We start from the raw sequence: 261993 nt of genomic DNA on the forward strand, positions 1-261993 counted from the left end.
TTTTCTATTCCAGAGAAGTGAATTGCTTTAATTTCCTGTTTGCCCCTTGTCTTGCCCATCCATAACCTCTGCCAGATGTGCAGACTGCTTTCGCCCCCAACTGGCAGCTGAATGATGCATAGAAAGATCCATTTTTCAGATCTAGTAGATTTTCCGAAAGGGATCCACCTTCAGGATCCAAACAGAAGCCAAAGCCTCTTCTCTCAAGCTTGTTCAGCAAAAGGTTTTGGCCTGACCCGGAGCATTGGATTGGAGCTGATACACACGTTGCTCTGACACGCCAAAGTGCGTCAGTTCACAGAGTGTGTCCCTGTGCCCGGCTTTCCTTGCACAACCTCGGGGGGGGGGAGTTTCGCCCACACCATGATGTTGGCAGACATTTCTGGAGAAGAGGAAAAAAAGTATTTGGAAGTCTTGTTGGAAAGGAAACCCACAAGGTGCGTAGCATTTGGGGCAACACAGCTTCTCTTTCCCCACATCAGATGGTGATGCACCCCTGAGCATAACAGCCTTCCCCCCCCTAAAAAGGACACAAAGCCCCTTTTGTCGTTCTTGTTTTTAACTCTTGCTCTTTGACGTCATGGGGAGTTTGGTCAGCCAACCTCAAGGCTGGAATTTCTTAGCATTCAGCCGATGGGCAAAGCTGGAGGAGAGGGCTGGGGAATAATAACACTTCAAGAAAAACCCACTTAAAATTCACCTATTTTGTTTTCTTCCTTTTTCTTTCTTTCTTTTTTAAACATAAGTGATTTATGCAACTCTGGGACCTGCTTTATCTTCCCAGCTTTGGGCAAAGATATAATTCTTTCCTCGGGCATTTTTCTACTGTCATTTTGAAGGATTCCTTGCTAATTTTAAGCACCTGCATTGTACCAGGATGTGGTTTGTCTACGTTGTGATAATACCCTTCAGGGCTCCCCGTCCAGATATTTATTGGTTTTATGGTTGTATGGCTTTTATTGGTTTGAACTGGTTTTGCAATCTGTAGGAGAATTGGGGCTATTGGAACAAAGAATGGCTAATCTTTTTTAACATCATTGATACAGCCAAGGGCTGCAGCCTTCCCTCAAGCAGGGGAATAAAGCTTGTAAAGAAGATTTTAGGAAAGAAATAGGGGGGGGGGGAAACCCCTACTTTTTAAACAATTTGAATGGCAGGATTTCCCAGCATGTTTCTTTCCTTCTCTCTCCCCCTTTCCTCCTCCTTCTTGTCTTAAAAGGTTAGAGAGGATACATATAGTTGGACGAATTCAGGTCGTTCTTGGCTTATGACCAGTCACTTATTGACAGTTGGAAAACGGGACTTAGGACCCAGTTTCCAAGTCACTTGATGACTGTCTCAACTTAGGGCTGTAATGCCAGGCCATAACTTGAGGACTACCTGTAACATACAATAGCTGATGCTGCCTCTGGGCCACATTCAGTTTGCAATAACTGAACTCCGAAGGAACAACAGCCAGAAATAGCTCAGAGAACACTGGTTGCCCATCACAAGCCATTTTCAAAATTAAGGGCCAGATTGCTCTATAAAAGAAGACTTGGTAAACATCACCAAATTGACTTTTCCGCAGATCTAACGTGCTGTCATATTTTTCTCTGTTTTGATCTGTGTTGATGAACAGAGGCAAGCAACTGCAAAAACTTCTGACCTACTTTATGCTTGTGTGGGCTGGAAGCCGCTGAGTGAGAAGGAAAACATGGGTATTTATTGCCCCATTTTTAAATTGCCCCCATTGACCAAAACAGCCTTCCATGCCAGATGGATTATCCAGACAAAAGAAAGAAAAATCTTTCTAAAAAGTCCTGGGAAAGGTAGAGAAGGAACAGCAGGACCCTGCAATCTTGGTGGGGGTCAACTTGATTGTGTTGTCAGCTGACCACCACCCAAGTCATTTTCTAAATGCTTATTTTACTTGATTGGCAGCTTCTAACAACCATCTGATGGGCAGAAGAAGATTTTACAGAAAGTGACTAGAGATTGAAGTTTCTTCTCTCTATGTTTTCTGGAGAATCTCCTTGCGGATCTGAGAGGCTGGATGGAAAGTTCAATGTTCAACCTTAAGATGTGTGGACCAACTCCCAGAATTGCCCCCCTAACCAGGTCATGGTGGCAGCCTCAACCATGAACTGTAATGGAAGCTCCACCACCTTTCTCAACCCTGGCACTGTTTGTGAATTATGGGCTATGTTGCCTAGGGATGATGGGAACTGAAGTCGCCTCAGTCAAAATCAGGGTTTGAAAAGGCTGGTTTAACCAAGTTCCAGATTCACATTTGAAGATGAGTTGCCTGACAGTGAGATGGCCAATGTATAAATTTAATAAATACCAAGTAAATAAGTTGATGATAGGATAGATAGATAGATAGATAGATAGATAGATAGATAGATAGATAGATAGATAGAGGTATACATAGATAGATACAGATAGACAAATGATATAGATAATAAATAGATGATAAAGACAGACGATAGATGTTATGTCCCGAGCCTTTGCAAACGGCTCGGGCGTTTGCAGGCAGTCCCGGGCAGGTGCAAAGCTGCCCGGGACCAGACAGGCTGTCGCCAGCGCCGTGCGCATGCGCGGGTGCTGGCGCGGGAAAAGTAACCCATTTACCCGGGAGTTGCCTATATAAGAGGCTGTGAGGCGTTTGGGCTGATCTGAAGCCATCTTCCTGTAAGCTGAACGCTGAATAAAAGAACCTGAGAACTCCAGCTGCTTCTCGTGTCTGTTTTCCCGCCAAGGACGCAACACTGGCGACGAAGGTGGGATGCCTTGCACTACCTGGAAAGGAAAAAGTGTAAGCTTACCCAAGGAGTCCTGAGCGGCAGAAGAGGAACGGTGTTGACTCAGCAGCTGCCCGCCAATCCAGTGCGCATTCGGGGGTAGGCTGGCTGATAGACCCGTCTCCTGAAGATCCGAAGATGGAGAAAATCGGAAGGCTTGCGGAATTCGACGTCTCACATCCAGAGCGGTGGGAGTCCTACGTATCCAGAATGGAGAACTACTTCAAGGCAAACCAAGTGAGGGAAGATAGCTTGAAGGCTGCCACCCTGCTTTGCGCTTGCGGCCAAGACGCCTTCGAAATCGCAGAAAACCTTGCAGCACCTGTTCCAGTATAGTCTGTAAGCTACGCAGACCTGAAGAAGCTGCTGAAGGACCACTTCCACCCCAAGGTGTCCGTTATCTCATGGCGCCACACCTTCGAGCAGAGGGATCAACGGTCCGGGGAGTCAGCCAAGGAGTACATCGCCGCGTTACGGAAGGCCGCCAAGACCTGCGAGTTCAAGGACCTCGAGGAACGACTGAGGGACCGATTCGTGTGCGGGTTGAGGCATCGAGAGCTACAACAGAGACTTTTCGCTAAGGAAGAATTATCCTTCCAAGACGCTTTAAGGGAAGCCACCGCGGAAGAATCAGCAGGCGGCGCCGTCAAGAACATGCGGCCGATCAGAAGCAGTGCAGAGGGTGCGTCCGTGCACCAAGAAGACGTCCGACGAAACTCCGAGGAGGATCCGGACGAAGAAGTCGACCGTCTACACACCGCGAAGGGAGAAAATCAGAAGGAAAGCTCTTCAGCTCCGCTCAAGTGCATCGGCTGTGGAGGTCGCCACAGGAGAACCGACTGCAAGTTCCGCTCCGCTACCTGCCGGGCATGCGGTAAACAAGGGCACATTGCAGCTGTGTGCCTGGGCCGACGAAAGGCACAACTCCAAGAAGAACGCCTGAAGGGTACCAGATTCCCCAGCCAGAATAGGGTAGGTTTTTGCGCTTCGCGAAGAAGCATCTGTAGAACAGGCACACACAAGCCCATGAAGAAAAAGCTGTCACTCAACGTGAAGCTACAAGGGGTTCCATTATCTTTGGAACTAGACACAGGGTCTGCCCTTTCCATCATTTCATTGCATACATTTAGGAAGATTTGTTCCAGTAGTGGGACTAAGGCCAAGTTAAGGCCTTCTGATATTGTATTACCTGATTTTCAGAACTCAAGAGTGTGTGTTAAGGGGGAGGCCACCCTTAACGTGCAATACAAGAGTTTTGAAGGTCCACTAGACTTGTTAGTAGTAGGGGGTGAAAGAACGAGTCTCTTAGGACTCGATTGGTTTGAGGCCCTGGGGATACACGTCACAGGACTCAACAGCTTACAAACACTCGACCTACAGGAAGTCTGCAAGGAATTTGCAGATGTTTTCAGCCCCAGCTGGGCACATTCAAAGGACCACCTGTGTCCTTAAAGCTAGACCCCACTGTCACTCCCATTAGGATTAAAGCAAGAAGGGTCCCTTTTGCTTTAAAAAGTAAGATTGACACTGAATTAGACAAACTAATCCAACAAGGAATCCTAGACCCTGTTGATTCCAGCCCATGGGAGACCCCCATTGTCACGCCTCTAAAGGCAAATGGGGACATTCGCATTTGTGCTGATTACAAATGCACACTCAATAAGGCATTGCAGCAACATGCCTATCATGTTCCTGTGGTCAGTCACATCCTGGCCTCTCTCAAGGGGGGGCGTGTTTTTGCAAAGCTTGACCTAGCTCAAGCATATCAACAGCTGCCTGTTGATAATGATGCTGCCATAGCTCAGACTATTGTGACCCACAGGGGAGCCTTTAAGGTAAAAAGTCTGCAGTTTGGAGTGAATGTCGCTCCTGGGATTTTCCAAAGCGTAATGGAAAACACACTACGAGGTATACCAGGGGTCTGCCCCTACTTTGACGATGTCTTGATTGCAGGAGATTCCACACACATTCTAGCTGAAAGGCTTAGGGCTGTCCTGTTAAGATTCAGGAAATCAGGCCTCAAGCTCAGAAAAGACAAATGCCAGATTGGGGTGCCTTCTACTGAATTTCTGGGATTCAAAATTGATGCTGCTGGGATTCATCCTGCTGAATCCAAACTAACTGATATTTTAGAAGCACCCAGGCCAAAGTCTAAGGCCGAACTTCAGGCCTTCTTAGGCCTCCTGAATTTCTACAATTCTTTTCTTCCACATACAGCTAGTGTAGCTGAGCCTCTTCACAGGCTACTAGACAAACACGCTGTGTGGCTGTGGTCACAAGCACATGAGGCTTGCTTTAAAGAAGTCAAGGCCTTGCTCACTTCTAACAGTGTTCTTGCACATTTCAACGAGTCTCTCCCTGTGTGCATCGCTTGTGATGCATCCCCCTACGGGGTTGGAGCTGTCCTGAGTCACCTCAGGTCTGATGGAACTCAGGTTCCTATTGCATACTACTCCAGAACATTGTCTTCTGCCGAGCGCCACTACGCTCAGATAGACAGGGAGGCTCTGGCTGTTGTTGCTGGAATTAAAAAATTCCACGATTTTCTATATGGCAGGCATTTCACGGTCTTCACTGACCATAAGCCTCTGCTGAAACTCCTGGGTCTTTTCCAGGGGGGGAGGGGGACCCTTTGGAGCAAAGGGAAGGGCAAGAGCTACTGCCCATCGCCACTGAGGGAGCCACAAACGGCTCGTCCCAAGGTTCTGCAATTGCTCCGAAAAGGAAGTCTTGGAGCTTACCCACACAACAGTCACTCACGCCTACTCCAGCCAGGGAGTTACCCCGGGGGCATACTCACTTTCCACACACAGCACACAGCACTCCAGCAACGGAGGATACCCGGGGGCATCCCAACCAATCATTCCCCGCAAGAGAGCTGGCACACAATGCCCAAGGTTGGCCTGACCTTACCCCAAATCCTACAGGGGGTCAAACATACACAGAGCTAGTCGAGGAACCAAGTCCCGACTACAACATCCCTAGCACAACTCAGGGGACACCTGAGTTTTGGGAGAGTACAGAAACCCACACGAGCCCAAACACAGAATGGGGTTCAGGGAATAGACAGCCTCCTGACAGGTCTTGGACTGACCTAGGGTGTTCTACAGAGACGCCCAGCAGTGGCTATCACTTCAAGGGGCCTGAGGGGCTACAGCTAGGTAGGACAACCAGGTCACAAAGCAACAGAAGCCCTGGCCTGACGAGCCCGGTGGGCAAGCAAGCAGGCCAGGCATCGGGGCACAGTCCTTGGAAGACACCAGGGCCCAGTAGAGAGAACAGGCTCATGCCTCCCTCCAGTCAGGGGACTTATGCCAGTAACCCAGAGCTAAGAAGGTCACAGAGAGCAAAGAAATCTCCTAAGTACCTAGAAGATTACATAACATTGCTGGCAAGGCAAAATCCAGTAAACAGTGGGAGCACTGGGGAGCAAATTGTCGTATAAAATAAATGTTGTATGTTGGTAGTAGTTTTAGCCCGGGGGAAAGGGGTGTTATGTCCCGAGCCTTGCAAACGGCTTGGGCGTTTGCAGGCAGTCCCAGGCAGGTGCAAAGCTGCCCGGGACCAGACAGGCTGTCGCCAGCGCCGTGCGCATGCGCGGGTGCTGGCGCGGGAAAAGTAACCCATTTACCCGGGAGTTGCCTATATAAGAGGCTGTGAGGCGTTTGGGCTGAGCTGAAGCCATCTTCCTGTAAGCTGAACGCTGAATAAAAGAACTTGAGAACTCCAGCTGCTTCTCGTGTCTGTTTTCCCGCCAAGGACGCAACAATAGATAAACAATAGAAGATAGATAAGACAGAGATAGATAACAGATAGAGCAATTAGAGATAGATAGTAGATAGATAGACAGACAGACAGATGAGAGAGAGATGGATTTATTTTCTGTGTCAAATCTTGAAGCCTCCAAAGACCTCAAAAATCACCGTCCACATGTTCCTTATCAACACTGTCTATTTCTATAGGGACATAATTTGAGTCATTTTTGTTGGGGGGGGGGGAGAAAACAACATATGTTTCGACAATAACACTGACCCACTTTACAACCCCTCCTTGAAAACAAAGCTGGGCCCAAAGAACAGTCATCTGAGTTCATTTGCACTCAACCCTGGGCAGGTCAAGTGTACAGTAAATTCACACTGTGCAAAAGCCTGCAGGAGACGTAAAATGAGCCCTCCGCTATGGGTAGCCATAGTTGCAGGAAGACCGTAGGGCTAGAGACCCCATCGAGGATACATCACCCACCATCTCTGTAAGTCCTCTTGCTGGGGAAAACAAAATTGGACCTGATCAGCCAAGAATGTGAGCTAGGATAGATTAGGGTTATCAATCGAGTTGCTGGGGACAGCAGACCCATTAAGCCCATATATTCACTGGGTGTCATTCCTCTTGTGTGAAGTTCACAATCTCTCGCCTGGCTGGTCCATCCCCTGAGAAGGGATTTTTTTTTTTTTTTTTTTTTTTTTTTTTTAAAAAGTTTTATAAATTTTACAAAAAAAACAAGAACAATACAGAACAAAAAACAACATATACAAAAGAGAAAAAAAAATTAAACAATACATATATAAAAAAAAAAAAACACCCCCACCCCACACCCCTCCCAAAAACCCTCCCTTCCCCCCCCCTGAGCTTCCCAGAGCAGAATATAGGCTTAAGAAATAATAAAAAAAAAAAAAATAAAAATTAAATTAAAAACTCTATATTTATATATATAAAAAAGATATCTATAATATATATAAAAATAAAACTTATGAAAAGGCTATATAATATTTTTGTATACCCAATCTAAATTGTATAAATTTTATCCATTTGTCCCAGATAGCAAAAAACTTCTCTTGCGTTTGTTGCTTTAAGAAAGCCGAAATCTTTGCCATTTCCGCCAAATAAGCTACTTTAAAAAACCATTCCTGCAATGTAGGCAAAGATTCCTTCTTCCAATATTGTCCAACCAACAGCCTCGCGGCTGTGATCAAGTTTAACATCAATACAACCTCCTTTGTATCACAATCTGTAACAATACCTAACAAAAATAATTGCGGAGTGAATTTTACCCTCCTTCTAAAAATTCTCTGGATATTCCACCATATTTTGATCCAAAATGCTTTTATCTCTCTGCATGACCACCAAATATGATAATAAGAAGCCTCCTTGTAAACACATCTCCAGCATTTAGGTTGCACGTCAGGGTACATATAAGACATTTTTTGTGGATCAAGGTGCCATCTATAAAACATTTTATAAAAATTCTCCCTTAAATTCTTTGCTTGAGTAAATTTGACATTTCTCACCCAAATAGTTTCCCAGGTGTCCAATGAAACTGGCTCACCAAAGTTCTGCGCCCATCTAATCATACAATCTTTAATTAGTTCCGTTTCTGAGTCCAATTCAACTAAACCCCCATAAATTCTCTTAATGTGGGTTTGTCTTTGATCCTTCAGTTGCTTAATAAGATTTTCATCTTCTCTAAGAAAACCCACCTTGCAATCCATCTTCCATCGATCTAGTAGTTGCCTATATTGGAACCAAGAATAAGTAAAATTTTCTTGTACTAATTCTTCCCGTGATTTTAATTGCCAGTTTTGTCCATCCCATTTAAGTAACTGTCTGTAAGACACCATATCCATTTTAACCCCTCTTTTTATTCCTTCTATCGCATGCCAAGGTATAGCCCATAATGGTACTTTAAAATCACCTTTATAATATTTTCTCCAAATCCTAAGTAAAGAAATTCTTAAAATATGAGATTTAAAAGCCCAATCTATTTTTTTATTAAATATTAAATAGGCATGCCACCCATAAAGTAAATCCCATCCCTCTAGATAAAGTATCTCAGAATTTGTTAAATTTACCCAGTCACTAATTAATGTTAAAACCACCGCATCATAATATAATTTCAAATTTGGTACCTTGAGTCCACCCCTCTCACGGAAGTCTTGCATAATTTTGAACTTAACCCTTGGTTTTTTCCCTGCCCAAATAAATTTATTGAGACCCTTCTGCCACTCATTTAAATTAATCTCATTTTTCAAAATTGGTAACATTTGAAACAAAAAAAGAAACTTGGGTAGAATATTCATTTTTATCACTGCAATTCTTCCCATGAGGGATAATTGCAGCTTTTCCCAGTTCTTCAAGTCTTTCTGTACCCCGACCCACAACCTTTCATAATTGTTTTTAAATAATTTTGCATTAGAAACAGACAGCATCACCCCCAAATATTTTACCTTATTAACAATCTCAAAACCCGTCGAGTTAACCAAAATCTGCTTCTCCTGACTCGACATATTTTTAGGTAAAATTTTAGTCTTATTTACATTAATCTTAAAACCCGAGACCAAACCATAATGGTGAATCAACTGTAATAAGTTTACTACAGAATAATCAGGTTGCGACAAAGTAACAACCAAGTCATCCGCAAAAGCTCTCAACTTATATTCTTTTTTATTAACATATATTCCTTTAATTTCCTGAGACTCTCGAATTTTAATCAATAATATTTCCAATGTTAAAACAAACAACAATGGCGATAAAGGACACCCCTGTCTAGTACCTTTCTCTATTGTGAAAACCTCCGACAAACCTCCATTAACAATAAGTTGTGCTGTTTGTTTTTGATATATTACCTTAAGGGCTTGTAATATGTTTTCACCAAAATTCATTTCTTCCATTACTCTTAGCATAAAATGCCAATTCAGTTGGTCAAATGCTTTTTCAGCATCTAAAAATATGAGCCCTGCAGAAACTTGGTTGTTCTTATCTAAGTATTCTAATAAATTAATAATTTGTCTAACATTATTTTTCATATACCTTCCTGTTATAAACCCTGATTGATCTTTATGCACAAGATGATGCACCACCCTCATAAGCCTATTTACCAAAATTTTTACAAATATCTTATAATCCACGTTTAAAAGAGATATATGCCTATAGTTTTTTGGTAAAGTAAGATCTTGATCCTCCTTTGGAATCAATGATATAAAAGCACTACGCCATGAAGGAGGAATCTCTAAACCCTGTAGGATACCATTAAAAAGATCATTTAATGGTTGAATCATCTCCTCCATTAAGGCTTTATAATAAACAGCTGGTAACCCATCCGTACCCGGTGCTTTCCCTAATTTCAATTGTTGAATTGCTGAGGCGATTTCCTCCTTAGTGATTAAACCATTAATTTCATATTTCTGATCCTCAGTCATTTTAGGAAAACTTGCCTCAGCTAAATATTTATTTATATCTAACAGTTGTACATTAGTAGATTTGTATAGGTTTTGATAATAATCCAAAAAAGATTTTTTAATTAATTCCTTCTGAGAAACTAGTTTACCCTTGTAATTTATTTTCTCTATTATTCTCAGTCTCTGTTTCTTTCTTAATTGATAAGCCAACCATCTCCCCGGCTTATTAGCATTACAAAATGTATTTTGTTTCATAAATAATAAATTGGTTGCAGCTTGATCTGCTATCAACATATTAAATTGTGACCTTAATAACTTTACAGATTCTTTCGTACTTTCATCAGAAGGATTTAGAATCAAAGCCCTTTCTTTTAGTTTAATTTCATCTTCAAGTTCTCTACGTTTCTGAATCTGATTTCGCTTATAAAAATTATTCTTTTTTATCAAAACACCGCGCATAAATGCTTTACCTGCATCCCATACCATTGACATTGAAGTCCCCTTGTACATATTCAAAGCAAAATAGTCCTTTAAACACTCCTTTAGTTTTTGAACATTCTTCTCTTGTCTAAACAAATTTTCATTAACTCTCCCGGATCTTCTTTCCTCTTTCTCTTGAATCAACTCCATCCAAACTGGACTATGATCCGTCAGTGATCTAGGAAAAATCTTTACATTCTTTACTTTATTATACAAATCCGTGGTAATCAAGAAAAAGTCAATTCTTGAAAAAGATTGGTGTCTGTCAGAAAAAAAAGTAAAGTCTCTCTCCTCTTGATTACGTTCCCGCCAATAGTCCCTTAATTCCCAGTCTTCTTTCATATCAAAAAAGGCTTTAGGTAGCCTTGCTTGTTTAAGAAAAGGAGAGGAACCTTTCTTATCCCTTTGTGTGTCTAAGACACCATTCCAATCACCCATTAGTACCACTGATCTATAGTCAAGCAAAGTTATTTTTTGGTGTAACTGTTTATAAAATTGTTCCTGTTGTTGATTTGGAGCATAAAGTCCAACTATAAGTACTTTCTTACCATAAATACCAAGTTCAATCATCACATATCTCCCCTGGGGATCTGATTCTACCAGACAAGCTGGCAGGTTTTGTTTGACATATATAACAACTCCCCCTTTCTTCCCAGGTGCAGGAGATATAAAATGAGATCCCAAACGAGCATTAACTAAATATTTCTGATCTTTAAGTAGAATATGAGTTTCCTGTAAACAAATAACATCATTGGTATGTTGCTTCAAATAATAAAAGATTTTTTTCCGTTTCTGAGGAGAATTCAATCCATTAACATTCCAGGTCAAAAACTTTGCCATCTCCCTTGGCACGCAGCCTGGAGAAGACACCATCAAACTCTGACAGAGCTGCATGTGTTGCATAACTCTTGGGTCTTGCTCCTCCCACCGGCGGTGATGGACTTCCAGGAGAATTCTCTTTGGGCTCTTTTTTACGTTGCTCTTTCTCTTTACGCTTATAAGCTGCACGAGTCATCCTCTGCTCTTTAGCCTCCGTTTGGCGTTGCTTTGCCACTTCTATCATCCCTGCGGAAACCAAATCTAGTGCCTCAGATTGCTGCTCAGGTTCCTTAGCACTCAAAGATTTCCGACCAGATGAAGTTGAGCCTGCACTCAGGACCGAAGTATAGAAATCTCTAGCTTTGTCCACTGTGTTCAATCTGTAACGTGTCCCAGCATGGCTCAAAACGATACCCATCGGAATTTCCCATCTGAATGGCATCGATCTAGCTTTAAGCTCATTGGTTAAAAAAGCAAAGTCTTTCCTACTTCTTAAGATTTTAGATGGGATTTCCTTTAGAATGATGACATCTTGGGCGGCAATCTGAAATCTTTTGTTGTAAAAAGCTTGTATAATCTCATTCCGCAGGGACTTCTTTGTAAAGTAAATCACCACATCTCTGGGCAAATTCTTCTGCTTAGCAATCCAGGAGTTGAGTCTATAAATTTTTTCCACTTCTCTCTGTAATTCTCCTTTATCCATATCCAAAGCCAGCGCCAGATCACTAAGAACCACCTCCATCAAATCTTGATTCATATCTTCCTTGAGGCCTCTAATCCTCAGAGCATACTCCATCTGTCTGTACTGAAACATCAAAATATCTTCTTGTGAGGAGTCCACCTTCCTTTCCACGTCTTGAATTTTGTCATCTAAAGAGTCAACTTTGTCTTCCACTTCCTCAAGCCTTGCATCGAGCTTAACCACCACAGTAGCCAAACCTGAAACAGCTGCCAGTATATCTTGTCGTAATTCATTATTATTTTCTTGCAATTTAGACTTTATCCCCGTTATCTCTTCTTTGAGATCAGATTTAATTTCTGATTTAATCTGTGAAACAAATTGAGTCATTTCCTCTCTCATTTGAACTACAATCTCTCCCATTATACCTCTAACCTCTTGCACTGAAAGTCCAGGTAAAGGAGGGGAGGGTGGTGGCTGAGCCGGTGGTGCATGTTTAGATTGTTGTTGTAGCTGTGCAGTGGAAGTTATAGGAGAAGAAATAACCTTGGGTACTGAGGAAGGCTGCTGCCTCTTTGAAGCCATTTTAAAAAGCACAATTGTCACTTCCCTTTCCCCTCCAGCCAAAAAGGGAGGAGGAAAAAAAGAAAAAAAGAATTTTTAAAAAGAGACAAACTATAATCATTAAAAGTCCAGAATAAATCCCAAGAATAAGTAATAAAAGAGCAAACAATTCAAAAAAAAAATTCTAAGCCAAAAGCAAAAGCAAAAGCAAAAAACAATCCTTAAAAAGGGAAAGTAAAACAAAAGAGAAAGGAAAAAAAAACTCCGACACTTTCAAAACGCCATCTTAAGTCCTTTCACTAATATAACAAAGAAAAGGAGGAAAAATAGTAAAAATCAAAAGATAAAAAAAAATAAACACCTAAAATATAACAAAAAATCCTTTAAACTGCTCCGTCCGTTTAAAAATTACTCACCAAAATGCTGTAAACACGGAGATAGAAGCGGCGGTTTCTTTTGCTTCCAAGGAAGCAAAAACAGCTGGGAGGCGGAGATCAGCAAGAGCTCCGAGGGAACACTCCTTTCACCCCCTCTAGAAATAAATCCAGAGGGGGTTCAGGGGTTCTACCTCTACTCTTGCGTTCTCTATCCCTTCCCTTTGCCCGGGAAGGGATTTCCGAGCCGCGGGCCAGCTGATGCGCGCTGCGCTCCGCGGCTCTGACACTTCCCCAGCTGGACGGCTAAAAGCTAGCCGCCATCGCCGTCGCCTCCCACCGGAAGCTCCCTGAGAAGGGATTTTTATCAGGGTTATCTGACTGTTTTATCCCCGGTTTTATCTGACAGGGCTGTTCATCAGCCATGTGTTTATGGTGCTTGCAGGGTGGCTTTCTCAGCTGGCAGACAGATAAGATGTACAGTTACGGGAAAGGGTACACAGAAAAATTGAGGAACGCCCTGCGGATCAAAACTGGAGTTGGGGAAAAATGGTCTGCCGCTCAGCCCGCTTCTCATAAATGGGTGTTACTCTTTTAAACCAAAACTAAAAGAGAATTTTGTCATTGTGTAGGTAGAGAGAAAGTGAGCAGTTCCAGGAAACAGGAGGAACTCTCTCTCTTTCTCTCTCTCTCTCTCTCTCTCTCTCTCTCTCTCTCTCTCTCTCTCTCTCTCAGCCTCACCTACCTCACAAACCTGTTGTGGGGAAAAAATAGGAAGAGGGACCCCGGCACCTGCCCCCACAAAAGGGGAGAGATCAACCAAGCCAACAAACAACAAGAGTGTGTAAACTCTCAGGGTGATAAACAGGCCAAAGTCCATCATAACTGATTTGAATGATTTAGTTACCTATCAAACCATCTTACTAAATCCTTCCTCTCCTATAATACTGTATATGATCTGTAATGAAAAATTCATCTGTACTTGTTTTGCAGATGATTAAGAGGGAAATATGATGCCTCCATCTCTCTCTCTTTCTCTCTCATTTTTCTTCTTTTGCATGAAGATACGCAAGGCAGAACTTGATCTTTTAGGAACAGGAAGTTAAACCACCGGCAGAGAAAATTCCCAGGAAGATCTCTCATATCAGCTGAAATGGAGGGACATTGGGGACACAGGTAGTCCTTGTCTTACAACCATAATGGAGCCCAACATTTCTATTGCTAAATGAGACGTTTGTTAAGTGAACTTTTGTTCCATTTCATAACTAAGTTTCTAGTCCACTTGGTCATTCCGGGAGGATTGTTCCTGGATGTTTCTGCTGCATGTGAGGATCAGGTCACCCGCCTTCTGTTCCCACATCTTCAAAATAAAATCTGCTAACTTTAGCTCCCCCGCCTGAAAAAAAGGCTATCAGGAAAACACTTTTTATTCTCGGCTTGTTTTTGAAAAGATGGAACCCTGGAGGCGTCTTTCAACAATGTTTTTCCTTTTGTGTGTGTGTGTGTGTGTGTGTGTGTGTGTGTCCCTTAATGGTGCATTGATGTGCACTCCACACACACCAACACACCAACTCACCTTAGAACAAGGTTGATGTGGTTGTGTTGTCCTATATAAAGACAGCCAGAGAAAGAATAGGTTGAGATAGCAGGAGGGCTCTGGGATAAATAATTGCTATTATCTCCTGAAGAAAATTTTGCCTGCTCTCCAAAGGGTCACGAGAGAAGGATTTTTCAATATAATTTTTGCCTCAAAAGGGATGTTTACTGGGCTATAACTCATTAGTTGTGAAGCTCATCCATCATGGAAGGCTAAGGGAAAACCAATTTTTTTGTATACACACAACACAGGGACAGAACCATGCAGAAAAACTAGTCAGCCTCTAAGCATTTCAGCCCAGTGTCTTGCAGACTCCTCAAATGAACTTTTTAAATTGGCTTCTTCTCCCGTTGAAACTATGCAGTCCTCATGAAAAAAACTGAAAATGAAATCCAACAGCTACAGAAAAGGAATTGGTCTCTTCGTGACCTTCTTTTGTTCCTTCCTTCTTGGAAAGTTGCATAAAACCGCTGTCTTCAAGGCTAAACGGCAGGACAATGGTTTATGAAAATGACTGGATTGCTTTTTTTATTAGTTTCCTCAATGTCAGATCACGTCAGCAAGACCAAGCTCAGGATCTGTCCAGGAACAGAAAGAGTTTAATTCTCAATCCCTTTTAAAAAGAGGGAGAGGAGAGGAGAGGAGAGGAGAAGGAAGGAAGGAAGGAAGGAAGGAAGGAAGGAAGGAAGGAAGGAAGGAAGGAAGGAAAAAATAAGAAAAGAAAGAAAGAGCAAAAAAAGAAAAGAAAAGAAAAAAAAGGACAAGTAGATGTCAGATGGATGATGGATCTTGGGAATACTATTTATTTCCTTGTTGTCATTTCTCCAGGAAAACCAACATTTTGGGTCAGGCTGAACCACGCTCAGGGTCAGCCCACGCGAAGGCTTACGTAGCCTGAAAACAGTCTGTTCTGTGCCCTGCTTACAATGGGGATGCTCCAGGAAGGAAGAAGGATCAACAAGAATGCAGTACACACCTTTATCTCTGTCCAGTATTGTAGGCTATGCTGCACACTAAGATTGTGTGTGCCAAAGGTTAGCGTGAACAATACAATAGTTATCTGTAAACCCTAAGCAAATTTACACTCTGTTCTGTACTTTCTCTTCTACTCTCAGTTCTGCAATCTCAAAAATGCTGCTTTATTGGTAATCAATGTTTAGTCTCAGTGCAGGATTGCAAAATGCAGCGATAAGGAAGAGGACAGGATTTTTTTAAAAACAAAACACTTGGCATTAATTAACAAGTAGAAATGCAGCAGGAGGAACAACCAGGCTAAAATGATTAGAAGAAAAAAAAAGGTGTCATTTTCAAGATTTCAAATTGAAGGAAGGAAGGAAGGAAGGAAGGAAGGAAGGAAGGAAGGAAGGAAGGAAGGAAGGAAATAGAGGAAAGGAAGGAGGGAGGGAGGGAGGGAGGGAGGGAGGAAGGAAGGAAGGAAGGAAGGAAGGAAGGAAGGAAGGAAGGAAGGAATTTCTTTTCTCTGCGGGACTACGTCATCAGAGATGTCTTGGTATGATGAGTTCACAAAGGAAGAGAACAACAAACTGAGTCAACTACGTTGTAGGAACTTCTGGAGATTTTCCAGATGCTCAAATCCATGGATGAGAGATTTGGGGGAACCATGTCCCTTTTCCAAATCAACGCAGCAATTTCCCACTTTCCTCATTACAAAACCATGTTTGGTCAGCCTTGGACCCATGTTGCAACCAGCCGCTCTCTCCCCCAGGGTCACTTCAACCTGCAAAGCGCAGGACATCCTGGCCTGTCAGCCTCTGGGACTGCTTAAAGCCTCTGCACAGCATCTCAGCCAAAATATCTTCTCGGCAGATAAGCCATCGACAAAAAGAGTCTTTCTGCAGACAGCCCTTTGCCCAGAAAGACCAATTCTCCCCCTCATCCTGGTCTTTGCTAGACCAGACCAAAACCAACAATAAACAACCGCATTCTCTTTCTGGTCTCAAGGATCTTTGGTTCTGCAAACTTCATTGGCCTTCAAAGGTTTCCAGGGGCCATCAAAGAACTGCGCTGGAAGCAGGCTGTGGTGTCTGAGACCACAAAGTGAGGATTGGAGACAGCTGTAGAGCTGATGCTTAAGGTCCCATGAAAAGATCCAAGGTCCTTTTTGATATGGGGATCCAGTTGCAGAACTCCAAGGACTGTATAACTTTGGGGTGCAGGTGGGGTGCATCAAAAGTGGGTTTTATTTTGAAAAGGCAACAGGAGGGATCTTTTGAGGAAAAACAAGATGTTTCACTTCCTATCCTAGAAGCTTGACTGTCCTTCCATCTCCCACAGCATCCAGTACAACTGATGAAGCTTCCAGGACAGGAAGCGAAATGTCTTGTTTTTCCTCAAAAAAATCCTTCCAGTTGCCTTTTCAAAATAAAACCCACTTTTGATACAATTATGGCCTGGATAACTGAGAATCTTCATAGATAGAATTCCACCTTGCATAACGAGGGTGATGCTGTTACATCCAGAATAACAGAGTTGGAAGGGACCTTGGAGGTCTTCTAGTCCAGCCCCCCTGCTCAAGCAGGAGACCCATTTCAGGCAAATGGTGGTCCAATCGCTTCTTAAAAACTACCTCCAGTGTTGGAACATCCACAGCTTCTGGAGGCAAGTCAACCCACTGATTAACTATTCTCACAGTCAACAAAATTTCTCCCTAGCTCCAGGCTGCTTCTCTCCTTGATTAGCTTCCAAACAGCACTATGAAAGTCTAAGTATTATTTCTGTATGGACCAAACATGGGAAGCAGAAAGAATTTTGAATGAAGAATGAACTTTGTGTGCCATTTAGCCTTCATATGTTGACTTAAAACACTCACAAAACAGATAATGTGTACTCGGTGCTTTTTTATTTATTTATTTCCTTGATAAGTTTAATTTGAAAGTTTAAGGCAGAACACCGGTCATCCAGGGCAAGCATTATTCTGAAGGAAAGAAGGAAGGAAGGAAAGAAGGAAGGAGGGTGAGAAAAGACCTTATCAATCTCTTTCCTGATAAAAACATTAGAACACGAGAAGACTGTTAGAAGTAAGCAACTGAGGTTTATCAAAGGTTCATTAATGAGTGAAAAAAAATCAATTCCATAACTCCAGATTCAAGCTCTCCAAACCTTCCTGTGCAATTAATACCGTGACATGCATGGAAAATTAGCATGTTTGGGTGAATACAAATGCAAGTTTTCTATGCGAAGGACGGGATTTACGAAGGTTGCAACCATCCCGGCATCACACGATCACCATTTAGGATCTTCCCAGCTGGCTTCTGACAAGCCAAGTCAATGGGGGAAGCCGGTTTTGCTTAATGACCGTTTGATTCACTTTACAACTGTAGAAAAGGTCATAACATCAGGCCTGCCTCACTTAACAACAGCCTTGTTTAGCAATGGAAAGTCTGGTCCCAAAATTGAGGACTACTTGCATAGCCACCCTTAGAGAGAACCATAATCTGTGCAATATTTTTCATATTTCTTCTTCTTCTTCTTCTTCTTCTTCTTCTTCTTCTTCTTCTTCTTCTTCTTCTTCTTCTTCTTCTTCTTCTTCTTCTTCTTCTCTTCTTCTTCTTCTTCTTCTTCTTCTTCTTCTTCTTCTTCTTCTTCTCCTCCTCCTCCTCCTCCTCCTCCTCCTCCTTCTTCTTCTTCTTCTTCTTCTTCTTCTTCTTCTTCTTCTTCTTCTTCTTCTTCTTCTTCTCCCTGTGCGAATAAATCCATCTCTTTTCCTAAACTCTCAGACTGCCACAGACAGCCACACAGCAAGGGAGCCAAAGCCTGGATGAAGGTGAAAATTATTATTTCAAATCAATACACCTTCTCATGCTTTTCAAAACACTTATTTATAAAAAGAATTTCATCCCTTTCTCACTTCTTCTTGCCTCGCGGGCTTCATTCACGTGGCATGGGCCCAGAAATCTGTTATCCCCTTTGCTGGCCTTGTAAATAGAAAAATATCTTGATTGTTCCTGTATTAGAGATTGCAAAGCAAACGGCAATTACCGGAATTCGGGCAAAGCCAGACTTGGCTCAAGAAGTCCCTGCTGGAAATAAGGTCAGGGACAAATATTTTACACAAATGTTTGCAAAATGTGTGTTTGCAAACATTTGGGGATCAACCTGCGTATTTCCGCTGCTGGGCTGATCCTGATGTGACTTGGCTGGTTTTTTGAGATTGGGTGATTTTCCTAAATAAATAAATAAATACTATGCCATGACATTTTCACTCTCCAAAATATGCAAATAGAAGGGAGTTGAAAGGTCATGAGATCTAAGTTTCAGAGGTTGGAAGCTTGCAAATTTTGGAAAGAACGAGATTGTATTTCACTGAATGTTACCTTGGCAATCAATGCTTCTTCCAGATGACTACCAAAGAGTTGTGAGAACAGTTTCCTTGTATTTACTGAGATCTTCTTAGATTTTGGGACCTTCAGTGGAACAACTGCATTTACAAAGATTAGAGAATAAATAATGACAAAATTAGCATGTGGACTTCTATAGAGAATATTTAGATTTGTAGACAAAACTATGATTAATTTATGACCAAGAAAACATCTGGATCAATTCTCTTTCTGCTATTGCATTACAAAAATCCAACAACTAGTATCTTGAGAGATGCTTCAACAGGCCTATCTTATTTTTCTTCTGCAATTTAAATTTGGCAATAAGAGCCCAGATTGAATTATAGGCTCTGCTTTGGCTACTTCCCAAGCTGAGAATAGACTCTACTCTCATTAGACAGAGGCTGTTTCAAGAACTGGCTCAGGGAGCAGAGAAACTGTAAAAAAAAAAAAAAAAAACCATCCAGCTCCAGATCCAGAGATGTTTTGTTTTTTTCCCCCCAAAAAATAATGTTGGCTGTTTTAATAAGATCTTGCGTTTCACGCTGAGCTGATGTTAACTGCATTGGGAACCTTGTTGTCTGTCAAAAAATGGCTAGAATGGACCCGTAGGATTTATTTATTCTTTTTAATTCCCAACAAAACCACTTGCTTTTTGAAAATCAGGATAATTTGCGTTGGATATGAACCTGTGCTTGTCTTGGTAATAGAAATGGCATCCCAAGGTTCATTGAGTTAACACAAGGGAAAATTTCAGAGTCTACATCTGGGTGTAACCTGAGCCGCTCTGGGACCAAGGTTCGAATTTTCTTGACCCTTCACAGAGGTTGTTCTGCACCACCGGCCTGTATCTGGGGGCAAAGTGCCTAAAAATGACTCTGGTCTCGTGCTTGGACAACCTCATTAACCTCATCGGCAGTACGTGTAACGCTGGCCATGCCCACGACAAGGCCAGGAGACTGCAGGCACAGACGATGTTGCTGACTCTGTCTGGTAAAATTGGATTCCCAGAATGGTTTTTAGATGATGCTGTTGGGTTCTGAATCTCTCTGGGGTATTTTGCACTGTGAAACAGAGCAGGGATCTGGAGGTCTTTTCAGCAGCAGAAAAGGTTGCTGATTATTATTATTATTATTATTATTATTATTGTTGTTGTTGTTGTTGTCATCGTCGTCATCGTCATCATCATCTCCTCTTCCTCTTTCGCCTCTTCCTCCTTTTTCTTCTTCTTCTTCTTCTCCTCCTCCTCCTCCTCCTTCTTCTTCTTCTCCTCCTCCTCCTCCTCCTCCTCCACACCCGTCACTTGGAAGCTTAGATTGATGGTTGACCTTGGATGGGCTGATCTCATTCTGAGCTCTCAGGGCTGACAGAGCCTCCCATCTCAGGATACCAATGGCCCTCACTATAACATTGTGTGCCTCTCCACACAATCCCTACAAAACCGGCTGCAAACGCAGATGAGCTTTGAACTCATCCCACCGTGTCCTCCAAGGCCTTCTGCAGCCACCTGATCTCTCCATGAAGTGAATCCTGTTCTATCTCTTTTGCCTCTTTTTCCTGGTGGCCCTGTACTGGCTGTTCTTTTCCAGTGACTACGTGGTCCTCTCCCTCTGCTTTAGGCAGCTATATCTTCCTTCATGATCGCTGCTTGGAATCCTTCAGACCCGGAGGTCTTTGCCAGCAAGGCTTTTCTATTCCCACCAGCAGGAGCTTTTGACCTTTAGAAAGATCAGGCATGTTTCTTCTTGATGCCAAGCTCCGATAACCCGGGGGTGGAGAGGATGGCACAAGCCAGGCTTTCTTGCAAACTCAGCCAACTCTTTGGAGAGGTTGAAAAACAAAGAGTCGTGTCCTGCAGAGCGAGGAATGAAAATGCATCATGGTCTCTGGTGGGCCCCAGAAGCAAACCCGGGTAATTTGATTCACCAAAACTAGCATGATAATATAGTGGAGAGCACCAGAAGTTGTGGGTTTTTTTCCCTTGAAATGACCAACATGGGTTCCCGTTCTTTTGGAAAACATGTTCAAATCACCACACTTTTATAAAGGAGAGGGTGGAATGTGTGAGGTCCACTCCAAACAGTGTGAACATTGGCCATGTTGTTGTAAGAGTAATAAGACGCTGTAGTCATCTAGAAAGCATCCGTTGCTTAATATTCCTCCTTGCATTTTTTTTAAAAAACAGAAAGCAATTTGATGCCACATTCAGCCAAATATGTATCTGCGCCCAGAGACATTTCAATGAAAAATTGTTGGAACTGTTAATGTTGGGTATGTGCAGTGGCAGCTATTGTGATGTAGTGAAGGAATTGTCTCCCATGTGATGGATGGATGGATGGATGGATGGATGGATGGATGAAAAGGAGATGTTCACCAGGTTCTGCAAAGTGTTCTCATGTGGATAAGTTCCTGGGCCGGTGTGGGATCTGTCAGATTCCAAATTGGAATCCATACTCTCTTGCATACAGTCAGATCTAGGTCCTCAGAACATCCAATGCATCAGTCCAAATTTCAAGTATTTCCTTCTCCTCAGAGCTGACCAAAAAAAGAAAACTGCAAACCCAGAGGGAAGAATGCGTAGCGTGACTTAAAACAGTGGCAGTGTGGATCCAGCCCTCCTGTCCTGCCTCTTCCTTCTTCAACCAAGTTCTTCAGAAGCTGAGCAATTGCCCTGGGGCTCTCTCCCATCCAAGAAGCAGCTGAGCTGGCATCAAGAGCAGAAAGGCAAATCCCCAACAGATTTGAATCACAAAGAGAACATGGACTAATTGCTTTTCAATAGAGCTGAACAAGTCATCCCCCCTCCCCCTTCTATGCACAAGGAGCCGTGCATGAGAGCGCACCAAAAAGCATGATATCTTTGTGATGGGATTCAGAATGTTCTCAGCAGAGCCCGGTAGGACTCTTTGTGTCCTCCCAGCATGTCAAAATCCACTCTGTAGATTTCGTGTTCGAGATCTCTCTGCACTGATTAAAGATGATGCCCACAAGCTGAGGATGGTGTGATAATGCCCACCTCGCCTCCTTTCCTGAGTCAGGATGGGAGCCAGGAGGGCTTCAGAAGGGCCAAAGTCATCATGTTCTCAGAATCGGGAAGTCTTCTCTGTTTCAAAGTGGACTGACATTCTGTCCTCTCCTTCCCAAAGACTTGTCATCCTCTGTAAACTAGAGGGGGCCAAAATGCCAAAGATAGCAGTAGCAAAAGCATTTAGGCTTATATACCGCCCCATAGTCCTTTGCAGAACTCTCTGGGTGGTTTGCAACATCAGTCTCTTGCCCCCAACAATCTAGGTCCTCATTTTACTGACCTCGGAAGGCTGAGCCAACCTCAAGCCCCATCAAAATTGAACTCCAGGCTGTGGGCAGAGCTTGCCGGCACTACTGCACTTTAACCTTTGTACCACCAGGGCTCCTCAAATGGGGAAAGGGGTCACCAGGAAAGGCAGAACGGGCCCCTATCCCAATTCAGCCCCGATGCTTGGTGAGCCAAGACCAGCCTTGAATTGGCACTCTGTCAGGCTTAAACAACCAGATCCACATGTGCAGAGTTCAAGCTAACTACTTTATTATTTTCTGCCTATAATACAGGAATCTCCCCAGTCTGGGGGCCAACTCCCAAGAGTAATAAGGCTCCAAGGAACTTATGTGGGGTCTCTCCTAGCCCTTTTGTGATTGTGCAGTGACTCCAGTCTAACTTTGCATCAAGCTCTCCTCCTTCCTGGGTGCTTCCCAACAGAATCATTGAGCATTGGGGCTGAATTGGGATCGGTGCCTGTTCTGCCTTTCCTCGTGGCCTCCTCTCCCCAGCCTTACTGTTTCTGTTCCTTCTAACTTACAGATAACAATGGTCTTTTTTGGAAAAGCAGGGCAGAATCCCCGTCCACCTTGAAACGGAGTTCTTGAATCGAAGAACACAGGAATGAAGTCCTCCTGGTTGAAAGTTAGGCAGCTCATTGAAAGATTGGGGCTTGCTTGCTTGGCATGGCTGCTGCCCCCTCCCCAAAGGAAAGTACCCTGACTCTTTTCTCTTCACTGCAACCTGAAAGGGATTAGGGCCGAAGGGAACACTCGTTCCATTTAAGGCCCCTTCTGTTCTCGAACAGGCGGGCCTCAAACCTCCTCTTGTTTTCCAAGTATCATCTGCTCCCACTCTCCGGTCAGAAGCTGAGAGAGACAAAGATCACCCTGTTCCCCCCTTCCTAGGCCATGTCGCATTCATCCTGTGCTTTTTTTTTTTTTTTTTTTTGGCTAATCAAGTCAAATCCCCGCGGCTGCCCTGGCTTCCAATTTCACGATGGGAGATCTTCATTACGTCCTGTCCAGCCTCGTTATCTCTTTCCATGAACGAGACTTTCGTTTTTCCACACCAGGGGCCATCGCTTGACGCAATTGATCTGCTGGCCTTGCAGGGCAGAAGGACAGAAAGAAAAGGGTTGGGGGTCTCTGGGTCCCTGATGGAGGAAGACCTTCCCCCTTCATCTCCAGCTGGGTTGGCAAGGAAAACCAGCCCAGAAATTTCTCCTCAAGAAGTGGGGTTTTAAAGGAAAAGGCCACCGAGGTCTACCATGTCACCTTGGAAAGTGGACATTTGTACGGTCAAGAAAGGCAAGATGGCAGCCAGAATGCAATGGAAGCTCTGCCTACTTTTTAAGGGCTTCCTACCTTAAAAACAGAATGGAGTTTCAATAGCCTTAGGAGTTTTTCTAAGAACCTTCCTGTACGCTTCTGAGTCTAGTTCCGTGTTTCTCAAACTTGGCAACTTTAAGACTTGTGGATTTGCTTTATGACAGCATGGTTCATTTGACAACTAAGCCTTGCTTAGCCACGGAAATTCTGGTCCCCGTGGTGCTCGTAAGCCAAGGACTTCCCTGTACATGTATTTAAAGTTAATGAGTTAAATGTAAAGGAATGTAAATTTAACACAGGTTTTGGCCGCCTATGAGTTAAATGTAAAGGAATGTAAATTTAACACAGGTTTTGGCCGCCTGTAGTTTTTCACAAGCAGCTGGAATGTGTGCCAAATGTAGCACATCTCAGATTTTGGGCTCTCGGTGCCGGTTGTTCAGTGCCGGTTGTTCAGTGCAAACCTCTAAGGTGCACACTTGTTTTACAGCCGTTGTTGAGGTGATCTTTGCACACAGTTGCATGGTGCAAAACCAGTTCACTTTACATGTTGTGTAGAGCCAAGAGGAAAAAAGACTGTGGTCAGACAAATAAGGCAACTTCACATTTCCTTTGTTTCACGTTTTCCAGTTTCCTGTTTGCATTGTGTGAAGGTCTCAACAGCCAACAATACACCTTGGAAGTTGCTTTGGCTGGTCCTAATGCCTCCTCTCCTCTCCTCTCCTATCCTATTCTATTCCTTCTCCTTCTCCTCTCTTCTTTTCTTCTTTTATTTTCTTCTTTTCATGTCAAACAAGGGTACTTTATCCTCATGGGATAAGGGTATAATTAGATAACTCTGGCTTCTGGAAGCCTGTCTCAGAATCAGTTTATTCCTTGCATACCTTTTTTTAGCTCTTGCAGCAATTGCTACCTGCATTGGGGTTTTTTTTTAGCTTTGCTTTTTCAGCAGGACCTCCCTCCCTCCCTCCCCTCTCTCTTTCCCCTCCACCTTCCCTTTAAGGATCCAGCTTTGATCTCATGTCCTTGCATTTCATTGCCTTCCCTTGTCGGCCTGTTGGCTTTACAACAAAGTGTTCTCGCCCCCCTGAAGAACAGTTTGTGACAGGGCAACTAATAAATTGAACGCTCAAGCAAACACACACACACACACCTCTCCCTGGGTTGGTTGTCATGCCATTTTCTCCAGAGGCTCCTGGCAAGAACGAAAAGGTGGCCAAGTCGGAGAGGAACCGTGGTCAGCCGTTCCAAAGCAGGCTGGGAAAGACGTCATCTCAGCTTGGAAGGCCAGGGAGGCTGACCTGATGGACGGAGCCTGTCCGCAGCCACATTCCTCGCCCGGGAGACTCAAGATGCGGAGGGCAGAGTTAAAAAGAGCCACAGGCATTCTCCAGAAGTGCCTTTCCTGCCTGATTCATTCCCAAAGCTGACATAAAGGGACATTTGTCCCCAGTTTTCCCAAGAGACCAGGAGGCAGAGAAAAATGTAGAGGAAATGGTGAATTCTGGCCAAGCCTGGAGAAGATTGAGTCTCCTGTGCAAGTTCTAAAGGCCAGCAGGGAGGACAGCTTTGAGGTCCCCAAAGGTCCAGCAGATCTACCATTTTCCTGATACAGGCAGTCCTCGACTTACAACCACAACCGAGCCCAAATGTTATGTTGCTAAGTGAGACATTTTGTTAAGTGAATATTGCCCCCTTTTACGGCCTCTCTAAGTGCATCCTTGCTGTTGTTATTAACACGGCTATTAAGCAAGCCTGACTTCCCCCTGGATTTTGCTTGTCAGAAGGCGGCAAATGGCGACGCTGCCAAGTGTCCAAATTTTGATCCCGTGACACGGGGATGCTGCCAATCGTCGTAAGTGTGAAACACATCATAAGTCACTTTTTTCAGTGCCATTGTAACTTCGAACAGACACTAAATGAATGGTTGTTAAGTGGAGGACTAGCTGTATACATAAACATAAGACCAGAACTACGTTTCGAGGGCATTTGTGGGAACAATCAACCAGTGGAACAGCTTGCCACCAGAGGTTGTGGCTGCCCCATCACTGGAGGTTTTTGAGAAAAGACTGGACAACTACTTGTCTCAAATGGCACAGGGTCTCCTACTTGAGAAAGGGGTTGGACTAGAAGACCTCCAAGGTCCCTTCCAGCTCTATTCTGTTCAAACTCTCCATGCGTGAGATAACCCCAAAGGACAATTCAGAAAATGCTTCCCCCCCCCCCAGTTTCTGTCTTAAACAAAAAGAGTTAAACAGAAAACCACATGGGGCCTGCAAGGAGGCGGACGACATCCAAATAATCAACTCTGTTTCTATTAATTCTGATGGTTTTCATTCGGGAAGCCATAAATAGATGCTTTTATGACATGGGAAATCTTTCCGAGGAAAGTGTCTTGGCTTCAGGGGAAGGATCCTGCAAATACCCTGTTCGTCTTTTTTTTTTTTTGACGGTCCAGCTTGGGTCACCCAGGACCCTAAAAGAGCAATTTTAGCACGTCCACCAGTGCTGGTTCTGAGCAAGCTGCGGGTTCTTCACCCAGAAGGAACCGTAAGATTTCACCCTTGGCTAATCCAGCTGAGCCCAGATCAGCATATTTTCTCTGTTTTGCTTGAGCAATTTCCCTCCTCGAGAGGCAGCCTTAGGCCAGCACAATCTTCTCCCCCAGGAAGGGCCAAGTGGACGGGTGGCAGAGCAGAGACAAAACCTTTTCTGAATTTATTGCTTTCTGTAGATTCTGTAGATTCCAGGGCCATTCACCCTGTAAATCTATTTGGGCAAAATCGACTCTGAGTTGACTTCAACCCAAGGAGATCCACAAGAGTGCAACACGCATAAACAAACAAGCAAAATGTCAACTGTCCTATTTGATGCGTGCCATAAATCAGGGGTCCTCAACCTTGGTAACTTTAAGACTTGTGGACTTCAACTCCCAGAATTCCTGGCTGAGGAATTCTGGGAGTTGAAGTCCACAAGTCTTAAAATTGGCAAGGTTGAGGACCCCTGCCATAAATAAAGACTTCTGGGACATTTCTTTTCTCCAGGAGTATAATTTATTATTTATTATCTATCTGTCTGTCTGTCTGTCTGTCTCTATCATCTATACTTTATTTTATTTTATTTATTTTTTATATTTCTAATACACACATCCCATCTCCTTCAAAGAGGGGCTCTATTTTCCCTGCTTGCCAGGTATTTCTGAGCAAGAAGAATAAAAGCAGAATTAATGGGAAAGCAAATCACAAGGGAAGACATCTGGGAAATACATTCCTTGAATAACACGGATGTATTGGGGAAAACGAAGCCATTGCTCAGTGCTTCCCCTAAGTCAAGGGCCCCAGGACTCTGGGGTCAACTTCTACATATTTCCAAAGACTCTTCACCCACCCACTCAGCCCTGCTCAGAAGAGTCATCTTATGGCCCTGAGTCTCTGTGCAGAGGTGTTTGATGATCATCAGAGAACACTGGCTGGTCAAACTGACCTCAGAATCCAACCTGGGATTTAACATTAAACTAAACTCAGAAGGTTAGCTCTGTTCCCCAGGATCAGTCAGGCCTTTTCTCTTAAAGAGAAGCATCTGGAGGTGCCAAGAGGCAGGCTTTGGGTCTTGAAGATCAAAGGCTACTCCAGGGAGATGTCGGTCAAAGGTGGACAGCCAACCTGCAGGGCGTGCTAAGCTTGGTTGGACCTGCCTGTTTCAAAACATGTTTTCTTCATTAAGAGGTAATGATTCATTCCCTTTGGAGCAAAAAGAGTGCCACGGGGCAAGGTGGTTTTTCTTCTTAAATAGCTCATCCATCATTGAACTCTGAATAAAAAAAGATGGGCTCAACTGTTTTTAAGAAACCTTCTAAAAATATCTGACAATCCAGCTTGGCATTAGTTAGGCCTACACATTACACTTGGTCATCACTTGCTTAACTATGGTTTGTTCATTAAGCCTGCTTATACCATCCAGACTAAAGGCTGTGCAATGTTTTCTTGAAAACCTCCAGCAATGGAGCACCAATAACTCCTGGAGGCAAGCTGTTCCATTGATTAATCATTCTCCCTGTCATTACAATTGTGAATTGTAAGATGAATTGTGTGTCTAATGAGGGGTGTCACTGAAGGCATTGTGCTGGAATAACACACAGCCAACCCATGTTTCAGTTAACTTTGCAAACATCAGCAACCCACTCCTTTTAAAAAGGAAAATATTTGGAAACTGGGATTTTTAGACAGCTTTTCCAAGGGGCCAGTGAGTTTATGGCCCAAGTCCAAACCCTCCTGTTTAAGAGAAGTGCACATGTCAACAATGAGGCAGTGAAAACACGTTGCTAGGAACTCAACAAAAAATCAAAACACAACCACATTTTCCCAGGCTGATTGATGAAAGGGAGGTGAAGGGCAATTAACCCGCTACATTAATTTATTTCTGAAGAAGTGCTATTTGAAAAGATGTGGGAAGCCAGGCAATCGGTCCAGTTCAATGGAAGGGCTGCACATTAGTCCAGTTAAAGACGTGACTCATCGTTTAGATGAAACTGAAGAACGAAAGGAACTTTTTGGATGAAAAGTGAAACATTTTCAAGAAAAACAAACAAACAAACAGAAAATCCAGTTGCCTTTTGGAAGAGTATCTTTGAGACAACCATGACCTGGATGACAGAGAATCTCCATTTAGGTGAAAATGCAGTGATCCAACTTTCAAGGTTTATAGCCACAAATGGTTTTATGTTCCTCATCGCTACTGACCCTACTGACCCCCTATGGTTTATTGAGTGTTTTTATTTAAAAAAAAAATACTGCCAATCTACTTTTTGCAAAAATCACCTTTGCAGAGGAGAGGATGCTTTATGAACATTTTAGCATTTTAGCAGGAGGCAAGTCCACCTGTCTTTCTTTGCCAACTTTGAAAAACACCTCTCCAACTTATCTAGTTATTCAGCAAACCAGCAATAAATGCTGAGAATTGCCAGTTATCGGATTCATTGGTGATGAAGAAGCAATTCAGGGAAGAGACATTTAAAAACCCCTGGCCCCTCGCTTATTTTACTGCAGCTGGGAAATATAATTACTTAAAAGATGGATGCTGATTTTTACTCTTCCACAGTCTGAACGAGAAGGCTTCTCTGTTAATTTAATGCATTAGATCACTTTTGTTCCAGCATCTGGAAGGACATATGGTAAAAAAGCAGTCACACTTTTTAAAGATGCATCACTGCTCTGTTGCCAGCCTGCTACTAACACAAAGAAAAACACTGCTAGGCCTGAAACGGGGAAAGAAAGATCTTTGAATGCTGCCTAAGTGTAGCAATTAACAGTTTTTATTTCTAATAAGGCTGAATAAACCTTTAAGTGTTCATGCCCTTCCTCCCCTCCTCCATGTCCAACTCAAAAGTTGTTGTTGCCTAAACACCTGTTGTTGGCTAAACACATAAGCACAAAAGAAGTCTGGCCTCGGGCAAACTAAAACTAAAATAATTGTTTGATACTAGGCTAAAACCTCCTGATGTGTGTTTGTGTTTGGCCCAGCACGATGACCATTGCCAATTTGGGTTTTTCCAATAAGCTTACAGGTAAATCCTTACTTACGACTGTTTGTTTCATGACTGTTTGAAGTTACAGCAGACTGGAGGTCTTGTTTGTGTAAGTAGCGAGCTCGCCAGAGTCCAGAAAAACTGGATTCTTCTGTGTTTCCCTGTCCATTCTCTGGCCTTATTAACCTTCGGATCTGCCGGGTCTCTTCATTGCTCCCCCTTCTCGTGTCTTCACCTCTTCCACCAAAGGCTGTTCAAATTTGCAGAGGGATCCCAAGGCAGGTTCAGCAGAGCAAAGTTTAACTGGAGTCAAGGCTGCGTCTCCAGATTCTGCAGTTGGGAAATCAGCCTTGGGAGCCTCAATTCCTGAGCATTAGCAGCCTGTTTGGAGCAGAACAGGGGTCCCCGAAGATGGCCAATTTAAGACCTCTGGACTTCAACTCCCAGAAGTCATGTTGAAGTCCACTTGTCTGAAAGTTGGCAAGTTGGAGAAACATTGCTTTAAGGGAACATAGTTTCTAATAGTCCACAGGGGTGAACCACTTCATCCTTTAGTTCCTTAACCCGCTCTGCTCCACCCTTGTCTCCTTGCATAATGGCACACATGTGGCATTTAAGTATTAGGGAAAAACCCAGCCAGAGCGGGCTAAGGAACTAAAGGATGAAGAGGTCCACCCTTGTGGACGATTGGAAACTATGTTCCCTTAAAGCAATGTTTGTCAAACTTGCCAACTTTAAGACAAATGGACTTCAACATGGCTATCTGGGGAATTCTGGGAGTTGACGTCCACTTGTCTTAAAGTTGCCAGGTTTGGAGATTCCTGGTGTAGAAGATCCAGGATGCCTTCCCGAGAAGTGGGACGAGTGGCCAGAAGCCCAGATCATCCCTCTTATGCTACCACATCTCATTGTAGCATGCGACGTCTCAAACAGGGCTTGCAAAAGGCGACCTCAGAGCGGTCCATCGCCTTCAGCAAACCATCTCAATTGCTCTCAGGCTCTGCTGTTGCTGCTTCTGCCCCCCCCCCCATCTTCCTTTTTTTGCTAGAAATCAGCTGTTGATTATATTAGTTATTTTTAGTAGTATCCACCAAGCTCAGACACTCATCCCAGGGTTTCGGTTTAGATATAAATAGCACCTGTTTATTAATATTTACTTAAAACAAATTGGGAGGCACTTTACTGCGAGTCATTTTTCTACGAACTGATGACTGCAATCTGACCTAAAAGAAGTGGGATGTTATTTTTTCTTTTGTTGGGAAGATAATTAGGCTTATTTCGGTAAATCTGTCCCTGCTCCAATAAAGCGTTTTTTTCTGATTAATTAAAAATATTCTCAGGGATCATATACTGTGGTTCATGACATCAGTTGTCTTCCCTGGAAGGGTGAAATCTTCTTCTCCTTAAATTTAGGCTCACAGCCTTTTTGCAGTTAAATCTTTGTTGTTAATTGCAAAGTCATGTCCGACCCATCACGACCCCATGGACAACGTTCCTCCAGGGCTTCCTGTCCTCTGCCATCTTCTGGAGTCCATTTAAGTTCACGCCTCCTGCTTCAAAATCTTTATATAAACTTTTATATTATGTCCTAAAGGGTGGGAGGAAAAACAGGGGGGGGAGGAAAGAAGAAGAAGGGAAGAATGAGAAGGGAAGCAGAGGAGAAAGAGGAAAGGAGGAGAAGGAAAAAAGAAGAGAAGGAGGAGAAGTGAAGAAGAGAAGGAGAAGTGAAGAAAAAGAGAAGTGGAGGAGGAGAAGAAAAAGAGGAGGAGGAGGAGGAAGAAGAAGAAGAAAGGAGGAGGAGAAGGAAAGAAGGAGAAGGGAAGAAGAAGAGGAGAAGGAGAAGCAAAGGAGGACGAGAAAGAAAGGAGGAGGAGATGGGAGGAAGAAGAAAGAGAAGGGAAGAAGAGGAGGAGAAGGATAGGGGGAGGAGGAGGAGGAGAAAAGAGAAGGAGGAAGGAAAAAGAAAAGAGAGGAGGAGGAGGAGGAGGAGGGAAGAAGAGGAGGAAAAGAAAGAGGAGGAGGGAGGAAGGAGGAGGAGGAGGAGAAGGGAGGAAGAGAAGGAGGAGGAGGAGCGGGCCGTCGGAGCGCTCCCAGTCCCGCCGCTGCAGGAAAGGCGGCGCAGCGGAGCCGAAGGAGGAGCTGCAACCGGCTGACGTGCAAAAGGGCCGCGGAGGCGCTGCAGCTTTGCACTCTTGCAACGCGCGTGGCGTGCATTTGCTGCGACCGCGGGCGAGGGGGGGCGGCGGCGGCGGGCAGGGCCTCCAGCGCAGGGCGATCCCCCCGGAGCGAGCGCTGAGCGGCACCGCGGCGCCCCCGGCCAGGCGCAAAGGCGCTCGGAGCCCAGCCGGGCGAAGCGCATGGCCACGCCGGGAGCCGCGGCGCCCGGAGGTCCGCGGGCAGCCCTGGAGGACCCCGGCCCGCCGCCCCAGCCGCCCCCCGGCGGACCCCAGCCCGCGGGGACCCCCCAGGCCCCGGGCGAGCCGCTGGCCACGGCCCCCGCGCCGCTTCCCGCACCCCAGCCTTGCGCGGCGCCCGAGTCCAAGTTCCTGCCGCCGCAGGCGCAGGCCGCGACCCCCGCCGCCCCACCCGGGCCGGGCCTGGAGAACTATTCGTTCCTGCCCCTGGTGCACGACATTATCAAATGGTAAATGTCCCGCCGAGCCTCCGGGGACAGGGGCAGTCTACCTTGGAGGGCAGGGATGGAGGAAAGGCTGAGTTCCAGGCTAGGAGGTCTCCCACGCATCCCCGGATTTCAGACTGGAGATGAGGATCTCCAGCGAGATTGATGCTTAGATTTCTACCCCTTCAGGATTTGAATCCGATGCTCCCCAAATTTGGTATCTCTGGCCCAGCTGATGGGGAGCATCCTGGCGCACAGCTGGCAGGGAGCCCAGTTCTTGCCACCTCTGGGCAACTAGAGGGAGGAAGGGGGTCCAGAGCTAAACTTAGCCCTGTTCTGAGCTTGCAAAAGCTTTCCCTCCCCATCTTTTCTTGTTTTCATTATTACATTTATAATAATGTTTTTATATGCCATCTATGCACACACGATCCATGCTGGCTGGGGAATTCTGGGAGTCGAAGTCTGCCCATCTTCAAGGGGCTGAGGTTGAGCGGCTCAGCTGTGGTCCACAGTCTGAGCCAACAGAGGTCGAACATCTCGGTAACCGAAAACATCCCAAACTGTAAATCAGGACATCAGAATGAGGCTAACGCAAGGCTAAAATAATGAGATGGACACGGGCACTGAATAGAAGCAGGGCCCAAAGCTAGGATGATTTTGAGGTTCCTAAATGCTGGTGGGAGGGGGGCCCTTGCACATCTGGATGAGGAGGGTCCCTTTGGCGAAGGCCTGTTTTGATCCTCACAGCAGCCTTCAACAAAAGGATTCTGGAGCTGTTTCCTCCCTGAGACGCAGAATGTTGGGGTTTTCTGCTGCTTGCTTTGCAAAAGCCTATTTATTAGTCTATCTTTGGTTGCCAGCCAGCCTCTAATGGAAAGTCCCAAATAGAATGTTTTCTTCCAACTATGTGGGAGTTGCTTTCATGGCAGGAACATAATTCTCTGTTTTCAAAACACGAGATTTATTTCTACAATTAGCCACTCTTTCTCTCTCCCTCTCTCTCTGCCTTTCTCCCCAAGGTTCGTTTGTTTATTTATATCTCATACTTCTTAACCGCCCATCTCTCCATGATTTCTTGGGCCATCAGCACAGGGGGGGAGGGAGGGATTTGAGGGGTTGAGTAGGAATAATGGGCTACCTTGATTCAGAGAACTTTTTTTGGAAGGTGGGAACCTGCTGGAATTTCTAAACATACCCATTTGGAAAATGATTAAAATGAGGTTTTTCGATGGAAGTCATATTACAGAGAGCACCAAGGATAGCAAAGTTTGCCTTGCAGCAACAGGGGCAGCAAACCAATTTAATCAACGAATAATTAATAAAGTCCTGTTCGGAATAAAAGGGAAATCAAAGCGAACGAGAATTAAAATCCAGGATGCTAGACATAGGACTTTTATTTTAAAAAAATATAAGCGTGCAGCCAAGAGCTCGCTTCTTTAAAAAAAATCAGAAAAGATATTTTAAAAACCATTAAAAATTATTTTCCAAAGATCGGAGTGCTGCACGGGTTCCCTTGCGCTTCCTTGCTTGTATATAAATAACGTCGGCTGTTAACAGAAGGAATTTATTTTTATTCTCCTTCCCGTTTCTTTGTTTTAGCATGGATAAAGACAGCCAGGATGTCCACCAGCTGTTGAACGAGCTGAGAACTAAATTTGTGGAGACCCACAAACTGATCAAAAGCATGCAGGGCATCAGCAGGAGCCCCGAACAGCAGCACCAGCAGCTGCAGCACCTCCGAGAACAAGTGAAAACGAAGAACAAACTACTGCAGAAATATAAAACTCTGTGCATGTTTGAAGTCCCCAAGGAGTAAAGGAGACGTCGCTCTGCAGACAGGACAGTTCCTTGGAAGCGGCATTTGCCAGACATGGCCACTTTAAGAGGCGTGGACTTCAACTCCCCAGCTGGCTGGGGAATTCTGGGAGTTGAAGTCCACGCCTCTTAAAGTGATCAAGTTTGAAAAACATTGTGCTAATGTAAATGGACCTGATGTGCAATTTGTGAGCCCAATAGGGTGTGATTGTGCAAAACTCACTTGGTGTGTGTGGGGGGTGATGTCTGTGGGCCGTTTTCTGTGCACCTGGGTGGTAAAGCTATGCGAGAGTGTACCACTTCATCAGGTGGGTGGGGGGGGTCCATCCTGCCTATTCCTGGAATTAAAAGTGAGAAAAATTAAAATCCTAGATGTTGCAAAGCCTGGGATGAATTTTCAGGTTAGCTTTCTACTTACTAATAAGTTGATTAATGGTGGTTTTATTTCCTTGTCTTCCTGGCTGGGCTTTTCACCCCTTCAGCCCCCCCCTCCTGTGGGATGAAGTGGTACACTCCAGGTGGAATTGTGCCACACGTTTTAAAGGGGAAGGGACCACTTTGTTGAGTGGTAGGGACTATCTTTGAATCCCGTTTTTCAGCCCGCAGGAAATAATGTTTCTTATGCAGCGAAGCAGCAAGGGAGAAAATGGAAGCAGCATTTAAAATCTTCAGCAAATTAAAAAAAGTAGCTTCATGACTTATGTCTGAATTTTATTAAATTTATGTGACGTCAATCATCAGTTTCCATGGAAGATGTCATTCATGGAGAAAGTCTCCATTTATCCATGTGTGAATGTTGTTTCGATTATTTTTAGCTTGCTTGTTGGGAGCAAATACTGCTTCCTTAATAGCTTTGCTAAAAAAATAATTTGGGGGGGGAAAGATGGTGGTGGATTATATTAATATTCTGGGGTTGCCTGTGCACCCCTCCCCCACTGACGTGGCCTGTAATGCTTAACACTCTTGGTTTATTTTACTTACGTCGTTCTTTGTCAGATTTGCCAGCTGTGTAACCTTTTCGCTTCAGAAATAGCCCTCTTTAAACATGCAGCATGGATATGTGTGTGGTTTTTTTCACAAAATCACTGCATCATCACTGCTTCATCTCATCTTTGATAGGATGAAAAGATAAAAATCTGATCTCTCGTCTGTTTAAGGCTGATCTGGGATTATCTTAATCTTCTTGCTCACCAGCCTTTCAATCCTGATCCTTAATCATGTCATTTTTTGTTTTTTTCCTTCTTGTTTTTTTAAATCATGTTAATTTTTTTCTTTGTTTTTCTTCTTTCTTTCTGTGTAAGAATGTTGATTCTCTCCCTGCTGGAACATTAGGACAGTTACTATTAATTAAAGTGACACTGAGTGACGTTATTGCTTCTGTAATTAAAATTATTTCTGGTCTGTGAAAGTCAATAATAAAATAACTTGCAATTTCAAAGAATTGAACACAGTTTGGGCATTATGTGTTTTTGAAACTTGGCGATTTTAAGATGGGCAAACTTCAATTCTGGGAATTTAAGTCCATTCATCTTAAATTTCCCCCACATGCTGGCCAGGGAATACCTTTCCTTTCCTTTCCTTTTCTTTTTTTCTTCTTTTCTTTTCTTTCCTTTTCTTTCCCGCCATCTCACTATCCAAAACTGCTCTTTGGAGGGGAATCTTTGCAATTGCCCTCAAAAAGCAATTCTTGAGAGAGGCCAAAGGTGGCGTCTCTGGAGCTGCTGCTTGTCCGGCTTCAGGTGTGTGAATCAGCCTCTTGGCCTCATTCCAGCATCCCGTGAGATGAAAGTTTATTGTTTTTTTTCTACTCCAGACCACGAGTGCGATAAAGGCAATTATGGGGAGGGTTGGGCTGAGCACATCCAAGAGGTCAACAAGGTCTGGATTTCTGTCATTCATCCTTAGTATAGTTAATGCTCCCTGGCACAGTACGGCAGCCTTGTTGACTTTGCAATGCCTGGAAAATTTCCACTGGGCACATCATGCCCTTGGTATTTTCTGCCGTGTGGAAGACTGATGCCAGAGGAGACGCATGGAAAGTGGGAAGGGGATAATTATCTCACCCTCTTTTCATTTAACTTCATGCCATTTTCCATTCTTCCAATGACTTCATCTCCCTTCTCTGTCTTCATCAGTTATTTTAAGAGGCCACCAACCTCTACCTTATTATTATTAATAGTTGTAGTAATAGTTATAGTTACTGCAATTCATCTCCAATGCCCCTATTAGAAATACAGACATTTGTTTATCCCATCAGCATTCACAGCTTGGAAACCTGAGGTCAGGCACAAGGAGGGCAGTTATAATGTCTGGGTTTATAGACCATCTTTTCTCAAGAGCTCAACTGGTCCATCTGTTATTTTCTCCCATCACCAGAATCTGGGGAGGAAGGCAAGTCTTAAGATAGAAGGGGGGTTTGAACCCTGGTCTCCTGGAAGCTACTTTTGCAGGGGGTCTTAGTTCTTGAGAAGCAGGATCTGAAAGTGATTTGGATGGGGACCAGGGTGGGAAAGGAGGACACTGTCTATCAAACCCAGCAGGGATATTGAAAATTTAAACAGAATCAGTCAAGTTTCTCAAGTCTTTTGAGAAGGATCATATTATAAAGACTGGTAGAACTGTGATCTGCTTGGAAAGTGGGTCATTTGTTGAGAAGACGATTCCTGTGTGGAGAAACCTTTTCATGTGATTCATGGCGGCTGGGAATTCTGTGAATTGAAGTCCACACAACGTCAGGTTGTCAAATTTGGATGTCATGGTAGGTCTTTCAAGAGGTCTTCCTTGGTTTCTGGGAGGACTTCCTTTTATCTCAACAACTACAACTTAGTAAGGTTGGCCAGGCTGGATAAAAGGCTGGCCCACAGTCCACCAGGGGTCTCCAAGGCTAAGGGTGGCTTTGGACAGGGGTCTCCACAATCCTAGTTCAGCACTCCTGATTACACCTTCTTAACATCTCCAGCTTCAATCGGGCATCTTCAAGACACCAGGCACAGTTGGTGCTGGGACCTCAGGAAACCTGCTGCGTAGACCTGTCACCCAACCCCAAAAACTCAACACTGTCCAACAGATACCTGTGCCAATATGCCCCCCCCCCATTTCCCTCACACCATCAAACAAGTCAATACCAAAATTGTTGTATTTTTCAAAAGTTTTATTTCATAGAAAAAACCTCACCCAAATATAACAAAGAACCAGTGTCAAACATCGTAAAAACAAGATGCCAATCTTGACAATCAACCCGATAATTCTACATATGTATATAAAGTGCCTGTTGGCTTTAATGCAATGCGGTTGTAGGTTGGTTTGCTCGTTTGTCAACAAACGTCCATGAAAAAGGAGGAGGGCTGTAAACAGGATCACTTTTCCAACAGCTTCCCCACCAGTCTCCCCTCCTTCTGTGCTCCCACACAATGGGGGTGAAGGGGAAGGAGAGGACAAGCCATGGACAATTGTCAGCAGCAGTAGCAGCAAATTAAAACTTTTCAACATGCTCAGAGGCAACACATCGAAAGCATCACAGACACAGCCATGAGAAAGTCGGGGAGTTCAGCTAGCGGCTGCCTCCCGTACAACCAAATCCCCCCTCCCGTTTCCCCCCAGTCTTTTGACCACAAACATAGTCAGAGGGTCTTCACAGAAGGTCTCCTTCCAACCACTGAGTCTTCAATGTTTTTTCTCCAGTTCCGGGTCCTAGCTGGACGGTCCAGCCTTGCCTCCAACTCCTGCTAAAAGGAAAATAGTCAAGGGTTCCCCGTGGAGAGTGAGGAGGCCCTGTCTTCCACAGCCCGAGGCTTGCGTGCCTCCCAGAAGGGCTGGCAGAGTTTGGCTACCAAAGAGCTTCTTGGTCCCCCTTGGTCAGGGAGGTCCGAAGACCAGAGAGAAGAGCCTTTAGCTGATCACGCAACGTTCTTTGTCCTTAGCCTGTCCGCCTCGGATGGCCTTCTCCCGGATGTACATGAGGTCGCTGTGGACGCTGGGCCTGCGAGCGAAGGGGGCCACAATGCCGTAGGCATCCCCAGTCCCTTCCCCAGAGCTGTCCTTCAGGAGCTTTTTGCCCTTGAGGGTCTTCTTGTGCAACAGATCACAGTACTGCAGAGAGACTTTGCGGTGCAAATCTGGGCTCATTTCGTTGGGAAGTTTGGCCATGGTGAAGAGCGCCTGGAACATCTCGTCCAAACTGCTGTTCTTCTTGGCAGAGATCTCAAAATAGGGATACTTTTTGGAGTCCTGGCCCAACAGTTGCTCAATTTCTCGGGGTTCCACCTCCCGGTAGAAGTCCCGGTCGCCTTTGTTCCCACAAATAACCAGAGGAACTTCAATGTTCTCCTTGGTCTTGTTTTTCAGGCAAGACTTGGTCTCCAGGATCTGCTGCTTCAGACGCTGGACTTCCTCGAAGGAGTCCCGGTTATCCAGGCTGAAGACGAGGATGAAGACATCTCCTGCAGGAGAAGGAACAGAGAGGAAGAAGGTTAGGAACTAAGGTTCAAAACTTTGCTACTGGATGCATGCAGTGCTAGGGAAAGAACAGCAATAAACGAGAGGAATACAATACATATTCCAGAACTAAATATAACTATCCTGGCAATGCATAAAATAACGCATAAATATATATATATATATATATTGATTCTCTCTCCACTCTATTGCCTGCATTTTTTTAAAGCATTAGCCAAAAAAGTTCACTACAGGTCAGAAATGCAGCACCATGTCTATATTGCTGCAGTCGCCATAAAAATGCATTTTTTTTTGCATCCCAGAGGCGTTATTTAGAAGAGACGGGGGATGGCCTCTCCTTTTCTTATCAGCTTCGGCTTTCTGTAAAAAGTGTCCTTTGTTTTCCTTTTCTTTACAACTCCAGAATTATCAGATTGCCAAAGGCGCTTCAATGAAGCTCCTTATCAATAGGTTGTAAAGCCGAGACTGAAAGCTCAGATTTATAAAGTTTCAACTTGCAAGGACTGTGGGAGCGGCGATCTTGACTTATCTCTCCCCCATTAAACTTGCCAGGGTGTGGGGTTCCAGCTGCAGCCGTTTCAAAGAGAGACGGAGCACAGAACAGAACCGGGAAATATCGAGTGAATTAATCGACATTGGGGGAATAATCTTTTATTTTTATCTGCAGTGTATAGATTTTCCTTCCTCTGCTTCACGCGGGTTTCGAAGCCAGGCAGAACTTGCGAACCGCGCAAAGTGGCAGAGAGAGGCACAGGGGCGCCCGCTTGCAAATGACGAAGAGTTGAGGAGCTACCAGGGGCGGGAAGGGGGGGACAATTCCTCCAAGTTTTGTAGGAGGCGCGCGTGGCCAAACATCACAATTCTGAGAGTTGAAGTCCACCCATCTTAAAGTTGAGAAATGCTGATCTCTTTTCTCTCTTTCCATCTCTTTCTTTTTCTCTCTCCATCTCTTTCTCTCTCTCTCTCTCTCTCTCTCTCTCTCTTTCTCTTTTCATCTCTCTCTCCATTTCTCTCTCTTTCTCTCTCTCTCTCCATTTCTCTCACAGTCCCATTCAGACTGGTTGGCGGAGCAGAGCCCAAAGGACAACGCCTTCCCCGGGCTGCCTCCGAGCCCTATCCCGGGCTCCGGCCCTTGATCCCCGCGCAGACACAGAGACGCGCGCCCGCCGTCTTACCGGTGAGGATGGAGAGGCGCCGCATGGCCGGGAAGGGGTGGTTGCCGGACGTGTCCAGGATGTCCAGCTGGTAGACCTCCCCGCGGATGCTGTAGAGCTTGCGGTGGAAGTCCTCGATGGTGGGCGTGTACTGGTCCTCGAACCGGCCGCTGAGGAAGCGCGAGACGATGGCCGTCTTGCCCACCTTGGACGAGCCCAGCACCACCATCCGGTAGCAGTTCTTGGCCGGGATGTTGAACTCCACCTCGCCGGGACCCATCTTCTTGATCATCTCCGCCAGGCGCATTGGAAGGATCGGCGCAGCAGCGGAGGCGTAAAGGCGCGGCTAAGAGCTGGCTGGGAGGAGGCTGCGGAGGAGATGCGCGCAAGCTAGACGGGTCGGCTCGACTCTGCCCGTCCGAGGCGCCGCGCCCGCCTTTATAGCGGCCGCAGAGCCGCCGCCCCCTCGGAGGCGGCGCAAAACAGCCAGCGGGGGCCGGCTTGCGCCGCTTGCCTGCCCAGCTCGGAGGGCAGAGCTGGCCGGCCAGACGCTCCTCGTGCGCTCGCCGGCTTTGGGCTCTCCCGGTGCGGGCAGGGGCGCAAGCAGCCGCGGGTGCCGACCCAGCTCGATCCTCTTTGTGGGGAGCTGGGCCGGCTGCAAGCGCCTCAAAAGTTTGCCATTTTTGGGCGACTTGGTTTGCGCGGCGCCCCGGAGCGCGCGATCTTTTGGCCCTGCGGAGGGGCGGCGAAGGGAGCCGAGCGGGCGCTCAATAAGGCAGCCTCCTCTGCCTCGCTCGCCCACCCTCCATGGCCCACAGGCGGCGAACGGGAGTTGTAGTCCCGCTGTTGGGAAGGCGCCAAGTTGGGGAAAAAGCTGCTTGGAGAGAAACGGAGTGAGCCTCCGCGATCTGAATGGAGCGCAGGAGGGGGCTTGGGGAGGGGGGAGGCGAGTGGCTCTCCTCTTCGGAAAAAGCGCCTTTTGGTCTCACTCACTCATCCGAATTCTTGGTCGAGGTGAGAAGGACGCGATCCACCGCGCGCTTTCAAGCCAGGAGAGGCATGGAAACAAGAAGAAAGACCACGGAAGAAATGGGACTACAGGAGGGTCTTCACTCCGAACTGGGTGAGGGGTCTTCCATTTAAAGGGGGGGCAGAATAGAGAAAAGGAGACAGTGAGGCGAGCAAATCTTGTTCTGAAAGTCGGGTGATTTGCAGAAAACCCCTCTAAGGTCACTTTCTCCTGAAGAAATGCTCCAAGATCCAAGCCGTGGTTCCTTGGAGGTGGGAGGACGACTCTCCAGAAGGAAAAAATAGAGGGGGGGGGTCTTATCGGGAGAAACCTCAGTCCCTGCAGGAGAAATGCGGTTTTTTTTCTCTCTGCAGGAGCTGCAACAGATCCAAGGTTTTATTACCAAGGCATGTGGGCTTCCATCTCCGCAGGGTAATAGCTTTGGGGACTCTTGGCATCTAGAAAATTCTATTGGGATTTCTTTCCTGGATTTGGGGGGAGAGGGAGAAGGCTGGTCTTGCCACCCTCAGAAGAAAAGCAAAGCGTCTCCAGGGCACGCCTGGAGTGTATTGCTCCCACTCTCTGAGAGTTTCTGATTTTGAATCCCCAGGAATAGATCTGAGGTGGGTGGACATTTTTAGGGTTCAAATTGCTCCCCCATCTTGGATGATCATGGGCAAACCATTGTCTCAGGGAAAGTAAGTCCCAATCTGTAAAATGGGTACAGAAGATGATCAGTAGACTGTTTATTATCAACTGTCTGCATCATTGCACAGATAAAATGAAAGCCAGTTTGGTTTAGTGGTCAAGCCACAGGCTGGAAACTAGGAGATTGGGCGTTCTAGTTCTGCAATGAATGCCGGCTGGGTGACTTTGGGCCAGTCCCTTTCTCTCAGCCGAACCCACCTCACAGGGATGTTGTGGGGAAAATAGGAAGGGGAAGGAGTATTAGGTTTGTTCACCACTTTGAGCTACTTACAAAAATAATAAATTGTTTTTAAAAAATCTTCTAAAAAAATACGTGATTGAATCCTGGTCTTTCATTTACAGTTAAAGGCACTATTTACAAATGTGTTCACTGAATTCTTAGCAAATCTGTCATGCAAATGTCTTTACTCTTATTCCCTGCCAGCTGTTGCTCAATTATCTCATTTTTGCAAGACAAAGACACCCACATAGTGCTCCCTGCAAAGGCATCAGGTGGTCCATTCATTTCCAAATGCACACACTGACACAACCTTCTGGGGTTCCCTTCCTCGTCTCCCCATTGTTTGCGAGCAAGAAATGGCACCCCAAAACAGCTCAGACTCTCATGTCTTGGCAAGTTCCAGAAAGCCAGGGCCCCTTGGCACAGCCCTCCTCCTTGCCATAGCAAAAACGGAGTTTCTTGCCCCGTTTCTTGCCTTTGCGGAAGGGAAACAGTGAGCCAAGCCTCTGAACTGGCAGCAGTGGAGAATAAAGTTAACTTTTAAGCCGTGGTGGAGAGGATCTCTTCCATGCCGCCCTAGGAAACGGGATTGCATCAGGAGAGAGCTGGCCAGGAGTGAGATACAGAAACTGGGGGTTTCTTTAAAGCAGGAGTGTCCAGCCTTGGTAACTTTCAGCCCCAACCCTAACCTCCAAAGACCCTCCCAACTCGGTTATTCTGTTCTGCTGTATGCTTGTCTGTCTATGTGACTCGAGAGTCAAACCTTAAAAATCATTTTTATACTCATGCGAATGAAAGGCTTGAGAAGCAGTGGTCCGGTATTTGAGGGGCTGCCACAAAGAAGAGAGGGGGGGGGTGTCAACCTATTTTCTGAAGCGTCTGAAGGCAGGACAAGAAGCAACGGATCAAAGAGAGAATTAATCTAGAACTAAGGAGAAATTTCCTGACAGGGGAAACAATTAATCCAGAAGTCGTGGGTGGAGGTCTTCAAGAAGAGGTTGGACGGACATTTTTCCAGAATGGTCTAGGGTCTCCTGCTTAAGTAGGGGGTTGGACTAGAAGACCTCCAAGGTCCCTTCCAACTCTGTTATCCTGTTAAACCAGATGGCATCACGGCAGAGTGACTCCTCCAGCCATTTCCCTCTCCTGCCACTACGGGGCGCCAGAGCGCCCTGCAGGCTTTCTCCAGAAGCTTTGTAAACTTTTTTGCAAGTTTTTGAGAGCAGGGAAGTTTTCTGCAGCCCTTTCAGGACCCTTCCCCAGCGGGAGGTGATTTTACGCATCCCTTGTTGGCCCCAAAGTCTTGTGTTTGCATGCATCTGGGAGAGAAAAAGGACTGAAAACAGCAACACCCTTATCCGGAGAGAAAGAGAGGTATTGACCGGCACCCCGTCCAGCAAATAAGACACACGGCAGTGTGGGAAATAGGCAGCTGTCTTTGGAACAGCAAAGGCCGGAATGGAGGAACACAGCAAGGCACAGAAATAACGGGCCCTTTGACCTCGGGTGAGAATTGATGGAAAATTAATTCTCTCCAGCCAGAATTTTAGACCCAGGAGCTTTGTTTTCTTCAGGCAATTCAAACAGGGAAGGTAGTTTATGAGCTAATTGTAAAAGCCACCCAAAGAATACTCCCCTGCCCAATCCATAAACATCTTGTGGGTAGCAATAGTTAGCAACAACAAGCACAGAGAACTGTTATTCCTTTGGGCACAAATTAAGCCATTGATTACTATCCTATCCTTAAATAACCTGGACTGTTGATATATCACTGTGCTGGTGTGTATATATGTGTTTCCGTGCATTTGTGTGTGTTAAAAATAACCAGCTCCTCTGAGCATAGCTGGCGTCTGGCAAAATTTGTTCTCGTCCATGAGATTGCTCATCAATAGTCAGAGAAGATTGGGGAGGGGGGGCTCTGACAAGCTTTGGGGTGCTGAATAAGCAGAAGGAAAGCAGGAGCCACAGAAGGTTCTGGAAGAAACCAGAACAAGCCTTCAAAGAACCTCATGCCCATAATTATCCATTAAATTCACCCTGGGGACCCTGCAGGGGGTTGTGTTTGGCACACTCAAGGTCAGGGGTCCCCAAGAAAAGAAGCTCAAGCAGTGGAGATGGAGATGGATCAAGTTTCTGTGTCCTCTGCCCTGGACTGATGGGTTAACTTTGCCCCTTGATTCCTTGACATGAATCCCAGACCCTCTGAAGATGCAGTCTCCGATTGACTTTCCATAACTCAAACCAATTGTTTTTCAAAATTTGACTCTCAGGTGGCCAGATGGAGTCTTAGAGAATCATCTATATATATAGGCTTTCTTTAAAAAACTTGGCAGCTGCCACAGGGTCACGTTGTGCTGTCCAGGGTCCTGAAATTCTGGGAGTTGAAGTCCACAGGTCTTAAAGCTTGGACACCTTTGCTCTAGTCTAGAATCTAGATGACCCTGTGAGCTTCTAGAATTCAGTTTCCCAGGCACCCCCTCCCTCCGGAAGGCAGTGTGTTTTCAAATATTGCCTTTTTCTAACTACCTGGGAAAGTCATCTTTTCTTCTCAACAGGAGAGATAGCAATACTTTTCTCATATAGGCCGAAGATTATTACTTCTGAGGACAATTATCACTTTTCTTGGCTTTGGGGGTTTTAGGAGATTATTCTTTATTGGGTCTCTTCCCACCCAGATCCCCCCCGGGGCCCCTTGCCCGACTTTCTTGTTTCTCCACACCTGCCATGGGAGCCTCTGATTCATTCACAATATTTCCATTTCCATTTAGCATGTTCAGAATTATGAGAACCTTAGATTGGCATCGCGAATAAAAAGCCTTTCCAGTCAGCTGAGCCCCGGGGGGTCTGCTTTTGTACAAATCAACAATGTCTCCTATACTATTTTCTGATGCTCCTGGTGGTGCTTTGTCCTTTTGACACCATCAAGGATTTGCCACAACAAGAAAACAAGCATTTTCTGGCAGTTCAGAAGACATCTTTCTCAGAAATTATCTGGCCAGTTTTTCTGTCTAATTAAAAGATGTTTGTCACTTCTTCCTTTTAAGAAGAGCCCAAAGCACAGAAATCCAACAGGTCATGTTTTCTCTGGCAATTTCATTTCCAATCCAGTCTGGAATAAAAAGGTATAAATCGGATATAATCTGGTCCCTTGGCTAAACAAAGAAGAGAGATTCTAAGAACTGCGACTGATAAAACAGGTATTGTTATTTGGTGTGTTTCGTTCGGAAAATGTGCTTCTCAGAAAGTTAAAAAAATAAAATATATATATATTAAAAAAAGAAAAGAAAACATGTTTCTCTGTCTTTTTACAGGTTGTGTTCACGCAACACATTTAACCAGGTTGGTGAAAGACCTAACAGCTAGACTTGCAAAATAAACTAAGGTGGGAAATCACTACTAATCTTGCTTTTGAGTTCTTTTTTTTCTAGCCTAGCATGTTGTGGCAATCCAGCTCACTGGTTAGGCTGTGACTCAGGGCATTGTACAAACCGAGAGAGTGATTAAATCCACATCGAAAGTGTTGAATGAACAAAGTCCACATCTTAGAATTATGTTTTCCCCTGCTGAATTAAATATGTGGTAGCAATCAAAGAAGAGAATGGGATTTCTTTCTGCAGCATCAAGTTAAATTAAAGAATTTGGTGCCATCCTGGCCAGCAGTTTTGAAGGACAAAATCAGTGATGCTGTTCCTGATGGTTTTTGGAGTCCATATCTGGGGAGAATGTTGGTTTATGATGCTCCACATCCATGGTAGCTGAAATGGCATTGAGAATGTCAATGGGTTTCAATCTTGTTGGGAAGTCTGTGGTGTCTCTTATGTAGCTGGGAGTGCTGAGGATACAAGATCTGAAGGTTATTCGTCCCTCTTAAAGTCCATATGAATGAACATTTCTCAATGAAATTGAATCTACTCAGGTATTTAGCAGATCCATTGAAGATTAATCTTCAATGGCCATTGAAGATTATGAGGATGTTGAGCGTTGAAGCTTGTATCTTCTCATTTCTCCCAGGGATATGACCTTCCGGCCTATTTTCTTTTTGACAGGAATATCTGGAAAAGAATGACCCTCTTCCATCTCATTGTCCACAACAGGGGCCAGCCAACCTATCAAAGCATCTTGACTTTGGCCTCAAGGGGACTTTCAGATCAAATGACCGGTGGTAGCAAATGCATACAGTACAAAGTCAACACAACCATTTTGCTAACGCTTCAGATCTAATTCTGGATCAGTTGTTCAGCCTGTGAATTCCTGAACTTTAATAGCATTCCTTTCTTTCTTTCTTTCTTTCTTTCTTTCTTTCTTTCTTTCTTTCTTTCTTTCATTCATTCATTTTTTCTTTCCTCTTTGTCTCCTCCTCTTGATGAAGTACCATTGTAGCCTCCTGCCGCTGAAGTCAAGGAGGACTGAGAACAGAGAGGAAACTTGACTTGTAAATATTTCTCCTTCACAAGTCACACACAAAGGCAGCCTTGTCAAATGCTTGCTGACGTTTGCACGGAGCCAGTTGCTATGAGCTAAGGAGTTCACAGCTTCTTCTGAAATATTATTCCTTTGAAGTAGTCAACAAAGTGGAGCAAAACAATGGCACACCTGCCTTGAAGCTTCCCTTTGGCTTTTTGACACAAGCACTCTAATGCAGGGGTCTCCAAGCTTGGCAAGTTTAAGTCTCATGGACAAGTTGAAGTCCACAAGGTTTGAGGCTCCTACTTTAATGGAAGGACAATCAGCTCCACGAGTCATTTTAACCCACTGGGTTGGGCAAGAAGAGCAGGGATCATGCAAAAGAGGCAGCATTAGTGTTTCATATAATGGGCCACCAGCTGGATGAAAATTAGTTTTCTTCTCTGGGAACTTTCTATTTTATTTTTGCATTCCTTTGAACTGGCATTCAGATATGGAGGATTCATACAGATATGGAGGATTCATACAGCCCGAACAGTGCTAGCGGTAGGTAAATTTATTCTGCAGTTGCCCTGTTCTGCACAAAGAATTTTACATGGTTCCAGAGTCCATAGCATTCTCTCGCTTTCTCCTGGGGTTTACCCACGAGCATTCTCTTCCAACTTTTTTTTTTTCTTTTACAAATATGGAGACTGGGAGAGCCATTGGGAACCTCTCAGAAAGGGTGGGGTTTGCATTTGGCCAAGAAAAGAGCTGAAGAAACCTTCCAAAAGGCAGACAACACCTGATGGGTTTTTTCGTATTTTAACTGCCAAATGAAATTAGCGTCAATTCTTTCCTCATTAGCGGAGCCATTTTGATCACCTCTACCCCGCTCAATCTGCAGAGTTTGGGCGTGTCACCTGGGCAGCAATCAATAGCCTTGAGTATTTCATTTCCTTGCCAAGAAGAGTAAACAGGATGAGGGCCCCTCATTAACACCTGCTGAGCAGGAAGACTGGCAAACAGTTCAACATCCTCTTAAACCCGTTGAGAAGGCCAAACTAGAACACGGGTGTTTCTCTAACTTGATCCCTTGAAGATAGGTGGACTTCAACTCCCAGAATTCCCCAGCTGCCAACAGGTAGTCCTCATCTAGCAGCTGCCTCATTTAGCGACTGTTAACACTGCAACCAGTTCTCACACTTATGACCTCATAAGGAAAGCCGAAGAAAGATTGTAAGCACAACCGTAGTTTCACTTAGTGGCCGCTTTGCTTGATGACAGAATTGCCGCTCCCAGGGGCAGTCACTAAATGAAGACTGCCTGCAAAAAAAAAAAAGAACACCAAGAAAAAGGCAGTGTGACCAAATGGTGCCTTGTCTCCCATCTATTTCCGTAATAAATTAATTAAAGTGCACTAATGTATCTGCTTGCTTCCAGAAGTTGCGGCTGCTCCATGACTGGAGGTTTTGAAGAAGAGATTGGACAGCCTTTTGTTTCAAACGGTATACTACTTGAGCATGGGGTTGAACTAGAAGACCTCCAAGGTCCCTTCCAACCCTGTTATTTTGTTCATCTCCTGCTCTTTTTAATCCTTTCCCTGCAAGAAAAGTGACTTTTTTGGAGTCCTGAGAAGCAACAGTCTCTTTCCTTGCAAATGGCTTGCTGAGTGGCACCTCCTTCGCCAAAGGGGGACCCCACCACACCTTTCTCCCCCCAGGTATGCACTGCTGGGGAGTGACTCATTGCTTTTGACCTGCCAAAAGCCTTGGGGAAAAGCGGGGGAGAGATTCCCTGGTCAGGACAACACGTGGGAACCACCGTGTCAAAGAGCTTTGATGTTCACTTCAGGGCAGCTGTTCGTGTCATCCCGTTTCCCCTCCTGGGTTTGGAGCATCCTGCTCGGATCAGGCCATCCCAACAGGGCTGAGGGGAGCATCTCCTCCACCCATGTTTGCTGTTGCAGGCGAAGGTATCCAACGAGCACGGTGTTGATAAACATTGGCTGTTGATCTCCTATTGGGAAAACTCCCACACCTGACCTTGAAAAGCACACAGTGTTTCTAGATAAGGCAAAAGGCGCTCAGTTTCCAAGTTAGTGCTCAGAACAGGAACGGGGTGAAATAACAACCTGCATTGACTATCTAAGAATCTCTCGGCTGTAAAAATGCATGTTTTGAACAAGGTGGAAAGTCTTCTGACTTGGGTCATGAGATCTGAACTCGGGCTGAGTTCACCCATCACACATAGCCAGGCTTTGTCCACTTTTGAGTGAGAAACACAACATACTAAGTCATCAATCATGATTTACAGATGGTTCTTGACTTATGACTGCAATTGGGACCAGAATTTCCCTTTCCAAGTGGTTATTAAGTGAGTCACACTCAATTCTATGACCATTTTTTCCCATGGAGAAGGGAAGCATGTGGTTGTTAAGCAGATCTTGGCTTTGCTTGTGGTGAGCCAGCTTGGAATGTCAAGAATGGCGATCACGTGACCCTAGAATGCTGCAGCCACCATAAATGTAGACCAGTTGCCAAATGCCCAAATTCTGACCCTACGTGGCCATGGAGGCAGTTGTAAATGCAAGCACTGGCTGCAACTCATTTTTTTTCAGTGCTGTTGCAACTTTGAACGATCGCTAATTGAACAGTTGTATATCGTGGCCCACCAGTACATGCCACAAAATGCTGGTTGCATGCAGTGTGCAAGCGGACACACACAAACCATGTTACGGCCCAATTAAGGTAAAAGTGAGTGAGTCAGATGAACGAAGAGAAATATTTCATTGCATCGCAAATAATGAAGGAATGAAATGAGCTTCCTCAAGACCTCAAATCAGCTTATCTTGGAAGGCAACAGGGACAAAATGAGGATTTTCAGATGGTAGGAAGAACAACAAGCATGTTGACATGTTAGGAGACCGAGGGATTGGGATGCAGTGTATGTGTGGTTAGCAGCCCAGTGCAAGAAAGCCCTCCAGGCTGCAAAGCGATGAGGGTCTTGGGGTCCCAGTGGCCATGGGGCTGGATGAACCCCTTCCCCCTTTGACTGTGTTTATAGCCCCCTCCCCCATGTCACTCTCTTGTTCATCCTCTCTTCTCTGCTTGGTTACATGGGCGATGCACTCGATGTTCCAGGCTGATCCTCGCTTGAATATCACCCCCTGGTTAGCTGGCAGAGACGCCGGTTCTTCGGAACACAGTGTTTAGAAACAGGAGCCCGCTGTGTTTCAAAATCCTGGGGGGAGAAAAGCAGGGCTGGGGTTTTTTTTCTGCGGCGGTGGAGACCAAAGCGTTAGCATGCTGTGCAGCTGTACCCAGAAAGCGAGGGCCATTCTAACACCTCCGGCTGGCTTTAAAAGAGAGCAGGATTAGGAGGAAGATGTCAGCGGTAACCAGAGACAGTCTGAACTCTGCACACGTTGCTGTGAAATATAGGCCATGAGGAACAGGGAGCCCAGTTGTTGAGCTCCACAACACCAAAGCAGATGTTCTTGTTTCAGTGTTGGCTTGGTCTCCTTCTTGTTGTTGTTGAGGACACCACACAAGATGTTCTGGTGGGTTTCCAAGCCAGGAAACTTTCTCTGCAAGACGTTTTGGGTGCTCCATCACTGAACGGTTTCAGGAAGAGATTAGACAACCATTTGTTCCGAATCATATTGGATCTCCTGCTTGAGCAGGTGGTTGGACTAGAAGATCTCCAAAGTCCTTCCAACCCTATCATTCTAATTTCTATGTCCCAAACTCCTTCCCTTCCAACATGAAGTCTCTTAGAAGGAGACACTCCCCAGAAAATTTTAATTTGTGGACATATCTGGAGAATTGTTCCTTGCAGTGTCTTCTAAGATCATATGGTGGCTTGGCTGAAAATTATCCAGCCCGTTTCACCCTTCATGGTAAAACCTTAGTGTGCATAAACCACCATGGTTTATGGTGCAACCAACTTGCTGGTCACCCAAGGTACCAAGACATCAACAATGTTTACCTATCCTAAGGCCTAACAAACCATGTTATGACTGATGCATGAATCCAAGCATAAATGATAACACCAAGTGTTGAGATCCTGGGAATGTGGATAGGTTTCACCCCCCACAAGAGGGATTATAAACTCCAGCAGAACTCTGTTTAGCAGCAAAGTTTTTATTTTGGTTTTAAACCCCAATGGGAGCTCCTTCAAATCATTCTGAGCCTAAGAGAAGGAATTCACACTTTGCAAGAAATGGCACTTTGTTTAGAAAATGAGTGAAGCCAAATTGTTTGCTACCTTTTCTAAAGAGTGGCTTCAACAGTCAGATGGGTAGCACATAAATTTAATGAATAATTTTTTTTTTTTAAAAAAAAGCACCAAGTTGGATTTTGTTGCAAAGGAAGATCTAACTAAACCAAACCAAAATGTCTGCAAGAAAATCACCAAGCTCAGAGAACATCAAAGACCCCACAGTCCTCCTCCTCCTCCTCCTCCTCCTCCTCCTCCTCCTCCTCCTCCTCCTCCTCCTCCTCTCCCTTCTAGCACTGATGTAACCTAGTTGGGTCATGAAATGTCTGCAAGAAAACCACCAAGCTCAGAGGGCACCAAGGACCCCTCATTTCAACTCTGAGCTACAGACATTCTCCTTTATTGAAACCAAATCACAATTTAGTCTGGGGAGTGGATCCAATGTTCACTGATTCGGATCGGAACCTGTTTCCTCGTCTTTCCAGGCATTTCGCTATTTATTTATTTCTTGTGAGGCGGATCGCACCCACTCTTCCCACGTGGATTCCTTTATTTGCTTTGCGTGAGGAATGTTTGCTCACCCTGAACTGGAACAGACATGCGGGGGGGGGGGCAGGGGGTGGGAAGGACTCCGAAGGGCAAGCATTTCCAGGTAACTCTTAGTTTATATGGAAAAGCAAACACAGCCCAGTTCTGAAAGGGCCGGGCAAATATTAACCCTGATTGGACCAGATGGAAGGGGGGGGGGAGAGAGACAAAAAGAGAGATGGGGGAACCACAGGCTTTTCTGCCAATGGCAGGAGCTGCTGTAACGTCTGCAAAACAGGAAGAAAACATTGACTAGCAAAACACTTAGCGATGTCACAGGCAGGAAGCATCATGGGGCGGAAAAGGGTTTTATTCTATAAACAAATGAGGCGATCAAGTCTCTGTGAGCAATACAGACAGTCCTTGACCTACAACAGTCCTTGTTTAGTGACTACTCAAAGTTACAATGGCACTGAAAAAGGGACTTGTGACTGCTTTTCACAGTTACAACCCTTGCAGCCTCCCCCGTCATCACGTGATCAAAATTCGGATGCTTGGCAATTGATTCGTATTTATGACGGTCTCAGCCTCCCCCTTCGGCGACCTTCTGACAAGCCCATGGGGGAGCCAGATCCACTTAACAACCGTGTTGCTGAACAACTGCAGTGGTTCACTTAACAAGTGTGGCAAGGAGGGCTGTAAAATGGGGCAAAATTCACTTAACTGTCTCGCTTAGCAACAGAAATGTGGGGCTCAATTGTGGTCCTAAGTCGAGAAATACCTGTATTTACAACGGTGTCTGGTCAATTCACAAGCCTTATCTACAGACACAATCGGTGTGGAGGGGGCCTTCCTTCCTTTTGGCCACAGGTGTGTTCTTCCAGCTCACTGTTTCACATTCTCCCCAGCCCACAATTCTCCTGAAGCAGCCAGTGAATCCTGGTCCAGGGTCTGCAGCTCAGAATGAATCAGGGAAAAACCAGCCTCTCCGTCTGCCGATTAGCCAAAGCAGGTCGGATCTGACACCTGCCTACCTGGCCCCCAATTAATCGGCATCCCACCGGGCAGAAATTCAAACACAGCCATCTCTTAAATCAACAGCAAACAGGGCTCAACCTGGCTTTTGCTCCAGGGCTTTTAGCTTGCTGCTCTTCCCTCCTGCCCAGCCTTCATTCATAAATGTCATCAGGCTGCTTAATTAAGTCCCCGGAGAATTTTATGTTGTTACACACTCTTCTCTCTCTCTCTCTTTTAAAAAAAGGGGGGATTATTTGCAAGGAATGCACTCTGGAAAAATACATGCATTGAGGAGATCACAGAAGGGGCAACGGGGGACCAGAAGTTGGGGGCAGAGGCAGAAACCTGTAGGATGTTTTAATGGAAAGAGGGCACTCCCTGCATTGGGTCGAGTCAGAGCATGCATATTCGATTCAGCCAGCAAACAGGTTGCAACCGATGCTTTACAAGCCAGGGCCAAAAGTTCGGTTTCTAGTCCTCAGCATCCCAGAACGTGGGGGGGGGGGTTGCATTTCCAGGTTCTGGGGGCTTGCAATTGTTATCTGCCTTCCCTCTTGTTTTGGTTTGTGTGTGTGTAGAAAACCAACAACCCACAAATACTGTATCTGCCTTAAGACTAATGGCCCTCTTTTATTGACCTACAAAAAGCAGGCAGAAAAAGACACTGGCATTATATATGCTGCAAAGGCTGGCAATGCCATCTCGGGGGTCTCTGGGAGCTGTTGAAAAAAAGGGGCCTGGGGAATGCTCTGGGTCTTGCTCAACCCTCCACTTTACAAAACACAGGTAAGCCAAGAATTAATAGACTTTACAGCAGTCAGTCTCAACCAAAACAATCAAGTAAACAATACCCCAATCAAGAAACTGCTCAAGAAGTCAATCAAGCCCAACCAAAGATCTCTAAGACACCCCCCCACACACACACCCCAACACTTACAGGGCGTGCCACTGGAATATAAGCTGAGACAAATCCCAGTCCTTCCTAGCACTGATGATGTTACCTAGTTTGGGTCATGTAATGTCTGCAAGAAAACAAGCAAGCTCAGAGAGCACCCAGGACCCCTCAAATGAGACTTTCATTTGCACATACACAACTTAGTAGGTGTGAAGGTGTGTACTGTTAGCACTGAGTTTCTCTGGGGGCAAGACAGCAGACTGTGGGTTTTGAGTTGTACTAAGGATGGTGAAGAGAAGATCGGCAAGGACATAGTCCACTAGAATTTTCTTTCTGTTAGAAAACCCATGCTGAAAAAAGAAGAATTAAGAGTTGCACGGCAAAAGTATTGAGTGGTCAAGCTACACGGATCAACCTTCCTTTGGCCAACCCGGTGGACATTAACATTTCCTCTGCTCAGGGGGTTACATTTTCTGCCAAGGAGCATGAAACAATATGCTGAAGCTCTGGAGAGAAGGCTGAGCAAGAGTTTTCAGCAAAGAGTAGGTTTAGCCAAGAGTGATGTGGTTGAATCTAGTCTTGTCTGCTTCAGTTGGTAGAGCAATTATCAACCAATTATTTTTTTTTTAGCACCTAGGCAACATTAAGCAAACTTTGGACAAGATTCTAGCCTCTTCTGGCTATGCAGATCTCTGTGAACAGCCTGAAACTGATGTTAATTAGAGACTTTATGGCTTATCTCCTCCACCTTTGTTTATCCTGCCCTCCAGAGGACCACCTGCATTGAGTCATAGCTACTCTATGCAAAACTATTAACTGAGTAGAGCTGTTCACACATTATAGTGCTCCCTGATAACCAGGTTTATTCCATTAACCCAGTGCTATGGGTTCACACAGTACAGTGAACTGAAGAAGCCAGATTTATAGAACATTTCTGTACTAATCTACCATAAGATAGTCTGTCCTGTGCTTTACCAAGTGCCAGTTAGCATCTCTAATTCTTAGAAACAGATTCCGATCTGTGCCGAAGCAACGGCAGTCACAATTCCATCATGTTAATATGCCCTATTTGTTCAATTTTAGGCTTCGGCATATCCAGATTCCAAGCATTAAAACTGGCACAGCCGACAGTACAATGCGATGATATAACCAATAAAATACCCTTGCCGTCCACATTTAGAGGAAAGGATTGCATTATTTGGAAACAATCCTCTTGAAAACTAATTAGGACAGCTGGTGCTATGTCTTTTTCCTAGAAAAAAAGGAGAAAAACCTCTCCCCTTGGCTTCTGGCAACTGTCCTCTATACAAAACATGCAGCCACACGATTGGTTTTGGAGAGGTGGTTTTATGCTTTCAGCTAGGTGGGGATTGGCTGGGGCAGATCAGCTGATTAGAGCTCCAAGTGACCCAAATGAAAGGTGACTCTGCTCGACTTACCTGTCTCGGGTTTATGAAATGGAGGGAGGAGGGGACGAGTCCACTTTAGCCATCACTTAGATCAGGAGTCTCCAACCTTGGCAACTTTCAACACTTCTGGACTTCAACTCTTAGAATTGCCAAGGCTGGAGACCCCTGGTTGAGACAGACATTTGAGCTGCACCCTATTTTTGATGGAGACAAGTGGACGTGAAACTCTGCAAAAGTTTGTCCTGAATTTTACTGTATTTTATACATGGATGGAGAGGAATCGGGTCATTTTCGTTTCATTGAAATGCGCAGGACACCTCTTTTAATTTTCTTTTAATTGCAGAATGGGCCACGTTAGCAAGGCAGAAACTGGGTGTTCTCCAATGGAGCCAAAATAGGATTTATTTGTGCTTTAAAGTTGAGCATACCATGGTAGGGTTGAGAATTGTTCTTCATCCATCCCAAACAGCTGAATTGCATCAGATTAGGGATGGCTTTCACTTCTAAAACAGAGCTTATAAACCTTCCCCATTTTGTAATACTAGTGGGTTGGCATTTATATCAGACATGGGCAATATACTTTGTTCTGGGCAGCAGGCTGCCTTTTGCCTGTGGCAGGAGGAAAATTATAAGAGATGTCATCCACATGTAAATGAAATGAAAACAACGAGATTCCTCTCCATTCATGTATAAAATGCAGTATAATTCGGGATCAACTTTTGGAGAGTTTCAAGTGCACTCTGAAATTGCAAATTGCCAGTTTACAAGTCGCAGAACGAAGAAATAGGTTAGATTGTACAATTGGGGGCTACAAAGACCAAGGACAATGTTTAAAAATGGAGCAGCCATTCTTGCAAACAAATGCGAATTGTGTTTCTTTTAAAGCAGAGGTGAAGACAGATAAAGCAGGGGAAAAAAATAGAGATAAAACTCAGAAAACTGGGACTGTCTTTGTAGACAGTTCAAGAAAGATAACAGGGGTTTTTTTTTTCCTTCCAGAAAATTCCTCTTCATGGTAAAAAAAGAAATTTAAACATGTTACTATAGCTCAGATTTACAGTCTGGTAACGGTCACCTGAATAATGCAGTGTATTTCTGCTTGTTCGGTTGTTATGGGTACAACATGCACGAGAAGTGGCCACAGAAAAGGTCTCTCAATATAAATATTTCTTCGCAAGAAAGATTGTTATGACTAATAGGCATCAAAAATTAAGACAAGGCAGCAGACAATATGTAACCAGCCGAAAGAAGGAATGCATACCAATAAACTTTCTTTGAGATTTTTGTGCTTCTCTTTTTAAAATTTATTTTGAAATGGTATTTTGTCTGCAGGCACTTCAATTGCAACTATTATGGACACAGTGAAAAATAAAGACATAAATTCCTTACGACGTTATCACCCAAACGTATTTTGTCTCGTAGTGAGTCTGAAGATAATGGCTAAACCATCTCTTCTCGAGCTCCTGTTGGATCAGATAAATCAAGCTTAGGAAGGACAGGGCATACGGGCTGTGTATGAGAGGGGGATAGGGAAGGAATTTATGTAATTCTCAGAAGCTGGTATCTGGAGACTGTTTGGAAAAAATGGAAAACAATGGGAGGTGAAAGGAACTTACAATGTTCTCATGGTAGCTGGGAGAAGCAAAAAGTGATAGGAACAAAGAACAAAGAGGGAGAAGAAAGAGAAAGGAACTTATGGCACCCTAGCTCAGAAAAAGAAAACTTTATGAAAATGCTTAGTTCACCTGATGACTTTCCATTCTTTGATTTTCAAAGGATTTCAGAGTTGTCACCAGTTTCTCAAATGAACAGAAGGTCTTCAGAGCAACCCAAATGCAGCACCTTTCATGGGTGAAGAATCCAGGCCACCACGGAAGTGACCTACATCTCTCAGAATCCACTCATGAGATGGTCCCTTCTTTGAAGAACAACTATCTTTGGAGCCTCAGGAGAAGTTTGGGGAGATGAAAATCAGGGTGAAAAATCTGTGACAAAACTCTTGCACTATTCAAGTGATGGAAAAACACAGGTGGTCCTCAACTTCCAACAGTTCATTTAGTGGCCGCTCAAAGTTACGACGGCACTGAAAAAAAGTGATATGACTTTTTCATGCTTACGACCTTTGCAGCATCCCCACAGAGTCACATGATCCAAATTCAGATGCTCATGTTCAGTTCCCAGGCTATGTGTGTTGTGTGAATATATAGATGCTGCATGTTCACAGGTAGTCCGTCATGCCTCCCCACTGAAGCATCCAATCCCTTTTCCCCACAAATACTGGCAAGCAACATTAGCACATGTGCAGCCTTGTGGCTTTGTTCTCCTGTCGAGGAATGTGTACACTCTGTGCTTTTTCATTGTTTAAATCTCTTTGTATGTGTCCTGTACATGGTTCCAGTTATATAAAGCTCTCAGGTCTCCTTCCAGGGCCACCTTCTGATGCTCTCCAGCCTATAATCAAAACATTCAGAATTACGTAGCTAATAGAAACGACTGAAAGCCGGGGCGAAGCAAAAATTGGCATTTAAAAGCACCCTTGCTGTGTCTGGCTTGGCCTAGGTGTTTGTGAAGACTTTCCTTTTGGAATTAAGTGTTCCCGCAAAACGAAAACAAAAAAAAAATGGGGCCTGTGTACGTGTGTTTGTGTGTTCATTGAGGAGTTGGAGGAACGCAACAGAAGTCAGGCTGAAGTTCTCTCATCCTATCCAATTGTCCCATCTTGGAGTCACAAGCAGGCCAGCTCTCTGTGTCCGAGCAATGCCAACGTTGGGGAGATCTTTGCAACTGATATTGTGGCCTTATTTACATTTCAGTGCTTTGTTGCGGTAGATTTCTTCGGTGAAAGGCCTAGGAGAGGGGAATGGGAGATGGGGTGAGGGAACAGGCATCAGGGTTTGGTGGGAAAGGAAACAAGAAAAGAATGGTGAATATTCAGAGGTCCCACTGCCACGGCCATGTCTCTCTCATCCCATCTAGATCAATGTTCTCAAACCTTAGCAACTTTAAGCTGTGTGCACTTCAGCTCCCAGAATTCCCAGTTGAAATCCAGATAGCTTAAAGTTGCTGAAGTTGAGAAACACTGGCCTAGATCCCTCCCTTCTTCCATGGGCAAAGAGTTATTCGTAACTGTAAAAGAACAACTGGTGAGGTAGGGAGATCTCTACCTCTGTCCTCCTTCAGTCTCTTTCATGTCCTGTGAGAAAACTTTGCAAGAAAAACTGTAAGCAGATTAAAAATTTCCATTTGTCAGTGGAGGGAATTCCTAAGTACCAACTCATTGAACATCTGACCTCATTTTATCATGCTGAGAGGGGGGTGGGTCTCCAGGTATAAAGTAGATCTCGTTCTCCATTCTCTACTGAGATCCCTTTGAGGGAATGCTTGGAACCTTCTTCCATAAAAACCACACAAAGCCATCATCTGTTCTTTAAATATCTATGGAGATTCCCAGTCATCCAGGTCATGGTTGTCCTGGGTGACTTTTTGGAAAGACAAGTGGACTTTCTTTTTCCTTGAGGACGTTTTGTTTCTTGGGTGAGAAGTGAACGGCCTTCAAGGAGAAACAGAGTCCAGTTGCCTTTCAAAAAAGCCCCTTTGGGATTTGTCCTTTAAGCAACTGCTTTCTAGCAGAACCTGCTTTCTATCCATAACTATCTCTTTGGATGAACCAGGTCTACCTGGGATGTGAGAAGGACTATCATCAGCTGGAAACAATATGCCGTGGGCTGTTTTGGCATACTAGACTAATGTTCTGCTATTGAGCAACGTCAGTGAATCTCCTTGGACTTTGATCAGTGAGACAGACGTTATTGATCAACTGAGCTTGATCAAAAGACAGAACCCATAGTGGAACTAAACCCAAGTTCAGAGTTGAATAGGTTTGAACATCATCTATAGCATCCAAGCACACAGTAAATGACACAATTGACATAGCCCTTGAAGATGCTTGTTCCACTCTTCAGGTTGATTGGCATTTAGCCACCATGCAAGGAAACGCACAGAGTGTGGCCATCTCAAGGCCCTGCATGTGCCTCAGAAGAACCCAAGGTAAACCTCCCCTTCCTTTTGTGAATCTCTTTAGAATGAATGACCTGGAAATATTCATAACTGCTAACATACGATTAACTCAGCTGGAGAGGCTTAATTCTAGGTTTGTGTGGGTACTGGAAAATTCATCAACACGTCAATGAAACTTGCAAAACACAAGGTTTCTTGGAAAAGTTGGACCACACATTGTTATGTACGTTATATATGTTCTCGGTGGCGAGTTGTTCCCATCAGGAGTTTCAACTGACCAAATGAAACATCAGCCCCAGGTTGGTCCAACCCAGATCCACCTGTTGGTCCAACTCTGGAAAAAACAACCTCAGGTGTAAGCATTGGAATGGCCTTGATTCTCCAAACATCTAGAATGCCTCAGTCTCGTTGACCCAAAACAAATTTATCATTTCAAGGCAGAAAATCAAAAGATAGGTCTGAACCTATACTGAGTTGAGGGGTCTGAAATGCCAAATTAAGAATGATTTAAATGACAAAGAAACTACTTTAATGTTGAATTTATTAACTGCAGCAACGTTATTAGTAGGCTCATACTGGAAGAAGGATTCATTGCCTAATTTAGAAGAATGGATATTTAAAGTTTCTGACTTTGCAGAAATGGCAAAAAATTCTGCTTATTTGAAGGATCATACACAAGAAAGATACATTATTGTATGGAGAAGATGGATAGATTATATTCAGAAAAAATATGGGACTATAAAGTTTCATTTACTTTATGAGTAAATTTTATAGTAACTGTTAAAAAAAAAAAAATGATTTTCTTCTCAGCTAGGTTCTGAAAGCAAAAGGTGACAATCTCTTTTCTAAGTAAGATGTTCCCCACTACAATTTGTATCAACCCCAACCTGCATGTCCAAGGCTGAATATTATGGAAAAATGCCAGTGAAAATATCTGGAGAACAATCCTAGATTTGATGACCAGGGTAGACAATACCAAATCGCCACTCTGAATCACAGCCCATATTAACTCTGCTGGGAAAACACAGCAAGTAGGTTAACTGAAGGCAAGGAGGAGGGGGAAAAAACACAATCCCCTTTCTCAACACAATTCCCTGAAATGAAATCATGCCTCATTATTTTTTTCATCCTGCACAGAAGCAACTCACCCTTCGTAGAGCAGAGCAGTTGTGTAGCACAGAGCCACCACCACGGTCAGGACGAGACCCACTGGGCTGGCGTTCCTGATTTGAAAAGTCAGAAGAAGAGAACAAAAGTTGGGAAGACAAGAGAAGGCTGAGTCAGCAAGAGAGAAACTGAGGCCCCCCTCCCCCCAATACTTGGGAACTTGCCTGTCCACAGGCAAACTAGGCTACTCGGTCAAATGTTGCTGGCTTTTTTTGAACAAAAGAAGAACAATGTCAACAAAAAAATTATGCTGACCTAATTGAGTCATAGCTCAATTAGGAGCTATGGAGGATGGTGGGTATCGGCTGCTTTGGCTGTATTGAATAATGTGATTTGACTCACTGAAGATGGCGCTATAAGGATAAGGTGGGAGATTATGTCAGCTCCTTAAGAGCTAAAGATGTTGGTTATATAAGATGGGGAGGGGGCAGAGAGCAGCTACAACTGAGCAGAAATCTCCCCAAATCCAGGGCAAAAATGTAGGCCAAGGTTGGAATAGGCATGAGAAACTACCAAAAGCTCAACAGGTTGAGATGGGTCTCTGAATGAAGACCACAGCGCAATGGAATGGGTCTAAACTAGGGTCAACAGATTTTTTTTTCATAATAATTAGCCCTACTGGCAACATTCTGCCAAGACTGTTTTATAATCCAGCTTCTGAAGCTTTATAGACCTCTGTCCCTCTATGATGGAAAAAGATGAAAAGATGATAATCAGTGTGTGGAATGGTGGGTTGACTGATCGTTTAGCAAAGACCGGTAGAACAGAATATTTGTAGCTCAAGGTTGAACTCTGGGGTGCCTGGTGTTCTCTGAGCTTGCCTGCTTTCTTGCAGACATTTAATGACCCAACTAGGTAGCATCATCAGTACTAAAAGGGAGTGGGATCTGCAGAGAGGAGGAGGAGGAGGAGGAGGAGGAGGAGGAAGACCATGGTCCTTGGTGCTCCCTGAGCTTGGTTGCTTTCTTGCAGATGTGAAATATTTTCTCGCAGACGTGAAATCTCTGCAAGAGAACAACCGAGCTCAGAGAGCATCAAGGACCCCACATTTAGGAGATAATTGGATGGTCTTCCTGATGTTGCTTGACTGAACCTCTGGCAGTGCTGAGACAATCCAGACAGTGGTGAAGGACTTCTAGAGGGCCACCACATCCTCCAGATTCAACTTTAAATGTGTAAACTGCTCAGGTCTGGTTTTCAAATTATATAATCCTTGCCACAATATGAGCTGGCAGGCGCCTGGCCTCCTTCCCTCCTCTTCAGGTGTCCTTTCCAGGCTTAGACTGGTCCCAGCTCACTTAGCAATTTGGAAGAAGAGCAGACACATCTCTTCAATTTGGCCTTCTAAATGGCCAGCAATGATTTTTTTTCATCCAATATTTAATGGGTAGCATTGATTTAATTATTTATGCTTTAAGAGACTGCATTGCTGTTTTGGAACTCTTCTACACGGACTTGGTGTTTTTCAGAAAGTTGGCCCCAAAATATCTTAAGTTAGGTTACTGTTGTCCGTGCAAAGGCCAAATCTCAAGTGAAAGCTTTTGAACCAACTCTAGGACAATGGCCGATGGATCAAAAGTAAATACATTCAATCCATCTAACCTCCAAAGGGATCATTGCTCAGAGACAGGGCACCCAACAAATCCCTTCATCTTTAATTCCCAAAATTGCTACTTATGTAGGATTTGTAGAACCTTGTGAGAAAGTGGTGCAGGTTTGTGAGGCATTCTTACTCAATTTGACACCCTAGAGTAAGCAGTCAAAAGTCTAACTAGGCATCAACTGGTTTCCCAAGACAATCTTTTGACAATTTTGGCATAATCTGCCCCTTTTTTCGGCCAGGACTAACTCATGCTGTTTCTGCCTTAATCCCTTCGAGAGATTTGTAGGGAGGAAGCCTTCATCAATTTGGCCCCCTCTAACTTGAGCTGACTTAGCTAGAGAAGAAATGGGTCACTGGCCGATGGAGAAATGAATGATCATGACTAAGCAGAAGCTAAGGAGGGCTCGGTGAGTGTGGGCAACTGTGTCCAGTCTCACAGATGCCACACTGGGAAATGCTGAGAGAGAGAACATTTAAACACTAGGGAGTGAAGATCAGATGGCCTAACCCAGTGTTTCCCAAACTTGACCATTTTAAGGCATGAGGACTTCCACAGCCAGCAATGCAGGCTGTGGAATTCTGGGAGTTGAAGTCCACATGCCTTAAAATGGTCAAGTTTGGGAAACACTGGCCTAACCCTATTGAGCAAAAACAGAGTCAGTCAACAACTCATTTAAACAAAGTCTGGTTCAAAATACAAGGCTGGGGGTTAAAGATCCATTTCCTGGCTCGTCTGCCAAGGGGATCCATCTCTCCCGAGAAGCCACCTGATAACTGAGACTTTCAAAACTTCTTGAGCCACAAAATGGACTCAAAGATGGCCTCGTTCAACTGCCAAGTTATGAAAACAGCCCAAAAGAAGAGGGGGCCACCTAACATCTATTGGGGAACCTGTAATGGAGAAGATGTCATTACAGATTGTGAAACTTTCATAAACATTGGAGAGGAATAGCAGGACGGTAAACTTGAGTACTACAAAAACAAAGGACAGGTGGAAAATAGAGGTCCCCTGTAAGACAGGTGGGCCATCCTCTGCGCTGGGTGGGGAAGGGAAAACGTGCAAAAATATGGATTCCATAAAGACATCCTTCTCTTGAAACACCCAGCGGTCTTTGGAATTCTTTTATTATGGCTTCTTAACGCTCTTCAATAAATAGGGTAGATCAGGATTTCTTCTAGCCTTGAGTTTGCCTCATTCATGGCAATCCTGCCTGCAGGTTTAAGCTCCAGCCAAGCTTTGAAAGAGCATTGAGGCTAAACTGTTGTGGGTGCTCCATCACTGGAGATTTTTAAGAAGAGTCCGTTGCCTGTTGTCTGAAATGGTCTAGAGTCTCCTGCTTGAGCAGGGGGTTGGACTAGAAGACCTCCAAGGTCCCTTCCAACTCTGTTATTCTGTCAAACATGGAGTCATAGCCAGTTTTTGTTTCCCCAACACCTACTGTCTCTCGCACACAACAAAGAGCTTCTAGCAAGCCTTGGTGGAACCTCAGACTGACCTCATCTCTGCATGGAGTTGAAAGTACCTCGATCTTCTGGTGGAATTATTGAGTTTGACTCCAGGGAGATGATATAAAGAGGACTTAAAGAGCCAGTCTCCTCTCCTTCTAAACAGATTGCTTTTGAAGTGCAGCCTAAACCGATTCGGGGGACCTTATGGAGCTAACATCTTGAGGGGGAAGATGGAAGGAAAGCAAGGGGAAGAGAGATTAAAATAGCCTCAATTAAACTTCTGGAATATGGCTCTGCAATAGATTTAAGTCATTAGCCCTTAATCACGCTTCTCCCTATATGCAAGCTCATTTTCAGACCCCTTAATAAACATGGATTTTCTTCTTCAAGGGCAAAGAATTAGCTGTCAACAGGAAGGCCGCGTAAAAGAGGACACTCAGACTTTCCTATGAGGCTAAGAAGAAGAACTTGTTTGGAGAGATGGAATTACAGATGTCCAGTTAGTTTTTTTATTGCTCCAATCTAAAACTCACTCAGTGCAACATTTCCATATAATATTTCCATATCTTCATCTGTTCCAATCCACATGAAAATCTAAGCATTTTGGAACCCACTTTTCCTCAATTCACTTCTTTTGGGATTTTTCTTGTAGGGCTTCTTTTGTCTGCAGTTTTCTTTTTCTACACTTTTTCATTGCAGAACTTTTAACTTGACTTTTAAAGAATTACATTTGGATTTGCAGATTTATTTGGCCAATGGAAATTAGAATGCCAACCAAATAAGTCTAGGCATCTTATCCTCAGTTTCCAGGATCTACAGTTAAAATGCTGTTTATTTAGCAACGTTTGACCAGGAACAAACAATTTTTAAAATATTTCTTTGACTATATTTTCCTAAAACATGCAGGTAGATTCAGAAAACGGCTGCTGTTTTCTAAGTTTTAAATTTTTCCTGATCTCATGCATTGTTTTGTGTAACAGCCCCTAAAATAGCACACAACCAGTAGCCATTAAACCCCTCTCCCAAAAGTGTTGTGTTTCTTAAATGCATTTATTTTTTCACCGTGCTAGAGCTATTTCAAACTGGAAAACAGTTGATGCAAATAATCCCATTGTCAGTTCTAGTTCAGTCCTAAGTTTGTAACATTTATGAAGGGGAAAATGTTTATTGCTGGGCTTTTTAATATTAGCCTAGGTGTGTTTGGGTTAAAACCAGGAAATTTGATCTGTTTCCTCAGTCCCTTTCATGAGGTTGTAGCAAAAAATGTTCTCATGAAGTAGAAGGAAATAGCCTTGGTGTTCGGATGTCATGGAGACAGCGATGAGGTAGCCACTCAGAGCAGAGTGTGGCTCGACAGCCCTCTTTTATAACACAATCACAGCACTTCGCTCACTCTGAATCAGCAGAGGGATGGAGAGCCATCCATCTAGCTGCTAGCAAAAATGTGAACTGCTTTAATTTCATTTTTTTTTTTTTTTGCAAACAGTGCACACACCAGGCTTAAATATACTACGAAAACTCCACAAGTTCTCCAGATATGATGGTCTTCGTCTTTTTCATTGGAGAAAGAAGCAGCTCACAAGAAGCCTGATCGAAAGGGCACAGCACTGGGAAAAGAATGCACAAAAATGTCACAGGCTGTGGGAAAACGTTTGCAAAGACTGACGGAGCCTTTAGGGTGATAGCTTAAAGGGGGGGGTGTCTAATCCTGAGAAAGATTAAACACGGGTGTGGGCTCATGTGTCCCTCATGATACGAGGGTGAGCTTTTCTGCAGGAAGAGGGAAAAATCTGGTTCCAGAAATACATTTTGCCCTTTCTAAGTCTGGATTCAAACCAAGATATGCTACTGCAGAGTTTATTGGAAGCTGGCAGTGCTGGAATAACAGGGTTCACATCTCTTTTGAGGCCCCTTCAAGTCTGCCCTACTGTGTTTTTGTGTATATTTGTATATGCCTGTGTGTGTGAAAGAGAGAGAGAGAGAGAGAGAGAGAGAGAGAGAGAGAGAGAGAGGGAGGGAGGGAGAGAGAGAGAGAGACAACAGTTGGCCATATTTACATCTGCAAGAGGGTTGGGGGAACTGAGAGGAAACTGAATGCCTTCACTCTAGCAGTTCTTCCACAAGACCATTTCATCTCCCCAAACTTCCCTGAAAAGCTCTCTCAAAAATTGGGGGGCGGGAGGGTGGTGGAGTGGCTGCTCACTTTTCCACTCCTCCATCCATGCCAAGCCTGATGGGCACCTTGAGGTGCCAGGATTTGCAGACTCCTCTCCTAGCAGCCCAGCGTACTTGTGCATGCGCACAGTTGCCTTTTTTTAATTGGAAGAACCATCTTGGAACAGGGACGATTGTCCTTCAAATGGCCACCTAAGGGCAGGTAGGAGAATGCCGTTGCCATAGAACAAGGGTCAGACCAGGAAAAAGAAAAAGAAAAAGATGAGCCTGAAGAACTGGATGCCATAAGGATGCTACGCCAGTTCCTTAGGAGACCTGCTGGCTTGCAGACTGTGCTGTTGTCCTCTTAGACCATTTATGGCCCTCATTCAACTTCTGAAGTGGCTGTTAAGAGTGCCTTTTGCATCATTGCATAAATGCCTCTCCTTGAGGAGCTGAGAGAGCTCTCTGTCTTCCTCTCTGATGCTTCTTTGGCTCAAGGATTGTTTTTCATCCCCTTTATGGAGAGCCATTCAGCAGTCTTGCCAGCTCATCGCCACACTCACTTAGTGGCTAATTAAAACGGCAGAGATGTGTCTGAGCAAAAGTCAGTGCGTCATTCAGGCTGGAGCTTTGAAGCTCCACCACTATCCTGATTTACTCTCTCCGAGACCTCCGAGGAACACACGGCCTCACCCAAGCCTGGCTTGACAAGGGGTGTGGACCCACACTCCACTGAAGTCAGGCTAATCTCTAGTGATTTCCTTCCCTAACCGATCCAAGACTACATCCTATCAGTGCACAGATTCCAACATTCATATGTAGCCAAGTTACTTCTTCCAAGGATGGGTGGCTTCGTGCTCATGTCTGCACTGCCTATGTCCATCCAGGGGACAAAGCTTGGGTGTTAGGGAAGGAGAAAGGGGTAATAGAAGGATAACAGAGGAAAGGAAAAATGACTCCTTTCCACCAGGCTGCAAAACTCTCACCTGGTGAAGAAGCAAGAGAAGAAGAAGACAGAACTTACATGAGGGACCATCCGAAATAGATGAAGGTGCTACCCCAGTACATAGGATTATCGATGACATTGAAGGGGAAGGAGGTCACCTTCGCCTCCATGAGGATGCCAAAATAGTCACCTGGAAACGAAAGACGACAAGTAGTTGAGTCAATCAAGGAATCACTTTGCTGGATCAGATCAGAGGCCTTTTCCTGCAGCAACCAATTGGGTTGGCATTGACGATTCTCACAAGCCCAAAGATCTGGAGAAGGTTGACCATGGAAATCTACCAATGCAGGGAAACTGCAGAAGTCCTTTCCCATCCCTGCTGTTTGGGGGATTTGTAGGTTGTTCACAACCAAGACTGCTGTCTATAGATGAGGAATGGTAAAGGAAACTGCTTAGAAGTAACTTGGCATGTCTCCCTTGTTTGTTTGGTGGTTGGTTTTTTTTTTTTTTTTTGTACTCTTAACACTAACCTACAAGTCCCAAAAGTGCTTTTTCAGGAGGCAACTGGACATTCTTTTTCTTTGAAGACGTTTCCCTTCTCATCCAAGAAGCTTCTTCAGCTCTGAAGAAGCTTCAGAATGAAACATCTTCAAAGAAAAACAAGGAAGTCCATTTGCCTGGTGAAAAAGCACCTTTGGGACAACCGTGACCTGGAGAATCTCCATGCACAAACCACACAAAGCTCAGAGTGACTCAACCGGCTGCAGAAATTATTAGGAAAACTTTTTTGGCCCTCTCATTATCCCACTAAGCTGCCTCTGGCAATCATCCGGAGGGCGGGAGGGGAGAAAAAAAAAGAAAAAAAATCAGGTGAGGTATTTTCATTCCTGAGAGCTCCAGAATGGCTTTTTGACATGGTAGGAAGCTGTGGAAATTGCCGATCTGACCCAGGTACCGATGAATAATAAATTTTTGCACTCTGCTCACTGCTGCTTGAAACCTGTCGTTACTGCCAATTAACAGCCCGGTTTTGTAAAGAAGTGTCAACTGTAGTTCAAGGAGGGGGCCAGGAGTGAAATAAATTGGTTTGTATTTGATATGACTTAGACGCCAAGAGCCATAACTTTAAAGAAAACGTTCTCCCCCTCCCCATTTTTTTTTAAAAAAGCAATTTAGAAGCTGTAAAGCTCACTTTGTCCTGAAAAGGAATTCAGTTACATTTCTGTATACGTTTTGCTCAAAAGGCGAGGAAAGTTTTTCAGGGCCCCCGATTTCTGGAAAAGATGGATTGACAGGACTCCCGGACTCTCTTCTCCCCCCAGAAGGGGGTCAGGAGCTCCTTCATCTCCCAAATCAAGGTGGGAGGAAACAAAACTAGGACCTAATGCTTGCTAGTACAGGAAGTCCTCAACTTACAACAGTTCATTTAGTGACCGTTCAACTGTTACAACAACACTGAAAAAAGGGACTTAGGACCGTTTTTCACACTTAATGATCGTTGCTGGTCACATGATCAAAATTCAGACGCCTGGCAACTGGCTCTGTAATAAATTGCAGCTGAGGGACATGGATTCTCTCTCTTCTGTCTCCTATGCTGTGTTGGATGACAGAGGATCTGTGAACTCACGATCCCGGCATGAACCGTTATACTTTGGCTGGTTTCTTAAAAGGGTTGAATCAATTCATGAAGTCCTGGAGATCAACGGCTGTTGGCTCTGAGGGCCACAAAGGTGGCTTCTGAAGGCCCTCTGCTGAGACTGGTGGGCTTCCTTGAGCAGTTGGTTGGTCAACTGTTGGAGAAAGGTCTACTGGACTGGTGGTTCTCAGTGGTGCTGGCTACCAGCTTGGCTGGCTTCAAAATAAGAGTTGGACCAATTCATGGAGGTCCCGGGGATCAACCGGGCTTAGCCTTGATGAGAGAAAGATCGCTCCTGAAGACCATCTGCTGAGAGTTGGGTGGGCTTCTTAGGCAGCTAGTTGACTTCTGTGAGAATGGGCTGCTTTTCAAGATGGGCCAGACGTCCAATCCAGCAGGGCACTGCTTACATTCTTCTATTTTCAGCATGACATCCAACTGAGGAGAAGTCTTCAGGTCTTCTTCCTCCAAAATTACAATCCTTCTGGACAGAGGAATTGAGACAGTGGACTGAGGCAGAAGACAAATCTCCTTCCCAGCTGGACTCCCCTTCACAAAGACATGCTGGGTCATGCTGTAAAGGAGAATCGATTGAAGTCTCCAGCCGTTTCAAACTAGTCTAAAGAATGTTGGAAGATCATCTGGTCTGAATGGTGGGAAACAAAACAGCGAGGGTCATCTCCCCCCCCTTTTTTTAAGCGCAATAGGAACTTTCTAGTTTCTGAAGGGTTGCAATCCACTGAGCCAAAGCAATTTGCTTTCCAGGGAGACAATATCATTCCTGTTTATCATGGGAAAATGCTTCTCTTCTCCCTACAATATTATGACTTTCTCCACAAACATGCTTTGGGAATGGCTTCCTCACCCCAACGAACTGTAAATTTTGCACCTCTCCTTTCCGCCTCCCAATCCCAGTAAAACCTAGCAAAAGATAGGCTCTTTCGAAGTTATATTGAGGAATGCAAAAAGCCAAGAAAATAAAGCTAGCGTGGATTTGTGTTTGTGTGTGTGTGCCGGGGTTGTTCTTTTGTAGCTCTGTTCTTTCTGCTCTCCCCTTCCCTCAATTCCAAATTGCACACAGCTGTGTTGGTCCATCTGGAGGAAGAGACAGATGGAAAATTACTTTCCCCTTTTATGGGAGGGCAAATCAAAAAGCCGCAGAGGAAGCTGGTGAATTTGTCGAAATTCATCGCCAATCAACAAGATAAAACGGGGGAGAGGTAGAGATATCTGGGTGGGATAAAAAAAGGGGGAGATCCTTGCAATTAGAAGCAAAAGGCCAAGTGAGAGGACATGGCAGAGAGAGAGAAGAATCAAGAGAGAAATGGTTTCTGCTGAGGAAAATAATTTTATTTCCCACCACTAGGATGTCGGTATGGGGCCATTTCACCCCCTAGAAGTTTGGGTCAACAGTAAATCCATACCAAATAACAGGTTGATTCCTTCTTGGTGGTGAGATTCTGATCCAGAATGCACCAATAAAGGTCCAGGGTTGGGAAAGAGAAACAGTGGTTGACAATTCTGAGGCACACCGTTAGATGGCCTCAAGTGTTCTCAAGTAAGCATTGCCACACTGGAGCTTCCTGCCACAGAATGTCATGGTGGACCTCACTTGGATGCCTTAGCAGAAGGCAAGCCAGATGCAGAGCAGTTGGCCCTAAATGGACACTCCTAGAGATAAGATAGGACCTTCCGGGTCCAAGAGGTTCTGCTCTGGTCCAGGTCAAGGTATCCTAGAGCAGAGGTGGCTGAGGAATTCTGAGAATTGAAGTCCACAAGTCTTAAAGTTACCAAGGTTGGAGACCCCTGTCCTGGAGACCTTTCTGGTGGGACCAGAACAGTGGCTCTGCTAGGCCAGTGTTTTTCAAAGTTGGCAATTTTAAGAGCTATGGATGTCAACTCCCCAGCCAGCATGCATGGGCCTCAACTCCTCAGTCGACATGCATGGACCAAGTCTCCAGCTGTCTGGGAATTCTGGGAGTTGAAGTTCATGCATGCTGGCTGAGGAATTCTGGGAATTGAAGCCCACACAACTTAAAGTTGCCAAGGTTGAGAAATCCTGAAATCGACCATAGTCTGAGGTAGCCGTTCTGGTCCCTCAAGAAGAAATGTGGGGCATTGTACCAAGCAGTCTGCTCAATCCCCTCCAGGGGATGAGTCTTCTCTTCCCTCTCTGATACCGGAAGTTAGTTAAGTCACTGTGACATAAACCTTACTGGACTGAATTCATAAGAGACGAAGAACAACACAACTTGAAGAGAACTGCATTCACACAAGAGACATCTTCCTGTCTCACCACGTCAAAGAATACAACCCCATGGGAAATCAAAAAAGCAACTGTCTCTCCCCATAAAAGTGAGATGCTGAACACTAGGGTTCGAGGGATGGCTATATCCCCCTGTCCACTATGGCCTAGATTTTGGATTAGAATGTCGGTCAAGCAGTCCTCTGGCTGCTTACATGCTCACAAGCACAGACACAAAGGAAGTAAATGGGCCAGCCAAGTATGACTCCTCAACTGTGGAGAAACTGCCCCCTACTGTGCAGGAAATGGGAAGGACACCGAGCCGTTGTTTATCAAGTGTGAATCATTCTGTGCCAATCTAACTCCATAGCCTACATTGGAGGCGCCAGGAAAATAACCATCTGATTATTTAAACACAGAAATTATTTACACACACCGTCCCGAATTGCAGAATTAAACAGAGCCAACTCTTTGTCCAGCAATACTTGTGTGGCCAGAGTGTGGTGTATTCCCCACCTGCAGAGCACCAAACAGACCTGGGTGGATCCTGAAAAGCTAAGCAATAGCACTTAGATACTTATATACTGCTTCACAGTGCTTTACAGCCCTCTCTGAGCAGTTTACAGAGTCAGCATCTTGCCCCCCAACAATCTGGGTCCTCATTTCACCGACCTCAGAAGAATGGAACGCTGAGTCAACCTTGAAGCTGTCAGGATCGAACTGCTGGCCGTGAGCAGAATTAGGCTGCAATACGGCCTTCTAACCACTGTGCCATATATTGCAGCAGAAACAGGAATAAGAAAGAGGGGGAAATTGTGGTGTATCCAACCAAAAAGGAGCTGCCATTTTGATACCTTGGACCTGCCCTGTAGAGGCCCCCATTGTTAACCAGCTTTAACTTGGGGCAACTTGGAGAATGTTGCCTGTCTGTAACCATCTAGGACAGCGGTTCTCAACCTATGGGTCGCGACCCCATTTGGGGTCGATCGACCTCTTTTGTGGGGTCGCCAAACGCGGCGATCCGCCATTTTGTCGCCTCCGGGGGCGCACTGCGCCTCCGGGGGGGCGGTGCCGCGCACGCGCGCCGCGCGTGGGGGTGGCGGCGCGCCTCTGGGGGGCGGCGCCACGCATGCGCGCCGCGCGTGGGGCGGCAGTGCACCTCTGGGGGGCAGCGCCGCGCATGCGTGCCGCGCATGGGGGCGGCCCTGTGCCTCCGGGGGCGCCGCCATGCATGCGCGCCGCGCGTGCGGGCGCCGCCGCGCATGCGTGCCGTGTGCGGGGGCCCGCCCCATGTGCGCCGCGCACGGGGGGGCACCGCGCATGCGTGCCGTGCGCGGGGCCCCACCCCCATGCGCGCCACGCCGCGCATGCGCATAACGTTTGTGTGACGGGGGTCGCCGTCACACAAACGTTGAGAACCGCTGATCTAGGAGAACCGTGTTGGAGAAAGGTGGCATCAAGCTATGATCAAGTTGACCTTACCTAAAAACGTCCCGATAAACCCCAGGGCTAGGAAGCTGGAGGTCACCAAGAGGACGCCCACTGCCATGAGAGTGACACTGGCATAGTACACTAAAAGACAATCCAGCTGTGGTAGCTTGGGCTGACTCTTCATCGCTTCTCCAAAGCTGTAAGAGATGAAAAAGATTGTTGAGGTGATGAAGCCTTCCTAAGGTGATGCAGGCCGAAGGAAAGGAGACTCTGCTAATTACAAACATTGTACGTGCCTAAAATTTTTATTGAAAGACTTTTTAACACGATAAAAACAATAGAAATATTAGAAAGGAAACAAAGAAAGTAAGTTAGAAGAGTGAATAAGTAAGAAAGGAAATAGAACTAGAAGAAAGAAAGAAAGAAAGAAAGAAAGAAAGAAAGAAAGAAAGAAAGAAAGAAAGAAAGAAAGAAAGAAAAAAAAGGGAGGGAGGAAGGAAGGCTTCCAATCTTTTTGATAGTGGTTATAAAGGCACTCAAATGTTACCCTTTCTCTTGAAGCTTACATCGTCATTTCCATCTTTCCATAAGCAGTCCCATAAATCGTTCATTTTTCTCTTTTTTTTTCAGCAAAAAGTCTAGAAGAAGCTTTTTTTAGAAGGAGCATCTTTGCTCTGGCAAACAGAAAACTCAATTTCCTGCCCTGTTTTAGTTTGCTGAGGTGCAAATGGCCTGTTTTCTTTTTGTCTCTCCCTCTCCAAGTGCAACAGACTGGCACTAACACCAAACTCAGGTGTTCACGCTGCACTTATCCCATCCCTGGAAGGAAAACAAATATTGGACGAAAGAACACATGAGGTGGGTTTTTTTGTGGATGGGGGATGAGAAGCAAACAGCCCCAAACCCACCCCAAGAAACAGGTAGAAACTGAATTTGATCTCACTATAATCAGGGCTTGCATTTAATACACAGCAGTCAGCAGAATTCTTTCATAATGACTTTCCTATTTCTGATTTTGGGTTTTGCTGATTAGACAGGTCTGCTGTTACAGAAATGGCTAGTATATATTATTATATAAAGGTAAAAAGTTGAGTTTTCATGTTACTGCCTTATTTTACTGCACCAAAGGGAGTCGGAAATCAATGCTCTTTTTTGTTTTTTCTCCTCTACCCTACACTTTTCTCTCTTCCCCCTTTCCTCCCTTATTTTCCATAATTTTCATTTTTCTTGGTTCCCTATTTCTTTCACTAAATGTATGTATCAGAGCTACAGACGGCCACTTAATTTTTCTTGGACTCCAACCTATTTCACTTGGCGTACGAAACAAATGTTTGATAGAAGAGAAAGGAGAAAAATGACACTGCGAAAATGACTAGGGTTTCTATTAGAAAAGCTACAACCCGGCATTTGAAGAGAAGGCATCTTTTTCTAGTGCCCCAATTCTGCCACCGAGGCATCCGCTGGTTTTCTTTTCCTTCCCATGCTTTTGAATCGGCCCCTCGGCTGATTAATCGACTGTGACAGAGTGGATTAAATGACCACTTGAAAACTTGCAACACTGCTGAAAACAGCCACGGAGCTTTGGGACCCCTGGCCAGGTCTGGCTAGGCACACACCATCCTCCTTCTACTCTGGGTCCCATGCTTGCTCATGGTTCAAGTCTTCTGCAAACAAGGATGCGGTTTCCATTAGCGACTCTAGTTGAGCTGTATTTTCATACCTGCCAAAAGTGTTTGCTCATGCTAATGGACCATCTTCTCCTGGAGCCAAGACTGATGGTTTCCTAAACAGAGTTTTGTTTACCTAACACATGAACTGGGAGGTCCACCCTGTTACCTGGTCGACCTCACTATTGATAAATAAACCTTTCAAGCATTCATATCTCTGGCCAATGATGATTTCTTAAGTTAATGTCATAGGCTTGGCATCTGGAGCCAATCAGGTTCAGGGCATCTGTTAAAATCCTACTCAGAGTGATCGATCGATCAACCTTGGTTCACACTTAATGTAAACCCGGTTTACAGAGGGCTGTCTCACTCTGATTTCATGCACCGTTAAATCAGAGGGAGGGAAGGAGGGCTGCTTGGAAGCAACATGTGTGCCTAGCATTAGCACAAAGGCGTGCAATTTTAAATGTGCCCATTTTGGTAAGAGGATAAAGAGAACCCCAACCAGACAACCACACTTAAAATTCTGTAAGTTACATTCCTCTTTTACCACTCAAGTCAACCAAACTCCTGCTGAGTAGAGATCTAAGAATTCCTATTATCTGTGGCCTGATTAAATTCAAGTTAGACTACTGTACTGTGGGGCTGCCCTTGAATACTGTTTGGAATCTACTTTTGGGAGAAAGAACCACTGTTCTTAGACACAACTCACAGTCAGTTAAATATTATGTGGTGTGAGTGACCCTTTGGAGCTAATAACTGAGTTGGGAGCTCGGCTGAGCTCTGCCTTAGGGCGAGGGACATCGTTCTTGAAGAGCTTTGCTGGAAAGTTCACCATCTTCACTTCAAGGAACTCCCACTAAAGAGCTGCTGGGCTAAATAGATGGATTCTTTGCGCCATGCACTTGGATATCTGCTTTTTGAAGTTCAGGGAAAGCATCCTGGTCTTCAACTTATGACCATAATGCAGCCTGCCCATTAGGGTCATAAAATGGGTCACCCACATGACCGGCCTGATTTTACCATGTTTTTTGTATCTATCATTAAAGCAAACACGGTCGTCATCAGCAGACTGATTGTAGGGGGAGGGCAAACAGGTTGCAATTTATTTTCAACTTTTATAGAAGTTTAAAAAAATTGTCTTCTCATACATCATTTATTCTGGCTCGTGAATGCTGCCCTAGGAAGATTGTAAAACCTTCAAACACGCAAAAACAGTTTAATTCTGAGATTCCCTTTGCCGTCACCAAGTTCAAGTCTTAAAAACAGGATTTTGTGCCCTTTTCCTTGCTCCCATGGAGTATTCATGGCCCCAGAGGGTTGAGGGGGGAGAGTGGATTTAGATTCAGCTGGTCCACACTTTGGATATAATTCTGTATCCCCCTCAGTCTTGAATCCAGGGCAGAGCAATCAAACCTTTGGAGCTGTTGTGGATACGGGGAAAGCTTTTGGAAAGTCAACCCGCCTGCTTAGGTTACCTTCCTTGCAATGAGAACATCTAAGGACACATTATCATAATGTACAGTACATCATTCATACTGGATTACAGAGCAGATCTGAGTAGGGAGAGAGAGCATTATCTTGCCTTATCCAAGATAAGAGAGTTGAAATGACCTGAGAGTTAAATGCACAGATAATCCGTGGTGCTTCTGTAAACATGAAGATTCGCTAACCCTGAAAACGAAACTAGGCAGCCACAGTGTTTTCATTCCCTTCTTAAAAATGGGGAAAAGATGCTGGACTGAGACACCTCCTTGCAGTACCTAGTGATAAAGTAAATCCACAAGGGATAGGAATAATAGGGAATGATTTACCCCGGCCTGGTGCCATTCTGTTGGGTTTGATTACAATCCCATGATGATTTGGAGAGCATCGTTGAGGATGCTGCCTCAAATGAGACCAGAGCCTTGAGTCCCCAAACGAGTCTTAATCCAACTGACATTTGGAGCCTCCTTCAACAGATGAAGGTGGACTAGAATGGTGATTTTTAGCTGGAGATGGTTTCTGATTGATTCTTCAAGAGGAGGACCTCCAGCATCATCCATCTCCCCACCTTTATGGTCGTCAAAAGCTGTAAAGCCAAGTGAGGACCAATCTACTCATGCCCATTGGTAGAAAGGCACTAACCCAGTGGGCTTCAGTTCCTACAGATACAACATGACCCTATGTTGGTGTTGGCCTAGGAGAGACCAGGTTAAAATCCACCCTCAGTCGTGGAAGCTCACTGGGGGACTTGGGGCAGGTCACATTCAACCCAACCTACATCACAAGCCTGGAGATGGGACAAACTGGAGGATGGATGTTTTGTAGGCACTTTGAGCTTCAGGAGTAAAAGTAGAATATAAACCTAGTCAAAACTGAAGGTAGAAGACAGGAGATTTTTCTTGGAACTGTCCAAGGTCCTGCTGACATTTGCCTTGACTTTTATATGGATTTTGAACTTTTTACTTGAATTATTAGGTCTTTCTTCCTTAGATGAACTTCTCTTCCTAGAGTTGCTCCATCAAACACTACAGTTTTCCCCTTCAGGTCTAAATCCCAGATCATGCGCAAACGTCTTACAGTCATCTTGACAAGGAGATCCACACAGCTCAGGAAAGGCAATTCTTCTCCTCCAGCAAAGAGGCCAAGCAACTGACTTGAAGAAACATCTGCCTTAAACCATCTCATCTTCTCTGTCGCCTTCCAAACAGACTTCTGCACATGAGCATGGAACTCTCCTTCAATCTTTACAAGTTTTGGGGAGGAAGCCACATAGCCATTTGAAGGAGATGCTTTGACACCCCCAACTTTTGCCAAAGGCCCATCAAACACCCCCAAAGGTGAGACTCACCAGTGACTCCGCAGAAAGTTGAGCAAGATGATGACAACTCCCAGGAAGTAGCAGGCTGTATAAGGAGAACGGAAGATGCGTGTGAGTGACCGGGTTGTGTGCTCCCATCTTGCAACCTGAACAGATAAAATTTTAAAAAAGGTCAAAGAACCAGCTGGCCAAATGACCACATAACAAAGCCCTTTTGCAGCATCCAAGGTCTGCAAGGAAAAAGATGCAGGGAAAGATCCCAAATTACTAACGTCATCTTCTGACAGGAAATAACAGCCTCATCAGTGGATTAGTAATTCTGTTAATCAATAGTATCTCTCTTCGGCCTGGAGTTTAATTTTGATTGATAGACCTTCCTTCAACTGACTCTAAACGCTGATTCAGAATTTCCACAGCCTTTCCCAAAGATGCTGGACAAGAGACGAACAACTGCGTACTGTTAGATGACAAACATCGGTAGATCGGTTTGTCTCCTTAATTTCATAAAGATGTTGAAAAAAAAAGAGGCAGGAAATCAAATTCAGTGGGATGCAGGTAGACCTTGACTTACAACCGTTCATTTAGTGACAGTTTGAAGTTACAACCGCACTGAAAAAGCGACTTAGGACCGTTTTTCACACTTATGACCGTTGCAGCATCCCCGTGATCAGAATTCAGACACTTGGCAACTGACTCACGTTTATGACAGTCACAGTGTCCCACGGGGAGTCACGGGGTCCCCTTTTGCAACCTTCTGACAAGCAAAGTCAACGGGGAAACCAGATTCACTTAACAACTGTGTGACTAGCTTAACAGCTGCAGGGATTCATTTACTGATGGTGGTGAGAAAATGGGGCAAAACACACTTAACTGCCTGGCTTAGCAACAGAAATGTTGGACTCATTTGTGGTCGTAAGTCAAGGGCCGTACTGGCCAGAGGACAGGGTCAAGCCTTCTCCCTTCGACCTGTCATGGGCCATTCTCATTTTTAATAGCGCCAGGACTCCGATGCTCAACCAAACCATGATGCTCCCCCCTGCCGTTCTTGGCCAATCTGCCCAATGGAATCATTTTGAACAGGCTGGAGATGGCATCCACCAGCCTGGCCATTCATCCATATGGAGTGTTTGTTCCCAGGCAGAGATATTCTGAAACCCTGCTTCGCTTCTATTTTATGCTGTTCCATTTTTATCTCCAGCTTACCGCAAATATACAGAAGGGAGGAGGGTATTTCTTTCTGATAAGAGTCCTCAGGTGCCCCCAGGTACCACTTCTATTGGGGACAATGTGATCCTAGCAACCGTGATGCTTCTGTAGATGCTTGCATATGATTTCCTGATAGCTGAGTCCAGAGAAAGAAAGAAAGAAAGAAAGAAAGAAAGAAAGAAAGAAAGAAAGAAAGAAAGAAAGAAAGAAAGAAAGGAAGGAAGGAAGGAAGGAGAGAGAAGGGAAAGAAGAGAAGGGGGAAAAGGAGGTGGAGAGATAATCCTAGTGGAAACTGCAAGGAAGGGTAGAGAAGGACGGCAGAAGCAGCGCAAAGCAGGAGAACAGAACAAAAGGAAGGGGAGGGAGAACACCCTGCTAATTACTTTGTACAAGCCAGCAATTAAGAGAAGCCTATTTGCATGCAAAATCTAATGAGTGTCTTTAGGAGCTGCCCTACGTGTGGCTGGATGGCGCTGGAACATTCAAGGTGTCTCCACAGTGAGGGAACGCTGGGCGATTAGCCATGAAACACCCCCCCCCCAGTTAGCCCCACATTAATTAGGCGGCTTAAACAAGATTCAGACTTGCTGCTAACTGCTAGCCAAGTTCATGCCATGACTTGCTGCATGGTGTGAACTTACTCTGGGGAGAAAGTGCAGCTGTGGGAGTTTTCTCCAGCGTACAATTTTCTTCTTTTGCTAGAATTATCCCCCAAAAGATGCTGCAGGATTGGCAAAGGGGCGTTTTGGGTCTTTTGAAGATGATGATGCTTCCCAAAAGAGCAGCTCAGCTCAGCTCCCAAAGGTAGCACAGAGGCAGGAGGATCCTGCTTCCAAACAGTATCAAGGTTTTAACTTTAAAAAGAAAAGAAAAGAAAATCCTTGCTCTTCTTGGTACGGATTTATACTTGAGGGTTCTTAAACTTTGCACAACTCCTGGAAACTCACCGAAACAGCTTAGCCCTGGGCGCAGGGTGAGGGGCTGACACCCAGAGGGTTGCCTGTCCTTAAGGCAGCAGGTATGAAATACTTTTTTTAAAAAAAAACAGAGCTGAAATTGTGTACTTTAAGAGAAAAAACAGGCTTGATTTTCATCCATTTTGGACACAACAAGCGTTAGTGTGTTCTAAAGAACTCAGCCAGCTGAATGAAACTCTCAGTTGGAGGAGATAGGCTGGGCCTTATTTTATCATGGCTTGTAGAATCAAGCACAAATGGCTGTGTTTCCTACATTGTTAGATTGTCTGCATGTGCATCAGGACGTAGAGAAGGATTCCTGCCCCTTCAGATGAGACTTTTCATTTTTTGAGCAGAAAAGGACTGCAAGGCCTTCCTTCAAGACTTAAATGAGCTTTTATTTTCCTAGTAGTTTTGAAATCTGATAAACAGAAATAAAAAATAGTTCCCATTTGGCACCTGCCTCCTTAGTGATGGTTCAAAGGGACAAGGAGGATGAAAAAGTCATCTTGTACCGGTGCTCTTTATAAAGCAAAAGAAGGTTGAAGGAAGATGATAAGCACCATCAAAGTTCCATTTAACTTTGCTTAACGACCAAGTCCCCGTTGTGGTCGCTAAACAGGGACCGTCTGTAATGTCTGTTGTGCAGAGGAGGTTAGACGCCCAAGGCTCTTCCTAGATTAAAAAAAAGAAAATAAACAAAGACTGGATAGCGAGATGGGATTTCTGCCAAGTCAGGTCAATGCTATTAAAGAGATGAATTCCTTATCGAGAGATTTGATCGGGCGAGGCTTTAAAACAGGAGACATAATCTTCAGAGGCAGGTGGAAGGGCAAAAGGCGGCAAGAAGCTCCTCAGCCTCATGAAACCCAGGACGATGTATTGACTGCAGGATTTAAACTCTCCTTTCCTCCATAATAAGGAAGCAATTTCACCTAATTGGTTTCCTCTGGCAGAGGAAGGTGTTATGAATTTGGAAGCTGATAAGGTAAGCACCTCGGCTGCCAAAGAGACCTGGGTTGCAGCTGGGCCAGCCGCTCGCCTGCTTTCCTTCAGCAAGGCAGGGGAGGCCCAAGGTGACCCCTGATCTCACCAGAGTCACTTCCATCTCTCTCTGCCCCCACAAGCCCACTCCCCAACGCTGGTTCATAAACCTGTGGAGATTCTCCACCATCCAGGTCACGGCTGTCCCAAGGGAGCTTTTCCAAAAGGCAGCTGGATTTTCTTGGGCATTTTTTTTCCCTTGAAGATGTTTTGCTTCTCATCCAAGAAGCTTCTTCAGTTCTGCACCTTGATTACCTGATCCAAGCAGAACTGAAGAAGCTTCTTGGATGAGAAGCCAAATGTTTTCAAAGACAATAACCAAGAAAGTTCAGCCGCCTTTTGGAAAAAGCATCTTCGGATGTCCTCTGGATGGTTAAACCAGGAACTGAGGTTCTACCTCTTTGAGTTCCCTTTTTAGAAGAGGTTCTCAAGCAAAAGGGATTTTGTGGCAAAGGCCGGGATCTTCCCAAGAGGAAAGAGATTCTTTTCTTCAAAGTCCTTTGCAAAAATGTCCCCTCCTCAACTCATCCCTTGCCGGCAGGAAACCCGCCAGGAAGGTGCTGGATCTCTGGCTGTGCTAAGTTCCAAATGCTTATTTCTGAGAGATAAATCAGAGGGAAAGAAACGCAAGCAAAGAAAGAGGATGGGTTTTGCTTCCCATCAGTTGCACCTCTTCTTCCTCTGTATTCATCCCGATCCACAGAGATGCCACCCTGGGCTTCGTGATTGGACTACTGCGACCATCGTTCCCTGCATGGCCATTAAGGGATATGGGCTGGGATGGATGAATGGGCTCCAGCTGGGTGCCATGCAGAGAAATAACCTTGCTCCTTTAGTGCCCCCTGCTGACGATTTGTAGAAAGGAGAGCCCAACAACGGTGGTGACCAGATAGGAAGGGAGGGAGAGAAGACAATTTGTGATGGATTGAACTGAAAGTCCACTGAACCCAGCATCTTTTCTCCAAGGAGGTCCACCAGTCACATGCCTACCAGGAATGCCCAAAGCTAACTTCTCTCACACATGTTCTCCTGGTACAGGGAATAGAATTAGAATTAGATTAGAATAGAATCGAATCGAATCGAATAGAATAGAATAGAATAGAATAGAATAGAATAGAATAGAGAAAAGAAATAAGAATAGAGTAGAGTAGAGTAGAGTAGAGTAGAGTAGAGTAGAGTATAGAGTAGAGTAGAGTAGAGTAGAGTAGAGTAGAGTAGAGTAGAGTAGAAGAGAAGAGAAGAGAAGAGAAGAGAAGAGAAGAGAAGAGAAGCAAGGGGATGTCTGAATGTAAATCATGTGATCTTGGGGATGCTGCAAGGGCCACAAGTATGAAAAACAGTCACGTCACTTTTTTTCAGTGCCATTGTAACTTTGAACAATTACTAAACAAACTGTTGTAAGTCGATACAGGGAGAGCCAGTGGAAGATTAAAAAGATTTTTTTAAAAAAGTTTGGGGTTGAGTGCCTATTTCCAACTGATGTCAGAGGGGCGGTCCCTTTTTTGCTTGTTATCAAGGTTTTACAATATTTAAGCCTGAGGGCTTGTTTTTCAACTGTCCTCATTTTTCTCCAAAACGCTCTGGAAACAATCAAAGATCCACAGTGGGAAACTGGGTCAGGGGCAAGAGAGGAAGATTTAAAAAAACAAAACAGGGGCTGCACAATTGCACAGAGCAGAAGCAGAAACTCCTCCCTGTAAAGTAAAACTTGCAAATATTTCCTCCATGTTGAAATCAAACAATGAATTCTTGCATGTGTACGCACCTACACACACACGCACACACACACAATTAACTCCTTGCAAATAGGACACCAAATCTGGGAAGGGGTGTTTCCGCTGAGCCCCCCAAATGACGCATTGTTCCTGGTGCAGCCACACATAAGGTTCTCTGACCCAGTTCCTGGCGCCTTTATGCAACACAGTCCCAGGGAATCGTTAGATACCTAATTTTAGCTATTCCTACCGATCTCTGTCCCGCTTTGCCAGGTGTGTGAACTTCTGTCAGTCCACTCACCCCCTTTGTCACTTTGCAGCTGGCAAGACAGCCCAGCATGGACCATCAATGCTTTCTGGCCTCGAAAGGAAAATCTCCATGACCACCGTTCCCCTCGCCCTGTTTCGATCCTCGATTCTGCTCGGTCGATGGTCATTAAAAGCAACCTTTAGAGAAAACCATCACGGATGACAAAGACTCAACAAACCAGGCTCAGTGTGGTGGACAGTGCCTAAAGCAGAAGAAGGTATTGTCTGAACAAGGGGCGATCCTAAATGGTCTCTCGGCACACAAGGACAGAAAGAGGGAACAATGGTTATCTAAGAAAAAGGAGAAAGAAGAAGGCCCCCGCCCCAAACTCAGATGAAAGCCAGGAGGAAGAAAGACAGAGGTTCAAGTTACAGTTACACATTTTTTTTAAACGCTGGAGAATGTACCCACAATGGAGGAAATAAATCTAACAAAATGGGGGCTGCATCCTTTTCTCTCCTGTCTTTTAGCTACAAACAGGGTCAAAATCTAGTTCATCTCTTTGACTGGTTCCACCAGACTTAACCTGGTTTAATGAAAAGAAGGACTAGGGGTGATATGAAAGCTCTGTGGGAGCCCCAATATTTGAGGGGCTCCCACAGAGAGAAGGGAGTCAACCTGTTCCCCAAAGCACCTGAAGGCAGGACAAGAAGCAATGGACGAAGACTAATCAAGGAGAGAAGCAACCTAGAACAAAGGGTTGAAGTGACCACGGGGGTGCTGCAATGGTCATAAGTGTGAAAAACGGTCATAAGTCATCTTTTTCAGGGCCATTGTAACTTTGAATGATCACTAAATGAATGGTAGTAAGTCAAGGGTTCAGGTTGCCTGAAACGTTGGCCAAACAACTGCCAGTTTTTTGACTTTGGAGAATGTCTCCCTCCTGAGGGAGCTTTCCGTGGTTCTGAAAGTTGCCTTAACCACTTGGGCAGCATCAGCTCAGAAGCACCCCTCAACCTGCTGCCCTCCAGATGGGCAGGAATTGTCCCTTTTTTTGACCGACCTGAGAGGATACAGGTGGATTCCCAAAAATGTAAGAAGCCACAAGACCCATATTTCTATTGGAAGGCCATTCTAAAGTCTGACTTGGGTTTTATAGGTTGAAAACTACAGGAGTTTGGTACCTACCAGATTCCAGAACAACGGGTTGAAAGCGATGCAGAGGACAGCCACGATGAAGTTGGGATGAGTCACATCCATGTAGTCAGAAAGTAGACTCATAGCCAAGAGGTTGACCTGTGAGAGACACTGAGTGTGAGTTGGCTCTCAGCCAGGAGAAGAAGCCCCTTAATTAGGCTGGGGGTCCAAAGGAGATTCCAAACCAACATTTGCATTCGCAGCACTTGAAATCCTAAATCCCGATCTGCATTCAGATATGCATGTAGCTGTGCTCTGTGCGGTTCTCTTTCCCCAATGTCTTAAATATCTTAAACTTCAAGCAACGAATAGCCAATGAAAAAAAACCCAGGGCTTAAAACCCACTTTTAACCTGGGTTAGTAACTCCAGAGGCTGATTCTGCACTGCACATCTGCCTGCAAGATTTGTTTCGGATTGCCCAGTTCATGCTAATAATTAAGCATATCGCTTGCTTGCTTTTTACTCGGCCAGTTCCAAACTGATCCAGACTATTTAACAAATAACAAGAACCCCCCTCCCCCCAAAACAAACAAACCCCACATGGTCATTTCATCCTGGTCAGAGATTCTGTAATGTCACTGAATGTTTGTCCTATTTCTCCATGCAGCAACTTCTCTATTTGCTTTTCTTGCTTAATGACCGTCTCTTTTGTGTCAGGCCCCCGAGTTTCTCAACCTCGGCCACTTTTAAGCCGCCTGAAGCTGGGGGGGCCTCGGGGTTTTCTTGCACGGGGGGAGGGAGATTTTTTTTCTTGGGTCCCAAATTCTTGGGAATTTTGAACATCAGAGAGGCGAGGTGGGGAGTAACCGAAGGAGGGGGGCCTCCGAGGCCCATAAGAGCTTTTACATTGTTGCAAGGAAAGAATAACACGGTTTCCAGAAAATCGGATAAACAAAGGCCGGGCAGTGCAAGTGGAGTCATTGCCTCCGTCCCGTTCTTTGCTTTGCAGTCATCCCAGACCCCCCAGGAAAAAGCCCCCCGGCCTCGCTTCCGCTCCACAGACCCCTTGTTCATCCTGGAGTAGCGCAAGCGCAAGGCTGGCCTTCCTTAAGGCTCGGCTTGGGCTCTGCCCCGCTCCCGGACTTGCAAGGCAGGGACCCCCACCCCCCGCCCGGTCATTCCTCTTTAGAGCTCCTTGCGAAGAAGGCAAGCCTGTCTCTACCTTGCTATAATCCACATTATTGAGTCCTCCGCAGCAGTCCAAGGAGAAGGGCATGCAACCCCCTTAGGATCCGGCTTAGCAAGGCCTGGTTCCTCTGGAGTCCCTACCCGCCCCCAGACCAGCAACGCCCCCCTCCCTCCACCCCCTGGAAGCAACGTCCCTCGACAAAAAGCTGCTCTAACTTCCGGACTGCTCAGCTGGCCGAGAAAAAAAATGTCCCGCAAAGAAGGCTGGGAAATTGAGTCCGTTTCCCCCCCGTTGAACCGTTGCGCTCGGTGCGGAGTTTAGCAGGAACTACAACCCCCAGAAGGCTGCGCGAGGCAGGCTGTCCGAACCCGGGGGGGGGAGCACTCCCTTCTCGAAGCACCCCCTCCACTTGAAGGTTTGGAGTGGTTTTGCTTCCATTCCAGCTTCCTGCTCTGCGCCCGAAGCGTGAAGCCTTGCGCCCCAGCCCGTTTTGCCTGTACTGTATAAGCTGAAGTAGTTACTGGAAAACCCTTGCAATCAGATTTTCTCTGGTTATTTTTCACGCTTAGCTCTTCAGCCACGCTTAACTAGTGCTGTTTCGCAAGGTCACCTGCCTGACACGTGTATTTGGTAACTTGCAGGTACCGTTTCCTGTATCCACTAGGTTACAGCCGAAAACAGCGTCTGACCTGCACCACCCAGACATGTCCAGCTTACTGAAAAGCCGAATGGCTGCATTCATACAACCTTGATTGGCTAAAATGTTTGCTTGGTATTTTCAGGGTTTAGCATGTTGTACAAATCCAGACCTTTTGAACCCTAGTTTCTGATTGCAGGTAATCCTGACCCAGAAGATGAGTTAGTAACCTAGTTAAGGGGCAAACAGTGTCAAGGACTTGATGAATATCAGAGTCATTCAAGCTCTTTGAGAAAGCCTGAAAGGGTCCCTGGGTCCAGACATTCTGTTAAACCACTGCTTTAATTGGCTGAGCACCAACCCTGGTTTGCAAACACACAGCTCATGAAATGTGGAAGCTCAAACCACAGGGCAACATGGGATTCTTCATTAAATGCGTGAATCAGGTGGGTGAGACACATCCATGGCAATGTGGCAACCGTAAAACTTCCATTCCTGAATTCACCCACATTTCTGCCTTTCCACAAAATTCTGAGCCAGATTCCTCCAACTAAGCTACTTTTCTCCCCCTTCCTCAAAACCCAAAGTTAAAATTAACAACAGTTAGCTTTGGGACTGCACAGAGGAGAGAGACAAGAAAAACTGGCAACGTGAACTTTGAATCACCTCAGTTTCTATAACGTGGAAGAGCAAAAAAACAGAGTTGCTACGAAAACCGCTGGAGAAGTTAAGCCCCCCAAAAGGGTGTGAAGGAAAACAGAAATGGCAGCAGAAGAAAAGCGAGGGGGGGGGGCAAAGGAAATCTCACTGCTGGCACTGACCTTCCTAGGATTATTCTGTCGTGGGGATGTGGCAGCTCAGGAGGGAGAGAAAGGCCAGAGATTCAGTCCAGCTACTTCAAAGGCAGGATTGGACTTTGCCCCACAAACTTCCAAAGTGGGGAAACAGGCTGGTGCCTGGCACCTTTGCAGAGCCTTACCAGGCACTGGAGGGGCTGTGCCAATGGACGGTCTGGGGAAGAATGAGAGGGGGGCTTCTCTTGAGAGCTTGGCAGTTGCTAAAAAGGGAGCCGGGTGGACCTGTCAGCTTTCCACTGGACGTTCCTAGATCAGTTGCATTCTCTTGGCCAGGCTTAGCTCACCAGACCGTTGCAAAGATACATTGAAGGGCGGTCCTGGCTTTTGTTCCCTGGGGTGGGGTGGGGGGAAATGGGCACATTGCAAAAGCACTGAAATGCTGCAGAAGGAAGCAGCATAACAGACTGGCTCTTGCAGGTATCTTGTGTAGATCAAACCTGTTTCCCCCCCAAAAAAAAGCTTGCCTAAAGTTCAAAATGGACTTCTGCACAGGTCTACATAGGGACGTCCAGAGAATAGAATAGAATGGAATGGAATGGAATAATGGGAGTAGAGTAGAGTAGAGTAGAGTAGAGTAGAGTAGAGTAGAGTAGAGTAGAGTAGAGTAGAGTAGAGTAGAATAGAATAGAATAGAATAGAATAGAATAGAATAGAATAGAATAGAATAGAATAGAATAGATTAGAATAGAAGGAAACTTGGAGGTCTTCTAGTCCAACCTACTGCTCAAGAGGAAGCCCTAGACCAGGGGTAGGCAACCTTGGCTCTTTTATGACTCGTGGACTAGACCATTTCAGACAAATATCAACAAAGCAAGTCTGGAAGAGAGGCACCAACAAGCAGGAGACCATCTTCTTTGGTTACAAACCTGGGATTAGTACCCAGGAGGATCACAAAATTGGGTTGCTCGGAAGCACCTCGGTTCAGTTAGCTGTGGCTCACTTCTGGGTGTGCCCAGCCTGTGCCAGGCGAGTCCTCCTCCTCCAGCGCCACAGCTTCTCCAGTCGGTGGGCCGCAAGCTTGGGTGTGCAAGAGAGGCTTATTTTTAGCTTGCACCTGTTCCTCCATATAGACAGACGCTTGTTTAAAAATAGCCTCATTGATGCAGGCGGGAAGCTGTGCCGACAGTCTCCAGACAGCGCACGGTGCCTTCGGGCGCCCGGTTTAATTTATGCGCCATAAATCTACCCTGGACAGAAAGGTGCTTTGGGCCACAGCTGCTGAATCAGGCAAGATGGAGGCTCCTACTTGAAAGGGCAGCAGTTGGGGGGGGGGCAAAGAGAGGGGAGGATTTTTCAGCCTGCCTACCTGACCAAGGTGGAGGGAGGAGTAAGGAGGAGAGATTGTGCAAAGTGTCTTTAGTCTGGTTTCGAGCTACTTTGGGGGGAGGGGTGAGCTCAGCCAGCAGGACTGGCCTGGCAAGGTTTATAGCTGGAGCAAGAATCCAGCCGATTTCAGGCTTACTCCACAAACCACAGTTTAAGCAATCCAGGGTTGATAAGGTACATGAACCCAGAATGTGTGATTGTATAGAATAGAGAGTTCTTGATTTACCAGCACAATTGAGACCGGAATGTTGGTCGCTAGGTAATGTGGTCCTAAAATGAGTCATTGCATGACTGGACCCGATTTTATAACCGTTTTTTATCACAGTTGTTAAATGAATCACACACGCACACACACACCTAGACGATATGCACATGCCCATCAAATCCAATCTCTGCTTCTTTGCCTTAATCCTTCAGGAAGTGGCTTCGATCCTCTGCATGGCCTCCCCTGGCCAGCTCTGGAAGGAGGGCCCGCCTGGTTTTGCCTCTGACTTTTTGCCCTTTCCCTCCTCTCCTTTCCTGTCCTTTGGGGCTAAGGCCTCTGAACGTCCAGCCCCCTTTTTCCTCTGCTCCCCCCCCCTTGGATTCTGCTCCAAAGCCTAACCTCGGCTGCCCTCTAGCGCTCCACGAATATATTCCAGTCCAGAGCCTGAAGCACACCAGGGCAGGAATAACAAAATAACAGAGTTGGAAGGGACCATGGAGGTCTTCTAGTCCAACCCCCTGCTCAAGCAGGAGATATTATCCCATTCTGCACAAATGGCTGCCCAGCATCTTCTTGAAAATCTCCACTGATGGAGCACCCACGATTTCTGGAGGCAAGTCGTTCCACCGATTAATTGTTCTGACTGTCAGGAAATTTCTCCTTAATTCCAGGCTGCTCCTCTCCTTGATGAGTTTCCATCCATTGCTTCTTGTCCTGCCTTCAGGTGCTTTGGAGAATAGCTTGACTCCCTCTTCTTTGGGGCAACCCCTGAGATATTGGAATACTGCTATCATGTCCCCCCTCGTCCTTATTTTCATTAAACTAGAGATACCCAATTCCAGCAACCGTTCTTTATACGTTTTAGCCTCCAGCCCCCTAATCATCTTTGTTGCTCTAAGTTTGACTTCACCACCTCATATTGAGTCATTTGTGGTGAGGGCCAGCCCATCTATTAACTCAGCTGTGGGTCATCTTCGAACTGCTGAGACTATAACTCCCAGCACCCCCAAACTGCAAGGGCACCAGACTGGCAAAGCCAGGCTAAAGTTCTACTGACCCATTAACAGTTAACTCGGCAGCCTGCTTGCCTTCCTCCCCTCCCCCTCTAATCCATTAAGGCTCTTAAGTGACGGGCTAATAAAATGTAATTGTGCTTTAAAATAATTCAATACATTACACTAATTTATCCCAATTAAGCTGCAGCAACTTGGTACAGATCGACTTAATGCAGGAGTGGGCGACTCTCTGGGTTTGATTCCTCCCCCTATTTTTTCCGAATGATGACAGAGGGAGGGAGAAAGGGCCACGGCCCCCTTTTAATGGCCCCCTTAGCTATTATTCTTAAAGGAATCTAGGAGGCAGGAGGTCAACTGAGAAATCCAGAAATGAGATCTTTAGCTTTGGCCAAGAGCAGCTGCTCTGTTGGCTGGGGAATTCTGGGAGTTGACATCCACCAGTCTTAAAGTTGCCAAGGCTGGACACCCCTGTCCTAAAGGCAGGCTGTGGTTGGGCTCGTGTAGGGCGTCATCCCTGGCAGATGGGAGAAAGATCTCACCGGCTGGCTGGACTTGGCCTATCTGTGACGGCATAAAGCCCACGGCTTTGTGTGTTGCATGAATGTGAAACTTCATGGCTGTTCCTGTTTGGAGTAACGACCTCCTGTTCTCATTTCTTGCTCAGCAGACCTGATCCACGGCCTGCGGTGGAGAAAGTGTGCCGACACTGGCCGACGCGGGGCTCCTGGGGCCACGAAGCAGCCTCCAAGCACCTTCCCGGGCCTTGGCGTAGCGGCGTCCTGAGCATTCTTAAGCAGATGCAGCCCAAGGGATGCCCCTGCCTGTCTGGTTCTGAGGCCCCTCCATGCACAGCCTCTTTCTCAGCCCCATGGCCAGCTTTGGCTGCCCCCCCCCCCAGCTGCAGAGATGGGAGAGGAGATCCAGAGGAGACGTCGGCCTCTGCGGCTTGGTGCAAGAGAAGCCCTCCCTTTTCCTTGCTTCACTTATCAGCCGTGGCTTAGCCGAGCGACAGCATGGGGCGGAAAGTGTTTTATCTCCTTGGCCAAGCCACAGCATCCCTAAAGCGGTTCTGATTTGCTGTTACTATGGCAACACGGCTGGGTTTATCAGGGCTGAATTTGTAGCTGTTTAAGTGCTGAGCAAAAGGGATGTGGGAGGGACCGGCTCCCAGCAGTTACTGGGGAAAGAAAGCCAGTTAGCTTTTCTCACAACGCCCTGTGCTGGGCCTTGGCCCCAAAGGATGCCTGGAAAGCCCCCCCCCCCAGTTGCAGCACAGCACCCAGTCCCTAAAAGAAGAACAAAGGGGGCCAGGAATGGGGGCGCTTCAGAGCATCTGAGGGCTGCAGATTTCCCCCCCTCAGTTGCAACTGAAAGGATCTCGCAGCACAGCTCCACAGGCCGTTGTTCTGCAAGGAGGTTGGGCACAGCAGAGGCCCCAATATCTGGGGGAGGAGGATCAGATTAGGAAAGGCTGTACTAATGAGATACTCCAGCCCCAGGATACTTTGCCCAACTGCAAAGGAAAGCTCAGGACCATGCTGGTTGAAAACAGGCGGAAGAAGCCTTCGTTCCGCAAAGGACAGACAATGGCTAGGATGATGGCGATGATGATATATATCACAAAACTTGGAAAAATCTCTCAAGGCAGTTTTCAATTGGCTGAGTGAGGGTGACGTCACGTAATGTTAGGGAAAACAAAACTGCGGCAGCCAAAGTAAAATAGTTTATTAAGGAGCTGATGACCAAACCCGTCTTCATTCAACGGAGTTCTTTTTCTGCTATTAAAATCTGCTGGAAAAGTCTATCTGCCTTCCCCTCCAGCCTCTTGCAGGGAGGCTGGGGCATTATTGTCTCCACAGAATTTGGCAGCCGATCAAATTCACACAAAAGCTGCTAAACTTGCAGAAAGTGGGCCAGTGAGAGTGTCATAAATTTCTCCTCCTCCCAGGAACATCTGGCTTGGAGAATCAGGATGACCTCTGGAATCGGCCAATAAATATGTGCTTGGCCTTTGCAAAGGCCAGCAAGGCAGAGAGTATCCATACTGATACACGATTCATCTCAGCAGGAGAATTACTGCATTCAATAGACTAAAACAGAAAAGTCAAGTTTGGAATGTGATAGAAAGAAAGCGAAAATAAAACTTGGGCAGTTCAAGGTACTTTTTCTCATTTCATTCTGATGGGAAAAGAGCAGAGATCTGGAAAGTGGAAGGAGGGGCCCTTGGTGCTGTCTGAACTGGGTTGTTTTCTTCAGATGTTTCATGAGCCAACTAGGTAACATCATCAGTGCTAGAAGGGAGAGGGTTTTGAGGAGAGGAAGAGGAGGGGGAGGACTGTGGGGTCCTTGGTGTTCTCTCAGCTTGGCTGTTTTCTTGCAGACGTTTCATGACCCAGCTAGGTAATGTCATGAGTGCTAGAAGGGAGAGAGGTTTGTGGAGAGGAGGAGGAGGAGGAGGAGGAGGAGGACTGTGGGACCCTTGCTGCTCTCTGAACTTAGTTGCTTTCTTATAGACGTTTCATTATCCAAGTAGGTAACAACATCCGTGCTAGGGTAGTGAAGGAATTCCCATTGTCCCACCATCATATCATCTGTGTGGTGTTTGCACAGATGTGACTTTGAGGGCCTTGCCATAAGCTAGAGAACTCACCCCAGAGACACCTTTAGGTAGAATTTCAAGGACACCAGAGAAACAAGTCTTCTAGTACCTTTAGTTCATGGCGCCTGGCATGGAGTCTGAACTGCACTTGCTTATCTTGGCTCCTAGCCGGGTGCCCTCCTGTCTCAACTTCTTCCCCCAACTCACACGGCCAGGAGACCCAGACGCTGCCGCTTGCGGGTGCAAGACACACCGGGGGATGCAGCAGGTGTGTTCCGGGCCCCTTCCCTGAAGGGTAGGTTAGGCAGAGAGGAAGCGGCTCAGCCGAGGCAGCAGCTGCAGCGGGGAAGGGGCGCCGCCGGGACTCTGGGGGGGGGGGGGGGCGGGCAGCGGATTCCGTCTCTCCCACCCCTCTCCACGCCGCGGGGGCAGCTCCCGACCCAGCCTCTTTTCTCTAGCCTGCCTGGCTGGGGGCTGGGCTGGGCTGGGGAGGGTTGGGTGATCCGCGGGGCAGCGCCCCCGTAAGAGCAGCTCCGAGGCGGGTTCTGGAAGAGCGAGGCGGAGGAGGGCGCCCGGTCCCCGCCTCCTCGGGTCGGGGGGGGCAGTAGACCCCCCACCCCGCCCCCACCCGCTCCGGGGCGCTCGCGCTCCAGCAGGGGGCGCTGTTGGGCTTGGCATCGCGTAGCTCTCCCGGGGGAAGCCCGAGCGCGCCTCTCCTGCTCCTCCGCCGCCGCCGCCTCCCGCGATGCCCCTGAACTTTTCCGCCGGCCCCCTCCCCGCCCGCGAGCGCCGCCCGCTCCTCCCGCCCTAGGTCCGGGTGGCTTCGCTGGCGCGCGGGGGGCTCCGGCCGCCGGGCAGACGATGGGCAGGCAGGGCCGAGCCGCGGGGGCGGAGGGCGCGGGGCGGGGGCGCCGCCGCCGCCGCTGCTAACCCGCCGCTGTAGCCGCCGCCGCCGCGTCTCCCGCGCCTCCTCCGCCCTCGCCGGACAGCGCCCCGAGGCCGCCCCGAGCCAGCCGAGCGCGCGCCCGCTGGATGGGCACGGCGGGGCGGCGGGCGGGAGGCTCCGGGCTCCCGGTGCTCGCTGAGCGGCGCGTCGGCCGGGCGCGGACGGCGGAGGCGAAGCCAGGTAAGGCAGGCGGGGGACCCGGCGGGGAAGGGGGGCCGGGGAGTCCGGGGGAGGCTCGAGGCGGGGCGGGCGCGGGGCTGAGCGGCGGCTCGGGGGGAGCGCGGCTTGCCGGAGAACAAAGGAGGCGAAGCGCCCGCGGGCGGCGGTCCGAAACGGGGCGGGCTGCGTCTTTGGCGGAGTAGCGGAGGGGCGGGCTTGGGGAAGGACTCGAGCCCCATCATCCCCGGCCAGCGAAGCCGCCATCGCATTCGGGAAAGCTGGGAGACGCGCCAAGCCCGGCCCGGGGCAGGGGGGACAGGCGGTCCCTCCCGGCTGCCAGCCCCAGCAGCCTCCACTCGTTCCCCCACTCCCCGGCCCAGATCCCCCCCGGCGCCCCCTCCCCGCCGTCTCTGGGTGCCTCGGCGGGGTCTTCCTGCCCGGGTCTCCCTGCTGGGCGAGCTCCGCCGTTGGAAGCCAGGGCGGGCGAGCCAGGCGGTCCCGGAGGCTTTGGGGCAGGGAGGGGGTCCCTCCTCTTCCTACCCTCGCCCCCCCCCCAACAGAAAGGAAGCCCGGGCATCTCCGGGGCGGCCGTGCGGGGTCCAGGAAGGCGCTGCTTCCTCCGGGAGGACTCCGGCCGGCTGTGGCTGCTCGGCCCAGCGAGGTGGGATCAAAGGCTCTTCCGCTGCGGCGCCGCCCCCGCGCTGCTCCAGACAAGCCCGCGGAGCCGGAGGGCAGCCAAAACCGCGGCTGGTTCCTGCCCGGCCTGGGCTGGCTTCGCTCCCCGGGGAGCGGTTCTGCTTTGCGTCCTCCCGGGCGGGGCGGAGGGCAGAGGGAGGCGCAGGGAGGGTCTCGCCTCCATTGGGGGAGGGGAGGGGAGGGGGCGCAGCTTCCTTCCTTGGCAGAGCCGCCTTTGTAGATAGCTGTTCCTTCGGCTTCCCAAAGGATCTGCGCAAGGGATGGGGAAGCTCTCCGTCCGGGAGGGGGGTCCGAGTCTTGCTAAACGGGCTGCTTTCCAGCCTTGAGGTCGAAGGAAGGGAGGGGGCGGGGAAGGACCCCACAGCTGGATATGTAATTTGTCCAGAGCCTAGGATGCTCCCTCTGGGTGATGGCTTTTCTCAGAGATCTCTCCAAACCCCTCACCACAGCCCTGCGGTGCAGACCAGTTAAGTCCCGTGCTGCAGAGGGCAAGTTTGCTTGCCAGAAGTACATTGCCTGGATGAAGATAGTCAGATCAGATCCTAGGTAGGTTGAGACCCTTTGAGAAACCTTGGAAGTTTTGCATTTTCTAGGGCAATAGGGATGGTTTGTCATCCTGGCTCTTAAACACTTTTCTTTGTGGGTTTAGCACGCGGTGTATATCTTCCCGGATATAAGTAGCATCAAACCCTGATTATTTCTCTGCACATCTGTGTCCCAAAGCCACTTTGCATGGAGAAAGACGATGGGCTTGAACCTCAAAATACCCATGTGGGACATCGCTCTTCTGTGGAACAGACCCAGCCTGATATAGATTTGATTTGGGATAAAAACTGCGAGAGGAGAATGGTAGAAAAAGCTACTGGGGAAGAAGAGGCTGTGATGCTGAGATGCTTCTTTTGAGATCCCCGTTTTTCACCTGGAGTCCCGGTCTTCAAATGGCCGCCAAAGAACAGGGTGTTTTTATGTGTTCGAAAGGGGAAAGTCTTATCCGTGTGGTAAGGAGTCGCGATAACTGCATTTAGTGCATTGTTGTTCCTCTTAGATTCAATTGGATTCCTATTTTTCTCCTAATCCTCCATGTCTTGCTCTTGCACCCCTTTGCCTCCTGGTTTACCTGTCTGAGGCAGCACTTTGTCTTCAGCCCATCTGTAAACCACACAGAGATGAAATCAGAGAATCTTGAGGCTGCAAGGACCCTGGAGTCTAGTCCAGCTCCCTACGCAAGGCAGGCAAAAATGAGTTTCTCGGTTTGAAAAAGGCTGTACGTTTCCATGTTAGATGTGTGTGTGTGTGTTTATATATTTTTAACACTCCTATACTGGTTTGTAAAGCTAAACTATTCTTGAATTACCGCAGAATAACCAAGGATTGGACGTCCACTCACCTAAGGGGGCCTCAGAATCTTCCTTTTCCATTGTTGCCATCTTACAGTTCTCGCTGTTGTTGATTTCTGGTATTAATCTGACTTCAAGTCCCAGCTTGTAGTGAGGGAAGCATCTTCCTAACTTTATCCATAAAGTTTTGAGACAGGCAAGGCAAGACAAAGAGTAGCTTGCACCTGGACACAAAGTTCTTTGTGAGAAAAACCTGCTTTTAGCCAGCAAAACCAAGTATATTAGAGACAGTCCACAGTCCAACTGAGGCCAAAATTTCTGTTCCTAAGTGAAACATTTGTTGAGTGAATTTTGCTTCATTTTGCCATAGTTGTTAACTAAATCACTGCACTTATTAAGTTAGTAACACGGTTGCTAAGTGAATCTGGCCTCCCCATTGACTTTGCTTGTCAGAAGGCCACAAAAAGGGATCATGTGAAACACCCCCCGGGACACTGCAACCGTTGTAAGTGTGAGTCAGTTGCCAGGCACCTGAATTTCAATCACGTGACCACGGGGATGCTGAAGCGGTTGTAAGTGTGAAAAATGATCATAAGTCACATTTTTCAGTGCATTGTAACTTTGATCACTAAATGAACTGTTGTAAATCAAGGATTACCTGTAATGGGTCTGTGGTCTTCAGATCAGTAGCCGTGCTTCCTGGGTGGAATTATGACAGAAATTCATCTAGCGAAGTTGAATTACTTTTGTCTCTTTGTTTCTTTCGTGGTGGCGGCTGTGTTTTGTTTTATGATAGGATCCTGGATGGTTTGTGCTTCCGGTCCAATGCATTGAAGGATTTGCAGCCCAATTAAGCAGACTTTTGAGGGACGGCCTCGTACCCGATGGGTTTGAGGGTAGCAAATCTGGCTTCGTCTTCAACATGCATGCATTTTTATTGTGGATGGTTTTCTGTTCTACGGTTAGGCAAAATTGTGGTGGATTTGGTTAAAATACTATGAAGGAGGACTGATCCCCAAATGCTGCAAAAGAATTGAAAACACGAGAATGCCGTATTGAGGTTTGTATGACGCTGGTGAAAATCTCTTGGTCTGGTCTAATTATTTTAAACAGCTTTGCAAAAATCAGATTTTCCTCTGGCAAAGGGGCAGGAAATTGGTTGCGATTGTCCAGCTGCTTGTCTGCTGTTGGCAAGGATCTGTTTTCAAGACATTTCAAAGTCCCTGAAACAGAAGCTTTAGAAAGATTAGTCTGAAAACTTCTGGACTGGCCTAAGATATTTTATTACCCGAGTGAAGGGCAAGTAGTACCTTTTTTCTAGTTTTGAGTGAAAGCAGCTAGACATTTCTTCCAGACTAGGAACAGGGCAACGGTTTCCACTCCAAATTTGACGAGCATTTGCTTCCCCCCCCCCCTCAAAGGTTGGGTATCGAGTGCTTTTTTAAAAAACAAAAACTGGCATCTTTCAACCAACTGATGAATCACTGTCTCCTGCTGAAATTCAGCCTTAGCTTTCAAAATGGGTGACCCTCCTCCCTCCCCCCCCCTCTCCTTTTTTTAGTTAGTTTTTTTAGAGGTTTCTTAGATGGAGACTCTTTTGAGAATCCAGATAGCCACCACACAAGGAGTAAGGTGGAGAGACCTGAATGGCAAAGACTACAAGCTCCAGCAGGCAGTGTGGGGTCTAGAATCCAACAGTTGCCCCCCCCACCCCCATTGCTGAAATCAAAATGACGTGGTGCCTCCTGGGAATTGTACTCTTCTCCATTTGGGGCCTCCTTGTGAAGGTGATATGGGTTTCTTGAAGACCCGGTCTGGGGGTGTTGGAAGGCCCAGGCCTGGTTTACTAAAGAGTAGCCTTCTGCACCTTGGCGAGGTGACTCATTCCCCACGAGACCCATCAGCTCAGAAGATGCTCTCCATCTCCATAAGCTTTGGAGATCTGAGGACCAGCTTGTGAAAGAGTCACGCTCTCCTCTTTCTTCTGAAATCTGCTTCTCTGCTGGGAAAGGACAACAGGGAGAGAGCAGGAGCAGAGAAGCTAGCTCTCTCCCTTTTTTAATAATTAAAAGGAAGTGGAGGAGGAGGAGGAGGGCTTTATTATCCCTTTGAGAGGAGCAAAGAAGCTCTGAAACCAACACCATGGAACGGCACTAAAGGAAGACTTCTGTTGCTTTCCCTTTTCTTCCACCCATCCACCCCCCACCCCACCCCTGGCAAAATTAATTGAATATATTGTCTTTCATGCCAGACACCTGGAGGGGCTCAAAGGGGAGGAGAAGAGAAGGCCAGCCATTGTTCTCCAGGTGGGGTCTCCAGAGACAGGAAGGATTTCTCTGGGGCTTTCAACGGAAGACCAGGCCAGGGCTCTGATCAGAGTCGGGTGTAGAGAAGGGTTGGACCTCAAGAACCTGGGGTGGGGCAGGGGGGGGGTTAAGGTGGACTGGCTGCTTGGAATCACAGCAAAACATTTTGCTCTCCTGAGATTCTCTTGAAGCCCAAACCCTTCGTAGCCTGAGCAGGCTGGGGAAGCGTGTACAGGCTGTCCTCGGCTTACGACCACAGTTGAGCCCAAGTTTTCTGCCGTTAAGTGAGACACTTGTTAAGTGAGCTTTGCCCCGTTTTACAACCTTTCTAGTCCCGGTCCTTAGCGAACCCCTGCAGTTGTTAATTGAGTAACGTGGCTGTTAAGCGAATCCGGCTCCCCCAGAGCAAGGGTAGGCAACCTCGGCTCTTTTATGACTCATGGGCTTCAACTCCCAGAATTCCTGAGTCAGCTATGGGGAGTTGAAGTCCATGAGTCATAAAAGAGCCGAGATTGCTTGCCCTGCCCCAGGGACTTGGCTGGTGAGAAGGTCACAATGAGCTGTCATAAATATGAACCAGCTGCCAAGCCCCTGGATTTGGATCAGGCGACCCCGGGGATGCTGCAGGTGTTATAAGGGTGGGAAAAGCAAAAGTCCCTTTTTTCAGCCCCGTTGTAACTTTGAACGCTCGCCAAATGAACTGTTGTAAATCGAGGACTGCTTGTAATGGGACCACCTGGTTTAATTCCTTTTGCTTTCTAGACTGGGCTGAAGAGGTGAGCTAATTTTCAATCTCAGATGCAAACAGAAGAGAGACTTGCATATCCAGCCACAGAAAATGGCTGCCGTGGAAAATGCTGTTCCTCTTCCTGGAACATGGACCAGAGGAAGGCAATCTGGAGGAACCATAGTGCATCTTCTGGTAGTCACAAGTCAGTAGAAAAGTCTCCCTTCGGTCCAGGTCAACACTCCTGCTGACTTCATGGGCATCGTGCATCGTGGCTATCATTTTCTTGGCCAGACGTGGCTTTGTCACCGTCTTCTTCCCAGGAAACACAACAACTTTGATGTGGGCCACAGGCAGGGTTTCAGTTGCGCCTTCCGTCATGGACACCATCTTGACTTTTTCTGGCCATATTCTGTAGACCTCCCTAGAGGCTGGCCGTATTCTGTAGACCTCTGATGTGGCCAGAGGTCTTTTTTGATGTTGTCCATTGTTCGAGTTTTCCAAGCTGGAGACTTCAAAGGTTGAATGGGTTCCACCATTACTCCTTGCTCTGCATGGCAGGGCTTCGGTCTTGAGCTCTGAGGGAGCTGCACTACATAGTTCCTCCCCAAGCCAAGCAAGAAGGAGAGGAAGGAATGTGATTTGGGAGCTTGGCAGGAGATTCTGCCTTTAACCCCTGCCTGGGATTGCAGCCTCCAGGCTTCCCTTTGACTGTGAACAGCAGATCAGAAGGGAAGAGGGGTGGGTGTGCCAGAAGCACTTTGTCCTCTAAGTAGCTGGTGGGAAGAGGAGGAGGAGGAGCAGGAGGAGAACCAGCTCTCCTGGGTTCAGAGATGGAGATTAAATAGCAGGAGCACTGAGCTGGCTCCTGGCTAATAGCAGGATGGAGAGGAAGAGAAAAGAGAAGGAAGGGAGAGAGAGAAAAACCACAGGGAGGAGAAGGTAGAAGCCACCAAAGCACCTTTCGGCCCTTTGCCATCTCCACAAAGCCAACATGGTCCACTTCTCGCCAGCCCAAGGCCTTATCTTGCAAAACCAGAACCAATCGGCCTGCAGGAAGACGCGGAGGAGAGGGGAGGGGGGGAGCCACCCGCTTGGACTCACAAAGAAACAACAACAAAAAACCCTTTCGTTTTTTAAATGCACAAAATGCACATACAAAAATTAAAATGCAGCAGCTGCCTGCCTGGCTGGCACTTGGCTCTCGATGCCTCCCTCCCCCCCCCCTTGCATGGAGGGTGTCTCTGACGTGCCACCGCGGCTCCTGCCGCCAGGGAGAAGTTTGGGGGGACCAGATAATGCTCCGATGGAAGTGCAACCTGTCTTCTCGGGCTGTGGTGAGCCCCAAGTCACACACACAAACCCCCGAAGCCGTTGGACGTAAAACACCACCCTTGGGGTGAATGCCGTGGGCTGAGACGCCCTCCCTCTGCCTCCCGGTCCTCGTCAAAGCTCTGGATAGCTTCCATTCTTCCTTTCCGATTCAGAGGACTGCACGGTTCTGGCAAACAGGAGGCGTGTGCGCTGCCGGTTCCCTTGCCGTCCAAATATACTGTATGTTCTGTCAGCTGGCAGCCAAAGTGGGAAGAAGGCTTTGGTTTTTGTTTTGTTTTTCAATCCCAAGCTGCTGGATTACATTCCACATGATCCTCTCTCCTCCTTTTTCTTCTGAGAAGCCTCTGTTCTTCTTTCGGATCCTGAGGACCAGGCAGAATCACGCAGCTCAATTCCCTCTCTCCAGCCTCGCCTTTTCCGGCCAGTTTCCATGTGTCAGTCATCCTTCTTCCACTTGGAGGGTGGCACGGGCCAACCTGCCCGATTCCTGCAAGCGGACTCATCATGGCTTTTAACTGGCACATTTAGGATGTTTCTCCGGCTGCAGCATATCAACTAGTAACAAGTGTGTAACAGCAGGATGCCTTAATGCTCAGGCGGTGTGTGTGTATGTGTGTGTGTGTGCGCGCGCACACACACACACACACGCAAACACCATCCTGAGACAGCTGGATTTGGGCTGCTGGTTCTAGCTTGCAGTTCTGGATGCCAGACTCTGTTCTTGGTATCTACCACCAGCATTCCCGTAGGTTTAGCCCAGTGTTTCTCAGCCTGGGCCATTTTAAGATGTATGGACTTCAACTCCTAGAATTCCCCAGCCAGCTTGTAGTGGGCAAGCAAATGAAGAACTGAATTCTGGCTGAATTATTCCACGTTGTTCTTGGGCTTAGCCAGACAGGAGCCGAAGTCTGCTCTGCCACAGAGAAGCCTCTAGACACGGGGTCAAGACATTGACAGCTTCACCTGTGCCATTTGGGGCTGACCCGTAGAGCTGGGTATCAGCAGCATACAAGAGTTGACCAAATCCGTCCCTGTCGGCTGGGAATTCTGGGAGCTGAAGTCTACCCAAGCAGGCTGGGGAATTCTGGGGGCTGAAGTCCACACAACTTAAAACCGCCAAGGCTGAGAAACTCTGGAACAGGCACATGGTTCTTGACCCGGGGTTCATTTCAGGGGGTTCCCCTCTCCCCTGCTCCTCAGCCTCTCAGAAACACCACCCCTCCTTCCCTTAAGACGACCCAGGCTGAAAGACGAAAAAAACATTTCTTTGACCATTGTGCTGGGTGGCTCCTCCCCTTCTCCAAGCCACGCCTCCCCACCAGCCTTCTGATCTGCAGTTGAGTTTGCAAGTCTTTATTATTCTTTATTGGTTATTTTCCAACACACAAACACACACACACACACACACACCCCCCCTGCAGAAGCACCAAAGCTGGTCCTGAGAATGAGTCACGCCTGAGCGTATCAACAGAGCCTTTCCTCGGTGAGCGAGGGATGGTGCTGAGCCTTCCAGATGCCCATCAACAGCTTGAGGCGGCTTCTCCTTTGCCTGGTTCCTTCTCGGAGCTGTTCGGCTGCCAGCCTCTTGGCTGCAGCTCAGGGGCCTCCAGCTAGGCCTGTGCAGGCAGCTTCCACCGGGGGCATTGGCACGGACCCTGGCAGTCGACAGGCGCGGAAGGCAGGAAAGCAACAGGCATCCTGGCCAAACTGGTGGGGCATTTGGGCAACTGTCCTGCATCCCCCCCATCTCCTCCTGCTCCCTTCCCTAACCTCGGAGAAGTCCTTTGCCAGCGCTGGCATCAAAGGGCCACCTTGCCCTCCTTGCAAAGGTGCAGCCCAGGTGTGCCTGGGGCACTCTTCTTCCACCTGTCCGTGCCCCCCCAAGTAAGCTGACCTCCCCCACACCCTCATTCCCACCATGGGGAAGGTGCAGCCAGGGTGCCTTGAAATGCAGCTGCGGTAGGCGGTTAATCATCTCCCTTAACAGGTTTATTTGCTCGTTAAACATTTAAGACTTGTTTAGCTTTATCAATTGCAGGGAGGACCCTGTGCAGAGATTTATGTGGCGGGCCACAGCAGGGGGTGGTGGTGTTCTGGCTGCCCTGGTTTTGGCTTCCCTGCAAATGGGGAGGAGGGGGGCTTTAGCCAGACCCCTCCTGTTCAGCCTCTCTTGTTCCTTTGCATCAAGGAAGTGGCCTATTCAAAGCCTTGAGATTGGCAAGCACCTGCTGTCCCCCCCCCTTTGCAAACAGCTCCTCTTCCTGCAGGAAGCCCACCCCTGCCAATGCAGGGTGGAGACGGGTGGGCTTCTTTCTTTGAGTGGCTTGCTGGAGTCCAGGAAGAGGGGCAAGCTGCAGCCTATCTAAAAGAGCCCCCGTTTGTTTCCATCAGCATGCCAGCTGGGGAATTCTGGGAAGTTCAGATGTATTAAAGATGCCAAGGTTGAGCAACAATGACCTAAACTGGGGGTCTCCCACCTTGGCAACTTTAAGACTTGTGGACTTCAACTCCCATGCTGGCTGGGGAATTCTGGGAGTTGAAGTCCACAAAGTTGCCAAGGTGGGACACCCCCAGTTTATGCCCTCTCGTTTGCCCTTTGAGCAGGCAGCGACAAGGCAGAGCTGCCCCCAAATCTGCCCTTGGGAAAAACCAGGCCTTGATGATCCTAGATGACCAGGGTCCCCCAGACCCTCATTCTCCATAAAGGGGCCTCTGCCCCGGATGGAAGAATGAAAAGGGCATGTTCGGTTTGCTGAACCAAATTGGGGGCTTGCCAAGTTCCAAATCCATTCCAGAAATACGCTGCAATCTAAAGATTGGGGGTGGGGGAAACCAGCTTCTGCACATCAGCCTTGCTTTCTATCCCTAATGCGAGAGAAAGTCCTGGTTTCGCATCGCCCTGTCGGCTCTCTTGGCAAGTCAAGGCTGGTAGGCCTTCAGGGGCTTCCTGTCTAGCACGGCAGGGTGGGAGCTTTTATAGAGCCACCCAACTCCACCCAAACGTGTCTGGATCTGGAGGAAGCTGGCTCGCTCCTCCAGACCCCAGTAGAAGGCAAGGCAGCTGCTGACAGCTGGACAATGGCTCTTCCCTGCAGCTGATCCACTGCATCTTCTCTGAAGGTCCCACGTTTCCTTGGGAGGTCTGCTCCTCCTTTTGCTGCCCTTGACGTCCTCCTGGCTGTGTCTCCCCTTGCCCGGTGTTGATACGTCTCCGGGGTCTCGACTCATGGCGCTCAAACGGGACCAAAGCAAGCTGTGGTGTGCCGTGTTGGCAACCTTGTCATTGGCCAGGCGCGCCATCCATATTCAGCGGCTGGCCATCTGTTCCTTCCCCCGGCTGATGGGATGTCTTGTGGGCTGTGTGGGTTCTCGTCCACGCTTTGCCACCCGCTTCAGCTCTTTGGTGCGGGCTGGGCTCATCCTCAAAGCAAGGTTTGCCCGTCCTTGGCATCGCCAGTGAAACGGTCCCTGGCATGGGGCTGGGAGACCTTCGGTCTGAGGACACAACCCAAGCTTTAGAGGGGGGGTGGAACATCGGCAACTGAATGATAGCTCAGCCCCCCGTTTCCAGGGGCAGCTGTTCCACCTTGGACTTCCTGGTCCTGCTTTGCATCTCCCCTCTCGTGCCAGTCCTGCAAACCCTGAGCCTTCTCTGGCCTGGGCAAGGTGGGTCCCACCGCCCCCAGCTCTTCTCCTTTTCAGCACAGCTAATCAAGCGAAGGAGAAAACGATAGTTTTAGCCTTCACCAGGAGAGCTGGCAGCGTCCTCTCTAGTCACAGCCAGGGATGACAAAGAAGCCCAACAGCTGCCAGCGAGAGAGGTGGAAAAAGAGCCGAGCCCCCTCCCCAGCACCCCAGCAAAGTCACCCTTTCTGGGGGGAGCAATGCCAAGGAGGAAATGCCAAGAGCTCAAGTAAAAACAATTGCCGCGGCTCTCCACCTCTCTCCCTTTCTTTGGCAAGCCATTTCTTTTTCCCAAGGCTGAATCTCATCCTCCCTCCCTCTCCTCCTCTCCCTGTCCTTCCCCCTTCGTTTGCCATTGAAACAGCTTACAATAAAACCCTGGTGCCTGCACGTGTCTGCTCAGATGTTCGAGGCAGTACAATAGGCAGAGACCTGCAGAAATGCTATGGCCTTTGAAAAAATAAATAATACTTCTTAAAAAGAGCATAACAAGCCATCCCCGTCTCCCTGAGCTGCTGCCTTTCCTTCCCTTTCTTTCTTTCTTTCTTTTTTTTTTTTTGCCCACCCCTGCTGCTGTCCTGGCTAATTATAATTGCACCAAAAAACAAAACAAAGGCAAAATTGAGAAGCACAAGCTGGCAGCAGCCAGTTGATGGAGGATCAGGGCTTCACCTCTGTCATTTTCTGAGCAGGGGGTGAGAAGGGGGCTGGCCTGCCTCCTCCATTGCTGCTGTTAGAGAGAGGGAGGGAGACATGGAAAGAGAGAGAGAGAGAGAAAGAGATGGAAAGAGAGAAAGAGATGGAAAGAAAAAAAAGAGAGAGACAGACAGAGAGACAGACAGAGAGAGACAGAGACAGAGACAAACAATCCAGGTATTGAACTGAAAGAAATTGCTTGCCGTTTCGTAGATGCTCTTTCAGGACTTGGGTGCTCATTTCCAGGGCTTTGGCTCCATTCAGACATTCTTTGTGGGAACCAAAGGACTCGTCTCCTGCTTCATCCGTTGTCTTCCAGAGATCTTGCAGGGGAACTCTTGTGCAAAGGTGCTTCTCCCCATGCCTGGAGGGTCTGTTGTTATGGCTGCCTCTGCTGGCTTCCTGGGGTGAAAGGAAGATGAGGGTTCAGATAAATCCTGCTGGCTTGATGCCACCTCCATGCTCTTATCTCTTGACTGGAACAGCGATGGGGGATGATATCCTGAGGAGAACCTTCTGGAAAGATTTAGGCCTCCGTTTTTCGGTCAAGGAAGGGGCTTTCTGTGCTCGAATGTGGCATTCTGGACCCAGGACACTTTTTCTGTGGCATGATTCCAGATGAACACAAAATTGGGGCAATTGTACGGAAATAAACTAGAGCTTTCCTCTACCACCACCCTGGGCTGATGGACTGAAGAACTGAATGAAGGGCCACCTGGTTTCCCCACCACAATGGTCAACACAGGGATTTTGGTTTGGATCTTCCCAGACTTGGCCATCTCTTCTCACCCATGCTTTGCTTTGCTTATCCTTCATTGTCATTGGCCAATGTCAGACACGGGCCATTGGCTTGCAGGAAGAGATTCTGTGGAGCTTCTCAGCCATCCAGGTCATGGTTGTCCCAAAGGTGCTTTTTTCCAAAAGGCAACTGGAATTTGTTTTTCCTTGAAGAAGTTTCACTTCTCATCCAAGAAGCTTCTTCAGTTCTGGAAGAGGAAGAAAGTTGGGCATGTGGACATGGCCACTTCACAATATGGCCGCCACAGGGAAGATGCTATGAACATCAACTGTCCCCGTAGTCTCTTGACCGTTCCAGCTAAGGACATCTTGCTAGAATGGACAACGATGTCCCATTGCTTAAGCCTCCTGTCATTTATCTAGTTCCCTAACCACAGATTCATCCAGAAACCCCATCCTCATATACAGTCCTCAACTTACGATCACAATTGAGCCAAACGTTTCTGTTACTAAGGCATTTGTTAAGTGAGTTTTGCCCCGTTTTACAACCTTTCTTGCCACAGTTGCTAAGTGAATCACTGCAGCTAAGTTAGTCACACGGTTGTTAAGTGAATCTGCTTCCCCACATTGACTTTGATTGTCAGAAGGTTGCAAAAGGGGATCATGTGATGCCAGGACCTTGCAACCATCATAAGTACATGCCAGTTGCCAAGCGTCTGGATTCCGCAATGGTTGGAAGTGTGAAAAATGGTCGGATGCCACTTTTTTCAGTGCGGTTGTAACTTTGAGCGGTCACTAAGTGAATGGTGAATAGTCAAGGACTACCTGTGTCTGGGTAGGGGAAGTCAAAAGGGGGATTGATTGTTGGGGAAGATTGTTGGGTGTTGTGGGATGGATGTACAAGACCCAGCAGAAGATGTGGGGCAGGGGGTCAGCCGGACTGCGTACCTGTAGTCTTGCATGTGCCTTTTCCCCCTCTCTCCTATGGGGTTTCCCAGCATCTGAGCCTTCCCAGTTCTTATGCTAATGAGGTGCATTAATGCTTAATGACTGTGAACAGGGCTGGTTAATTGCACCTATCTGTGCAGGAGGCACGTTGACGTGTATGAGGGAACGACCGCACGAAACAGCTGCGTGGCCTCCCGGACAGTCTTAATTACACGGAAAACGAATGTGATCTAAACTGCCAGGACAGCGATTAGCTGAAACAGGCAGGTGGTGTGCGATGCCAAAAGTGCCAAAGACTCAGAAGCTAACTGGGGGGGGCTGCAGGGTTGGAGTGTGGGGAGGTGGTTGGAGAGGGAGGGGCAGGGGGCCAGATCCTCCAGCTGAGGAGAAGGTAGCCAGCCCCTCTTACCCAAACAGCTTTGGCATCGGGTGGGGTGGGACCAGCCCCGTGGAGCAGATTAATTTAATTAATTTATTGCAGTTAGTTTGGCAAAGGCATTATCTGCCGTCTGGAGTGGAATACTGAGCAGGCCCATTAATGCTCTGCCAGTAAATCTTACACCCAGGAAGCAGCGAGGAACGAGGCTCCCCCCCATTTCTGCATCTCACCGGTGCCTTGAACACAGCTCCCTGCCAGAGTTACAAAGGGTTTTTCCTTCCTACCCCTCCTGCTCCAGTGGGGGTGGTTTCATTTCTGTGTTAACAGCTCTGTAGGTCACACACACACACACACACACACACACACACGCGCGCGCGGCCAAGGGGAATGTGGTTCAGATGCTGCTGTTCCTCTGGCAGCAGCTCCAGAAGTCGGAGGTTTGGCCATGGAGGTAGCAAGCTACCTGCCATGGTGCACCATCTGCTGCTAATTAATGATGCTTGCTCGCTCGCAATTATTTCTTGGTCTGGAGGCGCTGGAGAGGGAAGATTGCTGCTGGGTCAGGAAGAGAGAAAGGGCCATTTTTTGTGTGTGCGTGGAATTAATCCATCCCTGTGGCTGATGGACGCCCCGTTTGGGATAAGTGGGATGAAAAATGCAAAGGGAAGGCGAAGGGAGAGGAAACGCATGGCTTTCCCGGATTAAGGCGAGGGAAGGCGCCTGCTGAATCCTGATCCCTGCCTTAGCCTCGCACCCAGCCTCGCACGCCGGGCAGGCTGAGGCTGGGCCGAGGGCAGGCGCTGGTCGTTCCGGAGAAGCAAGCGTGCAAGGATTAGGGGTGTGAGAGGCAGAATCCATGGGGGGAGGGGGAAGGGGTTTGCAACTAAGATGCAAACTCTGATACAGGGGGTCCTTGACTTACGCCCACAGTAAGTGAGACATTTGTTTAGCAAGTTTTTGCCCCGTTTTACGACTTTTCTTAGCACAGTCGTTAAGTGAATCACCACGGTTAATAAATCAGTCACCCGGTTGTTAAGCAAATCTGGCTTCCCCATTGACTTCATTTGTCAGAAGGTCACAAAAGCGGATCAGATGACACCCCCACCCGGGACACTGCAGCCGTCATAAATGTGTGTCAGTTAACAAGCATCTGAATTTTGACCAGGTGACCCTGGGGATGCTGTGATGGTCATAAGTGTGAAAAATGGTCTGACGTCACTTTTTTTCAATGCCGTTGTAACTTTGAACGGTCACTAAATGAACAAATGCTGGAGGCAGGTTGTTCCACTGGTTAATTATTCTCACTGTTAGGAGGTTTCTCCTTAATTCCAGGTTGCTTCTCTCCTTGATTAGTTTCCATCCGTTGTTTCTTGTCCTTCCTTGTGGTGCCTTGGAGAATAGACTGACCCCCAACTCTTCTTTGGGGCAGCCCCTCAAATACTGGAAGGCTGCTATCATGTCCCCTGTAGTCCTTCTTTTTTCTAGACTAGATATACCCAATTCCAGCCAACGTTCTTCCCACGTTTTAGCTTCCAATCCCCTAATGGCTTCGCCCATGGCTAATATCTTTTTTCCCCTGGTCTGACCCTTTGCTGAGCGCCTCCCTCGGACCCTCCATCCCACCCTGCCCGGAAGACCGCCAGCCTCCTTCCCCTGGGTGCCTCAGATGTGGCCGTGGTAGGGAAGGCTTTACCCTTGTGTACTGGCGGTCCCGGCTAATCAAGGTTTGCAGCAGTCAATCTGGATGCCCAAGCTGTGCCGAGACAGCCAATAACAATCAATTACAGATGTATTGATCAGCTGTCAAGGTTAACAGCCAGAGGGCTGACAACCCTTGCGAGGGGAGCCAAGGCGAAGTGACTCTGTTCGGATTGTGTTTGTGAGGCTTCTTCAAGATGACCTTACTGTGTTCTCTCCCCCTTCTTGGCAGGCGAGGAGGGGGCAGCCACCGAAATAGCTCCTGCCTCTTGCCAGGCGCCAGGCAACGGCATCTGGCTTGCTTCAAGTCAAGTTTGAGAGGCAGCATCTGTTGCCGTTGGACACGGGGCTGGCCAGCCACCCACGTCGGAGCTCAGACCATTGACGGCGGGGACTTTGCCTTAAAGCAAAAAGGGGGGGATTCCCCAGACATCCACCCTACAAAGTATGAGTGACTCTTAGATCGAGGGTCTTTCTCCAAGCTGACCCTTCAGATGTCTCCACACTCCGAGGTGTCCAAGAGGCAGAAGCCAGGACAGGGTTAATGCAGGAAAAAGCGCCGTGCGCCAGAATTCTGATTTATTCACCAGAATTGGGGATACCAGTGGCCAAACCAGCCTCTGGACTATTGTAGCTTTTTAAAGAATAATTTGTCTAAGTCAGGTGTGCCCAACCTTTGGCAACTTCTAAGATCTGTGGACTTCAACTCCCAGAATTTCCCAGCGGGAATTGTGGGACTTGAAGTCCGCAAGTGTTAAAGTTGCCGTGGTTGGATATCTGTGGCCTTTGTGGATATCGCCTTTGGGGCATGCCAGCTCATGTAGCCAAATCTTGGCATTGGTGGAAGGAATCTGCAAGGTCATGGATTCACTTTTGGTTCATGATGCTGTGGGGTTCCCCAGATTGTGGTTTGTAAATCATGTTTTACAGCTTACCAACGTGTGAACCAAGCAGCTATGGTTGGTTCCATAAATCGTAGGCAAATGGTGGCCACTGGATGGCTTGACACTTCACAATCCTGAGATCTACAGTGGAGTTGAGCATCTCGAGGTGTTTGAAACACGTGATAGTATCTTTGGAAGAGGCACCTGACCCAAGTCATCCTTGTCTGGACAATTGCTATTTTCCAAGAGTTAGCCAGGCTTCAGCGACTCAGCCTAAAGCTATAATCTTCTGGGTTTACTGATTCCATCTGGGTTAATGATTGGGGCTAATTAACTTGGTTAGGGTGTTTGCACAACATATTTACGTATCTTGACCTGCTGAAGTGTGTTCTGCCAGATTTATATAACACAGTGAAACAAAATAAAGCTTGCTTGTTGTTGGCTTAATAGACTCAGCCCGAGATTTTCCCAAACCTGGTTTAAAACCTGGCAAGTCCAGAGAATATGTGGTTGACAAGCCATGGCTACAGCCACACTTAATACAATGTCTGCACCAGGTTGGCCTTTGAGGTCCCCTAAGAACAATGGGTATTTTTCCGGTGCATATCAAAGCTAATTCTGAATGCTCTGTCACACTTTAGCACAATCAAGAATGAGAATCTTGGTGGGGGTGTAGTAGTCAATTGCATTTTTTTCCTTGGTTCTTGTGTATTTTGTTTGTTCTTTCTTGTTCGCTGCTTCAAGCTGTGTTTTGCTTTGACGGAAACACAGGACGTAAATTGAATAAATCATCATATAGTTATGGAATCCGGGGGGGGGGAGTTGTCCCCTCTTTGTTAAGATTACTACGGGGATAATGCTGGCTTTGACAGACCACACAAAGGAGACCTTGGGGAGGGGGGCATCGGAGTCACTGGGGGCCGAAATGTCCACCGAGTGCGGAATGCACGGCTTTTTGCTTCTTTTAATCAAAACCGTACCCTTCCCATTCCTGAACCGGCAGGGTTCATATTTCATGTTTGAAAGTTGGTGGTGAGTGTGTGTGTGTGTGTGTGTGTGTGTGTGTGTGTGTGTGGTGTGTGTGTTAATCCGCTTGGGTAGGGAAAAAGCCACTGCCTTCAGTGGTAGCTCTGAAACAGCACATTTCACCTGTTTGAGAAATTCAAGACTGGGCAAATTTATGCTTGAGATAAGAAAGGGCGTGGTGATTGCCTTCAGAGGCCCTCCTGACTCATTGTGCATGCTCTCCAAAATGCTTTGGGGCTTACTTATGGGACGTGAGAATTCATTTTTTTAAGAGAGAGGGGGGGGGAAAGAGGGAGAGGGAGACGGAGAGAGAGGGAGAGAGAGAGGGAGAGAAGGGAATTGATGAACCAGTTCCAAATCAGGGTAGGAAATGGACTCTTCCAGCAGTGGCGGAAGAAGTTGACTGGAGAACTTCCTTTGAGTCAACTCTTCATCCCTGAACTGCTTAAGCCAGGGGTGTCCAACCTTGGCCACTTAAAGACTTGTGGACTTCAACTCCCAGAATTCCCCAGCCAGCATCGCCAAGTGGCCAAGGTTGGAGACCCCTGGCTTAAACCCAGAGGGGTTTATCCAGACATTCCTTCCTCCTGTCAAACCAACAATTTTGAACACCACTAAAGATTTTCTGGGCTCACCATCAGCCGAGCCTAAAGCTCTTCCCTTCCTCTGTCTAATGGTGTTAAATTGATTAGCCCCAAACCCCAGTGACAAATCACGGGGGCGTTAATAAGATTCAGAGGCCAGGGATTGGGAGATGCTGGGAGCCCTACCATAGAGCTGTCAGTAAATAGCTGGATGGTTTTAAAACTCATAAAATTGGGGGGGAGGGGGGAGGAAAGTCTCCTGTCTTTCCCTCTTTCATTGGCTTCAAGAGAAACTGCTGCCAATCACCTTTGTTGGCTCTGCACGCTTTTCTCTCCTCTGCAGCAGTGCCAAATCCCCAAACCGCATGGAGAAAAGAAGAGAGGCCGATGCTAAACAATTCTTTAAAATTAATTATTTTCCCCTTCTCGGTTCCTCCCTCATCGTTCCATCCACTCTCTTCTCCCCATCCTCGTCTCCTCTCTCCCTGTCTCCCCAGCTAATGACTTCTAAGCACTCTGACATTTCCACAACGGCAGCCTCTAACCGTGTGCATTACATGCTGGTACATAAATTGGCCAGACGGCTTGCAGATCCCTCCAGAAGCCTTCCCCCTTCGGAGGCTGATCTCCCCCGTGAATCTCTTGAGTGTCCTTCAGAGGTGGGCTAATGGGGTGCTGAGGCCCTTCCTTTCCCCTTGAGCTGGTTACCTGCTTCTTTGCAGCTCCACTCCATGGTTTTGCACCAGTGGAGTAGTTATCCCCTTTGCTGCTGTTGGCTTGGCAGAATAACAGTGACAGAATAACAGAGTTGGAAGGGACCTTGGAGGCCTTCTAGTCCAGCCCCCTGCTCAAGCAGGAGACCCTATACCAGAGGTGTCAAACTGCTGGCCCGCGGGTCGGATGCATCATAGTGAAACTGCGCCCAGCCCATTGCCGTGATACTTTCGCGACACATCACGTGATGTTGCAAGTTTGACACCCCTGCCCTATACCATTTCAGACAAATGGCTGTCCAGTCTCTTAAAAACTTCCAGCGCTGGAGCATTCACCACTTCTGGAGGCAGGTTGTTCCACTGGTTAATTGTTCTAACTGTCAGGAAGTTTCTCCTTAGTTCTAGGTTGCTTCTCTCCTTGATTCGTTTCCATCCCTTCCTTCTGAGCTTTAGATACCAGATGCAAGAAGTCCCATCGCTGGAGGTTTTTAAGAAGAGACTAGACAGTCACTTATTTGAAATGGTAGGTTCTTCTGCTTGAGCAGGGGGCTGGGATAGAAGACCTCCAAGGTCCCTTCCAGCTCTATTCTAAATAGAAGGCTGATTGAGCCATATTCTTGTTATTTCCTGGAACCTGTTTGCTGGCCACTGCTGGAGACTGGATCGTGCAGAAATTCAGTTTGACCCAGCTGAATTCTTTTTTCATCCCTGCATTCTGGAAGTTTTATCGCGTGATCCAGAAACGACGGCCCAGCTTCGCCACTCCACAAGGCTGTTGTTAGGAAGTGTTGAGTCAACCCCTTTCTAGTGCGTTAAATCTGGAGGGAAACAAATACATGACGCTGATCCTAAAAAGATGTGGAAGTCTTTTCTTCCCCACCTCCTTCCCTCCTCGGCCTTTGTGTGTTTTCTGCAGCTGCTAAGACATTCGTGTGAGCTATTATTCCAAATTTTCTTGCCAAAATCATTCCTCATTGGGTGGAGAAGCAACCATTAGCAATCAGCCTCTAATCATGCGCCAGAGAAATGTTTGCGTCCTGCGGTTCCTTTGCTGAAGGGGGATGTGAGGGGAGAGGGGCAAAGTCTTCTGGAAATTGGGGCCAGGTGGGGACACTGCCTTGCCTTCCTCTGCAGATGCCACGGAAAGGAGCCTGTGGCGACTCGCCCAATTGTGAGAAAGCGAGACATGCAACGGGCCATTCCCTTCCTGCTGATTTTGTTGAGCCTGTGGAAGGCATGAAGGCAGGGCTGGAAGTAAAAGGCGAGAGATTCCAGAAACGGGATGAAGGAGAATGTTGGAAAGCAAAGCTGGGAGGAAGGGCCTTGGCAGAGTCCAATCTTGGAGCAGATTTTGGAACAGGACACATCCAGGCGAAGAGTATCATAGGGCTGGAAGCGACCTTGAACGTCTTCTAGCTCAACACAGGAGTCTTTATACCATAACAATAGCAATAGCACTTATATACTGCTTCACAGAGCTTTACAGCCCTCTCTTAGCGGCTTACAGGGTCAGCATCTTGCCCCCCAACAATCTGGGTCCTCATTTTACCAAGCTCAGAAGGATGGAAGGCTGAGTCAACCTGGAACCGGTCAGGATCGAACTCCTGGCAGTGAGCAGAGAGTTAGCCTGCTATACTGCATTCTGACCATTGTGCCACCATAGCTCCTGTGCTGGCCACCACCACCATCCTGGACAAAAGGCTGTCCAATCTTTCCTTGAAAACCTCCAACAATGGAGCACCCATAAGTCCAGGAGGCAAAGGTTTCACTGCTTCATCTTCTCTCTGTCAGGAAATTCCTCCTTATTTACAAGTTGGATCCCCCTCTCCAGAGCTTCCACCTGTTGCTTCTTGTCCTGCCCTCAGGTGCTATGGAGAATCAATGGACACTGTGAAAGCCCTTCAAGTATTGGAAGATGCTATCATGTCTCCGCCGAAGCCTAGTTGTTGTTTTTTCACATTACCCTTCTCTAGTAGATGTTCTTCAAAATGGCATGGACCACCTTTCCCATCTTCTCACTGGCCAGGTCAGTGAAGAGCGTTAGTTGTAATCCAAACCTTCATGGAAAGAGTTGTAGTGTTGAGTCCTGGCCTCAATCAAGGGCCACAAGGAAATCCACTTTCTCTCCCAGCAGCAGTTCCAGTCGGTGGCCTTGTTGAGATGCTACAATGAAAGGCTTCTGAGAATGAAAACAGAAGCGGAAATTCACCCAAAGGGCCAGCTGTGCAGAGAAGAGGCTTTTGTGTGCCAGGGGCATCTCCTAAGTCCAACATCCCGAGCAAGATGCAGAATTGCCATTTTTCAATTTGGGGGCATTGGTGAAACTGGCTGGCTGGGGTCCAGCCTCTTAACAAAGGGACTTGGAAGAGAGGGGCATGGAGTTTTTCTGCTGAGACGCGATGCCCAGATGAAATCTGCTCTTTGGGATTCATATTTATTTATGTTTGCTTTAAAAAAATAAATAAGTGCTGTAGCAGTAGGAAAAGAATCATTGTAACTGCTAGAAAGTATGGTGTTTAACCGTTCTCTTCCCTGTGGCCTTGGGGAAGGATCTCCTAAGGGTTTTCCGTAGCCGGAGGAATTTTTCCTATTTCTTACACCGCTTTTCGAATCCTCCTTTCCCCCCTTTTTCTCTTTGCACAGCTGGGAATTTATTGGGGGGGGGAAGAGGGGAAAATTAGAAAGAGGAGGGGGGGTTCCCCAACAAGGAAGGGCTACAAGTGTTTTTTTTTTCAGAGTTGGGCCAAGGAAGTGCAGGTAGTCCTCAACTTACGACCAAAATTGAGCCCAGAATTTCTGTTGCTAAGTGAGACATTGGTTAAGTGACCTTTGCCCCGTTTTACAAACTTTCTCGCCACGTTTGTTAAGGGAATCACCTCAGCTGTTATCTTAGTAACATGGTTTTTTAAATGCATCCCGCTCCCCCCATTGCCCTCGCTTGTCAGAAGGTCGCAAAAGGGGATCGCGTGGCCCCCAGGATGATGCAACCATCATAAATGCGGGTCAGTGGCCAAGCCTCTGAATTTTGATCACGTGACCCTGGGGAGGCTGCGACAGTCTTAAGTGCGAAAAACGGTTGTAAGTCACTTTTTTCAGTGCCGCTGTAACTTCAAAGAGTCACTAAATGAACCGTCGTTAGTCGAGGGCTACCTTTAAAGACCCTGCCCCCCCCTTTTCCTAGCACGAGAGGGGTGCAGCGGACAAGCCCTTCATGCGTCGTGTGTGCATGAAGACATGTCTCTTGGCCAAGGTCACTGCTAATGCGGAGAAGGTCTGGGGCAACGCCGGTCCCAGGAGGGGGTCCCCCAGCCAGGAGCTCCATTTCTGAAGGCTTGATGAGGTTGGGAAGGAGCTGGTCTTAAAATTGGACGCCGAGGGGGACATTTAGCTTCAATACGTCGCGCTAGACAGAAGGTGTTTGTGCTGGCAGGCAACTGCTGCCAGAGTCATTTATGGCTGTCATTGCCTCCCATCCCCCCCTCCGGTAGCATTTCCCCCCCTCCCTCCCCCGAAACTCCCTGATGTGCCTCCCTTCTTCTTTTGATGGATCCAGTCCTATCTGCTGTGCGCCTGGTTTTCCAGCTCCTTGCTAATTGCTCCGAGCAGTGCCGTGCTCGGAATAAAAGGTGGCTCTTTTGCACCTCAGCCTCCATCTGGGGGGGGGGGGGGAAGACAGGCAGCCCTGTCTTTGGTAGGAGAGGCAGGAACAGACGAGGAAAGAGAAATGAAGGGGGCGGGGGCGGGAAACGGATGCCAAATCTGCCACCAGTTTCTGAAATCTGGAGGGGGCAGAAAAACAGAGGAAGGATGAAACGAAGTGTCAGTTTCCTGGTGATGCATGTCTGTACATGCACATGCCTTTATGCCCACGTTCGTCTTGCATGATTATTTTTTTGGGAGGGGGGAATGCATTGGCAGCTGTGGTGTTTTTGTTTGTAATTGTGGGTCAGGCGATGGGGGGGAGGGCTCCTTGACGGCAGCCCCCAACCAAGTTGCTTTTCCTCTTTTCCCAATCGCCCGCGTGGCCAAGTGCCCTTCTCTCCCCGGCCTTCAACATGCAATTGGGGAAGGTATTGATTTCCTGCCATTTCTTCTGTCGGTGGACTCCAGAGCAGGTCCCGGTTTAAATAATCATCGTGGCGATTGCTGTAGCAAGGATCGTTTTGAAAAATGCACACAAGCCAGGCGGCCCCGTTTGGTCCCGCTCTGCGTCATCCTTTGCTCGCCTGCAATAAGACCAATTGGACTCAGGAGGACTTGCTTTTGAGGAGACCCCCGGGGGGGGGGTTACACCGGTTAAGACCCCCAAACTCCTTTGAGATTAAGGGCCTCTTTCTCCTCCCCAAGGCCTCGCCTTGCAAAGGGTGTGATAGTACCCCCAAGCACCTCTGGGTTAGTTCCCGTGCGGTCCTTCAGGTGTGGAAAGGCACTCCTGCCCTTTTTTAGAGCAGCTTAAAGGGATCTATGTTTTCTTTTGTAGCTACAGATAGTCCTTGAGTTACAACCATTCATTTAGTGACTGTAAAAGGGCACCAAAAACCGACTTATGACTGTTTTTCGCTCTTACGACCATTGTAGCATTCCCATGGTCACCTGATTGTAATTTGGATGCTTGGCAACTGGTTCGTATTTATGACGATTGCAGCATCCCGGGGTCATGTGATCCCCTTTTGAGGCCTTCTGATAAGCAAAACCTGACATAAACAAATATATTTCAGTGTTTTGCCCAGCGGGAAGGACCTCTCTTGGGCCCCAGGCTCAGTAAGGAACAAACCACGAACTCTGCTGTGGGCCCTGGTCCTGCTCACCCGGCCTTCCCTGCCCCATTTCCCGGGCCTTCAGGTGGAGGGCAGGAATCTCCCCCGCCTGCCACGAGGACCCATCGCTCTCTGGCGCAGGCCTCTTTCCTTCCTCCCTGGAGGCTGGCGAGGATTAGCGGACGACTCCAAAGGCCTCCTGGATGGCGGCAGAACGTGACCACAGTGCAATTACCCTTTTTTGGGACGGATTCGTTTGGCAGTGAGCAATTTCGCGCATGAGCCGCTGGAAGCACCTGAGGGCACGGGGGGCTGGGCCCCTCCCCGGAGTCGTCAGAAGGAGAGCCATTTCGTTTGCATAAGTTAATTTATTTAAATGGAAGCCTGCTCAAAACGGTTGAGTGCTGAAGCAGGGCTGGAGGCAGACAGGGATCCATTTACCAGAGCACTGAAATATACCTCCTCGGGTTTGTAGCCGACAGGGAGGAGCTGAAATAAAACCAAGAGCCTCATTCGGAGTCCAGGAAGAAATGGGCACAGGTGGACGTGCAAAACTCCTCAAGCTGATACTGGACAATACCTTCACGAGGGCCGAGAAAAGCTAGGAGAAATGGTGGATTTCTCTGATTGACTGACTGACCAGCTGCTGTCTGCGTCAGAAACCTTCCACTGCGGGGCATGTACAGGCAGTCTTTGACTTATGACTTGATCATTTAGCGACTGTTCAAAAATACGACAGACTCCCGCACAAAAGGTACAGGTAGTCCTCGACATACGGCCACAATTGACCCCAAAAGTTCTGTTGTTAGGTGAGACGTTTGTTAAGTGAGTTTTGCTCCATTTCACGACCTTTTTTTGCCAGGGTTGTTAAGTGAATCCCTGCAGTTGATAAGTTAATAACCTGGTTGTTAAGTGAATCTGGCTTCCCCCATTGACTTTGTCAGAAGGCCGCAAAAGGGGATCACGTGACCCCTGCTGGGGACGCTGCGACCGTCATAAATGTGAATCAGTTGCCAAGTGTCCAAATTTTGATCACGTGATCGTAAGGACACTTGAAAGGTCGTAACTGTGAACCGTCACTAAATGAACTGTTGTATTATGACCTGGATTTGATGTTCTAAGTTCTTGCTTCCACGGTCACATGACCAAATTTTAAGTGCTCGGCAACCGGCCTTCATTGACTGATGTTTTCCGTGTTCTGTGGTCACATGACCACGATTTGCAATGGTTTTTTGGCCAGAAACTGGTGTCTCCAGTGCTTCCGGCTCGCCGCAGGAAATGGAGCAGCTTCCCTGGAGACTTTTCCAGTGCTTGGTAACCCTCAGACTGAAGAAGTTTCATAAGTTGAAGTTTCCTATTCAGTAGTATTCATTGCGGACGAGAAAAAGCATTGTTAAGCTGAAGGAAGAAATTGTTAAGAGCTACAGACTTTTCATCCACACCCTGCCCACTCCCTCCTTTGGCACCGCCCCCTCTGTGTGGCCACACCCCCTCACCCACCACTGCCTTTACCAGACTCTGTCTTCAGCTCCCCAAGAGTTGCCCAGCTGTTCTTGGCAGCTGCCTGTCCCCAAGAGCGCAGCCTCCCCTGGGCAGCTGGGGAGCTAGGTTGTGAGCAGATAAGGATGCCTTTTCCTTGGGGTCCTGGGGGGTCTGAAATGTCCTCCCCTTTGCAGAAGCCCCTCTACCCCGTTTTCTTGGCTAGAAAGGGGGAGAAACACAGGCAGCTCAGATTGTGCCTGGCTTTGCATGTCTTGGTGGGTCTCTTTGCAACATCTGTTCAGAATCAAGGCCTTCCTAAGTGGCTTCCTCAGAGCTCGCAGCAGCCTGCATGGAAATTGAATCCCCAAACAGCCCCCTCCCACCCACCCACCCGGCTTGTCTTCTCCTTGAGAGGAGACCTCCCCTCCCACCCTGCCTTGACCTTCCTCTGCCTCTCCTGTGGGCCACATGAAAGCCGTCTGCTCTGCTCCCCCCCCTCAGCCATCAGAATAAAAGGAATTCTAATAAACCGTGGGGAGGGGCTCACATTCACTCTTTCCATGGAAACCGGAGAGGCTGACCCCAGCAAGGGCTCTGCGGGCTTGATCCCCCCTCGGTCACGGCAGGAAGGAGAAGAGGGAGGGGGGGGGAGAAAGCTTTGGAATCAGTCTGCGGAGGAACCACATCAGTCTTGCCTCCTCCAAGGACAGCCTGGTGCAAAATGTGAGGCCGTCTCACTGGGGAAGAAGGGAAGGAGAAGCAGCCTTCCAGTCGGGAAATCCTGCTCCTTTCCAGAGCGTTGTGTGTGTGCGCGTGTGTTCCACCTCATTAGCCTGCTGGCCATGGGGTCACCGTGGCTTGCTTCCCGTCTTGGACCTCTGCTCTCCTCTTCCCTGCCTCTTGTCAGCTGCAAAGGGGGGGGGCTGTCTTCCTCCCTGATCTGTGGTCTTCCTTCTTCTCCCCAGCGCCCCTTTCTGGATCTTCTCTGTTGCTCCTTTGGTGCCCACCGTGGGGTGATCGATTGCAGGGCGTCTGGTCACCCTGTAGCCCGTGTTGCTCCCCAGGGCTCCTTGCTGCTTAGCTTCTTTCGGGGTTTGGAGAATCGGGGAGGGGGGTTGGGGGAGGGGAACTCTGTAGCCTGGGGAAAGGGCTTCCCCCAGTCCTCACCAGACAACAGGTCTGAGTTTCTGGGCCTGGCCTTCCCGCCTTCTGTTTAATGCAGGCAGTCTTCGCTTGGTGAACACTCATTCAGGGACCAAAGTTACGATGGTGCCAAAGGAGGAAGTTTGTGGCCGGCAGTCCTCAAAGTTGCGGCCTTTTAGCATCTCAGTGTGACATGATCGCCGCTTGTGGCCTTCCCTGTTAACTTCCAACCGGCGGAGCCCATGCAGAAGCCAGCAGGCACAAGTCGCAGTCACGTGACATTGCTCTTCACGACCACATGCAGTTCACTTAAGGCAACCAGAACTGCTGTAATAAGTGGGATGTTTTGCTTAATGACCACTCGCTAAGTGACAAAGCAGGAGCCCTGTACCATTTCAGACAAGAGGCTGTCCAGTCTCTTCTTGAAAACCTCCAGTGATGAAGCCTGGAGGCAAGCCTTAATTGTCCTCACTGTCAGGAAGTTTCTCCTTAGTTCCACACTGCTTTTCTCCCGGATTTAGTTTCCATCCGTTGCTTCTTGTCTTGCCCTCTGGTGCTTTGGAGATTAGGTTGACCCCCCCCCTTCTTTGTGGCAGCCCCTCAAATGGCTACGATGTCCCCCCAGACTGGTCGCAGCCGTTCTTCAGTCTTCCTGTGTTTTAGTCTCCAGGTCCTTGAGGACTGACTCTGACCCAGCTCTCCTTATCTGTGAATGGGATGGATTCCAACCTCCCTCCCCCCCCACATCCCCAGCCAGCTCAAGCTCTGTTGTTGGCCGTGGACCGTGAGGCTTCTGTCTGATGCATCTCCAGGCTTGGATGTCTGTAGCATCTCAATGTCAGTCAGTGATCCCTTAATACTTTGCAGACCCGAAGCTCTTATCCTTCTGTGCTGCATCCTCTTTAATTCCAGCACATCTGGAGACTGTCCGCTTTGGGGCTGGTTAGAACTGTAAATCTCTATCCCTCCCCCCTCCCCCCTGCCCTTCAGCCCCTTGGTCTTTGTTACTCCAAAAAGCACTCTGTGTGTGTGTGGGGGGGGGGGGTAGCAGAGGGCAGTGGTTAAAGCGAGCAGGTTGGATTTGGACCTGGGGGAACCCAGGTTCCCCTCATTCGTTGGCCCTCCTGGGGCTCTGGGGTTGATTGGGGAGATGGACAGGGTCGCCCCCTTCCTTGGAGGAAGGGCAGGAAGGCTGGTGAAGAAGAGGATGGTGAGGATGGTGACCCTCTCGATCAGGGGTCTCCTATGGCTTTAGTCCTGCCACTAAACGACGACGGGTGAGCTACCGGTACCTCTGCAAGGACTACCTGGGGTGATAGAGCCTGTTCCATTCCCCCCCCCCCCCGTGGGAGAATCACCCCCCTGGGTCAAGAGGTCGACAGTGGGGGAAGAAAGCCTTTTTTGCCCAATTTGGCTGGGCTTGGATCCGCTGGGGAGGAAGCCCAGCCTCTAGGGAGCGGAGGGGATCATTTCCCCCCCCCCTTCCTGCATCCCGTCCCGGCTGTCAAAGGGACGGAGGCTTCCTTTGTTCCCTCCCCCTCCCAGCCTCCTTTCTCCTGCCACTCCAGAACCCAGCCTCCACACCGGGGAAATCAGATGCCATCGACTCTCATTTGCCAGGACCCTGCCTGCACAGCTTCCCTCCCCCTCCCACGTCCCCCCCCCCCAGCTCAGAGATCCGAGCTGCGTCAGTCACTGCCTGCTTGATCTGCCTGCAGCTGTCCAAGCGATGCACAGCTCCAGGTGCGCCGTGCCCTCCTCCCCCAGGATGGGCCCACCCCTCTCCTCCCGCCGCCCCCCAGGTCCGGGACCCCGCTGACCCTCGAGAGCCGCTCTTTGGCCTTCCCGCAATTCTCCTCCATCCCTCCGCCCCCCCTCCCGGGCTTGGATTTCAAGGCGAGGGAGGGGCGTAGCGAGCCACGAAAAGGCGGTGGGAATTGCTCAGCTCTCGACTCTCGTTTTTTTTGCGGTCCTTTTCATTCTCCCCGACTCGCCTTTCCCCGTTCAGTTGCGCACGCCGTTCCCCGCTCTTCCTCTTTCATTGTGGCGTTCACCTTGATGCTGAACGAGGAAGGGGGGGGGTTTAAACAACTCTGCAGCCTTTTTGACCCCCCCTTCCTATACCGCCGCTTGCACTCCTCACGCCCCCAAGCCCGACGCACCGTGGGCTGCCTTGATTTCTGATTGCTATTCTTGGCACAAGCACACAAACACACACACACACACAGAGAGAGGTGGTTGGGAGCTTAGATCGCCCGTCACACGTTGGCAAAGCTGCCACCCACTCGAGAGAAAGCAGCGCGCAGTGTCGTCGTTGCCTCCCTTTGAAACGCAGCGGCAGCCGCGTCGGAGATCCTGATGTCTCTATAGCCGAAGTGCGAAGAAGCCCCCCCCCCGCGCTCCCTTCCTTCCCCTCCGGCTCTTTACCTCCCCCCCCACACCTCTCTTCTACTTTTAGCAGTCTGCAGCCAACCCATCAAATCCCCTCTTCTGCATGCGCGCGCGCGCTCTCACACACACATATCGCCTCGCACACACATCCGCCACTTCTTAACCACCGGCATTAACATTTCAAACTGGATGCTACGGGGGGCTTTTTTTTTTTAATTACCTGCTGTCTCCAGCGGTTTGTGAATAATATCTGTTGGAAGACCTCCAAAGAGCTTACGGAGGGAAGGAAGGAAGGAAGGAGAGCAGAGCAGAGCTGTATGCCGATTCTGCTACTCCCTACTCATCCCCCTCTCCCTCGTTCCTAAGGATTTAATCGGCGGTGGTCGCTTGTTTGGACGCGGGGAAGAGAAGAAGAGCTGAAGAGCGGCAGCCTGAAAAACGCTGGAGAACACCCTGCAGGTACTGTGGAAATTGGGGAGGGGGGAGTGGGGGGAGGGGAGACGGCCCTTGTGAATGCTTTGAGGCTCCATTGGTGGGCCTGCAGAAATGCTCCCCGGTCATTCATTCATCCCTTCATTCACTCCCTGGTTCCCTTGTCTTCTTCCGCTGATGCCATTTGCCACTGGAGTGCGCTTGGGGAGGCGAGGCGTTGAGAAGAGCAACTCAGGGACGGGGGGGGGGAGGCGGCTTCTGGGCGCCACCTCCCTCCCTCCCTCCGTCTCTCTCTCTCTCTTTCTCTCTCTGGGGCCAAAGAGGGGCTGGGCTGGAGGGCCGGCGGGATTGGGAATGGGATGCGTTTGGGGGGGGGGGTCCTTCCCTTCGCGCGTCCGTGTAAAGCCGAAGTTTGTCTCGGCAGAGGTGCCTTTCCGGAAAAAAAAAATGGGAAGTTTAATGGCTGTTACATCCCTGGAGGTGAAGATTTTTAGAAGGAGCCTCGGCGGAGCTCTGGAAATGTTGCCCCGGGATAGCCCAATTCTCATTTCCCAGGGCAGCAGTTTTTGTCTCTCTTCTCTCCAAAGACCAGGGATTTTAGCTAGGGTTGGTCAGGGACCCCCTTCTCCCCCTTGGAGCGTGTGTGTCTTTCTGTTCCCTGGCAAATATATCCCCCCACCCACATCCCCTATTTGCCCCCTGCCTCTTCCCATAAAGAGATGGGCTTTCAGAAAGGCAAACCGGAGAATCTCTGAGAGGATTTTTGTGGTTGTGAGAAAGAATCTATCTATCTATCTATCTATCTATCTATCTATCTATCTATCTATCTATCTATCTATCTATCTATCATCTATCTATCATCTATCCACCCACCCACCCATCCATCCATCCATCCATCTGGGGATCAGCAAGATTCCTTCCTGTTTTTAAATCCTTGCCAGCCTTTTCTCCAGCTGGGAAAGCTGTGCAAGGTGGGATGGCTGCAGCTCCCTGGAACATTTCCTCCCGAGCCGTCCCATTAAATCCAACAAAGTGGAACGGATTGTGAATTGCAGCCCATTGGTTTGCGTGTTTGTGCCCGGGCGGGGGTGTGTGTGGGGTGTGGATGTGATTGGAATGCCTAATGTAAATCTGGAGCTGTGTGTGTGTGTGTGTGTGTGTGTGTGTGTATCTGTACTTAATTGCCTTGCTGTTGGTGGAGAAATGGGAACGTTGAGGACCTTTGGGACCGTTTGCAGACCTTTATAGACCTCTATGGAGATCTTCGGTCATCCAGGTCATGGCTGTCCCAGAGGTGCTTTTTCAAAAGGCAACTGGACTTTGTTTACAGAGTCCAGCTGCAAAGTCCAGGTAGAGACAGAGTCCCATTACCTTTTGAAAAAGCACCTCTGGGACCTTTATGGATGGTATTAAACTTTGGGGAATGCCAGCCAGTTCTCAAAGACTCTTCAGAGGTGAACAAGTTCCTCACTGGAGTGAAAAACAGTCTCAGAGAAGGGGGATATGACATTGTTTGTGGGCCAAGTGTACTTTGGGGGTGAGAGAGGGGATATTTCCTCTTATTTCCCCCCCCCACCCCATCCCCCATTCGCCGTATTTTTCCGGATTTTTTTTTCCAGGAGATATTTAAAAGATAGCTGTGTACGGGTTTTAGAGCTGGCAGTTTGTTCCCTGTGGCTTCTGTGTAGGGAGGATGGTGATGGTGACTTAATAGGAGGATGGTTGAAGAAGAGGAATATATAGCAAGTTTTCTCCTTGCTGGACTCGGAATTAGACCAAGAAAGTCTGGGTTGAAATTTCTCCCAGAGGGGGAGCCTCTACAAGGTCTCCTTCTAAAGTCATCATTGTTCAGTCTGTCCTACCTCGCAGGACAATTGCAGCTAGAAAATAAATGCCTGCCCGTAATCATCCCCCATGGAGCTCTACAGGTAGTCCTCAACTTACGACGGTTAATTTAGTGCCCATTCAAATTTAGAACGGCACTGAAAAAGGTGACTTAGGACCGTTCCTCACACTTACGACGGTTGCAGCATCCCCAGGGTCACATGATCAAAATTCAGAGGCTTGGCAACTGACTCGTATTTACGACTGTTGCAGTGTCCCCAGGGGTCACGTGATCCCCTTTTGCGACCTTCGGACAAGCAAAGTCAATGGGGGAAGCCCGATTCACTTAACAACCGTGTTACTAACTTACCAAATACAGTGATTCACTTAACAACTATGACAAGGAAAGTCGTAAATTGGGGCAGAATTCACTTAACAAGTGTCTCACTTAGCAACAGAAATGTTGCGCTCAGCTGTGCTCATAAGTCAAGGACCACCTGTATTCAAGTTCTTTAGAGTAGCTGTGAATGGGAGAAAAAGATCCTTTTGTGCATTTTCTGTGCATCACATCCTCAAGAAAGTCCAGTTGGGTTCACAGTCTCTCACAACCCCTAATCTCAGCTTAGGATAACAAAACTCTGGTCCTGGGCAGGCTCAGCCTGGAGAAATGAGGCCGGCGGCAGCGTCTCTGGACAGTTGTTTCACCTAACACAAAGACGCAACACATCGTTTCCTGCCAAGGGCACAATGTGTGGTCTTCTTTCCACCTTGTGAAAATGCAGCTCCAGTTGTAACATCCCAGGTTTAGCCATAAAAGGAATTTTGACTTCACGTGTTGTATGAACTTAGCCATTGTGGTTTCTCCATCTTGATTTATTGCCCAGCTTATATAAATCCCGGCACCTGTGATTTATAACCAGGGATGGTTTTTCCAAAAAAGACGGTTCTTTTTTTTTTTGGGTTTTGTTTTTCTAAATATAAGCCAGACCTTATTCTTGCTTTCCCCCCCTCCCCATGAATCTGTTTGATAAAAAAAGAGGGCTAGGTGGCTTAGTAACTACTGCTGAAGGGTATAAAAATGCGAAACTTTTTTCCTGTTAAAGCGAATGGGAGAAAACCTATCACGGCCAGCCCTCGGCTTACAACAATTCATTTAGTGACCTTTCAAAGTTACGATGGCACTGAAAAACGCGGCTTAGGGCCATTTTTCACACAGCCCTTGCAGCAGTCTCCGTGGCGATCAAAATTCAGACTGTTGGCAACTGACTCATCTTTGTGACGGCCGCAGAGTCCCGGGGATCACGTGTTTGCTTGACCCTGGGACCACTGTAGCCGTCATAAATGCGAGCCAGTTGCCAGGCATCTGAATTTTGATCACGTGAGCCCGCAACGGTCATGTGAAAAACGGTGAGGAGTCGCTATTTTCCAGGGCCGTCTTAAGTCTGAGCAGTCACTGAATGACCTGGGGCAAGTCGAGGGCTGCCTGGACCTGCACAGGGTTTACCTGAAATGGGAGATGCTTTTGGATTTGAGAGATCCCTCCTCTGTTCTCCAAAATCCAATTAAGCAGAAATCCTTGGCTGCTCTTGCCTTATTCTCCATAAATGAGAATTTTAAAGCTAAAGTATCTGCAGGAAAAACAAACAAAGAAAACAAAACAAAAAGAAACACCTTCCGTTCAGGTAAACAGAGCAGCTGTCTTCCTTGGTCCAGATTTTAAGCCAAAGGTGTCCAGGCAGGACTGTGAAACTCAGCAAAGCTAAGGTGTGTCTTTTTTGGTCCTTCTGGATTAAATCAGAGTTGCGCGTGCGCACGCACACACACACATCTTTTTAGAAATGTTTCTTTGCCACCTTCTTGGGGATCTCTCTGGTTTGAATGAGTAAATGGCTACTTAGGAGGAGGAGGACTTGAATTTGTATGGTTTTTCCTTTCTCTCTCTCTCTCTCTCTCTCTCTCTCATGACGTTGTTTGTTGCTATTTCATAATAAAGTGGGATCCGGGAGGGCAGGAAGAAAAGGGATGGGGGAGGGAGAGACGATTTATATTGGGCCTAATAGATTCTCAAGGGGACCCTTGGAGATGAAAGCCAAACGGAGCCCCCATCTCTTGCATTAAAGATGCGAGCAGCCACGCCGGACCCCTCCTCCCTCCCTCCATCTCTCTTTTCTTCTCTTAAAGGGGGCTTTATAATGAATGCTCTAATAGAAGATTTTCAGCCTCCTGGGATGGCCGCTGGGCTGTCTTCGGCGTTTTGCATGGCTGGGGGGGGGGGGAAGCCAGGAAGGACTGAGGAAGGGGGGAGACTTAACAGATCCCCCCCCCATCCTCTAAAGGCAGCCCTCCAGGACATTTCCAAGAGGGAGGGTCAAGAGAGAGCCCGGTTAGGGCTTCCAGGATGCTTTCTAAGGAGGACCCATGAAGGGAGCTTTCTCACACCCCCAAACACACACCAAGTGCCCAGAGCTAGACTGCCCCTGGATATGGCAGGCCCAGCCTTGGTCTCACGGCTCGCAGCTCTGAGGAGTCCCTGGAGGGAGGCAAAAAGACGGGTGGGCCATGCTGGAATCAGTGATGCCAATCAGCAGTTGCCATTTGTTGCAAATTGGCAGAGTTGGTACCAATTGCAGCATTTGGCTAATCAAACTGATTAGCTGACCCCATTTACCTAACTTGTCCCGGTAGTCCTTGACTTACGGCCATCCATTTAGTGACCATTCAGAGTTACTGAAACAAAAGTGACCTACAGACGGCCCTCGCACTCATGACACGGCATCCTCATGGCCATTTGATCGGAAAACTGGGCGCTTGGCAACCGGGGTGTGTTTAGGACAGTGGCAGCATCCCGGGGTCACGCGATCACCACGTGCGATCGCCCCAGCCGGATTCCAACAAGCAATGGGGGAAGCCAGGTTCGCTTAATGACCACAGCCACAAGGTCATAAAATTGGGCTTGACTGACTTAAGAACTGGAATTTCTGGTCCCGACGGAGGTTGTAAGTGTGAAGACTGCCTGCAGCCAGCCGAGTGAAGCGTTTTGGCTCGCTGGCTTTCTCCTGGTTGAAATTAAAATTTGATAGGGAGGGAGAGCTTGCCTGTTGCAGCCAAGGCCAATTCTGAGTAGCTGACATGGCCTTTTTATGTATACCGGGTTCAAAAGTACACAGATAAGAGCGAGGTGCGGCAACTGAGGGGATGGCCCAGAATTCTTTGGGGAGATAACTCCTGTAAGTGAGCCAAGCTACATGCGTATCTGGCTCCCCTCTACCTTTGATCTACTGTCACATTTTGACAGCTGGCTGGGGAATTCTGGGAGTTGAAGTCCTCCCATTTTAAAGGTTGAGAAACTCTGTTCTACAGGGAGAAAGGACCACGTTCAGCAGCTGGCTCCCTTCTGGTTGGAAGGAGATGAGTTTGCTCTCTTCTTAGCCAGCCCAGGACCAGCTGAAGAGCTGGATCGGACCTTTCCCCCCCTTCCGGCTCCCTCCCCTCTCCCCATGGCCCCTGGGGAGAAAAGCCACAGGGCGAACACTGGTTCTCCTCCGCTCCCATCCCACAAGAGAATATGGGGCTGGAGCTGATCTTGTCCGGTCCCAGAATGGCCTGGTCCTCCAAGGACCCCAAAACAGAGCCGAAGAGATGGCCGAGATCCAGAGCAAAAGGCAACATGGGGAGAAGGGATCCCCTGGGAATCCACATTTCCCCCCTGGAGTAAATGCTGCTGGGCAAAATTGAGAGGAAGGGGAAGCCGCTTGGTAGGAATCCCGGGAAAGGCTGCATCCTTGGGAAAAGAAAACTTTTTCAAAGTCTTTTGGATCCTGAGCTTCCCAGGGAATCCTGGTGGGCAGTGTCAGGTAGTTGGAGAAAAGCTGCACTGGGGACCCTCCAAGTGGTCCCAGAGTGGGGAGGGTCTTTGCCCTTCTCCAGAGCTCTCTTCCCATAGGCTTGACCAGAAGATCCCCCCCTCCCAAGGCCTGGGGGGGAGGGTGTCAAATGGCTGGACGTGTGGCGCAGTTGACAGTGGCTCTCAAGGTGGTACTTAGCAGCTGGTGTTGTCCCTGTCAGCTCACACTGAGTGTTCCTGGAGAGAGAAAAATGGCTGCTGCCTCCCCTCCCCTCCCCCGTCCAGAAACCCCTTCGCCAGAAGGCAGCGAGGCCATTAGTCTCCAATCTGTCTCCAGCCCCAGGCAAAGCTCCCTCCTGGACTGGCGTCCTCCTCTTTGCTGCCAGGACAGGAAGAACAAACCTGGTTTCCAGCGGGACTGTGTTTCTCCAAAAATGGTTGGGCAGCTGTGGGGTGGGCTAGAGGGCTGTAGTCCTGGGGTGAGATAGGGAAGGAGGCAGGAGTCATGCAAGGATGCCCCCCCATGCCTTCCTCTTCCTTGGGGGGTTGGGTGGCTTTCCTGGGGGCCGTGCGGGCATCGTCTGCTGCGGGTGGGATCCCATCTGGGCTGGAATTGAGGTGCCCACGAGGGACGACTGAACGCATACATCTCCACGCCACTTTCCCTGCTCCGGGCTCTCTCCTCTGCCGGTGACTGATGACCCTCTTTTCTCCTTCTCCTGGAGGGAGCAAGGATGCAGCCCCCGCCTCCTTCCCCCACCCTGCCAATTCCCCTATAAATGGTCATCATTAAGATCCTCGGGCATCCGATTTATTTTGCTTTCTGTCTGGCTCAGCCTCTTATACGGAAGGAAGGAAGCGCAAGCAAGCGTTGGAAGAGAGGGAGGAAGGGAGGCAGACACACTCGGCTGCACAGCAGAGGGAAAATGAGCACGGGGGAGGGGGGGAAAGCCAAGGGGGCCTGGGCGAGACAATCCATCAATCCTGGGGGTCCAGGCGCCTCTGCAGTGGCCAGAGCCCAGGGCAAGGAGGTCAAGAGGGTGTAGACCTCTGCTGGCAGGTGTTACCTGCTTGGGTTTACTGAAAGCTACCCGGGAGCCTGGGAAGAAGCAGTGAGCTAGGTGTGGAGGCACGGCCCAGCCTGGGAGGGGGGTCCTGACTTTCTCCGAGGCCAGCTTCCGGATGTGGCTCAGCTCTAGAATCTGGCAATGGACAGGTAGACTTGCACTCCACCTGTGCTCAGTTATTTATCAATCTGCAATTTCTGACTATGAGCAACAACTTCCTTGGAAAGGAGCTACTGAAACCTGGCTTGTCCCTGGACAAAATCAATCCCTGAAGCAGGGAGCAAAGGCAGGCGGCTGGACCTCACCATCCACAATTCCTAGTCTGAGGATTTTGAGGAACTGTCGTCCCCCTGACTGGAAATACCACGCTGGGGTCTGGAGGGCTGCCCCAGCAGTGGGTTGTTTCTACAATGCCACCCTGCAGGACCACGACGCTTCCTGTTGGCACAGTTTTAACCTTGGTTATGGCATTTTTCAGTGTGACTGAAGGGACGTTCTTCTTTTAAGTCAAAGAGCGTTGAAGGACAGCAGGAAGGGAGAAAGCAGAAATACCGAGGTTTTCCCTAAGCAAAGTTTCCATTTCACAGCTACAATAGGAAAGTATTACCTGGAGCTGGTTTGGATTACTGGTGTTTTTCCCGAGCTTTTTTGCATCGAACCAAACAGCCCCTGAGTCGGTGGGTAGAGCATATTATCCACAAGGTTATCGGGCAGGGGGTTCCCAGACCCCTGACTCTTTACAAGAAGAACTGCGTCTTATCGACAGTAACCTCCAGCAAGGTATCAGATTTGAATCTGAACCTGAGGGGCCCCCGGCAGGCCCATCTGACAGATGTTGCGTCGCATCACGAGTTAATTGGCTTTTTTCTTTCTGGCACCCGATTAATGAAGGGCTTTTTGCAGATGTAAGATGGCGACATGGTTTATGGGTCACTTTGTCTGCCACTAAAATCTGTGACGGGAGAGGTAGGTGACGTCCGCATGAATGAAATGCAACCAGATTCTTCCTCCTGTCCTTGGCCAATGGGACTCATCCATCCGTCCTTCCCGGTGGCAATTCCTGTTTCACACGCTGCTGCTTTCACTGGCATGCAGAGAGACTGCGGGCATTCTCCTAAATTCATAGGAAAATGATAGTTGGGCACCAAGGGGGCCGGGGATAAACTCCTGGAGGGGTATGTGAGCCCGTGAGGATGGACAAGATTCCTTTGGTTCTTTGCCGAGGATGAGAAAATCCAATTAACAAATTTCAGTATCTGGAACTCCCTTCATCCCCACCTTTCCGAACTAAAAACAGGCTTGTCAGATGCAGATCAACCAGCAGAGGCCGGTTCCTCCATCTTCAAAGCCAGCACCAAATTGGGATAGTTCTCACTTAGCAAAAGCCTCATAAAGTGACCGTCTGCAGGGCCCACGGTGATGGAAAACTAACTTTGCCGCCAAGCCTTGCGTTTATAGCCTGTAAAAGTGAAGGAAAGAGGAAGGAAGATCATAAGCACCCACTTTGATTAATAACCAAGTTGCTGGTCTCCATTGTGGTTGTTAAACGAGGATGACCTGTAATGCAAGAGGAGAATTGCTGACTTTGTGCCTTTTTTGTATGTTTTCCATGCAACGTAGTTGTCTGTGGAGGGAATGCTGAGGGATTGGACAGGTTTTGCTGCTGCTCCATCCATAACAGGATAACAGAGCTGGAAGGGACTCTGGAGGTCTTCTAGTCCAACCCCCTGCTTAGGCAGGAGACCTGGCTGTCCAGTCTCTTCTTTAAAAAAGCCTCCAGTGATGGAGCACCCACAACTTCTGAAGGCAAGCCATTCCACCGATTGATTGTTCTCACTGTCAGGAAATTTCCCCTTAGTTCCAGGTTGGTTCTCTCTTTGGTTAGTTAGATTTCATCCGTTGCTTCTTGTCCTGCCTTCAGGTGCTTTGGAGAATAGGTGGACCCCCTCTTCTTTCACCCCATCTCAAGGGTCAGGGAAGGAAGGGAAGGAAGGAAAGAGGAGGGAGGGAGTGAAGGAAGGAAGGAAACAAGAGAGGAAGGAAGGAAGGAAGTCATACTGCTTCCCTAATTTCTCTCCTCTCCACCTTCCCTTTCATCTGAGTGAGACAGCAGAACTCGGCAAAGCTGGATCATTAGCTGCAAAGGAACAGCTGAGGCTGCTTCTGTAAAAAGGCTGCCTGATCCTTCCATCGATCTGCTTGATTTGGAGGGAGGAGGGGGTCAGAGGGTTATAAATTAGGGCTGGGGAGGCGGGCGATGGCCGAGGGAGGGGCAATGCCCCTGGGCTTCAACTGGGACTGGAGAGGAGGGAGGGAAGACAGAATTTGTCTGGGCAGCCCAGGGAATCGAACCTGGTGGGTGACCTGGTTGCCTGTCTTAGCCCGGTGCTGACAGCGTTAACAAATCCAGTTAAAAAAGCCTGATGACTCAGTTTCTCCAGAGGGAATTGAATGTTTTCTGTGGATGTTGACTTGGTAGGAGGGCTGATGTCTGAGTCTCCGGTGGCCCACATTCAGGAGGGATCTTTTTCTGATCCGCAGATTTTATTCAGAGTCAGACGCTTTTCTGTGCTCCACTACATGAGAGGCATCCAATATTTTTTTTAGAAAATGGGTAATCTTTCATGTGCTTCAGCTCCCTTCGCCAGATGCATCCATAGAGGCGGAAAAGCTGGTGAAAAGCTTCTGCCTTGCGATAAAATTTGGGGATCGCAGGAAGGGCTGCGCCTCCTGAGCAACTTTCTAGGCGACACAAGAGGGACTCTTCTTTTGGGGGCAAACACAGAAGCAACTGAGGGATCCCACAAATTTGCTTGGAGTCAAGTCCAGGTTGGACACTGTAGTTGACTGTCAGCAAGGGGTTCTTTGCACCCCGAAAATTGGGGCTTAGGTTACAAGAAGCAGGTTGTAAGGAGTTGGAAAGGAAGTTGCTGCTGTTGGGAGAAAGAATCTGAGCTGGTGGTTGATTTGGTTCCATTTACACCCCAGGGGTGCAATGTTGGCAACTTGAAGACCTGAAGACTTCAAGTCCCAGAATTTCCCAGCCAGCAAGAAGTTGAAGTGCACAGGTTTTCAAGTTGCCAACCTTGGTCGCCCGTCATTTATACTCAGTGTCGTCATAAGCTGACCTTGAAGATGTGGTTGTGCCCAGTAGCTAGAGGGTGCATCAGAGACCCCAGTCTGCCCACCCACCCCTCGCAAGCGCCCCATCCTTTCTCCCACCCGTCCCCACCCCAGCCCTGGCCTTGTACTTCCTGATTGGGTGCCACTGCAGGAGGAAATCTCCCACTCCCCTCTTTTCCTGTCACCCAACCCGGAGCTCTGCTGATAATTACTCCTCTTCCTTAATTGAAAATTTCGGCCTCAGCGATTTGAGAGAAGGGGCGAGGGCTGGAACCCGAGCAAGCATGACACAATCGGAGCACTGCGTAATGGGCCAAGAGCAAGGCCGGGGGATTTATGGATCCTACAGGTTGGCAAATGATCTCATAATTCAAGCGAGGGGCCTCGGCACAGTGGGCTCCATCAGTAGCGGACCCCCCTTCCTGCCTTCCTTCCTTCCCGCCCCGTCTGTGCCTGCTGCTACCCGCTGCGGTGCAACCACAGAAAAAAGGATTTTCCTCACCCACGGGGTGGATGGATTCTTGAGGCACAATCCTTTTTATGGGAATTATTACTGTTATTACCAGCACGCCCTCTCCGAACAGAGCTATCTGTCTGAGCCGTAGAGACCGGGATGGTGGGGGACAACGAGGCCAATTAAATCAAACCTTGGTGGGGAGGGAGCTGACTGACAGCCTCACCTTCCAGCATTGGGGGGGGGGCTGGAGGAGGCGAGGGCAGGCTCTGCCACCAAAGACAGATAAGGTCCAATCAAGGTGGCTCAACCAGGCGCTGGTATTTAAGACACCAGATCATGCCTCGCTAGCGTGTTTTTCCGAAATGCTGCAGATTCCCCTAGATGAAGAAGGGCAGCGCGATTAAGCCTCTGTCCATCTCTCTCTCACTCACACACACACACACATACACATACACACACACACACACAACACACACCCAGTTGGAGGGAATCAAGTGGTGGGCCTAACGGGGCCCCCGCTGTGCCTCTCTGATTGTCATTAATAACAGCAATTTTACCAGATTAGTGCCTGTCCTTTAACAACTCGGATGCACATAAGTGCCAAGTGCATTTTGATGTGCTGCTTGTCGGCTCCTCCACATTGCTAATTTCTCTCCCCCCTCCAGCATAAATGCAGAAAAAATGTTAGTGTTTCTGGGGTGAGGGAGTGGAATGGAGCACTGGGTCCTTATTGCTGACCTCTTCAGCCCTGCACTGTTGATCTTTTCAGCCCCCTTCCCCAGTTTGGCTCTATTTTATTTCTGGCCAGCCCACTGGTGCTGATTTGGGCTCAGAGGGCCAAATGCTTGGCTGCCCGTCATTCAGGCATAAGGTATTTGTTATGCAAATAGCTGTCTCCAGAAACCTGAGCAGCTTAATCAAGGGAGAGCAGGTGGGGAGGAGGGAGGGCTGGGCTGCAGCGGGCCTCACAAAACAGCCCAACTGACACACAAACCCACACCCCTTGGACGAGGCTGCAAGGGAATGCCCCCTCGTTGTGTTGGCTCTCCAAGAAGGTGGCATCCCCAGCAACTCTGAGGAGCAAAGGTGGTCCTGATAGAATCAGCATCCAAAGCATTAAACTCTCCATATCTCCCCCACCCCTTGCCAAATCCAAGGCTGTTTCTTCACCCTCCTTGATTGCTCTTTAGCCCCCCCCCCTTTCCCACCCTCCCCACCCCATCCCTGTTGTTTTCTCATGGTTCCTAAAGAGCCGACCAGCTCCCTCACCTTGGCTCAAGTCCTCTCCAGTTTTCCCGAGATGGGAAATGCACAGAAGCCACGCGGCAGACAAAACCCCAAGCATGTTATCATGCCAAACACGTCAAGCCAAACACGTCAAGCCGCGTTGGAAAGGGTTGGGGTAGGGAAAGCCAAACAAGGCTGTTTTTTTCTGAGCAGACTTTTTGAGCATTTCCTGTCTTACAACAGAGGCCCTGCGTGTGGCAAACGCCGCACTAAAAATAGGCTCGGTGAACTGTCACTGCTTGGCAGCAGGGAGAGAAAGTCCGTGCTTTGCAGCAAGATGCTGTGGGAAATCATCTCAGTCAATCAGAGTAGAGCTGGAAGGGACCTTGGAGGTCTTCTAGTCCAGCCCCCTAATCAAGCAGGAGACCCTATACCATTTCAGACAAGTGGCTGTCCAGTCTTTTCTTAAAAACCTCCAGTGATGGAGCACCCACAACTTCTGGTGGCAAGCTGTTCCACTGGTTAATTGCCCTCATGGTTAGGAGGTTTCTCCTTAATTCCTGGTTGCTTCTTTCTTTGATTAGTTTCCATCTGTTGTTTCTTGTCCTGCTTTATTGCTTTCTCAGGATCTTCCTATATCCCGTCCATTGGCAGGCAAGATCTAGCTGAGGAGAGGGATGTGGCGCTCCTAAAGACAATCAGACCCCCTTTCTTGGGTTATTTTAAAAGAGGAATCTTTTTGGTCTCTTCTAGCAACAGCCCGTTTTACATCTTCAGCGTAGCTGTTATTAGGATTATTATTTGACAAATGAATCCGTGCGAACAGATTGTAGCAGTGTCCATTCTAGGGGAGCACCTGGTTATTACGAAATCTGCCTCTGAGCTCCCTTGCTTCTTCCAGGCAGAAATTGGGAAAGTCCTGATTGGGGAGTTCCCCCAGCCTTGATGCAAGGGGGATCTTGAGTGACGAGGTTTGGGTGGGGAAGACCAGGGTGGGGAGCATACACAGCGACCTGCCTGCTCCATTGGGGTGAGCTTGGTGGTAACAATCCTCCAGATTGGCAGATGGGAGGAGCCCCCCCCACGATTCCACATCCCCATTAAGTGGCAAGGCATTAAGATCAGCAACACGTAGGGCAAAACTCTGTCTAACAGCAGTGCAGGCTGACCCTGATTTGTAGGGAGGCTGAGCGGAGACAGTGGCAGGCCTGTCCTGGAGTGAAGGGGAGAGGCGAGAAGCTGGCAACACTGGGGCCAGGGCTGAGACAGAGCAAAAGCCACGAGGGGAAGTGGCAGGACCGAACAGGCCAGGGCTGGGGAAGGGGGACAAATGGGGCTGGGATGCAAATGAGACTGCACCACCTTTGCTGATCTGGGGCAGAGGAAGAGACCAAGGGACATCAAATAAGAAGGGTGCCTTTGCTGCCTAGGCATGCTTGAGTGCCAGGGGAAGCTTGAAGCCGAGGGAAGGGAGGTTGAAGAGGAGACGTAATTATCCAAGCTGCCCCTCTGTTTTGAATCTGCAAGGATCCATGCTGTTCGCTCCGCTTGCTGGCTCGCATCGTGTTCTCTTAGTTATCTTCCAACATATGGACCGCTTTCCTGCAGAGAAAAAACTCCAAGGGGCATCACGCTATGAATCCCTTTTAAGAAAGATGCTCTCATCCTCCATGGATTTGAGTTTATCCTGCTAAAAATAATAAATAAATTGGAGGGAGGCTCAATCCAGGGTGTGTAGGCTCAACGCCAGCGAGTCCAGCTGGTTTGATTTGTGTTGTGGCCACCAAAAACTGGATTGTTGACAGCCCTCCATGCCAGATTGTTGTGGGAAAAGGCAAGTGGTTTTAAAAACAGGCCAAAGTCAGGGGTGAAATGTGTTTGGAGTACACCTCGGAGATGATTTGGGCATTCTCTTCTCTACACTCCACCCCTGTGGGTGGAATATAACGGGTTAATTTCTAAATCATTTAGGTTTGTTCTCTAAACACCTGGTTATATTAAGGCCACTACTCACAGGAAAAGAGAAACAGGAAAAATGGTGACTTAAAAGCAATGGCCTCCATGCTTCGCGTCTTCTAAGCATCTTTTGTTTTCCCTTTGAATTGATCCAAAATCAATTAATCTGTTTTTAACAACCTCATACAGTGAATCTGCAATGGCTTTGCTGATCAGGTGACTTTCCCAATACCTTATACTTCCTATTGACTGCTCCTACCTGTATGCAGGAGAATTTAGAAAAAAAATACCCATCCTTTGCAGGAGTGCTATTCTGTTTCATTCGCTTTCATTTCAGCCCTTTGATTGAAAGCCGTGTTTTTGCCTCCTTTGAGCAGGTGAGATGGAGATGGCAGAGTGCTGGCTTCTCTAACCCTTTCTGTCCATGAACAAGAGCTGTGATTTTTTTTTTTTAAGAATTTCTTTCAAAAGCTCCATTCGGCAATTTTTCATCCCGTACACCTTTCTGCAACTTTCGAACAAGAGCCCAAAGCCTGTCGATTTGGCACCAGTTTTCACTGTTGTGGCTTCCCTTAAGGCACTTTCTCAACCATGACAACTCGAAGATGGGTGGGCTTCAAAAAAGCTGCCAAGGTTGAAAAACACTGCAGATGACTCCGCTTACCAAGCTTCGCTGGCTGGGAATTCTGGGAGTTGAAGTCCACCTATCTTCAAGCTGTCAAGGTTGAGAAACACTTCCTTAAGGAATCTTGGGAAATAAGGGAGGATGATGGGAAATCTCTTTGATCTCCAGCCTTGGCCTCCAGTCCTTATCCTTACCTTGCATCCTTGCATCCCTCCCTCCCTCTTTTCCTTCCTCTTTCACACTCTCCTTCCTTCACCTCTCTCTTTCATTTCTCTTCCTTCCTTCCTTCCCTCAGCAGCCATCAGCCTCGGTTTCCCAGGTTTGACTCTACTGACATCTTCAGAAGACCTCTTGTATGAGGCATGATGGAATAAGACATGGTTGGCTTCTGGATGGGATAGTTTCAGAAAATTCTCTGGAAGAGTCTGCGGTGAAGGATCTTTCATATGTAACGTTGGAGAGTGACCTCCTGGAGATGTGGCAGTCTTTACGTGGTGACCCTAAGCAGCGTGATGAGGAATTGCATGGGTTCCACAGTGCTGGTGGAATGGATCCATTTTTTTATATATCCATGGAAGTTTGGGCCCATCACAACCAGCCAAGAAATAAGAAAGTGGTTTGGTCAACTTGACAAGAAGAGAATCTGTAGAGATCAGCTCTCCATCTTGTGGGGAGGATCTGAAGATTCATCTGCAAATGTGGTGAAGGGTATGATTTCCTTGAAATGTTCGGTGGGGTTTCAGCGGGGACATCAATCTTTTGGGGGGGGGTACTATTTAGAAAAGGGGTTTAATATATTTTTGAACAATAGTGGTTGGGCCCACCCCATCACGGTCTGGTTTTTCTCCTATCCTCCAAGTTTCTCTTACAGTACTCCACAGCCAAGCTGGGAATCAGAGGAGGAATTATATCTGGGACCTGGAGGGGAGTTTACAGGCCAAACAATAGGAAGGGAGCTTGAACCAGCAGCCGGCTCTTCCTCCGGAGCCCCTTCAGCTTCTGGCCTTGGTGGAGACTCAGCCCCCCCCCTTCAGGCCTTTGTTCTGGCTCCACCTTGGAAAGAAAAAAAGGGGGGGGGTTCTGCCAGAATCGAGGTGAGCATCAAAAGCCCATGACCTGTGCAGAGATTGCATGATTTCCCTTCACCCCAGCAGCACAAGGATTTATTTGTGTGCTGCTTTGTGATTCCTGTATGCTGTGCCAAGGAAGGCACGGAAAAGGACAAGCTTTTGCACTTTCTCTTCCAGACCTGGGCAACCGAGGCTGATGGCTGCTGAGGGAGGGAGGGAGGGAGGGAGGGAGGAAGTTAGGTAAAGGAGGGAGGGAGGCAAGAAATGAGAGATGAAGGAAAATGTGAAGGAGGGAGGGAGGAAGAAAATGAGAGGAAAGAAGGGAGGCAAGAAATGAGAGATGAAGGAAGGGGAATAGGAAAAAGGGAGGGAGGGAGGAAAGGAGGGAAGGAAGGAAACACGAGATGAAGGAAGAAGAGATGGAAAAGAAGGAAGGGCAGAGAAAGAGGAAGGAAGGAAGGAAGGAAGGAAGGAAGGAAGGAAGGAAGGAAGGAAGGAAGGAAGGAAATTGGATTCCTGGGCTCCTTCAGTCCCCCCCATATTTCCAGCGACTCCAACTCCAGGGCCCATCCTCCTCTGCATGCAAAGATGCTCCGGAGATTGCCTGGCTAATGAGAGCGTCCCTCGTTCCTGATTTTCTGCAGAAAAGAGAGGAGGGATCAGCGCCGTCTCAGTGGGGAACAGCTCCCCAGGAGGTTTTTTAATACTCTCTTTTTGTGCTATGACTAGGGGGTAATCTATATCTCTCTGTCAGTAATTGCCTCTCCTTATACCTGTCTTTCTTCCCGTAATTGCCCACGTAGCGCTCGCAAAGGTTGGGGAGGGATGCTTCGGAGGGGGGGGCTCTCAGCCTCTCCCTGGAAGCCCTGGATTATGGGGGACAGGGAGGAAGAGGTCGTTCGTTCTTTGGGGCTGGGAAGCAAACAGGTCGGCTTGGGGGGCGGGAAGTGAGGCTGGATCTCAGAGGCAACAGCCAAGCCTTGATTATTGCTGGCAAGCCAAGCCTTCCACGCAATCAGCCTGGGTCTGCATGTCTGAATGTAGCTTAAGTGAAGGTCTGTGCCCACTGATGTGGACCGATTGGGGTCTGGAGGGGCAGGTGGGATAGGGGCAGATTTGTCTCGGGTGGCCTCTTTAAGGAACATTTTGCACTGCAACCTTGGGTTGGCTGCGCTCATCCCTAATTTATGGGGACCCTCCTGGTTCTTTGTTCCGTGTTATCCAGGCAACAATCATCCCTGTTTCCAGAAGAGGCCAAGACAGGGTGGCTACTAGGCTTTGTTGTCGGGTTTGGCCTCCCTCTCTAGGGCCCACAGCAGAAGGATGTGTGTAAGTGGGTCTCGTTGTGAGGCAGCGCCATAAAAGGTAACCTTCCACTTCCACGTTTCATAGTCAAGTAGTTTTCTGGCTGGTGCGATAGTCCTTGACTTATAACCGTTCATCTGGGAACTGTTCAAAGCACCATGGCATTGAAGAGAGGGACTTTTGACTGGTCCTCTCGCGACCATTCAAGCATCCTCATATTTTCAAAATTCAGGCGCTTGGCAACCGGCAGGTACTTGTGAAAGTGGCAGGGTCATGTGATCACCATTTGTGAGCTAGCTCCCAAGCAGCAAAGTCAAGGATGGAAGCTGGGCCCCTTCCCAGAGTTACTCACGTGGAGAAACCTGGTCTACTCTGATTGACAGCAATTTTCTAAGGATTTAGGCAGGAGGTCTTCCCAGTCCTGCAAATCTCATATCTTGCAGGCTTCCAGCTAGGAATTCTTGGGGCTGCGCTGCCTTCAAATTTGGAAAATAATAGCCTTGTTTGATGTTGGCTCCTCACCACCTTTGAAGCCATTCAGTGTGATTTCTAAACCACTTTTCCAACCGAGACTTAGCCATGGTAGCTTAAGCCAACCTCCAACTTAGGTTCTCTCCAAGACCTGTGGATTTAATTCTCAGACTTCTCCAGAATTCCATCAAAAAAGAGGTCCAGGTGTTTTCTGCCCAATCTATTGCGTACAGTGGGTCCAAGATGGTCGACTGTCTTGACTGATGGCATCTCCTGATGCTGCCACCTAGTCATGACTGAAGTCGTGCTGAAGATGCACTTCTCATGATGGGTAACTTCTCCCCAAGGTCAACAGCACCGTCAGAAAAGGCTTTTGGATGAGTGTTGGGTTCCTTTGCCCAGCAGGGCACAAGACAGCCCCCCACAACAGCCCTCATTTCAAAGCCTGGTTCTCCAAGACTCTGGTTTTGGGGCTTCTCGTCCTTCCCCCTCTCAAGATGTTCCACCCACCTCTGGCCAAGCCCATCTGGCCCCAAATTGCAGGCAGCTTTTTATCTCGTGGAGCTCAGAATGCACATCTGTTCACAGGCGGCACATAATGTATCATTGGCTTGACACTGCCAAGCGTCAAGACTCCAGCCCTGCCACATGGGATTCCTTATCCCAACAGCACTTCAGGGTATTTATGAAGCAGCCCAGAAGATTGAAAAGAGTCCTCCAGGCCCCCCTCCTCGTATTTCCCAGGTCCAATGAGGCTCCATTCTTCTCCATCCCCAAATTTTACACTGAGAGTCTGCGTGGCTACGGAGCCATTGGCTTGGAAAAGCAGGGCTGTTTTTTCATTATTATTTTTGTCGGTGCCACATCAAGCATCTGCCACGTTCGTGCCTTGCAGGCTAAATTTTTTTTTAAAAAAAGAACCATTGGCCAAAATGGCCTTTGTCCATCTCAGCTAAGCCTCTGATCATAATGACCTACGGTGGAGTGTTTAATAAGGATGGGTAATCAGTTGTTCTACATCTCCCTGCGGAGCCCAAAAACCTCTCTTTCCTAACTAATTAGCAAATAACTCTCCACCAACCAATGGGGCTGGGGGAAATTAGAATCCTAGGGAAGGTGGGGAGGCTAAATGGTGCAGTAATTTATTCCCCGGTGAATAATTTGGCTGGCGTTGCTCAAAAACCCTCTGGCCATTCCATAGCCCCCCTCCCCTCCCCCCGTCCCAGCCTGGGCCTCTTTTTGGCCATGTCTCCCCTCGTTTCCCCCCCCCCCGCCTTGGGCTGCTGGAGGACTCAGTCCAGAAACGGCTCCCGCCTGAAGCAGAGCTGCTCTTCTGAAGCCGGGGAGATTTGGCCTCCCCCCCCCACCTGCCCCACTCCAAAATGGGGCAACTGAACTTCCACCCGTTTCAGTGAAATCCTCAGTGATTTGCAAACAAAGACCGACACCTTTTGTCATTGAATCCATCGTCCTGTCCGTCCGGCCCACGTTGGTAACATTTTAAGCCATCCTGTAAATAATGCACGTTGCAAGGGGAATATTGGTCTTCCCGATGGTGGCTGGTCCAACTTGGAAATCAGGTTCTAGGTAGACATGGTTACCTTTCCTCTTGTGAAGAGGCGGCTGTGTGGCTCCCTACCTTTTGTGCAGGTATGTCTATGAGGCTCCCCACCATTCACCTAGATAGTAGAATAGCAGAAGGTCTTGGAAGGTCTTCTAGTCCAGCCCCCTCTCAAGCAGGAGACCTTACACTATTTCAGACAAGTGGCTGCCCAGTCTCTTCTTGAAAGCTTCCAGTGATGAAACACCCACAACTTCTGGTGACAAGCGGTTCCCCTGTTCTCACTGTTTAGGAAGTTTCCCCTTAATTCCAGGTTGCTTCTCTCCTTGATTAGCTTCCATCCGTTGCTTCTTGTCCTTCCCTCAGGTGTTTTGGAAAATAGGTTGACCCTCTTCTTTGTGAATGCCTCTTAGATAATCTTCAACTTATGTCCACTGTTAGGACTGGAGCTTCCGTTGCTAAGTGATACAGGCATTAATTGAGTCATCACGTGACCGTGACTGAGTTTACAACCTTTTTGCTTCGGTTGTTAAGCGAACACAGCTCTCCCCCCCTTGATTTTGTTTGCCAGAAGCCATCTGGGAGGGTTGCAAATGCATCTGGTAGGAATGTGAGTTGATTGCAAAGTATCAGGATCACAATCACACAACCGCAGGGACACTGCGACAGTCGTACGGGCAAAGGCCAGTTGCAAGTCACTTTTTCAGCACTGTCGTAACTTCAAACAATTGCTAAAGGATAGTTGTAAGCCGAGGACTACCTATGCATGTGCTGAAGATGCTGGTAAACAAGGAATGGGCTGAGTCATATGTCAGGAGGAACTCTTGGGGGTTCAGCCATTCAGGAAACGACGGATTTAAAATTGGGCATCGGTTCTCTAATTCAGAAATGGCCCTTCTTGCTCCCCTAGGAACAGACTGGGATGCCCCAAACATCTGGAGGGTACCTTGTTGCTCCCCATCAGGAGGGGCCTGTTTATGGTCATCCCTTCCTTTGGAGTTTTGGCGAGAGGACAGCACCGGCAGCAGCGTTCCTTCACCTTTCCGGGGTGATTGTAAGGATCTGTTTATTTACCAGCATGGAGATTGTGAAGAGCTGGAGACGTGCCAGGATGCAGGCAGCCAACCTTGGCACAGAACCAAGGGCAGTCCTGCCGCCTCCTCAAGTCTGCACTGCCTGCCGAAACTGCCAGGCATGCCGGCCTGGGCCACACCAACCTGTCCATCAGAGCCTCTTCTGCCAACGGGCAGAGCGCCAGGTCAGGCCAAAGCAGCTGGTCACAGATTGGTCTACCCCCACCCCCACCGCATCCACCATCAAAGCAGGCCAGACCCAAAGAGAGACCCAGTTTGAATGGCAGGCGATGCTGGCTGGACCAAAAACGACACCAGACGCAGAATGGAGGCTGCACTACGCCCTCCACAGCCATCGGCCGATCCCACCTGTCCTGGGATGGCCAACCCAGGATTTTATTTTATTTTATTATTTTATTTCTTACTTTATTGTTTTATTTTATTGTTTTATTTTATTTATTTTATTTTTGATTTTATTGTTTTATTTTGTTTTATTGTTATGTTTTATTGTTTTATTTTGTTTTATTGTTATGTTTTATTGTTTTATTTTGTTTTATTGTTCTATTTTATTTATTTGGTTTTATTTTATTTTCCAAAGCACCAGAAGGCAAGACAAGAAACAATGGATAGAAACTGCTCAAGGAGAGAAGCAACCTGGAATTAAGGGGAAACTTCGTAACAATGTGAACGATTAACCAGTGGAACAGCCGGCCTCCAGAAGTTGTGGGTGCTTCATCACTGGAGGTTTTAAGAAAAGACTGGACATCTATCTCTCTGAAATGGTCTAGGGTCTCCTGCTTGAGCAGGGGGCTAGACTATAAGACCCTCCAAAGACCCTTCCCGCTCTATTCTGAATTGAATTGATTTTATTATTTATTTAGGAAATTTGTTTGCCTGCCATCTTGCATCCAATGACTCAGAGCAGCTTACAGCATGGAAACTATAAAGCATCAATAAAACATGCCAATCAACAGTCACAGAACCCAGCGGATAAAAGTCGTTAACCAATGATTGGATCTGGGCATGCTTTGCCTTCCTCTTCCATAAGCTGCCCTGCAGATGTCTTTTTTTCTTCCAAAAACCAGCCAAGGGACATGAGACAGCTTTGAGCCTCTCACAAAGAAAGAAAAGACAGACAGACAGACAGACAGAGAGAGAGAGAGAGAGAGAGAGAGAGAGAGAGAGAGAGAGAGAGAGAGAAAGAAAGAAAGAAAGAAAGAAAGAAAGAAAGAAAGAAAGAAAGAAAGAAAGAAAGAAAGAAAGAAAGAGAAGAGATACGTCTTTTGGTGCAAGCACATGCCTGCACATTTGGACCGCGGTGGATGAAAGACCAGAGTCCGTCCTCGCAATAAAGGGCAGTGGGGAAAGAGGTTTTTTGCTTCCCTGTTTGGCTCTTCGGACCTGCCCCCCCTCCGAGGCCGCCTTGCCAGAGAGCATCGACCCAAAATCAGCTAGGAGGGGGGCCGCAGACCTGAAGGCTTTGTCATGGAAACAATTTGCGTAATTGGGGCTCTGCGGAGGAGCCGGCGTGATTATCCATGATCAGGGAAGACGAGAATGTTGGGAAAAAGACCGGCAGAACCAGCCAGTCATTGTGGAATTAAGTGGACCGTTGGAAAAAACCAAACCAAAACAAAAACAGGCTTCACTCTGAAATTACGACAGCACTGAAAAAAGGGACTTACGACCGTTTAACAACCGCACTCATTCCCTGAATAAACGTGGCGGGGAAAGTTGCAAAATGGGGGCAAAGCTCACTTAACACATTTCTCACTTAGCGACATAAATTCTGGGCTCAGCTGCGGTCATAAGTGCAGGACCACCACCCGTAGTCCTGGACTTGAACAATTGCAGTGATTCCCTTAACAACCAAAGCAGGAAAGGTCGTAAACTGTCATAACAAACCTGGCGAGAAAAGTCGTAAAATGGGGCAAAGCTCACTTAACAAATGTCCCACTTAGCGCCAGAAAGCTATAGTTGTAAATCGAGGACTACCTGTGGAGGGTGATGGAGATTGGATCCCCAAGGGCAGTGGGGGAGGGCTTTCAGCTTAAACTCCTGGCTGTGCCCATTCAAAAACACACCAAGGCCAGACAGCAGCCCGGCCATCTGGGCGGTCAGCCCAGCCCAGTCTAACCTTTGAGCTGGGCAATTTCAGCCGTGTCTGGTCACCTTTCCGGGACCTTTGCCGGAGATCTTTATCTTCCCCTCTGGCGATTCCCAGGCACGCACAGTCGGCAGGCTGTGGCTCCCTCTTCTTCTTCCCTCGTGCATTTCTGGAACAAAACAAAGCAAAAAATGGTCCCTGGTATTTCGCCTTCCCTTTCCCCCCGAATTTTAAAAGCTGCAGCAGCGATTTCAGAGACCCAAATGACACTTTCTCCTCTTTTCCTCCCAATAAAAGCAGGTTCACAGGAACCCAGGACTGAGTTTGCGAAATGTTGCAAGACGTGGGAGGGTTAATAGAGAGGGTCTCTCCTGCCAAGCTTTCAAGTCAGGGTTGAAATCCGGGGAGATCCAGCAGGAACTTCCCCGGTCAGCCCCTCTCCCACCGCCAGTTCACAGGGTGGGTAGAATGTTGCCTGGATGGCCTTCCAGATGGGGGGGGAGGGGGAGGTCTAACCCAGCAGTCCCTCTTCAGACCCTGGGGGTTTTTTAAGGAAAACTTCTTGGACGAGAAAGAAAACGTTTGCAAGGGGAAAAAAACCATGAAAGTCCACTTGCCTTGGGAAAAACTCAAAATGTACCCAGAGACCTGTCAGCCCTGCAAGGTAGGGCAGATTAAGAAACCAACCCTATTTAGGCCAGGGCTACTTTTATTGTAAAGAACCAGGTTTTGCATGTCTGAATGGTCAAGCCCCTTTCCTCTCTGTCTGAGGCAGGGAGGGGCTTGTCCAAACAGGATTTTTCTCATCTTGCAGGTTGTACTCAACCTACCATAGTTTGTTTAGTGACCATTCAAAGTGACATTTTTCATACTTATGACCTTTGCGGCATGATCAAAATCCAGGCATTTGGCGACTGGCGCGTACTTACGACAGTTGCAGATCCCAAGGTCACGGGATCCCCTTTTGAGACCGTCTGACCAGCAAAGCTAATGGGGAAGCCAGATTCATTTAACAACCGTGGAACTAAGTAAACGACTGCAGTGATTCACTTAACAACTGTGGCGAGAAAGGTCGTAAAATGGGGCAAAACTCACTTTACAAATGTTTCATTTGGCAATAGAAATTGTGGTCATAAGTTGAGCACTAGCTGTCCTTCCTTGGCCCAGGTTCAAGGCTCCCTTACCTGACAGCTGCCTTGGCTGGGGGTCTTCCTCCTGTCCTTCAAGGGCATTCCCTCCCCCTCCTCTCCAAGGCCTCCCCGGGACCCTTTAGGTCTGGCGGAGCCACTGAGCAGAGGGTCTTCGGGGGCCCGTGTGCAAAAGCAAGCTCTGTGGGGCAGTCCAGCCCATGCCCGCAGGCACACCAGCTTTGGGGTGGGGGACAGCTTTCCAAAGCAGCAGAGAAACAGCCAGCTGCATGTCTTGCGCAGAAGAAGAAAGGGAGCGGGGGGGCAAAGGGGGGGAGGAGATGTCAGCTTTGGTGGTTCCTGGCTGAGAGCATCATGGATTCTGACACATTCCACCCAGCGAGGCAGAAGCCAGTAACAAGCTCCCCTCTGGGGCTTTGCTCATCCACTTACCTGGCTTCCTGAAGCCTCCCCGGGGGGCCGGCGTGCCGTGTCGTCGTTACAGCAGCTGACGAGGGAGGGGTGGGCAGAGAAGCTGCCGCGGTGGCAGAAAGCAGCTGTGGTGGCTGCTGAGTGAGCAGCCTTAAGCAGGCGTGATGGATGTGCCAGCCCCTCCCTCCGCCAGGGAAGGAGCTGGAGCAGGCAGGGAGGGGCAGGGGCAGGGGAAGGGGAAGGGAGCCCAGTGGAAGGGGCCAGGACGGGGGTCTTACTGGAGCAGGGAGGGCTACGGTGAACGGTGGGGTTGGGGATCATATGCCAAGGTAAACCTTCCAGGCGCTGAAAAGCCTTTGGACTTGTGACTCTCCTTGCAAATCGGCCCTTCGGGAATTGCAGCCCAGCTGGCTGAAAATTCAACCGCAGGGTCTCTGCTTTCCCTAGCTGGGTTTCTGCCACTGCCCCATGGGGGGGGGGTCTTCTCATCCTGGCCTTTCTCGGCTGTCTCATTCCCCCATCTGGTGCCAGGGGAGGGATCTTCGGCTGCTGCCCCTCAAATTCTGCAGGTCTTCAAATGATCCTGGGGTTGATAGCTCTGGTGTGCAAAACGTGCCGCTTTTCTTTTCAAACCAACAAAATTAAAGGGGCTTTGAGGAAGGGGGGGAGGGGCAGGTGGGATGATGAAGCCAAAGAAACATTGGAAAAACTTTTAAGGAGCACAAATTTTTGCTACCCTTGAAAATTCAGTATTTGACGAAAGAAGAATCATAGTCCCAGGGAGAAGTCGGGGTTGCCCGTCTACGAGCATTTGCAGAGCAGGCTAGTTTCTCTCCCTCTCGCCCCTTCCTCACTTTTTTAGTTTTGGCTCTGATGTTTCCTACAAGGGAATCGATGTGAATGTCTGGACAGGATACAGGAAATCCTTGCCTTACGACCACATCTGAGCCCAAAATTTCTTTTGTTCCGCGAGACATTTCTTAAATGAGTGTTGCCTTTCTTGCTCAGTTGTTAAGTGAACTATTGTAGTTGATTTAGTCACCCGGTTATTAAGTGATCATTGACTTTTGCTTGCCAGAAAGTCTCAAACGCGGATCACGTGACCCGGGACGCTGCGACCGTCATAAATATGAACCCGTTGTCCAGCTTCTGAATGCAAATCATGTGATCTTGGGGATGCTGCAACCATCGTGTGAAAAACGGTTATAAGTCCCTTTTCTCGGTGCCTTTGTAACTTTGAACAATCGCTGAATGAACTGTTGTAAGTTAAGGACTTCCTGTAGAGGTGGAATGTCGGAAGCCCCCCATCGCCCCACCTCTGTGTTATCCCCTCCTTTGTTCCCAATTCAGCTTCCCCCCCAGTCTCTATGGCTCCTTTCCCTTTCAAGGGGGGGCGTCCGAATGGATAAAAGCAGGCCAGGTTCCTTTTTAGGAAGGTCTGGGAGAGACGGAAAGCTGAGAGATCCTCAGCAAATGTAGCAGCTGCACCCCCCCCTCCTCAGCTTCCCCCTTGCCCCCCTTCCCCTTTCAGATCCCCCAGCCTCCATCCATCAACACGGAGGGAGCTCTCCTTCCAGCCACAAATGAGATTCCCACCAAGCTGAGCTCAGCATTCAGCGGATGGGACCCTCCCCACTTTGGGGGATGTGAAGGGCTGGAGAGGGTGGCCTCCTCTCTCTTTCTTCCCCCTGGAGGCTCTGTTGGGTCTTCGGGTGCCCCACGGGCCCTTCCGCCACGGGGGAAGGCAGAGCCCGGACCGATACGCTCCTTTCCCCTTCGGGCTGCAGGGAGAAAACGGGGCCTTTGCACCCCGGCAGGGGTGGGTGGCCTCTCCTTTTGAAAGCAGCGCGATGCTCTTCCGAAACAAAGGCGAGGAGGGTCGGAGGGCGGCTGGCATATTAATGCACCGGCTCCCCCTCCCCATCCCTGCCTTCTCCTCCCCCTGGAAAAGGCCTTCGCAGGGAGAAGATTAAAAGTGGACTGACAAGCAACCGCGAGCTGCCCTTGGAGATGAAGGGAAGGAGTTGGTGCCACCTCGGCCTCTCTGGTCCCTGAGCCTTTAATCAATCAGGAAGAGCAGAGCAAGGCTCAAAGAGGTGGGGAGGGGAGGGGAGGGGTCTTGAGGTTGTGATCCCTGCCTGCAGAGGAGAGGGCAGGGCTGGGAAGGCTTTGGGGGTGACAGCCAACCCACTGGAAGGGGTGGGGATTTCTCCAAACAGTCTCCTTTGGGCATCTGGGAGGGGGTGTCTCTGGGGCCGGCCTTTTCATGCGTCCATCAGATTGGGCAAAGTCTGCCGGTCTGACCAGCCACAAAGCCCCCCCCTTCTCCCCATCTGTCAGTTGAACACAAGGGTGGGATTGTGAACGAGCTGCAGAGAAGCTTGCCAGTATTGGGGGGGGGAGAGATTGGGACCTTATCTGTAGGGGGCTGGCTGTCCCAGAGCTAAGGAAAGGGGGGAGGGGTTTCCTGAAGCTCCTCCTCCCTCCTTGGTCCAGATCCCTTCATTTTATCCATCCATCCATCCATCCATTCATTCATCCATCCATCCATCCATCCAATTTATTGCCTGCCCATCATACCACTTTACAGTATTAAAAAATAGAAACTATATAAACAAAATACTATGAAAGTCTAAAAATGCAAAATACAACAGCTCAAAGACGGGGAGGGAGGGGTAGTATGAGCGGGGAGGGGGAGGGTGGGATCTGATATTAATCTATCAGCCACTTCGAACAACCCCCCCCCCTCTACATTCCTCTATCTCTACTGTAAGATCCGCCTTCCTGCCTGAGCCAAGGGCTTTTTGAGCAGTGCTGGCCCCAGACTGCCCCCTGGGCCAGCGACAGACCCAGCAGGGGGGCAATGGGGTCCTCCCCACCAGCTTTAGTGGAACTTTGTGAACTTCTTTTTTCTTTTCTTTTTGCATTTTTTTTCCTGCCCTTGGAAAGAAATGCACCTCGGAACCCAAGGCAGGGAGAGGCTTTCTAACTGGCCCTACTTTAAAATGCTTCCTGTTTTTGTCTGCCTGCTGGGGTCTCTCTCTTCCCCAGGCCCAGTTTGTAGCCTGTGTTTTTCCCAGGAAAAAAACCCAAGCCACATTTAGAAGGCTTTTTTTTTTTTGCTCTTTCTCCATGCAGGAGAAGGTTGATCAAAAGGGCATCTGCTTGGCCTGCGTGCAAGACTTCCCAGGTGTGGCTTTCAAGGAGGGCTGGGCGAGAGTCTTGTTTGCACTATCAACAGGAGCTGCAGACCTAGATGCCCTCCAGATGCTTTGAACTGCCACTCCCAGCAAGAGGGGGCGGGTGAGGGGTGGGGGAGACAGGTGGAAATAGCCCTGGAGGCTTTCCTTGGTTGAAGGGTGAAGGCAACCCTTGCATGCAACGTCCAGCCTTCTGTGGTGGCCCCAGAGCATCAACAAGAGTTGCGTTTGCCTTCTTACTCCTGGTTTCCTCCATGTGACATGCATGTTGTAGTTGAGGACCCTCGCTTCTGGTGCTTTTCACCTTGTATGTTCTCCAAAGATGTCCAGCTCTTCCACCGAAACCAAAAATGGGGATTTTTAGAGTAGAACTTGGGAGCCTACTGGATTGAAGTGGATGAGGCCCACCGAGACTCATCCTGACATCTGGTGGCCCCCTTCTCCACCCATCCCACCTCACAAGATTGTCGTCAGCTTTACAAGAGGCAGAGGTGCAGCCGAATCCTCCCTGGTGACCAGCTGGGTTCCTCCTTCCCGTAGCTGCCCTGTGCTCGGGAGACGAGCCTTATTTAGTAACATTACAAATTCCTGAGCGTCTGTGGTCGGATGGCTGCATATTTTTCTCTTTTTTTAAAAAAGAAAGGAGAACAAAAAACTGCACTTTTATTATTTTGACAAGGTCTCTGGCTTGCTTGTCTGGTTTAGCAGCTTGCTGCTTGGAGAAATCTAACTACAGGAAGTTAGATTTGGGGGCAGGCGGTGGGAAGGGGGGGAGGAAGTATACACAAAAACCTGCCGAAATCGGAGGCCCCAAGTCCTTTTGTTTGCCCCCCCCACTCTGGAGTGGGAGGAAACTCAAGCCGGCTGGGGGGGGCGAGGGTGGCGGTGCTGATGGTGGCAACGCTGGGCTTTCTCCCAGAGAAGGCAGAGGTCACGGTGACTGTTGAAGGTTGAAGGACTTGGTCGGGCAAGGTAAGGAGGGAGAAGGACTTGTGGGGCCCTGCAGACGTGACCCTTCTGGGCTTCTCCAGCTCCTCCCCTCTTCCTCCAGTTCCTGGATTGTGCCAGGGACCAGCCAAGGGGGCTCAGCTTTCCAGCATCCAGATATAGGCGCGAGAAAAGGGCTTTGGGCAAAAGAAATGTTCTCTTGGGCTCCTCCTTGCTTTTCCCCTTTCCTTTGGCTCTTCCTTGTGACTTTTTAATTTAGCATTTGCAGGAATAGGGAGGACATTCCTACCATTTCTTCAGTGCCTTGCCAGAGAAGGTAAAGGCCAAAGCAGGGAGGGTTGCCCACTGGGTTTTCCCCAGTGTGATGAAGCAATCTTTGTGTTCCCTCAGAAAAAATCTACTTTTTTGCAATTGCGGGCATCTATTTGTGGAGCCAGCATCTGGGGTTTTATTCTTCCTGCCACAGACTCATCCCACAATCCTCTGATTAATTGGTTGAGCGGAGCTCTCGGCTCCTGCAGAAAGGAAAACAGAGAAGGAAGGAAGACCAGGGAATAGCTGCCTGCCAGGGGGGTCGATATATCTGCACACTTTTAGAATAAGACCCTTGGCTTGAGCAAAGTATGGCTGGCATCTCTTGGGACACCTCCAGAAGCTGCTGTAGGTCCGTGTTTCTCAACCTCGGCAAGATTAGAGGTGTAGACTTCAATTCCAAGGATTCCCCAGCCAACCAAAGTGGGTATCCCAGGCTCTCTCCGTGCTGGGTGTTCCATTGGCTCTTCTTCCTCCATGCCTCACGTCCTCTTCATACCCACAACACAATTTCCTTTCTGTCCCTGTCTTCTCTGGCAACCTTACAAGTCAAACTGCTTGAAATGTAGAGCGTCAGAAATTTTAAAACCTTCATCTATTATTAAGCGTGACAGCAAAGCCTACCTTGGCATGTTTTGCATAGCAACTGTTTCCAAGACATCCTGATCTGAACATCTGACATTCCCGAGAGCTTGACGCCCCCCTTATTTCTGGGGGGGGGGTGATGGAGGTGCACAGAGGCCAGGGGATGCTGTTGGCCTACCAGTTTGTTTGACTGGCAAAGAGGTTAGGGACAACCTTGCAAGGCTAGGTGTTCTCCAGGAAGTCAGGTTCTTAAGAACCTCATTGCCATCATCTAGCATCTGGGTTTGCACCTAAGCCAAAGAGCTGGGGGACCAATCCTTTTGCTGGTGTGGATCACCCAGGATCTAGCCTGAAACCTGGTCAACTGTGGCTTATTCAAGATAGTCTGGTTGAGTAAACCCAGCTGGTGATGCAGTTAGGATCAAAGGGAGCTCTTTGGGATTCAGATCCAGAGGAACAAAGGCAGTCCAATTTGAAAAGGATGTTAAAAATCTCCCTGACATAACTAGGGCTTTTTTAGTGGGGTCACTTGATGTTTCCTGGTGGGAGCATCCATGCCAGGTATTTCTTTTACCTTGGGTAAAAATTTGGGATGGTTCCCAAACCTCTTAGCTTGTTGCTGTTTCATATTATGCTGGCGCTGCATCTTTGGTGTTGAGATGTTATTTAGGCTGTGACTGGTTTGGAAAGCTGTAAAGAAGGAGCAGCAGCTGGCAGAATAAAATCAGGAATGTGTTTCAGGGGTGTGAGCTCTATAGTCCCTTCTGCCTAGGACTTATCTCTTGGTTGGAGGGCTTCACCAAAAGGAGGATGTAAGGGTGCATCTGAGCATAAGCAAAATGCACGGCCCTGCAAAAATTCAGGGTTAAATTAAACCCTACCCCAGGCTTTCAGGTAAGAAAATAGTGAATTCTTATTATCACTGTCATGATAGTGATGTCAGTGTTGGTGAGGGAGGGAGAGGAAGGAAGGAAGGAAGGAAGGAAGGAAGGAAGGAAGGAAGGAAGGAAGGAAGGAAGGAAGGAAGGAACCTCCTGACCAGCAAAGCCAGATTCATTTCACAATCGGGTGACCAATTTAGCATCATTTTACTCTCTTCCTTCCCTTTTGTAAGTGTCTTGGAGGAGGAGGAGGAGGAGGAGGAGGCACCTCCTTGCAGGAGATGCAGGAGGCTCAGCTGGCGCTGTGTTGCTGCGTCGTTCAAGGGAGCACCGAGGCATTACAGTTCATTACTGGCCTGTCTGCTCCTCTCGGGGAGACGAACGTCCTTCTGGCAGCAGCCTTGCGGCTGGATCCGTCTCTGGCAAGCCAGCTGCCTACCATCGGAGCTCAGTCCTCAGAGGTGCCAGGGAAACATTTTGTAAGGGCTGGAGATGACGGAGATCCTGCCAAGCCGTCCGGGAAGAGGAGTGTGGGCAGGAGGGAACCCCCAGAGGGGCTGATCTGGTGGTGTGTGGGATCCAATTGGCTGAGGAAGTGCCCCTCTGCTCCCCCCTGGCTTTTTGCAATGGTCTTGTCCAACAGTCCAATCAGAATAGAGCCTGGAGGTCTTCTAGTCCAAGCTCCTCCAAGCAGGAGACCCTGCCTACAGCATTTCCGACAGACGGCTGTCCAGTCTTTTCTTTAAAAGCTCCAGTGATGGAGCACCTACAAGTTCGGAAGGGAAGCGGTCTTAGACTTGGGTCACTAGGCTTGGGGCTCTTCTTGGTTGACTCTCTCTAGAGCAGGGGTCCTCGGCAACTTTAAGACTTGTGGACTTCAACTCCCAGAATTCCTCAGCCAGCTTTGGTTGGCTGGGGAATTCTTGGAATTGAAGTCTACACCTCTAATCTTGCCAAGGTTGAGGAGCCCTGCTCTAGAAGAACCTTTCCTTCACCTCAGGCAAATGTCTTGGGATTATGAAGCCAGAAGAAGTGACTGAAGGCACCCTCAAGGCATAGAAACTATTTGCAGTCTGTTGGCAAGGAGTTCCTCTAAGCGGGCATGTTTTTCAGGTGTTCATCCCTGTGACTCATGCAGAGATTCCATTTCTAGGACACCTTCCTGATCGGGTGGGACCAGCCCTTCAGATGCCTTCACCAACACCTCCGTGACAGCAGTGCAGAAGGGGTGTCACAGGGGCCTCACACTAAGGACTAGGTACCCTTAAAGGTTTTTCCAAAGTCAACCAAGGTTGAGTAGAAGCTGCTACCTCCCTTGACGAGCTTCTGGAGACCAGCCTCCAGTCTTGGCTCGGGCATTTTGGGACTTGTCTTCTTAGGACATCTGGACTCTTACAGGAGTCTCCAAACTTGACGACCTTAAGACTTGTGGATTTCAGCTCCCAGAATTTCTCAGCCAGCTTTACAAGACAGCCTGAATATAACTAGCCTGTGACATGGAGATATGTGAAATCAAAAGCCTGGATAGCAGGGTTTTTTTTAACCCTGATCTCCTATCAAAACTAAAATCCAGACTTTTCTCTAATTTGACTCTAAAGAGGAGAGGAGAAATCAGATTTGGGGAGGGAAAGAAATCCAAAGCTATTGATGCCCAGCTTTTGCATAAGAGGCATCATCCCAGAAAGCCACAGACCTCCCATATCGCTCCTGTAATTCAGCTTTCTGGGCAGCGTTCCCTTTAAAACAAGTTTCCAGCTTTCAAGGTGCGGCAGTCAGCCATCCTCAGGGCTGGAGGCGGTTTTGAGTCCATCCTGACTGGGACCCTGGGGACGAAAGCAAATTCTGCAAAGCCAAAAGGAACCACGCCTGTGGGAACAGCTTTTGCAAACGCTGGAATGTTATTTTAACAGATTCCTTTTTTATGCAAGGGAAAAGAAAACTGTCTCTATTCAAACCCTACATGCAAAGAGTGGGGGAAAAGAGAAAGCATGCTTCTTTAGGCTGTTGGAGATGTAGTCTTAACCCCAACAGCTGCTCTTCCATTGTCACAAGAGGTGGAAATGGCTCCTGGTGGTTGGAGAATGTGTGTGTGTGTGTGTGTGTGTGTGTGTGTGTGAGAGAGAGAGAGAGAGAGAGAGAGAGAGAGAGGGAGGGAGGGAGGGAGGGAGGGAGGGAGGGAGAGAGCTTTGCAATGGATTAAATGGCCTGGAATGCAGCTCCATCTCCCAAATGCAGGGTGGGCTGTCTCTGCCCACAGATGTTTAACAGGGCCAGCCCCTCCCTCTTCCACCTGGAAAAAACACCCAACCTGCACCCCCACGAGAGGAGCTTAAGAAAGGAATGAGGCCATAGGCTGGCTCTTTAGTGCTTTGCAAAAATCTCCACTATGAGTTTGCACACCCTCTCCGCTCAGCTTCCGCTTATTCAGGCAGAGCTCTCCGGCAGCTTTGATTCAGCAATCAAAGGCAAAGAGCAGGCCCAGGGATCTCTTCATGGATTTACAGCCCACCTGGTTAGGCAGGGAGGGTCCAGGTAAAGTTCTGGGAAGTAGGGAAGTTATCTGGGGAAGGGTCTTAGAGCAAGGAAAAACAGAGCAGTCATAGTGAGATTGTTCTCCACCACCAGCTGCAAGGAGCGCTGGTTGGCTAGCCCATCTGCTGATTGCCTAGTTAGTAGATCCCGGACTGGTTAACCTGTTTTCACACTTGATCCCAGAGGCAGTTGATGCTCCAACCTGTTGGCCGGTTCCTGTGCTGTCATTGAGATATCTTTCTGTGTCCCACCCCAAGCTAGTTCAAACTCCCCCCCCCCTTTTTAATTTGATTTTTCTTTCAAGCTGATGGGATAAATGCATGAAAATATATCAGATGCCTCTTGGAAGGAAATGCGAGAGTTTAAACGAATGCTGGATCCAGCAGTGTGCAGTACAATATATCGATGGCAGAAATGGCAGAATAAACGGGAAAGGGGCAGGGGTCTTAGTTGTGTGACTTGTGCTTCAAGTGTATCGCTTCTTGGCACACTGAGGGGTCCCACGGGATCCTCGCACAGGTAGAAGAGAATACAGATTCTTTGCAAATGCCAAAAGAAATACCATTGAAAACTGTCATATCCTCTCTGTGGTGAGCGTTCTGTAGCTCTGGAGATGAGAATCGCTTTTGACCAAATCCAAAATTTGTAATAGTGGACACATTTGGGGGGAGGGGACTCTGGATTTGGATAATTTGTAGATTTGTTGATTGTTTGGCTGGTGGGATGCTAAGTGATGGCAAAACCTGAGTAGTCCAGTTTGGGTTTGCAAGGCATTTGTTTGGAGAGATGATTTTGGGCAAAGTACCTCTGAAAGACTTTGGGGGGGCCCTAGAGACCCCCCCCCAAGATGTAAAACTTGGGAATCATGGAAAGCAAAGGGAGAAATGCTATGAACTTCATTGCATGAATCCAGTGTTTTCAACCTTAGCAACTGTAAGAGTCGTGGACTGCAACTCCCAGAAGTTCCCAGCCAGCATGGCCATCGCTGAGGATTCTGGGAACTGACATCCATACACCTGGGGGGGGGCCCTCCAGGTCAGGAACAACCATCCTATGAGAGCCATGGTGGCACAGTGGTTAGAATGCAGTGCTGCAGGCTAACTCACTGCTCACTGGCAGGAGTTCGATCCTGACTGGCTGAAAGTTGACTTAGCCTTCCATCCTTCCGAGGTGGGTAAAATGAGGACCCAGATTGTTGGGGGCAAATATGCTGACTCTGTAAACTCCTTAGAGAGGGTGGTAAAGCACTATGAAGGGGTACATAAGTCTAAATGCTATTGCTATTGCTGTTGGTTGGGGTTAAGCCGGCAGTGGGTGTTCCCAGGGGTACAGTCTGAGGATAGAGTTACGGATGTGCTCCTGGGTGGTCTGCTTGGGCAAATGGTGGGGAGGCCCGGGGGTGGGAGGTGGGCGAAGACCAAGTTTATTTAGGTAATATTAATAACACTGTTGGGAATGACAGGCATAAATCCCAGCATGCCCAGAATAGGGCTCCGCAGGAAAGGAAGGGTCCTGGTTGGTGTTTGTGTGTGGTGATGAAAATCCAGCCAGGTTCGAGCGAAGGAACCAAGCAACTTGAGTGAAAAAGTAATCAGGGGTCTGACGGTGCGTGGAAAACTTGAAATGGGAGACTTGTCCCCTTCCCTAAGGAGAGAAAGAAAGAAAGAAAGAAAGAAAGAAAGAAAGAAAGAAAGAAAGAAAGAAAGAAAGAAAGAAAGAACCCATGCTGGTTGTCCATGGGAACTTAACCCCAGAGGAGGGTCATCTGGAGAGGAGGAAGAACATCAAGAAGAAGGCTAGGATGGCAGGAAGCTGCTTAGGAGAGCGGCTGCAGCCGTGCTGGAATGCGTAGGACTGACTCTGAACAGGAAGGTCAGCTCCGGGCAGGAAACACGCCTTGTCTGGTTGAAAGCTGGAAGGGATAAGAGAGGGCGAAGGGCAGGGGGATGGAAGAGGGCAAAGAGGGGGGGTCCTCCAGAGGAGTTCTTCCCTCTCTTAATGAGGGACAGCTCTGCATTCCAGATCTAAAGGGGAGAACAGGCAGCCGTTTGTGCTGAGCTTCCCTCTGTAGAAAGGATTAAAGGCGAGGAGGAAACCATTCCATCAGAACCTCTATTTTTTTAGCCAACAAAACAAGCCAGCTTCTCTACCTCTTTAATTAGGAAGCTATGGCAAAAAAAAAAAAATTGACTTGGCTCTTATATTGTCTTCCTCCATCGGCTTGAAGGGAGGAAGATGGAGAAAAGATAGCTGAAGGAGGCCAAGTCAACCTTGAAGGCTGCCCAGGTCTCTTTGACAGGAAGCTCACCTCATTCCTTCACCCTTCCTGAGATGGGTCCTCCAAAGGGGCCCTGGACCCTGGGCTTTTGTTTAGGAAAAAAATGTCTGAATCTTAAATATTTCATTCTGGTGTTTCCATGAGAAGGATGGGTTTACTAAACACTGTTGTCATTTTGTAAGGCTGGAGGTTAGCTAAGGGATGTTCCCAGGCCTTCTCGCACGGATGATGTTATTTAGTTGGATCATGAATTGTCTGCAGGGAAACCATAAAGGACCCCGGTCATCTTCCTCCTCCTCCTCTTCCTGGTCCCCTTCTCTTTCTCCTCCTCTCCACAAACCCCACTCCCTTCTAGCACTGATGAGGTTACCTAGCTGAGTCATGAAACGTCTGCAAGAAGACAGCCAAGCTCAGAGAGCACCAAGGACTCCATAGAAATTCTATGGCTTGGGAAGCTAGGAAGGGGGAGGGATGATAGAAAATGGTTCCCCTCATTTGGAATGATATACTCTGCCAAACTGCTGTCTTCCAGATGCGTTTTGTACATCTGGGACTGATGGAGGTAATAATGCAAGAGGCTGTTGTGCACTGGTTTGGTCAAGGATCTAGAAAAATTGTATGGCCAACAGCATTCAGCAAATGCTTTGACTGCCTGACTTCTTTTCATGTTTTCAGCCTGCCAGGCCTCATCTGAGACCTTTTAAATGTAACTAGGTCCTTCTCTGGGTTCTGCTGCTGGACTTCAAGTTTAGGTCCTTCCTGGCTGCATCAACAAAGCCCCCCAAAAGATGGTCAGGGAGATCCTCAATGTGCAGGGCAATAACTGTAGCATCAACATAGTACTTCTGCTTGAGCCCTGTGAGTGCCTCCCCCTGCATTGCACACCGAGAGGAGGACCATTTGTGACACCAAGCAAATGGTGTTTCTCCAAATGGCTCTCTCTCACACAAACACACCATACACACACAGACACATATGGGAAGAAAGAGAGAGCAGGGCCAGCTGGACTTTCACTAATGTCTTCTCCACCCTTTTAATCCCCTCCTGGGAGCTATGATAATTACAACTCTGGGGAAGAGGGAAAGGGCTGACCTTTGTCCCCTCTTTGACCCTTAATAAAAAGAGGGTGAGGGGATGGGGGGAGGAGAGAAAGGAGGCACCAAGGGGATCCAGAAGTGCTGTGGAGGGGGTGCTGAAACCCCCATGCTTCTTTCATCTGATCCTCCCCCTTCTGAGCTGTTTTCTTCCCACCAAGCAAGAAAAAGAGATTTTGGCAAGCTGAAGGACAGAGCTGGACCTCTCGGGCGCCCTTCTGCTAAAGAGAGCCTCCAAAAAGTCCCGCCTGGCCTCGGTTTCCCCCTTGGCCTTCCTAGACAGCTGTTCCCACAGCCCAGCCGCCAAGTGGGAGGGACGGAGGGAGCTGCAATTGATCCTTAAACCATGGCTAATGGCAAGAGACATTCTGGGGGAGCTAAGGAGGAGGAGAGGCACCCAAAGAGGTGGCAGCAGGAGGAGGTGGAGGAAGGGGCACTTGGAGATCCAAGAGAGGGTCCTGCTCAGGGTCTTGATCAGGGGAAGGTCCAGGGTTGCTGCCAATCACAATCTTTGTCTGTTGTCACAACCCAGTTGGGGAATCCTTCCCCAATTCCCACGTGTCCTCCTGAGTTGCTTTCCTTCCCTGGTGTGTCTGAATACGGGTGGGCGTGGGGGAGGGTCTCCTTTTAGCAATCCTCCCCAGCCCCCTGTAGAGGCTGGCGGGAGACCTTCAGCCCAGGCGGAAGAGGGATCCCCTGCCCCCCTTTCCCAAGCACCATTTTGGCCGGGCTCCAGCACCATTTATCATCATCTCTGGTCAAGTGAAGTGTGCAAGGAGCAGCTGCCGCAGTCTGCTGGTTTCCAAGGGAGCGTGCGGCAGGGGCGAGGGGAAGATGGATGAGGCGGGCCGGGGAGAAAACGCAGCCCTGGGGAGAAAACGCAGCCCTGCCTCACGCTGGGGAAAGGTGGCGGGGAGTGCTAACAGGCAGGAAAAGAGAGAATTCCCGCCTCTCCCATCATCATCATCGCCAGAGGGCGAGGAAAACTGGACTCACTTATTGAGTCCTTCCCAAGGACCTGGGAGAGGCAGATGTTGCTCTTTGATGGGGTTAAAGGTCTCATCACGGGATTTAAGTCACTCCGAGTGGAGCTGCCTTTTGCAATTGACTGATGGCGAATTTGTCAATGCCGAGAGTGTGCAAAGGAGATGCTCCAGATATTTTCAGGTTGCACCCAAGATGTCTATTTTTATGGTTGGTTACACAGTCAGCCAGATGTTCAGACTGGGTTGGGCATTTTTGTCCTTCCCAAAGGCCTGGGATAGGCAGATGTGGATGTTCGATGGTTTCGAAGTTTCATTGCAGGATATAATTTGGATTTTGTCAATGCCAATGGTGTTCAAGTGGGGCAGTCGTTCTATTTCTATTTGCAGGTCTTTGCCTTTTGTTATCTTCTCCAGCTCTTTCTCTTCTCTTCTATTATTATTATTATTTAGCCTTCTCTTGCTGGCTCCCTCCCTTTGCTTCCTTCCCACCGATCCTCACCATTCTGGGCCCCTCCCCACCATGTCCCCTGCCATGCCATGCCGTGCCTCCTCTTAATAATAAAATTATACAAAGCCGTTTGTGGTGTGGCAAGCGGCCAGAGAGGGCTGCTAGAAAGCCCACTAGCTCACAATTAGGCATCGTCAAGGCTGACATGCTGACAGGCTCACATTCTCAGGGATGGGGTGGGGGTCCAAACAGGAAATGAAGACCATGAGCAGCTCCTGCCGCATTTTTGCATCGTTCCCCCCTCCCTCCCAGTCCGGCTTGGAATCTAATTTAGGCTTAAGCATGAGTGTGAAATCTGGCTGGGGCATTAGAGGTGGCGAGGTCTCCGTCCTCCGTTTCTTCCTGTCCTCCTATAGGGGTGAGCTCACATCTGTACATCATCAAGGGGGTTTATTTTTCAGAGCTGAGCCACATGTGTGTGCTTCCCCTGAAACAGGCAACATACTACACATTCTTAAGTGAGAAAGCAAAAAGCGCTTGGTCTGTTTGGATTTGTCTTGCAGATATGGAAACATGGCAGTCATTCGAGAGTTGTCAAAAGACAGCTCCTACCACCCCTGCGTCTTGGTGGTCCTGGCAGTGGCAGATGGAAGCTGTAATTGTCCCAGCCCCTAAGATGACTCTTCTTCCTCCTCTTAGCAGCCTAGGGGAGAAATTCCAGATTTTCTCCTAGGCCAGTGAGGTAGATCTCCAGTTGAACCTTCCAAGCTCAGTGGGGTCTACTCATCTTTAAAACATGCACACAGACATATGTAGGCGTACATCCACGTTTTCCCCCAAAGGTCCTTTTTAAGTATGGAATGAAGGGGGGGGTTGCATAGACTTAGATTTCCTCCTGCCCAGATGAACCCACAAAGCAGAGGGGCAGGGCTGAGAAGGTAGATAGATGGAGAGATGGACCATCATACGAGAAGGAAGAAAGGGGTAAAATGCGTGCCTTAAAGAGGATTAAATGCATGTGTGCCCACAAGAGAGAAAAATCATATAAAGGAGAGAAGAAGGGAAGAAATAACCATTTGTATAAAAGAGAGGAAGGACCTCTGGCTGTAGGCATTGATCCTTCCCCCATCTTGCCTCCAATTTGATTGTTCTCGGCTTCTTTTTTTCCCATGTCCTTCCCTCGCACAGTGCCCTCTGACTGTGTCCTACCTCCACCTCCATAATCCCCAGCCTTTGTGCAAACAGGCTGAGGTACTTGGGAAGGCAGCAACAACCTGGTTGGGGTTACAGGGAGGGGGCAGAGCCAGGAGGCTTGGCAAGGAACAGATGCCACTGCGAAGGCTTGCAGCTGGCATAACGGAGTTCCTGTGGATAGTGAGAGTGCTGCATCGCTCTGGAAGGGAGTCCTGGCACCCCAGAGTGGCAGAGAGAGAGAGAAGAGTGGACTATGGTAACCATCCAAGAGCAAGCAGATCCTTGGCAACAATTGAACAGATTATCTTTAGTTTACAAGACCCCGTTAAAATTCTGTCTGCAAGAGCAGGAAGCAGCTGGAAAAAGGACAGCAAGATTGCCAATTTGCAAGGAGTCTTTTCTCTCTCCGTGCATGCTTGTGTGTCTTGCACGCACACACACAGCATTCATAAAGCAAATCTTGCCCCTTGGCTCCTTCCATCAGCTCGACAAAGGAGCAAGGAAAGCCTCCCCACCCAATGAGCATTGAGAGTTAATGGAGTGCAATGGTTGGGGAAGAGGAGGAAACGATGAAACTTAAAGGTAGGCAGAGAGATTGCAGTCTGGCTCGCAAGGAGCCAAGTTGCAGGACATCCAGGGTCTGGAATTCAAAATCCCCCTTCCCTGAAAAAGAAGCCATGCTAAGATCTGAGCACAAAAGGAAGTGGGAAGCAGAGAGGTTGCAGGAAGACACGTACTGGCCACAATTGCAGGTGGAATTTTCTCTGCTAAACAGGGCAGTTGTTAAGCACCTCATTTTACGAACTTTAGTGCCACGGTTGTTGAGAGAATCAGGCAGTTGTCAAGCAAACCCCTATTGACCTTAATTGTCAGTCGCCAATCTGGAGCACGTGACCCAGGGAGGGTGCAACGTGAGTACATGCAGGTTGCCAAGAACCCCAATTCTGATCACCAAATCGTAAAGACTGGCCCTAAGTTACTTTTTCAGGGCCATCATAACTAGGATGGAAAATGTGTTGGGTTGTGCTTTCCAACTAGCTGGGAAAGCAGCTGGGAAAGAAACTCATTTGCATTTGAAATTGTTTGCATTTCCTCTGTTCAGTTCGTGAAATGTTATTCCTGAATGTGGCATCAAAGGTTCCTCCTGTCATCAGCCAGATGTGCTCACTGCCCCTTTCTCAAAAGCGAGGAGGATTTTGACCTCTGCAGGAAGCCATTTTGACCTTCCCCCACTCCCAGGGCCTAGCTCAAGGGGGGGGGTATTCTGAGTCCAAGGCTTTTGGATTTAACCTCCTCCTGGATTAACGTAACCCCTTCTTTGAGAAGTGAGAGGTCTTGGCCTATTTGGCAACGACACCGATGGCATCTGGATCTGAAATTCAGAGATCTGCTACTGGACAAGAGAGCAACAGAACTGTGCAATCCCAGCAGCCGGACTTCTGAAAACCTTGCAGTTTTCCTACTAAGAAGGATTGCAGTTTTGTTCCAACATCACATCCATATTCATTTACTTTGAGAGGGACCAGCTTCCTCACCATCAGCAGCACCCCAATGGCTAAAATGCAGGGCTGGAGGCATTCCCCCCCCCCCTTTTTTTTTCTTTCCTCAGGATTTTTTTTTTAACCCATATGTTTCCTGCATTTTGTTAAAGGGCTGTTGTTGGTTTTTTTTTAAATCTTCTGCTTTTAAGCTTTCGTGCCTGAACAAGCAGACAGGAGCTGCAGAAGACTTAGCTGCCTTTGCCTTCTCTTTTCAGTTTTTTTCTTCTTCTTCCAAGCAACGAAACAGCTGCAGCATTTGGATTTGGCTGCTTTTCCGAACAGAAAACATGGCTTTGAATCCTAAAGGGCATTCTGCCAATTACTGGGATCTACAGTACCTCAGGAGTGTCAACTTTTCAGAAAAGCTTCCTTCTTCCCGAAGCTGTCGCTGTTTGAACGAGTTCTCCAGCCAAGCCCAGGAATGCTTCTCAGCCACTTCTGCGGTTGGGTGGATTTGCAGCCATCACCAGCCCATGCAGCTCCCCCCTCCTTCTTTTGTCTCTCTTCCCCCAGCTATTGATCCAGTCTGTCCATCTTCAGGCTCCCTCCAGGAGGAGAGATACTCATTTCCATTCTGAACGAGATAGGCTAGAAAATGTCTGGCTAATTATGAGCAGGGAAGATCAGAGTCAATGGAAGACGAGCCAGCACAAAACAGCAGAGATCAACTTCTCCGAACTGGAGTTTGGAAGGATTGCGACTGCACAAAGGGGGGGGGGTTAAAAGGCCTCCCTTCTGCCCCCCCCTTAACACCCTCTGAACCTTTAACTGCCAACCAGCCTCAGAATAAACGAACAATCCTAGCAACTCATTGACGCCATCAATGAGCAGGAATCCCCCCAGGATAACGGGAGAGGCCAGAGGTGGGATCTACCTACCCGAGGACAATCTTCCTTTCTGGATTTCACATGCACCTCAGGATCAAAGCCCGAATCAGAAGTATCCCAAACTGTCCCTCCCTCTATAAAATTAAGTCTTTGGAGCCCATTCCTTGGTAACTGCCCCCAAAATAAATTTATTTGTTCTGGGGAATAAAATGAATCTCCTTTCTCACAGTATGTCTGGATTTCATTTGTGATTTGTGCTTATGCCACCCCCCAGCTCGTGGAACCCCCAAATTGTTTTTCTAGCACTAGCTCCAGAGACATAGGCCCACTCAGTAGCCAAATACTTCGGGTTATTGAAGCATTGAACCTAATTGTATGCTTTCATTTTTCCATATGAACTGGAGGTGCAGAAGAGGAGGGGGGCTGGCATTCAGTCTGGGATGGCTGATTCCTTAACCAAGTGTGCCTTTCGCTTCTAGGGAGCCTTGTTTTCTCTTGCATGGAAGTGGGGACTTTGGCTCGCTACTTTTTCCAGGAGTGGAAAATAACTGTATTCCCTCAATACCTTTAACCACCTACACGAAGTTACCTATTTCCTGGATTCTTGCAGGGCATTGAACTCCAAACTTGTCACCCTTCCCAAGTTATCATAATTAACTCTGATCAGTGTTATCTAGTCTGTCCTCCAAATGACTCCTCCTGTGATGCTGGTGCTTGATACACAAAGAGAGGACACGCTCTGGAAGGAAGGAAGGAAGGAAGGAAGGAAGGAAGGAAGGAAGGAAGGAAGGAAGGAAGGAAGGAAGGTTCACAATTTGTTCCATGCCATGGAAGACTGAATGAAAACGCATGGGAACCTTCGTTTTCTCCTAAAGATGCCTCACCTTAGTGAACAAATCTGCAAACTAGTGGAAGTTGGAAGGGCATTGTCCAGATGTACAAAGAGAGAAAGAGAGGAGGGGGCCATGCGTGCCCAGAGGCCATCTCTATGGCAACAACAGGCGACCAAGGCCGGCTGCTATGGAGGCGCCACCATGGGGCTGCGGTTATCTCTGGACAAGTCACAGGAAGATGGAATGTCTGCTCTGCATTTTGAGCCACTCCAGACATAGCAAGGCCCTTCTCTTCTCAGCTCTGGAGCTGCCAGGTCCCATCCCAGAAGACCCAATGCTTTTGTTGTTTAGTGGTCATGTTTTTGCAACCCTATGGACCACAACACACCAGGTCCCCCAGCCTCCCCCTGTCTCCTGGAGTTTGCTCAAATTCATGTTCACTACATTAATATCTCTATCTTACCATTTCATCCTCTGCTGTCCCCTTCTTCTTTTGCCTCCCATCTTTCCAACATCAGTTTTTTTCTCCAAGGAGTCCTCTCTTCTCACATGGTGGCCAACGTATTTGAGCTTTAGCTTCAGCATCTGTCCTTCCAAAGAGCAGGGTTGATTTCCTTTAGGATGGACTGATTGGATCTCCTTGCAGTTCAAGAAGCATCAGAACCAGAGAGTTCCTTCTGTGCTCCTGTAGGACCTTCTGACTTCTCAACTCCAAATGGTAGAGGCTGTCCCTGGTAGACTGGCCGCTGATCTCCTGAGGCTTTGATCTCTCCATCTCCACAGCTCTTTTGTGCACCCCTGGATCCACCCTGCAGTCTTTGGTGCCTGATTTAAAGATAATTTAATGTCATGGTTAGATTTTGGGGTCACAGAATACCATCCCAATATCTTTTTTATGAACCAAGCAAACGAGCTTAGATGAAGAGGGCCAGGTTCACTGAACATATCAAATCCAGTGTAGGCACAGCTTATTAAACCTGACTTTAGCTCTGACTATGTGTCTATGCTTGTGTGTGAGTGAAGTTTGGGATTAGTTTATGATTCTGTGGCTTGAGCAACCCCAGAAAATAGATGAGTTCAGTCACCCAGGGTGTGATAGGAACACAGCTGTAGGAACATTAGGAACTACCTGCTTTAGTTCATCAATGGAAGGCTGGTCCTTGAACAATTGGCTGGCATCCCGGAAGACACATCAAGGATTTGGTGTAAATCCAGAGGTGTGCTTCCATTCAGCCCCAAAATGGACCCTGTTCCATTTCGGCTTAAATCTTTCTACATTCACCAAGGGCCCCCCAGAACTGTGCCTTCTCTCTATAAAAGAGAAGGGCCAAAACCCTACCCAGGGAAATCAGAAATACATTCTCCAGACCCTGAGAACAGCAAGGGGGAAATGGCAGGGGGGGGGGGAACCAGCCTCTGAGAAATGGCAAAGTAAATCTCAACCCAGCCTGGGTCTTTAATAACAAAACAGAAGAGAGTTAAGTCTGTCAATCCAAATGCCGCTGCGTTGTTTTCATCAGTGCTTGTTCCGGAGAGGCTGAGTGGTCCTGTGTCTCAGCAGTCTCTGCCTTTGATTTCCTACTCTTTGTTCCTTATTTTTTTCTTTTTTCTTTCCTGCTTGGGACCCGATTGGCAGAACGGCAGAAGAAGCAGAGAAAAGAAGAACATCTGCAGTGATTTGTGGGCCAAGTTACCAGAGATAAAATCGTGGCTGCATTTTAATGTCTTACCGGCTGGCTGTTTGGAGATGGCTTCCTTGTAAAACAGGGCGAGTTGGACACCTGCGTGGACAGCCACATTATGCCCTTATTTGCAAACCAGCAAACCAGCCTTTTCTAAAGAAAGAGAAAAGAAGTGACTCTTGATGATAAGAGTCTAGGATGATGTCCAAATCATATTGGTGTGAGCAGATCAGTGGTATCGGTGTGCTAACATTTCTATGCACGTGTCTTTAGAGCAATGTTTTTCAACCTTGGACACTTAAAGATGGGTGAACTTCAACTCCCAGAATTCTCCCTGGGGAATTCTGGGAGTGGACGGTCACCCATTTTCAAGTGGCCATGGTTGAAGAAAACTGCTTTAGAGCATTGCCAGTTAATGATCTGTGTGCATACAAAACCATGAAAGCATTTGCTTGTGTCTGTTTGCTCAATTGTGTACGCAAAGCAGTGATCCTGCAGGTGCCTCTGTCTTTTGCAGTGGACAGACTTTGCTGGTATCCAGGCGGCAGCCCTGTGCAAAGCAAGTGAGCAGCTGCTTGGGTTGTACTGTCAGCTGTAGTGTGCCTGTGTGTGTGTGTGTGTGTGTGCGTGTGCAGATGGTGCATCTCTGGACTATAGAAAAACCCAGGTCAAGAAAAAAGATGTGAGGCTGATTTGCCTCTCATCAGATCTTAATAAAATCCTTGAGGTTGTTTGTCCATCATCAGCCACCCTTAAAGGCAGGCTGCATCCTCATGAATCTAGTGGGGGAATGTTAATGGGAAGGAAGGGAGGAGGGGAAGGAGGGAGGGAGGCCATTTGTGGTGCCTTAAAAGTGTACATGGAACCATCCACCGAAATGGTGGTCAACATACTCAAAGGGCCACGGGGAAAAGCAGGGTTAAGTTAACAGGAAAACTGTGGACATCAAATGGTGTGTAATGTTCCAGAAAGTAACTCAGCCTTCTTCAGAGTGGCCAGGAGTTTAGGGAAATCCTGGTAGGGAAACACAGAGTTAACTTACATAAGACTTTTGTGGAGCTCTGAGGTAAGCCCTCTTTAGAGTTGCAGAATTCTCCCTCACTATCCTCTGTGCATCATCGTCCATCGTGCCTAAAAATACAACAGCAGGTGCTCTGTGGGGTTTCCAATGCAACCAGAACTGCAAAACCGAGCTTTTCTTAAAAATATCATTGCTCTCATAAAGAGCAGCCAGATTCCAGAGCTACTGCACCAATTACAAAGCGTGTCAGTTGGGAATAGCTGGTTGGGGCAAGGAGAGACGGGGTTTGAGAATATCCAAGGGGTGCTCCAAATCCTGGGAGAATCAATTGCAGAGGCCAGGAATCTCAGCACCGAGGAAAGATCTTTCTGTTCAAACAACAGAAACAGACACTAACCAGGCATTCTGGAATTGCTGCATCTGCGCTCTGTGCTGTGCTGAGGACTCTTCAAACAGCTTCAAGATCCTGTGTTGTTTTTGTTGCACTGGCTGGACCCAGAGACTCATCCGCTAAGTGCTTTTTACAGAGTCAAAGGTGAAGGGCAAAATGCCAGACGTCCAGGCGGCACAGTTGCCAGGGTGAAGGTTTGCTGGAGAGAGCAGGAAACAATCAGCTGCACCTTCTGTGTTTTTTTGGTGTGCAAAATTTAATGTTTCCTTCCCAGGCTGAAAGGCTGCCTTCAGGGCTCAGTGCTGGGAGGCCAAATCAGAAGACACTGGAGCATTTGCTGAACGGGGAAGAAAAAAGATGATGCAGCACCAACCCAGTTCAGCTCCTGCTTCTTTGAAGGACAGCCACACCTGCAACATAGGGGGTGAGCTGCTGAGATAACTAAAGAGATGATACCATTTTAAATGGAGCATCAGCTTCATCCGATGCTTCTCATTTGCAAACCTTCCTTGCACCCACAGCTTTTGGCCTGATGTGATACTTGTCTGCTGCAGCTCGAAGGAGTTTCTAATTCAGCCTGTGTGGTTTTGTTTAAGCTCATGAGAACATCCCAAAGCAATATGCCTTTGCTCACACAATGGGGTAAATTCCGTTCCACGTGTCCATAACCCTTCAACCTGATTTTGTTGGAGGGGAGATCCTTTGGCTGGAATCTCAGGAGGAGCTAAGCCTCCTGAAAGTTTAGCCAAACAGCCCCCATCACCGGGTTCACTCCTTCCATGAGTGACTCCTTCACCAGAGTCTTCAGCCAGGATTGATTTATGACATAGGAATTGAAGTTCCCAGCCAGGCTTCCTTATATTGTGAATTCTGGTATCCATAAGGACAAAATGGCAGCTGTTCAGTGTTGGAATCAAACTATACGTCCTGCTTGAGAGCTGGAGACAAATAGGGCCGGGCTTATTTTGTGGTTAGCGTACTGTGCACGCACAGCTCTGATGCCCTCTTCTGCCTTTGCTAAAATTCCTCTCTGGTTCTCCCATGGGCAGGGAAAGCGTGAGTCTGTCAGTACAGGGAGATGGATTGTAACCACTGCACAACTGCATTGTTGACTCTTTTGTACCTATTTGCAAAGCCAGAGTGGAGGAGAAACAGAGAGAGGGAGGGAGGGAGGGAGGGAGGGAGGGAGAGAGAGAGAGATCTGCCTTCGACTCCAGCATTTGTTTATTTGTTTGCAAAGCAGAACCAATGACAAAGCCACAACAATTCAAGGTGAAAAGTTGGGCGGGGCTGAGAGAGAAGAGGAAAAAAATGCGTTGACTTTAATCCTCCAGTTTCTGCTTTTTCTCTCCGCAGATAACAAGGCCCAGCCATGCAGTCCTTTCGTGAAAGGTGTGGTTTCCATGGCAACCAGCAGAACTACCAGCCGACTTCTTCGCAAGATTCATCACGCCTGGAGAATTACAGGCATCAAAGCCCAGCCTGCGAACGTCAGAGGCTGGTGACAAAAGAGTATTACAGCCCCCAGCAGCCACCTCCTCAGCTGCCCCCATTGCCGTACCAAGCCTTTGGTGAAAACAGCACCGTGGAGAAGTACCACCGGGGAAGCAATAAGCCGTTACGCGGCCAGCAGCTGCCCAGCAGGCCGTCCTCCTTCCCCAATTACCCCATCCAAGAGAATAGCCCCTACCCTTCTCGCTATGCTGGAGAGGACAGCCTGCAGGGGTGGGGGTCCCCGCAGCAGCAGCAGCAACCTCCTCAACCTTTACCTGGCGGGGTGGCCAAATATGACGATAACCTGATGAAAAAGACGGCGGCCCCATCCAGTAGCAGGCAGTACCATGAACAGACACCCCAGCTGCCCTTCCGAAGTCACTCCTTGCATCTCCAGCCGCAGCCGGGACCTCAGCCCTCTCCCCTGACCTACCCCAAGCTCCCCAGGCAGAAGATGCAGAACGAGGTGTCCTCCTCGCTACCCTTCTCACAGGGGTCCCACTTTCCACAGCATTCCCAGTCCTTTCCGGCTTCCTCCACCTACACATCAGTCCAGAGCGGGGGCCAGACAGCTCATTCCTACAAAAGTTGCAACCCTCCTCCTGCCCCACCCACACATGAAAGGGGTCTGGGCAGTGCCGCTAACTTGCCCGCTGCACAACGGGTCCAGGGTTTACACAGCTATCAGCCCAACCGAATCAGCTATGAGCAACAGCCGCAACAGCCACCGCCACCTCCACCTCCACCCTCTCTGCAAGGTCGACACCATGCTCAGGAGGCCTTGCACTATCAAAACCTAGCAAAATACCAACATTATAACCAGCCAGGACAGAGTTACTGCCAAGCTGATGCTCCAGTGAGGACACCGGACCAGTATTACCAAACATTTAGCCCTAGCTCAAGTCACTCTCCAGCTCGTTCTGTTGGGAGATCCCCGTCCTACAGTTCAACGCCTTCTCCCTTGATGCCTAACTTAGAGAACTTCCAATATAGCCAGCAGTCGCTGACTGCTGGGACATTTCCAGCCAGCCTTGCTGACCATAGCCACTTCATGCCTTTGCTGAACCCGTCGCCGACCGATGGGGCAAGCTCCGACGCCCAGCCACCTGCCAATTGCAAGAACTTGTCCAAGGAGAAGATCCCCGAGAACCTCTTATCGGATCTGAGTCTTCAAAGCCTCACAGCCCTTACCTCTCAAGTGGAAAACATCTCCAACACTGTCCAGCAGCTTCTCCTTTCCAAGTCCACGGGGATGCCGCAGAAGAAGGGGATCAAAAATTCACCGAGGACTCCAGAGCAACTCAAGGGACAGCACTGCAGCCCTGAGGGTAACAATTATTCTGCAGAGCAAGCGGGGACTCCACACTCGGACCCACTCAGCACCCCCCAGTCAGTCCATGCTGAAACCCAAGACACCGATTACCTAAGTGGCTCCGAAGACCAGCTGGAGAGGGGCTTCCTGTACTGCAGTCAAAGCCGTAGCCCAGCTCGGGTCAATAGCAATTCCAAACCCAAGCCCGAATCTGTGTCCACCTGCTCAGTGACTTCTCCAGATGACATGTCGACCAAGTCCGATGATTCCTTCCAAAGCATTCATGCCAGCCTGCCATTGGAGAGCTTTACAAAGTTTGTTGCCGGTGAAAGAGATTGCCCCCGGCTGCTCCTCAGCGCCCTTTCTCAAGAGGAGCTGGCATCTGAAATTATTGGTCTGCAGGATGCTATCAACGAGAAAGCAGACAAAGGCTGGGCCAATTCTCCTGCTCCAAACAAAGACCCAGACAAATCTCCCTTCCACTTAGAGAATCACAGGACTTGCCTTGATTCTGTGGTCAAAAGTCCCTGGTCCAACCAGGGGGACTCCAACGCTCTTGCTGAACCCTTGAAGATAGACAAAGGACTGGGACGTAATAATGGGAAGAATTTCACTGAGGAGGTTTATGACAACTCCCAGGTTTCCTTCACCACAACCGAGACGAAGAATTCCCTAAAAACCACCAGCTCTGTGGGCTACAGTGCCAAGCCAAACATCTCGGTGGCCACATCCAGTTCTGAGACCCCCAGAAGCTTCAGCTGCTATTCCAATGCCCCTGCCAATTCAGTGAGTTCTGAAAATGCCATGGAGAACTTTGAGTGGCCAGATGAGAACCTCAGTGACACTTGGAAAGAGCTCGGGTCGAGCCTCCAATCTTCAGAACTTCCCAAGAGCTTATTCTCTGGCAAACTGAGCGAACCTTCTGAGGAGAAAAAAAATGCCTCCTGCTTGAGTCTCTGTGGTCCTGAAGGTTCAGCTGAAGGTGAAAGGATCGCAGGATTCAGTCAACAGCAGCAGGCCAGCAAAGGGGAGGGCTTAAATTATGATGAGGCCACAAGGACAGAGAGTGAACGATGGCTGGAGGACACTGCCAGGAACTCCTGTTCAGGAGAAGACTTCAGCGAACTCCCCATGATGTCTTCTCCAGACCTGAAAGAATCTGATTTGGAACCCGAAGAGTATTCCTCTTTGTGTGAATTAGCTGGCTCTGAGCAAAAGACTTTGCCTTACGATGCCTTCACTCCTAAGCCTGCAGGAAATGCCCGAGTTCTTTCTTTCCAAGACACTCCAGGATCAGCAGAAGAAGCCACCAACACGGTTGAGAAAGAGAACACTGCTCCTCCTTCTCACTTGTCCGATCCATCTGTTCTCCTTTTAGGACCAGCAGTTGGCACAGACACGAAAGTGAAAAGCTGGTTTGAAACTTCTCTGCACCCCTTGAAGCCCAAGGAAGAGTCAGCAGCTGGTGAAAATGCCCCTCAAGATAAGACTGAGATGTCAACTACCTTGCTGTTGAAGAAACAAGTCCTACCAGATAAGCTGACCATAACATCAGAACCCACCTCCAGAGGTAAAAGTCTTCGGAATAAAAAGCTACAGTGTAGACTGTCGGGTGGAGAAGAGCCTATTCAGTCCATGTCAAATCCAAGTTTAGGCATTCAAGCAGCTGGCCTGGTGGCCAATACATGCCCAGCTTCCAACAGTCTGATTGAAATGCCCAGTAAGAACACCCATGGCCAGACTCCCAGGTTCCCCACAGAAGGCTTGCCGGCCAGGATGTGTACCCGTTCCTTTACTGCAATGACTGAACCACGAATGCCAGACCCTCTAGAAGGTGCTAAAGCTTCAACTCCTCATGAGAAGTTGGGGGGCAAGAAGTCAGTGTGTGTTTTGAAAGAGAGAGTGGCCTTCAAAGCTAGGAAGGCCAATGGGAAGACATCGCCAAAGTCCTGCAATCCATTTCCTCCCTTGATCTCCAACTTGACCCAGAATGAAGACTCTGTTGTTACCAAGGCCAAAGAAGCCGACATGGTAGAAACCGAGATGAAAGATCAACAATCCATGATTCTCCGTTCCAGGACCCGGACTCAGGAGGTCTTCTACACCAAGCGAAGGAGGGAGAAAACCATGGTGGAAGTAGACTTCAAAAATGCCAAACTGCCCAGGAAGGTGTTCCCCAACAACCACCTGCCGGGATCCTTCAAGATCAGTTCTGAGAAGGAGACCAAGCTGGGCAAACAAATGAAAGCCAGGCCAGAAATGGCCGGCAAAATATCTGAGAGGCCACTCCATGCCCTGAAAAGAAAGTCTGTTTTCCTGCCCCCGATTCCTGCTAAGAAACGGAACCTGATCCTACGAAGTAACAATCACAGCAGCAGCAGTGGGAAGGAAGAGACGCCAGACATGTCTTCTGGCCTTTTTAAGAGGATGCCGTCCTCCAGGCGAACCAGTGTGAAACCATCTCCCAAGAACTCCTGTGAAGTGATGCTCAAGTCCCCCCAGGCAAAAGAAAACCCAGGGGTCTGCATCAAAATCACCTCCCGGGCTTCCTTCCAGGGTGCGATGAAGACCAAAGTTCTGCCCCCGAGGAAAGGACGGGGCTTGAAGCTGGAAGCGATTGTGCAGAAGATCACCTCTCCCAACCTGAAAAAGTTTGCCTGCAGAACGGTGGCCACTGCCATCCCCACCGTGGTTCCCGCGGTCACTGCTGCTACCACCGCCCACAGCAATCCTCTCAGCCCTTCCCTTCCAGAGCGGGAACAGGCCTCAAAGATTACCAGTGGAACCCCAGCCATGGGGGAAGCTCGGCCATTAAACCAGGCTTTATCACAAAAGGCTCCCGCCGCTCCAGCAGCCGAGCAATTATGCAGAAACCCAAACAACAGATCCTTCAGAGGAAAACTAATGAACAGTAAGAAACTGTCCTCCAACTGCTTCAAGGGTGAGGCCTATTCATCTCCCGAGACATTGCAGCTCAGCGGGGACAGCATGGCTGCAAGCACCGTCTGCCTGCTGCCTAAGAAGAGGAACAGAAAGGGGAAAGCTGCCTCCTTCCACGTGGCCAAAAATAGCTTGGAGAAGTGTCCTCACCTGAGCCCGGCTTTGTTCCTTGCAACCCAAGAGAAACCTGGGGTGGTGGCGGTGGCCACGGCGGCTGGGAAAGGCGATGAGGGACAAAGGGAAGGGAAAAAGCCCAAAGGCGAAGACAAAGGCTTGGGGAGCACCGAGAGTGTGGAAGGGAGGTCCCCCGAGGCCCAGACGCGGGCCCAGAAGCAGCGAGCCCACCATGCCAACTACAACGGCTACACCAAGAGACAAAGGAAGCATCACAAGCGCCGGAAGGTCCAAAGTGTACCCTCGCGGTGCAAAAACAAGACCAGGCGACGGCACCAACAGCAGGCACCTCTGCTGAGCCCCACGGAGCCCGAGATCCGGCTCAAGTATGTCTCCTGTAAGCGGCTGAGGGCGGACAGCCGGGCACCACCCTTCTCACCATACATCCGGATGGAGAAGTGGGATGAATACATCACCACCTGCACGGTCGTCAACTGCCCAGCTGAAGAGGCGAAACTCCACAATGAGCAGCAGCAGCAGCACACTTCTTTGTTTTCTTCTTTGTCTGCCCAAGCTGGGCTTTTTGGGACCGCTTGTCTGCGGCCTCCAGCCATCCTACCTCTGTCGTCCATGATGCACCTTGGGCCGGTGGTCTCCAAGGCCCTCAATACTGCCTGCTTGGTCTGCTGCTTGTGCCGTCAACCGGCCAATTACAAAGACCAGGGGGACCTCTGTGGGCCATACTACCCCGAGGACTGCCTGCCGAAGAAGAAATCGAGGCTGAAAGAGAAGGTCAAAGTAGAGGGGCTGGGAGAAGGACCTCCCTCGTCCTCGTTGGCAGAAAGACTGCTCAAAGCAACAGATAATAATTGGGCAACCGGTTCTCTGGGGGGAAAGCCACCAAGGTTGGACAATGGTGCTGACTCAGCAAGACAGAGTGCTCTCCGTTCGAGTTCAAGGGGACTGTTTAGGAAACTGCAAAGCTGTTATTGTTGCGATGAGAGGACAGAGGGAGAGGAGGCTACGGCAGGGGTGACAGTAGCAGCAGTTGAGAAGCTTCGGAGGCACGAATGCGGCAAAGCTGATTCGCCACTGCCAGACCCTGCTGGAGAGACGCAGGAGCACTGGGTTCATGAAGCCTGTGCTATATGGACAGCTGGGGTGTACCTCGTGGCAGGGAAACTCTATGGACTGCAGGAGGCAATAAAGATGGCCGTGGATGTGGTAAGAGGAACACCCTGGGAGTGATTGTGGTGTCCCTGGGGACAGAAACAATGACAGGCTCACCTAGTGCTCATCAGAGTCAAGGAAGCTGCACAGCAAGAGGCGGCAGGCTGCGGTGGGAGGGAGAGAAGGAAGGCAGTGGGGTAGCCAAAGTTGGAGGATACTCAGATCTGTATCTGCAGCAGGCTTTGGAGAAGAGCCAAGGAATGCAGCCAAGTCTGTCTGATCCTAATGCTCCCACCTGGTTGCTTCTGGTTGGATCAACTCTAGAAGGTTTAGGGTTTCTCTACTTTTTTCAGTTGATATTAGTTTTATCTTCTTGCTTGGGAAAACAGACACTCCCTTTAAGAACGTAAGAAGAACACGATTGTATCCAAGTCCTGAGTTTGCAAACTTCAGACCAACTCAAGAATTTTTGTAGCTCAGGGTGTTAATGAGGGTTCCTTGGATACTCTCTGAACTTGGTTGTTTTTTTGCAGATGTTTCACGGCCCAACTAGGTAATGTCATCAATGCTAGAAGCGAGTGGGGTTTGCAGGGAGGAGGAGGAGGAGGAGGCGGAGGAGGACTGTAAGGTCCTTGGCGTTCTCTGAGCTTGGTTGTTTTCTTGTAGATCTTTTATTACCCAAACCAGGTAACATCATAGCACTGACTAGCACTAATGATATTACCTAGTTTGGATAATGAAACATTTGCAAGAAAACAATCAAACTCAGAAAGCACCAAGGAGCCGTGAAACTCAAGACTTGGATATAATAGGGCTTTTCTTCCATTCTTACAAAGAGTGTAATTACACAAGGAGACATGGGCCTTCTGGCTTCCTACAGTACACAATTTTGTTTGGCCAAAGAGGGGTCCCAGGAAGAAATGCCTGTCAAAGTAACTCCATGGATATGTGTGGAGGGAGGGAGGCTGGCACCCTTCAGAAAAACAATCTCTGCCTCTCTTGAGTTGCTGATGGCTTCCTGGAGGTTTTCAGATGGTGGATAGAATGACATTTCTGGTTGGTGCCTCTTACATGCCCATCAGTGGAGCAGGAAGGCTGTCGGTCCTTGTCATTGATCACGCTGTGGTATATTATGCCTGGTCATGGAGGTTCCTTTCAGCAAGGGTTGGTGGCAGCTACTGCAACATTCTGCGGATCTGATTATGCATCCCCCAAAGTGTAACTGTGAGAATGATCTGCCCATTATGTGTTCTCTATACAAATATCCACATTTTTCCAGCTGATCCTAATAAGTAGGCAAGACAAGGAATTTGAGGATCTCAAACTGTAACGGAATTGCAAGGAGTTGCTGGGAAATGTAAGAAACACCACAGAGAGCATGTCATAGCAGAGGTGTGCCTCTTGGGAAATAACCCAGGATCTTCTAAAGAAAGTAGATGATGTTTTGGTCTCTCTTACTTGCCTTCTGACTCTCTCAGCTGCTGTCCAAGGTGGTAGGTCTTCTCTCTCATGACTTCACTTGGCTGGTTTCTTTTTTGTAGAGAGCATCTCCCCAAAGTAAATATTTTGCAGCCCCTTCTTCATCTGGGGCACATTTCTTTTTAACCCGCCATCCTTTCACCCATTTCTAGAATATGCTTCAAAAAAAGTTCTGCAGAGTCTTGTAGTTGAGAAGGAGTCTGTCAAGCCAGGTTGTCCTCATGAAATTAGGTAAGACATGACAAGAGCGTGACAACTTCTGCTTCACATAGATGGTCTGGAAATTGGCCCCTCATTCAGCCGAGGGGAGCTTGGAAAAGGTCCCACCACTCTGCAAGAGAGGAAGAAAGATGTGAATCTTGAAATTTGGCTGAAGATGATCAGTGCTGGGACTCACCTGGGTGTTAGGGCCCAAACTCAGGGACCTAAATGTCAGGTCTTTCTTGTGAGCAACCTGGCAGAGGACTCACCTCATCAGGGACCTCTGAGGAAGACTTTGAGGGTATATGATGGAGGAAGATCTGCCAAATGGCCAAAGCCACCCTTGACAGATCTTCCACCAGAAGATGCTCACCCTTCCTGTTGACTCTGGCAAAGAGTCAGGATCTGAGCACCTCCCAAAGTCCATGTTGGGTGCCTGTCTGAAACTTTGGCAAGCAGCAACCATGAGTGCTGGCAAACTCGTACAAAACTAGTGACCTAGTCTTCACCTTTCCAAAGTCTTAATGTCACTATTTTGAAGTGTCTGCTGTACAAAAGACCAGGTTGTGGTTCTGTGTTGGAAATAAGTTACTATTAGCGAGACAGTTGAATAGCATAACCCCAGCCAAAGGTATTGGGCTTCACTTCATTCAGAGTGCTTCAAGCAGAATATGGACAGCTGTCAGCCTGGGAGGTTTTCATTTGGTTCCCTGAATGGAGACAGATTTTATGCCGTAGAAGGTCTCTTAGGAAATTCAGAGTCTCATTCCACCATAGGACATATTCCCCAATAAGGCTTAAAGCAGCTGGTTCACCACTTGGGTGTACAAGGAAACTATAAGAAAATCAAATTGCTCAGGCATAATAATGCTGATGTTTCTCACCAGGTCCAGTGAGTTCCCGAGTCAGAAAACTTTCTCAGATGTGTAAAAAAAATGAGCTGTACATGCCCAAGAGTGACCATTAGGGCTATGTTTTACAAAAGTGGGCTGTGCTAGAATTCCTTGGCAAATTTGTCAATACTGACCCTCTTCGTTAGATGGTTTGGCCAGGAAAATGGAATCCAGTGAAGTGAAAATGAGGGTTCAATTATCCTGGGAAGATACAGTAATTTATGTTTTCTGGCATCAGAGAAGGACAACAATCATGAATTCCAACTAGTCCAGATAAACGCCAAGAACTTTGATCCTTCAGGTAGATCACCTTTGCCCAAATTCACTCTGGATGGAGGGGAGGTTCTTCTCAAAAAGCAACTTTGGGCAGAGCCAAGATCCATGTCACTAGAGCTCATGGAATTTCTGTTTTCTTCCCCTCCCTGGCAACTGTAGAGGTGTTCTGGCTGTCAGCGAGTTGGGGCAACCGTTGGCTGCTGTCACCAGGGGTGCACCCAGATATTTCACTACACATGTGCCATTGACGCAGGTAAGCATCTCACAGGCGGGAGCAGTAAGTAAGTAACTGTGAATAATTCAGGAACTCTCAGCCCTTCAAGCAGGGGTGTCTTTAGGGTGTGTCCAACAAAATGGAGATGGCGTCAGCGCCATCAAACTCCCTCCTGTTTTTTTATGTGTGCTGGGTATGCGATGCACCTAAGCAGCAAATGAGTTTCGATCGTGCTAAGGCAGTTATCCCAAAAGTTCTTTTCCAAAAGGCAGCTGGACTTTCTTAGTTTTTTTCTTAAGAACCTTTCACTTCTCATCCAAGAAGCTTCCTCGGTTCTTCCTCAGTTTTTCAGCTCAGAACTGAAGAAGCTTCTTGGAGGTGAAGCAAAATGTTTTCAAGAAAAAAAACAACAAGAAAGTCCAGTTACCTTTTGGAAAAAAAAACACCTTTGGGACAACCATGACCTGGATGATTAAAAATTTCCGTAGACAGATAGGGCAGCTAGCAACTTGATTATTATTATTTTTTATACCAGCCCTACCTTCAAGGTAGACCAGGAGAGAAAAGAAACAGACACTACCTGGCTTCCAGAAATGCTATTTTCAGCATCTTGAACGGCTGCCAAATTTTGCCTTTGATCCCCCTTACGCCAAAGAGAATCAAGGTGCAATTATTCTGAGGTTCTTTCTCCTCCCTCCCTCCCTTCTCGGACTGAGCTGTTTATGTTCCCTTAACGGCTCCTGCAGACGTTTGTTCGTCAAGGTTATCTCTCCATTCCTCTACAGGAACTGAGAACACCACGTTTTGAAGCCAGTTATTTGAAATCCGGGAAGGGAGGGAGAGAGAGGGCAAAGAAGAAGGAAATTGGAAAAACAACCAATGGGGCCTCTTCCTTCCTTTTCTGGTGGCTGCTACCAAGAACATTCCTTTTGTTACACAAGCTTTTCCCGTCTTTCATTTTTTGCTTGCAATTATTGATTTGCACAACTGTGGTATCCCTGCAGCAGAGGGACCCAGCCTGGAGTCTCAGCGCTGCAGGAGACTTTGGAAAGGCAGCCGGGGAGTCCTCCAAAGGTGGCTGCTGTCAAACTGTCATTTCCAAGGCAGCCCAAAGGGGAAATTATTCAATAGATGATGTGTTGAAATGGTAGACGGCTCTCTCTCGCCTTCTGCTGAGACGAGCAAAGAGTTAACCGCCCATTTCCTCGTTAGGAAGGCAGCCAAGAGAATTGGGGGGGGGTAAAAGTGGGGGAGATAAAAGAGGAGAAATCTGGCCAAGATTCAGTTAGAAAGAGAAAGGAAAGGAAAAGGACATTTCCTGAATGTAGGAAAGAAAAAAGAAATAGCCAATTATCAGGGACACAGGACTCTGAGGTTTCCTTGGCGCTTTCGGAGTTTGTCTGCTTTCTTGCAGACATTTCGTGACTCATCTGGGTATTGTCATCAGTGCTAGATGTTCGTCCCTGCTCCCTCCTAGCACTGATGATGTTACCTATTTGGGTCGTGAAACGTCTGCAAGAAAACAGCCAAGCTCAGAGAGCACCCAGGACTCCTCATTTCAGCCCTGAGCCACAGATATTCTACAAATATTCTACTTTATGTGCGACACAGGACTTTGCCTTTTTTCTGCTCTCTTCTGCAGGTTGTTTGTTAGCTGAAGAGACCTTCTTGCTCAACTGCCCTAAACACAAGGTAGGTGCACCGATCCTCAGGAGCCAAGGAGAGGATCTGGACCCTCTGCTCTCCCGGCCCCTTTGCTCTTTCTTGAGCCAGGTCTCTGCCCTTCCATCTTGCCTGCAGTCAGAAGATCTGCAAGGAGGGTCCAACAAGTGATGCAGCTGATGTTTATTGATTTATTTATCACTTATTAAACAAATGTACATAGCCACCCACTTGGAGGCTGCTGAGACTCAGTCTTAGCCATGATCAAACCAAGCAAGAGGTTTTAGGGAGCACTCCAGGCCCCCCATGTTTCTCTGCTCACCCTCAATGGTGTGAGCCAGCTCCTGTTCCTTCCCAGATCCCCCATCCTCTCACTTCTGGTGTCCTGCGAAATGAGGATGGAAGAGAGGCAGGAGGCGGCATTCCTTCTGCCCTGCCCCCTTCTTTTTCTCCCTCCCCCCCCCCGTTAAAGACCCAGGAGACAGTCCTCGAAAAGCCTCGTCTGGTCTTGCTGAAGATTCGCTGGCCAGACCTTGGGATATAATTGAGTCAGCCCAGCGAGCATTTCCTGCTGGTCTCTTCCTGACCATCATCGCAACTGGTTGTGGGCAATTTAAAGCAGACACCGGCTGAGGAGCCGAGAGAGAGGGAGGGAGGGAGAGATAAAGATGGATCTGGGGGCAGATACATCAAAGTTTCAGAGAGAAAAATTTAAGAAAATTTTTTAAAGAAGTGATTGGACAATCATTTGTCTGAAATGGTCTAGGGTCTCCTGCTTGAGCAGTGGGTGGACTAGAAGACTTCCAAGGTCCCTTCCAACTTTGTTAGTCTGTTAATTGGAGACAGAGGAAGGGTCTTCAGCTGGCCAAAGAGGGCAGCAGCAGCAGCTACTGCCAGCCAGCTTCAGAAGGCCTCCTTGCCCCTCACCAAGCCGCCTGCTCGGTTTGATCGTGGCCAAGACTGAGCCTCAGAGGCCAGCAAGTCATTCCAAGCTCAGCTGGCAGGTTTCCCTCGCCTTCTCTATCTCTCTTCCCTCACCAAACATGTGGGAAAGCCTCTGGGCTGCAAAAATCTGGAGACCCCTGGAGAGCCACAGCAGGACAAAGAAATTACTTCTCCAGAAAGATTATTTTGTAGCATCCCCACAATCATGCACAAGGACTGAGTGTGGGTCCCTTTTTCCAAAGCCGTTACAACTTCGCTAAACGGATGGCTATAAGTTGAGGGCTGTCTGCGTAGGAGACAAGGGAGGATTTTTGTGGACGGGAAGGTTGATGAGACTCAGAGGAGCTCTCCTTCAAAATATCCCCCGTCTCGTGCTTCACTCTCACTGAGGGTTGTGCGCCAATCCACACGACATCCAGGTTCCTAAATCTGCATCTCAGATGTTTGGATCAGGCCATCTTGGTCTGTTGGAGAACCTGCCGCTCTGCTCCAGACGCCGCACTGCCTTGACCTGGTTTCCAAACTCCTCTGCAGGAAATCAGTTCAGACCCCAGGGAGATAGAACTGTCTTGTTCTTCTTGGGCTGCGGGGGAAGAGAGAAGTGGGGGGGGGGTTTCCCAGTCCTTCTCCCTTGACCTATTTATCAGGAAGACCTCATAGCTTTGCCTCCAAGGGCCTTTCACACCCCCACCCCCCAAGCTCTGGTTTTTAAGCCTATGCTTGAAAACATGCATCCCTTGTGTGTTTATTGAGGGGTGGCCAGACAATTCTCAGATGCAGCTTCCAGCTCCGGCAGGATGTCTTGTGTGTTCCAGGCTTTTCAGACATCAGACAACATCCCCTTCCTGGCCTGGGTGTCTCTTTTTATTTCTCTGCCCCAGAAAAGAGGAAAAGAAGAAATTCCTGCTCTGGTTTCCGTTTCTGTCTTGCACCTTAGCATCTCACAGGCTGCCAACCCAGGCAGCATGTGAGAAAGCAAACAATCCCAAGGGAGGAGAAGGGGGGGGCAAGGGGTAGCCCCCCCCCAGGGTCTCCTTTTGTCTAAGGCCCAAAGGGAGGAGGGGAGGGCCAGGAGATATCCTGGTGGTGGGAACCTCCCTTGGCTCTCCTGAATGGGTTTCCCTGTGAGCCAATCGGCCAGCCTAGAAACGGGTTTTTCTGCTGCCCTCTTGTGTCGCATCCACCGCCAGCCTTGATTTGTTTGGAAAAAAAGAAGCAGAAAAGAGAACAGACAGATGAAAGAAAAGAAAAAAAGAAAGAGAGAGGAAGAGAGAGAGAAAGAAAGAAAGAAAAAGAAAAAGCAGAGGAGGGAAGGAGGCCCTAAAGCAGCTTGTGAAAAGCGTGTTTGTGTTTTGACGCAGGGACAAGGGCCAGCCTTTTGTGAAATCATGGGGAGGAATTCACAGCCAACGTGAATTTATCCCGATAAAGAAAACGAGGGTCTTTTTCTAACAGCAACTCCCTCCCATGCCAGGGTGGGTCGAGCACAGATGCCCTCCATGGTCAGCTAGAGGTGGGTGGCTAAGTGTTGAAGAGGGGGCTGTTCACCTCCAGTTTCTTCTTGGGGGGGGGGGACTTAGCTATGTCCACAGAGCTCCAGAGGAACAGCCAAGGGAAAAACAGTCGAAATAAACTTTCGGGGTGCATCTTTTCATTCTTTTTCTTCTTTTTGTTCCCCTTTTCCTGCAGCTGCAGCTGCTATAATGGACCCACCGAGAAGGGAAGCGCCTGCTGCTGCTGGAGTCCCTGCCCAGCGAGGGGGGGGCTCTGCCTCGGCACGCCCCTTTGCAGTAGCTGCAACCAAGAGGAACTCTGGACGGAAGGGCCCAAGGAGGAGCCCAGTGCCCACCCTCCTGGGCCCTGTCCTCCCCCCTGCCCCTCCCCTTTGCAATAGTACTTCTACTGTGAATGGACCTGGCCTTGCCAGCCTCGCCTCCTCTTCGCTCAGGCCTTGGCAACTTCCTTGCAAGCTGACCCCAAAGGGCACAAGACCCCCGACGACCCTGCTGCCCAGCTCCTGGGAGCCTTCCTCTCCCACCCATCAGGAAGCAGACCGGGGCGGTGCAGCGTCTCCCTTCTTCCCCTCTGGACTTCTTCCATTCCAGATTGGTGCGGGAACCACCACGAAAATCCCATTTTTTTTTCCTGGTTACTCCATTCCTCTTTGGAGGGGTTTCCTGAACCGGTTCAGGAGAGAAGACAAACTCCAGTTTGGGTTTTGTAGTCCTCCTCTTCCCTTCACCCAGGAGCTGTACCCAAGACTAATCCAGCTGGCATCTACCTAGGCTTGGCCACTGACTCAACTTGTCCACCCAGCTCTTCTGGAAGAGAGTCTTGAGGACTTTGGAAGGGACATCGGATAGCCGGAGCTGACCGGCAGGCACGTGGTGGTCAGCCCATCCCAAGGACGTTTGCTCGAGTCTCTTTCTCTCTAGCAAAGAGAACAGACTTGCCTCCCCGATGGGTCGTCGCCAGGAGAAAAGCGTACAGAAGTCCTCGGCTCCCTTCTTTTTCTCTTGGCTCAAAACGGCTGGACTCCAGGAGGTCTCCAGGTCCACCTTCTCTTTTTTCTGATCTGATCAACTTTTTGCCTTCAGCAAACCTCATGGTGTGTGTGCGTGTGTGCGTGTGTATGTGCGTTTTCTGTATATAGATGTGATCCGCGTGTACAAAGAAGCACCCCAAACCTTTTGGGGACAAACAAGGCTGCATCACTTGAGTTCGTTTGCGCATTTTTGTTTGGCTTTCGTCCTTGTTTCCCTCCAGCTCCGAGCCCGGCCCTGAGAGGTCATTTGCCCTCTTTCTTCTCACCCCTCCATGCCTGACTCCCTCCCCACATTCAAACCAGGAAAGCCAGCAACTCCGTAGGTCAGCGTTTCTCAGTCTTGGGAACTTCAAGACAGGTGGGCTACAGACTTCCAGAATTCTTGGCTGGGGAATTCTGGGAATTGTAATTCACCAGTCTTGAAGTTCCCAAGCTTGAGAAACACTGGGGAATTCTGGGAGTTGAAGTCCACCTGTCTTGAAGTTCTCGAAGTTGAGAAATACTGAGGAATTCTGAGAGTAGAATGTTCCCATGTTGTGAAGTTCCCAAAGTTGAGAAACGCTGGGGAGTTCTGGGAGTTGAAGTCCCCGTGCTGAGAAATTCCAAGGTGGAGAAACACTGCCCTAGATGTTGAGGAGAGACAAAAAGCAAAAAGCTCTTTCATGGGACCTTGCCGATAGTAATAGTCTGTGATTTCGTCCCCCATCTTGATTTGGGGAGGGGCAGTGAAACAAAGTGCTTGATTCCCATCTGGCCGAATGGTGCGTGACGTTTCAGGGGAAAGAAACTGGGGTTTTGAGCTTAGCAGAACTTATTAAGATGCTCTGCTGTTCCATCCATCTTGATGGCCGCTGAAGCCAGTTCATCTGTTCTGACAGCAATTGTGCATTACAGGTACTCCTCGACGTAAAGCTGGTCACTTAGTGACCCTTCAAAGTTACAATGGATGTCCCCAGAGCTACTTACAACCTGATTTTGAAGTTCTGATGTCCATCCTTTCCTCAGTTACCTGATTGCATTTGGGGCACTTGGTAACTGGCCCACCTTTATGGCTGTAAGCAGTATCCCATGGTCACATGACCATGATTTACTATATTTCTGGAAACCAGCATTCCAGTTTGGGGCAAAAAATGCCTGTTGGGTACAATGGGCTTGCTTAACAACCGTGATGTCTCTTTAATCCTGGCTTCCTGATATCTAACATGCCTATGGCTATCAGGAACATTAGTAGGCTACAAATGTTCTTACCTTCATCTGCTCTCCTCACTGCCTCCATGGGTTGTAAGATCCCACCAAAGCTTTCGTACAATGGACCTCTCCTAGTATGATATGACTACAACTCCCAGAATCCCTAAATAACCTGGACAAACCACTCTAGACATCTCTTCCTGGATTTGGTTGAAGTTGTGGTGGCACAAAGAGGAAGGTCTCTCAGCTTCCATCTTGTCTCCTGTCACAGAGCATACGTCAAGCCACATTTTGTGGTTTACTGTGCAGTGTAAACCTGAAGGGAATGCCATTTGGAGGAGAGGAAACCAGGATTACAACTCTAATTTCAGTTACGGGGGCTGTCTCTTTGGGATTCCAACAACACCAGAAGCCATAATGTGCCCACGTCCATTGTTGACATTTGTGCAGTTTGAAGCAGGTTTTTTTTAGCTGGGGGCATTACGAAATCCTGCCAGAGTCCCAAGCAAAACAGAAACATAGCTTCTCTAGACGTAGCTTTTCCCATCTTGCTAGGAACTAGGTAGGACAGAGCCTATCTTTTTGGCTGACCCCACACACTGAAAACCAACAGGGGCAGTAGGAGAACTTCCACAAGACAACATGCACTTCTGGACTTCATAGGGCTTGTCACACTCCAACAATGCCCTTGGTTACTATGAGCCTTGGGGGGAGCATCCAGAATCCTCCAGGGTTTACCATCCAAGACCATCAAGATCCCCTCAAAGGTAGGGAACCTTATCTTGAAGAGTCCCTGAAATGAATTTGATTGGAAGATTGTAGACATTGGATGGAGAAATCAATCTTTGGCAGCCCCGAGCTGTATGTTGGGTCAGGGTGGAAAGGGACTTGCTCCTGGTGGTTTCTAGAAGACTTTGAAGGAGAAGGTCTAGATCGGACTGATGGTTAACCGGGGAAGGTAGCATGCAAATGACACCTGAGTTGCATAAACTGTATATATCTTGCCCAGCTTTCATGACAGTCTTGTACAAACCAGTAGGAGGGGGAGCGTCTCACTGCCACTCACACCTCTACAGCATTAAATCTGATGGGGCCCTCTCCCCATCCTTCCTCATCCGCTTGGTTTTCTGTTGTCGCTGTGAAAGAGCAACAATCCCACTGCCCTCTGCTTGTAAACCTTTCTGTACATGGTACTCTGTGCACGTCGTCCGCTGTCCTCTCCGCTACGCCATCCTCGCAGCATGCCCCTCAAGGTTTGCTGGCAGAGGAAGGCCCGTTTCAGAAGCACACCTTCAGACAGCAGGCGGAAGACACCCCCACCTCAGCCCCCCCATCCTCGTCCCCACAATTCCAGCTCTCTTTGAATGGAATCTTGTACATAATGACTGTAAAATGGCAAACCTGTGTGTATTATATATATTGCCTCATTCTATAGTGTATATATATGTATACATATACATATATATAATATATATGAAAGATGTAAATGTTAAAACTAGTGTTCTTATTTAGTATATTGCTTCACACTGAAGATTGTGTGTAACAAGCTGTTTCTAAAAGAAGTTTATTTTCCTTAAGAGTTAAAAAAAACAAAGAAAAAAATCAGGTCATTGCATTCAGAACATCAATAAAGATTCAGCAATTGTTTTGGACATTTGGCGAGTTCCCTAATCACCTATTTTTCAGCCATCTCCTTGGGGATGGGGTGGGGAGATGAGGTCAAAACAGAGGCAATAGATCACCATAATGTGTAGATTCCCAGAAGCTCCACGCAGTATTCCTCAACAATTCTTTGTCAATAGAAGTAGAGTCAAAACTCCCTCAACATCAAAATATGACGAGTATGTAGGCGAAACTAATGAACATTTCCAATAGGGTTGGGTTTGTGATTAGAATAGAATAGAATAGAAGCTGGAAGGGACCTTGGAGGTCTTCTAGTCCAGCCCCAGCTTAAGCAGGAGAACCTACACCATCTCAGACAGGTGATTGTCTAGTCTCTTCTCAAAGATCTTCAGTGATGAAGGACCCACGATTTCTGGAGGCAGGCTGTTCCACTGGTTGATTGTCCTCACTGTCAGGAAGTTTCTTCTTAAATCCGGGTTGCTTCTCTCCTTGATCAGTTTCCAACCATTGTTTCTCATCTTGCCCTCTGGTGCTCTGGTGAACTACCTGACTCCCTCTTCTTTGTGGCAGCCCCTCAGATACTGAAACACTGCTATCATGTCTCCCCTATTTCTTCTTTTCTTTAGACTAGCCAAATCCAAGTCCCGCAGCTCTTCTTCATATGTTTTAGCCTCCAGGCCTTTGATCATCTTCTCTGAATTTTTTCCAAACTCTCAACAACTTTTTTGTGATATGGTGACCAGAATTGGCTGCAGTATTCCAGGTGTGGCCTCACTAGGATTTTATAAAGCGGTACTAGTACTTTGTGTGATCTTGATTCTATGAGTTTTCACATCACCCTGAGGCACAAAATGTTTCACCCCTTTTCTCCTTGCTAAGGAGCGTATTGTATGAACCCTGTTAATATTTCTGGACGCTGTTTCTGCAGTGTAGTGTATTTGTCATCTGTGTGGATAAATGTAGATGTATTTTAGAAAACACCACAGAAGCTGATATGATTAGCAACCCATTTTCACCAGCATCTTGTGGCTTGAAGGATGCAACCATCATATTAGTCCATGTGTGACCCGTATAGTCAGTCTGAAGGCATTTTTATGAGTGTCATTGCTCAACAGAAAGGTCTACTTAACGTCTTGATGGACTTCTGTGAGGCCAACCCTACTGTTGAAATAGGGTGATGTGTTTTTCCAATAGGTCAGTTCAACATATTTGCTGGCCAATAACAAATCCTAGCTCTCTCAGGATGTTTTCACACTAATAAAATACAATTGCTATCTTCACAGAATATGCTACACTCAAATCATATGATTTAATGAGATGGCCTGCTTCACACAACACATTAAAACGATGAGCTCTGAAAACCTGCCACACTGCATGCTATCTGACCCATCTTTTCACCGAGTCTCATAGGATGTTGAAACCAATTCTTTGAAATATCCAAAAGAATTGTCCTTCCAGTCCAATTCAGATATGAGAGTTGCTTCATCCTTCTGGATCCCCAAAGGCTTGAGTCCTCCTGGACTGAATCAGACCCAAATGTCATGGTTCTGAGGAAGATGCCTCCAGAAAGCTTTCAACTGGGGTGGGAAGAGAGGGGCTACCTCCTTCCCACACCTTCACTGCCCCACGTGTGCATAGCTATGACTCAGAACACAGAGGAACTCTTCATTGGTACATTTTAGAGCAGATAAAAGAAGAACTTGGCCAATTCAAGCGGGCTGGGACAACTGGGAAACCAGAAATCTGATGAGCCAAACCAGGAATCCCCCATGGATCTCACAGTCCTTGAAGACCTCACCAACCACCATGTCCAAGAGAGGGACAACTTTTGCACAGCTGGTGAGAATTCATCAACCTAGAGATTAGCCAAGCCCATTCCCACCATCCTTTGCCCGTTTTTTCCTGCTCCAGTTAATGTCCAGACAAGGAGATATAAATAAGTAGCTGTTTTATTTTATCATCTGTACAAAAACCCTCCCCTGATACTATGAAAATAACTTTTAAAAGGAAGAATCATGGTTGAGCAGCGGTGCAGGCTTGCAAGGGAGGAGACCGAGGCAGGTGCATCACCTCCCACCAGTTATGGGCAGCATTGGGAGCCCTCCAGCTTCTTCACGAACCCCGACCCTCTGGGTGGTTTCCTACCCACCACTATGGTGGGTCCCCCAAACCACAGTCTGGGGTGGAAGGGGAAAAAAAGCTAGATTGGAATAAGAAAAGCTGCTGCTCTCAACAGCTCGAAGGGTGGAACAACAGAGACATATCTCAGATCAAACTGTCTCCCTTCTGTTTTCCTTCTAGAAACATTTTTTTTTAAATCCTATTAAGCCTTTTCATGACATCCTTTGCCATTTTTTTCTTAAACACCCCAAGTTGACTTCTTCTCCACATGAGTCCATCTTAAGAGAAAGGAAACTATTGTCCTCCTTTCATCCAACTGCTTTCCAACAGCAACAGTTGATATGTGAAGAGATGAGAGTTTTACTTAACCTCAAGGGTTGTAGGTCCACCATGACTAAAGGTCATCCAAGGCCACCACACAAGACCACTAGAAGCTACAAGTGAATTAACTCTCATGCCTTCAAGGGTGGGGAGTAATGCTATTCATAAGCCTCAGCCTCCTTCTCCAAGACTCCAGTTCTGCCAAGGGAGCCTGGCACACTCTTACAGCCCCCTAAGAGCCCCCATCCTCTTCTGTGGGTCATCCTTCTCGCCAGTTCTACCAGTTACCCAGGGAATAGCAATGGGGTGATCTGAAGGACAAGTCATTTCAAGGAACCGGCGCCCCCTCCTACAGTAAGACATCGAAACCAGCCAATCACCAACCGATTAAACTCCAAGCAATTCACAACTGGTCAGATGGAACCCCCCCCCCGCCAGGCTGGGCTCTGCCAATAAGCTTCAGAAGAGATGGATAACAAATCGCCAGCAAAGAGGGGGAAGTAGTCAAACAGCAGCAGTGGGAGTAGCTGGGGAGGAATGGAGTTGGCCGCGAAAGAGGTAAGGGCAAAGTCTTCATCTGCTGGATAGCTGATGTGAGAAATTGAGGCCTGGCTGGCCTCTGAAAGATGGAGAGAAGCCACTTTGCCTACCAAATGCACCCTGATTGTGGGGAGTCTAAAATCCAAGAGACTCACGGGAGTTGTGTACACACCCTTCCCTGGCAAAAGCGAGAAGTCAGCCAGATCCGGCCAGTTGTGCCAGAACCGTTTGTCCCTTCTCGTATATGTTGGGTCCGTTCAGACGCACAAGAAGAAAAGCACTAGCTGAGCATCCTTGAGGAAGCAGAGCTGCCTCAGCAGGGAGGGTGGAAGAGAATCACCACTGCCAGGCTCTGCCAGGTCCCCCCCTGCCACTTTCACCAGCACTGCCACAAGCCACACTGGTGGGGCCACTCCGGGCTGCCACCCTCCTTCCTAGGAACCTTCCAAATCTCTAGCTGGAGGTGACAGTGGAGCCACTGCTGAGCCGGACAATCATCTGCTGGCACTCGTGGAAGGTCCATTTGTCGCCCAGCTTCTCCAGGGAGCGGGCAGCCTCTGCCAGCATGCCCCCCCTTTGGCCTGGTGCTAAAAGCAACGCAGGAGGGAGGTAGGAGCAGGCCAGCTGCAAGGCTTCTGCTTGTTCCCGGGCAGTGGGGTGGCTCTCTTGTTCACCAGCTGGCAGGGAAGAAAGAGAGGAGATCACGGGAAGCAGGTGGACACCAGTGTGTAATTTTGGATCGCCTCGGTGCATCTGCGGCACCCATAAGTGCGTATTGGTGCAATGGCTTGAAGAGCCAGCCGCATTTTCAAAAGCCCACCCCCATCGGAAGACCTGCCCAAGCTTGCAGAGGCTCACCTCCTTTGGCAGTAGAAGGTCCTCTCCTGCGGAGACTTCGGTCAAGCAATTGGTGGGTCCGAGTGGGGCTGGCTCGGGTCATCAGTCGGGCAGTTGCCTCATGGAGGAAGACCTGGAGGAAGAGGGAGAAAAATTAACTCTCATGGTGGCATTTCCACCTCTCCCAGAAATCTTTTCCCCCTCACACCCTTAGGACAGTCCTGGCCTCAGAAGCCAACTCAACCCAAGTGTTGAACCTGGGCCACAATTTGGGAGTGAAGAAGGCCATCAATGGAGCAACCTTCAGGTGGGCCTTTCTGTGTGGCTTTGCCCTCCCTCCTGCTGCCAACCCAGAAATCTGACCCATATTTTATCACATGAGCACCAGAAAGCTTCTACCACCTTCCCCATCCTCCCGGGGGCACTTTTCGGTGGTCCAGAGGTCAAGTTCTCTCTCCCTAGTGTAAGGGAAGGACACCCCATGCCGCCATTCACCCTGTGCATTGCAGGCTGGTCCGCTTGCGCCAAGCGGCGGAGAGTGCTGAGATCCTGCTGAAAGCCACGCAGCTCGAGGGCAGACGCCTGGTAGCGGGCTCTGTGGGGCGGGCCCCCCTGCATCTGCTGTTGCCAGAACCTGGTGCGAGTGATCAGGAGCAGGTCACACAAAAGGAACTGCACTGCCTGAAAGGGGAGAGAGACACAAAGGAGAGTTGTAGCTGGAGGGTGGAAGAGTATGAAGACGTGGTTCCCCCAAACCATGTGGGCTAGGGGAAAAGGCCTGTCTCTGCACCACCTCTTCGGAAGGAGAGAAGTCCCACTTCTGCCCTCTTTTAGCAGGCCCCTCCGCTGCACGGGTGCTGCCCCAGGGCTGCACTGAAGGGGCATTGCACATCTTCACCTGCACATGCAATGCAACTACAATGCACCACCGACACAGCCACAGTGTTTTCCATACCACCATCTCCTGACTGATACGGGGCTCTCCACTCTGCATTTCCCTTCCCACCTTTTATCCCACCCTTCCTACAGCCCTTTGCTCCCCTGATTCCAAGCTCCAGCCTCAGAAAGCAAGGAATGTGTAGGAGAGGCAGGAACCTGCATTTCTCAGGCTCGACAGAACGGTTGGGTCAACCCAGGTCTGGCACTTCCACCGAGAGGATTGCCCAGGATCCGTTGACTTGGCACAGAGGGAAGCAAGAAACAGGGTTTAAGCCCCAAGCACAGATCTCCGTTGAGGCACTGATGGCTAAATATTGTGGTCAGCAAATCTTCTGTAGATCTGTGCTTCTTTCTGATTTGAAGGAAAGAGAAGACTTAGCCCTGAGTTGTGTCTGAATGTTGATAGCAGGCAGGCCCAGTCCTAAGTGAGAGGTTTGGGGTCTGGAGAGCTGAGATTTGCAGCCACCTGAGAAACCTAACCACCATTCACCGGGAACTCTTGGCAAAGATGAGCCAGAGGTTGGTGAATAGCTGGAACAGGACCATCTGCCACTTTCTGTGAAGGTGGACCCAGAGGGTGATTATGGATCAGCCCAGAAGTCACCCTGTTTGCGTTGACCATGTTGAACTCCATCCCTGGTTTTGTCCAACAGCCTCATTCGGAGTTCCTCCCTCCAGTTCTGCAATTCCAAGAGACCCTCCAGAACTTGAGAGCCCACCCATTCCACCGACACCAGGATACCCCATGTGCAACATACTCTGTCAATAGCGCTTGGAGTCGCGTTTCCTGCCAAGCTGTCCCGCAAATATTCGCCAGCTTTGTCGCACTGTCCCAGGCTGCTGTCCTCTTTGCCCAGCATCCGGGCTGCCTTGAAGGTGTGCAGGGCTGCACGGGGAAGAGGGTTCCTGCAGCAGGGAGCATACCATTTTCAAACTCACCCAGGTGTGAAAACATCCATCTTGGGAGCCAGGCCACAATGGCCTGGAAACCCCCAAAGGTGCAGGGGGCATTTCTGACATCCAGGTTTCAAGCTCTTAAGATGGTGCTGGTTTCTAAAATGTGCTACTTTGCAGAAACCAAAAGAACGGAGGTCAAATGCTATGCTCCCCTTTTGGTCACCCCACAAAGAATAATTCTGCAAAGTCTGAGAAATTAAGCAAGGTCACGTGGATCCACTGGATTGCGGGAAGAAATGTTCGGCTTTCTTCTATTAATACATAGCACAGCGGTCCCAGCTGTCCGTTCCTTCCCCACTTCAGCTTTCCTGGGGAACTTGCCCCTGGGGGTGCGTCAACAGTTTGCACCTATGTAGTGCACTTACTCAGACCCCTGGAGAGCTCGGGGCATGAATTCCACCAGAGGGTAGAGGCGTTCCATGGCCTCCTCGTCCGCTTGCAGTCCATGGATTGCCATGGCAACCACAGATGCCCACCAGTGAGAAACAGGATCAGTACCTAGAGATGGGAGAGGGGAACCCAGTCACCCACAGCTGCAAATCCCTTCACACTCGTGATGCCCGGGTCTATCTTGGCAATTCTTCCTCTTGCCAATTCCATTTCTTTTAGCTTCTCCACCTCTGCATTGCTTTCCAAACCCCCTCTTCCAGCCAGAGAAGTCTCGGGTTTGGGAAGGCTCACCTGTGGCTGAGTCCATGTTGGTACTGATGGAGGGCATTGGGTTGGGGACAGCATCTGCACAGCTGTTGAGGAAATGCAGGTACTCCAGAGCATCTGAAAATTCCCTTTAGCGAGATGAGAGAAAAGTCGAGTGAGTTCAGCTACCAGCTCAGAAATGCGAAGTCATTTGAACCTTCTGAGGACCAGGAGGAAAGAGTTTTTTGCTGCCAATAATAATCCTCTGGATGTTCCTGCTCAGGTCAACCACGCTGGAAATTACTCTTGGGTAATTGCCATGAGTCTCTTTCCTTTAGGTCAGCATCAGCTTCTTCAAAAATCACCATAAGGTTGGGTGAGATATGGAAAGAGTTGGAGGAACGAATGAGGTAGGCTACACAGTCATTGCTCTTCCAGCCCATTGAGCTGAATTAATGGCACACACCATTACAGATACCAGCTCAACCTCGAAATCTCTCTCCATCGTAGCTGGCTTGGGGGAAGCACCTAAGAGGGAAGGACAGGAGGGCCAACCTTCTCTAGAGAAGGCTTCTTCAACTGGAGCCCAAGGATTGGGAGAAGTATGGTCCTTACCCTTCACTGTGACTGGCAGGGGCTGGGTTGTCCAGCCTGGAGACGCAAGAAAGAGCTTTCTCAAGCAGATGTTCTCGGAAGAGTTGTGTCACCTGAGCCAGGGGATTTGCTGGTGAGAGAAAGAGACCTGTCAGACAGCTCAACTCAGGCATCTGAATCTCTCCCGATACAATCAGCAACTCAGGAGCCCCTTTAGCACAATGCAACAACCCAATTTGTGCCAACAATTCACGCCTTTCCAGTGATTACAGGGGCAATAGATGGACCCTTCAGGGACCACAAGAGACAGACTGAAGGCTCAGATCTATGTGGTCAAAGTTAACATTCTCCTATTGGCCCTTAATTAATCAACCAGTCAATCAATCAATCAATCAATCAATCAATGAGTTTGCCCAACAGGGGTCTTAGTTGAGGGTTAGCTCCACACCAAACAAGCCAAGAATAAAACTAGCTCTCCTTAGGCTGGGTGAAAGATCTGGATTCTGGAATTCGCAGAATATGCTAAGCCCCATCCCACACTTAAGCATCTTGGCAAACAGGACCACTAGCTCAGAGGCTCCTCATATCCAGCAACTGAAGAGAGAGGCACCGTAAGAATAGACAAACGACTCTCCAACTCAGCTTTGTAGAGTCCTTGCTATCAGTTACTGTGACTACATTTCTAGACTATTCTTCAAGAATTATCCAGTGCAGGCATTCCATATACTGATAAAAAATAAAATTTCCCTTTCACAAAAGCACAGAACCATTAAAAACACTAGGCAGCCTATTGAAAGCAGATGCCCGCCTCTTTTGGGCTCCTGTCAAGTCTGCAGGGCCAGGTCAGCTGCTCAATCTCCCTGCTCCTTGTATCCACTCTACCTGGGTGGCTGGTGGAGCTGTAGATACTTTCCCGTGGAGAGCTTTTAACCGCCCAGTCACCATCCACGAAGAACCGGTGTCCCACGGGGTGGCAGAGCCACTGAAGCGCAGGAGGGACGGTGCCATTGTGCGATAGCAGCACTTGTCGGGCACTGCTGAGGAAGAACCGCTGTGGTGGGCAAGAAGGCAGGATTAGTCTGTGGCACGGAGAGTTAACCTGGGCAGTGGCTATTTGCAAGCCTTCCTTATGGCAAGGAAGGGGGTTATAAGAGGTGGGAGGAACGGGGTGGAATTTCAGGGGCTCATGCAACAGGTAATCCTCAATTTACAACTTACAACCCTTCATTTAGTGACATTACAATGATGTTGAAAAAGGTCCTCACGCTAATGAGTGTTAGCTGGCTGGGGAATTGGGGGATTTGAAGTCTACACCTCTTACAGTTGTCAAGGTTGGACACCTCTGCCCTATGTCATTCTGGATAAATGGCTGCCCAATCTCTTCTTCAAAACCTCCAGTGATGGAGCACCCACAATTTCTGGCATTGCACACACAGAGACTCACTAACCGCTAGGAAGTGGCAACAGTGATGGAGGCTGGTCTTCACACGCAGGGCAGCAGCCACGTAGACTTCGGCCAGCGTGGCCACCGAGATGGCATCCCCAGCACACTCGGCCAGGTTGACCGCGCTCAGTGCCATGTTGATGGCAGACAGGTGGCCTGCAACATGCTTTCCTGGGGGAAGAAGAAGAAGAGCCCTCAAATGGCACCAAGGTGTTGCTGATCGTGTCTGCCCAGTGGGGAAAGCGAGGGGTCTTCAGAAGTCTTACCTGTCATGTGAAGTTGATGCAGCCGGTGGTAGACCAGGGCCGCATCGCAGGCGCTCTTGCGCACGTCGGCCTTCAGCTCCTGATCTCGGAAGAAGCCCCCGGCTCGGCCAGCCAGCCAACGTCCTACCCAGAGACGCTGGAGGATGTGCCGGATCAGGTTCCACAAGAGGCTGCAGGTGAGGTCCAGGTTGGATGTTGGGAGGGGGCGTCTGAGTGCTTTGAGGGCTGTCCACAAGTTCTGGGATGCTTGTGCAAAATCCCCCTAAAGCAAGAGAGGAGACTTCATAAAGGAATGCAGACGAGGAGTTAGACTCAATGCAAACCCTCCAAGGATGAGGATTGGGGGAAGGCATCTTTCCACCCAGGCTTTGATGGCTCTGTCCAGTCATTTCTCTTCCATTCTCTTGGACTATAAATTCCATCCTTTTAACCATTCTAGCTGTTAGAAGACGACTTGGAGGCCACTGTAGCCGCCTACTACTGCCTTCCATTCTCTTGGACTACAACTCCCATCCTTTTAACCATTATAGCTGACAGAAGACAGGACTTGGAATTTTATAATTGGGTGCAATTCCCAACTGCCTTTCGTAGTGATGGAAATTCTGGTCCCAGGTGTGATTATAAACTCAGGAATGCCTGTAGTGGGAGGATACTCCACACTTAGTTAAGGATGGTGTTAAGTGATGGCAGCTATCTCAAGACCGTCCTCAACCTGTGAAGATCAACCTCCCGTGTTGCTTTATTTCCACTGGCTTCCTGTTCATTTCTTGTCTTGATTCAAAGCGTTGAGTTGGCATTAGGAACTCTGCCGGGTTTTGAACCCAATGCTGTATTTCCTTCCCTGAGGAAGGAAAAAGCCCTTTCCTGGAGTTACGTACCCGAGCCAAGTCAAGGTCCGCCTGCTTGCGGTGTCTCCAGAAGATGACTGAAGACTCCGAGTGGGGTCGTGTGATGGGCTCGCCGTAAATGAAAAGCCGGACGAAGGCACCACAAATGATCAGCAGGTTAATCATCCAGAAGAACAAAGTGGGGAGAAGCCACTGGAACTGGGGAACAGGAGCATCTGGACACAAAAGCCCAAATCAAGGGAGTGAGTGGGCATCTCTCAGACCCCGAGAAGCGCAGGTGTGCCCCGGCCCCTCCAACGCGGAGAGGGTTTGGAAAAGCAATGAAAATCCATCGGCATTTTTCTACACGCTGCTCCTAATACTTTACATATTGCAGACAATTTCCTTTGGTATACAGGTAGATAAGACCCCCCCCCCCACACACACACCTCTTCCCCGTGTGCCTCTTGCTCTTTTCCTTTTCACATTTGCACATTTTTAAATCAATGGTAGTTTAAAAATAATTTTTATTGTTCCTTTTATTGGTTGTGAGCAGCCTAGAGTTGTCTTTAGGCAAGATGGGTGGCATATAAGTGGCATTTATTTATTATAATTCGATAGATTAAATAGAGATAGATAGATAGACAGACAGACAGACAGATGATGGATGGACAGACAAGAGTTTCTCAACCTTAGTAACTTTAAGAGGACTTCAACTCCCAGAATTCTAGGAGTTGAATCCTACTCATCGTAAAGTTATCATGGTTGAGAAACACTGAGATTGATAGATGATAGATGGTGAGATAGATAGATGAAGAGATAGAGAGAGAGAGAGAGAGTCAGACACAAAAACGAAGCCTTCCCAGTGGCCCCTGTCTTGCAGCCTCAGCCCAGGGGGTGTCTTTCACTCACTTTCTGAGTCGTCCATGGCCAGGATGCTGCGCTTGGAGCCATCATGGTTGAAAGCCTCTGAAGAACCTCCGAGGCCGACTCCTCCGAGCAGGGAAGAAAGCGGATTGAAGGAGAGACAGAGGAAGACAAAGGTGCAGAGAGCCATGCGGGACCTGTCCAGCATTCCCAGGCTGCCCGGTGGAGGGGCTGGATATTCGGGCTTCACCTACAAAGAACAGCCACTGGGTAAGTTTCTGAAAAGAGAGGGCGGGTCCAACAACCACTCCATGACAAATCCTGCCCAAAATCTGGCCAGCCTTGGGTTGTTTAGAGGAAAAAGACAAAACAACCCCTTGAATTTCTTTAGGGGTTGTTGATCCTTCAGATCAGCAGAGGTTTCTCCTGGTCTTCGGGCCCACCCAATGGCCCAGGTTCTCCTGGAGCCTTTGCTCCCATTCTCACCTTGGCCTCCTCGCACGAAGGGCTGTCTGGCTCCGAGTCGGTTCCACTGATGCCGCCGAAGGAGAGCGGGCTGCTATGCGAAGGGGAACCGGCATCTGAGGATGGAGGCGTCAAAGCATCCATCATCTTCATTCCTTCTGCCGGATCCTCCACGTTTCCACCAGACGTGGCCACCAGGTCTTTCAGGGATTCTGCAGAAGGAGAGAGCAGAGCAAGGGTAGAACCGAGATGGGCTTTTCACATGATGGAATATCCAGACTCTCTGATCGATTAGGTTTTCTTGAGGAAGGCCAAAGAGGTTGAATTCCTACAAGGCCAGCAACCATCCACTAAAACCGCAAGAGGGTTCAGCCAATGGTTATTCCAAAAATCAAAGAAAATATATTCAGTCTCAGCAGAAATCAGATCAAAGTCTGTCCTCACTGCCGCTAGCAGGGAGTTGACAGGAAAAAGTGTCTGAGAGAAGAGGAATTTAGGCAAAAAAACACCAGTTTTTCCCAACAGGATCCAGCTGTTTCTGCTGATCACTAGGCAATGTTGACATTGACTTCTTGGTAGGTGGCGAAAATCCACCCCAAGTTAAAAAAAAGATCTCTGCTTTCCACCAGGGGGACTTTTCTCCAAGGGGGACTTTGAGGCCAGGCAACTTGTAGATTAATCTGCCAGCCTGGTCTTGACACCCCTCCCTGCTGATCTCCTTGGTCTCAAACCCACAAGAAGAAAAGGGCCCCTGGTTTGTGTGTGTTTGTGTGGGAGGGTGTATATGCATGAAACTCACTGTTGTTCTGTGCTGCCATTTTGAGGGTCATGTTCTCCCCCTTCAGCTTCTGGTTGGTCTGCTTCAGATAGCGGATGTAGTCAATGGCTTTGCGCAAGATGGCTGACTTGTTCAGCTGCCAATGGAGACAAAGAGAGAGGCTGGGTTTATGGGAGTCCAGCCAAAGGCAAGATCAAAAGCACCTTCTCTCTACGTGACATGAATTTGCCTAAAATGGGCAAAGCTGCTTGGGATATCCCTGGCCCAGTCTCATATCTAGCTGAGTTCCATCAACTCAAGTCACCATCAAGATTCCAAGGAGAAAAAATCATGTGCTTTCTGCTGTTCCTACATTAACAATGAAAAGCAAACCAAAATAAGAAACCAACAGAGGGGCCCAGACATGATCAAGGTCAAACCAGGTTTCCTAAACCAGAAACACCCAAGCACTCATCATGACTTTCCTCCCATAGCAAAGAAAGAGACATCTAACTTTCCACAAGTGAAAACTCCCTGACGGTTAAGACAGGAGAGAGTTTCCCAAGCAAGGACTCCATGCTCTACAGCCCCAGGACATCCACCACCCCACAGAAACAGGTGTAGCTACCTTGGCTTCTGTCCCCACGACCAGGGCCTTCAGCTCAGCTATCTTGTCATTGATGGAGGAACGATAGCGTTTCTCAATAGCATTGTGAGCGGTGCGCTTCTCGCCCTTGTTCTGGCTGATGAAAGGCTTCCCAGCGGTCAGGCGGTTGATGGGCAGCTTGTCGGTGTCCACCATCAGTGGCACTGTCGCCAGGATGGTGCCCCCACTCACCAGGGTCTGCAAGGAAGAGGAAGAGAGGAGCTGCAGAGAACTTGAAGGCTTCACCATGAACATTGGCTGTCCTGGGGCAGGAGAAGTCAAGCTGAGCATGATGTGGTCTCAGCTGGCTGAGGAGAGAGCTAAGAACATTTCAGGAGGACTCTGCTAACACATATTATTAGTACAACGTATGTGTAACTCATTTCATTCATTGGCTTTCATGAACTACAGCTTATCCTGGGGGAAGTGAAGGAAAAGTTAATGTGGGAGCAGCAGACAGAATTCTGTTTTTCTCCATCACACTTCAGCACATTCTCAATATCACCACCTTCTATTGGTGGCACAGTGGACAGAATGCAGTACTGCAGACTAATTGTGCCAACTGCCAGCAGTTTGATCCTCACCAGCTCAATGTTGACTCAGGCTTCCATCCTTTCAAGGTGGGTAAAATGAGGATCCAGATTGTTGGGGGCAAAAAGGCTGACTCTGCAACCACTTCGAGAGGGCTGTAAAGCCCTGTGAAGCAGTATTCAAGTTTAAGTGCTATTGCTATTTTAGGACCCCAAAATAAGCTGCTATAAAGGAATCAGGTGAAGCTTTTGGCAGATGTCTCAGATGTGCAAACGGGAGAGAATTCTCAATCCAAAATTTGAGAATTAAAAAACAAGAAGAAATGGATCAAAAGAGGCAGAGGAACCAAGACTCAGAGAAATAGGACCTTACTGGCATCTGCAAGGATGTTGAGGAGACCACTGAACTGGTGTTCGGAGTTTTGGCTCCAGAGACTGTGGTCAGAAGGAGTGAGTCGGCCTTGATGAAGTGGGGCTGCAGAAGGACCTGTGGGAAGAAGACATGGTTAGGACCAAGCATGAATGTGCACCAGGGAAGAGGGTGGTCCCATCTCCTAAGTCCTACTCACCGGCACTTGCTGGACCACCTGGGGGCTACTGGCAGCCAGAAGCTGTTGGGGGGCGATGTTCTGGAATGACGTTGGCTTTGGTAAAGGCTGTGTCTGCTGGGGTTTGGGGGACACCAGCGGAGGTTGCTGGGGTGTCCCTGCTGGCTGGGGAGCTAGGAAAGAAACCCCAAAAGATTGGAAATGCCTTCTACAGCAGCGGGGCAGACCCCTGGGCCAAACCCACCCACCCACAGAAGCCAGGCACACACAGGTAGAGCTAATCTTGGATGTGCCCTCAAGAGCCCTGCTGGATCACAGCAAGCAAATGAGATGATGGGAGGTATGGTCCAACAGCTCTGGAGGGTTCTCCAGACATTAAGGCAAAGCCCTCAGGGCCTATCTTTCCAGTCCTTCGAGACCTTGGAAGCCCCAGCCGTGAGCCTACAGTCTTTCCTTAAAAATGGATAACCTATCATGGTCTGAAAACTTTGAGCATGATGGTGTGATTTTTCAGACCCACTCCAGAAACTCATTCTTCTTTGGGGGGGGGCAACTTTTTCAGCCAGACCTTTTGGTCATGTCTTTAGGAACCACTGTGCTGTCAAGTTAATAGACAGTGGAAAGTTTCACTCTATTTGCTCAAGGGAGCTTTGATGAAAGACAATGACTTTATATTCCAGTATTTGAGGAGCTGTCACAAAGAAGAGGTGGTCAACTTATTTTCCAAAGCTCCAAAAGGCAGGACAAGAAACAATGGATGGGAACTAATCAAGGAGAGAAGCAACCTGGAATTAAGGAGAAACTTTCCAACAGTTAGAACAATTAACCCAGTGGAACGGCTTGCCTCCAGAAGTTGTGGGTGAGCCATCACTGGAGGTTTTTATGAAGAGACTGGACAGTCACTTGTCTGAAATGGTATAGAGTCTCCTGCTTGAGCAAGGGCTGGACTAGAAGACCTCTAAGGTCCTTTCCTATTCTGATTGACTTCATGGAGGTCCGTTGGGAGGCCCAGACAAGGCTCACAATAGCAAATTAAGCTCTCTTCCCATCCTTACCAGAAATACTATTTTGGTTCTGGAAATCCATCAAGGGCTGGGTGGAGAAAGGCATCTGGGCAGCTGGAACAATATTTGGAGACGGTATCTTGCCAGTGGGCAGCTGGCTTTGAGTTGGGCTGAGCGTTGAGGCCAAGGATTCCTTTTTGACATCCATCGGAGATGGTGGCATGTTCTGGCAAGTGGTGGGCAGTGTCTGGAAGCTGGGTGGAGATGTGGGTGGAAGATGGAACAAGCTTGTGGAAGAGGGGGCCTTTGCCCCCAAATAGTTGCTGAAGAGGCTGAGTCCATGGGGGTTCAGATCAGGAGGAAGCTGAGAGCTGAAAGATGTGTCCATCAGACCAGAGAAGTCATTGTCTTCGGTAGAGATCAACTGGAGCATATCTAGAGAGCCCAGGGGAGAATGAGAATCGTGATTCTGACTTGGAGGATCACTGCTGAGGACTATTTCAAAGGAATGATGCAACTGACTTGGGAAGGCTTACAGGATTTAGGGTGGGGGTCTCCAAACTGGGCAACTTTAAGACTTGTGGACTTCAACTTCCGGAATTCCAGCCATTATGGCTGGCTGAGGAATTTTGGAAGTTGAAGCCCACAAGTCTTAAAGTTGCCCAGATTGGAGACCCCTGATTTAGAGGACAGAGAAGGGAGGATACATAGAGGACAAAAGGGTGAAACAGCACCACTGCCTGATATTATGAATGTATTTGAGCCAGGATTCATGAAATTCCCACCCTCTAACCCTGACTGAATTCCTAGAAACTGCATGGGGACTGCAACTCTCTGCAGGAGATGGGCAATTAAGAAAAATGAAATAATAAATAAGTAAACTGGTACCCAGAACTAGTGTAAAAATGACTTCATTCATCAACTGGAAGGAAAACAGAAAAGGGCTCAACTCTGACCATGCAGAGAACACATTCACACAACTCTGGCATTCAGGAGTGGGGAGAATCTGGGTCAGAGGAATTATCACAGGTCCTTCTAGGCTGTGGCTTCTCCAAGGCAGGATTGTCATCCACATCCTTATTTTCAGCCAGGGAGGTGACAGTGGGTGAGAACTGGGTTGTGGGGATGGTTGACCCACTTACTCTCTATGAATGTTCAAGTAAACCATCTGGAACCCTCTTGGTGCTACCAAGTCTGGGTTCCAATTCCAGGATCCAATGTCACCAGCTTCTGGTTATTGCCATCTCTTGAGAATCACAACTCAACATGCTCTGCTTTGGGTAAACAGATTTCCTATTTTGGCCGCCTCCCATCAGCTGACCTTAAATTAAGTGAATCCAGCTGTTCTTGTCTTGTTTTCTGGCCCAGGAAAGGGGGGGCAGGCTTCCCTGCATGTTTTAGTCTTTCTAAATGGAGCATTCAGCTTCCTTCTAAATTCTTGGCGCTTGAAACATCTGCTGGGTCTGACCGAGAAACCTTTGCCCCGTTATTCGTAAAAGCTGGCTAAAATAAAATATTGTGTCTTCTTTCCAGCAAACAAACAAACAACAAAGCCGATGAATTACCATTTCAAATAATGGCGGTTGGGAATCTTGCAGGCAGAAAAATGGGTTGGTCTCGGCTAGGGGCTCCAGGCACAAAGGTCACCCCTACCGCAGCTCTAGAGGGGCCCATTGCACCCCAATTCCTCCACCCTGCAGGACTGTTCCAAGCCCCTGCCAGAAAGGTCCAGTTGGGGGGTCTTTTCCCCCACCCGCCAACACCTGCTGATCCATCAGCGTTGCAGGTGCACATCTGGAGAGCCCAAAAAAAGGGACTCAACTTGCAACAAGAAAAGGGGAAAAAAAGTTCCGTTCCAAGAAAGCAAAACAGGCGCCTTCCAGAGAGACCCGCCTTTGGTCCTGGAGAAAAGTGGGGCTTGAAAACCCTGGTTGCACCCTTGTTGGGAAACTTGGGATCTGAGTTTGTTTGGCTGTTTTTTTCCCTTCCTCTCCGGGCCCTCCTCCCCCCTCCCCCCCAGCCTGTTGGAAAGAGGGTTGCATGGTGAATCACAGATTTAGCATGAGGTGATCAGGCTGGGCCAATCAGGGCCGGAGCAAGGAGCTGCTGCAATGCTGGAGCGTGTGGCACCCGGGTTACTGCCGTGCATTCAGCATTAACCCTTTCCCTGCCTCTGGCGGCAGAGGGGTTACTCCAGGTCATTGCACAGTTAACCCGTTTGGGGCTGGAGCGTTGCAGGGGAGCTTTACCTCACTGCTTTGAGGGTTCACGTTTCTGGGTTTGAAACGTGCTTTGCCAGATGGGGACCCTTAGCTGGGAGAGGTGGCATCCCAGGTAAAGTGTCCCATTAAAGGTTCCACGAGGAAGTGAAGGTTCTGTAAAAGTCTCCTATCAATCTGGCATGGGATGGGGGAAGGTGGGAAAAAAACACAACGTTCCTTGTGTTTTTAACAACACCAGCAGCAGGCAGAAACTGATCTCCACCTGCTCTGTGGTTTCCCTCCAGTCCTGTTTGACTCTGGTTTCCATATTCTTCAGTCAGCCTGATCAACGGCTGGGGATTATGGGGATGAAAGTCTTGCACGGTGGGCAAGCGGAGGTTTGGAATGGATGCTTTCAGGAAAGCTCTTTCTAAAAGTTTCCGAAAGGGATCAGCTTCTGAGTTTGCTCTGCTTTCAGAGAAGGTGAATTCAAAGCTTTCCAGGGTTGGTGGTAAACGTGGTCTCTGGGGATCAAGCTGCCGTCAGGTGTGGGGTACGGGCAGTGAAAAAGCTGGCAACAAACCAATTGCCAACAATGATTGCATGGCTTGGAGCATGAGATAGTTTAAAGCAGGTTAGACTGTTGCCTGCCAGCTCAACACCATCCTCTTGCATCCTGAAAACCTCCTGGAAGATTCTGACCTCATCTTACCAAAACCTCAGAGGAATCTGGTTACCTTTTTTCTGACTAACCGATGGTCTTCAAAGGCACAAATGTTCATAAGCCACATCTAAAGCCACTTCACGCGGATGATAAAGCACGCTGGGGCTCACAAATGCATCTGGCTTTCAAGAGCATTGGTTAATCAGAAAAGGGGCGACCAGATTCCTCCTGGATTCTGGAGACCAAGTTGGGTCTCCTCTGACCACCTCATCTCCCATAATTAATTGATCAGGCGATGCATCTAATTTTGGAAAGGGTGGGAGTCCCAACACATCTGGAGGGCCACAGCTTTGGGGAGGAGGGACAGGCATCCCTGGAAAAAGGAACGAAGGAGGTGCCACATTTGGGGCGATACCCAGTGTTGTTCAGATGGCCAAAAGGTGTCTCCTAAAAACAAAACGGATTTTGCTTGGAAAGAATAAAGGAAGGATTTAGGAGATGGAGAAACACACCTGAGGTTAACCTCTCTCCCAGAAAAGGTTGAAAACTTTTCCAGAAGGACTTTGGGAAGACACAATGCTATGTTGGGTTTCTAATGTATTTCCGTATCTATTTTTGATATTTTTATGTCTTGGTCTCGTGAGCTATAGAGACACTATTTATGATTGCAAAGGGATATATATCTGAGAAATAAGCAAACAAATATTAAAGGTCTCACAATAAGTGGCTTGGATGATGTCTGATTCTTGGGATGTTTGCTTTTTGTCTTTCTGGTGTTTTGGAGCAGTGGGGCTGTGATTTTTCATGTTTATATATATAAATCTCATTCAAAGCAGTTGGGAATCCTATGCTTCACTTTATTGATGCTTTGCTCACATTGGGATTTTTCTTGGGATTATTTAAAGAAGTTTTGGAAGCTGCCTGAAGTCTTGTGAGGCAGGAAGTAAAGGAGGATGTGTAATAATAAACCAAAATGAAGCAAATCCAACCTCAAGACACCGCCAACACAATCACACCAAAATAGGAAGTTTTGTCACCAAAAGGAAGGTGGTGAGATTCAGGCAAGGCTGATGGTGCTTCTCTGGCTGGCCTTTCTGAGACCTGCTTTGGGCCACAACTGAGATTTGAGCATTAAGCCAGCTCCGCATAATCTGCCCCAGTTGCCTGTTAACAGCAGACACTGTTGAATTTTCAAAAATCCAGTGTGATGCTTTTTTAAAAGGGCACCTTAAATCTTCCCTATACTAGATCTTTTTAGGACTCTAGTCATTTGCACTTTAAGATATAGAGTCAGCTCAAGTTAGAAATTAAAGTGGAAGTAAAAGGAATTTAGTTTTGGGGGTAAAAGTTAAACACCCATGAAGGGTACAAAGGGGGACTTTAGGGGTGTTGAACCTTTTAGAGGCGTATAGAAAAAGAAATCTGGAAGAGGTTCCAGAAGCTGAGAAAAACTCGCTAAAATTTCTTCTACAATGTCTCCCCAAACCCTATCACAGCCCTTCTCCATCTTGACGACTCTGGCAGCCATACCCATCATCCCCAGCTCACATGGATGGACAGTGATGATTGCTAGAGAGCAGGGACTCTCTGCCAGCAGGCCCAAGCACAGGCATCAATTCCTTTCTAAATTAAATCCATTTTTCTCCTCCACCCCCTCATGTCCAGGGAGGTTTATATCGCACATGCTCCTTGGTCTTTTTCTCCAGAACAACAACCCTGCCAGGGAGGCTGTGGTGGGCGAATGCACCTGGCCCAAAACCTCTCAGTCAGCCTCCCCAGCTGAAGGTGGACTCGAACCCAGGTTCCTTACCCTCAATGTTTAGCTGAATTCCTTTTTTCTTTTTTTTCCTGTCCAGTTTTAGTCTGTGGGCTCATTGGAGCAGAGATTTATCTGCTTGCAGAGCAGAAGAACCTCCATGGGTTGGTAAGCAGAGCCATTAGCAGAGGTTCCTCAACCAAGCAGCTTGAAGTCCACCCATCTTCAAGTTGCCAAGGTTGAGAAACCCCGCATGAGAAGGGAAACAGGAATGAGTAGATGCCCAGTTATAACGCCACGCATCAGCTGGGCATTTCAGCTCCCACTGCCATTGCAAGGCTGTGTGGGCAGCATTTCCAAATGAGTCCAGGCTTGGGAAGCCCCCCTGCCCAGCTCCTCCCTCTGCGGAAGACCCTGAACCTTCCTCTCCCAGCGCAGATGACCGACAGTAACCCAGCCCGTGACGTCAGGCCCTCCACAGACACCCGGGAGGAAGAGGTGGGCAGGGCCTGGAGGGAGAGCTGCCAGCCCTGGCTGCCAGCCCAAGCTTGGGGGGCGGGGGGGGGGGAATGGCGGGGCTTTTTTGCCACCGTTCTATCTCAAAGGCTGCTCTTGTGTTCCCTGGATCTCCTTCTGCTCCCCACCGCCTTGTCACAATGACCCAAAGAGATGTTATTGTCCTTAGGCTAAGCACATGGGTGCTGGCACTCTCCCTGCAGCTCCACGTGGATGCACCTCAGACCCCATGGTGCCCAGCCTGCCTGGCTAAGCATGGGACTGGAGTCTACCCCACCAGGCCTGGGAGAGTCTCTGCCAGGGACGCCAACGGCTCTTCCAACCCAAGGGGGACTCTGTCCCCAGTTTTCTGGCAGGCGCTTCCCATCTTCCCTCGCCCGGTCCTGCCTCACCAAACACACCCAGCCTTTCCCCACGCGCGACGGATGGGGAGCCTCGCTTTCCTCTTGAAGCGGGGGTGGGGGGTGCCATCCCACTGAAAGGCACCGCGGACCGGCGTGGGGAAGACAGGGGTGGGCAAGCAACCCGGGTGAAGGCTGAGCAGGCACTTTAGGCACACGCAGGCACGCGCGCACACGCACACACTCGCCGGCGCCCGGCGCTCTTTGCAAAAAGCCCGAAAGGGAGCCGGCTTCCGACACAGAGGGGAAGACCCTCCGTCGGAGGCACCTCCTGACCCGAGGCTCCTGGGGCCGGAGGGGAGGGGTCTTCCCCGGCCGGGGTGCCCAGGAAAGGGCGACGCGCCCCTTCCCACCTCCCTACCGTCAATGTCGCTCAGGAGGGCCGTGTCGATCTCGGTGCTTTCGCGGAGCGTCAGCGAGAGGTCCAAGCCGTCCAGCGAAGGCTCTTCGAAGGGGTCCATCGCGGCGGAGCTGTCCCCAGCGCCCCTCGCCCCCTTGCCGAAGGAGCCCCGCCTCGAGGGGCAGAAGAGGCGAGGATTTGGAGGGAGGACAAGCGGAGACGCCCGGGTCACACTTGGGGCTGTCTCCCGTCCTCGGTCTCCGAAAAAAGCCAGCCAGGCAAACCCGTCCACTTTCCGCGGGGGTCTCCGGCTGCGCGAGGCTCCTGCCGCGGCTGGAAGGAGACGCGGTCAGTTGCGAACCGTAGCTCAGACCTGTGACCAGTGGCGGGGAGGAGCCTGGCCTGGGGCCCCGCCCCTCCGCTTCTTTCCATTGGCCGGAGGGGGGAGGGCGCGAGCCGCGAGTGCTTTCCGAGACTCGAGGCATCTTTGCGCTCCGAATCTGATCGGGCTGGCTGGCTGATGGTGGGGGGGAGGGGGGGATTGTGCCCCGGTTAGATTTGGGGCGGGGGTGGGCGGCAATAGACGGTGTGCTTTCCGTGCAGGAAGAACTGCACCTGTTGGATTCCTGCCACACACCTGGAAGAGGCAGAGCTGGGAACAGGTGGGAGGAATATGGGGAACAGGCTGTTCAGGCTGACTAGAGGAAAAAGGGGAGCACCCTTCAGCACAGACCCTTATCTCAGTCTTGGGTAACTTTAAGGGGGAGGGACTTCAACTCCCAGAATCCCCCCAGGCAGCACAGGAGTTGAAGTCCCTCCCCCTTAAAGTTACCCAAGATTGAGAAACATTGCTTTAACCTGTGACTTTTGCAAACAGCAGCAGTTGCTTCCTTTCTTTACCTGGGAATTGAGTGTGGGAAGCTGCTGTAATTTTCCACACTTAGGCTAATCTAACTGGCACTCCACCCTTTTTAACCCTCTCATCCCAGTTAACTCAGAGAACCAGTTCAAGATAGGGTTAATCTGGGGTGGAGGATGAGGATGGAGGCTCGTTCTCCGAGCTTGCAGGTTGGCTTCCCAACGTTTTGTTACCCTCACAAGATCTACTGACCCATATAAAGTCCTTATAAGCAGAATAACACCAACATCGACATCCCCTAAATTCTGCTGAAGATACCTCCACCCTCATAGGGTTAAGAACTACCTCAAGCATGAAGTTATGCAACTGACATCCCAACACCAGAATGCAAAATAACAGAGCTGGAAGGGACCTTGGAGGTCTTCTAGTCCAACCCCCTGCTCAAGCAGGAGATCCTATACCATTTCGGGCAAATTGGCTAACTAGTTTTGTCTTAAGTGATGGAGAAGCCACAACTTCTGGAGGCAAGCTGCTCCACCGGTTAATTATTCTCACTGACAGAAAGCTTCTCCTTAATTCTGGGTTGGATTTCTCTTTGATAACTTTCCACCCGTTACCTCTTGTTCTGCCCTCAGGTCTTTGGGAAACAGGGTGAGCTGACAAGAAATTGTGTAATAGATTCCTTCATGTGCTGAGCGTTTTCTTTGCTGCAAAAACCCTCGGTTGGTCCAGAGGGATTTCTCAGAAAGTTGTTTATAGCTTTTAGAGCAGTTTATGATTGGAATTTTTGGCTATCAGACTGAGTTTATATTGCAATAAAAATGGAGGGAGAGCAGGAGGAGAAAAGTGGGGACAGACGTGGAACCCCAACACAAGGAAGGATTCAAGGGAAGCCAGCCACAGAGTTTGCAAACAAGACTGGCTCTGCCTCGGATCGTTCCAAGAACGGCACCCCAAAATCAAAGAGGCTTGGACATTTCCGTGCAGATCAATAAAATTACAAAAATACATCACACCACCAGCAAAGAAGATTTGGGGAAACGTTTCTCTTGCAAGCACAGAATAAACGAAAGATTAAATCTGTGGAACTCACTGCCACTAGATGTGTTGACTGCTTTAATAGCTCTAGGTCCAGGCGGTTTCCCCAACAAGATGCTCCATTCTTACTGGACTTTTTTTTTTATTTCCAGATTCGTTTCCAACTATTTAGATTCCCCCCCCCTTTTTTTAAAAAAATGTTATTTTTCTGCAAAACTCCCAGTTTTCTTCATGTTCATCCCCTAAGTCATTTGGACCACCTAGGAATTCTTCTATTGCATGTTATCTAAAATGGCCTTTCTCAGACTGACACTGGTCGGCTATTATAATCCTCAGTCAAGACAGCCTACTAATTATAATGGCTAGCAGAACCTACATGTTCGGGGCAGTCTACCTCTAAATAGCAGTAGTTGGTGGCCTGGTTTGCTAATTCACATGCCTGAAGTTCTTACTCCCACTGCTTCTATTACTATTACTACTACTATTTTCTATCAGCTTTGTACTGAACCTTTATTCATCTCAGAAGAAGGCAGCCCTAGTTTCTTCCAGCTGCTTTTCTATGTACGTACAGAAACGGGAAAACGGGCTTCTCTAGTTTAGTAGTTTTAGGTCTATGGTAGGTGCTGCACTAGATTCAAATCGGTTTCCCAAAAAATTCAAAGGACCGGTTTTAATCTGTATAGCTCCAGACGTATTGAACAAGGTGTGCTGTCCAAGAAGGTTGAGTGGCACCAAAGTTGGGTGGCTATATAAATGTTTTAAATGAATAAAAGTGTGCCCCTAGCGGGTTCCTGCAGTCTGGGAAGTTCAAGGCACAAGAGTCAACAAGTCAACCATCCACATTAAAGGCCCCAGCAGTGAAGAAATACACCACAGATTAGCAGCTGACGGCCTTGAAGAAGATATTGAAATGCTGTGGCAGGTCTAAACCTTCGAAGATCAGAATCACGCAAGTCATGATTGCCTCTATGGAATCTAAAGTTGACTTTTTGAAGAAGCAACATAGGAAGAGTATTAAGGCCTTTGAATGTTGGTGTTGGAAAAGATTATTGAGAAGGTCGTGGACAGCCAAGGAAGCAACCAATGGGTCATCAAATAACCACAGATGATCCTACTTTGGACATATTATGTGAAGGCCTAGCCTTCTGGAGAAGGCTCTGATGGTGGGAAAAATGGAAGGAAAGAGAAGAAGACAACCCGCAGCCAGGTGGACAGACTCAGTTGCAGGGGTGATGGATCCACTATTGGAAGACCTAAAAGACCACATTGGGCAAGATCCTCCTGGGAAAAAAAATCTATATTATTGCTAAGAGTCAACAATGACTTGATGTCATATTGTCGATGCTGGAAAAGGTGGAAGGAAAGAGAAGGGGACAACCAGCAGCCTGGTGAAGAAACTCAGTGGCCACAGCAAATGGAGACATTGTTGGAAGACCTGAAGGACCAGTTTAGGGCAGAGGTTCTGGGAGAACATTTCTCCCTGTGGCAGCTAGGAGTCAAAAACAACATTGGCACGTAATCAATCAATCAAATGGAGCAACCAGTAATTACTTCTCCTAGGTGACTTAGATGGGACACCTACAGCTCCTATCAAGAGATGAAAGAGTTAATTCTTGTCTATCCCATGCCTGGGCGGGGCCCCGAAGCAAGCAGCCAATTGGCAGGAACCAAAACAGAGCTGCCCCTCGCGGGAAAGCTTGGTTGAGCCGCAGGGAAACACCCTCGTAGTACCAGCCTACTCAGCCAATCAGCACGCAGCTCCGCAGTGGAGTGATTTCACGTCAGGGCTCAGGCTCAAGGATTACATCATGGGGGTGGGGATCCCCCTCCTCCACGTGGAGGAGAACGCGAGGACCTGCCCACCACCGTGCTTGGGGGCAGGGCCAAGATTTAAACGGGCCGTGCATATTTTCTGGTCCTTCTTTCTTCTTGTGCCATATCCATTATTGGACGTTGGCGATCCTGTTTTTATCAGCAGCCGGAGGAAAAAGTGCTGCTGAGTTTTGTCCAAACCAGTCCCTTAGATTTTAAAGCCACAATGTTCTTCTTCTGCCTGGACCTCGTTTGCCTTCAATCTTTCCCTGGAGGATTAAATGGAGTATGCCATATTTTTCTGGGTGTTGCGTCATGTGCCCAAAATATTCTAACTTTCATTTTTTAATTGTTTTAATGATTTCCCTTGGCTTTCCCAGGCGGCTTATCACCTCCTCATTTCTGATCTTGTCAACCCAGCTTATAGTAACAGCCTAACAACTGCCTGTAAATCCACATTTCAAATGCTTCTAGACTCTTTAGGTGACCTTCTGTCAGAGACCAACTCTCTACTCCATAGAGCAGGATAGAAAAAAATATAACATCTGACAAGCCTGATTTTCAATCTTAGGCTTATGTTGTGACTGCAGAAGACCTTTTTCAATTTGAAGAATGCTGTTCCAGCTTTCTCTATCCTTGTAAATTAGGACCGAGGTGCGTGATCCTTTCAACTTTTTCTAATGGTTAGAGTCTGGTCCTTCGCAGGGAGGAAACCGGGAAGTGAGTCATCCGCCTAGCAGGAAACAGAATCTGGTTAAAGTTTCGAGATCCTCCATTTCTCCAGGTGGTGGGTAGGTGGGAGCAACAGTGCAAAGTTTGAAACATAGCCTCCAAGTATGGGCAAATGGTTCCCCGCTTGCCTTCTCCATTGTACTCAGCTTTTCTCAGCTGGGTGACCTCCAGATAAGTTGGACTACAGCTCCCATCTTCCCCACACGCTGCGGCAGCCAGGAGGGATAACTGGTTGGACTCAGAGGATGAAGAGCGAAGCCCTTTTCCACGTTTGCTGGTGCCATCAACCGAAGCAGCTGCTCAAATGCAGGATTTGGCATAATCAGCCAGGGGGATGCCAGGGGCTAGCAACCCTGCGCCCCCCCTGCTCTGCTCTAACAAGAGGCTGAACTGCAGAAGGTGGGAAAGACCCACCTAACTGGAAATAATTGTAAATGCACTACTAAAAAGCCACTGAAGTCCTTGCAAAGTTCAACCTACGAACATTGGAGAGGTTGAGGTTTTCCTTTTTCAGACCTCTGCCTTTGATCCTGCCCTTTCTCTCCATTCTCCCACTCAAAAGTTTTCCAGAAATTCAACCGGTGCAGCTTTCTGCAGCACAGAAATCCAGGGCTGAAATGGGAAGGAAAGCTTTCCAGCGCATCTCCGACTTGCACACTGGGCTTGGGAGGGGAAATAAAGTGCAATCCTACTTAGGACTATTACACTAATTGTCATAAAACGCTATCCCTATTTATCCCTGCCTGTGCCCCTTTATTACCTCTGGCAGGGCGAAAGATCTGCTGGGCTTTGAGAATCGGTGACATTCTTTTCCAGCATTTTCCTGCCCTGCCGGGACCTAGCCGGCTTCTCTGCTCAACAGAAGCTGCCATTGTGTTTTACTAGAAAGGTGTAACCCCCAAAGATGCCAGGCACAGGATGTGCTGGAAGGCACGGGAGCCGGGAGGGGCTGACTCTTTCCAGCTTGTGGGCAGATGCCGCCTGCTCCCTTCAGGCCCCTTGTCGTTGTGCTCTTTCAAATCACAGCAAAATCAGCAGGCAGCTCCCTATCTCCAGAGTTTCTAACCTCGGCCACTTTAAGATGGGTGGGCTTCAACTCCCAGAATTCCCCAGCTGGGAATTCTGGGAGTTGAAGTCCACTTTTAAAGCGGCCACGGTTAGAGAAAACAGAACATGGGAGATGCTGGCTCAGGAATTCTGGGAGTTGAAGTCCACAACTCCTAAAAGAGTCAAGGTTCCCCACCCCTGTACCTGGGAAGTTGAGCCAGAAGGGCTGGGGAGGGGAGGGAGACCCTCCTTTCCGTCTATTATTAGTGCCGAAGGGAATTGGGAAACAAGGCCCGGCTTCTGTCTCTTTTTTTATCAAAAAAGGTGCAAGTGGCACCTGACCCAGAGCTGTTATGACTTGAAAACAGAGCTGGAAAGTGTGATTAAAAGATTCACTTGCCCCCAAAGATTGGGGCAAAAACTCTGGAAATGCAAAGCGGAGAGGAAGAAAAATAAATAAAGTACGGCCACAACTGAGCCCCAAATTTCTGTTGCTAAGCGACACGTCAGTTTTTGACCCATTTTATGACCTTCCTTGCCACAGTTCAGTCAACCAGTGCGGCTGTTGAGTAACAAGGTAGTTAAGTGAATCTGGCTTCCGCGTGGACTTTGTCAGAAGGTCGCCCCTGGGATGCTGCGACCGTCATAAAGACGAGTCAGGGTGCCAACGATTTGAATCTTGATCCCGTGATCCTGGGGATGCCACAAAGGTCGCAGCTGTGAAAACGGTCATAAGTGATTTTTTTTTCAGTGCCGTCGTAACTTTGAAGGGTCAGTAAGTGAGCTGTTGTAAGTCGGGGACTACCTGTACAGAATCCTTCCAAGGGCAACATTCCTCCCGGTGTTTGTGCCCCACGGGGGCGAGAGAGATTCAGTCGCTATTGCTCTATAAGATTGCACTATTTTTTTTATTGGGTGGACTTTGACATGCAGAAACAATATATGTATAAATATGTACAGAGACACACAGACATCCAAAAGGAGAGTTAAGTGACATCGGTTAATACAGCCTTATGCAAACCCCCTCCCCCCCCCCGGGCTGGGCTTTGCTCTCTCGGGTATACTGTCACTCGTAGAAGAAAGAGAGAAGGGAGGCACTTTCAAATGGGTTTCACTAGTATCATTTTTACATAGTTAACCTTTACATTTTTCTTTAAACAATAAATTCCACTGGCCTGCCCATCGACTGTCCCCCGCAAATAAAACAAAACATTGAATGTTGTTTGTCAATAAATATTATCCATTTTTAAACAACTAGAGAAGAAGTTGCAGCTTTAAATATACAGATGGCAAGGCTATGACACGGGGTTTGGGGGAAAGGGCCCCCGTAACAGTTAGCAGTTAGGTCGTTTTGGGGGAGAAACAGAGACTGAAATAGAAGCAAACCAACGGGAAATCCTGGGAAGAGACTCCGGAGGAGAGCCCAGATTTGGGAGGCTGACTTCTTGGGGTTGGGGCTTGTTCAGAAGGAGGCTGGACCTTTTCCAGGGGCTGCAGATTAACTTAAAAAGCCCTAAGAAGCCTCGGCCTCCTCCCAAACGAAGCTGGTTTGGCCGGGCAAGGAGCACAGCCAGCTTCTTGCTGCCGAATTGGGTGGATTTCAATAAGGTGGTATCCTTCTTTCTTTCTTCTGCCCTCCTGCCCTGCCAAGCCCCAGGTGGTGGCGGCGTTTCGGAAGGCTGCCTGGGAGGGACGGCCCCTGGGCTTCACCTCCCTGAAACGCACTCCCAGAGCTATGGGGCTGGAGGCAGGGGAGCCCAGGGGGGCAAACTGCTCGGGCAAGTGTGCTCTTGGGGGCCAGCAGGGGCCCCTGGTGCTTCCAAGCCGTCTGCTTGCCTCCCTCCAGGGCAGCCATCCGTGAGCCTGCAGAGGCGGCCTCTTGCAATGGCATTGAGGGCAATTTGGGGTCTCTGGGCTGCAATGGTGCAGAGGGGCGACTGGAAGGCACAGTGGGTAGATCTGTGCAACTAGCGATCGTTTGTAGACCATGTGCTTCAAACAGCAAAAGATGCTCAAGGGAGGTTAGCTCTGCTTCCTTCCTCTCTCGCTCCCGTCACTTCTCCTCTGCCCGGTCTTTCAAAGCTGCCCCACATGGGGGCCATCCCAGAGAGGGGAAGGGAGGATCAAGCTGGAGCCCCACAGCTGCTTTTCCTGCAGGCCCTGGTGAGCCTGGTGGGTTATCAAGATGACCAGGTAACGTCCCGAGTGATGAAAGCAGACTCCAGGTCTGTGCCAAGCGAAGGCTGGCATTGGGGAACTCTCGGGACAAAGGTCGCACGACAGGCAAGGAAAGGCAGCCTCTTGCCCAGGCTGGCAGGAGCCCTGCCAGGTGGCAAGCCATCAGGTCCTCTGCCCAGCAGCATGGAAGGGTCACTTCCTCTCCTGGGGGAAAGGCAGAGCCCATGCAGCCCACGGTGCCCAACCTGGATGGGTGAAGCGAGGCCAGGATGCTCCTTGCTTTGAGCCAACGCATTTTAATTCAGCTTAATCCCATTAGGAAGCTCTTCTTCTGCACCATTATTTTTGCAGAGGTAACGGAGAAGGCCCCGCCCTCTAGTAGGCAGTGCTGAAATGCTGGCGTCAGAGGAGGGCAGAAGCCCCCACTCATTCCAGCAGGGCTGCCCCACACCCCTTTCCACCCTTTCGTTAATGCTTGGGAGAGAATCCCGCCGCCGGTAACATAGTGCCATTTAGTGCTTTAAAATGCAAATAAGGTTTTAACACACACGCACACGCGCACGCACACACATGGAGTGGTTCATACCTCCAGACGTAACTGCCGCTCAGGGTTAACATTTCCAGTGCAAAGTGCAATCTCGTCCCTTTCTGTGGCTGACTTTCCCCTTATCAATACCCTTCTTGTAAAGACGAGGAGAGGGGCAGACTGGCCGGTCCCCCACGAGTGGGGCTGAGCCCATCCAGAGAGGGGGGATCAAGGGGAGATCTGGGGGCCTGCAGAGAGGGGCTCCTTCGTCACCCACGGAACCCGCCCAGGTGTTTTGGCTAAAGGATGCTGCCTTCGCACAAACGAGCCTCTTTCCGACTAGCTTCTCTGGCAACCCTCCAGGCAGAGCTAAGAGAGCAGAGGAAGCCCACGGGGAAGATGCTGAAGCTCCGGTTTGATTTGTGCGGGAGGCCGAGCAGAAGAGGCCACAGGCCGGGCTCTGGAGTAGTTCTAACTAGAGCCAAGCCAGGGTTGGATGCATGACTATTGTGCATAAGCAAGGGGAGGGGGGAGGACTGGAAAGCCAGTGGGAATGGAGCCTGTGCAAGTTGTCATGCAGGTCTCTTACCTTTTTTTTTTTTAAAGGGGAATCTCAGCATCAACGGGGCAGAGGCGTGAGAGGGAGTTAAGTGGGACAACCCCCCCCCATCTGAGTGGCAGAACGGCTGTCAAGAGCCTTCCAAGGTTAAGGAAATGAGGCCGAGTCCCGGAGGAGGAAAAAGAGCCCACCTGATCTGGGGCCACCGGGGATGGGAAGGGGCCCCTCGCTAGCCAGACCACTCTTGGTCTTGCCGCCACCGCCTCCTTCCGTGCAGGGAGAGCGGGGAGGGGAGGGGGAGAAGGACCGTTACAGAGCGAAGAGGGCGTCCTCAGACCGGTCCGGCTTCCTTTTGCTGGGCGGGTTCGCAGGTGGCGGTCTGGGCTCCTCCTGAGGAGGGGAGGGCAGGTTGGGGATCCTCTCAGCCGCTTTGGCACGCTCCTCCAGGAACCGGTCGAATTCTGCAAGGTTTAGGGAAAAAAAAGGCTCAGGGGGAAACAGTCCCAATGCTATTTGGCGATCCATCCCATCCCGTCCCCTGCCCAGGTCCAACCGAGGGTGGCCTGAGACCACGAGGAGGAAGAGGGCCTGGTCGGGGATGACCAAGGCAGGGCTTGGGGTCTGAAGCAGGATTGTCCAGAAGAGAAATGGCCGCCGGGTGGCTGGCTGGCCGCAAGGTTTAACAGAATAACAGCGTTGGAAGGGACCTTGGAGGTCTTCAAGTCCAACCCCCTGTTCAAGCAGGAAACTCTGTGCCGTTTCAAACACATGGTTGTCCAATCTGTCTTCCTGGCCTGTGTGCATGTCGCCCGTATCCACTTTGCAGAATTAATGAGGGAGGAGCTGACCGTGCAGGGTCTCTTCTACCCTACTAGCCTTCATTAGCTCCCCTCTCGGATGTTGGGGGGTCCCTACAGCCCCAGATGCTTTCTATTGCCAGGGCAGCATTGGAGAGCCTCCTCCATCGCCGGGCAGCTCCCCCTTTCCATTAACCGAGGTAGCCCCTCGATCCCTGGGCTGCTTACGTACCTTCGCTGGTCACGCCTTCTTCCAGCTCATCTCCTTTCTGGAATGGGAGGAAGACGGAAGGGGAGAGTGGGGAAGAAAAGAGAGAAAGCTCACCATTGTTATAGCCTTCCTCCTTTAAAAAGAAGTGCAGAGAGCGCAAGGATTTGCCAGCAGGCTGGCCCAGCTCAGGGAGATCTCAAAGACTGAGCTCCGACTTGCCCCAACGCGGGATTAAAAAAAAAAAAAAACAGCGAGAAAAATGTGGTCGCTGAACAGTGGCCCACATATTTCTGGGAATGAAAATCAGGGATTGACCCGCTCGGCTTTGTCCAACGGACAAAAGGGGCCTTCCAGATTCAGGGGTCAGCTTCCCCCAAGCTGAGGCGATGCCCCACAGTTTGGGTCCCTGGGACGATGACCTCCCTGGAAGGAGAAGTGGCAGCCTAGCAACTTTAACCCAAATGCAAAGATGGGCCGACTGTTAATGGCCGTCACCCGTTGCCCTGAAAAGAAACCGCAGCTTTCATGGCCTGCTCCCATTAGAAGGTCCTTGTCCCAGTTGGAGCCAGAGACACCGTGGACCTCTCTCTTCCCCAGGAACCGTCCTGGCATCCCCACATTCGGGACCAAAGCACCGGCCTGGGAGGAGGGCTGTTTTCTTATGAAATCCAAAGCGAAGGATCAGCGTGCGCGGACAGACGTGTGGGGTCTCCCAGGCAGGAGCGGGGGTCCTCTCCGGCCAGCAGGTCCTTGAGGAGGGGGGGATGGCATTTCCCCATTCCAACACTCAGCCAAAAGCCCTCCAGGGAGTTCTCCCCCTCCTTGGGGTATTTTTCCGCTCTGTATCTTTTAACGTCTCTAACAGGCCTGTGTTTCTCCACCTGGGCGACCCTAAGCAGTGTGGACTGAGGGACGCTGCTGCTGCTGCTGCTGCTGCTCAGGGTTTGCCCACGCCCCCCTCTCTCTCCTCCAGTGCCCAGCTGCTCCAGCTGCTCCCCGTATCGGATGGCTTCTGCCTGCGGCTCTGCCAGAGGCCCAACCCTCCCCGCCTTCCCTTCCCCCCCACGTATCCTTTCCCATGCACAGGCAGTCCTCGACTTACAGCCACAACTGAGCCCATTTCTGTTGCTAAGTGAAACGTTGGTTAAGTGATTTTTGCCCCATGTTACGACTGTTCTGACCATTGTTCTTAAGGGAATCACTGCAATGGTTAAGTTAGTCCAGCTTCCTCCTTGACTTTGCTTATCAGAAGGCTGCAAAAGGGGAATCACGTGGATCAGGCGACCAAGGGGACGCTGCAACGGTCCCAAGTGTGAAAAATGGTCCCAAGTCACTTTTTTCAGTGCCGTTGTAACTTTGAACGGTCACTAAATGAACTGTGGTAAGTGGAGGACTGCCTATGTTTTAGAAACGTGTGCCAGAGGTGAGCTGCTGCCCGGGCATCGCCCTGCCCTCCTCGGAGGCAAACGAAACAAGAAAAGAGGACCAGAGCAGAAGAACCGAAGAGTCTCTTACCACGTCGGTACTCAGCCACTCCTCAATGTCCTCCATGACGGAGGACTGTGGGACGGGAATCTAGGCAGGGCAGCGAGATGGGAAAACAAGGCCAAAAACACACCCAGAAATACGGGCCCAGACCGGGACCGAAGAAAAGAGGGAGAAAGGAAAGAGAGGGGGAAAGGAACAAACAAAAAACAAAACACAAATATAGGCTGTGTAAGATGCATTGCTGTTGTAAAAACAAAAAAAAAAGTGCATTTCATCATCGCAGAGGGATTGCAACCGAACGGAAAAAAGCACACGCACAAATAAAGCAGTGTGAAACAAGGCAATGTGGCTAGCAAAACTCAACACAGAAAAGGTTATGATGAGTGAAACGGGGAGAGGCGGGGGGGGGGCATCCTATAAACCAGGAGCAATAGGGCTGCCCTCTGCTTCCTAACCGATACGGAAGATAGGAAAGCAGGCAGGGCGCCTAGAAACAAGATGGATGGTGCCCTGCGTGGGGACGGGTGGGCAGCAAGGCTGGTGAAGGCTTGGGCGGGGTGCCCAAGTGTGCGGCTGGCTGAGAGACACAGACCTGGGGGAGGAGCCCGGTCCATAAGCACCAGTCTGGGACCTGCTAGCTGTACAACTCGGAATCTGAACTCTGAGATTCCTTTCCCCCTGTTCCTCTTTCATGGCCACAAAGAAGTGGTTGCTGGTCAAATTCTGGCCCACACAAGGGTAAAGTGTTTCTGTGTACACACACACACACACACAGAGAGAGAGAGAGAGAGAGAGAGAGAGAGAGAGAGAGAGAGAGAGCGCACACTCGTTCTGCCTGCTCTCCCACCAACTACTTTCTCTCTGGACAGTTGATGGTGGCTAACATTCAGGCCGCCAAGAGAAGGCCTTGGTTAATATTGCAGCCGATTTTAGTCTGAATTCTGCTTGTGAAGTTAGGGGCCTCTTGCCCAAATGGTGCGCAACCCCAAGATTCAAAATTAATTCCGTCATTTCTCTCCCTCGTCCATCAGACTGCATCGTACGTATAAGGTCTAAAAAAGCCTTGTTCATTCCCTGCTTGGTAAAGATGGTTTGGCTAAAAGCTGTGGGGCTGCTCCAGACACAGACTGGGGGTGCGTGTGCGAGGAGACACCTGTTGTTATCTTTATCAAATCTCTGCTACGCAGAGCTGGCTTCTGCTGCAATCGCACACAACGAGATTTCCTCGAGCTCAGGCCTGAACGCTCATAAAAAAAACTACCAAATTATACTCAGGCTTTAGACCCAAGCCTGTCTCTTGCCATTCCAGGTATCGCAATTGCTTGCTTTTTTATCTTCCATTTGCCAAACATTCCCTCTTCTCCAGTCCTGGACTCTTGGGGACAGAAGCTACCACCATAATAACTGCGGCTTGGCAAGTCACAGCTGGGGCTGCTTTTCGTGCGTTGGTCAAGGATCAAAATGGAAAGGAAGCTCCTTCAAGACCGCTCGGCTGCTCAGTCTAGACCACGAGGTGCCTGAACTGAATGGAGCTGGCAATCCAAAAGGAGACATGTAGAAAAATATTCGGGAAAATAGGATGAGCTTCAGGGTATCTCTGACCCAACTCGCCCCTTTAAATTTCCAGCCCTTGGCCAGGGACTATTGGTGTGTCCTTGCACTTCTGCTCACTTGTCTGCTTGCACACTTGGGCAGGTCCACTTTATTATGTGTCTCATAAACACACACGGTTAACAGCTGCTGCTGGTGGTGGTGGAAACACGGTTATGGGTTAGTTGGACAGAGGAGGTCAAATATGTCCGTGTTAAAAACAAACGGGGACCAGGAGCTTGTGAAGGACAGACCAGGGAATGCCAGCCTGTCCAATCCCGTACGGGTGTTATTAAGGGGTTCACAATGGGGGCAGTAACCTTTTTCCAAGCCGAAGAAACACACGCTAACAATGAGGATGGTTGGAATACCAGAGGAGGGAGATCAGAATGTTCAAATCAGGGGGAGAAATATACTGGGAGGCTTTTAAGGGTCTCCCCAAGAAACTGAAACAGTGAGATGGGTTTAATCTCTCAGGAAATTTGAAAGGCAAAAGATGGAGTTGCCTCCATTCTCTCCTGGGGGGCAGGGGGGGGGTCCTTACAAGCAGTCCATCCCCCTAAACATCCCTCTGTCCTTTAAACACTTTGCACCCCCTTTTCCCAACCAAATTCCCTCCTCCCCTTCATTGTTTTTCTAAAGGCCTGTCTCCTGAGAGAATTCTGGGATCGGCAGCTTGGGGGTGGTGGCTGCTGAATTTCCTCTTTGGGTGTCCCAGGTTTACCTTCTCAGTGACGTAAATAAAGCCCCACTAACTCCTGCCCTTTCCTGCCTAGCCACATTTAGGATTTTTCCTTCCTCTCCCTTCCTTTGCCAAAAATAAAATAAAATAAAAATGGTTTGAAAGCAGCAGAATCTTCAAGGGAAAGTTTATATCCAGTGCGCTCTGCGTTCTTGCAAGCTGTGGGACAAGCTTATCGGATTGCTAGCTGTGGGTGTGCAGAGCAACGCTGTAAAATGCAGAGTGTAGAATAGTGTTTCCCAAGTTTGGCCACTTGAAGACGCCAGGACTTCAATGCTCAGAATTCCCCAGCCAGCGATGCATCGCTGGCTGGGGAATTCTGGGCGTTGAAGTCCACGCGTCTTCAAGTGGCCAAGCTTGAGAAACACCAATGTGGGAGAGGCCTGTCTGCTATTCTCAGTTTTCTGCTCTTGCAGGACACATCATTATTTTCCTCTTCCCCCCAAGGAGCTTAGCAGAACCACCGATGAGCCCAGGGTGGCCCTGGGCTGCCTAGAGGAGGATGGGATTTGAAGTCCAAAACATCTGAAGACAAGAGAGTGGAGGAGGAAGAGACTGATCGAGCCTTTTTCTCTGGGTTTGGGTTGCTCTCTTGTGCTGCCTGTTCAGCCTCTGGCAAAGCTCCCCCTTTGCTAAAGACCTGTGTTTACCAGGGAGGGGAAAAAGGCGATACTGCAGGTATTAAAAAAAAGACGATGACAGGACAAGGAGGCGGTGGAGAGAGCCATCCAAGGGTTGGAAAACAAGCCCACCCCCCAAGCACTCTTAGCCCCCCTCTATGAGAAAAATACAGATAGTCCTTGACCACAGCGGAGCCCAAAATTGTAGTTGTCCAGTGAGACCTTTGTTAAGGGAGTTTTGCCCCATTTTACAACCTTTCTTGCCTCAGCTGTTAAGCAAATCACCACTGTTGATAAGTTAGCCACCTGGTTGCTATGTGAATTTGGCTTCCCCTTATGACTTTGCTTGGGTCAGAAGGCCACAAAGGGGGGGGGGGGTCCCGTGACCCTGGGACGCTGCAACCGTCATAAATGTGAGCCAGTTGACAACTGTCTGAATTTCGATCACGGGACCAGGGGGATGCTGCAAAGGTTGTAAGTGTGAAAAAGAAGTGTGTCGCTTCTTTCAGTGCTGTTGTAACTTTGAACAGTCACTAAACGAACGGTTGTAAGTCGAGGAATAGCTGTATTCAGCTCCTACTGGCCCATCCTTCCATCTCCCCGGATGAGGCTCCCCCCCTCCTTTTACAGCCACCACCCTGGTACTGTGTGAAGAGGTGGAGTGACAGGTAAACCGAGGGTGGTGAGGCCAGCAGAAAGGGACACCGGGAGGGGTGAGACAACATGGAGGGAGGAGGGGATGTCACTGGACGGCAAAACGGTCCTCACCATTCCTTGGGAGATGAGCCACCTGTCTATGGGCTCCATGGGGCAACTCCCACCTTTACCTCTCCTCTGTGTGTTGAGAACAGAGAGCCTCATTACCATAGATTAAACAAGAACCGTGTTTCCCCCCTCCCAAGGCAGACCCGGGATGTCCAGCGCAGGCGCCTGCAAAAGCTTTGGGCACTCCTCTCTCCCACCTGGTTCTACCTGCGGGTGGCCCGACCCAGAATCGGCAGCATGAGGGTAGGAGAAGCACCCCTCCGTGCCCACTTCCTGAGACAAGAGGGCCTTGAAGCTGGCGGAAAGGGGCCAGGTCTTCGTCTTCAAGGGTCCCAACAAGCAACGCTTTGGGTACTGGCCAGCCAAGATGAGAGGTAGTTGCTAAGCCGGGCGGTTATGGAGTCATGCCCGATTTTACCAACTTTTTAGCCATGGGTAAGAGAATCAAGGCTGAGAACTGAAAGGAGAGAGATTGCTACTGGGTGCAAGGGCTGCCGACACCCTCAAGTCAGCTGGAGAGCAAAATAAGGATGTCTTCACCTGTGGGCAAAGCCTTGGGGGAGGGGGAGACACACCTTCAAGTACTTTGACCCTGCTCCAGGAGGCCCTTTGAGCTGACAACACACTAAGCCCTTGGTCCCCAACCTGGTGCCCTCCAGACTTGTGCAATCCATTCTCCCCAGCCAAGCTCAAGAGATCTGATACAGGCATCAAATGGGAGCAAAGGTTCCCTACCGTACTTTCACTGATCTGGATTCAAATCCTGGCCATAAAGTTAATTGGGCAAATACAAGTCTCTCATTTAAAGGGGGGCAGAGGAAGAGAAAAGAGCCACTGACGCTGCCTTGAACTGCTTGGGGGAAACACAAAGGTGGCCCATTTATTCTGATGAAATAAAATTAATTAAAGATAGACGGATGTTGGATCCTACAAAGGCCAAAATAAGGAAGGGGGTGATCAGCTGGAGAAAGTATAAAAGCCCGGGGAGGGGAGGGGAAAAAACCCTCATGTGGGAAATGAGGTTGACAAATCAGGTCTCTGTGCATTCAATCTGGACTGCAGGAAAAAAAGGAAAGCCCTCCCCCCCCGTCCCAAAGTAAGCACCCTGTATTTCTCACAGTAAATCAGTGGCCCTTTTAAGCACAACAACATTCAGATGAAGCTGAGAGAAAAGGTGAGTCTTTGGCCTGTCCTCCAGAGTTTCCCACCAACACACTGAATATCTGGTCTTCAAATACTTCTAAACTGCTGAGCCTCCCAATGACCAAACAAGGAGACGGCCCCAGCTCGCTCTGCTAGTTTCAGTCGGCTGCCCCCAAAACAGACACTGCACACAAGGGAATGCACTGGCCTTCAGTGTCCTCAGCCTGAGAATGGGACCCACACGTACACACACAGAGAGCAGAACAGACTTACCCCTCCTGAATTTGGTTTCTGGGTATCCGGGGCAGGTGCCATCCCTTTAGCCATTGGTGGATCCTCCTTTGTCACGCTGGACAAAAGGAAAGAAAAGAATTGCTAAAATAACCAAAAACCAACAATAGCAAAAGAAAACATATGAAAGAGAGGCCAAAGCATGCCGATTTTATTTGTAAAAAGAAAGAAAAACAATGAGTGCAGCCAGATGCAAGCACATTTAACTCTTCCGCCCGCAGGGGCAGATTTGATTATAGGAGCTGAATATACACACATAAAAAGTCCCTAAATCTGGGGATTTCACATCTCCTGAGAAGCCCACCAGGCCAATCCAATTAAGGCAGAGGGAGTTGATTAGATTAAAAATCCCCCCCCAAATCTGCCACAGGGTGGAGCCAATGAAACAAAGACGAGAAAGCATCATTGATGCTTAAATACCGAGGCGTCTCTGGGAGGTCTCTGGGGGCTGTAATTCATCCAGCAAACCTCCAGAAAGCCAGGAGGACTCCATTTTTAATAGCCCTGGAAGCGGGGACAAAATTATCACCAAAACAATGGCCTGGCGAGGGCGAGGCATTCCTGAGGTCTCGTGAAAAGGTCTCATGCTGCATTTCTGATAGTCTTTGACTTCTCAGTACATTTGCATTGGCTCTGAGTAGCCTGGAAATAGTCTGAAATACGATCTAGCTGAGCCGTCAAATTTCCCTCTCACAAAGCCCTTGGGATAAGATCTGCTGCAATTGTGTATCTAAAACAGGAAAAAAAATGTGTTCGTTTTAGCAATGAAGGCCCCTGATCATTCACTGGCTCAGGATTTGAACCTGAGACCCAGAGGATGGCTATTGACTTGAGCAGCTCTTTTGGTCCTAGCAACCAGTTTTACCTAGTGGTTAAGGTACCTGGTTAGAAAGCAGGTGAGAGTGAGTTCCAGTCCCACCTTAGGCATGAAAGCCAGCTGGGTAACCTTAAACCAGTCCTCCTCTCTCAGCCCAACCCACTTCACAAAGTTGTTGTTGTTGTGGAGAAAATAGGAGGAGGAAGGCCTGTTGAGCTTAATTTGTAAAAACAATAATAAAGATGGAATACAAATCAATAATAAATGTTCAGAGAGGCAGCGGCGTCCAGGCCATGGCCACTTACATTGTATGCTGATCTGCCAAGGGACCGCCTCCTCTTGTTTGTGCAAAGACGTCAAAGTCATCCCGGGGATTGCTGGGGGGGAGCGAGCTGAGGGCCCCACTCACGTTGTTTGTGCCCAAATCTACAGAGAGACACAGAGGACCCAAAGCAAAGGAAGATGGGCCTGCTTTGCTTTGAACAAAAAAGCAGCACTGTGAACAAAAGCAGTCTTTTGATAAGTCTTGGTGCATACAAACATTCCCTGTAGCCAAGCCTGAAGCCGGCCACATTTCCCCTCCTTCTTTCGTTCCCATGGACAGAAGGCCCAAGACTCCACTTGTCTGATCTCCTCTCCGGGGAGGAGTCCAGCACCAGCTCCTGAAAGAGGGGCTTAGACCGAAGAAAACTCATCCTTGGGGAGATGGGGGGGGGGGGAAGAGAGAGAGATCAGATTCAGGAGAAGGACAGATTGGGAAGGAAATGACGCCACATCCAGTTCTCCTCGCCTCTTTGCAGCGCCAAAGACTCTGAGCCAAAGAAGGGACTGCAGAAATCAATTAAATGAGACACAGCTTGAATGTAATATGGGATGTAAATTTTGACTTGAAGAGCCCTACTGGGACAAACACAGATTTGTGCACAGCACGGTTGACGATTGCGCACAAGGTAATGAAAGGTTGTGTCTTGTCACAGAGACTTATTGTGCACAAATCTGTTATAAACGGGGAAAAGGGCCCCTCTGCATCTAAATGGGTTGGCTCCCAGGGGCTTCCTCCTACACAGTGGCCAGCATCCAACATTGGCAACTACCTAAGCATACCGGGAAACCTCTCAAGTTTCCAAGTACCCCACTAGGACTAGCTTCTTGGGACTTCCTCGCATTCTTCAAGAAACGGAAGAAAATAAAATACTCACCGAGCCCAGCAAGCTGAGTGGAAAGGGTGGAGGCGGGGGCAGTGTTTCCCACCGTGGGGCTGACCACTGCTGGGGACCCAGGGCCCAGGTCTATCAAGTTGTCCTCGGACACCTCGTTGAGAACCTGCAGGGAGATAGAGGGCAGCAACAGAGGTCAGACGAGAGGAACATCACAGGAGTCAGAGGCAGCACCAGCTGGCTCTAATGAAGCCCAGGAAGTTACAGCCAGGAGGGGCATGTTTACACAAGCACCCACCCCCTTAAGCCCCCTTCAGATGTTCTTTCTTTCCCTGGTTAGGGCGCCTCAGCTAAAAGGGGCAGAATTCTGCATTGCTGAGCCTTCTCTCCCAACACGCAAGGAGAGGAATTATGACCAACCACACACACACACACACACAAAAAACAGGCAGAACTTTGACTGAACCATTTGGGCCACCACCCTGACTTTCTGACTAGGATGAGGGTGTTCCAAGAACTTCCAACCTAGATATGTTCACATTCTCTGGATCAGCTTGAAATGGCTGGAAGCAGTCTGATTCCTCCCAATCTGCAAGCAGACCCTCGAGTGTTGCTTTGCCAACAAAGACACAACCAGTTATGCTTAATATTCAGAGTAAGTCTTAGAAATTCTCAGGGGGAGCGTACATTCTGGTGACAAGGATAGAGAGCAGCTGTTACACTGTTTGGAAAGACTTACCCCATTCTGTGCTGACCGACCCAGTCGGTACCGTTCAAACCTAGAGGAAGAATAAAGGAATAAAAAAGAGGGCAGGGGGCAGTTCTGAACAATTTGGGTCTTCACCCAAAAGCAGGAATGGGGAGAAGAAATTACTGTGGCGCAAAAGGGGGAGAATTGATTCTGGGTAAGACACCCAGGAGACCACTACAAGACCCATATGCCATCCTTTCCCCATCTCCCTGGTTGCCCACGGAAGTTAACCAAACAGCCCACAGGAAGTGGTTGTCTGCAAAGAGTGTTTGGGGCCCTATCCTAGAGGTGAATTGTGCTTGGGGCAGTTCTTCCATGGAGGAATGGTTGGTTCTTTCTCTCCGAGGCCTTGCTGAAGCGCTTAACTGGACTTGATATCTGTTCCTAGACAAACTAACATATCCCAATTGGGACCTGTTCTGCAGGGCAAGGTCCACATGGATGGCCGCTAGGTACCTGCCATCAGTTCCTGTTTTTGGATGCCTGGCTAGCTTGCATTATTATCCACATTCTTTGAGCCAGAGGCCTCTTCCAGGAGGTTCGTTCTGGACCTCTAGCGTCCAACTGTACACGCAACACCTCAGCCAGCCAGGCATCGGTGCAGGCAGCTGGGAGTCAATTATCGACAGCTGATCCGCAGAGAAAGAACTGAGATGGTTTAAAGCAGCTCTGACATTTACAGTGCTTCTCTTCCCTGCCTCCTGGGAGGGGAGGGGAGGAGATGAACGGGGAAAGGGAGAAAAGGCTGCGATCTGGCAAAAAGGAAAGACTCCTGAATGTCTCTTCTTCTGAGGGACACCCCACCCCACCCCACCCCACCCCACCCCCCATGCTGTCACTAGAGAGGGAAGGTCTTGGCTTGCCCTGCCCTTGTGCCGGAGGACCTGACTTCTCCAAGAAAAAAGGGACGCCACCTCTCGTATCGGAGGAAGACGTTATTCAAGTCATCGTTGGCGTGAAGCAGCTCCTCAGTGACCTCTTCGTTGGACACCCTGGAGATCAGCTCCACAATCCGTTGCTGCATCACTCGGCAAGTGCGGTTCAGCTCCTAGGAGAGCGGACAGGGAGACGACTGAGGGCAAGAAACAGTCTCCAAGGGTGGCACCATAAGCAGGAGCCAGAGGTTTCGTAACCGGGAGGAGTTCCTGCTGCCTTTTGAGTGTATGTTTGCTTCCAGATGTCTCTAAGAGAGGCTGTGGCCCACACCTGGCCTCTTTCGTCGGCTATTTTGGCTCCCTCTGCCAAAGGGGCCCAGACTATCCAGCTGATCCACCTCTGCCCACTGGACATCACATCAACAGCAAGAGAAGCCAGCTTCCCCCACCGGACTTTCCATGAGCAGGGGGTGACCTTTAAACAAAGCTAGCCCGAGTCTGGAGGCTTCCCTGCCAGAATGAAAAACCAGCGGAGGGGGGACAGCCTCCAACCTTTGAGAAGAGTAAGAAGCTGCCTGGGCTTCCTCTGCCGAGACTGACATTCAGCGCATGGCATAAACCCCCCCTCAGGTTCTCCAGCTGCTGCAACAGCTTGAGGACCAGGTTTGCCAACGTCGGCTTTAATCTCGTCAGTTTAGAGCCAGACGGTGACATTTCAGACGTCTGGACTCAGGTAGTGGAGAAAACCGGCTTGGACTGCGTTGGGAAATTGTCTTGTGCTCCGGTGCTTAGTGGTTTCTTTTGTTTTGCCTATTTCTAAGAGGCAAGGGCCAGCCACACAGTTATCTCGGCTTCTTAGCTCCAAGTAACTAAAGGGGCACCTACAGACAACGCCTCGTTCTCTGTCATCCCAGAAGGGCCGGGCAGAGAATAATGGACTTAAGTTCCAGGAAGACAGGCGAAATTTGCACCTGATGAGGTGAGCCCTACTTCACAAAGTCTTCTGCCGTTGGTCTTTTGGAAAAGGTGATGCCAGACTTCACCCGACTTCTGGCTAACTGGAAGAGGGGGGCCGGGGGTGTCGTTCCAGAGATGAATAGAAGCAGCAGTGGGAAAACCATTTGCCCCAAATGTTGGAATCGGGATCCTTCCCCAAGCATCAGATCCGTGTTCAAGAACCAAACGATCCCTTCTGACTCTGGGGCTCTTCAGGTAGCTCCAGACTAAATGGTTTGAATTCATCAAAACAAATACAGGGAGTCCTCGGCTTACGACCGCACTTGAGCCAAAAATTTCTCTTGCTGAGACATCTGTTCAGTGAATTTTGCCTCATTTTTTGTCACAGCTGTTAAGTGAATCACTGCAGTGGCTAAGCTGGTAACACGGTTGTTAAGTGAATCCGGTTTCTCCACTAACTTTGCTTGTCAGATGATCACAAAAGGGGATCACGTGACCCTGGGACATACTGCAAGCACCTTAAGTACCAGTCGGTTGCCAAGCGTTTGAATTTTGATCCCATGACATGGGGATGCTGCAATGGTTCTAAGTGTGAAAGACAGTCATAAGCCACTTTTCTCCCTACTGTTGCAACTTTGAACGGTCACTAAATTAACTGTTGCAAGTCGAGGACTACAACAGAAGAGCTAGGAAAATTTCCCTCTGACAGATTCACCTGTAGCAACTCCAGGTCTGAGGAATCCTCTTGACCGGGTATCATTTCTGTGAGCATCTCCGACATCACCTTTGTGTTGCCACGAACAACATCCAACTCGCTGCGTAACCGTGCAATCTGGAGGGAAGGGGGGGCAGGCAGGGAAGGAGGAAAGTGCTTTTGTTATCTAAAAGCCGACAGGCGTCTCTCATCCTGAAGGAGTGCGGGGGGCCACGGCTCCCCCACCCCAGCCAGGGGCCCGTTCCTCCCGAGCAGTACCTGTTCCGTGTTTGCTATGATGGGGTCAGCCCCATTCGGAGTGGGGGTCTGAGAAGTTGGGAAAGAGGTAGGGGAGGGGCTGGGGCTTATCTTCTGCTGAGACTGGGACTTGTGCATGTTGGCAGCCGGGTCGATTTCAGGAACACTCTAGCAAGGGAAACGGCAGTTGATGAGAGAGAGACCAAGCCCACCTTCAAAGAAGCAGAGGGGAGGGTCTGTGCCTGTGCCTGTGCGTGTATGTGTGTGATTCTATTTACAACAGTCACCTAAGTGCTCTGAAGGCCCAAAGAGGTGGAGTGCAATTGTGCAGCCTCCCATCCAAGCAGCTAGTGGTCTTATCACCCTGGGAGACGGGACGGTAGCAGTGCCTGGGGTCAGAGCCTGCAAAGTTGTTCTAAAAGGCAGTCAGTTTTTTTTCCTGCTCAATGAATGTCCCGGGTATTCTATGCTTCATAACTGTACAACTCATCCCCCTCTTTCATGTGCAGTTCAGAGTCTAGAGCCCTTGGGTCGGGGCTTTTATTCCCAAGATTAGATACTTGCTCTCTGTGGGGTGTGTATTGGAGACAGGGCATCCAGATCAGCCACGGGAAACTCTATGCCTTTCCTCTTCAGCTCTTCGTAAATGTGCACGACTCCTGTGAGGTCAGGACTGCTTCGAAAGGCATCAGCCCAAGCCTGAAAAAATAAAAATAAAAAGCAGGCAGGATCGTCGGGCTGCTTCTACACAGTCCATATTGCTTCACTAGGGCAGCACTCCCCACAATCTTTTGGGCACCAGGGACCAGTTCCGTGGAGAGAGGTTTTTCTGCAGACAGGAGGGGGCCTGGTTTCGTGTGCTGCCCGCATCCCACAGATGGGGCTTCACTTGTGCTGACTGGTTGCTGACATGCTGGGGACCCCTGCACTGGGGTGTCTGAACTGATCATTTTTTCTTGGATTCATTACAACTGAGAAATCATGAGACACACCTTCCCCAACAGCCCTAGGAGTGGGTCTTGCTAAAGACCCTCTTGAAATTACCCCCCGTCTTTCTAGTGTGATGGAAAGAAAAGCTATGAAGCAGACTAGAAACAGTCATTCGTCCTAACCCTGTTAGTTTTTGGCACGGAGACCTTTATGTATGATTCAAGAGTCAAAAGTGGGATACAAACTCTCAAACATTGTGCAAGTGAATCAGCTTGTTGCCCAAAAATCTTGAGAAGAATCATCAGGCCAAGGCAGCGGATGCTGGGCTGGAGTCACCCTTTCAAATTAAGAAGCAGGCAGCTGCTTAATGCGCAACTGGAAATATACATATCAAGATTAAAAGGACTATCAACCTGCTAAAGCCTAGTCAGTAGAAGTTTCAAAACTAGCTGGCCTTAAAGCTATAGGATTTGTGATGCTATACGCTGAGAGAGAAAGAGATACTTCAATTAAAACGGCATACCTGAATCAGAGCAAGGACTTTATCTTGAACAATCGTGGGAGGATTATTCTTGGGTGAAATTATTTTAACCAGGACGCCATCTATGAAATCTCGGTTTGCTACGAGGATATGGAAGCGGTGGCCGCAGTTCTTTACACACGTTTCCAGAACCTTGGTGTGAAAAACACATTTCAGGTGCAGAAGAGAGAGTCAACACTCAGCATCCTAAAAAGAGAGAGCTGCTAGGTCGGGTTCTAGGGCGACGGACCTGTTCTCCCAAGTCTCCAGATCTTTAGTTGTACTTACTGTTAGAGCGAGCATCACCTCTCTGTAGTTCTTGTTTCCATTCAGCCTCTTCTTGAGAGCTCTAACGGCATCCTTCGGGCTGAGGAGAGAAGGAGGAGAGGATGGGGAAAGACCCAGGTGCCTCTGAAGCACAGAAGCACAACAACCCCAATTTTAAGTTGTTTGTGCACGCCTGTTTTGAACCTGGGTGCCTGGAGGCTCCAGTGTTGGCTCAATTACAGCAGAGCATCTCAAAGGAGAACAGAATCCCCCAAGCGAACACAAAAATAGTTTCAGCAATTTTTTTAAAAAAACAAAACAAAACCCAAAGCCAGGCCAGGAGCTATGAAGATGCTGAAAAGAAGCCAGCAAAAAGATGTTGCTTTTGTGATGCTTTTGCCTAAAAGGAGACTGCAGGAGATTGATCAACAATACTGCGATGGCGTTTAAACACACAAAACCACTTTGGACTAAAGTATTCCAGCTGCTTGAAATATAGTTGAGCAGCTTCTTGAACAATATCTTATTTAACGAGCTTCTTCAGGCTTAGAATCAAATGCTGGGGACTGAAGACACACAGGAGTTTGGCTTACACAGCTTCAAGCCATTGGTCCCTCTCGCATCATCTTCATTTGTTAGATTTAAGGCAAATAAATACTGAACTGAGCATCCAAACTGCCGGCAGAGTCAACCTGACCAACAAGCAACTACTCTTCCCAGAAAAAAAGGCCTCCAAAATTGCAAAAGGCAATTTTGCCGTCAGCTAAGATGGTGCACGCACACCTACCCTTCTTCTGTCTCGTTGATGATGTCACATATCTCCATGTTCAGCGTCCAGTCTTCGCTCTGTAGGGAGCCATCAGTGGCCTTTTCTGTAAGACAACCAAATACGCTGCTCGTTTTCTGAGAAATTGACAGCCGGTTCATTAGGCCAAACTTGTAAGCCTCACCTACAGCTCCGTGCAGGACAACACAAGATCCTTCTGGGCGAATGATCCACCACACACTTGTTTGGATTTACATAAAATATAGTGCCAACAGACGGTGTCGCAGTTTGCAAAAACTGAGCAACCTGAAGGGTCTTAAGTTTATTAAATGACCCATAAAAAGACACCAGGAGGATGAAAAGATTTCAGAAGTAGGTCGGAAGAGAAATAGTTTGAAATCAAATGCTGAGTCTGCCAGTTTTCTGCCATCTGATGGAGCATGCTCTTTCAGCCAACAGCACTGAATCACCTGTGGTGTCCTTTTTTCTTTTTGTGCCAGAACGCCTCTTAAGGAGGGGAAGCCCAACAGTTCATGAGCCCAGTTTTGACTGGGGCCACATGCAAAATAAAGCAGACAAGAAAAACCCACAACCCTTTGCTAGACAGGTGGGCAGAAGGCACAGTTGTTAGGCAAGTAGTGTTGTTATCAAACTCTGTACAATGTTTTTTCAGGCCAAGAACTGAATTTTGAATGATGTGGCAAAAAGTAGGACATTATGCCTTGGACAAAAGATCAGTTCTTTTAACATTTGCATTGAAATATTATTATGGTAATGTGCTAGTCATCTATTTTTCTTTTGTTACATGAAAAATTCCTGTTGGGCAACAATTTTCAAAGTGTCTGTCTTTTGTAAAGAGGTCTCAGTCTGAATATTTCTGATTTAGCTGAAAGCTGACAAATTATAACTGGGTATAATATACATTTGTGCGTGTGTGTGTGTATGCATGTACGTACGCACACACACACACACACACACACACAAATACCCTTAAGTACTTTATATTAGCAAGAGATAAAGCATACAATGCTAAGTCAACCAATCTATTTCTTGTTATGTTCACTTCTTTTGAAGATTTAATTTTCAATTCCTGAGGATTTCTTCTTACAATATAATCCATCTGAAATAGGCTTATGGCACTCTCAAAGCACTTTGCAATATGGATGCATTCTGGCATGTACGATGTTATTTGTCTGCAGAAATATTCCACCACCAAACCTCAAGTACCAATCACATCCTGGTCTGAGGCCACTCCAGCGTCTTGTCAAGTTATTCATAGCAGCTAATTTACAATATGTGCTGCAGAGGGCTCAATTTTATCAGAGGGGATAAAAGGGTAGCTTTTGAGTTTTGTGGTCCGAAGTTGAAAAATAATCACCCCATCTTCTGTTTCAAGGGAATGGTCCTTTGCTACTTAGAGTGACTGCAGTGGAATATATCATTGCTGGCTGTTAGAACCTAACACTGCTGGGTACTTTCGCCAACCTCTTTTACTCCATCCTCTTAAGCCACGGATGCTACGAAGGGTCAGTTGCAGACCAGTAAGTTAAGATCCAATTCTTGTAAGACAGATTGACTGAGCTAAACAATATGGTTTATTGAATAACCCCTGAGTAAAAGGGTTGCTACATGATGTCAAGTCTGAAGCCATGGTTTATGAACCACAATAGCCAAACTCACATGGTATCTTCAGCTGAAACCCAAATACTGTAAATTTCATTGGGGCTTAGCTTGATGTGTGAACCAAGCCATTCTCTTAGTCAGCAGGCAATCTAATTGGAAACAGAATGAGAATTGGAAGAGAAGTGGTCTATTTTTTTATATGCAAGCCTATGCTTGCTTTACTGATTTATCATTTTTATTCCTGTGGTGCTACAGAATAACATGTGTGCCAAGCCATAGTTTGCATAGTTAACAATATGTTGCATCGAACTAGACCTACCTGAATTTAAAAAAAAAAAAATTGGAATCCTGCACAGAACTTAAACATTCTCATTTCCCCCCCCCCCTTTATTTTTTAAAGTGGTTCTTTCACCCTTTGGGTTTTTGTCTTCGTCTTCGGGAATATTTTTGCATTAGCATTTGGCTATTAAGCACCGGATATGCCAGAAGCTAGCATACAATTTTGCATGTTTGAAAACAAGAGTAGGGAGGAGTTAGAAGATCCCAAGGAAGATTCCATGCTTAGAGAAAAGGAACTAAAAAGTACATAATCAGCAATAGTCATGACCTATTGACAGATATAATTTAATCACCTTTCTACTTGCAGGAAGGAGCTAAGAAGAAAGAGGGAGGAGAGGCAGAGATTCTTCCTGGATTCCTTGGAGAAAATGGACAATAATGAAACAAGGCAGCGTCCCTCACTGGTTTTAAACTGGGAAGCCGTTATTAACACAAGCCTGGGTTTGGTGTCCAACAGCTTCACTGTTCGAATATTTCTCCTAATGTCCATCCCAGGGGTCTCCAAACTTGGCAACTTTAAGACTTGGGGATTTGGCTGCCTGAGTAATTCTGGGAGTTGAAGTCCACCAGTCTTAAAAGTTGCAAGTTTGGAGACCCCTGATGAGTAGCCACCAGTGAGAAGCCAACTGAATTTAAAGCCTGAAAGAATCCACAATTTGAGAAGACACAGAGAAGTTCTTCCTCCAGCCTGAATTATCTTACATCCTGTAGTCTGAGATTCTGTGTGTACCTTCATTAGCTAACTCTCAGTCTCAGGGAACAATTATTATGGTCTTCTCAGAGTTTAACACATCTCTGGGAGCTTATTTGGCCAACTCTGTGCTTTCACAGAAATCTTGTCCAATATTTCACGGTCAAAAGATTCTGTGCCATCACAAATAAAGCAAACACATAGAGGGCATTGCATCAGCGATGATGCATATAAACATATAAACATATTGCTCATTAACCTTCAGGAAGTGTTTATTCCTTTACTGCTTCAACCTGTTTCACAGCTGAGTTATTTACATTTTACAACAGAGAAAGATAAGCCTCTGGTCGTCTCAAACCTTTCCTTGCTCATGTTTGCCCAATGTCCTAATGTGCTGGAGATTAAATTTTCATGGGAATCAATGCCATTTACTAGCAGAGGAAGTACAATGCTGATGCATTTCTAGCCCTAGATATTTTCAGAGGCCACCAGCTTTAATTGCAGATGACAAAGCTGTCATCAATCCAATAGACTTTAATAGGACTAATCCCCATCTTCCCTAATATCAAAAGAGCCACCAAAGAACGACAAACAGTGAGACACACACATGAGCCAGGAAGAACCACAGAAACATTCAACAAGGAAAACTCAGTGAACTATGAACTACTTCAGCCAAGGTAATACAGCAGAGGGTTATTCTTTCATCCAGGACATGTTTGTTTTTCCATCCCCGTTCAAATTAAAGTGAAATCCGTCACAGGCTTCTCTTGTTTGTTTTTAAGGCCATTTGCACTAAGCCACGAGAGGAAAACTTGTTATACTGTACACGACTTGCAGATCTCCGCTTTTTCCTGGGAAGTCAACAACTGTGTCACATAATGTCAGTGTCATATATCCCAGAGTCTGTAAGATTACTAGGTCTTCAACACGAAAACTCCAAATTAGGGAGGAGGAGATGTGTGCAATTAAACTTTGGGCAATTCCTGACATGAGGCTTTGAAATACATAGATATATATATAAGCAACTCTTTGTCGACGGAGATCAGACCCCACTCTGCAAGCCAAGTAGGAAGTTTTGATCTTTGATAAACACTGTGTGCATAGCAAACCTTTGGTTTTGTTATTTTTTTAAAAAAAATCAACAGTCAAAGAGGCGAATGCAATCCGTTACCACTAGACATTTTCTTCAGAATAAAGATTTTCATACTATTATTTCCCATCTCTTGCCTAAGAGAGCAGAAATAATAGTGTGTAAGTTCAACTTCTTTACTCATTGTGCAGTTGGCCAATTTTAGGCTTAGACAGAGCTACAATTTTCCAAGCGCAGCTACTTCCATTGTGAAGTTTTACCTATATTGTACCACCGGGCTGGGTTCACTCAGTGAACTAAACTATAGTTATGTTTCATAACTCCTTAAAAAATCATAATGCAACATCCTAAACCAAGAAGAACTAAATCTTCTGCTGGCTTAGTGCAGTATTTGAACTAGCCTCTATATGTTCTAATTCAAAGATCTGACAATTTCAAGGCAGCAACATTTCGGGGAATTCATTCAGAACTTTAGAAGTCTCTTCCGAATCAAGACCACATAGAAAGGGTTATCTAACAAAACAAAATTTTTAAAAAGAAGCAGTGCTCTGTTTTTATCTGTTTCTCTTTCAGAGATTTTTACGTTTTTCTCTCCCAATTGGTAGAAAGCCTCCCTAGGACTTTCAACTTCTCAGCATACCAATAAATTGCAACAATACGTGTACTGTAAAGAAAATTCTTAGAATGGCAGTAATGTCTCCTTTTAAATAAAAGGATGTTCCGAGTCACTTATTCAAGGTCTTCGTAAAGGTCAACAGATTCAGATGTAAATGACATTCCTTGTACTATACACAACACTTTCATTATGCAGCCCTCCCTTGGAATCCATTTTCCATTGAATAAAATGTCACAATTTGTTAGAAAAAAGGCCAGAATCTATTTTTGATATTCCAAGGGCAAAATGAAGGCACCCTAATTAGACTGTTGCCCTTTAGAACAGGATCTCTTATTTCATTCTCAACTATTAGCATCTGCCACAAAGAAAAATGGGCCCAAAGTAAACAGTCTTTACCTACTTTTGGATCAAGCATCTCTACAGCACTCACAAGACTGTGTGTGTTGATGCATAAGCAAGCGGGTTAACTTCATAAACTGATCAAGATCCTTCCCAGTAAGAAAAGCTTGCGCCCCACTTCCTAATTTTAACTAAAAGCACTATACAGCTAGGTAGAAACCAACACAGATTTTGCATTTCTCAATTCTTCCTTCCAATTTCTGTTATATGTCTCAACATGTGCGTATCCTCTCCCCTACATTTCTCAACCTTGCGCCTCAGCTCTGTACTCACTTTCTCCTATTTCCACACTGAGTTCAAGAAAGTGATTTAATGGCCACTGATCAGAAAGTCCACTCACCAAACAATTGTCGGATCCTTCGGTTCTTTAAAGGCATGTTAGATCCAGGAGCTCCCAACCTGCCACACAGCAACTTCCTTAAAGCACACTCCCATTATGGAAAGGGGTTGTTTTTTTTTAAACAGAACTGGTGCACATCGCAAAGCAGTGTCGTCAAGGTCCTTGCACTCTGACATGTGGCTTTTGTACACCCATCAACCTTCCCACACCCCTGCTTAGTCACTGTTTTTAAGCCAATAAAACCACAGCTTCTTGAGCCTTAAGTGGAGAAGTTACCGCAAATATCCACAAACAATTTAATCATCCTTCCCTGGATGCCCCCCAGGAGTCTTTCTCAAGATTACAGGGCCTCTAAATCTGCACTTTGCTATGTTTTTAAGGCAATTTTCCCTCTTGGGCACTTCCTGCCAGCATTCCTAGCTCAAACTTCATCCATAAGTTCTGAGCATCCCTTTTGGCGATCTCTTCCTTCATTCTCCAGCTGGGCCTTCCTAAAACCTCTACCCTCCATAGTGGCTCCCCCAATTTCCGTCCCCTCTGCCACAGAGTCTCTGAAGGCCTTGTACCCCTCCTATTCACACGCCAACCCTGACCTATCCACGCTTTCCACTAATGGCTGCAGATTGCTGAAAGTCTGAGCCTGCCAGGCAACATTATCTTTTATATTGGTTCTCTCCCAAAACATCTCTCCGCTGTAAGTGTGTATATCTATCTATCTATCTATCTATCTATCTATCTATCTATCTATCTATCTATCTATCTATCTTAAAAATCATCAAAGCTTCCACAAAACATATGTCATCCTGCAGTCTGATCCAGCTTTGGGAACCTGCTGGGCGTGACACAGCTGGCTCGGCACACACTTTCTTGGCTGGGTGCAACCCCCGCCCCCAGGGAAACAGCTGGCCTTTGCCCAGAGGGTCTTTGCAAGGACCCTCCCAAGAGAAACCCCCCTCCCCATGGGTATTCAGAGAGACTTTGTACAGAGCTCTATAGAAAGGGAAAAGCTCATTTGCAGCTGCAGCAGCAGCAGCATCAGAAGGGCAGCTGGGAAAAGGGGGGGGCAGGGATGCTCCTCCAGCCGGGCATCCACCCTCACCTGAGAGCCCCTCTCTGGGCTGGTTTGGGGGGGGGGTGGGGGGCATCGCCACACATTGAAACCGACCACAACCCTTCCCCCCAACAGGACTTCCCCCCCATGAGGCATCAGGGCCAAAACCCCACCTGGCTCCCCAGGGACCGAAGGGGGGAGGGGCTGCTTTCTCAGCCGGGGGGGGGGAAGCGGGGCCACAGGGAGGCCCATGGGGGAGGGGTGCAAGGGGGTCACTGGGGAGGGGGCGCAGGGGGGCTCTGAGTCGCCTGCAGAGCCCCCCTCCCCGCGTGGAAGGGTCCCTTCAGCCCCGGCCAACCGACCCTGGGGGCCTCAGAGCGGGCGAGGGGCCGTGAAGCCCCCCACATCCGAGGCCCAGCCCCCCACTTGGCCTGAGGGCGCCTCAGCCGAGCTCCAGAAGGCCAGAATCCTCCCCTGCGCCCGGCTTACCGAGGCTCTGCCCCACCGGGGTGGCGAAGGGGTTTCCCAGCAGAAACTCCATCTTGGGATGACAACAAACGCGACCGGCCTCCCGGCCCGATCCACCTCGCGTCGCCTCTCTCCGCGACCTCGTCCCGCCTCCCCGGCCTGAGCGACGGCGGAGGCGTCCAAGCGCGGCGGCACTGGCGCCGTAGGACGGCCCTAGCTCCCTTTCTATTGGACAGGGTTCCCGAGGGGCGCTTGGTCATTGGAGGGGCGGGACGCCCATCACTGTCAGGACAAGAGACTCGACTTGAAAGCGGGCAGCGTCTGAGAGAAGACGACAAGGCGGGGAGCGAAAGGACCCCGCCTTCCCCGCTTCGCGATTGGAGAACGTTGCAGCAGAAGCCCGGAGACTATTGGATAGCATTCGCAGGTGATTCACAAGCCGTGTGGCTTTCACAACCAATCCCGAGAGGGAACGGCTGTTTATGTGGCTTTTCATTGGTGCGCCAGCTCTGACAGACGTCCGGCAAAGCGAACGCGAATCGAACTCACCTGTTAGCAGCTCAAACGCGAGAAGAAAGGCGGCGAGCTCCACTAGAGGTCATGTGACCTTCCCTAGCAACGGACGCGGTTTCCTCAGCAACGAGGCCTGAGGGTCCCCGGAGCAGCCAGGTGCCGATCTGAGCGCGGGGCAAGCCGTCCACGCAGGGGGAGGCTGTCCCGCAAGGAACCAGGCCCCGTGCCCGGTAGGCCTTGAGCCACCTAGAGAAGACTGGCAACCAGGGCAGCTGCAGAAGAGATACGCCCCCGACAACCACAATTGAGCCCCAAATTTCCGTTGGTAAGCAAGACAGTTGTTAAATGAGCTTTGCCCCATTTTACAACTTTCATTGCTACAGCTATTAAGTGAATCACTGCAGGCGTTAACTTAGTATCGCAGTTGTTAAAAGAATCTGGCTTCCCCCAGTGACCCTGGGGATGCTGCAATAGTTGTGTGAAAAACAGTCCTAAGTCGCTTTTTTTCCAGTGGGCATTGTAATTTCGAGTGGTCACTAAACGAGGACTGTTGCAAGTCAAGGACTACCTGTATGTTGCATGGGCACACCGAGGGGCCCCTGAGACCTGGCAAGACCTGCTGGGTCGCTGGGAGCCAGGAACTCTCGGCTCTGGGGGTCACTTTTCCTTGCCTTTCAGGGCCAGCGACAGAACCCGCTTAGCCTTGGCCCGGCTGCCTACCGAACATGAGTCGCTTCTACGACAGCATTGAGCCCAACGTGATCAATGAGGAGATTCTGCAGAAAGCGGTGGAGGAGCAGGGCCCTCAGGACGACGCCAGCCAGCTGGCCAAGAAGGAAGGCATCAATTTCAAGGAGGTCAAAGCCCTGCAACTAGATTTTAGAAGTAAGGGCCAGAGCCCCAAGGAGAGCCTCTTTTTTAAATAAAAAAGGCCCTGCCTGCTTTCCACTATGAAGCTTTGATAGTTTACAAGTTGCCACAGGAACATCTAGTGGTTCACCTTGCATATTTAAGGAGGTTTCTGAAAAGGATTGGAATAATTGGGCATAATTCGGGGAGTTATTTTGCTAACTCCACCTTAAGCTACAGTTTGGTTGGTATTGGAAGGCCTGAAAGACCAGGCTGGGCACGGAGAAAGCCTACCCGTGTGATAGTGAAAAGTTGACACTGACTGGACGGTCCATAATTAGTCTGTTGATAACACCTTTCCCCCCTTTCTACTCCATCCTTCTGTAATCTGTTGGCCTCCAGATGTGTTGGGATGCTCTCTGAGGTTGTTTGTTCTGCAGATGTGTTGGGATACTCTCCATGCTTCATTGTTTTGCAGGTGTCAGATCATAAGTTATTTCCTGGGTAAGAATCTGCCCAGTTCTTTGTGAATGTTGTGCAGTGCGGACCTGCTATAATCATATGGCAAGATGGGTCTTTTAGACTTTTTAGAAGTCTGAGAGTTTGACATTCAGGACTGTGATTTGTCTTGTTCGTATCTACCCTGATACTGCTAGTGTATTGACTATATTTGAGCCAACTTGAACTAAGTAGTTCTTTTCTTTCTCATGTGGTCTCAGATATCCTGAAGATAGACAATCTTTGGGAGTTCATCAACCTCACAAAATTGCAGCTCGACAACAATATTATTGAAAAGATAGAAGCACTGGATTCTCTGGTTAATCTGGTTTGGCTAGGTAAGGTAAGGAGAATCACATCAGATAAATCTCTGCAAGTGCAATCCTGCATATATATCTTTCATAGCTGATGTTTCTACATGTCAATAAGGCCATCTGAAATTATGTCAAATGTCAGAGCAAACAGAATCTTTGCTACTTGGCTGCTTGCCCTGCCCTGCCCTGCCCTGCCAGGTCCATCTTGACCTGAATAGATAATATGCTTTATTTCTCTATGACTATGGTTTTTGCTTTTTCCTGTTATGTAGAATTGAGATTAGTGCAGTACTCCCTTATTTTATCTTTCTGATCAGATGATGTCCACATTGGGGGGACATCTGATATGAGAAGGGCTGATAACAGTGATTTCATTTGCTTATTTACTGGATCTATACCCAGCCCCATTCAATAGATTCTCGACAGCTTTTGCTGTTCTCTCAGGAGCTGTTAACATCAGTCCATACAAATGGCTGTGTGGGTTTGCAGGTCTTATCTGGGAGAAGTTTGATGGCTTCTTTGTGGGACTCACACTTTCCAAACGTGTTCCCACAGACTTGTCCTTCAACAATATCAAACTCATTGAAGGCTTGGACGCGTTGGTTAAGTTGCAGGACCTTAGTTTGTACAATAACAGGATCTCCAGGATTGAGAATCTGGATACGCTACAAGAACTCCAAGTCTTTTCTATAGGAAATAATAATATCAACAACCTGGAAAATGTAAGGTTTTGATTACGAAGCATGTGTGAATCTTTGGCACCCATTTCTTGGGCATTTAGTCGGTTTTGAATTCAGAATATATATTTTAGTTCATGCTGCTCCTCTTCTGATTTCCCCTTTATGGTAAGGTGATATATGGGGACAATGACACATCCATGGCTAGATAAGGACTCACCGGCTAAGGAAGCTACCATAGATGACCTTAATAATTAGGATTTATTTAATGCTAAATAAATACGAAGGGTGGAAAGCACTTTACAGCATGTCTCTGGGTTGACCCACTTGAGAAATATAATAATATATTGTGGACCTTAATATTTAAAAAAAAATTGTTGAACTTGTATTGGAAATATTAAAATCTGAGAATGAAATTCCTCCAGGCCCAAGCACTAGACAGTACTAAATTTTCTTAACAGAAGCTTCCTGAACCAAAAATCCGTACTTCTTTTGTCTTTTGTAAATATTACAGTATTTCTATTGATCAGATACAGGCTTCTTGATTACCTGGGCCTTTTTGTCCATCTACCGCAGGTGATCTATCTCAGAAAATTCAAAAACCTACGCACACTCAACTTCACTGGGAACCCAATGTGTGACAATGAAGTGTACGCCATGTTCATTGCGGCTTACCTGCCCAATCTCGTGTACCTGGATTTCAGGCTGGTGGAGGAAAACATGGTAAGAATCTCATTATAAACCGATGCGATGGCAAGGCCCCACCGCCACTCCACTCCATTTTGCTTGCGTGACCTCAGAACTCAGTTCTAATCTCAGCTGAGCGTCCTTCCCGTCTTTCCTTCCTGCCAGCGAGAGATGGCCGTGCTGAAGTACCAGTATGCCATAGAGGAGATGAGGCATGGGGAAACGCTGGCCTTGGCCAAGCAGAAGGAGTGGGAGGCCAGGCAAAAGGAGGTGGAATACCACAAGGTATGTTGCCCTCTCAGCGGCTGTGGGTCACGGGGACTCTGGGGAGAAGCTGCTGGATGCCTTCCGCCTCCCCAAGTTTTAATGGGACCTTAAAAATCACTGAGTCAGAAACAGAGTCAGCAACAGGCGTCTGTTTCAGTGTTGAAAGGAAAAATCATCCATGGGCCATTTGCTTAGTCCTGGAACGCAGTTCCCTATGCTGAAGTATAAAACCTGAAGTCTCCAGGGGAATGCCACAGCTGGATTCACACGCCAAGAAGGGTGATCCTGGTTAAGTCCCAAATCCTAATTTACAAATCAACACATCCTGCTGTGCTAAAATCAAATCCCCTTTAGTGTAAGATGTGAGTTTACCGCAAGGTGTAAACTTCCCATATGATTTGTATGTGGTCATTTGTGTGTGATCTGCTTTTTTTCATAGTTGTTTTGCCCCCGAGGACTCCTAACACAGAGACAGCCTTGAACTAACTTTTGTTGTTTCTCTCCCAAGTCTGCCTACGTGGAGTATCTGGATGGACCGTATCTCTTTGACAGCATGTATACAGAAGATCCTGAAGCTTCTAAGCTGATGTACCTTCCTGGCGTTCCAGCGCTGTTAGAGACATATCCTTCCTGTTTTTGTAGAGTGAGGGTTACGTCTTGAAAATATGATTTGAGGGAGTCCTCCGGTGTCATGAGGACTAGTGTCACACTTTAAACAAATAAAAAGCAAACCCAGCTATGTTGAGGGGAAGGAATTTCAAAATCTGTGTTAAAGTAGCACCATCCAGGGCAACTAAACCAGTTCACTGTCTCCTGTTCCATGCTCCAGACCAGATCCTCAGTTGGGATCTGTGGAAAGTGAATAATGTCAGGAGGGTTCCAGGCTGACTTATATGTTCTATGTATTTCAAATCCAAGAAGCTCCTCCAAAATCTGCTTTGCATGATTCTCTCTAATTTATAACCTTCCCCCAAACGTTTCCCAGGGAAATCCAGAAGCCTAGCATGGGAAATTGCTCCGATGTTTATGACCATTCCCAGAGAACCGATTCAGATTCACGCCTTCGAGGCAGGAGCTCCAGTTCTCATTTCAACCCCGGCAGGAAATCAGCCTTAGACATGTCATGAAGCAACCTTTTTTTTTTTTTAATTTAATTTTTGCTTCTTTGATTCCAACCACACCTACAAGAGTAAATTTGTAGAGATTTGCCAAATGCTCTTTGAATATGGCTTGCAGCAGCACAAAAGGCGAGAGGAAGAGATTGCAATTTTCTATGAGTGCCTCAATGAAGCCCTGAAAGACAACCAAGATCAGGGCACCAGAATCATTCAAGAGTTTGAGAAGAAGCACCATGGGGTAAGGTAGCTTCCTCGCCAGAATCTTTTCTTCCTGTTAATGGAGGAATAGGGACATAAGAAAAATGTTTTCTGTATCATATTCCACAAGTAGACGGTCGATGAAATTCAGAACCTCAGTGACTCCCATATGGCCGAGTTAAAGCTGGTGGAGTACAACGATGAAATCACCAAGCTATATGAAACGTTGATGTCTCTGGAGATGCAGCTGGTTGACCAGCTGGAGGTAAGGCGATGTACATTTTGGGGGGAGAGGTCCCTTGAAGACTGTTGGGATCTACTAAACATGATTGGTAGATTGGGATCTACAGTATGGAAAACTAGTCAGTTTCCATTCCAACCCTGCTGAGCAAACAAGACTGCTAAGCATTTCTTATATTCTTAAGCACAACAGCAAATGATCAGCATTTCTAGACTCATGGCCTTATATCAATAGCACTTAGATTTATATACCTTCACAGTGCTTTACAGCCCTCTCTAAGTTTACAGGGTCAGCACATCACCCCCAATCATCTGGGTCCTCATTTTACCGATCTCGGAAGGACAGAAGGCTAACACAACCTTGAGCCAGTCAGGATCAAACTGCTGGCAGTCAGCAGAATTAGCCTGCAATACTGCATTCTAACCACTGCACCACCACTGCTCTTATGCCATACCTATCACTCTCCACTTTTCACATCTAGCTACGCCAGCAAACCAGGAGAAATGGAGTTTGTAAGCCTACTGGAATGTGAAAAGTCTTGGAGTTCCTTTGGTTCAAATTCCTTCTATCTGTCTTTTTTTCTCCCCCAAGGAAGTTATAAAAGATTTCGAAAGGAACATCGCTGATCTTGTCTCGATTTTTATAGAGAACGAGCAAGGATTATATCCTTTTGATGAGCAGGTGTCATAATTGAGGGAAAAAATGCTTCAAGCTGCGAGCAAGCTGGCTCATGTATTGTATATCACCCAGAGATGCACAGGCCTGCCTTGATTTGTTTCGGAAGTGCTTCTCGTGACCATAAAACAAAGCTTTTCTCGGTTCTCTGAAGTGAGCAAGGCTGCCCTGTTTTCTCTTTCTTAACTTTCTGATGCACGATGGCCCAATGTCGGGATCTTGAAAACCACCATCACGAGAAGCTCTTAGAAATAGCCATCAACACGCTGGAGAAGATAGTGAAGAGCGAGTACGATGAGGAAATGCCGGATGACGTCCGCATGGTAAGCTTCTCCTGCCCCTCCCATAACTCCCCTGGAAGCAAGAGGCGGAATGCTCTTGTTCTGGATCAGCCATTAGACACCACACACACCCCCATCAGTGGCTCCTCAGGACCTTTTCTCCATGGCTTTGCTTCCAGCTCTTTGTCGACAAAGACACCATTGTCAATGCAGTCAACGCCTCCCATGATATTCACCTGTTGAAGATTGACAACCGAGAAGATGAAATCATCACCAAAGCTAACAATCGGGTTTATAATCTGATTGAAAAGGTAAGTGCACATCCCTTGCATTAGCTTTTCCTCAAAAGACAAAGCCGTTCCTGAGAAAGGGAGAACTTCTAGAATGCTTAATGACCCTCAATGGAGCTGGCCATGAAAGGAAAAACGAGTAGAAATGTTCTCCTAGCTAACCTTAAGAAACCAAAAGAGGCATCCTAAATAAGAATTGAAACTTCTTCAGGTTTACCATCTTCATTTTTCAATCCCTGAAGGTTCACAAGGATGAAATTCACCGAAACCGGAGCCGTGTGCTAGAACTCAATTACTATGTTGATCATGTCCGTAGTGAGCTGGATAACTTGGACATCCTGGAGCAGTAGCTGCTTTCAGTCCTGAAGCGTGCAAACTCCATTTCTGGATTTAGATTCTTCAACTAGCAGTGAACCTGCCTGGCTGTCTCCTTGTGGTTGAATCTAATCCACTGAACACAAAGAACGTATCCCACTGCAGAGGCTCTTTAATCCCCCAAAATGTTTAATGATCAAAATGAATAAATGGATATATTTTCTTTTAAAAAGAACAAATTGTATCAGATTATTTTTGTCTGTCTTCAAAGCATACTTCCAAACAAAGTACTCACCTGTAGTCATCGTTTTTTTATTTTCTAATAAAGTTTATAGAACTAATTTGGAATCAAGAGACGGTTCTTTAAAATAAAGATGGCAGTGGATCCTGCCATGTTGGTTTGCAATATGATCCCTTTTAAATTTAATTGGGGGGAGGGACAAGAGTAGGATCTTTATGGTCACCAAAGGGGGATATTGGTGGCATGTTGGATCTCCTAGCTAGAGTGTCTTCAATCTTAATAGAGGTGCTCAATTGTTGTAATATATTCTCACCTCTAACCTCCTCTAGCTACATGTCCTCCAGGACACAGCATATGGCCTTCTATCCATTTTGGCAGGCTCATAGAGCATTCTAACACTCTGCTCTTGAAATCTGTCTACCTGCTAGTCAAAATCCAGAACCTGGGAAACATCAGAATGGCCGGCCCAGGTGAGTTAGATGGGAAGCCTTCCCAAAAACTTCCAGGGAGAATCAGCCTCCAAGGGAATGGGAGAGAAGAGTCCCATCTCAAACTCTGTGGCCCAGCCACGCTCCCAGCTCCTCTCCATCATCCATTCCACCTGAATCTTGAGGTTCATCCAGATTGCCGCGCCCCTTCTTTGGTATTCCAGTTCCTCAGTGCTGAAGCAGCTTGTGCTTGACGGTGGAGTTTTCTAAGCAAAGGTGGACAAAAAGGGTGGCAGCAGCTGTGCGGGCCAGCAAGTCATACCTGTCGTAGTCATGGGCCCACTCCACGTTCCCCCAGTGCTGAATCTAGAGCAACAGAGAGAAAAATAAAATTGCAGCTCTTGCTTTCCACTGCGGGACTCGGGGCTAACCATATGTAACCATAAGTAAACTGTTTCTCTTCGTGGAAAAATCAACCAAATGCCTTGAACCTCCCAGAGGCAGGTTCAAGATGTTTGGCTGATTTTTCCAGGAAGAGGAAGAGTTATATCCTGAAGGATATTCCTTAACTAAAGCCCTGTTCAGTTTGGATGTTCCTGACCTCCGTTTAGATCCAATAATGGCTCTGTTTACTGATCACAGCAGTATACTCAGCTATGATACCATGAATAATCCCAGATTCACACAGGAGACAAAGCCATAAGCCACAACTTAGAAAACAAAAGAGGTTTCCACTACAGATAAGCCAAAATGAAACAGCCACAATACTGCTGAGCACGGTGTCTGAATCCACATGTAGGAATGTATAAAACCTGTCACATTATAAGGTTTACCTGATATTCCTCTTCCAGCCGAGATAGAAGGACAGCTTGTTCAACCGTTAAGTGTTTGTCAACTAGGCTCATCGAAAGAATCAGAGACTTCAGCTGTGTTATCATGTATTCTATGCCTGGTGAGCAAAATATAAGATTTAATAACAAACTAGTTTAATGTGTTAATAAAAGAAGAAGAACTGTCACTTTCTCTTATAAAGTATGTTCTTCTATGCTTCAAGGTTAGAACAGTTAGCTAAAATATTCAATTTAAAAAGCGAAAGGTCCATTAATGGCCATTTCTCAATCAGGACCACCACCACGTAGAAAAGCATGAAGAACATTTTAATCCAATACAGTTTGAAATCCACCAGATCCCAGGATGTTATGCAACATACCTTGAAGGGCCCAACTGTTATATGAAGCGAGGTGGCTAATGAAGGTGTCCTTTGTGCTTTGTGGAAGGGTAGAGGCCATTATGCTTGTTGAAGAGCCAATCACAACATTGTATCTGGAGATGGAATACATCAGTCTCCGAGCAAGGAGGAAACAAAGTCAGAATCCAATTACTTTGGCACTGACTCACTGCTTATACTTACCTTTTCTCAGCCCACTCAATTACTGGGTCCCATTCATTCTTCTGCAGTTCTACCAAGGCTGGTGGCTCCTCCACTCGGTAGCTAAAAATCCAGGAAACAACATCCCCATGAGATGACTGGCCCAATTACCCATCGCTCTCCTTGGATGACCTAAACCTTACACCACAAGGAAGTCTTCAAATTTCCAACCTTAAATATAACCTAGAAGCCAAAATGAATGCTACCAGATAGTATCTGTCTCCAAAAACTTCAGAGCTGCCTGGATGAGCTGATTTTTGCTTCGCTGCAATGGGTTGTCCAAAGCTGTGTTGCACAAGTTGGTCTAAAAAACAAAGCAGTTTTAGCAATCTAGACCTTGAACTCTAAGCTATTAGAATCTATTAGAACAAAAAACACCAAATTTCTTGTGCAAATGTTCCCTGTCACTGGCTGTGCCAATTTGCATCTTACACGATTTTAATACAGACCCAGAATTTTCATCAAATTTGGTCTATCAACTTTTCATAATTTACATATTTGTCTTTGCCAAAAGTATAAACAGTTTTGTTGTAAATAGAAAAAAATCATACAAAATTGGGCTAAAGGATTGAGCTTTCTTTGGGGGGGGGTCTAATGTGCCAAGTTCTTTGTTTTACTGTTGTTTTTTAACATGGTAACTGTAGAAAGCAGTTCATTATTACCTAAATAATTTACCAAATCAGCTTTTGTAAATACAGCCCGCTTTCTCCTAATGTAACTGTAGTTTCAGTAACCTTGGCTCTATTTTATTCAAAGAGACCCAACTGACTGTGGTTCCAAATCTCCATTTGCTCGGCTGGCCCCTTCCTTTCACACACCAGGTGCATAGCATAGAACTTGATAGTGTCCTGCTGGGCTTCCCACTCAGTTGCCACAGCCAAAGCCAGAGGTTCACTGGGCACCGTGAAGAGCTTAGCTTGGGGAGTTTTCAGCTTCCGGCTGTCCAAGTTGATTTCAAAGCCACCTGAAGAGAAAGAAGAGACTGTGGCATTAAATATTGCCGTGCTGTAACTTGCTTTTATTTTGCTGTACTTCAGCTTCAAGAGGTGAACATTTGTCCTATTCCTGCCCCCTCGGTAAAGGGCAAGGATGAGGATGGCAAGCTTTGCCATTAAAACTCGTAAAACTGCCTTTAAAAACATAAGAAGACCTTCCAAGATTGGTTGCAAAGAGCATTCTGGGGGCTGGGAAGCCCACATCAGATATAAATATTTAGGCTTTGACAATGACAATGACATATTAACAAAAGTTTTCATAACTATGAAACTCTCTGGAGAACTACCTAAAACTTTGGTGGTTTTGTTCGTTTATAACAGTGCAATATCCTGCATTGAACATGGATTTTCAGCTCACCACACAGACACAAGTGGAATTTTAGAAAATATAGAGCAAGATATAGATTCATTTTCCTGTTTGGCCACAAAGCTTCTTTTTTCCTCTAGTGCATCTTTCAATAGCATAATTGGGTCCAAATAAACAAATATAGCTTAATGTAAATTTGTCCTCACTTTCTCCTTGGGAGATGCTAACATTTTGGTAAAATCTTTTTCTTTCTGCAAGACAAAAATACACAAATAGTTAATCTACATACCTAATGGACACCGTCCAAATAAATTGAAGCATAATTAGGCACCATTCAAATAAAAATGTCTAAATCAAACCGCATTCATTAATTTATTTTTTAAAAGACAATTAAATTTCCATGTTTTCACCCGGATGTAAAAGACTCTACATCAAACGGTACCGTATTGTACCGTAAAAGTCAGATTATCTAAATAAAGGACAAAAGCGAGCTTTTTAAAAATATGAGTAAATCTAAAGCCAGCTTTCTGGAATAAAGGGTATAAAGTCACAGTGGCCACAGGGCGTATAATCCCCGCCTCACCTGCCTGGGCCGCGTAAGGCCGCCTGAAGGACGCGGGGGAAGCCTCCGGACGGGGCGCGGGGCGAGCCGGCGCCAGAGGCCCCTTGCCAAGCAGCCGCCCGAGGCTCCCTCGCCACATGCCGGGCAGCGGCCCTTCGGAGGCGCCCGCGAGGCTCCCCGCCGGCCGCCCAGAGACCCTTACGGGAAGAAGACGACTCCAACGGCGGCTTCTCTCAATCGGCTCTCTTCCTCCCCAGAGGTAACAGTCCCGCCCCTCCGGGCGCCGCCATCTTGCCGGGGTCAGAGGTGGCCGCGCGGCCAATCGGCGTCACAAACGCGATTTGTGCCCTCCGCCGCGCCGTGTCCCCAGCGGAAGCGGCGCCCCCTCCCGCCGCGCACATGATCCGCGCCGGCCAATCGGGCGCGGCGTGGCCCGGCGGGCAGCCAATCGGCGGCGGCGAGGGGAGCGGGCCGGAGCCGAGGCGCAGCGAGCGGCGTCCGGGCTGCGGGCGGGCAGAGAGGTGGGCAGGCCGGCCGGCCGGGGGACGGAGGACGAGCGAGGCCCGCCCGCCCGCGTCGCGCTGGCGCCGGGCGACCCGGCCGAGATGCCGGTACGGAGCTCCTGCCGCTGCCCGCCGGAGCCGGCCCCGGGAGCCGCCGCCCGCCTGGAGCCGCCGCCGCCCATCAACACGGCGCAGCCCGGCGTCAGCACCAGCCGCCTGTACAGCGGCGCCAAGTTCCGCGGGCAGCAGCGCTCCAAGGGCAACGCCTACGAGGTGGAGGTGGTCGTGCAGGTGAGCGGGAGCACCGGACCCATCCTCCACGGCGGCGCCTCCACCCCCCGCGCCTGCGGCCTTCCCCTTGGCCTGGGAGGAAAAGGAGGGGGTGGCGAAGAAAAGGGATGTCTTCTCTCCCCCCACTCCCGCCCATGGCATTAAGGCCGCGGATGGTTCCTATTCCCTTTCGGGGAGGGGGGCGAAGGGGCTCCGTGGAAGCGGACTCTCCCCTCAGAGGAAGGGGGGCGAGAGGGGTTAGAAGGTCTCCTTCCAAGAAGAGTCCCTCGCCCGCTCCTCGTTCCTGGCATCTCCTCCACCTCCGCCCCAATTTTGCTGGGATTTGCAAGAACCGTGGGCTGCAAAAGACCCCCGGGGTTGGCTGCAGGATGGGAGCGAAGCCTGGAGGGAAGACCCAGGGACCCCCCCCCTTCACAGGCATCCAGGTGTGCCCTGCAAGTCCTCCTGCCCAGTTGGCAGGTGCAGAAGGCAGGAGAGGGGAGGTGCTCCTACTAGCTTAGATGGGGTGGCTCTCGGTTTCCTCCCTGGAAATCTGCCACCTGATGGGGCCTTGGAGGCGCCCCTCCTCAGTGCCCCCCCACTCCAGCCTTTTGGAGCAGCCCAGGGATTTGAGGGGCTCCTGCCCTTTGGGCCTTCTAGAGAGCCCCCAAGACCTGGCTCTTTCCCCAGGCATTGGGCTGGGGTGGAGGCTGAGCCTTGGGGATGATCGCTCTGGCACCAGGAGAGGAGATAAATGATGCGGGGCTTTTGATCCTTGTCATCTAGCCTGCAACTCTCCTTGCTGTGAGCTCCCTAGGACCTTTGCATGAAAGAGGTGGTGGGGCTGTGTAAATCCTATCAATGAAATAAAAGAAAATAAATAAGCATTGCCAGAAAATAAATCAGCATTGCCTCTGAGAAAGAAAGAACAGAACCGGAGAAGGCTTGACTTTAAGGAGGCCGGTTGTTTCGTCCTTGCTTAATACTGAATTAAGCATTTGGGGCTCAGTAGGTGAGCCCACCTTTTGGGGAAGAAAGGTGTTTGACCGCCTCTGGAGCTTTAGATTTTTCAGAGCTTTAGATCTTTCTGCTGCTATCAGGGCTGGTCTTTGGGAGATGTTGTAGTCTTCAGCACACCTTTATGTCAGTAAAATAGGTTTGCTAGTATTTTCAGAGGTCTGTTTAGATGTGACATCTGCAACTGATGCCTTGGGAACCTATTTGCACGAGGGTCTTGATCCCAGCTGTCAGACCCCAAAGGAGCAAACCATGGTCTTCTGGCTGCCCAACCTTGGAAATAAAATGTTAGCTCGCAGAGAACTCTGGTCAGCCCAGCAGAGTCCGTTCTTTTATATCCAGGCCACCCGTGGGCTGTGTCTCCAAAAACTCATGTGTCCTTGGACAACTTCCATCCAACATTCAGGCAATTTTTAGAACCAGACCTGCATTGTTTCCTCTGTAACCTGACTTACCCTCTCAAAGCACAGACAAAACGATGCCTTAGTCATAAAGGGCAGGAGCCCTGAATAGCATCCGCTGGTTATTGTTCTGCTTTTGCTTCCTGGGCTATTTTTGACAACCTGGCAAAATTCTTTCCAAGTGACCCTATGAAGGAGACCTTTGAAATGAAAGAGAGGGTTGAAGCTGCATTTTCTTTTCCAAACTGTTCTCGTGGTTTCTTTCTAAGCAGATAAAGCAGATGGGTAAATCTGGGGGCTTTGCTTTCAAGACCACCTTGATGCGTGGAAAGGTTGATGCCTGTAACTGCTTTAGCCAAGGAGGCTAGAAAAAGCAAAGAGGAATCTGATGGGGCTTTTGTCTTTGACAGAAGGGGCTGGAAACTTGGAATGGGAATGAGGAAGCTCAAGACAAGGAGAGTTGCAGGCTAGATGGAAGAACGCACACATGGGTGCCGGCTCCTTTCCTGAACTGTCTTGACGAATGGTGTCGGTGGTCAAAATGTGGTTCTGGAATTGAGAGAACAGGGCTGTTTTCAGTGCTGCTCTAGCTTCTTGAAACATTGACTTTTTCAGAAGGATGAAAGTTCAGAGAATGTAGCAAAAGTGTGTTAACATTGTTTTAGTCCCATTTTAATTGAAGCTCAGGGCATCTTGCTTGTTTCTCAGTTGCAGAGGAAGATTCTCTTGGTTGTTTGATCTGTTTGTTCCAGCCTCAGGCCTGATCTTTGGATGGTTTACCTTTTGTTTTCCAGCATGTTGACATGGATAACTCCTATCTCTGCGGATATTTGAAGATTAAAGGCCTTACTGAGGTATGTGTCTGGAGCAGACTGTCATTCTGAAGGCGTTCTTCAATGCCCACGCACATTTAGGAAAGTAGAAGGGGAAAATAATCCTGGATTTTTTCTGTATATTCATCATGCCCCCACTTCACTCCTTTACTCGCAGGAGTATCCAACACTTACGACTTTCTTTGAAGGAGAAATAATCAGTAAAAAGCATCCGTTTTTAACCCGGAAATGGGACGCAGATGAAGACGTGGATCGTAAACATTGGGTGAGTCCCTTGCCTTTGATTTCACTCGCCTGGATCCCCCTGCCTATGGGCAGGGACTGAGAGATACAAGAGCTATTTTACGCAGGAGGTGTTGTGGAAGTAGGATCCGTGGAGATTTCTCCCTGACTTGCTAGCTTTCCATGCAAGGTCACATTTTGGGGAAGAAGGAGCATTTCTTGGGTGTTTGCAGCACGGTGTCCCAACTCAGTGAGAACCTGGGATAATATTTGCTTTGGAATGCGTGTGCTCTTAAATCGGCCCAGGATTGTCAAGGGCATCAGTGATGTGTCTCCCCTTTTCTCCTAGGGGAAGTTCCCAGCATTTTACCAGTTCGCAAAAACATTTAACTCTGATGATTTTGATTATGAGGATCTGAAAAATGACGACTTTGTCTTCATGAGGTGGAAAGTAAGTTGTTTGAGCCCAGTTCCACAGGGTGCCTTATGAGGGCTCTGAATGGTAAGGGGCTAAAGTTGGATTTAAATCCCTTCCCCTTAATCTAAGAAAAGTAAAGTTACTTTTATTTGCTCCCCCCAGCAATCTGTGCAGTAGTGTTTCTCTCAGCCTTAGCAACTTCTAAGATTTCGACTCCCAGAATTGGGAGTTTCTCAGGCTAGCTGGGGAATTCTGGGTCCACACATCTTAAAATTGCCAAAGTTAAGAAACACTGCTCCAAACGGGGGTTTGGTTCAGCATGTTTATTTCAGGTATAATAGTACATGAAAGAATTTTAATTTCTTTAAAAGATCACGTAGCTTTCCCTGTCTTTGTGTGTTTCATTTTTGTGCAGGAGCAATTCCTCGTCCCAGATCACACCATTAAAGACATCAGCGGGGCATCCTTCGCTGGGTTTTATTACATATGCTTTCAGAAGTCTGCAGCATGTATAGAGGGCTATTACTATCACAGGAGTTCAGAATGGTAAGACGGGGGATGAGGGGAAATTGAACCCTTCCTCGCCCAAGACCAGGTTGTAGGGACACCGTCCTGCGTGTTTGCTGTGCTTGGGTGACTAATGTATTGAGATACAAATGAATTTATTTTGTCCACCTGGCAGGTCCAGATCACATCAGGGCCGAGGCCAATAGTTTGCTGCCAAAGGCCACCTGGGCCCATAATCTGATAGCAACAGCACTGACACTTGTATACCACTTTACAATGCTTTACCGCCCTCTCTAAGCGGTTTACAGAGTCAGCATGTTGCCCCTGCAATCTGGGTCCTCATTTTACTGACCTCAGAAGGATGGAAGGCTGAGTCAACCTTGAGCCGGTCAGGATCGAACTCTTGGCAGTGGGCAGAGTTAGCCTGCAATACCGCATTCTGACCACTGCGCCACCAGGGCTCTCTGATGCTGCGAGACTGCAGTTCCCAGTCATTACAGCCTTGGAAACCCGTTGCCGTGCTGCAGAATCAGCCAGGTTTGTTCTGCTCAGCCTGTTTTCCTTGCTTCCCCCAGGTATCAATCTCTGAATCTGACTCACGTCCCTGAGTACAGCGCGCCCATTTACGAATTCCGGTGACAGGGATGCCAAGAGCTTCACCAAGAGATGGCCAGTGAGGCCGGGGGGTGGGGAGAGAGGAGGCGAGTGCGAGGGCGCATCTTCTATTCAGACAACGGGGATGTCTCAGTCAGGACAGAAGACACCAGGCTCCCCTCTTGCAGGCATCTGGACCGGCCTGAAAGCACGAAGGGGAATCCACGGGACTGCCGGAGCCTGATCCTTCTTCCAGCTGCGTGGCCAACCTGATTCCGTAGCCTGGCCTCAAGGCTACCGTTCAATGTCCTTTTCTTTCAAAGCTCGCCTCTCGGGATCGCTGACAATCCTTTCCCTCTGCTCCTTTTGTGGGGAGGAAATGTCCACGTCTCCCCAGACCTCCTTGGAATAGAAGAGAACATAAGTTGCTTCCTGCTTATGTTGCTTCCTCCTTGGCTCTGTGTAGGGGTTCCTCCAGAATGGGGGCGAGGGGCCTGTCTGGTCTAAGCACTACTTGAGGTTGATGTGTCTGGCCCACAACTGCAGTGTTTGCTAAGGAAGCAGTTGGTCGAAGGAAGCGGGGCCTGGCTAGGGTGGGAAGAGTAATCTCCTGCTGGTTTACAAAGCTAAACTTTCTTGCTAGCCAGTCCCAGCAGCGCGAGCTTAAAGCAACCTACAGTGGCAGGAAAGCTACATATGCTGATGCAGAATTTGCAACATTAAATGGAAAATGTTTAAGGACTTCTTTAAAGTGAGGTGTTTTTATGGCCCACTTCCTCAACGCTGGCTCAAAGACTTGTGTGATAACGTGCACAAATTATTCTTCATGATAATTTACAATGGCTGCTTTTTAATATTTTTTTTTCTCCCTCTGGTGAAAATGAGTGCAAGCTCACATTGATTGATGGTGGTGAGCTCTCTTTCTGTAATTATCTCACAGTGTTGCCAACTCCTCACGAAGGAAGCGCTTGGTGATGGTGTGCAAATTGCGCTTCTGATGTGCGCGCCAGGTTTACCCTGCAGAAAACGATGTTCACTCGACTTTATCAAACCTTCATCCCCTCCCCGAATAAACTGGTCTCCTGAGACTTTACAATGTTCAGTGACTTAAGGCCTCTGCGCCAAACCTCATGCATGTTGTGATAGTATAAAAGTATGGCTGTCCTGTTTCCTAGGGTGAGAGGCTTCTGCAACTTGCTTCTCTGCATCGCTGATGGGGGTGGGTGGGACACGATGCAGCTTGTGAACTGGGCATGCTGTCCTCCTTGCTTGCTTGTTTGCTTGTTTCAAAATGCCTAGAATCCACCCCCTGCCCTCCTGTCTCTCCCTCAGGTGCCTTGGACTTTGCAGTGTCTGGCAATGGACAGGGACAGAATGTCCCCAGTGGCCAAAGATACAGGTTATGGTTGCATTCTCTTTGAGGCTCGGCCTTCCTGTGTGGCAGGATCAGAAGCGCTCATAGTGGTGGTAATTGGGTGGAGGAAGAATTTCTCTGTCTCCAGCACTGTGTGTATGCCACAGTCCTGTGGAGGGTGAGGGAATAAAAATGACAGGTTGCGCTCTTGATGTATGGAATTTGCTTCCTGGTTTTACCTGCCTTGAATGATGGGGTCAAAAAGTGTTGTCGCTTGCGAAATAGATTGCTGAAAAAAAGAACTTGAAAGTGGTAGGTTGGGGCAGTGTCTTCTCTGTGGCTCTTTGTTCTTCCTGATAGCGAGCCAAGCTGGAATAAATAATGGAAAAGAAGATAAAACTCTATTTTGACATGTGGATTGCAGAACCCTACTTTCTTTAAAAAATAAAATCAGAATTTGGCTTGTTAAGACATAGACTATTTAAAAGAATAACCACCAGCCTACCCTATACTGTATCCTTCGGCACAAGGTAGCTGTGCATTTTAAGGTGGGCTCTTTGCTTCTCTTAGCCACAGTGTAAAGCAGAGGTGTCCATCCTTGGCAAGTTTCAGACCTGTGGCTGGCTGGGGAATTCTGGGAGTTGAAGTGTCCCCCCCCCCGGTCTTAAAGTTGCCAAGATTGGACACCTCCTGGTGAGCGCTGGGTGTGCGTTTGCAGAGCCTAATTGTTTAACTCAATGAGAGCGCATGGGTGTCGGAGCATGCCAGCTTCAAACCAAGCTTTTCCATCAGTCAGGCAGAAAACCCATTTAGCCCTCATGCAATATATTCACGCCCAGCCACAAAGGTAAGAAGAGCATCCTACAAAATCCCCAAAGCCTCTTTCCTCTCTTAAAAATCACAACTCCCTGCCTTCTGCTTCTCCCACTGTTTCTGGGCAAATTCAGCCTCTTGTGGAGAAGGAGTAGTGCCTGTAGGTGGATAGGCACCATACCTACCTGTTCCAGGTGCGAGTGATAACTTTCCTATAACCTTTGGAGCACGGGAGAAAAATGGTTGAAGGGTCACAGCTTGCCAGGGGAAGCTAAGTTAAAGGGTTTTCCAGAGCCATTGCAGCCAATGAGGCTGAACAGTGAAACTTAAAAGAATTAAACTTTTATGGTAGAAATGATCTTAAAAGGGCTGGCCAGAGAAAACATGAGAATTTACTGTGTGTGTGTGTGTGAGAGAGAGAGAGAGAGAGAGAGAGATTGCCTCTATTTCAGCACCTCCCCTGTAACATACAGGAAGAAAGTGAAAGTGAGGCTAGTCCTGTCCACACTTTGCAGGACAAACTCTTGGTTGCTGCTCCTTGGGTTGTGCTCGCTTTTGGCGTAGGACCCTGCTTTGGTGCACTAACATGCTTGCACTTGAGATGAAATAGGTGGGAATTAAATTGGTGTACAGGAAGCAACTTTTCTTTTGAAAGTAGCCTTCCCTCCCCCATCGCCATTAAACTGAAGAGCTGTTGCCTCTGGGTTTGTTGAGAAAACCGGACAAAGCTTGTCAAAGAGGACTTCAAGGATGGGATCTTCCAAAATGTATAGAAAGGATTTTATATAAAGTTAATCAGAGTATTAAAGAGTATTTATAGATGAATTGCAGAAAAGAGACTGGGTTTTTTTCTTCCAGAGTTATGTGTCCCAAATAAAAGAATGTGTATTTAAAAAGTATCCATGTGTGCTCTTTTCTTTATTTTATCCCTGTTTCACAGGTTGCCCAGCTGAATTAGGCTCATAATTCTTAAGTTGATATTTTCCAAAAGGCTCAGAACCATCTGGACCATTCTAATTGTTTTCCCTGGGCAGAGAAAGTTATAGAACATCAGTATTTCCACCTTCGGCAGGATAGATGCCACTCAGTAAGAACTCTTTTTTTGAGGGCGGGGGACCAAGTCATGGATGTCTGGACATCTGAATAATTGGGCCAGCATCCTTGATGTACTTGTGCTTGTCAAAAATTTCACATTCCTACTTCATTACTTCAAACATTGGTCAAAGGCACTTCTAATTTCTGAAAGTGAGAAACTCCCCCACACACACTTCCATCACTTTCTTGCAAGATGTCATGATGGCTGCTTTGTATACTGGATATCTGGATGATTGAAATAAGATCAGCAGTTTAAAAATATATTTTGTGTTTGGCCTGGTCACTGTGATGTTATAGGGCTCTGTTTGGCCCTCTGCCCTTTGCTAAGGAGCCCAACTCTCCTTTGGGGTGGAAGAGCCATGAAGGGTGGGCTTTGTAATACTTGCAATGTGAGTTTTGTAGTACTGTTGCACTGCCCGACCTTTAGCCAATAGCCATTTGCAGCTCTGATGGCCGTAGCCCTGCCCATCAGCTAAAGAAGCTTCTTCATTTGTCCTTGGGGTTGTAGACGTCCAGGGAGAAGCAGATATTCAGAAGCAAGCATGTCAGAAATGAAAAGAAGACAGAAGTGACCCTTAAGTCCTGGGAATGGGGATAGGATGAGGGGGGGGGGAAGACTTGGGTTGATTCCTTCCTATTATTGAAATGTGTACATAGCTCAACTTGGTGATTGTGAGCTGTGTACGGATTTAATAAATAATATTTCAATATATAGGTTAAGTAACATTTTTATATGTGTGCTAAATAATATATGATAAATTTCTGCCCACTGACCATTTATATTAGGAGTGTCTAGCCTTGGCAACTTTAAGATCAGTGCCCCTCAACTCCCAGAAATTTCCAGCCAGCCATGCTGGATGGGGAATTCTGGGAGTTGAAATCCACCGGTCATGAAGCTGCCAAGATTAGACAGCCCTGGCTTATTTCATGGTTTGTAGTAAACATTAAACAAAGCAAAGCAAAAAAAATCTGTTTACTGTAAGCGTCATACAACCGTTTTGCCTTTTACGCGGCCTGCCCTGCCGTTCCAGCTCTCCCAGACAGGAGCGGAACGAAACGTCGCCTGCCGGGCGGAGGGCTTGGCAGGACGGACCTGCCCGGGAACTACTTCCGGGGTAGCCCGTCCCTCATCGCGTTCCGCCCGAGTCGCCACGATGGGGATCCTGGAGAAGATCGCGGAGATCGAAAAGGAGATCGCCCGGACCCAGAAGAATAAGGGTGAGGTGGGGCAGCTCGGCGGGGCCGTGAAGGGGCGCCTCCCCTGTTGGAGGGCGGCCTGGCGGGTCTGCAGGCCTCGGGAGACGCCCGCGCTTGGCCTCTTGAAGGGAGGAACCCCGCCGGCTATTTATGGGCCTGGCTGTGCTATTTCAATGGGGGTGGGATGGGTATCATTTAACGCAAAATGAAATTAAATGAGTCTTTTTCAAAATCTGACTCGATCATATGGGTATGTATGTATATATGCGTGAATATGTTTGTATATATAGTATACATGCGTGTACATGTAGTATACGTGTGTGTGTGTTTGTATATATGTGTATATGTATCTGTATATGTGTGAGTGTGGGTGTACGTGTGCGTCCATTTATGTTTTATACACTTCCTAAATACAGTAAACGGCTGCTTAAATGAACTGTTTTCTTTCTCTGTTTTATTGTTCTGTTTATTTTACTTTAGCTTTGTTAAAACTTCCTTTTTGTTTCTTCCTTTTTTATGGTTGTGGTCCACCTAGAGTAGCCCATGGTGAGGCAGGCGGCAAATAGACTTAATAGTAACAATAACAATAATAAACGACTGGTGCCTTCAGTAGGATCAGATGCATTCCTCCAAAACTTAGCAAAGCCATTGAAACCACCAGGATTCCCTTTGGGCCAGTTTGCCTCTTCCTCTTCCTCCTCTGCCACCTCTTCCCCTTCTTGCCAGCCTCCAGAAGCAATGGACTGCCATCATCCCCACCCTGCCGGTCCACAAGCGTGGAAGCAGATGGCTGGCACAGCTCGCATGGAAGAAGTGGGAGCATGCACAGAAAATCGGAAGAGGAGCAGAAAAGGGCCGCCTGGGATTATATTTACCAAGTGCAGAAAGAAAAACGAACAAAAAAATGTTACTACAGCATTATGATGAATATTGCTTTAGATTTATTATAGCTGCTGCCCAAGGAACTCCCGGTGACTGAAATGAAACAGATCGTCCTGAGTCTCTTCCCTCCCCCACTTTGGCTCCTTTGTCACCTGCTTGTTCTTTCTCCGTTTTTCCCCCCCAGCTACGGAGTACCACCTGGGTCTGCTGAAGGCCAAGCTTGCCAAGTACAGAGCTCAGCTTCTAGAGCCTTCCAAATCAGCTGCAGCCAAAGGGGAAGGCTTCGATGTGATGAAGTCGGGGGACGCCCGGGTGGCGCTGATTGGTTTCCCTTCTGTGGGTAAGGTCAGTGCTGAGCAGAGAACAAGGACTCTTCAGGCATGGCTTTGAAAATAAGTTCTGTTTTCTGAATCTTTGCCTTCTCTTTTAGTCCACGTTTCTGAGTTTAATGACTTCCACAGCTAGTGAAGCAGCTTCTTATGAATTCACGACATTGACCTGCATTCCTGGAGTCATAGAGGTAAATGTACTTCTCATGGGCTCCCTTTTGCCTCAGGTAGCAATTAAGCCAATGTAGATATTGTTACTTCTATGAGAGTGAAGCTCATAGATGGCTGTGCTGCTAATTAAATCAGCACTCAGATTCATGTGAGATGCTTAGTGGTGGATTGCCTTTTCTGATTTTTCTTCATTTATGTGCAGTACAAAGGAGCCAATATCCAGCTTCTAGATCTTCCTGGGATCATTGAAGGAGCTGCTCAAGGTTGGAATTCCCTTCTGCTTTTTAACTGCCAAGTAACTCACAGGGTTGTGGTTGTTGGGAAAATAGGAAGAGGGAGATGTATTGTTTTGGATATGTTCGCCGCCTTGGGTTATTTGCCAAAATAGTAAAGGCAGGATACAAACAAACAAAATAAAAAACAATAAGGAAGTCCTACAGTTGAGGCTTGTCAAATGGGGAGGGAAGAAAGCTGCCCTTGGGCTGTCGTAGGAGAAAGCAATGGCTATGTCAACTTTCAGAGAAGGGGTTTCTGTTTGGATTGACCAGGTCAAAAAAACGAACACAAGCCCCCCTTTTATGCCCTGGTTTTTTGTCAGCTTCTCTACAAGAGTCATTTCTTTTGTGTTTTTAGGGAAGGGCCGAGGACGCCAAGTGATTGCGGTGGCCCGGACCTCAGATGTCGTCATCATGATGCTGGAAGCCACCCAGGGAGAAGTGCAAAGGTCAGCAGAGGGAGGGGAGGGGCCTCTGAGGGGCAGAATGGTGTGGGAAGAGAGCTCAGCCAGGGATTTGGGGAAAAGTTTGAGTGTGTGCTGTGATTCCTCCTGCAGAGCTCTCTTGGAAAAGGAACTAGAAACAGTTGGCATCCGGCTGAACAAAAATAAACCCAACATCTACTTCAAGGTGAGACACAGGAAGCTGGTTGCACTGTGAGGGGAGCTGGCACCGAGGGGCATTCCAGCATTGTCGACCTAACAGCACCTCTGTCTTCCTTCCAGCCCAAGAAGGGAGGCGGCATCTCCTTCAACTCCACCGTGACCTTGACTCAGTGCTCGGAGAAGCTGGTGCAGCTCATCCTTCATGAATACAGTATCCTTTCTCAGGATCCTCCTGGGGGTTGCCTCAGGGGCATTCCCCAAAGACCCAGGCCCAGGATCTTAAGGGGGGGGTTGATGAGGAGGTGGACGAGCTTGCCTGGAAGTTGAGTCCCAGCTGTGCTCTGCCCGTGTGGCCATAAGCAGCGTGAGTCCCACGAAAGGCGATGAGCCTTAGCTCTCCCATCCTAAGAAATCTTCAATGCTGAGGTTCTGTTCAGGGAAGACTGCAGCGCAGACGACTTCATCGACGTGATTGTCGGCAACCGAGTGTACATGCCCTGCCTTTACGTGAGTAGCGTGTGAGAAGATTCCTTTTGTCACAAACAAAGACGGGATAATTGGTGCCCAATCCTAATTAAGTGGAGACGTTCTTTGTCCTTCCGATTCCGGTTTGCCCGGCGTTCAGATAGCTACATTTGGAGACTAAATTATTGTTCTGATCTGAAGCAATCAAGTTCCCAGCACTTCCCTTGATGAAAAATCCTGCAGCTGATTATTTTTTTCGCCCAAATAAAATCAACTGTCCTGGAACATTTCTTTGCCTGGGGTGGGGGCTTATAATTAAGTTACTCTGTGATAAAATGGGTGGCCAGTACATTTCGTAAATAAATCACATTTAAGAAAGTTGGTGTGAGGGATCAGAGTGGAATCAACATCAGGGTGCAATGTGAATCTTCCCCCCCCCTTCCTCTGTGTCTTAATTTAGGTTTATAACAAAATTGACCAGATCTCTATGGAAGAGGTGGACCGCCTGGCTCGGAGGCCCCATAGCGTCGTGATTAGGTAAGGAAACCCCCAAGTAGTCCTGCACAAAACACGCGTTATGGCTGTGTCAGCTGACAGTTGTGTCTTCCCAGCTGTGGCATGAAGCTGAATTTGGACTACCTGCTGGAAATGTTGTGGGAATATCTGGCTCTCACCTGCATCTTCACAAAAAAAAGAGGCCGTAAGTAATGCCCTGGGAATGGTCGAGAAAACTCGGTCACGCCTGAGGATTGTTGGGAAGGCCAGTCTTGGTAGAGAGTTGGAAGCCTTTCCTTTTCCTCTCCTCCCCTCACCGAAAAATGCTCCTTCCTTGCAGAGAGGCCTGATTTTTCAGATGCAATCATTCTGCGAAAGGGGGCCTCCGTACAGCACGTGGTAAGCCCTGAAAGCTCTCGGGACCCTGGGCTGGGGGGTTAGGAATCTCATTCAGTCTCCCCGGATCCAGACGGTCTCCAGCGGGATGGATCTCAACCTCCAGCAACCTCAGCAAGGGCCTTGTCGCTGGATCTTCTGAGAGTTGAAATCCCCTTGTCTGAAGGGTGCCCCAAGGGGAGATGGCCGCGCCATCGGATGGGGTGGTGGGAACTCGACTGTTGTGATGCCTGGATCTCCCGGTGTGACTTTGATGTGGAGGGAGGCTTTGAACCGAGGATACACGAGGCTCTGTTCTCGCCTGCCTGACCCTTCCCTCTTTTCAGTGTCATAGAATTCATCGGACGTTAGCTGACCAGTTCAAGTACGCCCTTGTGTGGGTAAGTGTTTGCTGAAGAAGCGGGGAGTCTGGTCTCAAGCCTGGCCTTGGGCATGTAGAGGAACAATCTGGGGGGCAGTGATACTCTAGTGCTCCCTGCAGGTGGAAATCCAGCACAGCAAGGACAAACTATCCCTCCAATCTCACTCCCGAGGCTCTGCTTTTCTATTGGCAGTGAACTGTTTTTCCCAGCAGGAGAATGTTCAGAAACCGTCTCCTCATCCCCTCCATATTCTGCTGTAGGGTAGCCTGCATAATGTTTGGGAGAAGGATGGCAGAAATGAGACCGTGTTATCCCACCGTTGTTCAGCTAGAATAGGCTGCTGACAATCTGGGAGCTCCTTCTGCCTTGTTGGAGAGTCAGGCTGGGCCCTGGGTTTCGGTCCAGCAAGGTCTTCCTCGCACAAAGGCCCAGATCAAATGAATGAAGGCAGCAAGAGCAGATCTTTAGCCACACCTCCCAAGAGGGTTTTGACAGATGCAAAAAGAGGTCCACCATCAAGAGGGTGAGCAGAGGCTGCTAACGACCTGCTTGCCAAGCAGAAGGTAGCTTCCACACTCCACCATTCGGTCGGAACTGAAGAAGCTTCTTGGATGAGAAGCAAAAAACAAAGTCCAGCTGCCTCTTGAAAAAGCACCTTTGGTTCAATCACAGTAGCATCTTGGATGAGAATCAGAGCCTCTGACATTGCCACCACCTTGTGCCCTTTGGGTGGGTCAACTCTTAATGCCCACCGGTCTAGAGCTAAACCTTATGGCAGCGTTTCTCAACCATGGGATGGGCTGGGGAATTCTGGGACTTGAAGTCTACCCCTCTTAAAGTAGCCAAGGTTGAGAAACACCACATCCTGCTTTGATACAAACCTGTTTTCTGCATCCTTCAGTCCGTCTTCTCTCTCTGCCTTTCAAGGGAACCAGCACCAAGTACAGCCCCCAGCGAGTCGGGCTCAGCCACGTGGTGGAGCATGAAGACGTCATCCAGGTGGTGAAGAAGTAATCGCCCGCACCTTGCTCACCTCCGCAGAGTTTCCATGCAGCTTAAGTGTAAAATGTGTAAGAACTAAACTGCCCCACATGGTCAAAGGAGGCGGGGCAGGGAGGACACTCTTCCCCAGTCCCAGAAGGAGACACAGCCACAGAGGGGGGCGAAGCTTTTGGGGGACACAGAAGGACCAGGGTTTTCTCCTGAGTGGGGAAACTGCTTAGATGAAGCCTGTCGTTGAGGGTCCTTCGAGCACTCGATGGGAGAGGATTTGAGACCGAACGAGGATGGCAGCCTGGCTACCTCTGATCAGCGGCCTCAGATTTGTGACCTGGTGACCCTGGAGTGGGATGTCGGATCCAGAATGAAGAACCTGCCTTTCTCCCTTCAGAACTCAGCCCTGCCACCTCTTCTCTGTGGACAGGAGATCCATAAAGGAAGGATCTGCCCACGCGTGGGAGCCTGGATTGATGAGTCCTCTCCCCTCCTCATTTCACCAGGTCATCTCCTGGTCCCATAGCCGACCCCCAGCCCCATCAGCCCCCTTCTCCCTTGACCTTCTGCTGAAATAAAGGATGGTCCTCACGTCTCTTTGGAACTTCCAAAATGTTCATGTAGCCCTTTCCTTAGATTGCTCTCAACACCGCTTATACCTTCGGCGGCCCTCCTGAAGGTGCGAGCGAACCCAGCCTGTTTGTGGGGCACTTCCCCATAGCTTGCCTTGCCTTTTTCCAGGTGGGGGGGGGAGTTCTTATTCCAGCCCCACAAAGGTTGAAGACTCCCAAATAGTTCTTAAGACTTCTTCAGCTTCCAGCTTTTTGGTGGTGAGAAAGTGAAGGCCAACCATTTTCTTTACTGTAGGCTGCTTTCTGGGTGTTTAATTAAATTGACTACTGGGTTTCATTCCCCCCCCCCCAAAGAGCTTTCTGTTGAAGTTTGTGTGAATGAATCAAAAAGGATTTAAAAAAACCCATTAAAGGAAATAGATGAGAGGCCGTTCAAATCCCCCGTGAGAAAAGCACCTGCATTTGACTCAGTGACCTTGTGAGGTCAGTCCCAAACTTTCCCTGATAGTGTTGTGGTTTGGGGGTGCAGTAAGCGAAGTGGGTCCCTGCTCCTAGGTCAGTGGTTCTCAACCTTTTTAATGCTGCGACCCCCAACCGGTCGTAAGTCGAGGACTACTCAACCGGTTGTAAGTCGAGGACTACTCAACTGGTGCAGCACCGTTTGCAGAATGGGGCTTTTGGCAGGCTCAGCAGGGCAGAGACAGCCTGGACAATTCCTATTGGCTTTTGAAAGCCAATAGAATTAGACTCTATTCAAGAGAGTCTATTCTATTGGCTTTCAAAAGCCAAGAGAATAAAAGGGAGTAGCACAGCTAAGGAAAAGGGGGGAAAATGGCGGACTGCGTTGTTTGGCGACCCCCGTGAAATGGTCGTTCGACCCCAAATGGTTGAGAACCACTGTCCTAGGTATTGAGATGACCCCTGCACCCATCCTGCCCCTCTGCAGATGCTTCCCCTGAAGGACGTTCCCTCTCCCTCCTCCCATTTCTCTCTGTCCAGCCACCGCAGGGAAGAATAGCTGCCATCAAATATGCATGGAGCCAGCAGGTGTCTGGCAGCCAGTCTGGCAGGGCAGGATCCACGCAGGGCAGGCAGTCACGGGTGAGCTGCCCTCCCAGGCCTGTCCCTCAGTTTGGAGAGCGAAGGGACGGAGTTGCCTGTCCTCCCAAAGGTTTAACCCGCTGCCAGACCAGAAGGCAGGACGGGGGAGGCGGGCAGCAGCTGCCCAGGTAAGTGGGCCGTGCCACTCTTGTTGCGATGACGTCTGATCTCTCTGCATTCAAAAGGGTCTCGCTGTCCTTTAATCTGCAAAGTGGCCATCAGCTGCTTGATCATATACTTGGTTTTAGTTCATTGGTAGGAAAGGGATAGGCTTGTTCTCTCCTCCGAAATCCTCACAACAGCCTTTGGAGGTAGGTCAGCTCGAAGGAGGCATCTGCGGGGGGAAGGAAGACTCAGCTTTCTTATCAGAGGCTTGGCAAAGCTGGGCTTGGGCCAGGAGGGTGGGCTGCGATGGCATTTTGCCTGCTCTTTTAATGAGCCGTGTTGTGCTCCAGCCTAGCCCACCCCTCAGGATGGGTGTGAGAGTCATAAAGGTACATCTTCACACTCGCGTGCACACACACACACACACACACACATTGTAAGGGTAAAGCAGAAATCTTAAGATTCTCGCTCTGGAGGAAGCTGCTGTGAAATTGAGCGCAATTTAGGAAACCCTTCAAAGCCAGAAACGGGATCTGCAGAGAGGAGAATGAAAGGAGGATACAAACTCGAAGACTCACAGGGAGGATTTGGGGCCTCTGTTCAAACTCTGCTTTCTAATCCTTGGCAATAAATCTCTCTAGTCGGCTTTAAAAGTGGAGCGGGAAGAGAATTTAAATCTTCTCTGCTTCCTATACATTTGTTTCCCACTGCTGCAAGGGGTTGGTCATGCCATCCAAATATCACAACCTGGCACAATCGTGCTCACCACTCTGCCCAATTTGCACAGAAAGGGCGGCAGCCACCCTGCCCCACAGCCTAATTTGCAGCAGGCTTTGGAGGATGGTGAGCCCCCAATAAGGGTCCAACTGACCCCCCTCCCTCACGCAGTAGGAATTCCTTTAAAAAGAGGCAATATCTCATGTTCTGGCACCTGTCTTCCTGCCAACTGCAGGCGGATGAAGAAGAAAGGAAGGTGAGCCTTTCTCTGCCAGCTGCCCAGCAGAGGGGCTGGTGCCCTTCCATCCATTGTCCCTTTGATTTACGTCCCTCGGCCCTGACGTCCGAGGCCTGAGGGGGAGGGCGAGTGAAGCTCCCCTGGGAGAGGGGAAGCAACAGTTGCCAAGGCTCTTGGTTAGTGATGGCAACTGGGGTGCTGATGGCATCGGGCATCTTGAAATTGGTTTGTGCAGATCTTCAGATCTTGGGGACACCCTTGCATCGGCCGAGCTGGGAGTGAAGGGCCAGCGTTTGCAACATCATGCCAAACCCAGGGTGCCTGAGGGCCTGGCACTGACCCCTGCCGTGGGCAACGTCCGGGTGGCAGCCGCCAATGGTGTGCGTTCCAAAAGGTAAGCCCCATGGCAAGCTAATTTGGGTTCCTTCCATGGGTCTCTCGCACGTTTTTAAGTTCTCCTCCCCTCTGGGTCTGATCTGTGAAGCCAAGGAGATTTCAAACTGCAAAACTGCACCTCTGGATTTCAGAGAGATTGGACAATCATTTGACTGAAATGTAGGGTTTCCTACTTGAGCAAGGGGTTAGACTAGAAGACCTCCAAGGTCCCTTCTTACTGTGTTACCTCTCTTCTCAGTCTCACAGTTTCCCCGCCCTTGTTAGTTTCTCATCCTTAAATTTGCAGCTTGTTACTATGCTCTTGCCTTTGAAAGTAGGACAGAGGGTGTATTGACTGGGGGAACAGAACTGGGGGAGCTTTCTGCTCTCCTGGGAGCAGGGGCTCCCCAGAAAATGCTCCAAAACAATCAAAGATGACGGGCCATGTTGGTGGGATCGAAACTTGACCAGTTTTGTTTGCGTGTGCCTCTTTCTTCATGCCGCTGTGGTTGCCATCTTGACTTCGTTGATCCTACCTTGCAAATACCCCTGCCCCCCCCCCTTGACTGCTTGCCTTTCCTCACTCCAAGCCCCAACCGAGTGCTGCTTTCTAGAGCAGTTTTTCAAATCTCCCGTTACGGAGACAAGTTTCAATAAGAAAAGCGCCTCTGTGTGCTTGCACACCCTCCTCCTGCTTACAGGTGTGTAATTGCACCCATGTTCCTTCAGCTTCTCTTGCAGCACAGCGGCCTCTTTCCCAGGCACCTTGGTGTTCTAAATATATCCTGAAAGGCAGTGAGGAGGTAAGGTATCTCCTTATATCAGAATCTGTTTCCCCCCTGGAGCAGCTGCGTGGAAGGGAGGGCTGCAGAAACGAGCTCCCTCCCTACCACCACCGCAATTAAAAAACAGAAAAGAGAGAAAGAAGTTTTTTTCCCCCTTTGGATCCAGCTGAGCGGTCCACGTGTTTATTCCACGTTCTGATTTTTCATTCTAAGACAGCACTGGAGCCAAGGTGGTCAAAATAGATCTGGATTGGCGAAAGGGGGCTTGCCGCCTTCCTTTCTTGTCTCCTCCCCACTCCTCCTTTGGAGGACTCTTGATCTGGAGATGGACTGGTCCACTTACATTATTCATACGGATGAGAGCCCAAGAGATATGGTTACATTGCCAGCTCACATCAAGGGTTAGACCTTCACTCCCCTCCCAGCACCTTGCAGGATCCACACTGAAGGAGAAGAATGGAAAACCTCCCAGCCAGCTCCAAAGACCGTTGTGTGCAAGATCAATCTTCAGTGCAATCTCTGCTGGGCCTGGACAGACCTTCCCCTCAGGTCTCAAGCTTTTGAGGAAGACCGTTGAGGTCTACAACTCAGCAGTTGAAGCCAAGGAGAGTTATTGAGAGGCCCACAAGGACTTTCTCCAGCTTCCTCTACAGGTAAATAAAACAGAATCTTCTCTCTTCTTCACTCTGAAATGAGTAATTGCTGAAAACAGAACAAGGGAAGGGAAGTAAGAGGTCTTCTGGCTTCAGAGATACACAGGTTGGTTTTCAGTTTCAAAGAGATCACAGAAATCTTGTGTTTTCTTCATCATGTTTGCTGTCTCCTCCTCCTCCTCTTCGTCCACGTGGACAAAATTTTGCTAAGCTTTCCCTGGAGGGGTCACAACCTAGGAGAGCATGAACATCCTTGACCTCCCCAGAAATGGCTAAGAAAGGAAAAGAGGATAAAGGGAAAAATGTCCGAAAGGGGAAAAAGAAACCTGTGGCTCAGTTGGACGATGGGTCAGATTCTGACTTGGCAAAAAGGAACACTGAAGAGAGCGACATGGACAGCGAGCTGGTGGAGGGAGAGGAGGAGGAGGATGAAGATGACCCTAAGAAGAAGGGGGGGAAGGACAAGAAAGGTGTGGTCAAGAAGGCAGGCAAAGAGAAGAAGGGGCAGTTGGACAAGACCAAGAGGCAGCTCAAAGGAGCCTCCCAGCTGGTCATGGGCCTGACAGCAGAGGACCCCAAGAAGAAAGTGGCCAAGAAGGAACATGCCAAAGCCCAGCTGAAGGGAGCCACCAAGGCCATGGTCATGGCCAAGAAAGAGGCAGCGGCCCCACCCAAAAAAAGGCGGAGCTTGAAGAGCACCTCCAAGCTCTTCATGGGCGTGAAAGGGATGGGGCCGCACAAGAGCACCAAGAAGAGCCACTTCAAGAACACCTCGCGCTTCTTCTGGGGCCTAAGGAAGTACAGCACAAAGAAGAAGAAGAAGAAGAAGAAGAACAAGGGAGTGCTGAAATCCACCTCCAACCTGATGATGCGCTTCAAATCTCTTGGAAAGAAGAAGGAGAAGAAAGAGGGAGCCCCTGACAAGGAGACCAAGAAGTCCTCATTCATGCTGATTCGGTTAGGGGGTAGGAAGTCAGAAGATCAGCAAAGCAAAGGAGGGAGTTTTTTTGGCAACCTCTTCCGGCGGAAGAAGGCAAATCAGAACTTTAAACCCCAGGCCCAGATGGTCAGCAAGGTGGCTGCGGTCACCAACTGGCTGACCTGGAAATTCTTGAGTAAGCGTAATAGATCGAGATACGACAAACGAGCAACTGATGAATCTTGGCTAGCCAAGATTGGAGCCAAGAAACTGCCTTTCCCTTCAGAAGATGAAGTTTTGAGACACCGAGCAAATATGAGGAGAGTTGCTGGAGCCAATAAGTGTACGTGTTTTGGCCAATACCCGGACAAATTTGGCTACTGGGACCCCCTGGATTCTGCCACCTTACAAGATTACTTTGATGATTGTGAAGAAGAACGTGGTTATTACGATGGACAGTCCCCTTTCAAGTATGGCT

The 261993-nt window shown here is 48.3% G+C and overlaps 10 protein-coding genes across 27 annotated transcripts; 5 read left to right on the forward strand and 5 right to left on the reverse strand.

Annotated features, from left to right (window-relative positions):
• The first annotated feature begins 31079 nt into the window (after positions 1-31079).
• Positions 31080-34833, forward strand: MED9 (mediator complex subunit 9). Its single transcript, XM_039368052.1, has 2 exons — positions 31080-31596; positions 33172-34833. Exons 1-2 carry the CDS (start codon positions 31310-31312, stop codon positions 33386-33388), a joined length of 504 nt encoding a protein of 167 aa, XP_039223986.1. The 5' UTR covers positions 31080-31309; the 3' UTR covers positions 33389-34833.
• Positions 34834-36517: 1684 nt separating this feature from the next.
• On the reverse strand, positions 36518-39419 carry RASD1 (ras related dexamethasone induced 1). The gene is made up of 2 exons (XM_039368072.1): positions 39018-39419; positions 36518-37826 (listed from the first exon to the last, which is right to left on the reverse strand). Exons 1-2 carry the CDS (start codon positions 39301-39303, stop codon positions 37276-37278), a joined length of 837 nt encoding a protein of 278 aa, XP_039224006.1. The 5' UTR covers positions 39304-39419; the 3' UTR covers positions 36518-37275.
• Positions 39420-54672: 15253 nt separating this feature from the next.
• PEMT (phosphatidylethanolamine N-methyltransferase) lies at positions 54673-83612 on the reverse strand. Of its 4 annotated transcripts, none has more exons than XM_039367999.1 (7): positions 83464-83612; positions 80867-80974; positions 74538-74653; positions 70089-70234; positions 64804-64915; positions 58552-58626; positions 54673-56233 (listed from the first exon to the last, which is right to left on the reverse strand). In XM_039367999.1, the coding sequence occupies exons 2-7, from the start codon at positions 80957-80959 to the stop codon at positions 56185-56187; spliced, it is 591 nt and encodes a 196-aa protein (XP_039223933.1). In that variant the 5' UTR covers positions 80960-80974; positions 83464-83612; the 3' UTR covers positions 54673-56184. The 4 variants fall into 4 exon arrangements, with proteins under 4 accessions (XP_039223933.1, XP_039223932.1, XP_039223934.1 ...); XM_039367998.1 differs by lacking the exon at positions 83464-83612 and adding an exon at positions 82039-82174; XM_039368000.1 differs by lacking the exons at positions 54673-56233; positions 58552-58626; positions 83464-83612 and adding exons at positions 58638-63229; positions 82039-82174.
• A 5935-nt stretch (positions 83613-89547) lies between these two features.
• RAI1 (retinoic acid induced 1) lies at positions 89548-179813 on the forward strand. 7 transcript variants are annotated; one of them, XM_039367971.1, is made up of 7 exons: positions 89548-89771; positions 117641-117733; positions 132128-132537; positions 163085-168812; positions 171767-171860; positions 173464-173513; positions 176118-179813. In XM_039367971.1, exons 4-7 carry the CDS (start codon positions 163101-163103, stop codon positions 176130-176132), a joined length of 5871 nt encoding a protein of 1956 aa, XP_039223905.1. In that variant the 5' UTR covers positions 89548-89771; positions 117641-117733; positions 132128-132537; positions 163085-163100; the 3' UTR covers positions 176133-179813. The 7 variants fall into 7 exon arrangements, with proteins under 7 accessions (XP_039223905.1, XP_039223908.1, XP_039223910.1 ...); XM_039367969.1 differs by lacking the exon at positions 132128-132537 and having other exon boundaries at positions 89549-89771; XM_039367974.1 differs by lacking the exons at positions 117641-117733; positions 132128-132537.
• A 1902-nt stretch (positions 179814-181715) lies between these two features.
• SREBF1 (sterol regulatory element binding transcription factor 1) lies at positions 181716-200347 on the reverse strand. 2 transcript variants are annotated; one of them, XM_039367988.1, is made up of 19 exons: positions 199983-200347; positions 194135-194518; positions 193101-193252; positions 192905-193018; positions 191984-192199; positions 191398-191512; positions 190620-190810; positions 190179-190383; positions 189318-189502; positions 188440-188701; positions 188178-188344; positions 187612-187780; positions 186751-186859; positions 186181-186284; positions 185865-185997; positions 185301-185448; positions 184099-184284; positions 183625-183736; positions 181716-183443 (listed from the first exon to the last, which is right to left on the reverse strand). In XM_039367988.1, the coding sequence occupies exons 1-19, from the start codon at positions 200080-200082 to the stop codon at positions 183220-183222; spliced, it is 3276 nt and encodes a 1091-aa protein (XP_039223922.1). In that variant the 5' UTR covers positions 200083-200347; the 3' UTR covers positions 181716-183219. The 2 variants fall into 2 exon arrangements, with proteins under 2 accessions (XP_039223922.1, XP_039223923.1); XM_039367989.1 differs by lacking the exon at positions 199983-200347 and adding an exon at positions 195649-196059.
• Positions 200348-206338: 5991 nt separating this feature from the next.
• On the reverse strand, positions 206339-231156 carry TOM1L2 (target of myb1 like 2 membrane trafficking protein). 4 transcript variants are annotated; one of them, XM_039367983.1, is made up of 17 exons: positions 230990-231102; positions 226607-226671; positions 224373-224457; positions 223607-223685; positions 223322-223471; positions 222433-222567; positions 221890-222036; positions 221632-221748; positions 219999-220132; positions 219073-219112; positions 218376-218499; positions 217482-217602; positions 216342-216417; positions 214929-214994; positions 211236-211295; positions 209742-209778; positions 206339-209173 (listed from the first exon to the last, which is right to left on the reverse strand). In XM_039367983.1, the coding sequence occupies exons 3-17, from the start codon at positions 224408-224410 to the stop codon at positions 209022-209024; spliced, it is 1476 nt and encodes a 491-aa protein (XP_039223917.1). In that variant the 5' UTR covers positions 224411-224457; positions 226607-226671; positions 230990-231102; the 3' UTR covers positions 206339-209021. The 4 variants fall into 4 exon arrangements, with proteins under 4 accessions (XP_039223917.1, XP_039223915.1, XP_039223916.1 ...); XM_039367981.1 differs by lacking the exon at positions 226607-226671 and having other exon boundaries at positions 230990-231156; XM_039367982.1 differs by lacking the exons at positions 214929-214994; positions 226607-226671 and having other exon boundaries at positions 209022-209173; positions 230990-231156.
• A 327-nt stretch (positions 231157-231483) lies between these two features.
• DRC3 (dynein regulatory complex subunit 3) lies at positions 231484-238232 on the forward strand. Of its 2 annotated transcripts, XM_039367990.1 has the most exons (13): positions 231484-231806; positions 232160-232366; positions 233050-233166; positions 233698-233864; positions 234396-234542; positions 234672-234791; positions 235282-235394; positions 235955-236129; positions 236223-236354; positions 236922-236992; positions 237205-237328; positions 237466-237597; positions 237819-238232. In XM_039367990.1, exons 2-13 carry the CDS (start codon positions 232207-232209, stop codon positions 237924-237926), a joined length of 1566 nt encoding a protein of 521 aa, XP_039223924.1. In that variant the 5' UTR covers positions 231484-231806; positions 232160-232206; the 3' UTR covers positions 237927-238232. The 2 variants fall into 2 exon arrangements, with proteins under 2 accessions (XP_039223924.1, XP_039223925.1); XM_039367991.1 differs by lacking the exon at positions 233698-233864 and having other exon boundaries at positions 233050-233171.
• Positions 237387-242152, reverse strand: ATPAF2 (ATP synthase mitochondrial F1 complex assembly factor 2). Of its 4 annotated transcripts, XM_039367995.1 has the most exons (8): positions 241875-242152; positions 241498-241542; positions 240808-240953; positions 240196-240293; positions 239972-240052; positions 239771-239883; positions 239394-239509; positions 238183-238926 (listed from the first exon to the last, which is right to left on the reverse strand). In XM_039367995.1, the coding sequence occupies exons 1-8, from the start codon at positions 241990-241992 to the stop codon at positions 238789-238791; spliced, it is 855 nt and encodes a 284-aa protein (XP_039223929.1). In that variant the 5' UTR covers positions 241993-242152; the 3' UTR covers positions 238183-238788. The 4 variants fall into 4 exon arrangements, with proteins under 4 accessions (XP_039223928.1, XP_039223929.1, XP_039223927.1 ...); XM_039367994.1 differs by lacking the exon at positions 241875-242152 and adding an exon at positions 237387-237522 and having other exon boundaries at positions 238883-238926; positions 240808-241866; XM_039367993.1 differs by having other exon boundaries at positions 238188-238926; positions 240808-241542; positions 241875-241979.
• Positions 242153-242313: 161 nt separating this feature from the next.
• Positions 242314-249684, forward strand: GID4 (GID complex subunit 4 homolog). Its single transcript, XM_039367987.1, has 6 exons — positions 242314-242647; positions 244839-244898; positions 245035-245142; positions 245449-245550; positions 245933-246063; positions 246600-249684. Exons 1-6 carry the CDS (start codon positions 242459-242461, stop codon positions 246661-246663), a joined length of 654 nt encoding a protein of 217 aa, XP_039223921.1. The 5' UTR covers positions 242314-242458; the 3' UTR covers positions 246664-249684.
• Positions 249685-250947: 1263 nt separating this feature from the next.
• On the forward strand, positions 250948-256658 carry DRG2 (developmentally regulated GTP binding protein 2). The gene is made up of 13 exons (XM_039367986.1): positions 250948-251098; positions 252144-252304; positions 252390-252479; positions 252662-252722; positions 253093-253183; positions 253292-253364; positions 253460-253550; positions 253749-253846; positions 254265-254341; positions 254416-254504; positions 254640-254698; positions 255022-255075; positions 255985-256658. Exons 1-13 carry the CDS (start codon positions 251035-251037, stop codon positions 256069-256071), a joined length of 1095 nt encoding a protein of 364 aa, XP_039223920.1. The 5' UTR covers positions 250948-251034; the 3' UTR covers positions 256072-256658.
• Positions 256659-261993: the final 5335 nt, after the last annotated feature.

This window comes from Crotalus tigris, unplaced genomic scaffold (genome assembly GCF_016545835.1).
Source record: "Crotalus tigris isolate CLP2741 ecotype Arizona unplaced genomic scaffold, ASM1654583v1 scf7180000020608.1315917, whole genome shotgun sequence".
Taxonomy (NCBI): domain Eukaryota; kingdom Metazoa; phylum Chordata; class Lepidosauria; order Squamata; family Viperidae; genus Crotalus; species Crotalus tigris.

Bases quoted from the DNA above. Each gene is read 5' to 3' on its own strand.
- MED9 (XM_039368052.1), top strand. From the start codon at position 31,310: ATGGCCACGCCGGGAGCCGCGGCGCCCGGAGGTCCGCGGGCAGCCCTG. The intron at 31,597-33,171 runs GTAAATGTCCCG...TCTTTGTTTTAG, and splicing joins GTGCACGACATTATCAAATG to CATGGATAAAGACAGCCAGG.
- RASD1 (XM_039368072.1), bottom strand. From the start codon at position 39,303: ATGCGCCTGGCGGAGATGATCAAGAAGATGGGTCCCGGCGAGGTGGAG. The intron at 37,827-39,017 runs GTAAGACGGCGG...CTTCTCCTGCAG, and splicing joins GCGCCTCTCCATCCTCACCG to GAGATGTCTTCATCCTCGTC.
- PEMT (XM_039367998.1), bottom strand. From the start codon at position 82,092: ATGCCCTTCTCCTTGGACTGCTGCGGAGGACTCAATAATGTGGATTAT. The intron at 74,654-80,866 runs GTAGGTACCAAA...TTATCTGTTCAG, and splicing joins ACCCGTTGTTCTGGAATCTG to GTTGCAAGATGGGAGCACAC. The intron at 58,627-64,803 runs GTAAGTTCTGTC...TTTTCAAATCAG, and splicing joins TATTTCGGATGGTCCCTCAT to GAACGCCAGCCCAGTGGGTC.
- RAI1 (XM_039367971.1), top strand. From the start codon at position 163,101: ATGCAGTCCTTTCGTGAAAGGTGTGGTTTCCATGGCAACCAGCAGAAC. The intron at 168,813-171,766 runs GTAAGAGGAACA...TGGCAACTGTAG, and splicing joins TAAAGATGGCCGTGGATGTG to AGGTGTTCTGGCTGTCAGCG. The intron at 171,861-173,463 runs GTAAGCATCTCA...TCTCTTCTGCAG, and splicing joins CACATGTGCCATTGACGCAG to GTTGTTTGTTAGCTGAAGAG.
- SREBF1 (XM_039367988.1), bottom strand. From the start codon at position 200,082: ATGGACCCCTTCGAAGAGCCTTCGCTGGACGGCTTGGACCTCTCGCTG. The intron at 193,253-194,134 runs GTAAGGATGGGA...TTTCTTTCCTAG, and splicing joins GAACCAAAATAGTATTTCTG to CTCCCCAGCCAGCAGGGACA. The intron at 185,449-185,864 runs GTAAGTGCACTA...TCCCTGCTGCAG, and splicing joins CGAGCTCTCCAGGGGTCTGA to GAACCCTCTTCCCCGTGCAG.
- TOM1L2 (XM_039367981.1), bottom strand. From the start codon at position 231,041: ATGGAGTTTCTGCTGGGAAACCCCTTCGCCACCCCGGTGGGGCAGAGC. The intron at 209,779-211,235 runs GTAAGAGACTCT...CTCCCATTCCAG, and splicing joins AGTGGCTGAGTACCGACGTG to AAAGGAGATGAGCTGGAAGA. The intron at 209,174-209,741 runs GTACGTAAGCAG...TAAACCTTGCAG, and splicing joins AGAAGGCGTGACCAGCGAAG to AATTCGACCGGTTCCTGGAG.
- DRC3 (XM_039367990.1), top strand. From the start codon at position 232,207: ATGAGTCGCTTCTACGACAGCATTGAGCCCAACGTGATCAATGAGGAG. The intron at 233,167-233,697 runs GTAAGGTAAGGA...GTGTTCCCACAG, and splicing joins GGTTAATCTGGTTTGGCTAG to ACTTGTCCTTCAACAATATC. The intron at 235,395-235,954 runs ATATCCTTCCTG...TTCCAACCACAC, and splicing joins GTTCCAGCGCTGTTAGAGAC to CTACAAGAGTAAATTTGTAG.
- ATPAF2 (XM_039367993.1), bottom strand. From the start codon at position 241,245: ATGAAAACTTTTGTTAATATGTCATTGTCATTGTCAAAGCCTAAATAT. The intron at 239,884-239,971 runs GTAAGTATAAGC...TTCCATCTCCAG, and splicing joins ATTGAGTGGGCTGAGAAAAG to ATACAATGTTGTGATTGGCT. The intron at 238,927-239,393 runs GTAAACCTTATA...CTGTTGCTCTAG, and splicing joins GGCTGGAAGAGGAATATCAG to ATTCAGCACTGGGGGAACGT.
- GID4 (XM_039367987.1), top strand. From the start codon at position 242,459: ATGCCGGTACGGAGCTCCTGCCGCTGCCCGCCGGAGCCGGCCCCGGGA. The intron at 245,551-245,932 runs GTAAGTTGTTTG...ATTTTTGTGCAG, and splicing joins TTGTCTTCATGAGGTGGAAA to GAGCAATTCCTCGTCCCAGA. The intron at 246,064-246,599 runs GTAAGACGGGGG...TGCTTCCCCCAG, and splicing joins TATCACAGGAGTTCAGAATG to GTATCAATCTCTGAATCTGA.
- DRG2 (XM_039367986.1), top strand. From the start codon at position 251,035: ATGGGGATCCTGGAGAAGATCGCGGAGATCGAAAAGGAGATCGCCCGG. The intron at 252,305-252,389 runs GTCAGTGCTGAG...CTTCTCTTTTAG, and splicing joins GTTTCCCTTCTGTGGGTAAG to TCCACGTTTCTGAGTTTAAT. The intron at 254,505-254,639 runs GTAAGTAATGCC...CCTTCCTTGCAG, and splicing joins CTTCACAAAAAAAAGAGGCC to AGAGGCCTGATTTTTCAGAT.